Raw genomic sequence first — 279,129 nt, 5'->3', positions numbered from 1 at the left:
TTTGTTCAAACCAAACACGTTTGAGGATTACATTTTTATAAAAATTAACAAAAATCAATTTATTAATTTTTTTAAAATACAAACCAAAACGTAAACGTTGCCAAACATTATCAACGTTTTTTTATTTGTTAAATTTTATCAATTTAATAAAAAAATCATTTATCTTGTACCGTTTTTCTTAGCTTCATTATTGTCCCTCACCCCTGCCTCACCCGTGAAGCTCATATTATTGGGGGGTATGGATCAATGTATTTGACTATGAAATGACTAAATTGCCCCTCTTTCATAGAATGTGAAATTGGTATGCAAAAAATGAAAAGGGCAACATCGTAATTTCACTTATGCAGAAGACCCGTCACTTCTCTGATGGTTGTCAGTTGGTCACTATTCAATAAAAGAAAATAAAAAAAAAGGGGGGCAAAACTCAGCCACAGATTGTCAGTTGGTTAATATTCGATAAAAGAAAATAAAAAAAACAATTATAACTACAGATTTTTTTTTGACCATTTATTTACCTGAGGCTTTATATAAGTCACCAACTTTATTTTTTTAACTACACCATCTTCATTCCAATAACTTCAGCAACCTCTTCACCATATAACCACCTCCTCCACCACCTACTTCAATTAATTTGACAACCAATGAATTTCAAAAATTCAGTGTAGATATTTACAATTCATATCCGTGTAAAAGAAGAGACGAAGAGCTTTCATAAGGGGTTAGTTGAACCAGAGTTTCACAATTTCATAGCTGAGCTGTAGAAAACCGAATATTTCAGCAAACAGGTCGACGCAAAGGTCAACCGGTGGGTCATCCAGCTTCACTCTGAGCTTCCAGCACTCGAGGCTCAGTTTGGTTATCTGTTGCTTGCCTTTTGCACATCATTTTCATACATTTTGCTATACATCTTTCATACATTTTTTATATAGTTTTCTTAACTTTTGCTGTCATTTTGATTACCTTCATAAGTCATGCCAAGAACAAAAAGAGCCAGACTCGAACGTGGCGAAACCTCTAACCCTTCACAACGTCAACAACATCAAACCTATCCAACTATTGATTTTCTCACATATAATCATGAACAATCTTATTCAAAATTTGTCAACCGACCAATTGTTACCAGGAGAAGGGTAAATCTACCTTCTCAATATGATCCTCTATTGCTTGGCAGACTGGAGACGGTGGGATGGTTACCTTTAACTAATTTACAACAAAAAGGTATATCCCTGCCTTGTGTATTTATTTTACCTTCAGTTGAGACCTACTAAGGGAGAAGTTGAATACTATAGTCTGACCTCTTATGTCAAAGGTAAAATAATCACACTGAAACCCCACACTTTGGGACAAATTATTGGAGTTTAGTCAGGGGATTTGTGATATCATTTTCAGACTGAGTCTAACTTAGCTAATATTGTTGGTGATATAACTGAGGTTTATACTACAATTTGTGAGAACTGATTTATCGGCACTAATTTACAAGTAAGACATTTGAAACCCCACCTTCGTATTCTTTATCGATGAATAGTAAAAAATGTCACTCAAAAAAAAAAAACATTTTGATGTTGTTCCATTTTTTAATATTTATTTGTTATATTGTTTTGAAGCTGGACAAACATTAGATTTATGTTACATATTACTGAAGGAAATGGTGGTTGCAAATCTTGATACTTTTAGTGGCCGGTCACTACCTTTTGGAACTCTGCTAACCAAAATTTTCAAAGCGCATCATGTCAGCGTTGAAGGTGACGTAGATGTGAAAATCACTTCACCAATTTCAAAATATACACTGACCCGAGCTGGTGGGGCTGAAAACTTATTGGGATCTATTAATTTTGCAAATGAACCAATACCTGATCTTGAAGACCCCAATGACAATGCCATGCCATCAAATCAACAACCCTAATACTGGACTGATTATTTGACACTGGAACAAGAACGATACAATCAGCGCCTACAATGGGAATAACAAATGGCTAATCAGGTAAATACATTGGGTAATCGGTTCCATGAATTTGTCGCCGCTTAGAACTCACTAATTCAACAATTTGGTGAGTTTCGTGTAAACTCCAGGAGACGTGATGAAGTGATAAGTAACCGCATTGATCAGATTGACCATCGAGTCACTCAGGTGTACCATCACTACTTCCGTCCACCTCCTCCACCTGACAATGACGCTTAACTTGTTTCGATGAGCGATTAACTGGTTTACACATGTTGTGGTTATTTTGTTTTCTTATTTTGTATTAACGTTATGAATAGTGAATTTACGATGTGCACTCTAAAATTAACCAGTGGTAATGTATAACACTTTGTAATTTGTGCTATAATTTTTTTTCGCAAAAAAAGTTGTGACTTTTGTAGTAAACAAATTATGACATTTTGTATTTAAGTTATAAATTTTTGTCAAAAAATTATAAAAGACATACCATATGCATTTTTTTTTTAAGTGCATATTATACATCTCCTCTAAATCATGCACGATTGTCATGAAGCTTAAATTTAAGACCCCTTAATCCTTTTGATAAATTGCATATTTTTGTGTGAATCAATAGCAAATAATATGATTTTGCAGTTTTAATGATTGTAGAACTCAAAATGTGAAAGTCATAAAATATATCTTGACAGCTTATTTAAAAAAAATAGTTAACTCCAATAACTATTAGAACTTTCTTTTATAAGTGGCATTTTTGCATCTTTTACAATTTTTATTTACGTCCGGGGTAGATCAATTGTAAAATGTTTTTTTGTTTTTATATTTTTGTTTTATTGAAAGGTAAAATTAAAATTGCATAACACTTGTAAAGAGCACGCTTCAAACTACAGTTGCATTGTACACATTATAAATAAAAAAAAATTACGATTGTAATAATACATGCAATACTACCTACTGCGACTTTTATATTGCAATCCCAAGTGCAGGATGTCGCTCAGTAATATAACTTGGTGATCCGAGGTCAAATCCACAAGGACCAGTTTGTTCAAATTAATTACTGACCATTCAAATAAAGTAAAGAAAAATACAATTCTGGATTTTTGAAATGGCTAAATATAATTAATTAAAAGATAAAATTAGGTGTTTATAAAAAGGGTGCTAAGGCATCAAGGATCCTCCACCAATGCTTTCTTTAAAATATTTTAGATTCAATTTATATAGCTCAATTGAAACATACACAAAAAGTATTTTCAATCAGAAGATAAAAACTATTATTTCATATAAAAATAAAAAAATTAATTACTTTCACTGATTGATTACACCATAAAAATCTAGTTATTATACAGAACAAGATATTATACAGAATAAAAAACTTCTATCGTGCCCGGAGTCTACAATAGAACATGATATTATACAGAATAAAAAACTTCTCTAAAATAAATAAACCAATCAATTAAAATAATCTAACATTCAAAACCATGATTGAATCATAAATTATTTATAAAGAAAACATTGAGGTTTCACCCGTAACCTTAACAAAGAAAATTAGAACATTATAAACTAAACTAAAATACTCTGCATTAAACTAAATGAACATCATAAATTAGAATTTCTGCACGCATCATTCAACCATCAACCATTCAATTACCTTTGGAACTCATTCAGGAAATAGAATTCTGCCTCATACATCTTTGCAATATCCAACCAAAAAAAGTTTTTACCCCAGCATTACATTGCATCATTCATCCAATTAAGTTTCTTCATCCATGTAACTATATTTTGTTGATTGGCCATGTAATGTTGTTTGGGGAAGGAATTTGATTTGGGTTCCATTTCCTTTAATTGCCATTTAGTCCAATCTTTATCCCCATTGTGAGTTATCCTACAAAAAGTAAAATTATATCATTAAATTCACAATTAAAAATAAAGTGGGGGAATTAATTTAATAAAGGTGTCTTAATGATTGAAAATAATAAAATAATAATACATTTTTAACCATTCATCACTACCAAATTCACATTATTTGTTCACATCACAAATCTACCCATGGCCAACACGATTAGTAGCAATTGCATCATTGAAGTTCAATTGGTACGTCAGCCTATGTTGTGACATGTCGACATAGTCAGCTTGGTCTCTAACAAACCCGTCTGCTGCCGCTTCTGCCGCCATTTCATTATCAGCTTCCATGAAAAATGGGTCCATATTTGCATGCAAATGGATCCAATTGTGCAGTACACAATATGCAATCACGAGGGGGCCTTGTCTTGTAGAATTGTAATTTAGCATGGACCGCAATATTGAGAATTCCTTCTTCAAAACACCAAATGTTTTTTCAATGATATTGCGTAATGACGAATGTCGATGGTTAAACAATTCTTTGGGTCCAGAATAATGACGGTCATTAAACTTTTACAAGTGATAACGTTGGGAATGAAATGAGGTAAGAAATCTAGGCATGTTCATGAAACCAGCATCCACTAAATAATACTTGCCTACATATAAATAATGTACGCACTGCTCTGTCAAATACATGTACACAAAAAATGTTTTTTAAAAATGTACAGTGTGTTATTTGGTGACATTTATCATGGGGTGGGTGTGGAAACTATAGATCAGCTCTTGTAATAGAGTCAACTAAAATAGCGTTGTCGTGAGCGCTACTTTCCCATTTAGAATTAATAAATGTGAACAACATGTTGAAGTCGCGAGTTGCGAGTACATTTTGCGATACCGTAGATTTGCGACCGTGGAATGTATTTTGTCATGAGGCAGGGACTCATGCATCCACCGATGTGCCATCGATAGCACCGACATAATCCTACTTGAAATATATTTATTTGACATGAAAAGCGAAACAAACTTGGATATTACTTTTATAACATAAAAAAAAAAAAAAAATCGTTCCTTACTGTTATTGAAAACTTACAGGACAAACATATAGCCATACTTTGAACCAGGGAAAAAACCTCTTGTCATTTAAAATTTTTGCCGGTATCTCATCTTGGTTACGTTGTTTTATAACCGTTGATGCAAGCTTGCAGAGTACCCGCATAATAATTTTGATATACCGACAAATAATTTTAGTGAAGTGTTGAAATCAGTCGGCTAGTAGTCTATGTTAGTCATTTTGTGCGAAAGTGTACAAAAAAATTCCAAGTGATTCCTTGACACTTATATGTCTATGTTCAGTTTCGACAAAGCCATTTGAAGTAAGGTGTCTTTCAATAAAATGAATATTTGTGCATCCATTCGCATAATATCCATCATTGTTTCTGGATGGCCATTTAATAAACTGAAGATGTAATCATCACCTTTGAATGGACAAGTTTGCTGCGGTCGTCTGTTATTTGACGCATTCATATGGTCATGCATAAAAGCAATCATAAAAAAATCCATAAAATCTTCAATAACCTCATCCTCCTCTGATGAGCTCTCCATTACATTGTTTCTGTGTCGAATGACATATTGTTTCAGCTACATCACAGTAAAAACATAATTATAAAATAATGTTTGTCAAAATGCTAACTGTTACCATTATTGATGAAATTGAAATTAACCAGTGGCTACATTTAGTCAGCCTTAGTCATTTATCAAACTAAATGAAAATTTACACGCGTAGAAAAAACATGTTAATATGTAGTCATCTTGTCATAAGAAAATGGACATGAATGAATACAGAAGAATAAAAAGACATATATAAATGTAAAACAGAAATAGTGTCAGAATTAAATAAAAATAAACATACGAAGACGGGTAAAAAAGAGCACACCATAGGGTGAAAAAAAATGAATAAAAACAAATCAGGAATCATCAAATCATCTTGCACAATGACAAAGAGAACCTCTAACTCGATCAAAACACAACTTCTTACTTCACTACAAAGCTAGGATCATAGCTAAGCGCATATGGGCAGGAGTACGCATAAAAAACCTTCGTCATTCATTGTCTTTGAAGAGTGTCAGTGCCCTAACGTACTGGATCAATGGTATGTCCCCAAGCTCTAGCAGGGCATCTTGACATGTATCAAGGGAATACTCATCACCATTTGCACTTACAGCCTCTGTGTTAGTTGATCGTGCACGTGAATGTTCCGTTTTTGCCTGTACGTAGGTAGTGAAATCTGCGCAGACATCATCGAAGCCATTTGACCGTGACCTTCTAGAACGACCACTGTCAGTCTGGCTATTTGTAGGGCCCCTCTTGTGGCTTTTGCCCTTCGCTGGTTCCATGTATTCATCGCTAAATAAGTCAACAGGAATGGCTTCAGCAGCATTACTCCCACCAACTCCAGGGCTCCAAAATTTATTAAGCATTTCATCTTCTTCATCAGAGTCAGGGGCTTCTTGTGTGGATGCACGGGACAAGGCCCTTGTGGCACAACAATTTTCAACACTTTCGACCATTTCTTGAAATGCTCAAATCCTTTTGTCCTAAACTTCTTTACATTTTTTGTAGCCTATAACAATTGAAAATAAGCATATTGTACGTGTGATGAAATGTTACAAATAAAATAAAAATAAAAATGGTATAGGTTAATAAAAAACCTGTAGACACCCTATTTTTGACCAACCTTAAGACTCAGACGTCATCGATTGAGCGCACGGTGATCGCGCATGTTGTGCTCGTTTCGAGGTTTCGAAATTCTTGGCTGAGAGCCTCGCCTCCGGACCTCGGGACCCTTTGTACTTTGACTCGGTCCGCGGACCAAGTTTTGTTTTCTCTTGCCGGAGGGAGGGAGAGGTCTTGTAGACCATCTCTCAGTGGTTGTAGGCTACTTTTCGTGGTCGTAGGGCACTGTTCCCATTTGGAGACTAGCTTCAGCTTTTGGAGCCGTCGGCCGCGCGCCTCGGCTTGGGACCACTTAACATTCTCTGTTTGGCACGGTTTTTGGAACACACCTCATTTCCTCTGTCTAAAGGGACACTATGATCTGGGAGACCACTTTTGTGGTCGTATGCCACTTTTGATGCTCGGCAGCTGGTTTTCGGGGCTCCCGGCCGCGCATCTTGCCTCTCGAACCCTCGTCTTGCATCCGTTTTGGTTTGTCTTGGGTACAAACCTTACTTTCCTTGTTTGGGAAGTGGTACAAGGGTGGAAGACTAGATTTTATCCTTGGAAACCACTTTTCTCCCCGTCAGCCGGTTTTCTGGTCGGGAAATTGGTTTTCTTGGTCTTTGGACCACATTTTCTGGTTTTCCACCCCACCATTGGCTTGCTTTCAGTGTGGAGACCACCAATTCCCCTGGCCGACCACCTTTTTGCCTGGGAAACCACTTTGGGTGGTTGGCCGACCACTAAAAGTAATAGGTTGACCACCTTTTCTGGTCTGCAGCTTTCCCCTTGTTTTGTCAGACTGAATGGATGCCAGCTGTGCCAGCTGGAGGACACAGACTGTGGAGGGATTGCATCCAAGTTTAGCTTCTCCAAGAAGCTTGAATCCTTTTTTTTCTATAAGAGAGGGCCTCCCTCTCTTTGGTTGAGGTTCAGAAAATTTCCTAAGGCACAAGCATATATCTCCCTCTTTATCTCTATATTTGAGGTCTAAAGTGTGTGTTGTTCTTCACCTTTACACTACAACTCTTAACCACACACCCCACCATTGAACTAAGGCTCTTGGAGAACCTTTTTGGAGGTTGAAAAGTTGGTTTTTAGTTCAAAAAATCTGCTGGTTTTGCTGAGCTTCAAGGGTAATCCATTTTCTCCTTTTTTAAGCTTTGTCTTGATCATTCTCTTAGTCATACTTCCATGCTTATTTGAGCTTTGTTTTCAACTAGAAAAAGCTTCATTTTTTAGCACTTAACATGTTTGTTTAAGGCCTCTTGGGTGTTGACGGTCTCCTACCCTCTTTCATGCCTTGTTTGGCTTTGTTTTGTGCCATGCCTTAAGGCCTTTGAGCTAATCCTTGCTTGGCCTTTTAGCCACTGAAATCCAATGGATTTTCAGTGGTTGGTATGTGGTTTTGAGGTCCTAAATCAAATAGGGGTGACCCTCTCTCTTTTTGTCTTGTTTAGTTGCATTTTTAGCCTACCAAAGGAGCATATATTTTCGTACTTTCAAAGCTTGGTTCAGGCACTTTTTGGTGACTTTTAGGACTGCCTAGACTCTGTCCATGGTTGGTTTGGTCACCCTTGGCATGATTCTCATATGTGTAGTGTAATCCCATTTGTGGCTCATCAATGTAGCATGTCAACCTAGCATGTTTTAGCTCCATTTCGGTGGGTTTTTGGTCACCATTTGGCATGTCATGGCTCTGCTTATGGCTGGTTTAATAGCCTCTTGCATGCTTCATATGCTTGTAGTGTAAATCTTGTTCACTAGCTTTGAATGCATGATGTTTTGGCTTACCATTCTAGCATATTCTGGCCATGCTCTAGCATGATCTCGTTCATATTTTGGGCTTTCTTAGCTCTATTTTGAGGCCCCTTGGTCAAATGATGCTTGCCATGCACGCTTGTAGTGTAATTTGCTTCACTAGCTTTGATGCTTGAGCCTTTCAACATGCATTACATGAGTTGTTTTGCATGATTCTAAGTCATTTTGCATGCCATTTCAGTGCTAGAACATATGCCATTGCACTCCATGTTGCATCCTTTCAATGCTTTTAGAAAGCTGTGTTTTGTGCCTTAGGCTTGGGCCCTTGCATTGTGCATGATTGCATGTGTTTTGTTGCCTTGATTTCATCACCATTGGCCACTGATTTAGACATGGTTGAGGCCTATCTATCTTGGTTTAATCCTATTGTGCATTGAGTATGCCATGTAATTCATAGCATTGTGTATGCTAGTCGAATGTTTGCATATCCACCCCTTGCATGTTTGCATGTGTAAGTTGTATTGCATTAGGTTGCATACTTGAAATCACATTGTGCATGCCATGTTTGCTACATTGTGTTTGGGATAGGAGTTAGCCCAAACACGGGAAATGAGGGGCGTTTCATACTCGAAGTGATGAAACGTACCTCGATTCCCGGTCGCCGACATTCTTGACAATACATGACGGAGTTCTAGGCTTTAGGTGTTTGTATGTGCGTTCATTCCATATTGTGTTGCTCAATTCGGTCCCTCGGCCATCATGCATCGAGATTCGTGATTGGTGGCCCGAGGGTCGAGACCTATACTCCCTTGAGCTTATGTAATGATAGGGAGGGTGGTCGCGCATACATGTGTTGCAAATACTTTGCCATGCCCCTTTCTTGCCCTCTGTAGCAGAAAACCAGAAATCAGCAGCAAAAACTGGTCACCCGACCACTTTTTCTGGTTTTCACCACAAAAACTGGTCGATCGGTGGTCTCCAAGGCCAATATCTGGTCGGTAGCATCCCTACAGATTCCCAATGTGGAGTTTTATCTCTCTGGAGCTTTGGTACAAGTTTCTGAGATCAATTGCAAACAGAGGCAAATCGGGGTGTCGCGAGGGATTTTCGAACAAGGCGACTCGACCATGCATGCATCCTTTGTCATCCAAAGCAGAGCTGAGGCAGCCTACATCATATAGTTTATACGCTTATTTAATTGCTAACTTAGTTAATTTGTTAATTAGTTAGAGTTGTGTAATAATTAGCTATAGTTTGTTATTCATTATGTTGTGTAATAACTAGTTTAATTAGATTAGCTTAGATTAGCTAGTCGATTCTGTATTATTCATCCGGACCCTCCGTCAAGAGGGCACAACTGTTGTAAATAAGTGTGCGTATGTGTGATGCATGTCTTCCAACTCCCATTTCTTTCTCCCTTTTATTTACCAGTTTACGATGGTTAGTTTTAGGGCATGTTTCAATTAGCATCCTTATGCTCGCATGTTTGCATCCATTCATTTGTCTTGCATGCACCGGGCTCGGCGTATCATACTAACTGCATCGTATTTCAATTCTTGTTTGAATACATGTATCAAATTGCATTTCGCATGACATTTTAGAATAGCTGAGCCTATCTTAGTTGCATTTTACATGTGTTGCATTAGGCATTCTTGACATAGCTAGGATCATGCATGATTACTAACTATCTTTTGTTTTGACTCGGAGTACTCGGTAAATGTTTATGCTTTAGCATCCTTGCATGTGTGTGAGTGACTGCCATGATAGCATGCTTGCCATGAGGCTAACTGCTTATGTGATATAACTGCCTGAATGCTTGTGGGTGAAGGTTGGATTACTTGAATTGGAACAATTCATTGATTGTGAATTTTAAGCCCACTTGAGAGTGGCAAATCACCATGTTTTCTAAAGGCCATTTGAGGGTGGCAAAATTCGCATTTTAGCCTACTTGCGAGTAGCAGACCGCTTTAAAAAACAAACATGAAATGTTTTGTTCTAACTTAGGCGATCCAGTCTATACTTGTATGCTGTGCGCATCACATAGTAATTCTAGGCTAATAAACCAGAATAAGAACGCATGTGTTTTCAAAAATAAGATATCATGTTAGTAAAGGCCGATCTTTGATCGGGCGAGCGGAGGTGCTCATTGCATGACCTTCCCCCCTCGTACCCAAGTTCCCGAGCCGATGTAACTTTGGTGATGACGGACACGTGGCCTTAGGCGCGAGTCAGGGTTTCCTAAATTTCCCAAAATAAAACATTTAGGTGGCAACTCTGTATCTAGCAAAGCAGTCCATGTTTGGCACTTATTTACAAAAATCAGTTTTCAAAAACGATTTGCCGGATTTGGACTCTTTGGTGATTTATCAATCTTGCATTGTACTTTGCGAGATCAGATTAAGAACTGTGACATTGAGTCCGAACTGTAGTGAGCCCAATGAACAAAACGGGATTTTCCCAGGACGTTCGGGTGCGTCTTGATGGGTCGTTAAACACACCAAAATTAAATACTAAACTATACCAAATTCAATTAGAATAATGGCAAGTCCAGGTATCGATCCACAGGGACTATTGTGAAATTAAACTAATTTAATTGTCAAATTCTTGAATTAATTTTGATAAAAAGATTGGTTGTTTATAACCTAATTTAATAACGAATAAATTAAACTAATGAATTAAATTATCAAGAATAATTGAAATTGGGTTTACTGAATTGGGAAAAAATCCTAGGGTAGAGAATTCACCACTAACCACATAATTAGGGTTTCCAATCGAAATTAATTATGCTACGGTTTGAACGGATTAATGCTTCGCAACTACAAGCTCAAAACATTTAACAAGAAGATTATCACATTCAATGTACGAGCACGAACCATCTCAAGTAATACGAATCGTTCACTCTAAACTAGGGTAGTGATACGACTCGTTCCTTGTAGCATGGTTCGTCCCATACCTTGAATGTGAAGGAATAGAAAACTCATGTATGGATAATATTCAACAATCACAGAAGGTCAAAAATTTGAAAAGATAATGAAAATTATATATAAAGAATTTCTAAAACACCATACAATGGTTCAAACCTTTACATAATATAAAATCAAACAAGAAAAACCTATTACATGGCTAGGGTTTCTCCAAAACCCTAGAAAAGGAGACTAGCCACTCATGGAGGAGTGGGAGGAGATAGATGAAGAAGGAACCACCATGGGAGACATCTTTGAAGCTTCTTGTTTCTTCTTCCTTTTCAAACCCTAGCCTCTCCCTTTAGGTCAAAACAATTTCAGACCCCTAATCCAGCCTTTTACTTGCCTTTTTATACTTCCAATCTCGTCCAAACAGGTTTAAAACGTCGGTTTGACTTTCCTAGAAAAAGTCAACGCACGTGCGGGAAAGTCAATGCACGTGCGTGAAAAGTCAACGCACGTGCGGGAAAGTCAACTCTGCCCAAATTCTGTCTTTTTGCTCATTTTATGCTCCGACGATGTACAACCTGATTGACACTCAACACACATAAAATATACAGTTTGACCAGCAGGTGAAGTTAAGAGATTCTAATTAACGGCCTCAATGATGTACATTTCGGCCTTAATCACATCCCCCAACTTACTACTTGCTAGTCCTCAAGCAAGTAAAACAAAATAAAATTAAACAAAATCTATCTATTTCCTCTTTCGTGGGAAAACGATTGCATTTAGCATATGTAACAAGCCTTTAAACCACAAGGTTACCCCAAGTGGACAAGTAAAGTCTCGTGAGGGTTTCCAGAAATGATACCCACAAACATTAACATAATCATATATACTCAACAACAAATGACCACACTACTCCACCTAACAATCAACTTATGTGCCACTACAGTGTGATATTTAGACATCATGAGTCATTAAAGGCACAGTGGACAAGCATGAAGGAACCTATTGAGTCAAAACCACAATTCAGTTAATACAAAAGTAAAGTTCCCTATACTTGTGCATGCTAGTAGACAAGTCATGAGTACCCTCGGTGTAAAGTGCAATCTCCATATTAGTTAACTATCCACTATAATAGCCCAGTGTAACTCATAATAACACCCATCATATACAGAAAGACTAACCTGTTGCAGCCAAGATTTTCAAAAGTTGTTTTTTTTTTTTTTTTTTTTTAAATGACTGTGCAATGTCCTGATCCATTAAGTTTTCTAATCAACCCATGTAACAAGCATTGGGCCAATGACTCCCAAACCAGACGGTTTTAGGGCACTAGGTGTAAAAACACCCCTACGGGCTTAATAACTCAAGTTGAAAAGGCTACGAATCCGAACAAATCATTCTTCTTATTTTTCCTTAACTGTGCAATGTCCATGTCCCTTAAGCTTTCTAATTAACCCATGTAACAAGCATTGGGCCAATGACTCCCAAACCAGACGGTTTTAGGGCATTAGGTGTAGAGACACCCCTATGGGCTTAATAACTCGAGTTAAAAAGGCTACGGACCCAAACCAGTTAAGTGTTTTTTTTTTTTTTTTTTTTAGGAATCTTGGCTTCTCATTTATTCTTTTCTGCAACTATAGCTATTATCAATGATGTACACTAGGGATTATAATAAAAAGATCACCGCTATGATAGTATGTTCATGTGAATTAAGACATACTCATGACAAGTGTACTAAAATCACAAACACAGACAACTCTCCTCGTGCAAACATCACATGCAAGTATCTACCCAATAAACCCTTTTCATACAAGTCTACTATGATCTCCAAATAACATATGCAAATATCATCACCCTACTAGCAAAAAGTCACATCAGGTGAAGTAATGCAATCAAGTGAAACAGGTATAAGCATGAATTATGAGCCAAATAGGAATGCACAAAAGAAAATATAACCCTCATCCCCCAACGTGAATATGACATTGTCCTCAATGGAAAAGTAAAGAGAAATGAGAGAAAATTACCAGAATTGTAGGTGCACATCCAGGCAGGCAAAGAGTAACATATACACACTTCACTCTTTTTTTTTTTTTTTTTTTATAAAAAAAATGAAAAAGAAAAAGGAAAATAAAAAGAAAAATAAAAGAGACAAAGAGGTATACAGGCGGAGACTACGGAGAAGCCGGTGGTGGTGGTGGTGGGAAATGTTGGGCAAACAAGGCTTGCATCAAAGCGCGCGTCTCGAAGGCGTTATCCTGACCCTGTTGTTGGATGGCGAGGTTGTCGGCGTGTAGCTGATCGAAGCGCGCCTGAGGCCTCGTTTGGGAACAGGCTAATTTAGTAACTTTTTGGCTATTTGGCTAAAAAAGTAGGTAAAAAAAACGTGTATGTTTGGGATGACTTTTTGGCTAATTACGAAAAGATGTGCAAAAAGTAGAGAGAAGAGAGAATCTTTGACTTTTTGGTATGGGTTGTTGGCTTTTTGGCTAATTTAGTAACTTTTTGGCTAATTGGCTAAAATAGCCTCTTGCCAAACGAGGCCTGAGAATAGTCGCGATGAGCCTGAAAATCCGTACGCAACTCCATGAGACTCTGGTGGTGATCACGAAGAGTACGGTGGATTTGATCGATAGAGTGCTGAAGCTGTAAGTACTCCTCGCGAGTCATGTAGAGTGGGTCCCCTTGGGGAGGCACGGGGGGAATAGGATGAGCTGGGTGGTCATGGACGGGGTCCTGGGCCTCATCAACCGGGGCACCTACCGGCTGCGGGATGCGAGTTATGCTGTGCTGCCATTCCCGCTGGCCGAATGTCGGATACCCTCTATCAATCTCCTCATTCTCAGCAATGGGGAGGTGGTTCAGCTCAAACACAAGTGTCAACAAATTGGCGAATGGTAGGGGCCAAGTCAGGTTCTGCATAGGAGTAGGCCGAACTGCCTCACGTAGAAATTTCTACAAATGCAGCAAAATGAAATCCTCAAGCGGGACCTGATAGCCAAGTTGATACCCGTGTAAAACCCGCACAAACTCCAAATGGCGCTCAGCTCGATGCCCAAGTGGAAGGACATTCTTATAGACCACGGAATCAAGGAAAAGCAAGCGGCTAGGTAGCTTGCTCCGCCGCAAGCATGTGAAACTGGGGTCACCGTGGGCTCTTGGGAAGTATTGCTGGATGAGGCGATGTACGGGTTGGCAATCCTCAACTTCCGGGAAAGGCTGATATTTCGGTTTGGCGAAAAACTCTAACACTGTGGCAATCATGGTCGAGGTGATGTGAACAACATGACCATCAATGTTAGAGAGCAGGCCAACCGCAGTGGGTGTCTCATGCAGGTTCTGGTAGAATAGGCGCACCAGACGAGGGTAAGTGGGCGCTGTCACAGCGCAAATGCCCAACTGTTGCCGGAGTCGGAGCTGCTCAACCGCCCAAGTAGTGTCCTCGTCATGCTGGAAAAATGGCAGGTTGAACTGCGTGAGCTTGTGAAGAGGCCGTGAAGCCCACTCCGGCCGGGGCAAGTCTCCTGGTGGTGGTGGCGAGGATGGTGGTGATGATGGTGGTGGTGGCGCCGAAGAGGAGGCACCCCTGGCCTTTTTGGAGGCCCGAGCAGAGACACGGCGACTCATATCCTGCACACACCAACAACAAATACAGATACCCGTGAAACCAGCATGAGAATCAAATAAATTATGAAAGAACAAATTTGCCCATTAATGTACCACATGCAATTCCCACTTTTTTTTTTTTTTTTGAATTTGTTTTTGTTTTTTGTTTTTTTTTTGTGTAAAAACAAAATTAATTAAATAAATGAAGTAAAATGTCATTAAATTAAATTAACTAAACTAGAAAATAAACTAAACTAAACTAGACTATAAAATAACTAAACTACAAAATAGACTAAAGTATAGAATCAAACAACCAAAACTAAACATGTTTTTTTATTTTTTTATTTTTTTTTAATTGAAGAGAAGAAAATTAAATAAAACTTCAAAAAACAAAATAAAATAAAAATTAAACTACTTAGTAATTATATGAACAATGACATCATAGAAAAAATAAAATCATTAACTACACAAGTATAAGAAAAATAAAAATAAAACCAAATTTCACTAACTAATTACATTAACCCAGAATCACTACGAAGCAATTAAACTAAACAAATATAATAAATAAATAAAAAAACTAAATTAGGAGTAGTGTTAGTACCAATATTTATGAGGTTTTTTTTTTTTTTTTTTCGCACGTGCACCATAAAGGGCCGCACGTGCGGCGCTCATCTTGCTCATGTGCCGAGTTTGGTTCTGGTGTTCTTTTTTTTCTTTTTTTTTTTGAACAACTAACAAACATGCATTCTACAACTAAAAGAGCACAAATAAAATTAAAAAATAATAATAATAAATCATAATGACCACTAAAAATACTAAAAAGAAATAAATCAGTCATGGCTAATTTTTTTATTTTTTTATTTTTTTTTTGATGAACACTAGATCAAGATGAAAAATAAATAAATAAATAAATAAATAAAAACAAAAAACTCTACAAAGTGATTCCTACCTTCACAAATCTACGCAAAAGAAAGAAAAGAAGAAAAAGAAAAAATTACCTTGAAAAAGTGGAGAAAGAGAGAAAAAGAATGGAGGTTCGCCGGAAAAAATGGTGGTCGCCGGAGTTTTGCCGGACGGAGAGGGAAGTGATGCCGGCGGTGAGACGATGGTAGTGAGGAAGAAGAGAAAAAAAGAAAAAAAGAAGAAGAAGGGTTTGTGGGGTTAAGAGAGAGAGAGAGAGAGAGAGAGAGAGAGAAAGAGATAGAGATAGAGAGAAATCTGAGAGTGAGAGGGATTGGGAGAGAGTGCGTTGTGTTAGATAAGGTGATTTTTTTTTTTTTTTTACGAAAATTAAAATTAAAAAAAATAAATTAGTAAATAAAAATAAAAATAAATAATAAGAAAACAAAACAAAATTATTATTATTATTTATTTATTTTTTTTTGAAATTTCCCCACCCCGCACGTGAGGGAGTCAAGGCCACACATGCGGCGATTCCAACCCCCGCGCTTCTCTTTTTTCTTTTTTTCTTTTTTTTTTTAAAATTTCGTCGTCCCGCACGTGCGGGAGTCAAGCTGCACGTGCGGCTGGTCAACGTACCTCCTCCGCACCTGCATATTTAGCAGAGTGCAAGGCTGGTTTTTGCCCAATTTTCCCGCACGTGCGGGGCCCAGGCCGCACGTGCGGCGATTTCAATTTTTTTTTTAATATTATTTATTTAAAATTGATCAAGAATAAACACAGAAAATAAACATGAAAGCATACTTTTAAACACTGAGAATAAACATTTCTACCTTTAATTGACATTCGGAATAAATATAGCAAAAAAGAACATACGGAATGCCCATTAAAGGTATAATCTTCACGCGAAAATTACGGATACTACTTTTCTCCCTAACTGTATTTGTAACTTTCCCTATTCTCCAACAGGGTGACAGACTAGGTTGATTTGGTATCCAGAATCGAGGCGCATAAAGCTACCTCAATCTATAGGGCTGCCATACAGAGTTCAAGCCGAGGTAGTTTTGAAGCAATCTCTACACCCCTGGGTATTTAAACCAGACTTTAGTCTCGGAAATCCCAAACCTTTGTGTTCTAGGCTTTGCCATTCGAACTCTAGTTTCCACCGTCTCAGTTGGTCTGCTAGGAACTCACTACAAACACGGTTAGGTGGCTATACCAGACCGTCAGATGCCGTTCGGGCACGGCAAACACCAAAGGAATTACACCTTTAGAGGATTTAAAGTCTCCTAGACACAAGTAAAGCATAACGAGAACAAAGAAAAACAAAATAGCATAGAAGGGAAAGAAAAGAGAACAAGAAATCAATTTATCAATCATAGTAAAATGGGTCCATCAAAGCAATGAACTCAATCATATCCCGATTCCCAATCCCCTCTATATATGGTTTCAATCTTTGGCCATTCACTTTAAAAGTGTGGCCAGTTTTTGGATCTCGCACCTCAACGGCGCCATGACTAAATGCCTCAACAACCTCAAAAGGGCCATCCCATCTTGATCTTAGCTTACCCGGAAAGAGTCTCAATTTTGAATTAAAAAGCCACACTTTTTGGTCGGGTTCAAAAGATTTTCTATTAATGTGCTTGTCATGAAATTCCTTAGTCCGAGCTTTAAAAACTCTCGAACTCTCATATGCATCATTCCGGATTTCCTCCAGCTCATTGAGTTGCAATTTCCGGTTGAGCCCAGCCGCGGCCATATCGAAGTTAAACTTCTTTATGGCCCATAATGCTCGATGCTCAAGTTCAACCGGGAGATGACAAGCTTTGCCAAACACTGCCCTATATGGTGACATCCCAATGGATGTCTTATAAGCAGTGCGGTAAGCCCATAATGCATCAATTAACCGTTGTGACCAATCTTTCCTATCCGGTCTCACCGTTTTCTCAATTATGTACTTTACCTCCCTATTCGAGACTTCTACTTGGCCACTAGTTTGAGGATGGTATGGAGTGCCAACTTTATGGGTGATAGAGTATTTCTTAACTACCGACTCAAAGAACCGATTACAAAAATGTGTACCCTGATCACTTATTATGGCTCTAGGAAACCCAAAACGACTAAAGATATTTTCATGCAAAAATTTGATTACCACTCTATGATCGTTTGTTCAGGTAGCTATTGCCTCCACCCACTTAGACACATTGGCATCATGTCACGCCGAGACATCGAACCCATTTGCTGACAGCGCAAACAAGTTCTACAAAATTGATGGGTATCTTTAAAAATTGTGGGCCAATAAAACCCGCTTTGTAAAATCTTGGCGGCCGTTTTATGCCCACTAAAATGACCGCCACATGCAGAAGAATGACAAAATGTAAGAATGCTATGCACCTCACTCTCCGGCACACACCGTCGGATCACTTGGTCGGAGCAATATTTAAACAACTCCGGATCCTCCCAAAAGTAATACCTGACCTGTGAAAAGAATCGGTCTTTGTCTTGCTTAGACCAATTCTGCGGAGTTTGCCCAATGGCCAAGTAATTCACAATATGTGCAAACCACGGGGGGCTCGCTTGTGACAGCTCAAAAAGTTGTTCGTCCGGAAACGAATCATGCAAAATAAGAGGGTCGCTATTATACTCAACGAGGATTCGGGAGAGATGATCCGCCACCACATTCTCAGATTCTTTCTTATCACGGATCTCTAAATCAAATTCCTGAAGCAACAAAATCCATCTAATCAACCTAGGTTTGGTCTCTTTCTTAGATAGTAAATACCGCAAAGCGGCATGATCAGTGAAGACTATGACCTTGGAACCTAAGAGATAAGACCGGAATTTGTCTAAGGCAAAGACCACAGCTAGCAACTCTTTCTCGGTAGTAGTGTAGTTCAATTGAGCATCCGAGAGAGTGCGACTAGCATAATATATAACAAATGGTGCCTTATTGACCCTTTGGCCCAACACAGCCCCGACAGCATAATCGGAGGCATCACACATGATTTCAAAGAGAAGAGACCAATCTGGTGATTTCATGATTGGGGCGGTAGTCAAGGCCATTCTTAGTGTTTCGAATGCCTTTAAGCATGCTTCATCAAAGACAAAAGGCGTGTCCTTAACTAGTAAACTACACAAAGGACGTGATATCTGACTAAAGTCTTTGATGAACCTACGGTAAAAACCTGCGTGCCCTAGGAAAGACCTAATTTGACGCACAGAATTGGGTGGAGGAAGGCCTGTAATGAGGTCGACCTTAGCCTTGTCAACTTCTATACCTCGAGGGGACACAATGTGTACCAACACTATACCCTCACGAACCATAAAATGGCTCTTTTCCCAACTCAAGATTAGGTTTGCCTCAGTACATCGTTCTAACACTTTAGTCAAGTTCCTAAGGCATTCCTCAAAAGACGGTCCAAACACCGAAAAGTCATCCATAAAAACCTCTAAGAATTTCTCCACCATGTCGGAGAAAATAGCCATCATACACCGTTGAAAGGTCGCCGGTGCATTACACAGCCCAAAGGGCATGCGCCTGTAAGCAAAAGTGCCAAAAGTGCATGTGAATGTGGTCTTTTCTTGGTCAGCGGCGTACACCGGGACTTGATTATACCCCGAATAGCCATCAAGAAAACAATAGAAACCCTGCCCCGCTAACCGCTCTAGGATTTGGTCAATGAAAGGTAAGGGAAAATGGTCCTTCCTAGTCGAGGAATTTAGTCTCCTATAATCAATGCACACTCGCCACGCAGTAGTGGTTCGTGTAGGGACTAACTCTCCTCCTTCATTCTCAACAACAGTGATGCCCGATTTCTTGGGCACTACTTGTGTGGGACTCACCCACTTGCTATCTGAGATGGGGTATATAATACCTGCATCCAACAATTTCAAAACCTCTTTCTTCACCACCTCTTTCATGTTAGGATTCAGTCTCCGTTGCATTTCGCGAGAAGGTTTGGTGTCCTCCTCTAGGTGTATATAATGCATGCACACGGAGGGATCTATCCCTTTCAAATCAGCCACTGACCACCCTATAGCACTCCGATGTGCCACGAGAACACTCATTAATTGACTCTCCTGCGCTGCAGTCAAGTCAGATGCAATGATGACCGGTAAAGTATCTTGGGGCCCTAAAAATGCATACTTGAGTGTGGCCGGAAGTGGCTTTAACTCAAGTGTAGGTGGTGACCAAAGAAGGTGTGGCAGGCTCTCTCGACAGAGGAAGAAGTGACTCAAACCGGGCTTTCCATGGAGGAAAATCCGGTGTAGAAGAAGAATTAAGCAAGACATTCACCTCCTCAACTGACCCATCTATATCAAAATTTTCAAACCCAAAATGAGCTAGACAAGCCTCCAAAGGGTCCTATACAAGAATGGAGGGCAAAGCCTCCTCAACAATCTCATCCACAACATCCACTAATAAGCACTCCTCTCTCTCATGAGGTTGTTGTGATGCTTGGAAAACATTAAGTTTCACTTGCATGTTACCAAATGAAACTTCCATAACCCCGGTCCGACAATTAATGCATGCATTGGCCGTAACCAAGAAAGGTCGACCCAAAATCACCGGGATTTGTTTCCTCGAACTGGCTACCGGTTCCATATCTAATACCAAAAACTCAACAGGGAAGTAGAACCTATCAACCTTAACTAGAACATCCTCAATCATGCCACGTGGCACTTTGAGGGACCGGTCGGCCAACTGAAGAGTAACAGTAGTGGGCTTCAATTCGCCAAGCCCAAATTCCTCGTACACAGAGTACGGCAACAAATTAACACTAGCCCCTAAATCCAATAAGGCCCTATCAATGAAGTGGTCCCTTATAATGCATGCAATGGTTGGGGCACCTGGGTCCTTAAGCTTAGGAGGTGTGTCGTTCAACAAGATGAAGCTTACTTGCGCCGTGAGTAGGACCTTTTGGGACACATGTGTCCTAGATTTACGCTTTTACGTACAAAGGTCCTTCAGAAATTTGGCATATGATGGTACTTGCTTAATCGCCTCCAACAGGGGGAGGTTGATTTTCACCTGTTTAAAGACCTCCATCATTGCCTCCATAGATGCCGCCTTCTTATTAAAAGGGGACGGTGTATCAAGGCACTGAGGAAAGGGTGCCTTAGGCACATATGGAGTGCTAGGGACTAACTCATCCCTCTTTAGTGTTTCCCCCTCACCCTTGCTCTCACTTGGTGAACCACCGTGGTCACCCTTCCTAACTTTAGTTGTATCAGACGCAGCTGATTGAGGCTCTAACTCCCTACCACTTCTTAAAGCAACCACCGCCTGTACTTGCTCATGTTGCTTACCATTCCCACCCGAACTCTCTGCCCCATATTGTCCCTTAGGGTTGGCCATAGTTTGACTTGGTAATTTTCCCTCTTCTCTTCGATTCATGTTGTTAGCCATTTGACCCAATTGGGTCTCTATCTTGGCAATAGAGTGAGTGTGGGAGTGAACTATTGGTGCTAAGCCCTTAAGTTCTGAAAGAACTTCCAACACCTGAGTCTCAAAGGCAGAGTTGCCTTGAGGAACAGGCGGGGGTTATGGTTGACGGTATGGTTGTGGGGGTCTATACGATTGCGGTGGTCGGTAAGATGATTGGTTGGCAAAATTATTGAAATTCTGCCTTGGTGGTGGAGGATTGTAAGAAGTGCCTTGTGAAGGGGGCCTCCATGAGAAATTAGGGTGATTTCTCCATCCCGGATTATATGTGTTGGAGTATGGGTTATTACCCGGGTTGGAGAATCCTTGAGCCGCATTCACATGCTCTTGGACTAACTCCGGAAATTGTGATGCCGAAGGGCACTCACTTAAGTCATGAGCAGGGCTCGTACAAATAACACATGCCTTGTGAAATTGAGGCTGATCATGTTGGGTAGGAGCATGTCCCGTAGCTAATAATTGGTCCATCTTGCGGGACAATGCCTCTACTTGTTGGGCTAACTCTAGGTTTTGCCCGACCTCATAAATGCCCCCTCTTTTCGGGGCTCCAACTATGGGTTGCCGGACTTGCCGGGCTGCGGAGGCATGGTGAAAGGAATTATCACTTAGGTTCTCAAACAATTGCCATGCCTCGGCATCATTTTTAGACATAAATGTCTCACCACAGGACGAATCCACCATTTGGCGGTGTGGCTCAGTTAAGCCATAATAAAATGTTTGAACAAGTTGCCAATTAGGCACTTGGTGGTGGGGACACTGTTGGAGAAGGTCTCGAAGTCGTTCCCAAGTCTCATGGAATTGCTCGCCATCCATTTGAGCAAAGTTTGTGATGGCTCGCCTAAGTTGGTTGGTTTTACCTATGGGAAAATACTTCTCCAAGAACCGTTGCTGTAATTGGTCCCAAGTTGTGATTGAATTAGCAGGTAAAGAATTTAGCCAGTGTTTGGCTTTATCCTTTAACGAGAATGGAAACAATCGCAACATTAAGGCCTCATTTGTGAAATTCTGGATCCTTACTGTCGAGCAAATTTCCAGAAATTCATTCAAATGCTTATAAGGGTCATCATGAGTTAGTCCATGGAATGATGGGAGCATTTGTATGGTGCTGGACTTAATCTCATAATGAGCAGCAGTGGTGTTGGGCAATTGGATGCATGATGGTGATGTATATGCAGTAGGTGTAAAATAATCCTCGAGTGTCCGGTTGGGCACATCCGGGACATTAGGATCTGTTATCTCTAATGGCTCAATGTATGAATATTCAAGCCTAGGAATACGGGCAGAGGTCCTAAGTCTCCTAAGGGTCCTTTCTAGTTCAAGGTCCAAACTCTACAATTCAGGGCGACAAGAATGACGCCCGTGCATACACTACCCAAACACACACAACAAGTTCCGACTCTGTGCACTAAGTATGAAAGCAAAATACCAAAGGAAGAAATACTCACAGCGGTTTAACGAAAACGCTTTACTCGTCTTACGGATGCTTGACGTTTAGACGTTATCTCCAATCTCTATTTGAGCTTTGACTTCCGTTTTAGCACTTTGGTGCTTTGCTTGTGAGTGTTTGCTTCTGTTTACTCACTTTAACGCTGCGGGTTTTTTATTTTTTATTTTTAAAGCTTGGCTGCGCTCCGTTTGCACTTCAGTGATAGCTCCAATTTCAAACGCTCTGCACACTTAGCAACACCAAAAGCATAAAATCCTAAATTAAAAATTAAAATACGAATGTAACTTTAAATTAACTAATTTCGCCAAAAGTCTCCGGCAACGGCACAAAAATTTGATGGGTCGTTGAACACACCAAAATTAAATACTAAACTATACCAAATTCAATTAGAATAATGGCAAGTCCAGGTATCGATCCACAGGGACTATTGTGAAATTAAACTAATTTAATTGTCAAATTCCTAAATTAATTTTGATAAAAAGATTGGTTGTTTATAACCCAATTTAATCACGAATAAATTAAACTAATGAATTAAATTATCAAGAATAATTGAAATTGGGTTTACTGAATTGGGGAAAAATCCTAGGGTAGAGAATTCACCACTAACCACATAATTAGGGTTTCCAATTGAAATTGATTATGCTACGGTTTGAACGGATTAATGCTTCGCAACTACAAGCTCAAAACATTTAACAAGAAGATTATCACATTCAATGTACGAGCACGAACCATCTCAAGTAATACGAATCGTTCACTCTAAACTAGGGTAGTGATACGACTCGTTCCCTGTAGCATGGTTCGTCCCATACCTTTAATGTGAAGGAATAGAAAACTCATGTATGGATAATATTCAACAATCACAGAAGGTCAAATATTTGAAAAGATAATGAAAATTATATATAAAGAATCTCTAAAACACTATACAATGGTTCAAACCTTTACATAATATAAAATCAAATAAGAAAAACCTATTACATGGCTAGGGTTTCTCCAAAACCCTAGAAAATGAGACTAGCCACTCATGGAGGAGTGGGAGGAAGTAGATGGAGAAGGAACCACCATGGGAGACATCTTTGAAGCTTCTTGTTTCTTCTTCCTTTTCAAACCCTAGCCTCTCCCTTTAGGTCAAAACAATTTCAGACCCCTAATCCAGCCTTTTACTTGCCTTTTTATACTTCCAATCTCGTCCAAACAGGTTTAAAATGTCGGTTTGACTTTTCCAGAAAAAGTCAACGCACGTGCGAGAAAGTCAACGCATATGCGTGAAAAGTCAACGCACGCGCGGGAAAGTCAACTCTGCCCAAATTCTGTCTTTTTGCTCATTTTATGCTCCGACGATGTACAACATGATTGACACTCAACACACATAAAATATACAGTTTGACCAGCAAGTGAAGTTAAGAGATTCTAATTAACGGCCTCAATGATGTACATTTCGGCCTTAATCACGTCTACAAAACCTTATTTCAAAATTCATCAGGTGCAACAATAGTTCCTACAATGGGATCCCATCCCTGACCGGTCTGTGCCTGCAGTCGCTTGAAAGTTTGGTAATCAGCTTTCAATCGTTGATATTTTTGTCGCACTTGTTTTGGTGTGTATCAAAATCCATACAGATTTTGCAACTGAGTTGCAAAATGATTCCAATGTCTAACTGTCCACACAATACTACAGCCTGTTGTTTGATTTTTTTGTACCTCTTCTCTCAACATGTTTATTAACTTCATTTCAATTCTGAAACTCCACATTCTTGTATCCTTATTGTCATCTGAATTGTTCCCATCCATCTAACAACACACAATTTATATCTAAACTAATCTAAAGTGGATATAAAAAAATAACAATGCAAAAATCAACTACAATTATGTTTTAGTATGGATAAAAATTAATCAATTGAAGTTGTTAAATAGTGTTGTGAAAAGAAGATTAATTGAAGTTCTTAAACAGTGTTGGCCAAACACAGATACAACAATAAAAATCAGATAATATTGCCTGCAAAAAGTTTGTGAAACAAGTGTACGCAGTAAACAATAACCAGAAGAAGGAGAACAGAAGAAAAGAAGCACGGAAGGGGGTGAATGCAGGTCGAGCCAGACGTGGGGGAAAAAATAGTGGTTAACAGGGCGGATGACCTGGGGGACGACCGGCCAGTTGTCTTGGCGGTTGACCGGCTCAGCTTGGACAGATCAGAACAGATCAGAACCCATTTCGACTTCTCACCACCTATTACATAGCAGATGGATTGAAGGATATACGTACTAGATTAGTAGGAGTGGAATAGTTGTCACTAGTGATAGAGTGGGTACAGTGGGTGCATGTGCGCTTCTTTGGTAGTTGTCTGATTCGCGAATAGGTTTGACAAATTTGACCTGAGACAAATAAATTTGAAATAAATTTAGGGATGTTTCAGAAAATCAGTGAGCTGTAAAAACAATTTTGAGAGAAATTTGTGATTTATTTGACCTCAGTCTCGTCATTGTTCGGTTGCTCGGAGAGTGAATCTTCCACAACGCACAAACTGCAACTCGCTTGATTTGTGGGAGCTGGTATGGGTGGAAAGGGGGTTCACAGACATGGTTTAAAAAATGGTCTCAGTTCACAGAGACGAACACCACCCGTGACAAATCATCAACCATGATCTTTCAAACAGAGGAAGACGACTAGTGATGTTCAACTTTAAATTTCTTTTTGCACGTGAAGTTTTTCAGAAATGAAAAAGACGAAAAGCTTTTCAGAAATGAAAAAAACGGAAGACACGAGATGGAAATGTACCATTGGAAGCTTTTTATAGTGAAGAAATAAAGAAAAAAGTTGTTAAACAAAAAATGGAGATGTATTTTGAATGGTATGATGGAATTATGATTTGAAAATTGTATTCAACGTAAAGCACGAATGGACAGGTAAAATTGTATTTTGAGAATACAACCAAACAGAACTTGGTGTTGGATTGAAGATGGTTTAACCGGGTCAAATTCTGGAATATTTTTTTTAGGCGGGGCCCAATATGGATCCAGTCCGGGTTCAGCCCCACGTGCATATAAATTTTTTCCTTTTTTGGAGAAAGTCCGACCCGATTCGCGCATGGGCACGAAAAGAGCGTATAAAGCAACTCTCTCACGTTGAAGAAAAACTCATTCAATTTGGTTGACGCCATTCTCGTTACGCTCGTTCCCGCTTTAGCCCTGTTCTCCCCCCGCCCCCCTTCTCTTTGTCTCTCTCTCTCTGTATCTCGAAAACAGTCTTTCTCTCTCTACGTCGAAATGGATGAAGAGTACGATGCGATAGTCCTGGGCACCGGTCTCAAGGAATGTATTCTCAGCGGTCTTCTCTCTGTCGATGGACTCAAAGTAAACCCTCTCTCTCCCTCTCTCTCTCTCTCTCTCTCTCTATATATATATATATATGTTTTTAAATTGATTTTATTAAACTGAGAGAGATTTGAGTGTGCTCAATCTGCAGTGTTCTTGGATCATTTGCAGTTCAAGTTCTCCTAGATTATCGTTGAAATTGTTGATCCTGATCTTGAGCTTGAAATTGTCAAATTTGACTTATTATAGATCTCTTAAGGCAGTGTTAGGTTCAGTGGAACGAAGGCGGGATTTGAATTGTCATTCTGTTAGAATATTTATTCTTAGGATTGGTTTATTAAGAAAAAAAAAAAAAGAAGAAGAAATGTGCATTTTAAAATGAAGTCACCATTGTTGCTCAAAATCATTCTAGCGCACCAAACACCATATTAGTTTATTACGAATATGACATTCCACGTCGAATCTTAGTTTATTGGGAATATGACATTCCACATTGAATGCTGATGACATTCATAATGGACTTATAAGACGATGGATGACACTTCTACTTTAGAGGCGCTTTTTAGGCTTGTTGCCCAAAACAACCGGGAGGCCTACTGTTGGACTGGGTCATAACGGATATTACTTTTAGGTACTGACTCTGTCATTGCTTGACTTTGATGGAAAAGTAGCAACTCATCTCCAATTGATTGGGGTTGGCTGCCCCCCATAAAAAAAAAAAAAGGCTTTGTTCAAGCTTATGAGATTTATATGTAATTAAGTGAACAGCAAGGTATAAAAATTCATTTCTTAAGATGATTCTTTGTGTTTTCTCTATCCACAGATCATTGAAAACATAGAACATGGTGGATTCTTTCCATTTCCCTCTTTTAAGAAAGAATTTAGCAGAGAGAAGGCTGCTAATACACACAGGAGCTCAACTCCCTTCTTCATGCCTTATGTCTAAGTTTCTAATTTCTAAATTTTTTTTATGGCATGAAGTTTTGGTAGAGAAAATATGCGTATTCTCATTTTGGTCCTATTATTAGGCTACTGGACAGCTCTTGTATTCCATTAGTACTAGTTGGTTGATTAAATTTTTCTTTCCTAAAAATGGGAACACCGTGTGGGTTTCAAGTTTCTCAAAGATTCTTGAAGCATACTACCTATTTTTCCAAACTCAATGTAAAATTATTCTTAGTTTCTTGTGCTGTGAGATGTGTTTAATTTCAACCCTGAGCACATTGATGGAACATGTCCATTCGTGTCCTCAATGTTCTCTTAAGTACAGACCAACCCCATATGGATTTCTTGTCAGTTGAATGATTGAATGCGCTAGGCAGCTTAGATATAGTATAGTTGTCCTTAATTTAAGCACAGTAAGAGAGCAAAAATAGTTTATTTTTCATATTGGATCGGCCACTAAATCAGTGAATTAACTCATTTTAATATATCTTATAGGTTGTCAAGGTCACTTTTCACACTTTATCGTTTCTTAAGCTAATTGAAAATTGTGTTGTCTAGATTTTCACTGGTAATCATCTCGAACAGGTATTGCATATGGACAGAAATGACTATTATGGAGGAGAATCAACATCCCTTCATCTTACTCAGGTAACTTTTTCTATAGTTATACGGAAGTGCTCCAACTTAACCTATTGAATAATGTGTGTTATGTATATGTATATTTGTGCTCCAATTTGAGCTTCTATAATTCCCATTTTCATTTTTATTTAATTTTTCCGTTGCCATGTTACCCTCATCTTTCCATTAGCTTTGGAAGCATTTCAGGGGGGGTGAGATACCTCCAGAAAGTTTAGGTTCAAGCAGGGACTACAATGTTGATATGATACCCAAGGTATGTAGACTCAAATTTGTCACGTAGATCCAATGATAGCTCTTGTTTTTTTGGTTTTTTGGCTGCGGAGTGCTTTTAAACAGTGCATGCGTGCATTGTTGTTTAAGTTCCTTATATCTTGTGGAGGCACTGTTATGCCTCCTTGTATATCAATAAAAAATCGTAAAGGCCATGCCTAGTTCACAAGGCTTCCACTTACAACATGGATATATGCCTCTTTGTATATCAACGTTATGCCCTAAATCAGTTGCAAGTATTCACATTTTTATTTTTCTGTGATTTTCCTTTGCTGGTCTTCTTCTACATTATTTCAGGCCATATCACATGGTTTTAAAAAGCGGCCACAACTATTACGTATTCGGTGGTTACCGCCACCGCTATAGTGATGTGACAAAAATTTACAACCGTAATGGCTGCCACCGTTAAATAAAGGCCGTAACAGCCATTACATTGCTGTTACAACACCTTTACGTTTCTATTTTTTTATAAATTTTATATATAAAGCGATTTTTAACTTTTTTTTTCCTCTAGCTATTAAAATCATAAATCTACATTTTTTAATGTTCAATCTTCAAGTTCAACAGGACTTGAGTTGCTATCGAGGTTAAATGAGCTTACCTCTCTCTTTTTTTGACACTTTTATTACTTGTTTTTATGGGTCCAGCCAATGACAACCCAAAGGGCTGTCAATAAGGACCACAAAAATGCCAAAATATTTATAATCCCAATACGCTTTTCACATATTCCAAAATATTTTTTTACACACTTTTTCAACACTAACGACAATCCTAAGGGCTGTTTTTAGCATTTCCCATTTTAAATTGACAAACTTTCGTTACTTTCTCACTTAGGCAGTGTTTGGGAACCGTGGCTACAGGCTATTTTAGCCTCAAATATGAAAAAAAAAAAGAAAAAAAAAAAGCCTTTTAGCCACACTAACCCATTGATTTAAAAAAATAAAAAATAAAAAATAAAAAAATAAATAAAGAAAAGGCAGCGGCTGTCATGCATGGACAGCCTACACTGTGACTAACACAGTGTAGGCTCAGGCTACTACTGTCATCCCACAGGCAGTTAGATTACCATTTTGGCCCCGTAGATCAATTTTGGGAAAAATAAAATTAGGGGCAAATTTGTCATTTCAACCTCAAATATCTTTTCAAACACATTTTTCAAAACAAGAACCAACCCAAAAATTTAACCCAACTTCCCAAACATAAAAACTAAAATAGCCTACTAAAATAATCAAAAAGCCTCTAAAATAGCCACTTCCCAAACACCCACTTAATTATTTGAATATTACCCTTATATTTAGTATGTGACCTTCATGCGGTGTACCTTGGATTTGTTAATTAGTTTAACTTCAGATCAAGTTGCTTGTACACTTGTTTGTAAGGGAACTTGTGGTCAATTTGATGGTGCGTGATAATTTGCTTCAACTTGTGTCATGCTTTAGTTAGTTACACTACAGATTTTGAACCAAGCAATGCTTCACTGGATCATATAAATTGGTACATTGCTTCTTCTGGAATTAATGAATTGGGAACTTGTTCTTAAGTCTATGGTTTATTGGTTATGAGGTCACCCACTAAAGCAAACTAGCATCATTTAATATTTTACCTTGAAATGCTGGCATTGTTTTTACGTTCTTCACCTTTTAACCTGGAATTTTTTGTGTATGGTTTGTATTTTTCTTATTATATACACCCTCTTTTATGCTGGGTATGTGCTATGGTGAAAGACATTCTATGTTCTTTGTTAGTTCATGATGGCAAATGGAGGTTTGGTACGTGTCCTCATCCACACTAATGTGACTAAGTACCTAAACTTCAAAGCTGTAGATGGTAGTTTTGTGTACAAGAAAGGGAAGGTACGCTATATTTTCCGCATCTCCTCTGCAAAACTGATCACTCACTGTTTGTTCTTATTCTTTCTTTCAACATTTTAAAATGAAATTATTACTTTTCTGACTGAACTTATTCCCTCTAATATATATATATATATATATTGTTTCAGATTTACAAAGTTCCAGCAACTGACGTTGAGGCACTGAAATCCACACTGATGGGACTATTTGAAAAGCGCCGTGCTCGAAAGTTCTTTATTTATGTACAAGACTATGAGGAGAATGATCCCAAATCTCACGAAGGGCTGGATTTGAACAAAGTTACAGCTAGAGATCTTATCTCGTATATATCACAACCTTGTTTTTTATTTCATTACCTATTACTGTGTTACATTACAGTTGACTCAATCTTACAAGAGAAGACTTGCAGAAGCTATAAATATTGATTCAAGAGTTGCATGTTTACTTCTCTTCAATAGCACCTTCTCTATTAATTAAGACTAAAAGACATGTTTCACTCGTCAATCTCAAAAGGATTAGGGTGATCATCTAATTGGTCACATTTGGTGAACAATTGTGGGGCTGATGAGTTATAACCATTTAATGTGCAGTTTCTTTTTCTTGTCTTATTTTTCTCTTTTTCATAGATCTTCTTCAAAAATATTTCCTTTTGCTAAATAATTTGACCCAAATTGTTGAAATGAGCAAAACCTAGTTGATTTGTTTTTTTACACACTATACCAAATGAGGAATATTAGACGGTGGGCCTTATTTAGTTGCAACATTAAGTAGCTATTGGTTTTTCAGTTGTAATTGGGGAAGTACTGGTGTTTTCAGGACACAACTTTGATGGAAATGCATGCTTCAAAGAGTCAGGTTTTGTTTAGATGTTTTGACTGCTATTTGACAATTGAAAGCTGGTTGATGGAGAACTTTGTCATTGATTATTGTAATTTTCAACACAATTGACTATGGGTGTCTTAATAATGCCTATTTTCTTTCTTCTTATTCTTTTATTTTTTTGTAACATACACTATGATTGCTTATCTGCATATGATGAATGAAAAAGCAATAACAATAAGTTCATGACCATCATATGAATTTTGCATTTGATTGCCTCTTATTCAACAGTATGAATTAACTTATTCACGTTTTTGTTGCTGCAGAAAATATGGGCTTGAAGATGATACCATCGACTTCATTGGTCATGCCTTGGCACTACATATTGATGATAGCTATTTGGACCAGCCTGCTATGGATTTTGTGAAGAGAGTGAAGGTGAAATAATTTTTTCTCAACTCTCTTCCTTGATTATTTTTTAAAAAAAAAGAAAAGAAAGAAAAAAATGACATGGGGTGCAATATGTTCATCCAACCATAACCATAAGTACTGTAAAAGAACGAAAATTCATAACTAGGTAGTTCTCCATTATCTCTTGCACAAGACTATGTTCTTTCCTTGTGTGAAGTCGCTTGTCAATGAAACTTAAATTATTTGCTAACTGTTATGGCATTCAATCCAAAAGCTCTATTCAGAGTCTCTGGCACGCTTTCAAGGTGGATCTCCTTATATCTATCCGCTGTATGGCTTGGGAGAACTGCCTCAGGTCTGTCTTGCTATATACCTTTTTGTTCATGTAGGGACCTATGTTGAGTTGCTTTCACACAGCCCATGCTGTTATTGGCAGGCATTTGCTCGTTTAAGTGCAGTTTATGGTGGTACTTACATGCTCAACAAGCCAGAATGCAAGGTAATTTTGTATTTCAGTATCCAGAAAGACTAATTATTTTATAAGATGCACAAGCCTCCTCTTGCCTTGAAACCCCATAATGACTGAGTTCTGCTGTCAACAGTATCTAAAATTTTATTGATGCATATTTCAGGCTCAATATGGTATTTCTCTGTCATAACCTAGGCTCATTTATCATTATTGGTGATGACATTTGCTTTCAGAATCCTGTGAGGCCTATAGCACTAGCAGTTTCCAAGTGGTTGTTATGAAGCCATCTTTTTATCTACCCATATTTTCCCCAGGAAGCCTCTGCATGATGGATGAATGTGCTCACCTCTTGTCAGGAACCTTGGCTGTTTGTACATTTGTTTAATACATTCTGCATCCTACCTCTATGCTTGATTATTTGACTCATTTTTAGGGCATCCCTCCATGAATTTGAGATTCAAACTGTAAATTCTCTAATATTTACAGTGGTCACTCCAGAATCATGTTGATATCTTTATTTATGATTGGTTTCCCTTGTTCTCTAAAATTCTTAAAGTCCTAAAAAAATGTTGAACTAATGCAGTTCTTTATATCTTCTACTAGTGCCTTTTTTAAGGTTAACAGATCACTGGCTCAATATATATATATTTTTGATGGGATTGGCTCGTTGTTCAACTAGTACATCTCTGTATATTTTTTGAAGTGCCTCATGTAACTTCTACTGCTAAAATAACAGATGATTCAGTGACTGGCATGCTTCTACTGCTTGCCTTCGAACTTTCCATTGACCATGTCTGCCTTGGATTACAGGTTGAGTTTGATGCCGATGGAAAAGCTGTTGGAGTGACCTCTGAAGGAGAAACTGCTAAATGCAAGAAAGTTGTTTGTGATCCATCATATTTACCAGATAAGGTAACACTGAAAATTTTAAAATAGAAGAGTTTCCAACAGTCATTAGTACGGATTGATGAGTTTACTAAGTCTGCCAAAATGAAATAATTAGGAACAATAGAGCAATGCCATTGGTGTCTTCATTCTACTGCACATTGTGGTTAGAGTTGCCAGTCCTTTTGAGATGTAAACATTGAACAGGTTCAGAAGGTTGGTAAAGTTGCTCGTGCTGTATGCATAATGAGCCATCCAAACCCAGACACCAAGGACTCTCACTCAGTCCAGGTCATTCTGCCACAGAAGCAACTTGGCCGTAAATCAGGTATGTATGCTAAATTTACTTGGTTGTTGCTTCTGTAATTTCCTTTAAGCTACATGAAACAAATGTTTGGAGGCTCCATCCACATGCATACCTATGGATTCTGTCCACTATTTTCCTGTATGTCAATGTGTATGAGTAAGAAATGCTTTGAAGACTCTGTTTTCTACATCATTGTTTGTGTAGCAGATATAAGCATCGAGCAATATTAGTTATAAGTCATGAATCACAGGTACGAGTACTGGTACAGGTACGTCGATACGGTAAAATTTTAAAGAAGTAGAGTATGGGTACGGTTGGGTACATTTCTAAAAAAAAATATTTATTTTAATTTGGAGTAATGCAAAAATTAGTTAAATGGTTTAATTTGTTAAGATCCAACCTACGATTCACATTTAATGCCAAAAGTAAAGGTATATACTAGGTACTTTCGGGTATGTCAAAAATTAAGAAGAAAAAATTTGGGTACGTGTTTCGTGTATGTAGCATATATGTAGAAGTACCATACGAAATACCAGTACCCGGTACAGATATGACATGTTTGTTGAAGTATCCATGCTTCATAGGTCATAAGCATCAAATTAATTATTTTTTGTCTACATCATTATTTGTCAGGATAGAAGATGCAAGGGCATTTTCTTTAATATTTTTTTTTTCCCAAGCAATATTAGTCATAAGCATCATGCAACATATTTGTAATTTGCGGTTATTTCTTTTTACGACAAAGAGCCACAAGGAAAAGGTGGTTCCCTCACCAAGATGTCTCCATAGAGTCGTCAAATTGGAGCGAGTAACTACTCTGAAGGAGAGAGTTCACTAGAAATGTTGAGAAAATGGTGCCATCTGACAGCTTACACAGAGATGCTTATTACTCTCAGCCCCGTTTGTCTTATCGTATACAAGCAAAATCATGCATTTGGCAATAAAATTTGAGCTAAATTGAAAGTTATTGTACCCGTAAAATCAAACTTAAAACATGGGCGATTAGTTGATTCTGTAGTCATCAGTGCATCCACAAAAAAAAAAAAATAATAATAATAAATTTGAGTTAGAAACTTCTGATTCTGGCTACCTGCTATTTTTATTTACTTGTTCACTGCTACAGGTATCTGTTCTCTTGCTCCTATACCCACAACGTGGCTTCAAAAGGGAAATACATTGCTTTTGTTACCACAGAAGCAGAGACTGACAACCCTGAGGTGGAATTGAAGCCTGGCATAGACCTACTTGGACCTGTAGACGAGATATTCTTTGAAACTTATGACAGATTTGTACCTACAAACAACCATGATGTTGACAATTGCTTTACATCTATGGTAAGTAGACTTAAATGTACACTTGCAATAGTTACTGAAGACTGGTTGATGTGTTTTGCTATTTGTGCTATTCTTCACTAGCTTGAAAGTCTGAAATCTAAATGATGTTGAGGTACATGCTATAACATAACAATACGTGCATCTGGTATCAAAATATTTGCTAATGACTGCTATTTTTTGTATTGGGACCTGCTACATATGTAATGAATGTAGTGACATCTTGATTTTAGTGAGCTCATATTGACTTTGCGATAAATGTTTGCCTACAAGCTTGTTTACCCTCTCATATTCAGGGAATTTCAGCTTGATATTCACAATTTTGAAAGATGTAAATTTGATTGCCATCTTAAAATTCTACTTTTAGGGGTAAGGCTGCTTGCCTACAGTAAAATGGGAGCCTTGTGTGCTGGTATGACCTTTAGAAATCTATTTTTGGTTGTGATTTTAAAAACCCTAATTTTTGTTGTTGCTGTTATTTTCATAAAATCCTCATAATGGGTGCATCTACAATAACTCTAATGAAAATCGGCCAGGGCCGGCCCTGAAAATTCAGGGGCCTAGGTGAGCTTATAAATTTGGGCCCCTTGTACATACGCCCAAAAAAAAAAAAATATTTACTAGTGGCCACTCAAGTTTGCTTGAGTAAATTTGGGCCCTTTGTTTGTTTTTTCAACTGGACTAATTTTTTTATTTGTTTTTAATATAGGCCTGCAATATGTTTTTATTTGGGCATTTTATAGTGGGCTGTTTTATTTTGGAGGGCTTCTATTTTAGTAGATTGTTTTATTTTTGAAGGCTTCTAACAATAATTGGATTTTATTTAAAACTTGATAGTATAATGGATTTTCAAAATTTGGGACCCTATTTTGGGCCAAATTTTGGGAGCCCTAGGCACAGGCCTTACTCGCCTTAGCCCAGGGCCGGCCCTGAAATCGGCTGGCTGGCTGGCTTCGTTGGTTCTTTTGTCCATTTTATGAGACTTTATTGTTATGATGAAATACTGAGTTCAGAATTACTTGCAGAGTTATGACGCAACGACACACTTTGAGACCACAGTACAGGATGTTATTGCCATGTACAACAAGATAACTGGAAAGGTAAGTTCTTAGATTTCTTATCTATTGATCTATTCAATCAATTGTTAATCTTCAAAGAGGTATTCCATATACCGGAAAGAATAATGAATTAAGAATACATTAAAAATATGATATAATTAAAAAATAGATTATAATATGATTCTATTTAACCAATTCAGAACATGATTATCTGACTTTGCCAAGTTTCTATCTAACCGTGCCATTTTCACATCTCACTTTTCCATTTTATTTCTTTTTGTGCTCCAGTAGTGCAAATTTTTTTTTTTTTCTCGTTTACAAGGTTATTAAAGTAACTGGAGGTTTCTATAATTGACTTATATATATATATTGTGTGGGTAATTTTCTGACCACACTGCCCGCCTAGTAATCAGCTAGAGAGCACCGGCAGAATAGATGGCTTCAGCAAACCTGTATCAGAAAGAAAAGGCTCCGGCAGTGGCTCTTCCACCCGGGGTACTCCGACGATCAAGTCAGTATATCTCTCAAAGATAACAAGTGCTAAACTCACTACTTAAAGTATAAAATTGCGTATCTTAGATCTATGGGGGTGCCTTTATTTTATAGTTTACTCAATCCAAGTCCCACTAGAAGCCTGACTTCTATGGACTCCAATTCAGTGCTTACTTTGGATTCCTCAAGAGATAAGGATAAACTCCCTAAGAGCTTTATCCTTATCTTAGCAAAGTCTTCTCTTTACTCTAGGACTCTTGCCCTTTATCCATTATCCGCTTATCTCGGATTTCGATATCTTCGGAGATAACCTCGGCGTCACAACCAGGACACGTGGCATTTCAGTTGCCACGTCGGCGTCACCTTGCCTCGTGTTGGTATTCAGAAAATACATCCCTACAACTGCCCCTTAGGTTCTATTACCTCGGCATTCTGAGGTGATGGAACCTATATTATTCCTCTTTCCAGTACTTCGGCACAAGAACTTTTCAGCCGAGGTTGTTCATCTCAGGCCGACACGTCTTCTTTCAAGAACAAGAATTCAAATGAACTCTCCTACGCGTATGAGCTGTCATACATCACTTCTCAACCGTTCCACTTACGTGTTATATCTTCATTGGCCCGTGTCTGCGACGCGCCTGTAAGCCGTCTTCCGTCTGTCTGCGCCATCTGACGTATGCGATGTTCTAGGCGCATTAAATGCCCTGTTTTGCCGCCGTTTCAAGTTTTTAACAAAACTTTATTTTTTCCCTCTTTCTTTCCTTACCTTTGTATTCGATTTACTTGCTTTTCTCTCTCTAAAGCTCTTGCTTCTTGAATCTGTCATTGCTAAGGCTCCAAGTTCTGCAACCGTCTTCGTTCGTCTTTCTGGTGAAGCTTTTACCACTCTGGTACTTCAGTAACCGTCGTCTATCTTCGGCGAATTCTATTTCGGCCTTATTTCGTCTGGTAAGCAGCTGTTCCTTTTTACCTCAGTTCTTGATTTTTTCTGGAATTTTCTTGCTATTACTGTTGTGCTCAAACATTTAATTTACTGGATTATTCATCTGGATGCGTCTATTCCACGATTTTGCTCATGTCTTGAACACTTGCACTGTTTCATCACTTTTTTGCCACTGTTCTTGGCCTTCAACCCTTTGCATTCTCCATGTTTCTGATAGCCCCTTTTTGTTCTAAATTCTGAAACTTCGTCTTTGTTTTCTGTTTTTTTGTATCTTTTCCAGATTCGTGCATTTGATCTTCATCTTCATAGTTTTTAGGCTTGGGATTTGTTTGTAGAACCTTTAATTTTTAGGGAAAACTGAAACAAGTCGTACCAATACTTACCTAGGTTTTTGCCGAGGTTCCAATAATCCTTTAAGAACATCTTCTTTCGGTAATCAAATTCCTTTACACCGAAATCATGGGTATGTGGAGACATAGGGTAAATACCCCAACCAAACTCGAATACTTTAGGGAAGAGTTCTCCATTCCAGCCGACGTTCACCTTAGGCTAGCTGGGGATGGCGATTCCATTATGCCTAAAGACAATATGATGCCCTTTCCCATTGTAGCCTTTACTGAATGTGGACTCTGGCTTCCACTTAATCCCCTTTTTTCGCGAAGTTCTCCACTACTATAGGTTGAACCCCATGCAACTTACCATCAACTCCTATCGAGTGATCAATGGTATCATAGCCCTAGTTAGGCAGGAGAACGTTAGGATCACCCTTGCCGATATCCAATATTGTTATACCATGTGCGCCCTGAACTTAAAAGAAAAAGGTTTCGTCTATTACCTCAAGCCGAGGTCCACCGAATTCAAAATCGTAGCCGACCTCCCAGACTCCAACAAGGGAGCTGGAGATGACTACTTCATTGCCTCTGGAAATTGGGAGTTTGCCCCAGACGAGGATGTCCATCTATACCCTCTTCCTCGAACAGTTAAAGAGGGCAAGGGTAAGAGCCCAGTGTCAATTACTTAGTTGTTTCTTTTTCAAGTCTTCAAAACTTTGTCTGTTTTTAATGTCTTATTCTTTTTGCAGATGTTCGCAAGCCACCAAAGGATTTTCGCCAGTCCTACTTTCCAGGCAAAGACTTAAAGAAGCTCCTAGGTCTGCCAATCCAAAAGCGCAAGGCTTCACTGGTACTGAATTTTATCCCGACGTACAAGTCTACACTGCCTGACGTCCCGAAAAGAAAGAAGAAGAGCTTATCTCCTCCCTCTGCTACCACTCTACAAACTGCATCAACATCTCGGGCTTACCAAGGGTCAACCTCTGATCCAGCCGATCAACCATCAACTTCAGCCCCATACTTAATCCCAATACCAGAAAGAAAACGTCGGCGACGACTTGTCAAAACTGCTGAGATGGGTCGCCCGAAGCCTGTTGCCCAAGATCTCCTAGCCGACCTTCCTACGGATGTTGACGCTCAGCCGACGCAAACCATGCCCCCACCAAAGCCGAAGAGAACCAAGAAAGCCCAGCCAAAGGCTAAAGTGACTCAGGTTGAGTCTGAGGACACTTTACCTATATCCAAACTAGCTGAGAGTGGGAAGATCGCTTCCGTTCCCACAAAAAGATCTGTTGAAACACAGCCATCAGAGTCCACTCAGTCAAAGAAGCCTGCGATGACCTCGGGTTCCAAAATACCAAGAGTTCCCTGGGTGCCTGAAATCACCCTAGAAGATAAGCCTGTTTTAGCCTGTGACAGTGCCGATGACATCAATGTCGGCGTGGCACTCAGTACTGCTTTTCTCCTTCCTGGCGATCTTGAGCGGAATGCCAAGATGAGCGAGTACGAGAACTACGCCCTCATGCTCCAACGTTCTGTACAAGTAAGTTCTCCCATTTGGCAACTTGTTTTTCTGTCTCTTTTTCTATACTTGTAAATTTTGTGTAATAACTTTTCCCTTGGGTTCTTTCAGGCCATTCAACATGCCCATTCTCTCTCTATGCTAGCTTTTGAAAACAGGGCAAAGTTAGCCGACATGAAGAGGGAGGTTTCTGTCCTTAAAAAGGAGAACAAAACTCTTCAATAAAAAATGAACAAACTGGAAGACCAGGCTGAGGCTGTCACCAAAGCCCAAACCCTAGTCGAAGAAAAGGCCGAATCTGCTGAGGCCATCAAGAAGGTTGCCGAGGCCGAGAAGAGAGAAGCCGAGGAGAAAAAGGCCCAAGCCGAAAAGGAACTTCAGGAGGCCTTGGCTACTAAAGATGCTGAAATCAAAGCGGCCGACGAAAAAGCCTATGCCCAAGGAATGGCCGATGTTACAGAGGAATACAAACTACAAGTTAGGCAGGCGTGCAACAGGGGTTTCTCCCTTGGTTGGATGGCCCTTGCAAAGAAACTTAATCTTCCTGACAATTCACCACTGCGCCAAGCCGATGCTATTCCTCTTCCATTTTCTCCACCTCCTTCGCCAAGCCAAGCTGAAGATGAATCTGAGTCTGAATCTGAGGATGAGGATAAGGATGATGATGAAGCTTTGGTAAGGAAGCCCAAAGATGCTAGTGAGACCAAGTCCCCTCCCCAGGATGATCAAGTCCTAGATTTGACTCATGAGGAGGATGAGGAGGTTATCAAGGAGACCACTCCTGAGCAAGCAACATCTGATGTTCCTCCAATCGATAGAAGTCTTGATCAAACACTTGCCGAAATTGACGCCGAGTTGGCGGCGGAAAAGATTGCCGAGGTGGTTCCACCAGAATCCTCCGAGGTTCCAGCCCATCCAACTGTTGATGTTGAAGGAGCCTGACTCCAATGTCTTTCTTTGTTTGAACTTTTTTACTTTTCTGTTTTCTGGACAATGTAAGCTTCCTTTTGTGGCCGATGTGCCTATCTTTGTTACTGCCGAGCAATTTGCTTTTGGTTAGGCCGTAGTGCCTTCTTTGTACACAACTCCAACTATTTTTCTCTGAATGCTTTAGTCTTTGTTTTCTCTTGATTGCTTCTGCATGGTTCTATACTTAGAACATTTGGCATGCCTTTCATACTTTGCCTCCTTTGTGCAATCTTCTCGGGGTTAAAGACTTCGGGTATAGTAACTACAAGCTTTACTTCGGCAAGATTCTGACCTGCAAACTTTTCATGAATTTCAACAAGTATATACTATTCAATGCTATCTTTGCAAACATTTCTCAAGTTATAATAATTGCTAAATAATGATCTACTTGTAAATTGCTACAAATTTCAACAAGTGTTTAAACAATATACTTAGCTTTTATTTCAACCTGTAAATTGCTGCAAATTTCAATAGATGATCATATGTCGGCTTAACGTTATCTTGTAAATTGCTACAAATTTTAACAAGTGAAGATCTCAGCTTAACTTCAACTTGTAAATTGCTACAAATTTCAGCAAGTGAAGATAAGGAACCATCTCGGCTTAACTTCAACTTGTAAATTGTTACAAATTTCAACAAGTGAAGATAAAGAACTATCTCGGCTTAACTTCAACTTGTAAATTGCTACAAATTTCAACAAGTGAAGATAAGGAAACATCTCCGCTTAACTTCAACTTGTAAATTGCTATAAATTTCAACAAGTGAAGATAAGGAACCATCTCAGTTTAACTTCAACTTGTAAATTGCTACAAATTTCAACAAGTGAAGATAAGGAACCATCTCGGCTTAACTTCAACTTGTAAATTGCTACAAATTTCAACAAGTGAAGATAAGGAAACATCTCAGCTTAACTTCAACTTGTAAATTGCTACAAATTTCAACAATCGAAGATAAGGAACCATCTCAGCTTAACTTCAACTTGTAAATTGTTACAAATTTCAACAAGTGAAGATAAGGAACCATCTCGGCTTAACTTCAACTTGTAAAGTGTTACAGATTTCAACAAGTGAATTAAGTATCTCTGTCTTCTCTCTGCCCCCAATGTGAACCTGAGTTTTACTTGGGTTCTCATTATTTATGTCTCCAAGAACACCAATACGTAACTTTATCAATCATATGTGTTTAAAGAAAAGGAAAAAGATTTTATTGATGGCATCGGCCAAAAATAATGCACATCTAATGATAGAAGAATTTCAAATTACAAGTGTTCCAAGGTCTTGGCAGTGCTTTTCCCTCGTTATCTTCAAGCCGATAAGTCCCATTGCCTAATACCGAAGTAATTCTGTAGGGTCCTTCCCAGTTTGGGCCAAGCTTGCCTTCTCTGGGATCTTTCTTGTTGTCGACGACTTTTCTCAGGACTAGGTCGCCAACTTGAAAATCTCTTGGATTGACCTTCTTGTTGTAAGCTCTGGCAAGCTGTTGTTGGTATACTGCGAGCTAAATTGCAGCTTTCTCTCTTCGTTCTTCCAAAAGATTCAGATCTCGGGCTAAGAGTGTGTCATTCGTGCCATTCTCTACTCCCTGGGTTCTGATCCCTGGGATGTCGATCTCCAATGGGATGACTGCTTCTGTGCCATAAGCCATGGCAAAGGGGGATTCCCCTGTTAATCTTCTCGACGTAGTTCGATATGTCCAAAACACGTTGGGCAATTCGTCTACCCACTTTCCTTTTGCTGCCTGCAGCCTCTTCTTTATTCCATCCAAAATTACTTTGTTGGATGCTTCTGCTTGCCCATTACTTTGGGGAAAACTTGGTGTTGAAAAGTAATTCTTGATCTTGAATTTCGCACAAAAGTTCTTGATGAGTTTGCTGTCAAATTGCGTTCCGTTGTCGGCAACTATTGCTCTTGGAATCCCAAATCTGGTGATGATGTTTCTCCATATAAAGTTCTTGACGTCCACATTTCAAATTTTGGCAAGAGGTTTTGCCTCTATCTACTTCGTAAAGTAATCTGTTGCTACCAGCAAGTATTTTCTCTGCCCAGTTGCCTGAGAAAGTTGCCCAACAAGATCCATGCCCCATTGGGCAAACGGCCAGGGGCTGGATACTGAGTTTAGGTCAACAGCTGGCTGATGTATCAAAGGTGCAAACCTTTGGCATTGTTCACACTTCTTCACGTAGGCTTCAGCATCCTTTTGCATGTAGGGCCACCAATACCCCTGGGTAATGGCCTTGTGGGCTAATAATCTGCCCCCAGCATGGCTTCCGCAAATTCCTTCATGAATTTTATATAGGAAATTTTCAACCTGCAAAGGGTGTACGCACCTTAAAAGGGGTCCAGTGAAGGACCTTCTGTAGAGGTGTCCATCTGCTGTCAGACTGAATCTTGCCGATTTCAATCTGACTTTGTGCGCCTCCTTACGATCTTCTGGTAGCTTTCCTTCTTTCAGGAATGCAACAATTGCATCCATCCAGCTTGGCCCCATGTCCATACACATTGCTTCCTGCTCTGTACTCTGTGGCTCTATGCTCGGGCCCGACATATAGTCGATCATAATTGTCCTTGTTTTTCCAGTCTGCATTGAACTTGCCAGGTTAGCCAACGCGTCGGCGTGGGTGTTGTCATCTCGGCTAACTTGGAGTAGTCGGCAGTTCTGAAATAGGGTTGCTAATCTGATGACCTCTTTTGCATATGCCGACATCCTTTCGTCTCTGGCTGCAAATTCTCCTATTGACTGGTTAACAATAAGCTGTGAATCACAAAAAATGATTACCTCATCTGCTTCTGCTGTTGCTGCCAGTTTTAGCCCTACAATTAATGTTTCGTATTCCGCTTCATTGTTTGAGGCCTTGAACCCCAAACGGATGGACTGTTCTATTATTTCTCCATCTGGAGATATCAGTAGTACTTAGGGCTGAGCAAGTAATCCGTGAAATCCGTAATCCGATCCAGTCCAGCCCAATCCGATAGGTTTGGATTGATTTTTTGAATCCGCGGTTCAGTTCTGGATTGAAGAATTAAAAATCCGTAGTCTACGGATTGGTTCTGGATTGAACCTCACGGTTCCGGATTAGAACAAATCTGGACCGTATACAAATAGTCTATATTTTTATTATTCATCCTCTCCCATAATATATTCTCTTAATTCTATATAAAATCTAAACTCAAACCTAAAATCGTATAATATCTTCTTTTATTACTTTTGTTTGTTGGTTTTTAGTTTTAATTTGTAATGGTTTAAATACTTATAGTGAAACCAGTTTTCTTATGGTTGTTTAAATTTTAGAACAGTATGTTACTATTATAGAAAAATATATTGCTATTGTGGAACTAAAATAGCGTTATGTTTATATTTTTATAAAATTAAAGTGTTATATATATATTTGTTATTTAATTATGTGAATCCGTGGTCCTAAACCGATCTAATCCGTATTTAAATGGATTGGTTCGGATTGGTTCAATGATTTAAACGGATTGGATTGGTTCCAATTTTTTAGGAACTGTAAATAACGGATTGGTCTTAATTTTATCCCAATCCGGTCCAATCTGAACCATGCTCACCCCTAGTAGTACTCCTGCCCCCGCTCCTTGTCGGTTCGAACTTCCATCGACAAATAGTCTGAATGAGTCGCCGATGTAGATGCTGCAGGGTCTGAGTTTTTCCTTCATTTGCTCTTTTGCCTTAGGCTGGGATTCCCCTTGTTCGCTTGAACATCGTCCTTCTTGGCTCAACGAAGCCCGATGTTCGATGGATTCCGGCGTGAATTCGGCCATGAAGTCGGCCAAAACTTGGCCCTTTATTGTTGTTCTAGGCCTGAACTCCAGGTCATACTGGCCCAAGGCAACTGCCCATCTTGCGATTCTTCCTGTTAAGTCTCCTTGTTGTAACAAGGACTTCAGTGGGTGCTCTGTTAGCACAATAATCTTGTGTGCTTGAAAGTAATGGTTCAGTTTCTTTGAAACCATTACTAGGGCCAACATTAGTTTCTCTAGTGGTAGGTACCTTGTTTCTGCATCGGCCAAGGTTTTGCTTACATAATAGACAGCCTTTTACTCCCCTTTTTCCTCTCGGATTAGTACTGCACTGACTGCGTGTTCTGAAACTGCTAAGTACAAAAACAGTTCTTCCCCTGGTTCTGGATTGGAAAGAACTGGAGTTGTGGTCAAGTATTTCTTCAGGTCGGTTAAAGCGGCCTCGCATTCTTCTATCCATAGGAAGTCTGTGGCTTTTTTGACCAGGTTGAAGAAAGGTCTGCACTTATCTGAGCTCCTGCTGATGAATCTGTTTAGGGCTGCGGCCCTGCCAGTAAGCATCTGAACCTGTTTTGCTGACATCGGGCTCTTTAGCTCTAGGATGGCCTTGATTTGGTCTGGGCTGGCTTCAATCCCCTTTCTTGTTACCAGGTACCCCAAAAACTTACCTGATCCAACTCCAAACGCGCACTTCGATGTGTTGAGTCGGAGCCGGTATGTTTTGAGAATATCAAAGACCTCTTTTAGGTTGGCAAGATGACCTTTAGATTCCTTGGTCTTCACGACCATGTCATCGATGTAGACTTCTACCGTTTTACCAATCAGGTGTTTAAACATTTTGGTTACCAGTCTTTGGTAAGTTGTTGTTGCGTTTTTTAACCCAAAAGGCATTGCCTTGTAACAGTACAGTCCTTTAGGGGTGATAAACGCTGTCTTTTCTTCGTCTGGAGGGTACATGGCTATCTGGTGGTACCCCTTGTAGGCATCTAGAAAACTCATTCTTCCATGCCCTGAAGTAGTATCTACTAGCTGGTCAATCTTGGGCAGAGGAAAGCCGTCTTTGGGGCAGGCTTTGTTGAGGCTGGTGAAGTCCACACAGACCCTCCATTTACCGTTCTTCTTCTTTATCACTACTGTGTTGTATAGCCATGTCGGGTAGTGAACTTCTCGGATGGCCCTGGCCTCCAGAAGTCTGTCTATTTATTCTTCCACTGTTTCGACGTGTATCAACGTCGGTCTTCTGGCTCGTTGTATCACAGGTTTTGCCGACCTGTCGACATTCAGTCTGTGGCAAGTGACCTCGGGGTCAATACCAGACATTTCATAAGGTGTCCAGGCGAACACCTCTATGTTTGTTCTAAAAAAATCTTCCAGTTCTCTTTCCTCTTCTTCGGCTAAGCCTGAGCCGAGAAGAAATAAGCGCTCTTCGTCGTCCTTCTGGACGAGAATTTTCTTTAACGCCTCTTCGCTTTTCTCGGCTGGTTCTTTGCCGACGTCTTCTAGGACCTCCACGTCCTCATCTTCAATTTCTGCCTTCTTTGGCTCTTGTACGCTGCAGGTAGACTTCATTGCTGCCATGGAGCAATTCTTTGCCTGCAGTTGATCTCCTATGACTTCTTCAATCCCATGCTCTGTTGGGAACCGTAGTAGTTGGTGCAACGTTGAGGGAACTGCCCCTGTTGCATGCAACCACGGCCTTCCCAAGATGATGTTGTATGGCGAGGGCGTGTCAATTACCAGAAACTCTGTCTTGATCTTCTTAGTGCCGGCTTGTACTTCCAAGTTTATTGCGCCTAGTGGCCATGTCGGCGTTCCATTGAAGCCGACCATTGGGCCGTTAGATTGCTCCAAGTCATCAGGGTGAAGGCCCAGCTCCTTGTAACATCTGGCATACATGATGTCGCAAGAGCTGCCTTGATCTATTAGGATGCGTTTCACTTGGCACTCCCCAACCTGGAGGGATACTACCAAGGCATCATTATGCGGATGTTGGACCAACTCCAGGTCGGCTTCAGTAAAGGCTATCATCGGTCCTTGGTACTCTTCTGGCCGATGTCTCTTTTCCCTGACTTGGTAGACATGTTGTAAATGCCTTACCCTCTGGGTCTCTCCTCTGACTTCGTTCTCGTTGACCCTTGAGTGGATCACATTAACCACCCGTGGTCCTCTTGCCTGTGGTTGCTGTGCTGGGGGAGGCGGAGCTGCTGGTGCTTGAGGCAATCTTGCCTGTTCTTCTCTTGTCCTGGCCTCATCAACAAGGTCCCTCAGATGGCCTTGCCTTACCAAGTCTTCTAAGTGTGCTTTTAGGGCTCTGCAACCCTGAGTTTGGTGCGCTTCTTCGTTGTGGTAAGCACAACGCCTACCAACGTTTCTTCCCATAAATTCCCCTGGTGCTCTTGCTGGAGCTCTGAAATAGGGTTGGTTTTGTATTTGATCCAAGACTTTGTGGATCGGGACTCAGAATATAGTTGTTACTGCCTGTTTACCCCTCAATTCCGTTTCTTGTTTGGTTGGCCCATTGTTGCCTCGGCTTCGCTTCGGCGAGCCGTTTCCTTTCTCCTGCTTTGTTTCTTTATTTCTCGACGTATCCTCCTCGGCTCTGGCGTACTTCTCTATTCTCGCCATGAGTTTTTCCATGTTTTTTGGCAATGTTTTTGCCAAAGATTTTCGCAGTGGGCAGTCATCTTTTAGGCCGTTCTTGAAGGACACGACCGCCACCTCTTGGTTGCAATCAGGTATTCGATTGAACACCTCGTAGTATCTTTTTGCATAGGCCCTGAGGCCTTCATCCTTGGCGATCTTTAAAGCCATCAGTGCGTCGACCCTCAGGGGTTGTAGCTTATTTGTTACAAACCTGGCCACAAACATTTCAGCCAGGCCTTCCCAAGTCTTTACGCTTCCCTTTGGTAGTTTATGGAACCAATCTGATGCAATTTCCCCAAAGGATGAGGGGAACACTTTACAGAGCAACGGCTCGTTCCCACTATATAATGCCATCGAATTCAGGTATAGCCCGACGTAGAAGTTGGGATCTGTCTTACCATCATATATTTGGAACCTCGGCATACTGAATCGCTTTGGTGCTTGAAATTTGTCTAGTTCCACCGAGAATGGTGTCCTCGGCTTAACCGGGGAAGTAACCTCGGCTTCATCATTCTGTTGCCTCCTCTTGAGGTAATCTCTCAAGTCTTCTTTACTCCTTCTTGGAGCTCAGCTATCTCTGGATTTCAATCTCTTCGGCACACTACTTTGGCCTCGTGGTGGGCTCGTTTTGATCTCTCTTCATGTGTTGTGTCAAAACAAAGCGCTTGCCCTTGAACATGCCGATGTTCTTTGGGCTCTGGATCCTTTGTGTGATACGTTCTTCGGGACTCCTCTCGTCTCGGCTCCTCTTGTCCGCCTTCCCTGGAAGGTCGGTGAGAGTGCCTTCCGCTCCTGGTGTGCTGAGGGACTTCGGGGATTGTTCTTCTTCCTCCCTTCTGAGTGTTAGTTGCTGGCATTGGCGTATCCTGCAGCGGGTATGGTAGCTGCATGACATTATTTTGCATCATGAAGTTGACCACTGACTGTAGGTCTGCCAACTTGTTTGCCAAGTCTTTTACTTCCTCATCCCTCCATAGGCACCTATCCCTCCATAACTGTAGGTTATCTTCGTTATAATACTTGCTTTGGTCTGTTCTCTTTGAAGCGTCGCCCTCCTGGCCGACGTCTCTCTCTCCGTGGCCCTGGTCATGATTTTCTGTATTGTGGTTGTCTCCTTCAACGTCAAGGTCAATTGGCCTGCCACTCCCGGCAGGAGTGTCGCCTCCAATGTTTTCACTCTGTCCGTTACTGACCATCTATTCTTCTAAGTTTCCTACAGACGGTGCCAAATTGTGTGTGGTAATTTTCTGACCACACTGCCCGCCTAGTAATCAGCTGGAGAGCACCGACAGAATAGATGGCTTCAGCAAACCTTTAACAGAAAGAAAAGGCTCCGGCTATGGCTCTTCCACCCGGGGGCACTCCGACGATCAAGTCAGTATATCTCTCAAAGATAACAAGTGTTAAACTCACTACTCAAAGTATAAAATTGCGTACCTTAGACCCCATGGGGGTGCCTTTCTTTTTGTAGTTTACTCAATCCAAGTCCCGCTAGAAGCATGACTTCTATGAACTCCAATTCAGTGCTTACTTTGGATTCCTCAAGAGATAAGGATAAACTCCCTAAGAGTTTTATCCTTATCTTAGCAAAGTCTTCTCTTTACTCTAAAACTCTTGCCCTTTATCCATTATCCGCTGATCTCGGATTCCGATATCTTCGGAGATAACCTCGGCCTCGCTGAGATAACCCCGGCGCCACAACCAGGACACGTGGCACTTCGGCTGACACGTCGGCGTCACCTTGCCACGTGTTGGTATTCAGAAAATACATCCCCCCCCACACACACATATATATATATATATATATCCTTCTGTTTTGTGATTGGTTTAGGCTCTTGATCTTGCTGTGGATTTGAGTGCTGCAAGTGCTGTTGCCGACGAATAATCTCTTTGAATGTTAGAAATATTAGCGGAAGAGTTCTAGTAGTCTTTTATTTCCTCTAACATTTTTTGAGAAATAATTTGCATCTTCATTTCATTTCTTGAAATGGATTCGCAATTTCCCAAACAAATGATTGGGCACTCACTCTTCCTGCGCCGCCATGGCAAATCTCCAGAATCTCCACTGTTGAGTTCCAGCTGAAGCTGTTCAGTTGCACGAGGCACAACTTGAATTTTCATTGTTATCACATTTTTTAAATCTCTCTTTCCGCTATGTTTAGATTGAGTGATTTAGGGAGAAAAGAAAAGAAATTGAGAGATATGTATTTTTTTTACTTGTTTGAATAATTTAAATGGAGAGAAATGAGAAGAAATTGAGAGAAACTCATTTATCTTATAAGTCTCATTTTCAATCTTCCCAAAGGTGGAGAGATTGGGAGAGAAAAGAAACCATTATTTTCATAATATCAATTTTGTCCCTATAAAAATAAAAGAAATAAAATGATTGAAATTATAAAAAGGTTATTTTGGTAATATAACATAAAATGATTTCTTTTTTTTTTTTCTTAATGAAATCTAACCAAACAAGAATGAGAGAAATTACAATCATTTCTTTTCTTTTATTTCTTTCTTATCCAAACAAAAAGGAGAGAAATCACCATTATTTCTTTTCTTTTCTCTTATAACTTAAGTAATCCTTTTTTTTTTTTTTTCTCCTAAGTTCCCAAACATAGTGTTCATAACAGGCAATATAGAGTTTTTATTTGTTTATTTATTTATTATTTTTTTTTGGTGGGGGGGGGGGGGGTGGTCGGTCCTATTGTGTGAATTTTAGATCTTGTTATTCTTTCATTTGAAATGTTAAACATTCATTTAACCTTAAAATATTGTTCTCAATGCAATAAATCTTTAATTAATGGCACAATCTTTAATTGAATAGATGGAAAGTTTATTCATTTTCAAATTCTAAGGTGAAGCCCAAAAGTCCAGTAAGAATAAAACCATATGATATAACTAGGTAACAGTTGGCATACATGGTTCAAATAATTTTTTTTATTAATTAATTAATTATTTATAAAATATTATATTTCAGTAACTATTTATAAAGAACAAATGTGAATATCATTACTATTTATAAAAAAAATAAAATAAAGAAAAGTACCATAAAATATTGAAATCTTACACACTCTTAAAATAATTTAACATGTTTCTATATATTTCCACACATTTTAATCTGTCAAATTTTGTACACCGATTGATTAATAGCATTTTTGTCTTCCTTTTTAAAATTATATTAGAGTTGATCACATACCAATGCAGGATTGAAAATGTTGTAACTGTGTGTGCAAATACAATGTATGTGTAAATATTTGTAGTTTATGAATAAAAGGAATAAATATAAGTTATCTATGTTTGTTAGGATTTAAATATTTCAATTAAATTGATTTTCTACATGACACAATTTTTAAACTCATCAATTGTTGTGAATATTTTTTAAAAATAAACAAAATAAAATGTGGCTTTATTTTGGTATAGATAATATTTAAAACAAAATTCAAAGAGTATTAGTGTTTTAAAATATAAAAAGTTTAAATAATTTTGAAATATTATATATATATCTGGTTAGTGAATTGGGCAAAATGAGAAAATCGCGAGTTATGCTAGAGATTTCAAATAAATTATCAAATCTCTCACATAAGTATGAGATTCATACAAATCACATGTGTGTGGGTCTCACACCCACGTAAGAGGTTGGGTAATTTATGTGGTAATTTATTTGGGATCTATAGCATTTTCCTATATATTGAGCTTTAAAAATTCCATAAAATTCTTTTAAAAAATTCCAAATTTATTTCAAAATTTCATCAAATATGATGATTTTTTTTTTAATCTTGATTTTATGAAAAAAAAAATTAATTCAAGTTTGATGAAATAATTAAAAGTTAATTTCACTAAACAAAATTTAAATATTTAAATATTAATTTAGTAAAAAATATAAAGCACTATCAACTTATATACTTTTGTTTTGTAGTTGGGAAAATTAATTTTAAAAATTTAAAAGTATATTTTTAACATTTATTTTTGTCAAATTAATTTTTATTTTTTAAAAAAATTAAAAAATAATTTCAGAAAATCAAAATAATGTGATGCGACGGTTCTAATAACTTCATGAAGCACCATGTATTGCTTACGACACTGCTGAATAAAATTTCTTCTCTTTATGTATGGTACGTAGGCATTTTTGAGTTGTTTGAGATGATTTAAATAAATGTATTTTTGAATTTTTTATGAAATATGAGTTGTGTATAGATTGGATTTGAAGTGATATAATAGAGAGGTGATATGACTTAAATAGAATAACGATTTTTTGACTTTTTAATTTTTTTAAATTATGACAAATAAGGCATTTAATTATGATATGATTTTAATTATAATTTAAATTTTGTTATTTGTTATAAATTGTCACATTATTTTCCTATTTTTAAGTCTATTTTTTTAAAAAAAATAAAAAAATCACTAAATAAACAAATTTTAAATGACCCCTTAATATTTTACTTATAACTATTTTATTTTGACTTCATGGATTAATTAGTGTATCAATAATAGTTATGATATTATTATTAATTTCACTTATTATACAAATTATAAATATTAAAACATTTTAAATTATGCGGTGATGCTACGTATACCTATTAGTGTGCTAACTAGTGTATCAACATTAATTATGTCATTATTATTGACTTCACTCATTATACAAAATATAAATACTAATTTTTTTTTAAATTATATTACACTATTAATTAATATTAATTGATATATATAACATTACCTTTTTACTTTTATTTATGACACTTGAAATTATGGTATGACATTTATGAGTGGTTATTAATCGCTGACTAGCCTCATAATTAGTTGCGTACGTATATCATAGAATTGCCACTTTGGAAATACCACTCAAATTTGAGTATCTTAAACAATTTATCAAATTTTTTATATAAACGGGAGATTCATACCTACGTTGATTTCTGTAGATCTCACGTAATATGAAAATTTTGGTAAAAAATTTGATAGGTTATTTGAAATCTATAATATTTTTCCTCAATTTAAAAAAAAATTGAATTATATGTTTTTTAATATTTTATGTATATATATTTAACCTAAATGTATATAAAAAATATTTTAAAAAATCAATAAATATACAAAAATATGAAAATATATTATTTTTATAAATGTTATATTTTTAAGGGAAAATTGGTCTAAGGTCCCTCTCCCACTTTTCATAATGGAAGAGATCCACAAAATTATTTTTTGATGTCTAAGGTCCCTAAACATATATCAGAGAAATTTGACTCTTTTGACTCTGCTCTACTCTCTCTCTCTCTTTAACAGGTCGCTGGGCAGCCACGCTTTGATACCCAGATCTTGAAGAAATTGCGAATTTTACAAGCTGCCAAGCATGCAATGGCTCCATTCGCAAGATCACAAACGACACCTTCATCCACATCTAGATCTCATCATTCATCTTCATCATCACGAACTTCTATATTGGGAACAATGTCTAACAATCATTCTCCAGATAGAAATAATGGTATCTTGAGTCGCAATGCTTTAGCAATATCATTTATGTGGGGTTTAGGTTCATATACCTCTTTGTTTTCCAGGACAGTGTACTCCAGTCATACTTTTTATTTTTCTTGTTAATTTCTCAGATGTTAATTCTGGTTCTAATATTGAGAAGTCAATTGACACGTCCTCATCGAATCAGTCTTCAAGTTTGAGCAGTTTAGCTAGGCCAAGCTTGCCTATGAAAGGATCAGGACCACTTGTTGTGCTAGCACGCCCTGTGAGTAAATCTGAAGGTGGATGAAGAAGAAATTGCAGTCATCTCTTGAAGCACAGATCCGTTTTTCAATTAAGAAATTTCTTTGGCTGGGAATTTTCTCTGGGTTGTGGAGTCCAGAGAAATTCTCTGGATGGGAGAATCTCTGGAAATGTTTGTCTGAAAATTTCTTTGGGTTTGGGGAGTCCGGAGAAATTTTGAAACTTCTCACGTGTCTAGGGAAATTTTGAAATTTCTCTGGTTCAACCTTTGGACAGCAAAAGATGGCTCTGTTTCTCCAAAGCCAAGTTTTTTCCATGAGAATTACTGCAAAAAGCACAAAATCTGACTTGCTTGAAGGAGAAACTCGAAATATCAAGGATGGAGTGAGAATATGGTTGATCCAATCTAAGAATGATAGGTGAGAGAAATCATCTGTCCTAATACCCAACTTGGCAAACCAAATCATCTTGATGGGTTTGCAGGTAAATTTTAGACAGAATTGAATTTATTTGAATTGAATTTTCTCTGGTTTGGACCAGAGAATTTCTCTGGATGAAATTTCTCTGGTTGAATTTTCTCTGGACTGAAATTTCTCTGGATTGATGTTGAGGGACCTTAGACATCATGAAAATAATTGATGTCCTTTATACTATAAAATCATAATATCAGGGACTTTAAAAAAAATACCCCTATTTTTAAAGTATATTTATTTTAGGTGCATTTAAAAATAAAAAAAATATTTCAAATATTACAAAAATACAGTAAAAAAAAAAAAAAAACTCAATTTTTATATAATAGATACAAACCAAAGAAGAGTTCTTCCTTCCTCACCACACCACACACACCACACCACACCACACCACACCACAAAAGCAATTCAAATTGTTGATTTTCTCAGAGACTCATAGGCGTATGATCATCGTTATTGTTGTCGAGAATGAAGACGAGGAGTAGGGCGAGAAGTTCAAGCAATCCATTCGAAATCTTTGAATTCAGCAAAGCAGAAGAGCAGGTCGAGATCGCCTCCAAGACGATGTCTCAGAAATTCAAAATCCATAACTCCGATTCTTCCCCTGTCAACAAATACAAATTCCTCCAATGCTGTATGCCTCTTCAAAACCCTAATTATGTTCTATATATATATATATATATATGAGAAATTATATAATACACACCCACAAATGGGAGTACCATATGCCTAGTTATGATTTTTGTGGTCTTTGTAACCCACTGTAGTGTTGGTTTTGAAGTTGGTTATGAGTTAGTTTTTTTGACCCATTTGGTGGTTTTGATTTATGGCTCAAGTGGTATTTGGTTATGAATATGATCTATTGTGATCCCATTGATTATGACTGAAAGTGGTATTAACACTATAAAGTGTCATTGTTTGCATATGATATATCCTTTATGGGGTTATGTATTGTAGAATCTCTCTATATGTATGTATTTATATACCCATTTATATTGTGTGTTTGTGTATATATATATTAGGGGGAAGTAAGCAGTAGTAGGGGTACTTTGTACTGTCTGAATCTCTCTCAGTGCATTTCATCTTCCTGTACCTTTAATTTCATGTTGATTAATGAAATTTTTCTTTGCTGATCAAAAAAAAAAAAAGGGGGAAGTACATGAAGGTGGGAGTTAAGGAAAAAAATTACCAACATATGGAGGGCTGCAACACTTGCACCCACAGAGCCTTTCATTTGCACCCCACCATAGACACACGTGCAACCCCATGTGTTCGTAAATTTTTTTCTCAACTCCCACCTGCATGCAGTTCCCTCTATATATTATATATTGTGTGTGTAAATTATGTTTGGATGTTGGATTTGTGAAGGAAAAAATTTGGAAAAGAACATGGAGTGTAAGAAGCTAATTTTATTTTTGTGTTTGGTTGGATTAAGAAGAATGAGAAGAAATTGAATAGGTTTTGTCATATATTTATTTATTTTTGTTTTGTTTGATCACCCACAAAGAAAATATGTACAAGTAATTTCATGCCCCTTCCCCTTTACAATTCCAAGATCGAAGTATATCATTAGTTTTTGGTTGAGTTTTGGGTTGATTTTGTTGTCATTAAGTTTGTCTTTATGGATTCAATTTTTATTGCACTGTGGTTCTTATGGATTGTCTGATCATTCATCATTACCTCCCACTTCGGTGAATAGGAAAAATCAGATAATACATTAAAAATAAATAATAAAAGAAGAAGAAGAAGAAAAATTGGCAAAGGGATGAAGTTTGAACTAAAAGAGAAGAAATATGAACTGGGTCAAGGGACAAATTATGGGCAAAGTGAAGGGCACATATTAGAGGAAGACATTAAACATACAAGAAAATATGAGGTGAATCAGTGGAATGCATTTCTGTTATCATCAACAGGGTTTGTGAACATTAATAGTAGATTGAGTGCACTGGATGTAGTGTATTTTCCCATAAGGGATTGTGATATTTTTTCATTTTAAGATATATGATTAAAATGTTTTCCCCGTTCTACAGTTAGTGATTTTATTGTTTCTCTATCTAAGTCTGTCTTGTTTTTAATAAATTTGCTAGGTACTCTGAGGTTTATTTCTGTACTTCACTCAATCAATGAATTACTAGATGTAATATACAGTATGCTGGCCATTTGTGTGCTTGTCAGGAGTGATTACATGAGTGCAATTAATTACTGTACAGGAAAATGTTGGTTCAACTTGAAAGGATAGTATCAATGGTGCCAAAGGTGTAAAAGGAAATTAAAATTGAAAAAGTTGTATTGATGTCTGACATTATCAGCCTTAGGAGCCTTTTTTTGTTCTTTAAATAAAATTTTCAATTGACTATTCTAGAAGATATTATCCTTTGGGTGAATAATTACTTTGATATGTTATGAGATGTGTATTCTTTGGTCTTGTTATTATTATTATTATTATTTTTTGAATGTGGTTAATGACATTAATATCAAGTTGATATTTAGGGTTTCTAATCTATGAGTATTATTTAATAGAAGCAGGGCCGACTTTGCCTTTTCCGGGGCCCAAAGCAAGCTTCTAATATGAGGTTTATATATATATATATATACATAAATGGCTCAAAGTTCTAATATGAACCGATATTTGAATCATTTTTGGGCAAAATTGAACTAGTTGGTAATTTAACTTTTTTGAACCATCACATTTTTAACTGTAAAATTACTAATCATGTTTGTTTTAATCAACTTATCAACCAAAATCATTCAATTTTTCTTGTGACATACTTCACTAAATGTATGATATAATCGATTTCAAATTTGAAATGTTTCTTTCTCTCATAAATAATTGTAAGTAATAACTATAATCAATAATATTCTATATACAATTCATATATTTGAAAAACAACCATCAATTAGTTTTAAATAATTCACCATATCAATAATTTTTTTGTTTTTTCAGGGGCCGCTTTTAGCGAGTATAATAACAAAAAAATAAGGCTTATTTGATATTTTTTCAATTTTTTGGGTCTTTTTTTCCACCAATTTTTGGGGGCCCAAAGCGACCGCTTGTGTTGCTTGTGCCCAAAGCTGGCACTGAACAGAAGTAGGTCTGCAAGTGTCTGGAATGGAGATGCTTTTGATTTTTGTTCCAATTATTTGATCTGCATGGATAAGGATGTATGCAGCATACTTGCTTAATACTTATTTCAACAAAATGGATTATGCTTGATAGTAGTTATGTTCTTAAAAAATTAGTTCAAATTCGTGTACGCATTACAGTAAGTTGACTGCACCAATGCTGCTAATGGCTTTGTGCACTTTTGATGGTACAATGACCACAAAGAGATGCATTCTCTTCTGGCCTACTGTGGTAATCACAACAGTTATATAATTCATAAAGTGTGATTCAGGTTGCATCTATGTTGTTTGAAGTGCATTTGAAATGTGTCCATTGGTTGGGTTAGGTTTTTGACAGCATGAATGTATTGCTGATTTTCAAGAGTTTGAATGAGCTCTAGAGCCCTTTGGAGGCTTGTATCTGATGACCGTAACATGGAATCATATTAATGACAATAATGATGAAAGAAATATGAACATTATTTTATTCCGAGCTTTTGAATAGTAATTGCCTTTTTTCCCTCAAAAATCTATTTTTCTTTAACATCTTTCTCTCTTTTTAATTTTTGATTTGTTTGTTTGTTCCTAGATCTAATATCATTAGATTCAGTACTTACTTTTTTTGGAATGTAGCAATATTGAATTTGTAACCTCCTTCTCTACAATTTCTTTGTAGTTGCAAAAGGAGCCAAGACTAAACAAAAGGACTTCAACAATGAAATATTAGATGTTGATGCTTGTGATGATGCTGTCAATGAGGTGATATCTGTGTCGGATGCTCATCCTAATTATCTTGATCCCTGGTGCTCTTTTTCTGGATCGAACTCCTACACAGCAAGAACCCTAAACCATGGAGTCACTTCTACTGGCAGCAGACATTTAGACAGTACTCTATCTCGGCTTCTGTCTGATGTATCTGACTCCTTTATCTTACTCATTGTCCAAGCAATCTAGATATTTATTTTGAATATTCTCAGTACTTTTTAATCTGAAATGCTTGCAGAATGGGCCAGTTACTATAAATTCAGATGATGATGATGGCATTGAATTGAGTTCATCAACTTCTGCTTGTGATCTTGCAGAAAATGAAGGTTTTATTTATTTATTTTTATAGTTCCTTTATTAATTATCACTCCTTTCTCTTTTATGTTATTTTAAATTCATTTTGTTCTTAGTAACATGATAATTATATCTTAATATAATGAAACATGATACAATCACCAATTAGACAGGAAGGGCTGGGTATTAAAAGATTTCGACTGAGATCTTGTATGTAAATGGCTCTGAAGATATGGCTTTGAGTGGGATAGATTTTGGAGGGTGTGATTACAAATATGGCAGTTTGTGGGGCTGTGGTCACTGGTTACTGATGGAGGACTCTATGCCTTATGGTAAGAAATTTAAAATGGGTGGGATGAGTTTTGGAGACATAGTAGATTGTAGGGTGGGTAGAAAGGGTGAGGTTTTGGAGACCACATGTCCTGACTTTTTTGGGTTTGTCTTCAAATGGTTAATTATCTCATTGTTAACAGGAACCAGTCGGGATACATCTTTAGAAGGAAATTTTAGGATTGGGAGTTTGAATAGATAATGGCTCTTTTTTTTAGAAGTTGTATGGCATGATTGGTTTAAGAGTCAGAGAGGGTATCATGAGGGAGAAGAAGTTGAGGTCGGGATGCTTTGAATTGAAATATTTTATGGTAAATGATAGATACAATATATTTTATACAAAATTTACTTTCAGAATGATGTGGAAGTGGCAAACATGTAAATTATGTTTATATTGATGGCAAAATGTTTTTAAATGAAACCATTAAATAAGAGGCATCATTATGTGTAATAATTTTGTACAATGTTTTTGTTTGTATAGCACTACCAAAGAAATATAGACACTTCTAAGAAGGTAGCGTATTGTGCTTCGACACTTACAAGATGCTTCTCGACCCTCGTCAAACACACCTTAAAATTTGTCCCACTATTTTTTAAAAATTTTCTAGATTCAGACACACTTTAGACACTTCAATAACACGTGCACATCGCTTAGACACACATGAAATACAATACAAGTTTGAATAAAATAACTTGAATTCCAATGACAAAAGAAAAATTATGTATTTATCTCTATTCTTTAGAGTTTAGAAATTCGTGTTAGATAGCATTTTGTTATTGTCTTTGAATTAATGGGGGTGTTTGGGAAGTTTGGGTTTAGGGTTTTTTTTTATTTTTTCCACTAAAAGACAAACTTTTTGCAAAACCAAAAAAAACACATCCAAACAAAATATCATATCCAACCCCATAATCATTTCACTTTTCTCTCACAAATATTACATCCAACCACAAAAAAACCCAACTATCTTCCCAAACACATAATTTTTTTTCTCCAATAATATCCTACAACTAAAAAAATCTACGTAAAAACCCACTTCCCAAGCACCCACAATAAGTGCTTATTTTTTATATATGACATGTAAATAAATATATTTTTAATTAATAAAAATAGATTTTTGCACGTGTCCTACATACGTGTCATTGTGCCAGTGTCACGTCATATCATGTCACGTCACGTGTCCGTGTCCTTGTCTGTGTCTATGTCCATGTCCGTGTCTATGTCTATGCTTCTTAGAGCACTAGTCATATTTTATTAGTGCTTTGCTGGGTAGGCTAGCATCATCTTTTCCTTGGGAGAGAGATTTAGAGCTTAAATGTGCCTTCTAAGGTGACTCCGGTCTAATTCTTCTTGTGAGTAATTTGATTTGTAGAAGACTTGTTATGGTCAAAAGGTATTGTATGTGCAAGAAGGATGGAGAAATAGTCTACAATTGACTTTGTGGGTTATGACTTTGGTTGTTTTGGGGGTATCTTGGAATCCCTCTTGTGGTATGGTTGATCTTATACATAGTTGGAGGGTTGGTAGAGTTGGGAAAATAAGGATGAAATCTTCTTGTGGTCTCTCTATATGTCATGTGGATTATATGGGGGAGGGTAGATATTTTGATGAAGTGGAGGAGCTTTTGTACAAGTTTAAAAGTGGATTTTAAGTATCTTGTACAGTTGGTTATGGGGAGCATTACCCAACACTAAACTATTGGATTTGTTGTCTCTTGTGATATTGGAGAGCATTGGCCAGCTTCGTGATTTAGTATAGTTTTTTCTTTGTTTTGAGATTCTGTGTAGCTTGTTTCCGCATGTTCATTTTTGTAATTCAAACACATACAGACATTTATGAATTTTTTTTTATTGATCTTACGTTGACCTTACTGCTTAATTCTAGGTCCACTTGAGGAACAATTACTGGAGCATCGTTTTGGTGGATGTTTCATTGTAAGCATATTACCTCCCCTTCTTTGTTCAATTAATCAATTTTGTTTGACACCTTTTTATGGCAAATTAGGAAGAATTGGTGCCAGAAAATTTCCTCCTTTTGAAAATGGAAAAAGAAATATATATATGTACTTACTGAAAAGTACAGGCATAGTGTAACAAGAAGTCTGCCTATGAACAAAGCCTTTTTTCTAGAAGGATTTTGAAAGAAACAGCATTATTTTGACAGATATCCACAATCAGTGCTTACTTTCCTTAGAGCTCCTATAAAAATAGTTTTATGGACATCTCCACATGAAGTCTTCTTTGAAGTCTGAGAGTGTTGGTACTAATAATTTGTCAATGACATAAAAGTCTTGATATCACTACTCTTGCTATATTTAGGAATATCTCGAAGCAGAACTAGTGAAGTGGAAAATCCTAAAGATGGTGGTGACACCATAGCATGGGATGTGCATAACTCGTACTCGTTGTTATCTTCCTAAATTTTATTGACATGAAACGATCATCTCCACAATTTTCTTGGAAGACCATACTCTAAAGTCAGGGAAAAAAGGATTTGGAGGCGGGAATGGCATATTGACAGTAGGCTACCCAAAGGCCTCTAGATTCCCCTAGACCCATTTAGTCTAAATGCCTAGTGTAGAAAATCAATGTATAAAGAGAAAAATACAGAGAGAATAAATGTATCTGATGATCTTATTATTGATTGATGTACATTGATGTTATATTATTGATATTACAAGGATTCCTATTATATAGAAGAGGATTTGGGTAGTAGGTGAGGAGTAGGTGAGGGTAAATTGGTGGTAGGTGTAGTAGGTGTGGTAGTAGGTGGTGGTAGGTGTAGGTAGGTAAATTTTAACAGCCCCCCGCAAACTCAAGGAGGATAGAAACTAACCAACTTGAGTTTGGAGAGAGGAACAAAAAACAAGAAAATACATAAAAATAAAAGAGGATAAGAGACACTGTATGGTCGTGTCAGACCATTGGTGAAGACACTGGATGGTGGTGTCATAACGTTGTAGAGGACACTATATGGGGGTGTCATAACCATGTAGAGGACACTGTATGGTGGTGTCATAACGGTGGAGAGGACACTGGATGGCGGTGTCAGACCGATGTAGAAGACAGTTTATGGGGTCATGTCGGACCGTTGTAGCAGACACTGTTGTGACAGTTGTTGTGACAGTTTACGGAGTCTTGCTGGACCCTTGTAGAAACTAACCGGAATCAATGTCGGGACAGTTTACAGAGTCTTGTCGGACCCATAAAGGAGCTAACCGGAATCTATGTCGGGACAGTTTACAGAGTCTTGTCGGACCCATAAAGGAGCTAACCGGAATCAATGTCGGGACAGTTTACAGAGTCTTGTCGGACCCATAAAGGAGCTAACCGGAATCAATGTCGGGACAGTTTACAGAGTCTTGTCGGACCCATAAAGGAGCTAATCGAAATCAATGTCGGGACAGTTTACAGAGTCTTGTCGGACCCTTAAAAAGTCGCACCCTCAAAAGGTGTGCCCAATTTGTCAAAAAGCGTGCCATCAAAAGGCGTGCCCATTTTATCAAAAGGTGTACCGGACATGATGGCGAGGCGCGTGACTTGGCTTGCGCGCCCAGGTTGTCGTCTAGCGCCGAGCGGCGCATGATACGCGTGGCTGCTTTGGCTATATAACCAAGACGAAGGCAGAGGCTGAGGCAGCGAAAAAACTGAGAGAAACCTCTGAAAAAAAAAGCCTTCGTGTTGCTGAGAAAGAGAGTTCCTTGTGCTGAGAGAGATAGTCTGTAACACTTTGTTGCCCAGAAAATGGCCTCGTCTTCCCGTGGACTGCTCACCCTCTTTCCCGACCTCAACGAGTCAACAAGAGAGAGAACTGGAGCGGTGGCACTGGAACCTCAACCGAGTGTCCCGGAGTTTGCTCCGTTGAACTTTCCGATGCGGTCGGTGGAGCAAAAAATGGCAGTGCAAACGGATGTGGAGGCTAATCAGTATACTTTGAAGGCATGTGTGGAGTCCATGACGGCGGTCACAAACTTGTCGCACCGGCTGCAGAGTAGGACAAATGAGGTGCAGCAATTAAACGCCCAGCTGGCTCTGCTCCAACGCATGTATAAGGATGCGCGAGCAGAGATAAGCGTGCTAAGGGCAGAAAACAAGGAGCTGAAGCGGAAGGCCACCGTGATGTTTCGATTTGGAGGTCCACCATATGCTGCAGTGGAGGAGCAGGGAGTAGTGATCATGCCCAGTGGACAAGGAAGTATTGAGGCAACACCGGCAAGGGCCGCCCAGGACGGAGGCAAGAAGAAGAGACCCGCGGCAGAGTAGAGAAGAAAAATCCCACCTGTGGATGTGGTTTTTGTGGTTTTGTTTGGTTGTTGTTGTTGTTGTTTTTTTTTTTTTTTTTTTTTTTTTTTTTTTTTTTTTTTTTTTTGGTGTAAAATTGTGATCGGGGTTGATCCCGGCATGAAGAAATGACAAGTTTGTGGAATGTTGTTGGTGTTATTTTGTGTTGTTGTTTTGGTGAAGAATAAAAATAAAATAAAAGAAAACAATGGAGAAAGAAAATAGATAAAAATATTTGTGGAGAAGTGATATGAAAAACATCGGTGTGATTGGTTTTTTTTTTTTTTGTGTAGAATATTAAAAAAAAGAAATAAGAAGATAATGGGAAAATGGTGATGCTCACTAACAATGGTAGGGATAGGGGAAATATATGATAATAAAAATATATAGATATATATATATATTAAAATAAAATAAAAAAAAAAAGAGTGTAACGTGGGTGGAATAAATTAAGGAAAAGGATGGAAGACAATGTCTGGTGGAGAGAGGGACCAGAGAGAGAGGGAGTGGATTGATTAAAAAAGATGAAGAGTAGTTAAATGATAAAAAAAGAGAACAGAAAATAAAAAAGACCAGAGATGTTTGAAACTATATGGTGGTTTTGATCAAAAACCGTGGGCCAAATTACCACCCACGTGAGTCCCCTTCCCCATGTACCAACATCAATCAGCGCATCTTTACCTCTCAGCACAAGGCCATGTAAACTCCATGTCCTTTAGTGATTCTGTCTGCAGTGCTATAGCCTCTCTCTCTCTAGAACAGAGATAGAGGGATGATGTTTATAGGTGTGCAATCCGGATTGACGGGCTCCGATTATGGGATGTGCCATGTTCACCGTTGATGTTGCTGCTGGAGTCCATGCTCTGAGCTCCGTGATGGTGACTCGTGGTGCAAGGGGTTAGTGACGCCGTTGGGGTAGTCGGAGCGTTGAAGGATTTGAGGTGGAAAAGGGTTTGAGGTGAGAACGACAAGGTCCACGAAGACGATGAAGAAGACGACGTCGTCTCGGTCAGATGCCTTCCGATCTCCAGTTTTCCGGCCAAAAGTCGTGAGAATCATACTGGCCGACGCCGACGCCACTGACTCTTCCAGTGACGACGAACCACAGGTTGTGAGAGTGAAGAAACACATCAGAGAGATCAATTTCAAGCAATCGCCTAAATCAGTAGCCAATCCAAGCAGTAAGAAGCGAAGCCACAGGACTATACGGTCGCCGGAATCTGACGTCACTCGCCAGAAAAAAGTTTCGCGGCGTCCGCCAGAGGCCGTGGGGGCGTTGGGCGGCGGAGATCCGAGACCCAACCCGGAGAAAGCGGGTCTGGCTTGGGACTTTTGATACTCCTGAGGAAGCCGCCACGGTGTACGACCGAGCTGCCTCCGTCGGATGGGGACACCTAGGCAAAGTGGAACTTGCTCTCCCGCCATTGCAGCAGGCTCTGACCATACTGCTGATGTCCCTATGTCTGAAGTGATTTCAGATGAGTTTGCTTTTGGAAGCCACACAGTAGAGAGGATTGTGGTGATGATCTTGAGCTTACTCTTGGGAGCTCAAGGACCAGGTAAAGAAATGCTGAGCAGAAAAGATGGCGTGGGTTGACGTTGGCCAGAACACGGCGTCGGTGGTTGTCGTGTGGGCAGACGGAGGGAAGGTATGTGTAGAGGTCCGGCGGGCGGCCAAGGCGAGGCTGCCGCCCGCCGGTAAAACAGAATGACTAGGTTGTTAACCTGGCTCTGATACCATGTAGAAAATCAATGTATAAAGAGAAAAATACAGAGAGAATAAATGTATCTGATGATCTTATTATTGATTGATGTACATTGATGTTATATTATTGATATTACAAGGATTCCTATTATATAGAAGAGGATTTGGGTAGTAGGTGAGGAGTAGGTGAAGGTAAATTGGTGGTAGGTGTAGTAGGTGTGGTAGTAGGTGGTGGTAGGTGTAGGTAGGTAAATTTTAACACCTAGTTACTTTTTGGAATCAATTGAGATAGTTTTAATGGCAAAGCTTTCCTAACAGCCCACAACCAGCTGGTATGGAGGGCCCGATGGTCATACTTGATTTTAATTATAGTGGTTACTATGACTTTGATATTGTAAACCTATTTGAAAAAGCAGCTTACCTGCCATCCATTACAGTTTTAGTTTATGATGCAAATGATTTCCTTTGACATGGTTTATGATGCTTGAATCTGAACTTTGTGCATAGGAATAGAGTATAATCTGCTTCCACTCAAGTTTTAGGAATCCTTTTCTTAGGTGACACTCTAGCTTAAAAGATGCGATTTCCCCTTTCTATGTTGAAAATTTGTAGGCCTTGTAGTTTCTCATTTGAAAACCACATGTCTTCTAACATTCGAAGTATGAAAGTATCAAGAATTCAATATGGCATAGAGAAACTAAGAAGCTAAGCCATCCAAGGGAGGTGTGGGGATAGAGGGTTCGGTTGACACGTGGTGTGGCTAAGGGCAAGGATTTGAATTTCAAAAAGCTGTGGAAAGCAATTGTCTTTGGCTGGCGGAGTATGGTGGGAAAATGACCATGTAGCAAGTCTCTTCATAATTTGACCTGTGATCCATTTTTTGCTGGGTCTGGACATGCTCAAAAGGCTTGTGGACCGGTGCCTAGATTTATGTGAAAGATGCTTCAGCCTAGTAAGGAGAGGCCTCATAATAGCAAATCTATGTGGAAGCCCAAATCGTTCTCTGTTGTTAGGCAGTCTAATGGTCTTGTGGACTATTTTGAAGTGGGTTGTGAGGCAAAGGAAGCTTTGTTGCATTTGGATGGAGGCGTGGCTATAGTAAAGCAGCCTTTTGAGGTTGAGGGCTCGATTCTAAATAGGCCTAATTTTGAGGTAGGCTTTAAGGAAGGGATATAGAGAAGCTCATTTGGGAAGAGTGTGGAGTTTCAAGACTACAGACGAAGGTAAGTTATGTCCCCTTTGTCTTCAACTCATTTCTTCTCCAAAGTTGTTCGTTGCTATGGGAACCGTTTGTTGGACAGTTTGATATGCATTGTTGCTCCCATTTCCTAACACTTAATATTTCAGGATAATTGGTTACTTAATATGCTATTAGAGCTTAGGTTGAGGAGGTCTTAGGTTCCTCTCCATTTGCATTTCCTGCCTGTTTGCATTCTTACTTCTCTTGTGTTTATTCTTACTTCTCTATGTATGAATGTTTCGTCTCTATGCAAAATGGAGTTGCACATGAGGGAGGGTGTTGGATAGCTTGATATACATTGTTGGGCTCATTTCCTAACAATTTAAGCTTTTGGGATAATTGGTGTCTTAACACCGTCGTCGTTCCTTGGTGATAGTTTTGTAGGCTACCCAAAGGCCTCTAGATTCCCCCAGGCCGCCATTTAGTCTAAATGCCGTCGTATTTCCAAAGTGATAGTTTTGGGATAATTGGTGGTTTAATTCCTTTCTTCTCTCCCTTGTTCCCTCTGTAACCCTCTGATCTCCCTCATCCCTTGTAACGCTTTGCTTTGCTTCACTGACTGAAGTCTGATGTGTGTTTCTACCACCCAAAGCAATTGGTTTTGAACCATTGGTCAGTCAAGATTAGATGAGATGTTTTGTAAACCGAGGTTGTGGTTTGGGTATGGTGGCCGTAAAATCAACCCAATCCGACCCCTGAACCAGACCTATCGGCCAAGAAATCTGAAGGAGGATCTTAAGAGATGAAATAGAGAGGAGTTTGGGCCTGTGGGTGTTCATAAGGCAGATATTTTGGCCACAATTCAGATGTTGGATGAGAGATAGGGGGCCGATGGGCCGTCAGCGGAAGAAGTCTTGGCTAGATCTCTCTTGAGGGAGGAGTTTAGGAAGATTGCAAAGATGGAGGGGATCAGTTGGAAACAAAATTTGAGACATTTGTGGCTCAAGGATGGAGACAGGACTATTGGTGTTTTTTTCCAAAGGATAATACTCGTTTTAACACAGTTACTTTTGCAGAAAATTGCTTGCTGCATGCTTCTTTAGACTCTTTTTTTTTGCTTCAAATTGTTGTATCTGTTCTTCGTTCATTTCACTTTTCCCTTCTTGTTTTGATTTTGCAGGACACTACTGTTGTTGTTTCCCCTGATTATATCATATATGGGGATATGCACATTAATGAATCTCAGTTAACTTTTTCCTGCTGCTACATTAAAGTGGAGGGTTCATCTGCATGTGGAATCAAGGTACCATTTAGCTTTAAATGGACAGTAGGTGATATCATCAACATTGAATCGCAATGGTGTGGACAGGTGAGTTACAATTGTCTTCCCTTATGTAACTCTCTTTTTCTGTTTTCTTTTTTCTGGGTACATTGGAGTGGAGAGGGTGAATAATTCTAAGTTCCTTCTATTGCCAACTTTAGGTTGAAACAGCTGTTGTGAAACTCCATCTAAAATCAAAGGATATGAAAGCAGCTGAAAATACTAATACGAGTTCAGGTTTGTGTATTTCCATAAAACGTTTGCTGACTCTATTTGTTTGGTCTATAAAATGAATTAATCTCTCATTTGTCTTGAAATTAACATATATGGCATTAAAAATGCCTAGTTGGCTCCACAATCTTCTTTCTTGCTATGTCTGCATAATTTTTGTTTTTGATATTACAAGGTTTTCTGATGAAGATCATGGAAAGAAGAAAAAGAGCAAATCTAGAATTTCACATGAAGCACATTTAGGGTATCAAGAATTAAAGATTTGGAATAATTTTGAGTCTTCATGTCATTATAGTAGGTTTTAGTAATTAAGGGTATAATGGTAATTTCAATAATTGTTGGACATGGGTTGTAGGGGTCACCCATGGGTTTTATTTTGGGTTAAGCTATTAAATGGGTTATTATATATGGGTTTTACTATGTCTAAAATAATCTTAGTATTCAAAAGTCCAAATTTTCTTTTTTGATATTGAAGTAGAATTAAAAGTCATTAAAGTTTTCTATTATGATTGAAGTAGAATTGGAAGTCATAATTGGTCTAGAATATTAGTAGTTGCTAAATATTTTTAGTTTTTAAATTTGAGAAATAGTCCTTATAGAATTAGGAGAGTCTTTAGCCTATAAATATATGTGTAATCTCAATGATTCAATAGGAGAGTTAATATTATGAAAATTTGAGATTGTGTTTGTGTGATTGGCTTATCCCTTGCAAGGGTGAAGTACTTCTCTCTCTTGCTCTTCTTCTTCTATCCAGTAACACTACTGTTCACGTCACTGTTCACAGTGCTTAGAACAACCACCCAACTGTCCCTAAACACTTGTGTTTTCATTCCCAAAACCCTACCTTTTTACAAACCCTTAAACTCCTATTTTTTAAATACTTTTGCAGCCACAAAATCCCACCAAACCTAGCCCTACAAGTCTATTGTTGCTGCTGCCAGTATACTTAAACTGGGCTCACTACTTGTAGGAAAGTAATCCCTACTCGTCCTACATCATTTTCACATCAACATTAGTTGGATGTGGTGCCATTAATTACCTATCACTCTGAAAAGAAAAAGGTTTGCATGTGACATCTGGGATTTGTGCTTTCCTTATGAGATTTATGTTGGGATTAATAGTATCTGTTTATTGAGTTTCCTAAATGGCGTGTGTGGATTGTGGAAGGTGCTCTTATGTGTTATGGTTATGCCTTTTCTTTCTTTTTTCCTTTTCCAAGAGGGATGCAGAAGAACTAGGAAGTACTTTCATTACTTTGATGAATGTGAGAGGTTTTGAAAATTTCATTCCGTCCTATTTACTGAAACCCACATCTGCAAATGCCTGCCCCCTCCTCCTCAACAAGAACTTGTATGAACTATGGCATTCCTGTGTGAATGGACTACCTCTTTAGGGGACCTTCTTTTGGTAAATATGCTAGATACATGATGTTTGCGATGTGATGAATTGAAAAGATGATTGAATTGAAGAAATTGGAAAAGAGTTAGTGTCCAATCAAGTTTTTAGCATCTCACCTCTTGTACTATTAAGGATTATTGAGATTGTGACTACATAAATACAGAAGCTTTGAAGAAGTATCAGGTGTAGCTTGAAGTATGAGATCGGGTCAAGGATAATGCGATGTATAGAAATAAGGCCTTTTTAGCAAAATGATTGTGGAGCTTTCCTCTGTTTTAAAATTCCCTCTTGCGCTCAGATTTTCATCATAAGCATTCGATCATTTAAATCTATCGGACTGCAAAGGAGAAGGTTGGGAAACAAATATTTGTTAGTGGAAGCTCATGACGCAAGAATTCCCATTATTTCACATCTGAACATATTAATGGAACAAAGATTTCATTGTGGAGTGATGGGTTTCCATTTTGCCGGCCCTTGTTTGAACTGAATCTCATTCATATAGCGTTTTGGTTAGTTTGTTTGAACTGTTTGTCTGGTTGCTTCACCATGTACAAGACACGTTTGCACACAAGGCAGGTTATGATATTAGTTTGATAATCATTTTTGGGCCTATTTCTAATAGCTTAAGCTTTTGGGATAATAGGTGATCTAAAAAAATGGAAGGATTGTGCCTCCAAATAAATGATGAGACTTGACAGAGGCTCCTTCAGAGGCCTTCATGAACCTTGTTCCCTCATCCTTCTTCTTCTTTCAAATGAACGTACCTTCATTGTGGAAAGTTCCTGCTTTGTGCTTGTTCTCCGATTGTAGAATGCAAGAGAGGTGAAAAGTGTAGGGCTGATCAACAAAAAAAATAAAAAAATCAATTGAAAGAGTTGGAATTAGGCAAAATTGCACTTTCGGAACTAACAAAAATTAAATGACTTTTGTAATTGACATGCAGGCATTGCAGAGTTGAGGTTCGCAGTTTTTGATCCCAATTGGTCTGAAAGGGAGGAAGCAATCAAATCACTGGATGTGAGATACAAAGCCAAATGGAATCTCGTTTCTGAGTATGTTGCTTAATTTAAATTAGGTTATAATTTCCTATCGTAGAAGGCATAGTTGTGCCACCTTGTTTCCTCTTTATCTCTCTCAGCCAACTAAATAGCTTAGCAGTTTGTATTGGAATCAACTAGTGTTGCATTTAATAGTTGAATGATGCTTTGGGTTTTCAATGAGATTGGTAATGGATTTTGTGTTGACAAATTGCTAGAATTGACTAAGACAAGCGCTTAGGTGCAAAGGCAATTTTGGGTTTACAATAATCTCATGCACTGGGTTCCCTTGTATGCAATACCTCTTTGAGGATTGTTCTGATTAATAGTCAGTTTGACCACTTTCGCTAATTTTTTAAAGGGAAAAATACAATACATATGAATGGTGTTTGGGGCTTTAAATTACACTAGCAATTGTGCACACGAGATGCATTTGCGAAAATGGATGACAGATACAACCATCAGGAATGTGGGCTTGTTTTGAGGGGAAATCAAAAAAGTATGACAGAAATATAATGAACTAAAAATGGGTTATAATACTCCTAGAAATGTTTTTACATGGTCAATTTTAAAAATTAGTTTTACATGGTAAATTAAAATTATTGTACTACATTTTATATCTAATCATTAAAAGAAAATTCATCTAGGAGCATCTTTAATACTATTACTACAATCTATACAAGCCTCCCCCTATGGTACAACATTTTAGAGCATGTGGTGCACCGCATTCTTGTTCTTGTTCCACGTATCAAAATGATCAATGTTGCAGGTAACATAGGGCTGGTGCAAGTGATATCTGCGTGTGGTTGACACAAATGTGACTGGCACTAGACAGTTTTGACTTGCATGAAAATTGAGCTAATATGAGATCATGACAGTACATTGATAGCAAACACATGATTATTGGCCACAATTAATTGATTTTTGTTTTGTTATGTTAGTTTAATCACATAAAATTGTGTATGTTTTAAAATTATTTGCACTGCTTCAATTAGTGTTTTTAAAATTATAACATAAGGTATATTAATTTTTATAATATATATTACGAGTACAATTTGTAAGTTTTCTTATGTATATTTCAAATATATTGGTGAAACATTTGGATTTATTCATCATTTTTGTTTTTAAATTTTTATTTTTATTTTTAAGAATGTTGTCCATAAAATGATGTTATAAATAAATATGGAGTGAAGAGAGAAAAAAAAAAGGGGGGGGGGGGGGGGGGGGGTATAAGAAAGAACAAGAAAAAGTCAAAGAGAGAGAAGAGAGAAGGGGTTGTCTCAAAATTCTAAGATTCCATTACTTTGCAATAAAAATTCTTGGTTCCATGTCTGGTGTAATTTTAAATTTTTTTTTTTCCCACTGTTATGTACTTTTCTTCTTTTCCACTCATTAATTATCAGCAGTGAAGATAATTAAAATCTTTGTTATATGTTCTGTCACTCAGCTTTCTGTGTATTTTCATTCAGTATTGACACAAGGAGTGAAAGTGCTTGTCTAGGGAACAACAACATATTCTTTGAGAAGCATTACTTTTCCACGTAAGTAAGAGCAAGTCATATTCTTGTATAGACGATTATGCCTGTATAAAAGAAATTCTGTTGCTTATTGAATTTTCACAATGCATTTATACATCATAAAGTTCTGTGTCAACAAATTATGCCATGATTTCAAATGTGGTTTCTCATTTTTCGTATATATATATATATATTTTACTTCATTGCAATTCTTTATGTTGCTCGTGATTGCACTTGCCCCTGTTTAGTTCAGACTGCGTGGACTCAAGAATGAAATCTTATTTTGTAGAATCCCACTTCATAGTTTAGTGTTGTGAGTGACACAGATATGGATATGACGATACAACAAAACCTAAAAAGTGAGATATGGTTATATTTAGGATATGTTTGTAAAAATTATTATATTTTTATAAATTTTAGTATTGTGTAATACATAAGAATAAAGCCAAAAGCAAGAGAGCAAGCTAATAACAAAAAGAAATTTTTATTAAGTTAAGAATCTTCACTAATATAATATCAACTTCAGTGTAATCCCCTTCCCGCTGGACTTGAGGATTTGGCTATACATTGAATGTAGCAGAGAATAAGAATCCTTGTGTCCATTGCAAGTAGTTGGGATTTAGACTTTTTAGGCTGAGTATCCTAATTTTTTTTTTGTTTGACCATTAGTAATTTCCCAAGCTTGGACTTTTTCATTTTGAAGTTCCTTGGATAAATTTTAACATGATAGCTTATCCCAGGAAAGATAATATTAAAACTTGAAAATTTTCTATCATGGAACATCAATTCTAGCTTGCAAGTTAATTTCAATTTTATGAAAATTACAATTGTGTATTTGTTGTGCCTCATTATACAACTCTTTCATACTTAATACATATTTGCACAATCCTCATTAATATTCTTCAATCTGTAGACTGTCTTAGATGTGTTGAACCTTATTATCTTATTAATGATTAATGATGTGCCTTGATTCAGCCCTGACGATTCCTTTGAGGAAGTTGTCTATCCTAAAGGAGATCCTGATGCTGTTTCCATTAGTAAGAGAGACATTGAGCTGTTACGGCCAGAAACATTCATAAATGATACTATCATTGACTTCTATATAAAGTAAGTTTGAATGCAGAATTCCTCGTCTTTGTTTAGTCTGTTCAAATTTATTCAAGCTTGTGGATTTTGCCTTCTTGGGATCATGCATGATTGGTGTTTTCTTGAAGACGTTGTATATTTCCTGACTGCATACGTGTTGTTCTAACAATTTCATGCCTCAAAATATATTGAAAACCTGCAATAAGGTACAAAAAAAGAATGCAATACAATTAAGGGGTTTTGTGCTATTTTTAAATGTGAGGGGAGGGTAAAGTGGATATTGCCTTTTCATAAATCATAACATAGTCAATAAAGCAATAAAGGATCATAGATCGCGTTGAGGTTCAGAACACAGCTTTTGTCCGTGAAGACAAGCATCTTTCGTTTTACACCATGTGCTCATCTCATCATTCAGAACAAACTGTTCATTAATTTATATCTAAAAATAATAAACTGTTCATTAATTTATATCTAAAAAATTTCATATTTGTAATATTTTAATATCTAATTGTTTAGATATAATTTTCTTATGTATTTTAGAAAATATAACTGAATCTTTAGTGTTCACAATTTGATTAGATTCATGATTTGGAAAAAGGTAATTTTGATTCACGATTCTATTATTGATTTTACAACTATGAATGCGACTACTTAAACGGATGAATCCCCCCCCTCAAAAATAAATAAATAAATATATAGAAATGTATTTATGCTAGTGTTGATGAATGTGTAAAAAATGTATAGAAATGTGTGAAAAGTGTATTGAAATGTGTAGTGTTTGGAAATATGTGAAAATATATTGAGATTCTAATTATTTCGACATTATCACTACCTTAGAGACAGCCCATAGGGCTGTAATTACCATGACCTTTTAAAAATGCTAGTTGTTGTTTTTTACTTGAAGTCATACGAAGGTGACTGCCATTTTAATTAGGGATATGGTGCGGTCATCTGTAAATGATTGTAATGTAATTTTCTGAATTAAAATTGTATAGGGAGGAATATTTTCCATTTAAATTTTTGGGCAGTAATGAGTAAAACCATTACACAGTTATTGGATGTCAAAGTTATTGGACGTAGAGGGTATTCTTGGAGAAAAAAAGGGATGGCGTTCGCACCAAATGAGACATAGGCTTTATATAACAGAATAGATTAAGGGGAAGAATTATACAAGGATGATATGGTCAAGTTTGGAAATTGGCCATGTTAAGAATGATATGGAGATTCAATTGTTCATAAGGAATCTTCATATATTAATGGGTTTTTTTATTTCATCAAGTACGAGCTCATCTGATTTTTTACATGTTTGAAGCATAACAACATTGAATATGTGTGTTGCATACTGATACAGGTTGGATACTATATTTCATTCTGGTTGGATTGTGCTCATTTCAACATTTTAGCTGAAGCAATATTTGCAACATTTGACTGATTGGCAGATATTTAAAGAACAAAATCAAACCCGAGGAAAAGAATAGGTTCCACTTTTTTAATAGTTTTTTCTTTCGGAAGCTGGCTGATCTAGATAGAGGTCCATCTAGAGCTTGTAAAGGCAGGGCTGCTTTTCAACGTGTCCATAAATGGACAAGGAAGGTGAATCTTTTTGAAAAAGATTACATTTTTATTCCTGTAAACTTCAGGTAAGAAAGTAGTTATGCAATTTACATGCAGGACATTGCTCTTTTTTGTTATTACACTCTGATATGGACGGTTTATCTTGGTTACAGTCTTCACTGGAGTTTGATTGTCATTTGCTTTCCTGGGGATGTGGCTAATATTGAAGGCAAAATTTTTATTGTAGCTCTTTGTTTACTTTTTTTTATTTTTATTTTTATTATTATTGCGATTTTCTACACTTCATATCAGCAACCACTCTGCAGATGAAGATGTCAAAAAATTGTCGAAGGTACCATGTATTTTGCACATGGATTCTATTAAAGGAAGCCACAGAGGCCTCAAGAATCTTATTCAAAGGTAATTTGTTTATGGGCTATGTTCATGAGCACTCGCCCTCCTTATCTCTATGCCTAGTCTGTTGTAAAGAAGCTAGTGAAGCCTTTTTTCCTAATGCCTTAATTTTTATTTCCCCCTTGCCTGATCTATGAAGAAAATGGAGGCTTCCCTCAGTATTGTATCCAACACAATAACCTTCCCCCGCCCCATCAATGCCTCCATCTTTTATCATTTCCCACACAGAGCTTATGGGCTTCATCCTCCAATCTCTATACAGTTGCCTTATCTCACCCTCTTCCAATGATCCTTCACTGGGCCTAATCAGAGCAAGGGGCCTACAGTCAACAGGTCCATCTCCACTTCCTCCCCCACATATTATTTCCATGGTGTCTACTTTATAATCAGAGGAAAAAAAAAAATGTACCCCGTGCTTGTTACTGGACCAATTCAGGATTGTGCCAAGATTTCCTCCTGTCAGTTTTAAAAGTTGTGTAGAAACAGCCAGACCATCTCAAAACTTTTTACCAGTTGTCTAACATTCATTGAACTACTTGAGAGATACTACCACCTGGAATTTTTTATCAAGTTGTTATCTACAAACTGATGATGCATCACAAGTACTTTCTACTGGCCAAAACTCAGCTTTCTAAATCATCAAGAAATTGCAATATTGTTGAGGTCATGATTTTGATTTTGGCCTTTAGGATGAAGACACTTCTTTTTTCTTTTCCATTTTTTTTTTTGTAAATGTAGTCCATGAATCATGATGTATAAGGATTTGACTGATAATTAAAATATCACATCTTTCTTTTTTTTTGTCCTTTTATTGAACAAAAATTAAATACGTTCTTCGAGCATGAAAAATTACATCAGGATTAGGTATACTTGGCTTGTATTTCAAATCACATCAACAAGATTTGTGAGGAGTCAAAAGGTAAGTTTAATATGAAACTACTCTTTCTTGAATTGATTTTGAATGTATAATGATTTCTCATAATCTATGGAATTGATGGTGTGGGGTTATATCAGTTAAACAAGAAGAATTATTTTGTAATGGACCTGTTGTTATTGTTCTTCATTTATGGCCAATAAATTGAATCCTCTTTACCGTATTTCAATGTCTAATGCAGGAACTCGCCAAAGATTTCAGTAACTAGTTTGGGACACAGGACCTTTAGCCTCAAATAAAAATAATAATGTTTAGATTGTACAGATATGAACTTCAAATTTCATAGAAAGAAAGTGTTGCTTGGATGGTTAAACCATATGGCATAGTTGGTTGAGTTGACATCCTCAGTGTCATTCCATCCTTACTGTAGACTTTCCCTTCTTGCCTGGCTCTTCAACAAATCACCAACCACCTCGATCTAACAATTCATTTGCTTGCTTGAGAAGTTTGAATTTCATGTGTTATATCATTGTTATTCATATGAAATAAGATTTTTTTTAATAAAGCCTGTGTGTCTTCTTTGTGATTTCAAGAATTAATTGTAACAGTTGCTTCCTTCATCATGTCATGACAGTTACCTTTGGGAAGAGTGGAAAGAGAGGCAGAATCGACTATTAGAAGATGTTTCTTCAAAATTTTTGAATTTACGGTTTGTCTCTCTTGAGGTATTTCTTCTTCTCTTTTTGGATAAGTAGTATTTCTTTTCTTTTTATTTGAGATCACAATATTTCCCTTAAACTTGTAAGTGAGACATATCTATATGAGCTGTAAATATGTATTTTTTCCCCAATTAGCAATCCATGTTTGGTTGAGTAATCCAATATACAATAAAAGTTTATTTCATGATTGCTCACACACATACTGATTTAATTTTCCTGAGACATCTGAATGCCCTTAATTTTGCTTAGATCATAAGTTTTAGAGTTACTGGCACAACCCCAAACTGGAATAGGGTTACAACCGGCCAATAGTCATGGGTAGACTGTGTGAAGATGTAATTTGCTCTTTGTTTTATGAATATCAATGTTTGTTAACTTTCATTTCATTTTGGTTCAGCTACCACAGCAAGAAAACTCTTTTGACTGTGGCCTCTTTTTGCTCCATTATGTGGAACTTTTTCTGGACAGAGCTCCTGTTGACTTCAGCCCCTTCAAAATAACCAAGTTCTCCAACTTTGTAAGCGATCTTATCTGTTTCACTAGCCTTGAAATTTATATTCTTGGTTGGAAATCAGCCTAAATGGTATATGTTTATTTGACTTCCCTGTTGGTGGTTTTGTTCCAAATTGATGATTGCATTATTTAAATTATTTGACGTGTGAGTTGTTTTTTATTTATGGTGCATGACACCTGCAAAATTCTGGAACATAGAGAAAAATGCACCAATATTGTGTTGACATGAATTTAGATTTTTTTGTAAATTTTTTTTGCAATATATTTAGAAAAATATAAATGGTTTTATTTTACGACATTGATAAATATTGTTATTAGTCGTAGCTTCGCAGGAAAGATTTCAGTTTACCCTCCTATGGCATGCGCACATAACACCCTAACATTAAAAAATAAGCAACTAACTGTGATTTCAGGACTAAAGTGCACTACTAACTTCTGCTTAACAAAAAATTAAAATTAAAATTTTGCCTTTTTTACAGAAACCACAAAAGTCATGACAACAATCCTTTTGGATTTTAATTTTTTTTTTTACTTTTGTTGTTTCAAAAATTCTGATAATGCATAGCAAGCCAAGTATTTACTGGATTGTATGCTTAATTTACTTTGTAAGCATGTGGAGTTGCATATGGAGAGTTGAATAGTTTGCTAATTTTTTTCAGCTTAATAAGGATTGGTTCCCACCTGCTGAGGTTTCTCTTAAACGTGCTCATATCAAGAAATTGATCTATGAAATTGTTGAAGATAATTCTCAGAAAGCCCCTCCAGCTCCTCGCAGTGATGATAAAGATCCTTCTTCTGAATTACCTGGCATGGATGAGAAAGACACTGGTGTAGAGATTCTGCAGGAGAAATTCAATTCACCAGAAATATGTCATAGCAATTATTCCAGTTCTGTTGCTGATCAAGAAATTGAAATTACGCCATTAGTGGCAACCCCCCTGAGATGTGTTCAATCTTCAAAAGAACAGCATTCAATTTTCAGGGATAGAAGTAACCGGTCCTTTGGGCAAATGGTATCACTTGATCAATCAAAGAATGTCATGTCACCAATAGAGGTAATTTCTCTTCATTGAAATGATGATGAATATTTTTTCTCTAAAGATGTGTACACTACAATTTGGTGTTTAAATCATGGTTGCTACCGGCACTCGTGATTTTAGTTGCTTGAGAAATTCATTGCAATAGAACCTTGTGAAACATCTCCAACATGTTTGAAACACCTTAGAAACATATCTGTTTCTAAAAAAATATAGTAGGACATGTTTGGACTCATGTCCATCATGTGTTGAGGAGTGTTTGATGAGTCTCAGTGCCTGACATGTGTCCGACACAGGTGCATCACCTTCTTAGAAGTACTCTTCCCTATCCTATCATATACTTTGTCATTACACCTTTTTTGCTTGTTCTTCTGTTTTTTCGGAAACAGGAATGCGAAGAGACATTGGAGCAATTTCCTTATACACCAACAGACAAAGCAGGTTGCCAGCGATTGGCTGAAGTAACTGAACCTTTCATGCATGCATATTCTGCCAAGGAGATTAGCTCATTGGAGACATCTTCATCCTCAGTTGTCTCTTTGCATCCTGATGAATCTGAGCTTGGAGATTCATTCTCGGGAATATCTATTGGTGGATCCCTTATTTCGTCAGAGGTTGAGGTGAATGATAGCCTATCTCAGGAATTTTTGGGCTCAAATCCTGCAAGAGAGAATGACAAATCTGAATCTCCTTCAACATCAAGTGATCAGTTTGCCACTTACATTATCGAGGATTCTGAAGAAGAAGATGGGACAGCTTGTGTTGTCAAGGATTCTCAAGAGGAAGATGAGACCCTTGATGTGAATGAAACTGAAAAGTTTACTTTCCAACTAGGAAAAATTCTTGGCTCGTCCAATCAAGAAGCCAACGCAACAGAAAACATTGTTGTTCGAGGAAATAATATACGGCCCATGTCAGAATCAGAAGAACAGGTGGCTGCAAAAAGGCCAAGGCTAATGACTCCTGAAGGTGGAAGAAGACGACGATGACTTATGTGAAGCCTGTCGAATGACCGGCACTGAAGTGTTTTTGTTATGAATGGCATTTAGGTTGATAGAGTCTACAAAGCTTTTGGGTTAGGCTTTGGGAAGTAAATAGCAATCCATCAAACACCTTACCAAAACCAAATCAGAGGAGGGGGGAGTTTGGAAGGGGCATATGTTATTGTCAATTCATTTTGTTATCCCTTACCCTTGTTACAATATATTTTCCATGTAATATTTGTACATATGTAATGCAAACAAAATTTTCTTACAAATTGATGTGGCAATTGAGTTGTTCCTATCTTTCAGTAGGTCCATTTCAAGTACTAATGTTTTGTTAATGCATGCCACTATTGGTTTGTAAAAGTGTAAGTTTGTTTATATGACATTTTCCTTTTTATGTTTTGTAATGAAGTATGTGTCACTTTCCTTGCTTTCTGTTTGGTTTTTGAATTTATGAAAGGAAAATAAAAAATAAAAAAATGAGAAAAAAAATGAGAATATCTAAATTCTTTTTGTTGTCTGGCATGATTTGGGAAAATCAAAGGAAATGATTTAGGTAAAATCTCTTTTTCCATTATGGAAATAATAGCTCATTGTGCAAAGAGTATATCAATTATTTGTAATTGTTATTTTAATTTTATAGAATAAACATAAAGAAAAAATAAATAAATTATTTTCACACTTTAATTTTTCGTAGGAAAAAAATTACTTCTTAACTTTTAACTCATTTTAAGTCAAATCATCTCTCATATTTTTTTTACGTATTTTTTTAAAAAAAAGAAGTTAAAAAGTCGATTTTTAACCATATTTTCAAAACACCGTTAATTCATATTTTTTTTTTCAATTCACACATGCTTTAAAAATCTTAACAAAAATCCATGACAGAATAAATCTTATTTTCTGAAAAGTTGAATCATTTAGTCCTAAAAGTTTTCTTATGCACCATTTAGTCCTATTTTATTTTGGTAATGTTGTTTATTTAATTTTTATTATTTTGTAGGTTACAGTAATACCCTTTTTGTGAAATGTTTGTTTCATCAAAAATTAACAACATTATCAAAACATCAACAACATCAAACATTAACAAAACATCATCAAACATCAACAAACATCATCAAAATATTATGAACATCATCAACATCAACTACATCTTCACCAATAAATTCGAACATCATCATCAACATTGTAAACATCATCACCAAACTCTCTCTCTCTCTCCCTCATTTTCCTCTTCATCTTCTTAGGAGTCCATCTCCTCTGTCCACCGCCTCTCCTCCAGTGACGCCACTCCTCCATCCACTGCCTCCTCCTCACCTACTTCAAGATCCACCACCAGAACCATTGCCCCTCTCTCTCTCAGATCGTGAAACCCTAGGCGGCGATCCATTCATCGCACCATTAGCTCCTACTCTGTAACCGCCACAGACGACGGCGACTACGCCGCCTCTGCTGTTGGAAACCTCAAACCTGTCTTCGTCAGAAAATATTGCCGGCTTTACCTCATCAGCGTAGCTCGATCAACGTCCAACGCGATCGCGGTAGAAGAGGAAACGACCGATTTCACTTCCACTGCCTCTCTCCACCCGTGGCTATCATCTAAGGGTCCGCGACCTACCAGATCTGGATCTGAACCCTAGATTCAATGGCAAAGAAGATGATCAAAGTGGGGTTTTGTTGATAGTGGAGATGCGATCTGAAAAATAGGAGTTTGAAGAACATCACTGTGTTATACGATTAAGCCCTAAAATTCAAATTTTTTGTTGATGTTGTTGGACCGGAATGTTTGATGTTCACATGTTGATGATTAATGTTGGTGATGTACGATGTTTGATGATGTTTTTTTAAAATTTGATGTTGTTGATATTTGATGATATTTTTATGATGTTGCTGATATTTGATGATGTTTTTTTAGTAATGTTGGTGATGTAGTTGACGATGTTTGATGATGTTTTTGTGATATTGATGATTTTTTATGATTTTTTTTAGTGATGTTGGTGATGTAATTGATGTTGTTGATGGTGATGAACACCAACCCAAAAAAAAAGCCATTAACATCGGCGTAACTATGTGTTTGGAGGGAAAACAAACATCTACAGAGTTTTAGGCATTTCAGTCAACATCACGTTGGGGTTTTCTTCATTTATCCTTACTAAAAAACACAAAACATAGTGTAACACTGGTTATTTTGTCATTAACATTAGCTTTGTACTAATTGGATCATAAGATAAAATATAGGACTAAATCGGTCATAAGATAAAAATTTAAGATTTATTGGTGCATTCCCCTTATCTTTATAATAATATTTTTAAGTAAATAAAATTAATGGTGATTTAAATAAATAATTTAAACTAAAAAAGATTGCATAATGTTGAGAATTTTATTCAAAAAATGATATGTAGCATTTCCATCCGTTTGGCATCAAAAAAAAATCTGAAGAGCCGCGAGAGAGAGAGAGAGAGAGAGAGAGAGAGATGGGGGACGAGAAGGTGAAGAAGGAGGCGATGGAGATAATGGCAATGTTTGAAGTACTTCCGCGTTTGGTTGTCTTCGATCTCGACTACACTCTCTGGCCTTTCTACTGGTAATACTCATTCCTCAGTTATCTTCTTCTTCTTTTTTACGATAATTGTGTAATTATTGTTTCAATTTCACCTTTCCTCAACGAAGATTCTTCTCAGTTTTTAGCTTTTAATTTGATTTGGTTGAGAATAATACATCTTCGATTTGCTGTCTCTGTGTGTTTGAATTTTGTTGCATAATAGGGTTTATTTTCTTTGCTATGATGATTAATTATTATTAATAAATGTATTATCTCAAATTTAGTAATTATTGATTATTTTCCTCAGAACACAAGATCTTATACACACACACACACACACACACACATTAATCGATGGTGAAGAGATGCTTAAACGTCATGCTGATTTGACTTCCAATTACCCTACATTCCAAACAAGAAGATTGAGTGATTCATTTAAATGGTGAAACTAAAATATACATTTCTTGAACATCCTTGAAAATTGATACTTTTCTTCTTTTTAGCAGCTATGAGAATAGATACATATTTTATCTCTAGTTCAATCAGTTGCAACAACTTTTTATACCACTAGTATGACTATCTGTTTCAGTATTTGATTTGATCTTTTGACTAAGATCAAGGGATGGAGTATTCATTAGCTTCCAAATTAATGTTATCTAACTGATTGAGCTGCATAGTTGAAGGTAAGGGACAATCTTTGTAATCCATACGTAGACGTTTGTGCTTATCTGACTGCATACAACTTTTTCCACTAGTTGGTTTGTTGTCAAATAGAGGTTAGTGCATACATAAGTAGAAGTTTGGTTGTGTACATAAACCTTTGACCTTTTACGTGGGCAACTTTTTACAACATATGTACTCAAACCTTGTTGAGTAATTAAAAAGCAGAAGCTGGAAGCACCCCTCTCCTAGCTTCTTTTTTCATCTTGTTTAAGTTATTTTTATCTAATATGTTATAAGCAGAAGTTGCACCAAATAGTCTGGTATATACTCTCTAATTAAAATAAGTTATAATTAACTCATTTAAGCTGTAGCAAACGGGGCCTTGGTGATATTGAAGGAGACGCTATACAACCATTTGCATTTCTCAACCAACAGTTTTAACCACTTCAATAGAGGGGAAAAGAAGGGGAGGGGGGGAATCATTGGAGGTGTTTTAACATCTCTTACCTTCAAGGTGTTATTGATTCAGCAACAAATGTACAATGTGATTCTCCTTATCATGCAAGGCGTTTTAACATTTCTTACCTTGAAGGTGTTACTAAATCCGTTATGATTGTACTATGTGATCTTCTTTATGATGTGGAATTGTGGATCCTTTCGTTTTCATCTGATATGTCTGTCACGACTTCTATGGCTCTACAAACTACAATAATGATTATAATGACATTGTAGCTTGTACTTCCTAATTGCTAATCTCGTTTTTTTCCCTCTTTACACATCACTAAACAAGAACAGGGAAGGTGGAAAGCTAATTTTGCACTATGATCTGATTGTTTCTTGAATGAATGTTTAGAAAACTTAATTGTTGATGTAAGTAGCTGATTATTTGTCAGTGAATGTCGCTCCAAGCGTGAAATGCCATCATTGTATCCCCATGCCAAAGGCATCTTATATGCATGCAAGGACAAGGGAATTGATGTTGCCATTGCATCTAGATCGCCTACTGCAGATATAGCAAAGACGTTTCTTGACAAATTGGACATAAGATCAATGTTTGTAGCCCTGGTGAGTTTTTGGGAATGCTTTTGATTTTGTTTGCTATTCTTCTTCTTAGTGCTTGTTATTAAGTTTGAATTAGAAAATTACATAGCCCAGAGAGCAATGTTTTAAAAACCGGACTGGCGAGCGAATCGGAAAAGGGATTGGCTGGATGGGTCACCCAGGTCACTGGTTTAACTGTCGAGTTGAACCGGAATCGAACTATAACGTTATAAATATATTAAAATTATATTTAAATAAAAATATAAGTTATAAAATTATAAATTAAAAAAAAATAAAAATATTAAATTATCTTAAATATTTCTCCTAATATTTTTTTTTACTAAAAAATATAATAATATATTTTAAAATATTATTAATTTTAATTTTGGAATAGGAAACAAAATATTCAATATTCATTCCATATGATTTTAATTCAAATAATTAGATTGAAAGAAGAGCAAAAATTTTGGAGGGATGTGAAAGTTTCAAGTCTCAAGTCTCCTTCCAATTAATTTGATTGAATTCTACATGGATTTCTTAAGTTTATTTGGAAGAATGTTTTTTTCTTATAAATAGGTAAAGACTTTTACAATAATTTCAAGCTCTCAATGAGATTCCTCACAAGAGGAGACTTTTGAAAGAGAGTTTCTAATTAAAATTTTCTTATATATAATATATATATATAAAAATTAAAAAAAAATAAGAAAGAAAAGAAAGAAAGAATAAAAAGAATAGTTAGAAAATATCAAAAAAAAGTTCAAAATTTTTAATTTTATCAACCCATTCGGTTCACCTAACCCGTCCTCGAGTCGACCGGTTCAGCGGTCCAACCGTCGATTTTTCCGGTTCTCTCTAAATAGGCCAGTTTTTGGATTGGAACGGTTTAGAGGATATATTCGGACCAAAACCCCGACCGGTCGAATTGGCCGGTCCAATCCAGTTTTTAAAACCTTTCCAGAGAGTCAAGAGAGGTAAATACCTAAAATTGCCCTACTAAATTCTATCTCTAACTTCATTGTCGTTGGCATGGCTAGTAGTTTTCTGAAAGTGCTATGGGTATATCAATATAATTGATTAATCTCAATATAGCTAAATTATATATATCTATATACATACAAAACCACGCATATCAATATAATTAAGTGATCTTTTTTTTCTTCTATTTATTTATTTATTTTTGGTTGCAAAAACGACGTTATTTCATGCATTATGCAAATAGAATTGAATTGCAATGACTCGTAATGAATCATAGTGAATCACAATGGATCATAAGATTCACTTAATTTAAGATTCAACAGGATTGGACGAATTAGGACTGGACGAATCGAATCGTTTGGGTTGAAATTCATATTGAATCATGATTCCTAAGATTCTAAAAACCATGGCCACTGCTTTAAATATTTCTTTCGGTACGCAGGAGATTTTTTCTAGTTGGACACACAAGACAGAGCACTTCCAAAGAATTAATTGGAGGACCGGGGTGCCCTATAATTCAATGATCTTTTTTGATGATGAGGATCGGAACATAGAAGCGGTAAAAACAGACCACATGCTGTTGATTTTCTACCTTGACTTATTTAGACAGAGCACTCCAACAGATTATTGGTTAAAATTTTCTTAAGACATTGTCACCAATTAAACCCTATAATCTACTTGTGTGTTGTGCAGGTTTCGAAAATGGGTGTGACCAGCATCTTGGTTGGAAACGGGGTAACTCTTGGGGCTTTGAGGCAAGGGCTTATGAAATTTTCTCAAAGTTCCGGTTCATCAAGTAAGAGCAAGAAAAAGTGAAAGTTCCTCCTATGTTCAATTTGCATTACAATGCGAGACATTGAAATTGTTTTGTATCAGCGGGGATTCTTTTACTAATCCCTGTTGAAGTATTTGATACAATATGGTTATGTCAATACTACCTAGGTATTGTAAGGTTTCTGTTATTTTTTCAGAGTGGTACCAAAGAGTTTGGTTTGTAGTATATAAAGTTTCAAAGATTTGTTGTGTAGAGATAAATTAGGGGATCAAATACTGTCTTATCTCTTGCACTGTGGAACTGGCAAGTCGTGACTGACTCTAGTTTGTTTTTTATTACCTTCTTCCTTTTCTTTCCCTTTTGAGAAGGGGTGGTGTTGGGGTTTAATTGGTTTTAAACCCAAGTTCCACATACATTTGATGCTTCCCAGGTAAAATTATCACCATTCCAGTAGGGACGTATTGCTGCACACACCCCCTCAAAAGCGTATATGAAATTTGAGTCACAGCCGTTTATAATTTCTACAAATTTGGATCATAACAAAATTAAATTGTTTCATAACAAAAACACTACATTAGTCGCGTAACCAGTATCACTTCAGTTCACCCAAAAAAAAAAAAAAACAACTGTTCATAACCAAAATCACTGAAGTTCACGACTAAACACCACAAATTGTCATAACTACAACCAATTTGCGTTGTAACAAAACACCACCAGAAAAGTCTCAATAACCAAATTATAATTTATAACACAAATTTGACTTCCTAGCAGCACCAAATTTGGCACGTGGCAATATCTGGCACGAGTGAGATATGAGAACAAACGGATGGTTTAGATATTAAAATCACCATATGGCATGCACATTCGCGAAACGATTGTGTAACATTTTGGAAAACACATTTCCAAGAGAAAAGGAGAGAAAAATTGCAAGGATTCAAACATTTCAATCTCTACGTACTTACAAATGACAGCACGCAAGTTAAAGATAGTTCGAAACACCATTTCATTACATCTCCGACTCCAACATTATACGATAGTTGTGAATTAATAAATCACCTCCGGACATTTGTTAGAAGAATTAATTGTCTCTCCAAGTAGAGCCTTCTAATGGTTGAGTGCTTTCAATGGTGATCTATTGTCAATTCTCTCTTCAATGTTCTTTATCAAGGAAGAGATATGCGTGTTTTCACCATCAGTGCGTGAATCAGAAAGCCCATCACTCACCAAATCCATTGCATGTCCATTACTATTGTCACAATTTTGCAAGATTTTCCCAAAAATGTCCATCAGGTCAACATCTTCACCAGAAAAGTCTCCGATCCAATTACAGACTCCCTCCATTCGAATTAGCATATCTTCCCTTTCTGCAGACAGCTTCATCATGTCTTCAAGCAGACATCTTTTCTCACACTGAAGCTCTTTAACTAGGCCCTCCATGTGCCCCTTTTCGCTCCAAAACCGGTCCTTCAATCCTTCTGTTTCTGATTTGTGCGTTTCCAATACAGCTTCGAGCTTTGCCACTTGTTTCTGCGAGTGAAGCAAGGATTCCTCCTGAAATTTCAGTTTTTGACACAACGCATTGGTTTTTGTTTCCAGTTCATCAATTGACTTGTTCTTCTCTTGAATTTCTAACTCTTTCAGATTCTCAGCCTCTTCCAACTTTGTTATCTGTTTCTGCGATTGAAGCAAAGATTCCTCCTGAAATTCCAATGTTTGACGTAACTCATTGGTTTCTGTTTCCAGTTCATCGATTTTCTTGTTCTTCTCTTGAATTTCAAACCTTTTCAGATTCTCAGCCTTTTCCAACACTTCGTTTAGTACATTGATTTCAATCTGTTTTTCTGTAACTACAGAAAAGAAAGAAACCAATGAACTTTCAAAATCTTGCTTCATTGACATTGCTTGTGCACTGAGATCTTCTATTCTCTGGTCTTTCTCCTTTATAAATTCTAGAATTCTCTCTTCCTCTTCAGCCAATGTCTTTTGTGCATCTAACTGTGCTTGTTCTCTCTTTGCAGACTCTTGCTTCAACCAAGCATTCTCTTCTTGAAGCTTTTCTATGCTATGATCCTTAGTTTCTGCAATTAGGTAATAGTTCTCTTTCTCTTGCTTTAGAGCTTCTATCGCCTTCATATTTGCTGCAATTGTTGATTCTAGTAGAATAACCTGTTGCTGAAGATGACCTATTTTCCCATCTTGCTCTTTTACAACGCCAAGGAGGCTATCTTTTTCTTGCATGAGGACTTCGTGGTTTTCTTCAAAATACACTTTTGCCTTTTCTGCACTAGATTTCCATCTCCGCAGTTCAAGTTTGGTTTGATTGACTAAATGAATTTTCCTGGCCAATTCGCAATTTGCTCTTTCTAAAGCATATGAAACATCTTTGCTGCTCCTTTTTAGTTCACTTTCCATTTGCACAACTTGTTCTTCCAAACAAGCATGAAAGTTAGATAATTCATCGAGCATTTTCTTATGCCTCTCGAGCTCCTCCTCCGCCATGAAACTCTCCTCATGTTTAATACGATCTGAGCACTCAACCCTCTTCACTAGGAATCTTCCTTCCTCCCCCTTCTGCTCACCATCAACTTCAGATTGAGCACTGTTTTTTGTCTCCAATTGCTCTCTTAGAAGCAAAATTTTATCTTCCCTCGCTTTGTTTCTTTTCTCTATTTCAGCTTTTTCATCAAACAGCTTTGTGTAAACTGAAGAGAATTCTGATTTCAATACCATGGTTACTACAGAAATCTCCTCATTCTGAACCTCCAACAAACAATGGCAACCTTCTAGCTTCATCTGCAATTCCTGTATTTCTTTGTCTTTACCCTCTAAATCAGATAAGTAGCCATTTATATCTCTTGTCATCTTTTCGATCCGAGAACTCCATTCAGCTTCTTTTTCTTTGAGATTCACAGAACATTGGCTATGCAACTGCTCCAAACCTCGAAGTTTGTTTTGCAGCTTTTTTAACGAATTGCCTCCAGCATTCTTGATTTGAACCTCCCGACATTCTTTGAGAGATCCGTGCAGTTCCTGATTCTCCTGCTCGAGATGGGAAATTTTGTACTCCATTTCTTTGGAGAGGCTTTCTTTAGTTCCCAGTGTGTTTCTTAGCTCCGCAATATCTTCATCCCTCTGAAGGGCCAAGTTTTCGATCCTTGATTTCGCTTCTTCACACTCCAAAATTACATTCTCAAAGTGCGATTTCAATTCAAACACCTCGACCTCCAGAATCTTTCTTTTGCTTTCTTCATGAGATAGTGCTTGGTTGCACATCTTTAATTGGCTATGAAGATTTTGTGAGATTCTGGTTTGAGAATCCAACCTTGTTTGCAATGAACAGATCTCGTCAAACAGTTCCGATTTCTCATTCTCCCACTCCACCTTGCTCAACTGGAACTGGTCTTGAAGCCTCGTATGTGCTTCTTTGAGATGCATAAACTGTTCACTCTTCCATTTCAACTGATCTTGAACATTCCTATTTTCATCCTCAATTTTCAGAATCACATTCTCTCTCCGTCCGAGCTCTTCAGATGCCTTGGCCTTTTGCTCTGCTTCAAGGCATTTCTTCTCCACAACGAATAAGAGTCTTTTAAGTCCTTCAATTTCTTCATTACCAGCACAAATCTTCTTCTCCCAATCTTGAGTTCTTGTTGTTGCTTCATCTAAAGCCGACACCAACCCCTTGTTTTCTCCCTCCAGTTTTTGAATTCTCTCACCATATTCAACTCGAAGTTTTTCATTCGCAAAATTGAGGTCCTTTAGGAACAATTCCGTTTCATGCAAGCTGGATTTGAGCTCCTCACAGATTTGCCTTAACTCTGATATTTCCTCAGACTTGGCATTGAGTTGTTGGGCCTGTTGCTCAATCAGCGACTTAGCCTCCATGAATTTAACTTGCTGTTCATTGTGGGCTTTCCTCAAACTCTCTGAGAGCTCCTTCTTGGTCCGGCATTCTTCTTTGAGTTTTTCCATCTCTGATTTAAGTTCATGTAACTCCTCATGAACTCGATCCATTTCCTTTCTTCTGAATACAAATTATCAAGATTTCCTGATACAGTAAAAAGATGAATATAAGGTAACATGCTCTTTCAATACTGAAATAAACAACTCAGTTCAAGAAACAAATTGACATATAGATGAAAAGTTTGGCAGAGCCACGCCGCGTAACAGAAAAGCAAATTTGTAGGTACTGCTCAAAACCCGTAATGATTCCATGTCAAAATGATTTTAAGAATATGACTAATCCTTTTCTGGCAATGCATTTCATGTAACACAATTGGAAATGGAACAACAAAAAACTCTTAAGAACATTGAAATTTTTTTTTAAAAAAAATGTAAGAAAAATCAAATAATAATCTAAAAATCGAAATTTGGTTCAGTGGTACTTTATTTGTTGCAAGCAACACATAATATATTATCTAATGTTGTGTTTGGTTGGGAGATTTGGTTTGGGGAGGGATTTGGAAAGGGAAAGGGAAAAGGTGTGTGAAACTAAGTGAAATGTAAGTATATTTTGTTCACATTTCACCTAACTTTTCTTTTTCCCTTTCCAAATCCCTCATCAAATCGTCCAACCAAACACTGCGTAAGTGAAATGCAGATAATAAGATCTGTATGAAGCTCTTATGGAAAATTATAAAACAAGCGATCAAATCAAGAGAAATGAGTGTAATTATTGAGTTTGCAATGACCTATTCAGACTTCGCAGAACACCACCATAAGAAACCCTAGAAGAAGAAGAAGAAAAAGAAGAAAAACATGAAGAAGAGCAGAGAGCTTAAGCTTAGCATTAGGTCACCTGATTGGCCGGAGCAGAGTCAGAGATCGGCCATTAACATTGATAATCTGCTTTCATGAGATTTCTACTTTTGCCTTTGCCTTTGCCTTTGCTCTGTGTGTGTGTGTGAGAGAGAGAGAGAGAGAGAGAGAGCGTGGTTAAGCGGGAAGCAAGGTTTCATTCTAGGTTTGAATTTTTCCGACGGACGGTGCTTTACTTTTTTCCTTTTTCTTTTTTTTTCTTTATTTTAAATTCTTTTATTCTTTACTTTCCTTTTTATTTTTTCAAGAATGATTCATTCCTCTAATTTTAGAGTTCTAATTAAGTACTAATGTGATAGAAATTCAAAAAAATATTTAAAAATTCGAAAGCCAAAACATCACATCAATAAGTGGAGTCTACTTCTTATAACTCATAATTTAAAACTCCCAAACATTTTTCTTATTTTTTGAGTCATTTTTGGGAAAAATTATTTGATTGTCCTAGGACATGTCATCAAAGGTGCGATAGTCATTTTTGAGAAAAACTTTTTAATCGGGGTTTTTAATTTTTTTTTTTTTTTACTGTTTTAGTCTGGTTAAAAAAATTTCATTTGAAATAAACTTTTGACTCTTGTTAACCTATTTTATTTTTTAATGAGTTAAATTAGTCCCAACTATCTTACCAAATGAGACTTTAATATTTTTTGTTTGGCATGACAAATGTTATACCAAACAAGTCATACTCTCTCTTTCTCACACCTCGTCTTCGCTGCCTCGTGATGTCTACGACGACTTCGTCTCTAGATCTAGAAGATTTGAAGATCGTTTCCAGTGTCCTTCCACCGTTACCAACACTGACACCACCAATCTGAGCAAACAAAGGCAAAATGATAACAATCTCCAATCTATGGCGCAAATCTAAGATAATGGTGGCGACGATGTCTGATCTGTGTGTGTGATTGGATTGGATTGGATTAGATTTGATCTTGTTATATTTTTAGCTCTATTTTTTATTTATTTTTTTGTTAGGGTTTTCTTAGATCTGTGTGTGTAATGAACAATCATTGAGTTGTTGATGATTGTTGAGTTATCTAAATTTTTTTTTGTTAAATTGTTGATGATTGAGGCTTTTTTTGGGGATTTTTCAGATCTAAATTTTCAGAGTTGAGTTTATTGTGGTTGATGATTGTCGGGGACTTTTCGGGGTTGGGGAAGATCGATCCCCGTTAAGGGGGTAATGGGTTCCCTGTCGGGGATCGGGGGCGAGGACAGAGATATTTTGACCTCCGGGGACGGAGAGTGCAGTCCCCGGCCTCGCCCCGGCCCATTGCCATTCCTAACAGAGAATTGTTTCTCTTTTTTTGTGGTTAGAGTGTGGAGAATTATTTGAAGATTACCAAATAATCACTTTCACTTTGTTTGGTTCTGGTTTTTAAAAAAATTTAATTTTTTATTTTTCGTATTTTAATGTTTTTAATGAATTTTTTTAATATTTTAAGTAATTTTTTTTATTTTTTAGACATACCGAACATAAATACACTTAAAAAGTATAATATTTGTTAAAAAAAATACTAAATACCAAAAAAATACGCAAAAAAATGAAAATTTAGTACATTTGTCGTATTTTGTGAATTTATTAATTTTTTAAAATATTTTTTCATAAATATTTTACTATTTAGATACATTTAAGTAGGGTGTATCTAAAAAAGTAAAAAAAAATTGCTTAAAATTAAAAAAAAAAAATCACTAAAAACAAAAAAATACAAAAAAAAAAAAATTCAATTTAAAAAAAATTGAATTTAGAAAATTGAAACCAAACACGCTGTTGGCGTTTGGTAACACTTATGTTTTCAGTTTTCAGTTTTCAATTTATATTTACAAAAATTTAAAAAACTGTCATAAAAACTTGTTTGGTAAATATTTTGGTTTATAAACCTGTGGTTTCAGTTTATAAATTTGGCCAAAATTTGTAAACTCAAAAAATAAGTATACATTTTCAGTTTTCAGGGTTATTTTTTTTTTTACCACCCACCACTCGCCACCACCTGCCACCATTATCCACCACCGTCTTCCTCCACCACCACCCTCTACCACCGTCTTCTGCCGCCACCACTCACCACCGTCTTCCGCCTCCACCACTCACTGCCACCCGCTACCACCATCTTCTGCCACTACCACTCGCCACCATTTTCCACCTCCTTTTTCCACTGCCACCACCTGCCACCTGCCACCACTTTCCACTACCATCTTTCGCCGCTACCACCCGCCACCTGCCACCACTTTCTACCACCTTCTTCCACTGCCACCACCTGCCACCATCTGCTACCACTTTCCACCACCGTCTTTCGCCTCCACCATCCGCCACCTGCCGCTACTTTCCACCACCGTCTTCCGTCGCCACCACCGTCTTCCGCCACTACCACCCGCCATCACTTTCCACCACCATCTTCCGCTGGCACCACCTCCCACCTGCCACCACTTTCCATCACCGTCCTCCACCGCCACCACCCGTCACCTGCCACCAATTTTTACCATCGTCTTCCGCCAGCACCACCCGTCACCCGCCACTTGCCACCACCAGCCACCATCTACCACCACTTTCCACCACCATCTTCCGCTGCCACCACCTGCTACCACTTTCCACCATTGTCTTCCGCCATTACCACCTGCCACCACTTTCCACCACCGCCTTCCGCCACCACCCTCCATCACTGTCTTCTGCCGCCACCACCCACCACCTGCCGCTATTACCCATCACCCGTCACCCGCCATCATCGTCTTCCGTCACCACCACTCACCGCCACCCACCACTACCGTCTTCCGGCGCCACCCACCCGCCACCACTGTCTTCCGCTGCCACCATTCGCCACTACTTGTCACCACCCACCACGCGCTACGCCACCACTCGCTATTTCTCATTCTTTTAGTTTATATTTTTTAAAATTTTCAAATATTTTGTCCAAACCAAACGCGTTTGTAATTTATATTTTTTTTAAAATAAACAAAAACCAGTTTATAAAATTTTTGTAAATATAAACTGAAAACGTAATACCAAACAGGCAATTGTTTGAGAGGCATGTGTTTTTATTTTGTTTTGTTTTTTTGTTTCTTTTCATAAATAAAGAAAAAGTGTCCATTTTTAGTATTGATATAGAATTTTTATTTACTTATTTATTTTCTTTTTTGAGATTTCTTGTTTGAGTAAAAAATTTTGGTACCCCTTCGTTATTTGTCTAAATTTGTGTTGTATAATTACTAGAAAAATTCATGTAACTCTTGAATGATCACTTCTAGATTTATCTTAAATGATGTGCTGTTACCTTGATTGATTATTTTTTTTTTGTATAATCTAAGACATTTACATAGGTATATATATTAAACCAAACCAAACCAAAACGAAGCCTTAAGTCCCATCAAATGGGGTCGGCTACATGAATCCTTCTTCTCCACGCGGCCCTATCAAAGGCCATTTCATTAGTCAAATTAAGTAGATTCATATCTCTATTTATAACGCTAGTCAACGTTAATCTAGGCCTACCCCGTCCCCTAACACTTCCATCTACCGTTACAACATCGCATCTCTTCACTACTGCCTCTGTTGGTCTCCGTTGAATATGACCAAACCATCTCAAACGATTCTCTCTCAACTTATCTTCTATCGGTGCTACTCCTACCCATTCCCGAATACACTCATTCCTAATCCTGTCCTGTCTAGTCTTACCACACATCCACCTTAGCATCCTCATCTCAGCCACACTCATCTTATCTACATGTTGTTTCTTAGTTGCCCAACACTCCGTCCCATACAACATAGCTGGTCTAATAGCCGTTCTATAAAACTTACCTTTTAGTCTAGTGGGTATTCGTTTATCGCACAATACCCCAGACGCACTTCTCCAGTTACACCATCCCGTCTTAATCCTATGGGCCACATCTGCATCAATCTCTCCCGCTGTTGTGATAATCGACCCTAAATAACGAAAATGTTCACTCTTAGGCAGTTCTTGGTTCTCAATATTCACTTCTCCTCTGCTTTCATTGTTATTGTTACTGTTACTAAATTTACACTCCATGTACTCTGTCTTAGTTCTACTTATTCGAAACCCTTTAGATTCAAGAGCTTTTCTCCAGATCTCCAACTTTGTGTTAACTCCTTCTCTAGTCTCATCCACTAACACAATATCGTCTGCAAAAAGCATACACCATGGCACGTCATCCTGAATATTTATCGTCAACTCGTCCATAACTAAAGCAAAAAGATAAGGACTTAAGGTAGATCCTTGGTGTAACCCTACAGTGATAGGAAATTCATTTGTTTCTCCAGCTGGCGATCTAATAGTGGTCACCACCCCTTCATACATGTCCCTAATCACGTCAATGTAGCCTTTTGTTACCCCTTTCTTCTCTAACGCCCACCATATTATATCTTGGGGCACTCTGTCATATGCTTTCTCAAGGTCGATAAACACCATATGAATGTCTCTTTTCTTTTCTTTATACTTTTCTATTACTCTCCTCAAAAGATAGATCGCTTCCATTGTTGACCTACCAGGCATAAACCCAAATTGATTCTCTGACACCTCTGTTATGTCTCGCAATCGACGTTCCATCACCCTCTCCCACACTTTCATTATATGACACATTAGCTTAATTCCTCTATAGTTGTTACAATTCTGGACATCACCTTTATTCTTATAGATTGGTACTAAAATACTCTTCCTCCACTCATCTGGCATGTTCCTAGTCAACAAAATTTTGCTAAACAACCTAGTCAACCAAGCAACTCCCTTTTTACCCAAACACTTCCAAGCTTCAATAGGGATATCATCAGGTCCTAAAGCCTTATTTGATTTCATCTTCTTAAGTGCAATCTCCACTTCAAAATTTCATTCAACAACGAGAATAGGCCCTGTTTGTTTTTAGATGTATAATGGAGGGATTGATAGAATGAGAATAGGCCCCGTTTATTTTCAGAGGTAGAATGGATGAGATTAATAGTGAAGGGATTGATAGTGAGGGGATTAGTAAAATTGTGTTTGTTTTGATGATAGTTGTTAGTGTGAGAATTATTAAATTATTTTTATATAAAATAAATATAAAATAAAAAACAAATAAAATTATGATTTTTACTTAACAAAAAATACAAAAACATTAAACATTAATGTTGAAAAAAAAAGAGCAATGCTACGTACCTCAAATTTGATCTTGTTTCGAATGGCTCGAATTTTGTTTTGTCGGTCATCCGATCAGTCATTCGACGGTCGTCGGGTAAAAAGGCTGACAGTTGCGGTCAACAATGTGACAACCGCGGTAGACAAGTGCTTCACCTAGTTGTCTAGGTGGTCGTCTGGCCGGTCGACTGGTGAATACAAATTCGAGCCATTCGAGGCAGCTCAATTCGAGGCACCTAAAATTTCCCAAAAAAAAATGCCCAACAAGTATATATATATATATATATAAAGAAAGAAAAGGTTGACCAGCTAGTCGACCGGCCAGACGTCCGGTAACACCTAATCCGAACAGACTATTTTGCTAATACCATCTCCCAATCCAGACTGCTAATACCCCTCACTAAGGCCATATTTGATTGGGGGTTTGGGAGGGTGGGTTGGATTACCAATCCGTGGGACCTACTAAACCCTTATTTGGATGCAACAAAATGTCATAGGATTAGTAGTGAAGTGGGCTTAATAATCTCTCTATGTAAGGGGATTAGCTTAGGTAAATTTTAGGTGGGATTTGGAAAATAGTAAGGGGATTTAGTCTATTTTATATAAAAATTTATTTTTTTAATTTTTTTTTTTTACCAAGTGCGCCTATTTGTTTTAGTTTTTTTAATATATAAATAATTTATTTATTTATTTATTTTATATAGAAATAATTTAACAATCTCATCACTAATCATCTCTCACACTATTATCAAAATAAATACATTTTTACTTAATTTCCTCACTAACAATCCACATATTAACAATCTCTTCACTAATAATCCTCTCCCTAATAATCATCTCACTAATAATTCTATCTAACCTAATCCGCAAAATAGACGTGGCCTAAGGAATATCATAGTCCGTTCGGATTATGAATCCAACCTCCAAAACCAAAACAAACGGGAACTTTGTTCACTATTCATCAGAGAACAAACAGGGCGCGAATGTGTTATTTAGGCCAAGTTTAGGAAGACTAAATAAGTGCACTTTTTGTCTTTTTTGACTAAAAAAGTGAAAGGAAAAAGATAGTTGTTTGGGATAAATTTTTGACTTTTTATGAAAATGTGTGTAATATAATATTAGTAGACATGATAAAATGTCTGTCTTGCCCTTCTCACCTGACACACCAGGTCAGGCATACGTGTCCTGTCAGTGAGTGGTGACAATTGCACTCCACTGTGCAACGTAAACATAATTCAAACTTTTTTTCCCAATTTCCTAAACCTGTGCAACAGTCAAACATGTGTTCCTATTTTTTTATTCATTATTTTCATTCTTTTCTTCCTTTTATCATTGTTTTCCTAAACCAATTTGTTTTTTTATTTTTCTTATAACATTTTTGTTTTTATTATTTTCCATTTTGAAAGAATTTATTTTTTTAATTTTGTTCCTTTTACCATTATTATTTATTTTATTCCTTTCCTTTTTTATTATTATTTTTTCAACAATGATTCATCCCACTAAAAACATCACCACTAATAGCACTAATGCATTAAAAAAGTTTAAAAAAAAAAATACAACTCCAAGACCAAAACATCACATCATTAATGGCGGGACCCACTGCCACCTAATTAGTGGGAGCACTAATTAGTGCTCCCAAGCATTTTTCTTTTTTTTTTTTTGATTTGCATTCTTTTCCTTTTAACATAATTTCTTTTGCTTTCTGTAGTTAGTACTTGGCCTTTTAACATTATTTTTTTTCTTTTCGTTTGTTTATTCAATTTTTTTTTTCATTCTTTTCGTTATAATTTTTGTTTTCTTTCTGTTCCTTTGTTAGTCAATATTTCTTTTTTTATTGTTTTTCTTTTTATTTCTTTTCTGTCACGACCCAAACCCGGCCCTATGGGTTTAGCACCGTAACCGGCCAGTAATCCGAGATTACCGAAGGCCTGCTGAACAGTGATACAGTAAAACAGAGTACAGGGCCTGGCGGAAGCTAATACAGTAATTAAACAATGTCCAATGAGCTGTGACAGTCTGTATGCCAAAAAGATTTTTCATGCATTCATACATACACAAACAGTACAGTCTATACAGAATTTACAATCACACAGTACAGGGACCTAATCCCTTGATAACAGTACGGTAAACATTCAGTCTATACAGAACAGTTAGACAGTATGAAGACAGGAGGGGGAAAACAAACAAAACACCCCCAAGCCATAGCATGGCAACTCGGAACCTCGCAGTGAGGCACAAAGGCTGGCTTGACAAAACTGGAGTTACCCTGACGCTCCTAGCTCCGATCTGGTGCCTGTACACCTACATATATATATGAGCAGTGAGCTAAAGCCCAGTGAATAACATAAAGTGTAAAGGGGTTTAGAATGAATGTCCTTACAGTAATGAAAACAATTCAATTCAATCAGTATTTCAGTTGTTCAGTACAGTAAACAGTCATATGTGGTACATCCATTAGCATAACAGTAACAGTAGGTCTTAAAAGACCGAACGGTAATGATAGCTATCAGTCAGTAAACAGTAGTGGCTCCACGAGGGAACCGACAGAGATCTCTGTAACAGTAACAGTAACAGTAAACAGTAGGTACTAAGGATGCCACAGTACAGTTCAGAAATAAAGGACATACATTCATTCAGTTAACAGTAATCAATTCAGAAAACAGTACAGTTCAGTTGTTCAGAAAATAATCATTTGTGAACATATCTTTACACAATCGTTACTCACAGAGTTTGGGCTACAGTATGCTAGAGCGTGTCTCCCCAGTCGCCAACCCTACACAGTTCACAGGTTGAACACACACTAAGCTACACAGTTGGGAAAGATAACAACTTAATCCCTAAGATGCATCGGTGTGTTCTACATCTATATCCTCAATAAGATGTCTTAAACTAGGCCTACGAATGCCTAGAATGGGATGAGGATGCAAAGATGCACATTTAAAAGCATTTTCAGAAAAACAGAGTCCCGCTCGAGCGCAAGTTTCCCCGCTCGAGCGGTCATGCAACAAAGGTACACGCTCGAGCGTAAACTTACCCGCTCGAGCGTACTGTAAAAGTACTGGATGGGTGAAATCTCCGCTCGACGCCCGCTCGAGCTTGAGACAAGACTCCGCTCGAGCGCCCAATCCTCCGCTCGAGCGGACTGTAAAACAGTGCAGAGAGATGCTAGATGCTCGGATTCCACGCTCGAGCGGCATTTCCCTCGCTCGAGCGGAAGTGCAAAATCTGGAAATTCCAGATTGCACCTCCAAGCTCAAAACCAAGTTGTTAACAACTCAAAACCGATCCTCCTGGGCTCATTTTCTGGAAAACTCTTATAAACACATAGAATAACAAGTTTCAAAGCTCAATTTTAAGAAATCAAAGCCCAAGGGTGTTTAATTCAAACTCAATTCAAACCAATTTTTCATGAACAATATGAACATGCAAACATGCATGAATTCAAACCAATTCAAAGCTTTAATTTGATGCTCTAAGGAGCTAATTGTTTCCAAAACATGATGAAATCATGGACCATTACAAAATTATGGACATGCATGTGAGGAAACATGAACTTGCAACCTCAAAACTCAAGAATGGCAACATGCATGCAACAATCAAGCTACAATTCAACATCTAACCCATGATTGGCTCTAAACTCCATCAATATGACATGAACCATGCAAGAATCCACTCAAAACATGAACAAGAAGACAATGGAGCTACCTTAAGTCTTGTATTTAGGATAGGGAAGCTCAATTGTACAAAACTCCTTCAATTCTTCAAGATTCTCAAGCTAAATCAACAAGAACAATTCCCTCTCTCTCTAACTCTCTTCTTGGTCGGTTAGAGGCAACACAAAGGCTGATGAAATGTTGGTTTTTAATCAAATGCATTAAGTGTAATAAGCCTCAAAAGGTTTGAGGTAGTGGCCCACTACAAGGCTAGTTTGGTAAATAAGTTCAATTCATGTGATTAACTCATTTTAATCTAATTTAATCATACCTAATCAGTTTTCAGGTAAATACACCATAAAATCACATTAATTATGAAGATCATAAAACATTAATCAATTCCCAGTTCGGCCGCCGATAAGGCCTTCAATTAGCAGTTTAAACATATAAGCATGAACAGATAATCACACAGTCAAACAGATAGAATGCAATTCAGCTAACATATACTCAATCAATTCGGTTTCCAATTTTAGTCAGTCAGTTCAGTACTTTTACCAGTCCAATTATCAGTCACGGTCAGTTCAGTTTTAACGGTAATCAATGTTTATCGGTAATCAATCAGTCATTAATCGGCAAACAGTATGAGGGTTGTTACATTTTCCTACTAACAATTTTTTTTTATTGTTTTCCTTTTAACAATATTCATTTGGGTTTATTGTTTTCCTTTTTTTATCATTTTTAATTTGGATACAAAACTTTATCAACTTCCTGCTGAGAAGTATTACAAATTCAGAAAAGCAAAACAAATTAACAATAAGTGATAATATAGATTTGAATCTGAGTTACACACATTATAAATTTAACCAACATTAATGTCCGTTCAATTATTCGTGTTGCGCTGCTGGGCTAGTTGGTACGTAATGTTCGCTCGCACAACTGTCATTGCGGGGTCGGAGTCCCCTTCCTCAATCACATCGGCAACCCGTGTGTATTCGTCGTGGTTGGGCATTTCGGGGGCCACGTATTCGGTGCTATTTGCGATAGGAACTGTGACCTCATCAATGGCACTGTTTCGGCGTATGAAGTTATGTAACGCCATCAACGTACATACGAATATCACTTGATTAGAGAAACTCAACTTCTGAATATTCCGCAATGCCCCCCACCTCGACTTCCACGCACCGAATGTCCGCTCGATACAGCTACGCAATGACGAATGTGCCTTATTGAATAGTTCGAACTCATTTTGTGGTCTTCGATTTCGATGGGCACTTTGGTGATACCTATACCCCTTGTATGGGGCTAGGTACCCTGTCTTGTTGCTGTAGCCACTATCCACCAAATAGTATTTTCCTGCAACGAACATTTTTTTAAAAACATGTTATTTGAGAAAAATAATTTGCGTCAATTTTTTTAAAAACAGAGCTATGTTTAGGTTGTGAATAACCTAAATTTACTCAACAAAAAAAAAAAAAAAAAAACAGATAGTAGTTCGATTAAGCTCCCAACATATTTTCAAGAACCTAAATTTGTGATATACATCTAAAATTCACTACAGTTTTAGATTCATACAATCAATACCATTAATGCTAAATTGAAAAGAGATATCAGTCACAACAATAATTTAGGTATTGTTAATAGGTGCATAGATAATTAAAGAATAGGTGCATTGATACCAGCAAATTCATATAGGTCTTTTTTTTTTTTAATACATATAATCTTCTTCTCCCATGTGCTTCCTTCTTGACTAGTTTTCATCACTGCATTTTATCCAAATTTGGGCCTTGTGTGTGTGTTCCTAGTTTTCAAGGATTATTATGTTGAATTGGTCCTCATACTGCAAGTTGTTTCGTAGTCATACATATAGTGCCATGGCATCCATCTGTAGGCACAGAATCAATCCCTGGTAAATTACATGGCAATTCAGACAGAGATTACACCTGAAATGCGAGGCATATTGATCAACTGGCTAATTACGGTAGCAAGTACGAATGTGTACTATGTCTTATATTATTTTAAAATTAAACTACTTTGTTAAATAAAATATAATTTTACCAGGTGCGGGGTGCGGGAAGCGATGTTTAGGTTCGGTTGCCACGTAGTGCAACACCTTACTGTCATGCATGCTCCCGTCCCAACCGGCTGACACAAACGTGAAACACAAATCGAAGTCACATTCAGCCAGTATGTTCTGTGTTGGGACGCCTTTCCGACCGTAATACGAAGTGGCGTACTCTTCCGAGACACGAGCCATCACGTGTGTCCCGTCTAGTGCACCGATGCAGTCCTACACAATGCACCATTACGCAGAAAGTATAAATAAAAGTTCATGGTATATGTCGTCACTGTGATATTTAAAATTTTGTGAAACAGTGTCACCTTGAATGGCCAGTATCGCCGTTGCGATTGTAAATGCGGGTGGCCCCCCTGTTGCACTTGCTCTGGCGTAAGACTCCTACTATGAACCGCTGTGAACGGTATCATAACTTTCAAAACCTCATGGAAATGCCGTGACAATGTCTCCTTCGAGTGTTGGAACCGTTCTTGCAAATCTTTCAACTTCATTCCCTGCAATGCACAAATGAAAATGGCTACCTTCTCTTCTAGCGGAACGCCATGCTCCCGCTGTGGCAGTGTCAATCCAAAACTATGAAGAGTCTCGCATAACATCAAGAACACTGGTTTGGACATACTGACAGCATCTTCAAACCGGCCTTGGTGCCCGTTAAACAACTCATACATCCATAAACGTCCCGAAAGTATTGACGTATTTCGAGGTACTCTATGATAATGGTTGTAGTAATATGTAGCTACACTGTTATATGCCTCTAGCAAGTTGTGATCAGTTTCGACCACCATTTCCCGTGCAATTTCATTGACAGCTTCCCGGGATGCATTTCTGGGCGCAGTGTAACTAGGACCTGTGTCGTCTGCCATTTTGGAAACTTATAACGCAAAATATAAAGAGCCAAGCAGGTTTAAAAAAAAAAAAACGAGGCTGCCTATCAACAAAAGTATAATGACTTCGGACAATAAAAGAAGCAAATTGGGCCGAGGGTAAAAAATGAGACAACCACACTGATTTGTGGTGTTATATAAAAAAATGAAAGATGAGATGAACGAAGATTGTGCTCGGACCTTTGAAGCCAAAGTTTCAACTGATTTGTGGTGTATATACAGAAATGGAAGAAGAGCATGTGGTCTTATATACAGAAAGGGATTCTCTTCTTTGAAAGTGGGTCCTTTGAAATTACGAAGGACAACAACTTCACGTGGTGTCCATGCAGATTGGACAACACACAAATTATTGGGGGCGTGCGTAAGAAAGCCACCAAATTATTGGTGTATACGAAAGTGTATATTGTGCCGACAATACAGTTACATCAATGCACGAATTTAAAGCCAAATTATTGGTCTGTGGTATGTTCACAGTGTTGTGGGTCCTAGTATATGGACTCAAACCTTTGTTGACAATTTTTCCAAAAGTGCTACAGCAAATTGACAACACTTCCAAAAATATAAAATATACATTGTATGGGCAAATGCTAATTTATGTTTTTTACTAACTTTTTAACAATAGAAATTGGATAATGGGCCTTTACGTTGGGACAAAATAGTTTGATTTACCAAATGCAAGCTTTTTTTCCTTTATTTTTTTTTTTAACAATTTGGTAATTTAACACTTTTCTTTTTTCTTTTTCTTTTTTTGGGTGGTAATATAGATATTTAATTTTGTGTTTTTTTTACTACTTAATTCAATCTACTTTTTACTAAAAATTAATATATATATTTTTTTAACTTTCTCATTTATTTTCAAAATATTATTGATCTCAATTCCAATATTAAAAAGGGATACACATTAGTATTTGCCTTTAATAGTAATGGGTTGAGCTTCAACTCGACAGTCATGTTCGGACTCATTAAACTCACTACAAGTCTTGTTTTGATAATTTGAATTGTTAATTTTATATGGCTCTTTATGTATATTATTCATAAAAGAAAACAATGGTTATTTAATAATCGTAATCTTTCATTTTATCGCATTTGTTTTCGAAAAAATGAACGATAAGTATATTTTTAAAAATATATCATTTTTTTTACGACAAACATGATAAATAAAAATGTTACGATTATCGGATCAATTTTTTTTTCCCCCATAGATGATATGTATGAAGAGCCTTACAAAATAAATGGTTTGGATTATCGAAGTAAAACCTGTGGTGAGCCTCATAAGCCTCATCGTGACGGTTAAATTTATATTTTGAATTTGAGAGAATTTTAGCCCTTAATTTTATATATCTATGAGCATTTTTTAAAATCAATATACCTAACAAAGTTTTAAAAATCTATTTTGAATTGTGCTTTCTATATATATATGTACTTTTAAAATCATTTCAAGGGCACAGAATCTCAATCATAAAATTGGACAATATCTTTTCACATGAGAATTATATCCAATTCTATCATAAGATATTATGAAAGAACTGATATTTATCAAACATGGAGATGGAGATAGGTCACAAACTCACAATAAAGTGCAAAACTCTACAACATGTGTGGTCATTTCATTTTCCTTACATGAACAAGTTAGGCCTTCACTTTTGTCAACTAACCCCTCCAAGATCACCTTGAACTCACAAAAAATTGAGAGAAAGAGAGAGAGATGAACTCACAAAAACACTTCTCAACTGCTAATGGAATTAAAGCAAGATCTTAATTGGACTGTTGCTTCATTGGACAGTTGCTTACTAAAAAATGCACGAAATTTAAAAGGCAGCAACAAGCACATAGTATAACATCAACATCATCACACAAATATTATATCAACTGATAATGTCCTAAAAATTCCACAAATAATGCAATATTTTTTGGGAGGGAAGAAAGGATAAAGAAGCCACACATAAACATTAACAAAGAGACAACTTATTTGCTGGACTGTCTCAGAACCAGCCACCACCCATTCCAGAATTTGCTGCTGATGGGCCACCGATGCATTGCTCACGGGACTTCTTCGTTCGCAACCAAGCAATGACAGCCGCGTCTGTAGGAATCTCCATCATTAAGGCTTGATTTGCCGGGTTGTCAAGTACCGATTGAGCAAAAGGAACTAGCGGGTCTTGCGGATCGAGCCCTTCCAGCGAATACAACCTTCTGATACACTTCTGAATGAGGGACTGTGCCGAATCTGCGTACTCATGTGAGACGCGGATTTGTCGTTGTTGTAATTTCACGGAGGATGCAAGGTTTTCCATACTACTCGCCAACAGAGAAGCTCCCTCACTCTGCCATTTTTTCCGCTGTGGGTGTGTTGGGCCTGGCGACTTGCGTTTGCTCCTGCCACTTGTTGGTGTGTCGTCAGCGTTAATTCCCGATGACGCAGCATGCACAGTTGCCGGCGTGGCATCCTCTTGCGCAACAGTGTCGTGCACAGTGTGTTCATGCTGCGCAGAAGGCTGGAAAGGGGGTAACCCGCTGTTGTCCTCGCAGTCTTCTTCAAGCGCTGCCGAAGTACCGTCATCAGTTGCCACAGGTTCGAACGCTGCACCTGGTGTCCATGCATATTTTCCGGTTGCCGTGGCGCCTTCGTACACCCTTCGCATGAGGTCCATGTGCTCCAACGGTTTTGTTTTGAATTTGATCGCATTCTTGTCAACCTGGGGAAAACACAAAACAAAATATCCATCAATAATAATTTGTGGCAAGTGATGGTCATTGTAACAACCCTCATACTGTTTACTGATTAGGGACTGATTGATTACCGATAATCACCGATTACTGTTAAACGAAACGGATAATAACTGATAACTGACTGATAATTGAACTGAGTAAAGTACTGAACTGACTGATTGAAATTGGAATCTGAATTAACTGAGTATATGTTAGTTAATTGCATTCTATCTGTTTGATTGTCTGATTATCTGTTCATGTTTATATGTTTAAACTGCTAATTGAAGGCCTTATCGGCGGCCGAATTAGAAACCGATTGATGTTCCGTGACCCTCATAATTAATGTGATTTTATGGTATATTTATCTGAAAACTGATTAGGTATGATTAAATTAGATTAAAATAAGCCAATTAAAGAGTTTGCCATATTTACCATTTTGCCACTATCTCATATACACACACTTGAGCCTTATACTTGAATCAAAACACATTTTGATCAGCCATTTTCCTTGCTTTAGCCGACCTTGAGAGGGAGAGAGTGAGTTTCATCTTGCATTGCTTGGAACTTGGTAGAATTGCTTGGTAATTGAAGTGTATTTGCATATTTGAGCTCCCTCACTCCTAATTCTACAAGACTAAGGTAGGACATCCATCTTCTTGTTGCTGTTCTTGAGTTCATTCTTGTATGATTCATGTTAATTTGTAGAGCTAAGTCATGATTTGGTCCATAAATGATGGATTGAAGATCATTTCTTGCATGCATGTTGGTATTGTTGCATTTTGAGGTTGATTACATGGACATTGGTACATGCATGCTCATATTGTTGTTATGGACCATGTTTTCATCTGGTTTTGGAAAGAAATGAGCTCATTTGAGCAAGCTTTGGAGCTTCAATTTGGGTTAAAACTCATTCATGCATGTTTGAATGTTGTTCTTGAAAATGGGTTTGAATATGGTTTTAATTGACTCACCTTTGGGGCTTGAATTCATGAATTGAGCTTTGAATCTTGTTATACATTGAATTTAGTAGTGTTTTCCAGAATTTGAGCCCAAGAGGTCGAGTTTGGAGTGGTTGAATGCTTGGTTTGAGCTTGGGAGGCAAATCTGGAAATTCCAGATTTGGCTTCCTCGCTCGAGCGAAGGATTCCCCGCTCGAGCGAGCACCTTTGTCCAGGGCTCCGCTCGAGCGACCATCGAGCGACGATCGCGCGTAAAATTTCAGCATCCAGTACTTTTACTGTTTTGCAGACCGCTCGAGCGAAGGATTCCTCGCTCGAGCGAAGCCTTTGATTTTGGACTTACGCTCGAGCGTAGAAAGTCTCGCTCGAGCGAAGCCCCTATTTTCAGCAAAGTTTGCAAAATGTTTTCTAAGTGTATTTTTGCATCCTCATTCCATCCTAGGCATTCTTAGGCCTAGTTTAAGGCATCTTGATGAGGATATCATTGTAGAACACACCAAGGCAATTAGGGATTAAGTTATGAGATTTCCCAACTGTGTAGCTTAGTGTGTTCAACCTGTGAACTGTGTAGGGTTGGCAACTGGGGAGACACGCTCTAGCATACTGTAGCCCAGAACTCTGTGAGTAACGATTGTGTAAAGATATGTTCACAAATGATTATTTTCTGAACAACTGAACTGTACTGTTTTCTGAACTGATTACTATTAACTGAATGAATGTATGTCCTTTATTTCTGAACTGTACTGTGGCATCCTTAGCACCTACTGTTTACTGTTACTGTTACTGTTACAGAGATCTCTGTCGGTTCCCTCGTGGAACCACTACTGTTTACTGACTGATGGCCATCATTACTGTTCGGTCTTTCAAGACCTACTGTTACTGTTATACTAATGGATGTACCACATATGACTGTTTACTGTACTGAATGACCGAAATACTGATTGAATTGAATTGTTTTTATTACTGTAAGGACATTCATTCTAAACCCCTTTACGCTTTATGTTATTCACTGGGCTTTAGCTCACTGCTCATATATATATGTAGGTGTACAGGCACCAGACCGCAGCTAGAGGCGTCAGGGTTACTCCAGTTTTGTCAAGCCAGCCTTTGTGCCTCACTGCGAGGTTCCGAGTTGCCATGCTATGGCTTGGGGGTGTTTTGTTGGTTTTTCCCCGCCTGTCTTCTGTACTGTCTAACTGTTCTGTATAGCCTGACTGTTTACTGTACTGTTATACAGGGATTAGGTCCCTGTACTGTGTGACTGTAAATTTTGTATAGACCGTACTGTTTTGTACAGACGGAATGTTTTCTGTACTGTTCTGTAGGGTTGAGTCCCTAGTTGGAATGGATGTAAATATTGTACTTACTGTTCTGTACCGTTTATGTATGAATGCATGAAAAGCCTTTTTGCATACAGACTGTCACAGCTCAATGGACACTATTTACTTACTGTACTGGCTTCCGCCAGGCCCTATACTCTGTTTTACTGGATTACTGTTAAGCAGGCCTTCGGTAATCTCGGATTACTGGCCGGTTACGGTGCTAAACCCATAGGGCCGGGTTTGGGTCGTGACAGAGTGGTATCAGAGCGATACTTAACCACGAGTTATACCGCACACACGTGTCCAAATGAGCTATAGGGTGTCCTAGAAAGTGATTAGGGCATCTCATGAGCATGTTAAGTGTGTGATTACGTTATGACTGAATATCTGCCAATGTGTTAAACTGGTAAACAAATGACTGCTTATGTTTAAAACTGTTATAACTGCTTATAGTGAAATGGACAATGCAAATGAACCTGAATCCTCGTCCACCGAGGCAAGAATGGAAAGAATGGAAAGAATGATAAAACTGATAACTACTAGACTTGAGCAACAACAGAACCAACCGCCCCCACCTCCTCCTCCTCCAGTACAGCCGGAACCTAATGCGAATGTGGATGATGGGGATATTATTGCTCTCACCCATAAATTCAGCAAGATAAAACCGCCATCCTTTCAGGGAGGCCTTGAACCGTTAAAAGCTGAAGCTTGGGTTCTGGAAACAGAAAAATTGTTCGAAGTGTTTCCGTGCTCGGAAGCAAACAAAGTATTGTTAGCTACCTTCACCCTACAAGAAGAGGCTAGAAGGTGGTGGATGTTAATCCGTGAAACAAACACTGTTATGACTTGGGCTCAGTTCAAGGAGTCCTTCTTTGAAAAGTACTTCCCTCAGTGTGTTAGGGATAGAAAAGTGACTGAATTTGAACAGCTGAAGCAGGGCACAATGACTGTTGCGGAATATGAGACGAAATTTACTGAGCTTGCTAGATATGCACCGCATATGGTGGATACTGAATATAAGAAGGCCAGGAAATTTGAAGGTGGCCTTAATGTGGCAATACTTGACCGGATAAATGTTTTGAAGTTACCGACTTTTGTGGGTGTTCTCGACCGGGCATTGATGGCCGAGTCGAACATTGCAGCGGTGAAACAATCTGAAACACCAACAACTGAATGGCATGGAAAAAGGCAGGGTTTCAAATTCAAGAAAGGCAAGCACAACCCAGCCAACAAGAAACAGAATACGGGGACGACAACTAGCCCCAGTCAAGGGAGTGGATTCATACCACCCTGTCCGGAGTGTGGCAAGAAGCACAAGGGGGTCTGCTACAGAATATCTGGAGCCTGTTACAGGTGTGGCAAGGTGGGCCACATGGTTAAAGACTGCCCCTCTGCTCCACAAGCCAGTGGTAAAGCTGCACCGAGCGCAGCAGCATCAAATGCTCCACCAAAGCCTAACCCTAAAGCTACCGGGAAAGAGCCTGTGAAGCAAGGCCGAGTGTTCGCACTAGTACCGGGAGATGTGCAGAATACCGAGACCGTTGTGTCAGGTATTCTCTCTATTTGTGCACAAAATGCATATGTATTAATTGATTCGGGGTCTACGCATTCTTATGTATCGCATGCTTTCTCACGGAAATTGAATAGACCCTTAGAACCTATGAACTATCTGCTGGCCGTATCATCACCCGTAGGGGGATCCATGACATGTGCTTATATGTACCCCGCATGTGAAATCATTGTTGGGGATATGCATCTGTTTATTGATTTACTGCCATTGAACATTGATCATTTTGACGTAATATTGGGGATGGATTGGTTACAAAAATATCATGCCACTATTAACTGTGTGACCAAGCAAGTTGTTTTTCGTCCACCTGGTTTGCCTGAATTTGTGTTTAATGGGAGTGGAGTAGTACCTCCTCCGTATCTGATTTCGTCTATGAAAGCTGTTAAACTGATTAGAAAGGGATGTAAAGGATATCTGTGTTCTGTACTGACTGTGTCTACTGATGATAGCGTTAAAACTGATGTGAATTGCATTCCTATAGTCAGAGAATTTCCAGATGTTTTTCCAGATAATCTTCCAGGAGATTTGACTGACAGGGAGATTGAATTTACCGTTGATGTGATTCCCGGAACACAACCAGTTTCTAAAGCCCCCTACCGAATGGCTCCAACTGAACTGAAAGAACTGAAAGTGCAACTACAAGAACTGTTAGACAAAAAGTTTATCAGACCTAGCACTTCGCCATGGGGTGCTCCTGTTTTGTTTGTCAAGAAGAAAGATGGCTCACTGAGACTGTGCATCGACTACCGTGAACTGAATAAGGTAACTGTAAAGAACAAATACCCATTGCCACGCATTGATGATTTATTTGATCAGTTACAGGGTGCACAAGTGTTTTCTAAGATTGATCTCAGATCGGGGTATCATCAACTGAAGGTTAAACCGGAAGACATTGATAAAACTGCTTTTAGAACAAGGTATGGACATTATGAATTTCTAGTTATGCCTTTTGGAGTCACGAACGCACCAGCTGCTTTTATGGACCTCATGAACAGAATTTTTAAACCGTACCTTGATGACTTTATTGTTGTATTTATTGATGACATATTGATTTACTCCAAAAGTATAAAAGAACATGAACATCATCTGAGACTTGCCCTGCAAACCTTAAGAGAACAGAAACTGTATGCTAAACTGTCTAAATGTGAATTTTGGCTTGACCGTGTTATGTTTTTGGGGCATGTTGTTAGCAAAAATGGAATTTCTGTTGACCCGCAGAAAATTGAAGCTGTAGTGAACTGGCCTAGACCGACCAATGTGACTGAAGTCCGAAGCTTTTTGGGACTGGCTGGATATTACAGAAGATTTGTCAAATATTTCTCCAAAATTGCCCTACCATTGACTCAGTTAACTCAGAAGGGGACATCATTTGACTGGACTGACCAAAGAGAATCTGCCTTCCAGGAGTTGAAAACTCGATTAGTGACTGCACCGGTTCTTACCTTACCTTCAGGTACGGATGGTTATACTGTATTTAGTGATGCTTCTCATAAGGGTTTGGGATGTGTTTTAATGCAGAATGGGAAGGTTATTGCTTATGCTTCCCGTCAACTGAGACCACATGAAAAGAACTACCCGACCCATGATCTGGAACTTGCTGCAGTAGTATTTGCACTGAAAATCTGGCGTCACTATCTGTACGGGGTGACATGTGAAGTATACACCGACCACAAGAGCTTAAAGTATTTCTTCACACAGAAAGAACTAAATATGAGACAGCGGAGATGGCTGGAACTGATTAAAGACTATGACCTACAGATATTGTACCATCCAGGAAAAGCCAATACCGTTGCCGATGCATTGAGCCGGAAATCGATTGGAAACTTAGCCTGTTTGCTTACAGGACAGAAAGAGTTGCTTTGTGACCTTGAAAAATCTGAAGTTGAAATTGTTTTGAGAGAACAAGGTGGAACCTTAGCTGCTATTTCTGCTCAACCGGCGCTGATTGAAGAGATTAAAGAGAAACAGCAACTGGATGACTTCTTGAAGAAGATCATCGAAGAAAGAGAATCTAAACCGAGACCGGGATTCAAATTTGAGAATAATGTACTGAAATTTCAAGAAAGACTGTGTGTACCAAATGATACTGAACTGAAAAGAAGAGTTCTGCAAGAAGGCCACAATTCGAAATTGTCTATCCATCCGGGGAATACGAAAATGTACCAAGATCTGAAACAGAATTTCTGGTGGCCGGGAATGAAGAAAGAAATTGCTGATTTTGTATCCAAATGTCTTCATTGCCAACAGGTCAAAGCTGAACATCAGCGACCTGCCGGATTATTGCAACCTCTACCCATACCAGAGTGGAAATGGGAGCATATCACGATGGATTTTGTCGTTGGATTACCTCGCTCCAGAAAAGGTATGGATTCAATTTGGGTTATTGTTGATAGATTAACCAAATCTGCTCACTTCTTACCTGTCAAGACAATCTATAGCGCGGACAAATTGGCTGTTATTTATATTGATGAAATTGTAAGACTGCATGGAGTGCCTGTGTCTATTATTTCTGACAGGGATTCGAAGTTTACATCGAGGTTTTGGCAAAGCCTACAGACTGCACTGGGTACTGAACTGAGACTGAGTAGTGCCTATCATCCTCAAACAGACGGCCAATCAGAAAGGACCATCCAAACTCTGGAGGATTTACTGAGAATGTGTGTCCTTGATTTTCAGGGAAACTGGGAAAGTCATCTGCCATTAGCTGAATTCGCCTACAACAACAGCTACCATTCGAGTATAGGTATGGCGCCTTTCGAGGCATTGTATGGCAGGAAATGTAGGTCTCCAATTTGCTGGGCAGAAGTTGGAGATGGGCCTTTGCTTGGGCCCGAGATTGTGTATGAAACAACTGAGAAAGTGAAACTGATACAGCAAAAACTGAAAACTGCACAGAGTAGACAGAAAAGTTATGCAGATGTCAGAAGACGGGACAGAGAGTATGAAGTGGGTGATCACGTTTTTGTGAAAGTGACACCAATGAAAGGCCAGACTCGTTTCGGAGTCAAAGGCAAGCTAGCACCGAGATACGTCGGACCATACGAGATTATTGAGAAAATCAATCCGGTGGCGTATCAAGTTGCGCTCCCTCCTGAAATGGAACACATGCATAATGTCTTCCACATTTCTATGTTAAGAGATTATCTCCGGGATCCTTTCCATGTGATTGAGCCTGCTCGGATAGTGTTGAGTGATGACTACACTTACGAGGAACGGCCTATACAGATTGTAAACCGACGGATCAAGAAACTGAGGAACAAAGAGATCCCGTTAGTGAAAGTTGACTGGCAGAACCATGGTGGCGTGTATGCCACTTGGGAAAGGGAAGATGACATGGCCAAAAGATATCCCGAACTGTTTCCACTGAATCCTGTTTTCTTCCAGAATGAAGGTAACTCGAGTTTAGAGGACTAAACTCTTTATAAGGAGGGGAGACTGTAACAACCCTCATACTGTTTACTGATTAGGGACTGATTGATTACCGATAATCACCGATTACTGTTAAACGAAACGGATAATAACTGATAACTGACTGATAATTGAACTGAGTAAAGTACTGAACTGACTGATTGAAATTGGAATCTGAATTAACTGAGTATATGTTAGTTAATTGCATTCTATCTGTTTGATTGTCTGATTATCTGTTCATGTTTATATGTTTAAACTGCTAATTGAAGGCCTTATCGGCGGCCGAATTAGAAACCGATTGATGTTCCGTGACCCTCATAATTAATGTGATTTTATGGTATATTTATCTGAAAACTGATTAGGTATGATTAAATTAGATTAAAATAAGCCAATTAAAGAGTTTGCCATATTTACCATTTTGCCACTATCTCATATACACACACTTGAGCCTTATACTTGAATCAAAACACATTTTGATCAGCCATTTTCCTTGCTTTAGCCGACCTTGAGAGGGAGAGAGTGAGTTTCATCTTGCATTGCTTGGAACTTGGTAGAATTGCTTGGTAATTGAAGTGTATTTGCATATTTGAGCTCCCTCACTCCTAATTCTACAAGACTAAGGTAGGACATCCATCTTCTTGTTGCTGTTCTTGAGTTCATTCTTGTATGATTCATGTTAATTTGTAGAGCTAAGTCATGATTTGGTCCATAAATGATGGATTGAAGATCATTTCTTGCATGCATGTTGGTATTGTTGCATTTTGAGGTTGATTACATGGACATTGGTACATGCATGCTCATATTGTTGTTATGGACCATGTTTTCATCTGGTTTTGGAAAGAAATGAGCTCATTTGAGCAAGCTTTGGAGCTTCAATTTGGGTTAAAACTCATTCATGCATGTTTGAATGTTGTTCTTGAAAATGGGTTTGAATATGGTTTTAATTGACTCACCTTTGGGGCTTGAATTCATGAATTGAGCTTTGAATCTTGTTATACATTGAATTTAGTAGTGTTTTCCAGAATTTGAGCCCAAGAGGTCGAGTTTGGAGTGGTTGAATGCTTGGTTTGAGCTTGGGAGGCAAATCTGGAAATTCCAGATTTGGCTTCCTCGCTCGAGCGAAGGATTCCCCGCTCGAGCGAGCACCTTTGTCCAGGGCTCCGCTCGAGCGACCATCGAGCGACGATCGCGCGTAAAATTTCAGCATCCAGTACTTTTACTGTTTTGCAGACCGCTCGAGCGAAGGATTCCTCGCTCGAGCGAAGCCTTTGATTTTGGACTTACGCTCGAGCGTAGAAAGTCTCGCTCGAGCGAAGCCCCTATTTTCAGTAAAGTTTGCAAAATGTTTTCTAAGTGTATTTTTGCATCCTCATTCCATCCTAGGCATTCTTAGGCCTAGTTTAAGGCATCTTGATGAGGATATCATTGTAGAACACACCAAGGCAATTAGGGATTAAGTTATGAGATTTCCCAACTGTGTAGCTTAGTGTGTTTAACCTGTGAACTGTGTAGGGTTGGCAACTGGGGAGACACGCTCTAGCATACTGTAGCCCAGAACTCTGTGAGTAACGATTGTGTAAAGATATGTTCACAAATGATTATTTTCTGAACAACTGAATTGTACTGTTTTCTGAACTGATTACTGTTAACTGAATGAATGTATGTCCTTTATTTCTGAACTGTACTGTGGCATCCTTAGCACCTACTGTTTACTGTTACTGTTACTGTTACAGAGATCTCTGTCGGTTCCCTCGTGGAACCACTACTGTTTACTGACTGATGGCCATCATTACTGTTCGGTCTTTCAAGATCTACTGTTACTGTTATACTAATGGATGTACCACATATGACTGTTTAATGACCGAAATACTGATTGAATTGAACTGTTTTTATTACTGTAAGGACATTCATTCTAAACCCCTTTACGCTTTATGTTATTCACTGGGCTTTAGCTCACTGCTCATATATATATGTAGGTGTACAGGCACCAGACCGCAGCTAGAGGCGTCAGGGTTACTCCAGTTTTGTCAAGCCAGCCTTTGTGCCTCACTGCGAGGTTCCGAGTTGCCATGCTATGGCTTGGGGGTGTTTTGTTGGTTTTCCCCCCGCCTGTCTTCTGTACTGTCTAACTGTTCTGTATAGCCTGACTGTTTACTGTACTGTTATACAGGGATTAGGTCCCTGTACTGTGTGACTGTAAATTTTGTATAGACCGTACTGTTTTGTACAGACGGAATGTTTTCTGTAATGTTCTGTAGGGTTGAGTCCCTAGTTGGAATGGATGTAAATATTGTACTTACTGTTCTGTACCGTTTATGTATGAATGCATGAAAAGCCTTTTTGCATACAGACTGTCACAGCTCAATGGACACTATTTACTTACTGTACTGGCTTCCGCCAGGCCCTGTACTCTGTTTTACTGGATTACTGTTAAGCAGGCCTTCGGTAATCTCGGATTACTGGCCGGTTACGGTGCTAAACCCATAGGGCCGGGTTTGGGTCGTGACAGTCATTTTACCGACAGTAGAAACGTTAGAAATCATAGTGAAAAGGAAATTAATGACAATGAGATCTGAAAGACAATCAAGGTGACAATCCTAATTAATATAATTATATTCTTAAGTACACAAATAGCAGCAGAAATTGATCCTATTCGGCAGCATGCATGCTTCACCAATTATTACTAGTTGTCATAATGGCTGGATACATATCCACTTATGCTCCAAGACTGCTACGCAAAGTCAGGCCATTTGAGATGTAATACACGAAATTGTTGCAGCTGATTCTACAAACTGGCAGGTTTCCCAGTTGCAACAATTTTAGGAACATTTCTTGCATCTGTGTAAGCAATGTGGACCATACCAACACTGCAAACTAAAGCCAAGTTTGGCTTTCCTAAAGCTTTTCAAAGTCTCATAAAATATGTTTCAGCATAGTAACACGTCGACACTGTTTTGACAATATGATATAAAGCTCGACTATAGAAATTAAAGGTCTGGTTAAAGGGTTGGGTTATCACATCCATTTTCAAGTAAGGGAAGATTGTGTGAATGACTTAAAGGCAACCAATAAATGATCTAAAACATATTTGCTCATATCTGGTTTGTTCCAATGCGCGCTCCCATTGCTCACATTTCTCCAGCAAAACAGTTCAATACTCAACGTAATATCCCTAAATCACTGAGCTTACCATAAAAGCAAAAAAAAAAACAAAAAAAAATATCACTTCAGTTTTTAATTGCTATACAAAAATTATGGAGCCATGACAATATCCATTTCCAAAAGTAAGGGAAGATGTTGTGATATTCTTGTCAACCGTACTGTTAGCCTTCAACTCAATATGAGCGAACATTGAAGTGTTATATGCGGTAACGCAAATATCCATCAATAATAACTCAACTCAAATGAATGGAGAATTATAAAGTTCCTTACCATACAAATTTCATACATGAGATTTTTTAAATTCTTTTCTTCTTCTTCTCCTTTTTTATTTTATTTTTTTTAAAAAGAGATCCCAACATGAATCCACAAATTTGGGGGCATAATGAGAGTTTTAAACAAAGCATAATTTTGAATTATAATGAAATTGCCGTGGGTCATTTACCAAAGTCAGTAATTGACTCAAACACAATTCGAATAATTTTGAATTTGCCCCAAATAAGAAATGGATAAATCATTTGCTTCAAGAACAATTTTAAATGACTAAGGTTCGGTTTGATCTACAGAGAAAGATAAATCAAGTATTAAAAAAAAGAAAGTTCAAAGAATGCCAAAAATGCAACACTGAGTCATGTGATCAAGAAAACAACGTAAATTTACAAAACAAATAACGTATTTCAAGTAATGCTTCAAAATACAACAATCCTTATCAAATGTTGAAGCCAAAGAGGCAAAATTATCCCACAACATCAGCTTGAAGATGGCTTTTCAAAGTCAAAGAAATAACCCAAAAATAATAATAACAATTAAAAAAATGTTGAATGAATGCCCCAAATTCATAATTTGTGACTCTGCTGCCAAGGAAAAAAATTAAAGCTACAATACCCATTTCTCATTATCAAATCAGCAATAATTATTAACCCTCCAGTACCGAATTATGCAGTTTTGACTTTAAGAAAAAAAATCAACTTGACAATGATCAGCAAACGTCAACAACAAAAACCTAATGTATGCAAACACAATGACCTAATTCCAAAAGACAACCCAAACAAGCAAATACCAAAGCAAAAAAAGTCCTGAAAACCATTAACCCCACCAAAAAGTCGCAATGCATCAGCAACCCCATTTCGTCCCCCCTCCTTGCTTTAAATTAATAATTACATACGTGGTCAAATAACTAGCACCGACAACATAATTCCAATATGATCATAATATTCCCCCTTCCATTCATTATTCAACCACAGGAAGAACTTTATCTGACATAACTTTGATCGTTAAAGTTGTAATAATAACAGTTTAAGTATCCATGTAAATGACGTAAGTAAAACTCAATGGAAATGTTACCTTTTCGTAATGCGCCCACCAGTCGTCAGATGCTTGTATCAAACCCGTGGATTCATTGTAACTGATGCCGGTTGGCCCATGCCTGCTGTCCATCAGTTTTGACCACGACTGCCAATCCTTTTTCAGCGACGCGTACTTGTTCTGCAGTTGCTTGACGTCATGCAGCTTATTTGTACGGTCCACAAAGGCCTTGCTTACAGCTCTATATCCATGCATTGTCATTGTATGGAAGCTCCCCTTGAAACCGACGTCCAACTCTTTGATAACAAGTTCCAAAAAAATCCGCACTGTGTCGGAGTCCCAAGCTGCTTTATGCACGTTTGCAGACTGCTGCTGCGTCTGTTTAGTATCGCGCTTGCGTAAAGATTTGGAAGGCGTCGACTACGTTTGGGACTGCTCCATTTGCGTACTACAATGCAACAACAATTATGGTATACGTGAAAAATCGAAAAGCTTGAAACTCATACTAGGAATAAAAAAAAAAACATATAAAGATTTGTGAAACAGAGCTAAATTAGCCAAAAGGGACTGCAGATTATAGTGTAATAGGTTAAAGTACTCTTAATTTGAGTTTTATAGTTCAAACATCAATTTTTGTTAATCTTTTGTTAATGAAAATGAACTGATAGTTTAAATTAAAAACAAATGAACAAAATCCTGCATATTTTTACCCATTAAACTAATAAAAACAACGCATATTATAACTTCAATTTTAGAACAATATGGTTCATAGAATAGCTCATCAATTAGTGTATTTACAAGTAGTGTGCATTAACTAAAAGATTCATTCTGATAAGAACAAACAATCGGGGAATCATTATCAGAGAACAAACAATAAATGCAGGCTCACCTTTAAAAATTGTAGAAATTCATTATCTTAGATTTATAAAAATAAAAAAAACATAGAAAGAATTAGGATCCTCAGTATGGTATGTGAACTGGTGCAGATCCATCATTAAGAGTTGTTGGGAATCGACAAGGCATCAGATGAAGCATTTGAAAATATTTTGGTTCAAAAGCTAAACATATATATATATATATATATATTCGTGTGTAACAGAGCTAAATTAGCCAAAGACATACACACTAGCAATGTTAGAGCATTGCCAATGAGTTGCAAAAACAACTACGAAACCCATAATATGACAGTTTGGGCCAAAAAAAAGTAATCCACTTGCATGCTATAATGCCAAAACTTGCAGATCAGCATCCCACTGGTTTTCTTTCTTCCATTTGTCCCACCCTCATCCTTTCCACCAAAACTCTATCAAATAGAAAATAATTTTTCATAACAAAATTCAAAAATTACAACAACAATTCGTAGACACACAACAATCACAACAACGACAATTAAGAATTTTATGCAACTTCAGAAAAATTTCAAGTAATTTCTCAAAAAAAAGCACAAATATAATTGCAGAAAAAGAAATACATGGAAATTTTTTGCAAGGTCCAACATCTTCTTCCCTGATGTTCTTTTTACCCATCTTCACAGAGAGATGGGTCCATTGTGAACTTCGAACCGAAATCGTGAGAGATGCTTACATCGTGAAACAGATCGTTGAACCCAAATGAACATCTTACAACCAGATCTATAGATCTGGTTTGGGTTTCGGATTCATAGAGGGTTTCGGTAGAGAGAAGAGAGGGTTTCGGTGTTAGAGATAAAAGAAGAGAGGTAGAAAAGAGGAAAAGTTTTGGAACACAATCAGAGAAAGGAGAGCGAGAGTGAGAAAATTAATTTGCTTGGAAGAGATGTTACCTTGTAGTTAGGGAGAAACGGGCCGGCGTGGTGTAGATCTGGTCGGAAGTGGTACAGATCTAGGCGACGGATTGTTCGACAGCCGTCGGTTACTGCTAATTTCCGATCGAGTCGAGCTCGGACTTCCCCACGGCTGTTGCGATGCTGCACGGCGAAGGCTGCGACGGAACTCCGGCAATCGGTGGTGTGGATATCTCCGCAGACGGATTGTCCCCTTTTGTGGCTATCTCTGCAGAACGGACTGATAGAGAGAGACAAAGAGAGAGAGAGAGGGGGAAGGGGATATTCGGGTGAAGGATAGTATTGTGTTGAGGAAGGGATAAAAAAACAGGAGTAAAATTGTATTTTTACCCTCCCTAGGTCAGACACAATTTTGGCCGCCCAAAACATGAAAATATGATAACTTTTTGGCTTTTTTGATGACTTTTTGGCTTTTTGACTTTTTCTAAAGATCCCAAACTTAGCCTTAATTTTTCGAACATATAAAAATCTTTGGCATAAATTCACAAAACAATTTCCTATTCTTGGAATTGTAGAGAATTTTTACGTTATTTCAAAATGTCTTTTTTGCCATCTAGTGACTCATAATTTGAAAACATACCTTTGTCACATCGGTTTGAATGTAATTTCCTTTTGAAATTTGTATATATATATATATACCATTTTCTTATGTTGGCAAGTTTAGAAATAGACTATTTTAATAATTTTTTTGACTAAAATACAAAGTAAAAAAATTAATATGTTTAAGATAATTTTTTAATTTTTTAATGAAAAAATGTACAAAAAAATAGAAAAAAATAAAATATTTGACTTTTTTTTGTATAATTCTTTAACGTTTTAACTTTTTTTTTTTTGACTATTACTGGTTGTGCATGTTTTTGCCATGCACCACTTTCCACTTCACTTTGGGTGTAGGAAATTCTTGCCTAACAAATTCATCACTACAAAACTCACAATAAATCTTGAAAACTTATATCTAAATTATCAAATCTAGATTTAAACTATTCTCCTTGAATAAATAATGTCAACACCTTTCATTTTAAATTTATAAACCCAAGCACAACATTAGTTTATTTCACAAAAATCTAACTACAATTTTACAAAGAACAGGTCCCAGAAAGAAAACAACACTCTATTAGAACAAACGACGAAATATACAAACAAGAATTTCCAGGCCGCAGTGAAAAACTCACTTTTCTAGCTTCTAGTTCAAGCTTGACACTAGAAAGTCTTCTGGGTTAACCCTAGTCTCGAGTCTCAAACTCTTTCGTCAATTAACAACAAAGCTTCAAGTTCCTCTCTACGACGCTCCAATTCCTGCAAATTGGTAAGACAAGTAATATATATAATATTCCTAAGAAAATCAACATATATAAAACTGAACTCAAACTATTGACAAATTCAAACCACCGCTGCACTGGTTATAGCCTTACAGTTAAAAGTAACCTAGATATTAATTTAAATTAATATTTATAATTTTAATGTCATATATGTTTCTCACCACTCAAAAAACAATTCAAAGAAGAATACGAGTCATAGCCACAAGAAGCTTAATCTAAACCATGATATCAACTAGAGGAACCAAAGTAACAAGAATCTTGGACACCGACTGCAGACATTAAAATATAGGCACACGCTAGCTTACCTGCAGATCCCTAACAGCTTGGTCCCTTGAAACTTCTTTCTTCTGGCGAGCACGTTTGAAATGGCCAATGCATAAAATTCCCTGAATTTGATGTTGAAAATTCGAAATACATATTAGACATAATCAACAATTACTTGTATAGGAAACTAAAAACCAAAAGATGACATGGCCAACCCCAAAGACAACATTCTTCCTCAGTTCTTCAATATCATTGGATGTGAGCAAAACATGAGATCAAAATCAAGAGAATTCAGTTACCATGGAAAGAAAAAAATGACCAGTACATTTTTCTCAAGTACAATTTGGGAATAGGGCTTTTAAAACAATAGCAAAGTTAATAAATTCAATTGTAAATACCATCGCTTCCTTTAAATTCCGTTTTATTCCATGAGAAATCCAATTCCAGTTCAGATATGAATGACAATTAGCCATGTGACATGGCAAGGTTCTATACCATATTCAAATCAGCAAGAGAATATCTAACAATTCTTTAAAAAACAAAAACAAAGAAATATTAAAATAATTAACATACCGAAATAATGTAAACAACACCACAAGAAAGAAGCATGTAACATGATATGTTTTGGAGAAGAATAAGCTCCTCCCGCTCCCCAGAGTCCTCAGGGTAAGCTCTTGTCATCACTGCAACGCTGAAAACAACAATAGGACCTATGATTCACAAACAAAACTAAAATTTCTGGGGCAAATAAATGCACACACACACACACACATGTAAAGATGGAAATTCTTCACTGACAGTTTCTGTAAATAGTTAACTAGTTTCATGATAATTCAGTTTTTCTTATTCTTGATGGTAGTGATTCTGTGATAATTCAGTTCACAGTTTTTTTAAACAGGACATTAAGGAAAGGAGTTGATAGGAACAGGCAAAAGACTTTAATGAAAATTAGAACATACAAGATCTGCAGCATACCCCTACAAGCCCAATACTCCAACACCTGCACATGATTGATTGAAATCTAAAGTTAGATAATATGATTTGTTAACAATAACAATGACAAGGGCAGCATTTCTGGTAGACATGAGCTATAAAAGAAGGGGTTACCAAACATATGATTTGCCAAATTTTGGCAAATCGCCAATAACTACAACGTGAGCTATAAGGGTTAAGGATATAAAAAATATATTTTCAAAAATAAAAAAGAATATGACTATATTTCATGCAGTAGGCCTGAGTAGAAAATTGTCAATTGTATAACATAGATGGCGTGAAAGTCTTTGACTATGAAAGCTGTATCCATTTTAAATAAAAATTAGGAAGTATGACAGTGGAAAATAAATGATTGATTAAAATTATGGGTTAATATCTAGGGTTCACTCCCTATAAGATTAGGTATTTTCTAGTAGGAAGTCAAAAGAATGTATGCATTTCAAAGAACTTAGGTAGCGTTTGGTAGAGTTTTCTAAATATGATTTGAGAATAAAGTTGTATTTGAGTTTGTGAGTTTTGGAATTATAATTTAAGTGTAGAAAATTTGTTTGGTTATGAGTTTTGAAAAGAGTTTTGAATTGAGTTTTGGAGAGAGTTTTGAGTTTTTAAAATTAGAAAAGTTATTTGATTCAAAAACTTACAACTCATAACCAAACACACAATCCAAAATCCTATTCAAAACTCATAAAAAATTTAAAAAAGTTTTGAAAATATTTTTTATTTAAAATATAAAAATAACAAGTGCAAAAAAAAAAAAAAAAACACTCCGGTCAATCGGCCGGACATCCGGGTTAATCAAATTTTCCTGCCTGAAAAAGAGTTTTCAAAAGTGGGTGTGAAATAATAATTTGAAAACTCAAAACAAATACCACACTTAAATCAATGGGTGAAAATGTATTTGAAAAGTTTCTCCAAACACAGCCTTAATTTTGCATTTTTGCCATTGCTATGTTTTGTAATACTCATTCTTGCATTTTGTATAATCCAAATAGAAATCCAGATAACCACTTGCTTATTCACTGTCATGGACCAACAGATCAAAAAAAATAGTGAATGGAGTCAAAGCATCACATATTCACAAGACATGCCTAAATCACCTTGTTAGCTGGTGGATGGCTAGCTAGAGAATGCAAGTGATGGCCTTGCATTGCATCCCTCTATGCATTTTTGGATAAAGATGGAGATAAAAGGAATGAGAGATTTCTTACAGCTCATAGTTGAAGCCTGAAGTATACATTTGTAACTGAATGTTTTGTAAATAAAATAAGATTTGGTTTCTAATTTGCAGTGCCCTAATTAGAATGTGTATATCCTGGGGATTGCCCTCCCACACTCCACAAGAAAAAAAAAAAAAAAAAAAGAGAGAGAGAGAGAGCATTACAAACGCGACATTCACCTAGAATAAAGACGTCAAGCGAGTATATTTTCATTGTTCCTATATAGCCCAGGCCAATATCAGACCTGATGGTTCCTATTCATGAAGCTTGGTCCCCTCGAATAAATAGGGAAACAAACTAAAAATATTTTTGTTTATCCTTATAAGGGGTGACAGTAATTAAGATTTAAAAAGATGAAGTGCTGCAGTCCTTCAGCATCCTAAATACTCTACTTTTTTATTTTTTATTTTTATAAATATAAATTTCATTCAATCCCAAATCCTAAACTTCCTTCCTTTATTCCTCCAATTGATCTTGCAAAATAAGGAACAAGAATAAGATTGGTGGTTGGTCCATCAATTCTAACTGGCTAAGTAAAGGCAATAACTGAAAACACAGCATTTGCAATTTAATTAACATAAAGAAAGTAAAAACTAAAAGTTATTCAGATGCAAAACGCTTCAAAAGTTAAATTTAATAGAAATTCATATTTTTGGGGGACAAATTAAAATCCAAAATTAGAAACTAGAAAATGAACCTTCCAGAACTTCATGATGAATACCCATTCTGTCTCGGCAACCACAACGAAGAGTGCAATCACAACCGCATAGCACCGAAATATGCCATCAAATATCTACAAATAATCCACACAACAAAACAATTACCCTAAAAATGCATCTACAATTACAGATCACAAGCAATAATCTAAAACTCAATAAGTGAATGAATATACATGTAAACGCACATATACATGAATTACATATATATATATATATATAGAGAGAGAGAGAGAGAGAGAGATTACATCGGATCCGTTCTTGAAAGATCGAACGGCAGAAAGAATATTGACAGCAATGCAAAGAATGGCAGCCACTGCTGTGATGAAGCTGAAGCATCGGCAAACGACCAGGAAAGGGTCGGCTCTGGCTCTAACCCTGACGGCGGCGGTTGCAGAACCAGAGTTACCTCTCTGCGGGTTCTCTTCCTCTCCGTTTCTCGCCATTTTCTCGGACTTTCTAGGCCCCGAGAAACCTCCTATGCAGCTCCCAAACACTCCGTAATAGAAACCCTAACACACACGCACATACACACTCTCTCTCTCTCTCTTTCTCTCTCTGTGTTCAAACTGTTTGTATATATGTGTTAAAGTTGTGTGAGTGAGCATCTTTTTGATGAAGGTGGTTGTGGCTTTACCTGCTGGTCAAGAATTCAGTTGCGCAGAGACACGTGGCGGTTTTAAATTGATAGTATACCGACAAGTGGCAGTCACATAAAGCAGAGTTTGTTTGTCCCCATTTGCTTCTGGCAGACGGTTTTCTTACATAGGCAAATCGAAAATTGGGTTGATTTGTTTGGTTTCGGTGATTTATAGTTTGGTTTTAAAAAAAAAAATCAGAAATTAAATTTTTAAAAAACTTAAAAGTTAGAAATTATTTTTATATAATTTTATGTTTTTGAAAGGCTAAATAAATATATTTTTGATATTTATTTTTGTAAAATTAATTTTTAAAAAATATATATTTTTAAATAATCTCAGAATATAACCAAGCATGGCCAAAACTTGTGGCCGTGTATGTTTTGTATTTCACAAATTAGTTTTTGAAAAAAATAATTAAAAAATAAAAATTAATTTGATAAAAATAGACATCAAAAATATATTTTTTAATTTTTAAAAATTATTTCCACCTTCTAAAAAGATAAAATTATATAAAAATAATTAGTGTTTTTGTTTGGAAAAAAAGTTTCTGAAATAAATTTTAGAAAAGTAAACTAAACATAGCCATTATTTGTTGGGAGAATCAACAACTCTTTATGGCTATCCCAAACAACTTGTATTATATTGATACGGGTGGTGCGTGGATGTGAGATATTTGATGAAAATTTTAACAAAATTTTTGACGTCTCTAACATTTTTTTAATAATATTCATTTCATCTTATTAAAATTAGGATAATATGTCAATTCGGTAGGTCCACAAAAAGTTGGTAATTTTATTTGTATCTCTAACCGTTTCAATAATATATATATACAAATTATTCCTTTTGTCTCAAATTATTTATCCAATGCCAAAAAAAAATTAAAAATTAAAAATAATATATTCTCACACTAAAATTTGTAATAACAAAATCAAAATTTTTAAGACCAAATTATTTTTAAATTCTTATTTTTTATGTTTAACAAATAATTTGAGATTGAAAGAGTAATACTTAGACAAGGAAACCTTCGTTACACATCTAGTATTGAGCATGTACCATGTGTATCTTATTACATATTTTTTATACATATTATATATTTGTATGACAATTTTTTTATACATATTATATATTTGTATGGCAATTTTTTTGTAATCTTTTAATAAAGTTACGACGATTTATGGTTTAAAAAAAAAATTACATTTTCATGATAATATTATGTATTTTTTAAAAAACATTTGTTAACCATAAATTGTCATAACCATTACAAATTTTTTATGTAATATTATGCATTTTCCATTTTTACCAACCACTACAAAATAAAAAAAAAATAAATAAAAATGAAGAAGAAGAAGAAGAAGAAGAAGAAAGGAAAAAGGAGGCAATGGCTTGATGTATTTGTCACTTTTCACCATGTTATTTGTCCTTCAATTGATGGTTGACGGAACCAAGTTATTTAAAAGGATCAATCACTCCTGGTAAATTATCTACAACCACCATAAACAACAAACATTTATTTTACACTGGTATTGTTTTTTTAAATTTTATTTTTTTATCAATCGAGTAATTTCAATTTAACAATTAATAACTAAATCCAACAATCACCACTAATCATATGGGAAAGAAAATAAACACACCACCAAAAAAGTATCAAATTCCATTAGGAGGCAGAATCTATAATCTCACACCACACACCACAAAAAGTGTTATACAATCATTAGGCAAAATGCCAACCTTATTTTACCCTGATAATTGGAGATAAGCATTTTTCAAATTCAAAATAGTTTTTAACTTGAGAACTTAAGAATAGTTACTTGTGTAACAAAGGATCAGAAATGACTTGGGGCTCAAAGTCTGGCTTAACATACCGGCCAAGCAACTCAGCATACAACTCATACCGGGAAGTCATTCGAAACCCCCATTTATCTTTCAGCTGCCTACAAAGGTTGAGATCCATGTCTGATATAATCAACCCATCCCTGTATCGGGATAGAGACGGTGTACATGAACCATCTGGTGCTGAAAAATGACTTGATCCATAGAAATGCCCAAAATCTGTATGTTGAGGCTTTCCATCACCCGAAGTGAACGGATTGGGGAAGACCTCATTTCCAACGCGATTGATTGACCCAACAAAGTAACTGTTTGCTATTGCAGCATTACGCGCCTGCGACATTATTTTATCACACACAAATGTCAATTCAATTCCAAATAGCAATCTTAAATATTGACAACAACACTGTAAATTAAAGATCTCATAATGAATCCTTTTCGCAATTGGACACCAAAAGCTCTACTTTCTAAACTATTTTCGCAATTTATAAGAAAAGAAAATCTCAATGCAAGAACTTCCTATCAAGCAAGGAAATGAGTGAAGGAAAACCTCAACAGGCCACATTTGTTCACTGAATTGACGAATAGTAGCAGATGGATTGAAAACAAGCTCGGCACCATTTAAGCCAAAAGCCAACCAATTCAAAGGATGGTGCTTCCCATAACAAATGTTAACCGCAATCTTTCCATAAGCTGTCTCAAACACAGGATGCCCAGTGTTCCCTTCTGTATAATATGTGCTCTCCCCGATTAGGGGTATATGGTTCTGCCAGATGCAAATTGTAATTATGATTTCAACATGAAATGCTAAACAAAACATCACAAAAATGTAACCACAAATTATGGCATTTACCTTCTGATGCTTGCCAATTATGTTACCATGATTTCCAATTATTACAGCAGTGTTCCAAAGAGTCTCTCCATGTTTCAAATCCCTCTCAAGAATTGGACTTACTATGACCATGTTATATTTCCTTGCAAGATCCTGAAGAAATTGTGTCGATTCTCCATCAACAGGCTCTGCAAGTTCACACCACCTCTTCTCAAGAGTGCAAAAGCCATAAGGCATAATCCATGCCTCCTGTATTTGAATTAGAGAAAAAAAGTACTCATAATTTTTCAAACTTTGATGGGAAAATTAACTCCTGAGAATTGTCAATGCTCATGCTATGACTCACTTGCAAGCATAAAACATTCACTCCTGCAGCACCTGCAGCGTCAATAATAGGCCTCACTTTCCGAAAGATGGCTCTCTTTTGGTCCAAAAAGGGTGCAGTTGTGGGAAGAGCAATAGAATTTTGAATAAGACCAACCCTGACTATTCGAGGTTCTCTTAATAATTCCTTGTCAGCATGAAAGCAGAATGCCTGCAACAATATATATATATATAGATGACCAATTTTTAGAACAACCAATAAAATAGGAACAACGATAAGAAGATAGCATGATGCTTTTAAAAAAGTCAATTTTGGTTGCTAAAATGCACACAGCTGAGCTATCAAGAACTTGAAAAACAATCACATTCGATGAAGAGCATGTTAAAAATGATATTTGTATAACAACTAGCTAATTCACATTTCAACGATATGTATAAAAGCTAAGGTACTTGAGTTAGGATTGAGATTGTCTGAGTGTGAAGCTCTTTGAGATTGCTCATGAGTTATGAAGCACAGGTACGGGTACGAGTACTGGTACTGGTACGATACGGGTACGTCGATACGGTAAAATTCAAAAAAAATAGGGTACGGGTACGGCTTGGTATGCTTGTAAAAAAATATTTATTTTTAATTTAGAGTAATGCAAAAAATAATTAAATGGTTTAATTTGTTAAGGTCCAACCTATAATTAACATTTAATGCCAAAAGGAAAAGTATAAATCAAAATTAAATATCAATATATTAAACAACTTACAAACCATAGTTTAATTTTAAAATCATGCTAAGCATAAAACAAAAACTGAAAAAAAATCTAGTGAAATGAGTTTTATCTCTGTAGTAGAAGGAATATATTGTTTCAACTGAGGTACGGTACGGCTTGGATATATACTAGGTACGTCTGGGTACGTTAAAAATTAAGAAGAAAAAACTTGGGTACGTGTTTCGTGTACCCGGTACGTATGCAGAAGTACCATACGAGGTACGGTACGCCGGTAAGTACCCGGTACGGGTACGGCATATTTTTCGAAGTACCCGTGCTTCATAGAGGTAGCCAACCAGAGTAATTTTTTGAAGTACGCATGAAAAACTCACCGCTTAATAAACTTAAAGTCAGATGGCATAGAAACAATAATTTTTGGAACTTTTTCTTGCCGTCTAGTTGTAATCGTCATTTTGTTTGAACAGGAAATGGTTTGCCTTTACTGTGTAATTATGTATAGATGTTATCCCTATAATCGCACTTGGAAATCATGATTTCATCCCAAAATAAGAGAGCATATTTTAACTTAACGTGCCGCTTCAATGCTATATCAAATATTGTGGAATAACCAGTTCCCTGGAACAACATCCAAGCAGCCCTACTAGTTGTGGGTCAGTGCTACAACATGGAGCTGGTCAGGTATCATATGTGAATTTGATTCTTCAAAGAGAACCTAAACCCATAGCACCTAATAATTGGTGTAATTTTCCAAATCGCCATAAATCTCTAAATTTTATGACAATAAATGATATTGTTGCCTACTTGGAGATCAAAATCATGCTTTGAAGATAGAGCTTTGGCAGGATCAGGGAGAGAAATGGGTTCAACTGCTCTTCCACAATTCAATCCCCAAAGCAATCGCTTTACTTCCTGCAAAACACAATACAAACATCAGAAAAGCCATCAGTGAACAATAATTTAGGAAAGGAAAAACAGGCTATGGAGATTCTATAAAAAAATTCTACAAAATCTACAAACAGCAAATAACTGAAAGACTGGATAGGTGTGGATTTTTTTTATTTGAGGTTGGATTTAATTTTTTTAATTTTTGGGTTCAACGGTCAAGGGTATTCAAGCCAACTTATGCGTACCTTAACTAATCCTAGTCTGGTCAAATGTAGGCTAGCTTAACCCCAAAAATCAAACCGTGAGCAATTGCTTGGGGAGGATATTCACCAACCACTTAGGACAACCCTCAGGGTTTGAGGTTGGATTTTATAAAAATATCATAGAGAACTATTATAGGTGAATAGAATAACAAGAAAAAGACGTATTTTATTTAATATTTCGTAACTTATAAAAAATTGTTTAGCATAATTTCAAATAACTACTTTTGCATAATTATTTCAAATGCATCATGACAAAACTGTTTAATATAGTCTTCACATACTTGGTTAAATTACAAAATCTAATTTTTAATTATTCTTCTTGTTTTTTCACTACGCCAAAATTGGGCTTTAGCGACGGTTTTTTACCGCCGTTAAAGGCTGTAAAACCGCCGTTAAAGCCTTTAACGACGGTATTAACGGCGGTTTCGTTACCGCCGTTTATGCGCATGTCGGAAAAAGTACAACCGTCATAAAAAGGTAAATTACCGTCGTTAAAAGTCAACCAAAAACGGCGGTTCTTTATCGCCGTAAATAGGTTCAAATTTTTCAAAAAATAATTCTTTCTTCTTGCACTCCCCAAGTCTTGAACCCTCAACCTCTCATCCACCCACACCAACCACTCCACCACAGCCACTCTTCATGAAATATATTTCCTAAATAAATATTTAAACATTATTTTTACTTTATTGTAGATGGTCATGTTCAACCCTAGCCGCGCGTGGTCACCACTCACCGGAGCTCCAGCGGAGCTCCGCCGACAAAGACCGCCGTCATTAACGGCGGTAATGAGAGGGCTTTAGCGACAGTTTCATTACCGCCGTTAAAGGGTCATTACCGGTTGTTTTGTTAACGGCGGTAACGAAAACTGCCGTTAAAGATACATTAACGGCGGTTTCGTTACCGCCGTTAATAATATCTTTAAACCGTTACCGCCGTTAAAAAAACCACCGTTAATGTCCTATTTTGGCGCAGTGTTTCTTCGTATAAATAATGTCAAATTATATGCATTTCAAATCCATAAGGCCCCGTTTGTTTTCCATCATAGGAGTCCATTCCAGACTCCTAGTGATGAACAGTAGACATAAATCATATTTGTTTGCTTTATGGGACTTTAGATTGGTAGTCCCTTCGGACTATGAAAGGTCTTGAGCGAGGGTATTAGCAGTTTGAGCTTGGAGATGGTATTAAAAAACAATCCGTTCGGCTTAGGTGTTACCGGTCTTTCGTCCAGACTTTCGTCCGGTCAACTACAATTTTTTTTTTTTTTTTATATGTTGGGCATTTTTTTTTCAACATTAATGTTTAATGTTATTATTTTTTCTGTTAAGTAAAAATCATAATATAATTTGTTTTATTATTTTATATTTATTTAATTTAACAATTTCTACGCTAACAACTATCATAAAAACAAATGCAATTTTATTAATCTCCTTACTATCAATCTCATTGAGAGGGTAATTTATATGAAAATTGGGCCGAGCTAGGGCAATAGGCCGTTATGAGCCACAGTATAAAGGGTCACGTAAGTCACTCCGGTCGTATGGATATTCCGAAGTTAGTCCGGTCCTAAGACTTCGAAGCTAGTCCGGTCCGACGTAAAAACGAAGTAAGATCGGTCTAACAGTACCTTTGCGTTAGACCGGTCTTGGAGTTATACCGGTCACGACTTGTTAGTTCGGCCTAACCACGCCGTGTGTTGTGCATGAGAAGCCGACGTACGAGAAGTAAAAGGAAGAGCTAGTTCGGCTTACTCTGAGGCTCGGCATAGCCATAATTATTTCGGTCATGTTGGAGTTCAGCCATAATAAAACCATCTCACTTGGTTTAAGCAGTGAGGGGAGTATTAAAGGATTAGCATTATCCTACAGGAGTATGAATCCTAGGAGGACTCTGTGTGGAGGAGTAGAAGTCCTACTAGGATTATGCCACATGAAACCTATAAAAAAGCTCACAAACATCACCTTTGGGGAGGTAACACATAACTTTGCTTTCTGAATACACAGAGCTTTTGTCTATTTGTCAAGTTTACTGACTTAAGCATCGGAGAGGTTTCCGGCACACATCCGCCGGCTAGCTCACGTTTGTGTTTTCAGGTGATAAAGTGACGACGTACAGAGGGGAGTAGACTTGGTCAACACGATTATACGAGAAGATTTATTTCTTTCCCGTACAATTGGCGCCGTCTGTGAGAAGTTACAGACAGAACAAAACCTCTTGACTAAAGCTTCTTTTTACAAAACAATGGCGCACAATGAAGAATTGCCACATTCCGCCATCGACGGGCAAACTTCAGATGGGGGCACAAGGCGCGAAGGACTACCTTCTATCCCTCCCATGGCGGACTTGGAGCCCCAACGACATAACTCCAGGAGGGATGCTAGGGGGAGGCGGACTAATAGCCCCCATCACTCTCGTTCACAAAGTCCTGACAGGCAAAGGGGGAGGATCGATCCTCAAGCTCTGGAAGACTGCGTGAAAGAGCAAGATGAATTGATAAGGAAGATGGCGGCGGACATGAAGGCCTTGAAACGCCAGATGAAGAAAAAAGAAGTGGCGACAGGAGAGGGGCGCAAAAACAAGACGCCCCCTCGCCACTCAGAAAATCGTAGTAGGAATACCACACCCTCGCAAGGGGAGAGCAGAAGCCTCAGGACAGGCGATACTCAATCCTAGTCTTCCAAAACTCGTCACTCCAGGTCTGAGAGGACGAGATCTGAAAGATCATACACAGAAGGAAGCACGTATTGGCCCTCACATTCGCACCAAACCAGATCTAGATAGACGGAATTACCCAGATCATCCGACTTATGAACCGTGCTCGAAGCAAAGGCACGATGCAAGGAGGATGCCAGGGCAAGGGATCCACACAGAGTTTCGGCCTTACAACGGTTGGCTCCTCGGACGCATGGAAGCGTCGAGGTTGGAATGCCAATACCGCGCCCGGCCTACGAACCAACGGACAAGGCATTAGCAAGGCCACAGACTTCGCCGTTTGTTCCGGCGATTGAAAACGCGCCCCTACCATCAGGCTTCCTTCGGCCCAAATTCACTACATATGAAGGGAAGACGGACCCCTACTCACACTTGAGCCACTTTCGCCAGGTCATGGCCGTGTACAGGCGAAACGAGGCCTTAATGTGTATACTCTTCCCATCAAGCCTTGACGACCTAGGCTTGACTTGGTTCGAGAAACTTCCAGAAGGCAGTATAGTCTCCTGGGCACAATTGGCAGAGGCATTCGTAACAAGGTTCCGAACAAACACTAAAACCCCGGTGGAGATCGACCAACTACTCTCCATCGACATGGGCGATAAAGAGACCCTAAGATCCTACAATAGTCGCTACTGGGAGACATTCAATCAGATTGGGGACTGCCCCACCAATCTCGCCATTGCACAGTATAAAAGAGGCCTTCCAGTCGGGAACAGACTAAGAGACTCGATCACCATGACGCCACCCCTCACCATGGAAGCCCTGATGGAAAGAGTGCATCAGCACATCAGGGTAGAAGAGGATGGCGCACGTGCCAAAGCAAAATCTGGTACGACCGCAGTACCAGAAAAGAAAACCTCAGCAAAGGTCAATACAGTAGATCGACAGAACAGAAACGGACATGGCAGACGAGATAACGGAGAAGACCCGGATAAAAGATGGTTGAGAATCCGCACTGCCATAACCACAGTGTTCAAAAAACCGATATATCGGATTCTGAGCGAAATAAGAGATGAGCCTTTCGTCAAGTGGCCAGCCAAGCTAGGAGAAGCTCAGAAAGACTATGACAAAAGATCACGGTGCACCTTCCATAAAGAAAAGGGACACCGCACTGAGAATTGCACACCATTAAGGCAACACCTGGAGGAATTGGTGGCAGCAGGACACTTGGATAAGTACATTGAAGGAGGAACGCAACCAGCCCCCCAGGATCACAATAACCCCAACGGGATGCCAGTCGATGCCCCACCTCAAGGCGTTATCAATGTGATACATGAGGTCTTTGAACCTGAGCGTGCATGCGAGCTCAGAGGATCAATCAAAAAGGCTGAACACTTAAGAGAGGTGCTAAGTGCCCAACCTGCCACCAAGAAGGGGAAGACAGAGGCAACAAACGTCATGTCTTTTTCGGATAAAGACTTGGAACGGATATATTGCCCTCACAATGATGCCCTAGTCGTCACTCTCCGAGTCAAGGATTTTGACGTCAAGCGGAAACTGATTGACCAGGGTAGTTCATGTGAAATCATGTACTACGAAACATTCAAACAACTGAAGCTACAAGACAAAGACTTGGCGCCTGCTGTATCACCTCTAATTGGATTCAACTATATGCCAGAATGGCCCGTCGGCAAAATAATTCTTCCAGTCAGAGCAGGAAGCGTGACGAAACAAGTGGAGTTCTGGGTATTAAAGGTCCCCTCTACTTACAACATCATCTTGGGCAAAACATGGTTGCATGCCATAAGATTGGTGGCGTCATCCTACCACCAAGTAATGCGGTTTCCCAACGACACCGGAGTAATTAAAGAAGTCTATGGAGATCAGATCATGTCGAAGCAATGCTTCGTCACGGTGAATGGCAGCCGCGCTACCAAAGGATACGTTCATTCGGTAGAAGAACCTGAGAGTAATGAGCTATTCGCAGATGTTGGCAAAGCGGCGGATCAGAAAGCAGTGGAGGACTTGGTAGAGGTAAAAATAGATGAAAAGAACCCGGATAAGTTCTTTTTGCTCGGTTCGTCGCTGTCCAGCACTGAGAGATTAGAGGTCTTGGAATTCTTAACCTCTACCATCGAAGTGTTCGCCTGGACACCATACGACATGCCAGGCATTGATCCAAACTTCATCTGTCACCAACTCAATGTCCACCCATCCGCCAGACCAGTCATTCAGGGCACCCGTAGATCGGCACTTCACCATGCCGAAATAGTGGCAGAAGAAGTAGGTAACCTACTGGAGGTAGGAGCAATTAGAGAGGTGCACTACCCAAAATGGATCTCCAACACGGTAGTAGTGCCAAAAAAGAATGGCAAATGGCGTGTCTGCGTCGACTACAAAACAGTCAACAAGGCGTGCCCAAAAGACAGCTTTCCTCTACCACAGATAGATCAACTGGTAGACCTAACGGCAAGGCACAACCGACTTAGCTTTCTGGATGCATACAAAGGCTACCACCAAATCGCCATGCATGAACCAGACCAGGAGGTCACATCCTTTACAACTCCAAGAGGACTATACTGTTACAAGGTCATGCCCTTTGGCCTAAAAAACGCAGGGGCAACGTTCCAACGGATGGTCACCAAGATGTTTGAACCATTGTTAGGCAGAACAATGGAAGCTTACATCGACGACATGGTGGTCAAAAGCAAGGATGAGAATGACCATCTCAAGGACCTAGGCGAGATGTTTGAGATCCTAAAGAAGCACAAGTTACGCCTCAACGCGTCAAAATGTGCTTTCAGAGTAGGATCTGGCAAATTCCTAGGCTTCTTGGTGACCAACCGGGGCATAGAAGCAGATCCTTCTCAGATCAAGGCGATTCAGGAGCTGGAGAGGCCAAACTCAGTAAAAGAAGTACAACATCTCACCGGCATGGCGGCCGCACTCAATCGGTTCATAAGCCGATCGCCAGACAGACTACGACCATTCTTTCAAGCTTTAAAAGCCAAGTTCGAATGGGACGAAGAATGCGACCAAGCACTGGAAAGCCTGAAAGAATATATGTTTTCTTCACCATTGCTAGTCACTCCAATACTAGGAGAAGAACTCTTCCTATACCTTGCAGTCTCTCAGCACGCAATTAGCGCAGTATTGGTCCGTGCAGAAGGAATTCAACATCTGCCCATCTATTATGTCAGCAAGACATTATTGGGAGCCGAAACAAAGTACTTGCCATTGTAAAAACTTGCATTGGCCTTAATGATGGCCTCCAGGAAATTAGCACACTACTTTCACGCCCACACCATAGTTGTCCTCACAACTTTTCCACTAAAAGCTTCGTTTGAGAAGGCGAACTTTTCTGGGCGAATTTTGAAGTGGGCAGTAGAGCTGGGACAATTCGACGTCAAGTTCCAACCGCAGTAAAGGCCCAATCTTTGGCAGACTTCGTCGCAGAATTTACTCCAGAAAGTAATCATATCTACCCAGTCGACCTAACTGACACAACCGAACAAGGGATGGAAGTTAACGCCGGAATAGCGCAACCCCTAGCAGAAGGTACTCAGTCAGACTCCAAGGCAGACCAGACTATAAACAGCAAGGAAGAAGCAAACCGAGCTACAACAAACCAAAACTCACCACAAAATAAAGGCTTGGTTCAGTCAGATAGCGAGGGGCAGGCAACAAGCATGGACCTTGAAAAAAACACCAGCAACATTCTTGACCCCACGACATCATCCGACCCCTCCATTTGCTGGAAGTTGTTCGTTGGTGAGATGTGGAAGCTCTTTGTGGATAGGGCATCCAACCGGCATGGTGCAGGACTTGGCATAGTCCTCATCTCACCAGACGGCCTGGTTGTGAAGCAAGCAATCAACTTTGGCTTCCCAGCATCAAACAACGAAGCGGAATATGAAGCGCTTCTCACAGGACTCAAATCAGCATACTACATGAAGGCCACCGAACTAATGGTCTACAGCGACTCACAACTGGTGGTAAATCAAATTTCTGGTGACTATGAAGCAAAGGATGATAGAATGGCAAAGTACCAAGAATTGGTCAGAACAGAGATCAAGAAATTTGAAGTAGTAAGGATAGAACAAATCGGCAGGGAGGAAAACAGCAAAGCGGACGAACTAGCAGGCTTTGCCTCAATGGCAGATACATCCATCCCTTATCCATTGCTCATCGACTACTTACCAAGACCAAGCATCGAAGACCCAGAAGCAGAAGAAGTATGCTGCGCAGAACTAGGCCCCTCTTGGATGGATCCCATCATCCTGTTCTTAAAAGACGGCATCTTACCAGAAGAGAAAAAAAAAGCCAACAGAATAAGAGCGAAGTCGCAGCGATTTTGGCTTTCCCCATCTTTGGCATTATACAAAAAGTCATTCTCAGGACCTTACCTAAAGTGTGTTCATCCCAGCAAAGTGGAAGCATTCTTGTTCGAAATACACGAAGGGGTGTGCGGAAGCCATCAAGGAGGAAGATCGCTAGCTTACAGGGCCATTTTGCAAGGATACTGGTGGCCATACATGCAGGCAGATTCGGAGAAATATGTGAAGAGGTGCGAGAAATGCCAGAAATTCGCACATCAAATACATCAACCAGCTAAAGAACTCCTTCCATTGACTAGCCCATGGCCTTTCGCAATGTGGGGCTTGGACATAATAGGACCACTTCCCACAGCACCCGGAAACAGAAAATTCTTTCTCGCAGCAACAGACTACTTCACAAAGTGGGTGGAAGCAGAAGCATTGGCATCAATCAAAGAAAAAGATGTGAAGAAGTTCGTTTAGCAGAATATCATCACTCGATTTGGCATACCAAAAGCCCTAATCTCAGACAACGGCACTCAGTTCGACGGTAGAATCTTCAGAGGCTTTTGTGAAGAGTACAAGATAGAGTTCTACAATTCTATACTGGCATATCCCCAAGCAAATGGTCAGGCAGAAGCATCAAATAAAGTCGTCTTGGATGGACTGAAGAAAAGGTTAGAGAAGGCAAAAGGCAACTGGGCGGATGAACTTCCTCATGTTTTATGGGCTTACCGCACCACACCTCGACGATCAACAGGAGCGACACCATTCTCCTTAGCCTACGGAATGGAAGCAGTAATCCCACTGGAAGTTGGCCTCTCCACAATTTGAAGCGAAAATTTCGATCCAGACTTGAATGGAGAAGCCATAGCATTAGAACTCGACCTTACGGAAGAAAGAAGAGAGAGCACCGGTTCACATTGCCTCATACCAACAAGAGTTATCCAGAAAATATAACAAAACGGTGCATCTAAGACAATTCAAGATTGGAGATTGGATATTGCGCAAAGTAATAGGAAACACTTTGATACCAGGAGATGGTAAGTTAGGGCCAAACTGGGAAAGTCCTTATAAAGTGGTTGGGTTAGCAGGCAAAGGGCATACCACCTCGAAGACAAGGACGGCAAAGCAATCCCTAGGCCATGGAACACGGCCAATCTCAAGTTATTTTATTTTTAGCTTTCTTCTTTTCAAACATATGTAATTTATTTTTCCTCAATAAAACAATCAATTCTTTTCAGCATGAGTTGTTCTCTGTAAAAGCTAGCTTTAGTGAAGTTTAGGCACATTACAAACATTTTGTTCTAAGTTAGCTGAAAAAACTAACTTAGAGGTTGGCTGGAACAAACCAACACCCCTCCTAAGCCCAGGATAAGGATCCAGGCTGCAGGACGTTTGGTCAAAATAACCAAATATTTTATTCTAAGTTTGCTGGAAAAACTAACTTAGAGGTTGGCTGAAATAAACCAACACCCCTCCTAAGCCCAGGATAAGGATCCAGGCTGCAGGACGTTTGGTCGGAATAACCAAACATTTTATTCTAAGTTAGCTGGAAAAACTAACTTAGAGGTTGGCTAGAATAAACCAACACCCTTCCTAAGCCCAGGATAAGGATCCAGGCTGCAGGACGTTTGGTCGGAATAACCAAACATTTCATTCTAAGTTAGCTGGAAAAACTAACTTAGAGGTTGGCTGGATTAGACCAATTTTTTGTACTCCTCCGCCGAAGTAAGGGTACGGCTGAAGAGTGACTCTTTGTACTCTTCAGCCGAAGTAAGGGTATGGCTGAAGAGTGGTTGGCTGGATTAAACCAACTCTTTGTATTCTTCAGCCGAAGTAAGGGTATAGCTGAAGAGTGGTTGGCTGGATTAAACCAACTCTTTGTACTCTTCAGCCGAACTAAGGTTATGGCTGAAGAGTGGTTGGCTGGATTAAACCAACTCTTTATACTCTTCAGCCGAAATAAGGGTATGGCTGAAGAGTGGTTGGCTAGGATTAACCAACTCTTTGTACTCTTCAACCGGAGTAAGGGTATGGCTGAAGAGTAGATTGGCTGGCTTTTTAACTCTTTTTACTCCTCAGCCGAAGTAATTATGTCGGCCAAGGAGTGGTTGGCTAGTAAGCGTAGTTAGATTGACCAGCTAAAACCGAGATAACAGTTGAAAGTAAAAAGATCATGGAAAAATCATAACACGTACAACGTACAGATCAACCGAAGTAAGAGTTCAAGCAAATTTTCATTTAGGCCACAGCACGGTTACAAGTTTGAAAACAAAAGAAAAGCAAAAAGACAATCAGTTGAAAAGATCATCAATTTCGGCATCAAACGCAACATCGGCATCAACACGAAGACCGGTTTCAGGCGGGAGCTCGCTCTCGGTCACAAGGGTGGTTTCGATCGGAACCACGGTTTCACCTGGTAGTTCAATAGTCAGGTCTTCCACCGTGGGCTCCAGCCGAACTGACTGGTCTGCATTGACAACCGGAATATCCTCAGAGGCAGAGTCTTCGTCAGAGTCTGAGCCTTCAAGAAATTGCTGCTGAATGGCATCAGCATACTCCACTAGGGAGTTCGGTATGAAGTAGGCTGGAGGGTTGAAGACCTCGGTCTGTAGATCGTGACCGAGCTTCTCAACAGCTGCCCTCCAGCCGCACTTAAAAAAGAGTTCCTTGGCGGCTTCGCACTGCTGGGTATAAGCATCCTCTGCCTTCTTGAAGCCTTGCTTTTCGGCTCCTTTTGCGCTCTCCTTCAACTGGGTTATCTCGGTATCTTTCTTCTTTTCAAGCTTCGCCAGCTCGCGCAGATACTTATCCTTTAGCTCAACGGCGGCCTTCTGCTTTTCTGCTTCGGCCGAACTAACCAGTCCGGCCAGTCGGCCGTTCTCAGATCGTAGCTCGGCCATTTGCTTTCTGGCCTCCTCTAGCTCGGCCGTCTTCGCTTCGGCTTCTGCCACGGCTTGCCTTGTTTTTTTCCTGCGCTCTAACACTTTCCTGTGAGTGATGTTGTTCTTCTGAATGGCCTGACAAAACATAGACTTCCCTTGAGCTGAAGTGAAAGTTGGAAAAATTAGACAGAAAAATGGACAGAGCTACTTACCAGGGTCATGGATTTTGTTGAAGACCGGATGGCCTTCAGTTCGGTGTTTAGTTGGTTTTGGTGGTGCTCCATATCTTTGGGGAGGCACACACTCTTGGCCAGGTTGAAGGCCAACTGGTGATCCTTATCAGCAACAACCGAGTCAGAGTCCTGGATATCTCGGTTGTTGAAGGTAAGTTTTGGTACCCAGCTAGTGGTAGTTCGGTGGGAAGGCTCCGGTTGGGGGCTCGGTGGCGGGCTCGGTGGAAGAGCAGTTTCTTCTTCATCAACCAAACGTTGTTCAGTTTCGGTAGTCCGGGCGCGCTTGGTTCGGCGAGATGAGGACGGTTGTTGAGTAGGAAGGGCCACCACCGTTTCTTGGGTTTGGCTTGGTGGCGGTACTTCAGGTCTGTTAGTTTCGGTTAGAAGTGCCCCTACTCTGTTCTTTTTAGCCATTTCTTCTTCAGCAGTTAGTGGGATTAGTCTGATTTCGGGCAAGGTTGGGTCCGGTTCTGGGGCCTCCTCAAGAAGAAAGTCGGTCACTCTCACTTTTCGGCGACCACTGTATCTGTAAGTCGGCTCGAACTTTAACAGCTTAGCCCAACTACGTTCTGGATACCGTAGTGCGGCGCGCAAAGTCGCTAGATTGGGGTAGCTGTATAAAGAATGAAGATGGGCAGAATCTTCGAAAAAAAAGACAACTGTTAGTTCGGCTAAAAGATTGACAAACCGAAATATAAAATAGCAAGCAAGGAAACCGAAGTAAATTTACCAGGTTCTCCTTTTTTCCAGTTTATACGTCGGCCAGGAATCTGGGCTTGATGATCCTCAAAGTTCCCAGACACCCAAAAAAAATCGTCGTCATTTAAGTCCTTATCCGGTGTGTTTTTTATTATTTTCTCACGTCGGCGGCGTATTCTGAGGTAGTATACCCAACCGTCTTCCTTCGAACCAATGGAGTATTGGTGAAAGATTTCGGCCAGACCAAGGTTGAGACCGGCTTGCCGGTTTAGTTCGGCTATTCCCATTATTATGCGGTATGAATTGGTGGATAGTTGGGTCGGGCATAGTCTAGTTTGCCTAAGAAACTCGCAAATTAAAGGTTGGACTGGAAATCGTAGTCCGGTTTCGATTATGGATAAGAGGGTAAAGGGGACAAAGCCTGCATTACCCCAAGGAATGACATCCTTTCCGACTAAAATCAGGTGAACGTCATCAGGTATATTGTAGTCTTTTCTGAATTCGGCTAGGCCGCCCGGAGTGTCTACTAGATACCTATACTTCCCCATTTATTGTATAAGTTATTAATAAATTAGTTCGGTCGGAAGAATGTGCTCAGTAGCTCGGTTGAGCACGCAGAAGAGTGCCTGGGCAACCTAAGTCTGCAAAGTGGAAAACAAAGGTGTTAAGCACAGATCGCAGGCCGTGCTACAAAATCAAAGCAAAGATAAAAAGTCCTACTTCGGCCTATGGGGGATGCTGTATCTCGGTTCAGCAAAATGCTTGGTAGCTCGGATTGAGCATAGGGTTCGCGAGATCGGTTTTTGTATGAGGTTGGTTATCTCGGTTTGAACTATGGGTTTTGTTACTTCGGTTGAGCCTCTAGGGGCAGCTTTCTGAGTTTGGTTTAGAAACTAAGAAAGCTGGCTTAGCCCTAAAGGCTTAGCTCGGTTGAAGGCCGAGGTTCCTAGTTTACTGAGTTCAAACTTCGTTCGGTGAGCTTATCTCAGCTAAAGTGAATCAGGAGTTGGTAACTTACTGAAACTACTGTTATTTCTATGAGTTCTAGTTCGGTTATTGTCTGAATTGATCTACATATATAGCCTAAACAGTGTCCTAGTTCGGTTAGGACAAGTTTCTGGATCAAAACTATGTTCTACAGGTTGCTTCATGATATTCATAGTTTTCTTATGAAGATTTTTTCCAGAAGATACAAGACCCATGAAAAGTAGAAACAGAAATGTGTTTTGTATTTTGCAAAAAACACACAAAACAAATTACAGTGAATGAAGCAAATACAAACACAAAAGAGATCTAAGTAACTTACCAAGGTAAGAAGAGGAGACTGGAGATGGAAACAATAGCAGCAATGAAGAGCACGCGCTTGGTAGCTGAAGAAGTAGAGGCACAGAGAGAGAAAAAGATGAAGAGTATAGGTGAATGATTCAAGGACAAAGGATTTGTTGTGTGCAAAGAGAGAGGAAGGGCGGGAACTGTTCAAATTTCTCAGAGTACGGCAGCGTGACAACTGCCCCCAACCAATTGGAGCCTGCCACGTGTCACTGAAAAAGGAAGCGATTCAGTTTCTGTGATTGAAGCGACGTTCTGACCGGATAAGGATAGTTCGGCTTAGTGCTAGCTCGGCTCTACAGGCTTAGAGTATTAGCTCGGCTGGAAAGGCTAAAACTTTAGACCGGTTTATAAGACAGGTAATCCCTATCAAGCTACGTAGATGGAATTAAGGGGCAATTGAGAGGGTAATTTATATGAAAATTGGGCCGAGCTAGGGCAATGGGCCGTTATGAGCCACAGTATAAAGGGCCACGTAAGTCACTCCGGTCGTATGGATATTCCAAAGTTGGTCCGGTCCTAAGACTTCGAAGCTAGTCCGGTCCGACGTAAAAACGAAGTAAGATCGGTCTAACAGTACCTTTGCGTTAGACCGGTCTTGGAGTTATACCGGTCACGACTTGTTAGTTCGGCCTAACCACGCCGTGTGTTGTGCATGAGAAGCCGACGTACGAGAAGTAAAAGGAAGAGCTAGTTCGGCCTACTCTGAGGCTCGGCATAGCCATAATTATTTCGGTCATGTTGGAGTTCGGCCATAATAAAACCATCTCACTTGGTTTAAGCAGTGAGGGGAGTGTTAAAGGATAAGCATTATCCTACAGGAGTATGAATCCTAGGAGGACTCTGTGTGGAGGAGTAGAAGTCCTACTAGGATTATGCCACATGAAACCTATAAAAAAGCTCACAAACATCACCTTTGAGGAGGTAACACGCAACTTTGCTTTCTGAATACATAGAGCTTTTGTCTATTTGTCAAGTTTACTCACTTAGGCATCGGAGAGGTTTCCGGCACACAACCGCCGGCTAGCTCACGTTTGTGTTTTCAGGTGATAAAGCGACGACGTACGGAGGGGAGTAGACTTGGTCAACAGGATTATACGAGAAGATTTATTTCTTTCCCGTACACTCCTCATTAACAATCCATCCATTATTAACATCCTCACTGTCAATCTCTTCCATTCCACCCTTAGAAATAGACGGACCCTAATCTCTTCCATTCCACCCTTAGAAATAGACGGACCCTAAATACAATCACTAACATATACATCCCTTGATTAAAAAATTTTGAACCCGTATTCTAAACACCAAACCAATTATGGAAAGATTATGTTACACAAGAGCGTGTATGCACTTTATAATTATAATTAATTTTCTGAGTCATAAGGGAAAAATATATATATTACTAAACACACATGAGACATCTTGACAGATCTCTTAAGGCATAAGGTCATAACTAAATAAAAAAGGTGGATGATTTGGACTGCTGTTTGGGCTTGTAGGGTACTATGGGACTTTATTTTGATGGTTAGCACAATTTTCGTTGGATATTTGTATATTTTATTCATAAAAAACTAGGTCGATGTGATCTGTAATTTATTTAATTTATTACAATTATCACTAAACAAAAATATATGATTTATTTTTAAAAATACAACAATTATCTCTTTTTTTTAGTGAAAAATGGATCATAACCCAAAAAAAAAAAAATGAAGTTACAGCAAAGATTACATTTGTGAAAAAAAAAAAATATATATATATATATATATATTTTTAAAGAAGAGATAATTGAAAGTAGGGGGTTGAGAGAGAAGTACTTGAAAAACTTGGGGACTGAGAGAGGCGCAGAGGAGGTGGTGGAGAGATTCGAATCCACAAATCGAATGGTCGTTGGAGTTTGATGATGAATCATTCTCTGTTGCTAATGCTAATCCATTTTCTCTTCCAATCTCCTCTTCATCTCTCTCCATATCTCTCTCTCTCTCTCCCTTCTTGGACACAAGGGTCAGAGGACTGAAATGGTGTGTTTGGTAGTGCACATGGACTGAGAGCATCTTTAACGGGAGCCATTGTTGGTCTCGAAGCATTTCACTTTTGGAATTGAATATTTAAAAATGTTTTGGGGTTTTTGGAGCTGTAGGTGGGTTCTACGTAATGTTTTAATTTTGATGTTTTTTTAATTTTTATTATATAATAGAATTCTCTACCACTATTGTTGAATATTGAAGCTGCTTTTTACCAGAAAAATGTATAATAAACAGAGAGTGATGTGATTTTTTACCTATTTTTTGTTTTGAATATAATTTATAATTGATTTTTTTATTTATTAAAAAAAAGGAGTAAAAAAATAAAAATGTGATGTAACAATCTAAATTAACTAATAAGTTACTTTTATAATTCAGCCAAAAACAACCTTATTAGAGCATCTCCAACCGTGAATCAAAAATTTCACCAATTCTGAGTTCAAAAATGGCCATTTCCTGAATTTGATACTTCAGGCTCCAACGGTTCACCTTCACCAAATCTATCCCGGGACAACCGGGTGGTCGACCGGCCGGTTGACCGGCCGGTTGACCGGCCGGTTGACCGGTTAGGCCAAAAAAATTTTTTTTTTTTTTTTTTTTTGCGAATTGTCTGAACTTTTTTTGAACTTTCTGAACTTTTTTCGGGACAACCGGGGTGGTCGACCGGCCGGTTGACCGGTTAGGCAAAAAAAATTTTTTTTTTTTTTTTTTAACGGTTTGAACTATTTTTTCTGAACTGTTTGAATCTTTTACTGGTTGACCGGTTGGTCAACCGGCCGGGCAACCGGTTGGTCGACCGGTGTAGCATTTTCAACGGTCAGTAACAGTGATTTGGTAAAATCTGTGTCTTGATCTCAGTTTGATGACTTGTTTGTTGAATTCTCATTTTGGTATGACTTTGGTGCAACCGTTGGAGCGTGAAAAGTGGGTTTTTCATCAAAATTTAAATCTGATGCTGGGTTTGGTTCAGCGTTGGAGATGGTCTTACTTGGCACACTTGTCCAGTTATTTTTAAAATTCTAAAAAATGTTTCGTTTGGAAAGTGAGTTCACTTTTTAACTTTTTATCTTTTTATTTATTTTAATTTGGAGATGAAAGTCTGATTTAGAAAAAAAATTTGATTTTTTTGACTTTTTTGACTTTTTTTGTAAGAAGAAGAAAGTAATGATTATGAGTTAGATGTAGTGTTTTGTCTTATTGGATTAAAAATTCTATTTTGTTTTTTGTAACTATTTTAGCCAAAAAATCTCCAAACTTCTCTTCCCAAGCGGAGCTAAATAAATTTTATAATTTTAACTTGAGAAATGTTTGGATATGCAAGGTATATGTTATATGTTTTCACAATATCGTATTTTATAATTTTATAATTTTATATATGTTATATGTTATAATTTTATATGTTATAATTTTATAATTTACTTTACAATATCGTATATGTTATATGTTATATGTTATAATTTTATAATTTACTTTACAATATCGTATAAGTTTTCACAAATATACGTAAGTTAACTCATAAAACTTACATATATTTATGAAATAACTTACGTATATTTATAAGAATTTACACAAATATATATAATATCTAATTACATGTTTAAAAATAATTTATATTGTAAAATTAAATTAAGACACCATATACAGTCTCCAAAAGCACGAGCAAGGATCCTCTAGAGTTTTTTTTTCTTAAATTTTTCTAGAGTGGTGCATTGTGTGGTTGAGATTTAATGATAAGTCACATCAATTTTTTAACATTAAATCTCAACTACACAATATACCACTTTAAAAAATTTTAGAAAAAAAATACAAAAGCACCAAATACTTTCTCCTCCCGTAATTAATTATAATTATAAGTGTGTTAAAATGTGTGTTGCCCGTACGGCTTCACAATTGCATTCATTATTATAAGGCCTTTAACATAGAGGTTTATATTGCAATACTTTATTTATTTATATATTTATTTTTTATAGTCGGATGCTTGAGCTAATTTATGCATATTTTAATTAATTTTGACGGACTAATTCCATTTGTTGGAGCCCATTTAAAGTCAAAATAAATACACGGCATAAACTGGTCTCGACAGAATTATTGCAGCCAGTAATACTTTAAGATACAAGTTTTGGGAACTGAGGTTAGAGCCTATTAAAAAGAATAAAAAAGCTCAAAAGCCTTACTGTTGCTGAACCTTGAGCATGTGATTCACAGGGGAGCATCTATTTGCACACAATCAATCCTCTATTTGCACATCCTTCTTAATATATACATCTAAAAAAATAAAAAATAAAATATTTACTCATTACACACACTCTCGTTCCAATTTTATCCCCAATCCACATACCTTCCGGACCTTCCAGACCGGTGACCACCACACGCCTTTCAGACCGGCGACCACCTCACCGGCGGAGACGCAACACCATCGTTTCCACCTCCCTTCCAGTCGCCATTCCTACCCCTTCCTCCACCCACCGGCGACACTACCGCGACGCCCACCCCATCCTCTCGATCTCCCTCTCTCTCCCCTCGCAGTCGCGAAAAGAGGCTGCGGCGGGGTGGAAGCTGAGGGTCGCGAAAAGGGGGCTGCCATTTCCACCCCTTCCCAAATCTAGGTTCTCCTCTCTCTCTCTCTCTCTCTCTCTCTGTGCAGAATTGAGGGTCGCGAAAAGGTGGAAGCTACGGCGGCGGTGGTGTTGTGTCCCGAAGTGAGGGGTTGCGGGGGTGGTGAGGTGGGTAAGTGAGCGACGAACGATGGGGTGGGGTGGAGCTTCAATTCGAGAAGAAGGAGGCTGGAAGGAGAAGACGGAGGGAGGAAGGAGATGACCGGAGGGGAGGCACTGTGTTGGGTATTAGGGTTAGGGTTAGAGTTAGGGTTAGGGTTTTGGTTGGAGAAGAAAGGGATATTTTGGTAATTTTATTTTAGAATAAAAATGTAATAAAAAAAATATCATTAACTGTGTGAGGAGAGGGGAAGTGGTGTGTGCAAATAGAGGCTCCCGATTCACAGCTGTATTTGAAACAGGGCCAAATGACCATTTTGTCCTTTGAATATTTGACAAACCCGCAGTAATAGCCGCACTTCAGGGTGTGCGCGGTGCGATTCGGACGGTTTAAAAGTAAAATTACAAATCGAATAGCGGATTAATGGATTAACGGATTAATAAATTACGGTTTGAACGGTTTTTGACAGATTGATAGATTGAAAAATATTCTAACTAATTATTATACATTTGTATAATATATAACTAGCGGTAACCCGTGCGATGCACGGAAAAATAAACTATATACATTTTGTGTGATATATAAATTATTCTAATCTTGAATTATATTTTAATAGCAGCAAGCCATGATTAGGCCATCTTGGTTGATGTTAACAATAATTAATCCACAAAATTTCACAATAAAAATTTGATATACATAAAAAATTGTTAATTATAAAGATTGTTAGGATAATAGTAATCACTTGCTAACATAAAATAATTTGTATCAGACTATAGTGTCATGCAAAAAAAAAAAACAAAAACAAAACAAAACAAAAACAAAGCATTAAAAGAAATAAATTGTATAAGTTATCATAAATTTACTTATTTTAAATCAATGATTTATATTATTATTGTGGGACCATATTATGAATAAATCTCAACTTTTAATTATAATTTGTAAGTAATCATTCTCCATAACTTGAATAATACTTGCATAGTTTCTACAACATTTTAAAAAAAGAAAATCAAGATAAGAATTTCGTAGGATTATAAAAATTATATAAGAAAATAGGTTAATCCATTTTATTTATAAAAAAAAAATGATGACAAATTATTTGAATTGTATTTGAAGAAATATAACAAATGATAGCTTTAATCATTATATACCCAAAAAAAAAAAAATTATATAGGTTACTCAACAACAAAATGGTCAAATATAACTAAAGTCACAGACATTGAATTAAATCATATGGGCTCTAATAATATAATCTAATAAATCAACTAATAATAAAAGAGAGATATCAACTAATATGTAGTATTTCTCTACCATATTTGTATTATATTCATTAATTTCATATATCATATGAAAGTTTTACTTATCTCAATCTTTCAATAAAATAAGCACCAATAAAACAAATTTGATAAGAAATTAGTTCTAAACTTTATTATTAAAAAAATATAAATTTCAAAGAGAAAATTTAGAGATGGGATTGAAAAAATACTATAACAAATGACAATCTTATAAAAAAAATAAAAAGAAAGAAAAAGAAAAAACACATAGCAATAATCTAATGTAAACTATTTTTAAAAATTAAAAGAAAGAATATCAAATTATTACCTTGGATAAATATAGTAACGGAAAATAATTTTGTGAGATTTTTGTATTGCCTTCTCCCATACAGCTTTCATTATTTAATTATTAATACTCTTCTTATTCATAGCCAACCATTCTTTATATATATATATATATCTTTATCACTTGGTAGATAATAACAAATAATAAAAATTATGAGGAGTAGGTTAAGAGGAGATAAGAAGTTATAGATAAGAGTATTTCACAAGATAAAAAATTCAAAATAAAAAAAGATAATATGTGATAAAAGGAGAAAAAAAATATAAGTAAACCAAAATAAAGATTTAGATAGATATATTTTTGATAGATATGGATTAACAAATCATATATTTATCTAAATTTTATTATTTAATTTTTTTTTTTTTGTAAATCAATTAGTTAATCTTTATCTTTATCTGTAGACCATGGAATTAATTTTTATAAATTATTTATCAATTCTTATATGTTTATTTATCTATAAATCATGAAATTATTATTTTTCAAATAATTTTTAAAATTTTTATCTTTATCTAAATGTCATGAAATAAATTTCCATAAATTATTTATGATTTTTTTATATGTTTAATTATAATGAAATTAATTAAAGTACAAAATGAAGGGCAAAAAACATGAGTAATTTTTTTTAAATCAATTTTTTAACCTTTATTTTTATCAGTAGGCCATGAAATTAATTTTTATAAATTATTTATCAATTTTTATATGCTTATTTATGGGAAGAAATTTTAAATTATCTATAAGTTATGAAATTAAGTATTTAATTTTTATCTTTATCTGTAGACCATGAAATTAATTTTCATAAATTATTTATCAGTTTTTATATGTTTATCTATATGGAGGAATTTTGAAATTCAGATCTTTATCCATAAGCCATGAAATTAATTTTCATTTTAATTAATCAAACAAATAGAAAATGGAGAAAAATAGAAAACACGAAAGACAATCAAAAAGGGTTGCCACTTAGGAAAGAGATCATTTTAAAATTATGAGAATTTATGAATGAATATTTACAGATTTTTGACAAAATCACTACATTTGATTATATATATAGTATAGATACTAATTTGTATAATATTTTTTATATATAAAACACAAAATAATTTTATATAATATGTTTCATATATATAACTACTAATTTGTAATAAATTTCATGTCTAAAATCTCTTTCACACTCATATTTACTTTGATATTTCATTGGATGTTAAAATATATATATATATATATATATTAAGTATAGTAGAGCGGAGTGGTTTGGAAAGTAAATTATAAATTTTAAAGTCTAAACAGCGGTTAAAGCGGTGCGGATTGATGCATATCGGTGCGATTTTAGCAGTATTTTGCACAACCCTAACAGCAGCAGTACAAAAAACAACACAAACATTTCTCTCATCTTATCTCTTAGAGCATCCACAATGGATGTGTTAGTAGGTGTGCTAGTGTCAGATGCTAAGGGTGTGTTTGGTTTGTATTTTGAGATAATTTTTTTATAAAAAAAAAAAATAGGGACAGAGTTTAGAATTTTTTTTAGTTTGTTTGGTTGTATTTTGAAAATAGTTTTGGAGTTTTTGAGTTTGGAATTATTTGATATTTTGTTGTAGTTGAGTAGATGTGTGTAAGAGAAAAAAAAGTGATTGAAAATGAGAGAGGAGAGAGAGAAAGTGATTTTGAAAATAAAACTTTTTAAAAAAAAATTGAACTAAACAAAATTTTAAAAAAAATTATCAAAAATTGTATCTAGAGATACAAACCAAATAAGCTCTAAATATTTGGCCAGCTGAATTCATGTTTGTTCATGCAATGAATGTGTTAATGGATGTGCTAGTGCAGCCATTTTGTGTCATATGCTAAATTGTTTGTTAACTGCAGCGAGCAAGTTAACAAGCAGAGAGAGAGAGAAAAAAAAAAAGAGAGGTACTGACAATGCAGTGGGGTGGAGGCCCACTACACTTTTCAATTATTTTATATTTTATTTATTATTTATTCATTTATTTATATATATATATATATATATTTAACACACATTAACACATCTATTACACCATCACTCATTCTCTAAAATTAATAAACTCTTAACACACCTTAACACATATTTTTGGGTCCCATTTTTATCATTTTTTGTCATATAACATACACTTTAGCACACTTTTTAGCTATCCCATTGTGGATGCTCTTACAAATTTATAATTTTATTTTAATTCGTAATTTTTAGAATAATTAAAAGTCTATTTTTTTACAAATTTATAATTTTTTTAATTCGTAATTTTTGAATTAAAAGTTAATTTTCTTACAAAGTTGTAATTTTTTTAATTCGTAATTTCTATAATTAAAATTCAAATATCTTAAAAATTTGTAGCTTTTTTTAATTAGTCATTTTTAGAATTAAAATTCAATTTTTAGAACAAAAAGTCAAAATTCTTACAAATTTGTATTTTTTAATTCGTAAATTCTATAATTAAAAGTCAAATTTCTCAAAAAAAAAAAATTTTAATTTGTAATTTCTATAATTAAAAGTCAAATTTCTTACCAATTTATAATTTTTTTAATTCGTAATTTATATAATGGAAAGTCAGATTTATTACAAATTTGTAATTTTTTTTTAATTCGTAATTTCTATAATGAAAAGTCAAATTTTGTCCTAATTTGTATTTTTTTAATTCGTAATTTGTATAATTAAAAGTCAAATTTATTACAAATTTAAAATTTATTTTAATTCATAATTTTTAGAATTCAAATTCAAAATCTTACAACAAAACAAAAAAATTATTAATAATTCTGTGTGGCAAGTTAAAAATAAATAAATTGGAAACAATATTTTTATAGTTTTTAGTTTTAATTTGGACAAAAATTTAAAACTTAGCCGTTAGTAACAGTGGGCCTATTTGGTAAGGCTTATAAGCTGCTTATTTCAACTTTTAGCTTAATTTAAGCTATTTTGTTGTGTTTGGTGTAGTTTAAGAACACAAATTATAACTTTTTGTAAGTTAAAAATCAATTTTTTCTTGAAGTGGCTATTGGGGTGCTTTTCTAAATCAGCTTAAACAGCAAGCTGAGAATGAATGGATAAATTTACTTAAATGCCCCTCATCCACTTCAAGTATTACCAAAATACCAATATATAAACCTCCTATCTCAATCATTGTTCACTTCTTTGAGAGAAAAAAACTTGAGAGGCGATTTCCGGTGAGCTCTCTCTCTCTCTCTCTGGCGTTGTTCATGTCTACAATCAATCTAAAACCCTTCTATGCCGGCGAACAAACCAGAGCTCTCTCTCACGAACCTCCCGTCACCACTGGCATCATGATTGCGACTTGAAACCTAACCACCGCCATCGCGATCATGATCTACTCCGTGCTCTCTCTCTCTCTCTCTCTCTTTGCGATCAAGATTGCGATCTGAAACCCTAACAACCGCCATCCCCCCCTCCCTCTCTCTTTCTCTCGATCTATGTTGTTTGTCGCCATCACCATCGCCATTACGATCTGTGTTGATCTGCGTTGAAACCCTAGCCACCGGTAGCTATTCGTCGGTGGTGTTGAAACCTTAGAACATAAATTGAAAAAAAAAAAGAAAAAAATCAATACTAATCTTAATTTAAAAAGAAAAAAAATACTTTTCCAGAATTAATAAAAACAGAATTAATATTTTATATGAAATTTTTTTTAAAAAAATTACGTTTCAAAATTAATATTTAACACAATTTATTTCAATTAATATTTACTTTTCATAATTAAAAAAATTACTTTTCAAAATTAATATTTACTTTTCAAAATAAAATGAAAAACAATTTATTTCAAAAAAAAAATAATTGTAATGAAAAAAAATTAATAAAGATAGAATTAATTTAAATTAATATTACAACATTACACAGAATTAAACATAATTAATTGAAATAAAATAATATTTAATGGCATCACAACATTAATTGAAATAAATTGATATTACAACATTACAGAATTAATTGAAATAAATTGATATTACAACATTAATTAAAATAATATGTAATGACATCACAGAATTAATTGAAATAAAATAATATGTAATGACATCACAACATTAATTGAAGTAATTGATACTATTAATAATTTCAGTATTAATTGATGCTAATTAAGCCATTAATTTTATATTAATTGATACTATTAATGAAATGATAATTTTTGTAATACTAATTATATTAACTTTATTAATGAAATAATTTTTTTAAAAATTAAAACTGAAACTATTAATAATTTTAGTATTAATTGATGCTTATTAAGCCATTAATTGCCACTAATTAATTTATAATGAAAAAAATGAAATAATTTTATAATAATTGAAACTATTAATAATTTTAGTATTAATTGATGCTTATTAAACCATTAATTGTCACTAATTAATTTATAATGAAAAAAATGAAATAATTTTATACTAATTGATACTATTAATGAAATGATAATTTTTGTAGTACTAATTATATTAACTTTTATTAGTGAAATAATTTTTTTAAAAATTAAAATTGAAAAAAATGACAAAATAATTATTTTTATCTCATATAAGGGCAAAAAGGACAATGACACAGTAAAAAATTATTTTACGACTTATTAACCAAACACTACTCTGCTGCTTAAATCTATAATATTACAGCTGCACTAAACAGATTTACAACTTATATTCACAGTTCTAAGTCATAATCTGTTAAGTTATAATCTGTAATAATTTTTCCTAAGCTCTACCCATGTACGTCAAAACTGTACAGTGACACGTCATTGAGATATTTTTTTTTTTTTGTTGAAAAAGGAGCATCACTCTATTCTAAATCATTTCAAATACATTTTCTAATACAATAATTTAACAAAAAAATTCAACTCATTTTCTCAAATATAAAAATTAGAAGGGTAAATTATAAATATATCTTCTGAGATTTACTTAAAATACGAATTGTCCCTTATGGTTTGAAAAATTACAAAAACTTCCCTGTCAAAATTTTTTATTTAACAAAATTAATTGAAAAAATTAAATTTCTAACCATTCACCTATACAACAATCAAATTGTCTAAATTATTAATTAAAATAAAATTTTAATATTATTAAAAAATGTTAATTAACTTGATAATTTATTAATAAAATGATTTATTTATTATGAAATTAGAAACCTTAAGAATGCATAATGTAATTTGTAAAATTACATGAAATAATTTGTACTTTAAGTAAATTTAAAAGATGTGTTTATAAGTTACTCAAACTAAAATAATTAAATAATTAAAAAAATTGAAAAAAAAAACCACTTTTCAAACCATACTTAAATACCATAGAGATGAGTTGTTGGTTTCCAAATATGATTTGTTTGTGTGTGAGTGATTTTTCGATCACACTGTCAAACTCAGTATTCAGTTGGAGAACACTGGCAGAATAGATGACACCTGGCTAATCTGTAACAGAAAGAGAAGATTTCAGCGGTGGTTCGTTCACCCGGGGCACTCCGACGATCAAGTCAGTATATTTCTCAAAGATAATCAATAGTACTTAACTCACTAGACAGAATATAAATTGCATACCTTAAACCCATGGGGGTGCCTCTCTTTTATAGTTACCTCAATCCTAATCCCAATAGAAGCCTGACTTTATGGATTACTGTTTAGTAGTTACTTTGGACTCCTTAAGAGATAAAGATAAACTCCCTAAGAGGTTTATCCTTATCTTAGCTAAGTCTCCTTTTTATTCTTAGACTCTTGTCCTTTATCCGCTTATCTTGGAATCCGATATCTTCGGAGATTACCTCGACTTAACCGAGATAATCTCGGCGTCATATCCTGGACACGTGGCACCTCGGCTGATACATCAGCGTCACCTTGGCCACGTGCTGGGATTCAGAAAATATATCCCCACAGTTTAGAAGTAAGGTAGAAAGATTTAAAAGCAGCTTTAAATCGGTTCGTTTATAAATTTGAGTCCAATCCAAACTAAAATCAATTCATGTACTTTTATAGTTATCCTCTATTTTTTTTCAGAGAAGTAGATTCAGAACTCTAAAAAAGAAAAATATTAAATCAGCTTATTAGAGTTGGAAACACAAAAAAATAAAATAAAACAAAGCAAAACAAATAAACAAATAAAACCATTACATTATGGAGGGCCAGCTCATCAGAGTTTCCCCTAAAGTTTCATATTTAGTGCTTCTAAGCATTTTTGTTTTTCTAGTTGCCAATTTATTTATTTATTTATTTATTTTTGCGATTGTAACCTTTTTTTTTTCACAATTGCAATATGTTATTTTTTAATAAGAATTTATATTTATTTTAGATATTTTTTAATATACAAATTAATTTTTAAATTTTTTTATAAGAATAATTTAATAATCCCATCACTAGTTATAGTGTAGGTGAGAAGCTGAAAACTGCGATAGTAGGTATGGAAGAAGAAAAAAGACTTGTGATTTGAGAGAAGTCAATAAATGCTAAAAAAAAATTTTAAATCAAAAAATTAGAAAATTAAGATTGAGATATTGGAACTTTTACAGGACTTGTTGGTTAAAAACTTCATTTCCTTATATAATATATAGATACAACGATGTCAAATTTAACTATTCAGAAATTATATAAAATTATCATTTTGTGATTCAGATTTATTCTATACATAGATCTCATACTATACAAATTTAATTTTCATCACATAAACTCCTATCTAGAAAATCCTTATATGATTAAGTCTGACACCACAGGTGTTTTCTTATTTTACTTGAACCCATTGTAAACAAAGTTGTTAATCTCATACTGGATAAAATACTGGCTGTGTTTGGTTTATGTTTATAGAGTAGTTTTTGAGATAAAAAGTACTAAAACTTGTTTTGTTTCTTTTTTCAGAAATTGTTTTGAAAAATTATTTTGAGATAAAAAGTACGAAAACTTGTTTGGTTTGCCTTTTTTCAAAAATGGTTTTAAAAAATTATTTTGGGGAGAGAGTTTTAAAAAAAGTGATTGATTTGATATGTATGAGAGAGAGAGAGTAATTTTGAAAAGTAGGTAACCAAACGAAATTTTGATATTTTTTTTTAAAAAATTTGTTTGGTTTGATTATTCTTGAAAATTTGTTTGTAGAGAATTTTTTTCAAAATTTTTTCTGAAAAACAAACCAAACAATTTTTTCAATTGGTACGATACTTATTGATACTAATATATTTTCAGGTGCCATTTCAAGTTTATTGCAAAAATATTATATATTTATTAAAAATATTGGTTAGTAACAAATAATTTAAACATATAATATATAAGCATATAAAATTATATTGTTTTCTTTTCTTAAAATAATAATGTATATCATATTATATATTTGATATAATATATAAATATATCAAGTAAAATAGAAATATCATAAATTTACTTTGCTTGGATATCATTCAACTATGTCAGAATTACATTTTTCAAACGATATTATCCGATATTTACAAAATTGCCCAAAACTCATTGAGAAATTAACTGAAATAATATTTTTCTTTGTATTTCGTTTTCTCTTTGGTACGGTACATACTAGCTTGTATCTGTTTGGTAACGTTTACGTTTTCAGTTTATATTTATAAAAATTTTATAAACTGGTTTTTGTTTATTTTTTGTTTATTTTTAGAAAAACATAAACTACAAACGCGTTTGGTAATTGACAAAATGTTTAAAAAAATTTAAAAATATAAAAAAGAATGAGAAATGACAAGTGCTGGCAAGTAGCGGCGGAAGACGGTGGTGGAAAGTGGTGACGGTGGGTGGTGGGTAGCGGATGGTGGTGGTGAGTGGATGGGTGGCTGACGGTAGCAGGTGGTGGGTGGTAGCGAGTGGGTGATGGTGGTGGCGGCGGCGAGTGGTGGGTAGTGGTGACAGGTGGGTGGCGGATGACGGGTGGTGGTGGGTAGGTGGCGGGTGGTGGATGGTAGCGAGTGGGTGGTGGCGGCAGGTGGGTGGCGAATGACGGGTGGTGGTGGGTAGGTGGCGGGTGGTGGGTGGTAGCGAGTGGGTGGTGGTGGTGGTGGTGGTGGTGGCAGGTGGGTGGCGGATGACGGGTGGCGGTGGGTAGGTGGCGGGTGGTGGTGGTGGTGGTGAGTGGGTGGGTGACGGTGGCGGGTGGTGGGTGGTAGCGAGTGAGTGGCGGATGACGGGTGGCGGTGGGTGGGTGGTGGTGGCGGGTGGTGATGGTGATGGTGGGTGGGTGGGTGACGGTGGCGGGTGGTGGATGGTAGCGAGTGAGTGGCGGATGACGGGTGGCGGTGGGTAGGTGGCGGGTGGTGGTGGTGGTGGTGGTGAGTGGGTGGGTGACGGTGGCGGGTGGTGGGTGGTAGCGAGTGAGTGGCGGATGACGGGTGGCGGTGGGTGGGTGGTGGTGGCGGGTGGTGATGGTGATGGTGGGTGGGTGGGTGACGGTGGCGGGTGGTGGGTGGTAGCGAGTGAGTGGCGGATGACGGGTGGCGGTGGGTGGGTGGTGGTGGCGGGTGGTGATGGTGATGGTGATGGTGGGTGACGGTGGCGGGTGGTGGGTGGTAGCGAGTGGGTGGTGGTGGGTGGTGGTGGTGGTGGCGGGTGGCGAGTAGTGGGTGGTGGTGGCAGGTGGGTGGCGGATGGCGAATAGGTGGCGGGTGGTGGTAGTGGTGGATGGGTGGGTGGGTGGGTGACCATGGCGGGTGGTGGGTGGTGGCAGGTGGATGACGGGTGGGTAGTGGGTGGTGGTGGTGGGTGGTGGGTGGTGGTGGCGAGTGGGCGGTGGTGGGTGGTAGTGGTGCCGGGTGGCGGGTAGTGGGTGGTGGTGGCAGGTGGGTGGCGGATGGCGGGTAGGTGGCGGGTGCTGGTAGTGGTGGGTGGGTGGGTGACCATGGGGGGTGGTGGTGGTGGTGGGTGGTGGCAGGTGGATGACGGGTGGGTAGTGGGTGGGTGGCGGTGGCGGGTGGTGGGTGGTGGTGGCGGGTGGGTGGCAAGTGGCTGGTGGTGACGGGTGGCTGGTGGTGGCGAGTGGTAGATGGTGGTGGCAGGTGGGTGGTGAGTGGTGGTGGCAAGTAGGTGGCGGGTGGTGGTGGTGGCGGGCGATGGATGGTAGTGGCGGGTGGTGGGTGGATGGCAGGTGGGTGGTGGTGGTGGCGGCGGCGAGGAGTGGGTGGTGGTGGGTGGTGGTAGGGGGTGGGTGATGGGTGGTGGTGGCGGAAGACGGTGGTGGAAAATGGTGGCGGATGGTGGCTAATGTTGGGTGGTAAAAAAAAAAAACTCAAAACTCAAAACGGAAACACATTTTTTTTGTTTTCATTTTTTGGCCAAATTTATAAACTGAGACAACTGATTTATAAATAAAAAATTTTACCAAACAAGTTTTTATTTGAGTTTTTAAAATTTTTGTAAATATAAACAGAAAACTGAAAACGTAAGTGTTACCAAACGGCACCTAAGAAATTAACTATAATTTTAAGGGTGCTATTATGGTGTGCAACCTCTTAAGATTGCACACCATATGCAACCAACACAAAAGGTATAAATGGAAGGTGTAAACATAAAACAAGACAGCAAACAGAAAGGTATAAGTGTAAGGTGTAAATTGCACACTTAAGAAAAATCCTAATTTTAAATGGCTAAAGTGAAAAGTATGAGAATCTTGAAATTCTATTGTGAAAATATAATATAATTCTGTTCGCATAAGCAAATATTATATATATTCTTAATTATTATTATTATTATTGTTTTCTTACCAAGGTTAACTAGTGAGAGTTCATTGCTTTCAAATAATTAATGATAGAAGCGGATAATAAAAGGGTTTGGGAATTAATTTTTAACAATTTTTTTAATTTTTACAAAAAGTTATATAAAAAAATAAATAATTTGATAATTTATAATAATTTTTTAATTAAAAATATAATTCCCAAAGGAGACTTGAGCCTAAGTATCACTTTCATTACATATTGTTGGTGTTGCTTTTTGACTGAATATTAGGGGTTGTTTGGGATGATCTAAATAAGTGCACTTTTTGACTTTTATGAAATATGGGTTGGGTTTGAAGTGATGTGGTAGAGAGGTGATGTGACTTAAATAAGATGATGTGATTTAACTAGGATATTGACTTTTTGACTTTTTGACTTTTTTAGGGGATGTCAAACCTAGCCTTAGTATTTTTATAATGGTGAGTCACGGAATTATGAATTATTTAGATTACGTATCCTGTTTCAAGTTAGATTTGATTCAGAATTATGAGGTGATTTAGTGAAAATTTACATTCATTTCATATAAGTTGTCTAGGCTCAATATTTAGGAGTGCCATTTGCAAATAGTGTTGTACTCCTATTGTAAAATTTTACGACTCTTGTTGTGGAGTATGTGTAGATCTCACCGTTATTCTAATGATATTTTTTTTCTTTTGGATTGAGTTAAATTTGGCTATCAATCAGTTATTTTTGGAGTTATGGCTTGCAAACATTGTGATGCTCCAATGAACTTCTTTTTTTATGTTAAAAATAAATAAATCTTATTAATTATATAATTTCGTTAATTAATTCAAATTTTTTTTCCCTATACGATGGAGGTCAAAATCAAGAAAAATGAATTATATAATTGCCAAATTAGCAACTCCCACAGACTCCCTATCATCCCCCTTTGGCCTAGACTCGACAGCGCATTCCGCAAAAATCACATGGTTAGACCAAGCACCTGAGACTGTTAGGGTATATTTTTTTATTGGAGTTTGAGATTCAATTAGTTTGTTAAAAATTTTAATTTGGTTTGATTTAATTTAGGTATAATATATTTTTATTATATCTAATTTGGGAGACTCAATTTAGTTTGATAACAATTAGAATTTTGATATAATAAATTCAAGATTTAATATATATATATATATATATATATTGTTTCAAAGAGTGGCGATAGAAAAAAAAATCAATTTGGTGATATAGTGTTTTGTGGATCAAAAAGGTGTGCTTGTTGCTGATGTCACTTGTGTTGGTTTGTGTGTTTGTATTGCTTGTGCAAACAAGCAACAGTGTGGTTCTGCTTCGTTTTCGGTGCTGATTTGGGTCTATTATTTTAGATTTTCTATAATTTTAGTTTTGAAGATTTAGGCTCATCTATTTAGTGAGTTTTTTCCTCTTGTTTATTTGTGATTATTTGGAATTCACCTAAGGGTGGTTTTGTGAGACTATTCATGTCTCGTTTGTAATTGTTTGGAAACTATTTGGTTGATAGTGGAATCGGATTTTGATCCCGTACACGTAAAAATTCTTGTGTTACTTTTGATTTAATTTTTCCGCATTAGTTTTTTATTCTCATTGATTGATTTACTTGTGGGGAATCACATATTTTCCCTAACAATAGGTATCGGAACTTACGGTTTATTGGGATTTATTAATTTGTGTAAATCAATGAAGGGGAATGTAGGTCGTATATTTAACTTCAATGGAAGCAATTGGGTAACTTGAAAAACTAAAATGGAGAACATATTATTTTGTAAAGATTTGTATGGGCCAATTGAGGGTGATAGTGGCAAACCTGATAATATAAAAGACGGTGAATGAAAGAGGCTTAATCAAAAAGCCGTTGGTGTTATTCGTCAATGGATTGATGACAGTGTGTTTCATCATGTTGCTACTGAAACTTCAGCACATGATTCATGGAAAAAATTAGAAGGCCTTTATGATAGGAAATCAACCACAAATAAAGTTTTCTGCTTCGTAAGTTGGTTAATTTAAAATATAAAGATGGCAGCCCCATTCCAGAACATTTGAATGAAATAAAGAGTATTGTTAACCAACTTGCTTCTATGAAAATTATTTTGATGATGAATTGTAGGCTTTGATGCTACTTAGTTCTTTGCCCGAAAGTTGGGAGACTTTGGTTGTGACCGCTAGTAATTCGGCACCTGATGGAGTTGTCATAATGAGCCAAGTCACTAGTAGCTTGTTGAATAAAGAAACTAAAAGAAAATCAGCGGTTCCTCTCATTCGGAAACATTTGTTGTGAGAGGTCGAAGCAAAACAAGGGGGAGGAGTAAGACTCCTCATGTCGTGATCAAAGCCGTGACAAATCAAAAGATGGTTCTTTTTCAAAGAAAGACATTGAGTGCTATTGTTGCCATGAGAAAGGGCACATGAAGCAAGAATACCGAAAGCTCAAGAACAAGGAGAAAAAGCGTGACAAAAGTGTAAATAAGAAGTAAGAAGACACAACGGCAGTTACTACTGATGATCTCATGGTCGTTTGTGAAGATGATTGTATCAATTTTGTGGGCCAAGAGAGCAATTGGGTGATTGATTCCGGTGCTTCTTTTCATGTAACTTCTCGAGTTGATTTCTTCACTACCTACACCGAAGGAGATTATGGATCTGTTCGAATGGGTAATAAAGGTTTGTCCAAGATTATTGGCATGGGTGATGTTTGCTTAGAAATAAATTTGGGCTGCAAGTTGTTACTTAAAGATATGAGGCATGTTCCCGACATTCGCCTCAATTCGATCTCTACTGGGAAGCAGATGATGAAGGCTACAACAACAAATTTGGTGATGGAATATGGAAGCTCACAAAGGGTTCTTTGGTGGTGGCTAAGTACAAGAAGACTCATATACTTTACTCGATGCAAGGAAAAATTTGTAAAGGTGTTGTCAATGCACTTGAAGATGATACTTTTACTGAATTGTGGCACAAGCGACTTAGGCACATGAGTGAAAAGGGGTTGCAAGTTTTGTTCAAGAGAGAGCTTTTACCCGGTTTGAAAGGTACACATATCAAAACTTCTGTTCATTGTTTGGCGGGTAAACAACATAGAGTTTATTTTCAGAAAAATGTTGCTTCTAGAAAAAAAAATGTGTTGGAGTTGATTCATTCGGATGTTTGTGGTCCTTTAAAAGTCAGAACACATAGTGGTATACTTTATTTTGTTACTTTCATTGATAATTATTAAAGGAAAGTTTGGGTTTTTCTACTAAAAACAAAAGATCAAGTTCTAGAAGTATTTAAGTATTTTCAGGCCATGGTTGAAAGAGAAACAGGACAGAATATGAAGTGCATCCGATCAGACAATGGTGGTCAATACATTGGACCATTTGATAAGTATTGTTGCAGCTAAGGTATTCGGCGCGAAAAGATAGTTAAGAAGATTCCTCAACAAAATGGCGTTGCCGAGAGAATGAATCGCACCATTGTGGAGAGAACAAAGTGTTTGCTTTCACAAGCTAAATTGTCAAGATCCTTTTGGGGTGAGGCATTGAGGACAACAGTTGACGCGATCAATTTGTCTCATTCCTATCCTTTGAATGGTGATGTTCCAGAAAGAGTTTGGACCGGCAAAGACGTGTCTTATGAGCACTTAAGAGTGTTTGGTTGCTGAGCTTTTGTTCACATTCCAAAGGATGAGAGGTCCAAGTTTGATAGTAAGTCAAGACAATGTATTTTTCTTGGCTATGGGCGTGATGAATTTGGGTATAGATTGTGGGATCCGGTCGACAAGAAAGTCATTTGAAGCCGTGATGTTGTGTTTCTTGAAGACCAAACAATTGAAGACTTTGGCAAAGGTGATCAACCGGAGCCAAAAATTAGTGATCTCATTGGCATGGATCCATCTCCTTCATCTTCAGTTGATGATGAAAATGGGGGAGATGTGCAGCCATCCATTGAAGATGTAGAGGATGATGCTAATCTTAATGAAGTTGAGCTAGAAATTGAAGAAGAGCATCCAACTCAAGAACCGCCACCACAACTTGAGTTGAGAAAATCTACAAGGGACCGGCAACCTTTGTGAAAGTATCCTCCCAATGAATTTGTGTTGATTTTCGATCAAGGGGAGCCTGAGAGCTACCAAGAAGCAATTGAACACACAAAGAAAGATGATTAGAAAAAGGCAATGGAAGAGGAGATGAATTTCTTACTTGAAAATCACACTTATGATTTAGTGAAGTTGCCTAAGGGGGGGAAAATTTTGAAAAATAAGTGGGTTTTCAAATTGAAGAATGATGGCAAGAATCTGAGGTACAAAGCACGTCTTGTTATGAAAGGCTTTGGGCAAAAGAAATGTATTGACTTTGGTGAGATTTTCTCATCGGTTGTTAAGATGTCTTCTATTCAGATTGTACTTGGCATGACTGTAAGTATGAACCTTGAAGTTGAACAATTTGATGTGAAGACCGCATTTATTCATTGTGATCTTGAAGAAGAAATTTACATGGAGCAACCGGAAGGTTTTGTAAAAAAAAGGAAAGAGAAATTTGTTTGCAAATTGAAAAAAAGTTTGTATGGCCTCAAGCAAGCCCTGCAGCAATGGTACAAAAAATTTGACTCTTTCATGATGAATAATGGTTTTTCTAAAACTACTTCGGACCATTGTGTGTTTGTGAAAAAATTTTCGGATGGTAAATTTATTACTCTTTCGCTTTATGTTGATGACATGTTAATTGTGGGTCAAGATTCTACCATTATTGACAAGTTGAAGTTAGAGTTGAGTAAATCTTTTGCTATGAAAGATTTGGGACCGGCAAAGCAAATACTTGGTATGAAAATTGTTCGTGATCGCAAAGAGGGACTAATTTGGTTGTCTCAAGAAAGCTACATTGAGAAAGTTCTTGAGAGATTCAACATGAATAAAGCAAATCCGGTTGGTTGTCCACTTGCGAGTCACTTCAAGCTTAGTTTGAACCAATGTCCTACAAGTGAGAAAGACAAGGAAGAGATGTTGAAAGTTCCTTATTTTTCAGCAGTTGGTTCTTTGATGTACGCCATGGTTTGTATAAGGCCGGATATTGCTCACGCCGTTGGTGTGGTGAGTCGTTTTCTCTCTAATCCGGGTAAAGAACATTGGGCAGCGGTAAAATGGATTCTAAGACATCTTCGAGGGACTTCGAAGGTGTGTTTGTGTTTTGGGGATGGTAAGCCGATACTTGTTGGGTTCACAGATTCTGGCATGGCCAGTGATGTTGATTCTAGGAAATCTACTTCGTGGTATTTGATGACTTTTGTAGGGAGAGCTGTGGCATGGCAATCTAAATTACAAAAATGTGTTGCTCTCTCAACTATCGAAGCTGAAATTATTTCCATTACGGAAGCTTGCAAAGAAGAGTTATGGTTGAAGAAATTTTTGCAAGAGTTGGGTTTGAAGCAAGAAAGATATGTGCTTTATTGTGATAGTCAAAGTGCTATTCACTTGAGTAAAAATTCTACTTTTCATTCGAGATCGAAACACATTGATGTGAGATACCATTGGATTCATGATGTGTTAGATTCGAAATTGTTACAACTCGAAAAGGTTCATACAGATGATAATACTTCAGATATGTTGACAATGACTTTGTCGAGAGACAAACAGTTGAAGTGTCGAACTTTGACGGGTATGGTTGATGTCTCCACCTAGTCGATAGGGGAAGAATTGTTGGAGTATATCTCCTTATTGGAGTTTGAGACCCAATTGGTTTGTTAAAGAATTTTAATTTGGTTTGATTTAGATATAATATATTTTTATTATATCTAATTTGGGAGACCCAATTTAGTTCGGTAACAATTAGAATTTTGATATAATAAGTCCAAGATTTAATATATATATATATATATTGTTCCGTAGAGTGGCGATGGGAAAAAAAGATCAATCTAGTGATATAGTGTTTTATGGATCAAAAAGGTATGCTTGTTGCTGATGTCACTTGCGTTGGTTTGTGTGTTTGTATTGCTTGGGCAAACAAGCAACAGTGTAGTTCTGCTTCGTTTTCGGTGCTGATTTGGGTCTATTATTTTGGGTCTTCTATAAATTTGGTTCTGAAGATTTAAGTTCATTTATTTGGTGAGGTCTCTCATTTTATTTATTTGTGATTATTTAGAATTCACCTAAAGGTGATTTTGTGAGACCATTCGTGTCTCGTTTGTAATCGTTTAAAAACTATTTTGTTGATAATAAAATTGGATTTCGATTCCGTAGATGTATCTCACATTGAGAGAATCACATAAAAATTCTCATATTACTATTAATTTAATTTTTTTAATTTAATTTTTTATTTTCATTAATTGATTTACTTGCAAGAAATCACATATTTTCACTAAGAGAGCGAGATTGTCAGCACACTCATTCACCTTTCGCAGCACAAAACCAAATCTTGCAACGCCAATTTCTAGTAGGCAACTCTTTAATTTGCCGTCTAATTCCGGCTTGTGGCTGATTGCCATTAAAGTTACTTATCAATTGCACACTCTCAATCTAGGAATTTTATGGATTGGTAAGGAATTGTTTTCTCTCTCTTACTGAGAGCTTCTCTCTCTTCTATGAGGGTCTCCCTGCCTTAGGGTAGTTTCTGGGTTTCTCCGTCAGTAGCCCTCTCTCACTCACTCTTTCTCTCTTTGTTCTCCCCCTCTTCCCTCTAGCCCACCTTTTTTCATCGATTCGGCTCCTTCTCTGCCCCCCTCCTTTTCGTTTCTAACCTTGTTCTCCTCTCTCCATCCCTTACCCCTTCTTCCCTTCCGTATGGCTTCGATCAGCAGTAACCCAGAGGTTAGCGACGAGTTGACTCTCGAGGCTGGTGGATGCGAGACTGAGATTGTCTCCAAGTTTTGTCTCATTGGGAAAGTCCTCGCACCCAAAATCCTAAACCGAAATGCAGTCTCCTCCATTATCAACGGTGCATGGAAACTGCGAGGTACCCTGAATATCTCCCCTTGGTTTGATAACATTTTCCTTTTCCATTTTACGGAGGTGGAGGACCGCAACCGGATCCTTTTTGAGAGTCCTTGGTCCATTATGGGTTCCCTCTTGGTTCTCCGTACTCTATCGGCCGGACAAACTGCAGCTGAAGTTGATTTCAATTGGTGCTCTTTCTGGGTACAGGCTCATGGCTTGCCGTTCCATAATATGACAAGGCACACCGGTGAGATTTTGGGTCGGCGAGTTGGCCATCTGGTCCATGTGGACGCACAATCTGACGGTTTACTCCTCAACCGGAGCTTTCTCCGCTTCCGGGTGGTTATTAACCTTCAAGAACCCCTCCCTAAGGGTGTTTGGCTCAATCGCCCACAGGGTAGCTCGGCGATATGGGTTTTTTTCAAATATGAGAGGCTTTCTGACTTCTGCTATGACTGTGGGAGGGTTGGCCACGACAATAAGCTTTGCAAATTTGTATCTAAGGAGCAAGGCCTAGCATCTGGCTATGGTCCAGAGCTTAGAACTGGGGCTGTTAAGAGCTGGGGACTGCAGGTTGATCAACTTATCAGAACGGAGGAGGAGATGCTTGTTAGGGCCAGTTCTCCCTCCAGTCACCGGAATCAGCACTCTGCCTCACCCTCCTTCGCCTCCACGGCGGCGCGTACTCTACCGGACCATCAAGACCCAGTACCGCCTTCGTACACCTCTTTATCTGGTACAGCCTTGTGCGCACGATCCTCTGCCTTTCCAGAGACAGATGGCAGTGTCAGCTCGGGTACAGGTGGCATTCTCTCTACTGAGCCCCCTGGCTTGACCGTTATTGATATACCTCCAAGTCGTCCTAGTATTGAAGGCGACAAAATTGTCTTGTCCTCTCAGTCTCCCCACCAAACTGCTGATTCCCCTTCTCTGGACCTGACAACCAAAGTTGGGCCAGCCCTCGAGCGCTCCACTTCTGCCTTGAGGTCCACTTCTTCACCCACTGGGCCTGCATATTATGTGACAGAACCACCAGACAGCCCACGTACCTCGACCCCTACTCCCCCCTCTGGCGAATTGGGCCTCTCACTCCAAACCCCTGGCCCTCCTCCACACCCACTGGCCCCTTCTTTTGCTCTGGATTCATGCCTTTCCAAAGCTCTTAAATCCCTCTCCCTCAAACGGAAAGACCCTGCAGAAATTCAACCCTCCCCTCGCCCCTCCAAGATGTTGTGTTGTAATGCACCCTCCTCAGTGGTCCCTCACATCTCTGAACCACCCTCACCTTCTCTGCTTGAAGGCTTTGGTCTCTACTCTCCTGGGCCACCAACCGCCAGCCAGCCCACTAATGCTCCAGTTCGTCGTCGAGGCTTTCGGGTTTCTCGCAGGCATACTCTGGTGGAAATTGCGATTGAAGAAGCTGGTATTCACTCAGATAGGGCAGCCCTCATGACCATACCGGTAAGTCCATGTACCCCCGGAACTGATCTCTTAGAATCATCTCCTTCTATTCCTACTCAGCTGGTAATTCCGTGTGTTGAGGCGGTGGTGGCTGGCCCTAAACAGCCACAAGGTCCATGTTAATCCTGAGCTGGAATTGTCAGGGGGTGGGGCGACCCCTGACATTCCAGATCCTCCAAGGGTTGTGTCGAACCCATCGTCCTCAAATAATTTTCCTCATGGAGACGAAAAATAATCAATCGAAACTGGAAGCTATCCGACGGCGGCTCCGGTATCCAAATCACAGTTATGTGGACCCTGTGGGCCTTTCCGGAGGTTTAGCTTTTTGGTGGTTGGATGAGGTCCATCTACAGGTCAGTTTTAAGTCGGCAAATCTCCTTAATTGCCATGTCTCTGATAATCTCCATCATTCCCCGTGGCTCGCTACTTTTGTTTATGCACCTCCTAGATGGACGGACATGAGGGTATTCTGGCAAGTTTTACAGGCACTTACACAGGACACCCATGATCCTTGGCTCTGTATTGGTGATTTTAATGAAGTGGGGCAGTCTGGGGAGAAACAAGGCAGAGTTGTTTGTAACCGTGCGAGGATAGAACATTATCAGAGGTTCTTATCGGAGTGTCAACTTATGGATCTTGAATACAAAGGCACCCCTTATACCTGGACTAATAACCAAAAAGGCATCTGCAATGTAAGGGAGCGACTGGATAAAGCTTTGGTAACTGTTAATTGGAGACTTTTATTCCCCTATGCTCAAGTTCATCATGAACCTTTTCTCGGCTCGGACCATTGTCCCCTGCTTCTTCATTGCCAAATTCCTCCAAGGAAAGTGCCCCACCAGTTTAAGTTTGAGTCTATGTGGACAACCCATCCTGCGTGTGAAGAAATTATTAAGGAAAACTGGCTGAAATTTCAACCGGGCTCTCCAATTTCTAAAGTTTGTTTCAAGCTCCAAGCCTGCCAAAGAGGTCTGTCCGAATGGAGTAAGCTGGCCTTTGGAAACAACCGAGCAAGATTGACGGCTCTGAAAACCAGACTTCATCAACTACAGCTTCTCCCCTATTCAGATTCCAACGACTCCCATATTCGTCTCGTGCAAGCTGAAATTGAGATGGTTTTACTAAGGGAAGAAATGTTCCAACATCAGAGGTCTCGAATCAATTGGCTCAGTTATGGGGATCGTAATTCGGCTTTCTTTCATGCTTCGGTTGTCCAGCGTAGGCAGAGGAATCAATTGGTCAAGCTCAAACTAGATAATGGCGTCTGGTTAGAGACTGATAGTGCCATTAATGCTCACCTCTCCTCTTACTTTTCTCAACTTTTTCAAGCAAAGGGACCTAGAAATTTTGAGGACGCTTTGGCAACGGTGAATCTGTCTGTGACTCATTCGATGAATGACGCTCTTCTAAGGCCAGTCGATGATGATGAAGTCAAGCTTGCAACCTTTCAATTGGGTCCTTTAAAAGCCCCTGGGCCTGATGGGTTTCCCGGTCTGTTTTATCAAAAGCATTGGCATGTGGTCGGCTCCGAAGTGTGGTCAGCAGATTCGTCTATGGGAGGATCCGTGGATTCCGTCCCTTAAAGGTTTCAAACTCCTTTCAGCAAAGCCCCCCACCTGCGATGTTCTGACGGTGGCCGACGTAATTGATCAAGTTCATAAGTCTTGGCATTTGGACCCACTGTTGCACTGTCTTTCCCCAGCCGAAGTTGCAGCCATATCAGTTATACCTATTGCCATGGAAGGACGTGATGATTCGGTCATTTGGCACCACAACACGTCCGGCCTCTACTCAGTTAAATCAGGATATGCTCTCGCCAGATCTCTTAGGGACTGGTCCTCGGATACCTCTCCCTCATCCTCTATATCCCTCGTCCATAATATGTGGAAGATTATTTGGAGATTAGAGACTCCACCCAAAATTCGGCACTTTTGGTGGAAGGCCTGTCATAACCTCCTTGCAACCAAAGCTGGCCTTTTCAGACGCAAATGTGGCACTTCAGCGGTCTGCCCCATCTGTCTTTCTGCATCTGAAACAGTGGAACATTTGTTGTTTGATTGCTCTTGGTCCAAAGCTGTGTGGTTTGGCAGTTCCCTTAACCTTCGGATAGACCTTGGCTCAATCCCTAATGTGTCTCAATGGACCAGTGATATCATTAGCCAAGCCTCCTCCCTCTCTGATGCCAAGGCCTCCCTCAGCAAAATTGCCACTGTGGGTTGGTTCATCTGGAAATCGAGGAACGAGTTCGTCTTCAATAATATCCCAGTGGATCCTATGGCAACACTCCATCGAATTGCTCACTCATGGACTGAATCGGCAGACCTCTTCAGCACTATCACCCCTCAAGAACATCGGCCTACTTCTATGTCCTCTTCCCCTGTCTCAGGCTGGATACCAGCCAACTTTGGTTCCTTCAAGATAAATTGCGATGCCTCTTTTTGCCAACGGACCTCAAGGGCTGCCATTGCTGCAGTTGTTCGGGATTCCAATGGCCAACTAATTGATGGTAATGCCAGGACTGTTTCGGCCTCTTCAGCCTCCCAAGCTGAGGCTTGCGCTGTCCGCATGGCTTGCCTTATGGTTAAGGCACATAACTTGTCCTTTGTGGAGATTGAGAGTGACAACCAAATGGTCATCAAGCTGTGTGTTTCAGAACAGGTACCTCCCTGGGAGTTGAGTGCCATTATTCTGGATATTCGCCACTTCGCTTCTGTCTATCATCTCTCATTTTCGTGGACTCACAGATCCAACAACCGGGTAGCACATTGGGTGGCCACATCCCAAGCCACTCAGGTTCTTCCTGTCTCCTGGGCATGGTTTCCACCAGATAGTCTCTTATCCTTATTATCTACTGATGTATCTCCTGCTACTGCAGCCTCTGTTGTTGGTTAATAAAATGTTTCGTGCCTTTCAGCTCAAAAAAAAAATTGCACACTCTCAAGAGAATCTGATTCAAGCAGCACAAATTTGTAGCCTTCAATCCCTAATCATAACACCCCCCCTCCCCCAATATGGTCTGAATGAGCAGTCAACGTATGACAATGTTATCAATTTAAACTTAATTATTTAAAAATTATTTAGAATTATCATCTTATAATTCCAATTTATTTTACTTATAAATCTCACATTACACAAACTTAAATTCCATCACACAATCACCAATTCAATTTTTTTTGGATAATTTTGTCCAGATTAGCAAACTTTTTCATCCCGGTAAGGTTCCTATTCCTATTCCTATTCCTTAGGCGTTCACGGTTCGGTTGCAGCCAAGGAATCTCTAATCCGTCATTTGTTTGTCAGATTAGCGGATTAGAAAAAATCAATCTGTATTCGTCTGTCGGATTGACGGATGTGGATTGAGCGGATTGGCGGATGGATGCGAATTGGTTTAGCGGTTTAAACTTTTATAAATTTTAAACATAATACAACAATTTGTTAATATTTTTTTCAGTAATGCTACAGACCCCCAGTTGGGGTGACCCCAGTGCCACGTGTCGGCCTGAGGGTGGCTGGAAACTCAAAAAAAAAAAAAAAAATTGTTTTTTTGGACCAATGGGACGGGACCCCAGTACCCCCACTGGGGTCCAAAGCTTTATTCTATTTTTTTTAGATAACAATCAAACCCAACAAAATCAAAAGATTATCAAGTAAATTGTCAAATATAAATAATAAATACATATAAGAAAATCATGCATTATCAAAACTATTTGATAATTTATTTTTATTAAAAAATATTTAATTAATTTTTTTTTTTAAAAATGACAAATTAAGTCTTATATTTTTCACACAAAAATACTAAATGTCAATACTTATTATTTGATAAGAGAATTTTCAAATTGAAAACATAACAGAATATCTAAACTATTTTTCAATTGAAAATACAAACAGACTATCTAAACAAATTGAAAACACAAAGTCTTACAAATTACAAGAGGTGCTCGCAATTTGGAGATTCGGTTGTGGCTAAAGAAGCCTCAAATTTACCATCAGTCCAAAACTAAACAGATTAAAAAAAATCAATCTGCAACTGTCTACTTATCATCACACATCTATCTAAAATATAACAAATCAAATTAATTTAATCGATTTAAACAAATCAAAATATCCACTACTCACCCAGACTATTCCTTGTCATCCAAACAACATATTGCGGTAAGGTTCTTCAGTAGGTGTTGGGTTTCGGGTTTACTTTTTTGTAATTTTATTTATTTATTTATTATTTTTCTAAAGTCTACCTGATAAGACAAATCAAAACATAATTTTTTTTAAAAAGTCTAAAAAGACAAAAATTAGGGTATGTTTGGTTTATGTTTGAGAGATGTGTTTTAGAGATAAAAAGTACGAAAACATATTTGGTTTAGTTTTTTTTAAAAGATGTTTTGGAAAATTATTTTGAGATAGAGTTTTGGAAAAAGTGATTGATTTGACATGTAAGAGAGAGAGATTTGTTTGGAAAACTTGTTTGGTTTACAAGTTTTGAGAAATTTTTTTGGAAAAATTTGTTTGGTTTGATTATTTTTGAAAACTTATTTGTAGAGAAAATTTCCCAAAATTTTTTCAGAAAATCAAACCAAACGAAAGCTTTATTTAGTTTAATTTTTCAAAAATTATGTTTACATGGATTTTTGTTTACATGGATTTTTGTTTGTCTTTACTGATTAATTTTTTTTCTTCATATTTTGACATATATATATATATATATATTTTTGTACATTTTAGATACATCAAGATTAGATGCATTAAAAAGTTACTAAAATACAAAAAGTATATTCACTAACAAAAATGCAAACAGATTTTTATTTGTTTTTTTTTTTTTTAAATATTTTAGTCAAATTATTTTACCATTCAAATGCATCTTGATTATATTCATCTAAAAAGTATAAAAAATTAACTCAAATATGAAAAAATAAAATTCATTAAAAAAATCTAAAAACAAATTTTGAAAAGTTAAACTAAACAGACAAGAATTTTTCAAAATTTTTTATTTTTAAATTCGTTTACAAACCTTTTTTAAACATAATTAAAAAAAATACTAAAATCAAATTAAAATGATAAAAAGAAAAAAATGATTTATTTGGATTATCCCAAATGGTTGGCACCAACCGAATCTTCTTTTTGGATATTCAAGCCTTGTTTTGGGTAAATTAAAAAAAGTGAAGAAGTTACTAAAAAAAATTATATTATTCAAGGGTAACTTGTGAGAAAAATCATTACAGCAAAATTATTATTTTGCTCTTTGAATTCAATTATACAAAAAATCAAAAAGTCAAAAGGATAGAATTGTTATTTTGATTTTACTATAATATTTTATTACACATCTTTTTGTAAAAAATCAAAGAGTTATTTTAAACATACATTTTTTTTTTTCTCTACTTTTTAATCAAAAAGTCCAAAGTACACTTATATAGCACATTCCAAACAACTACTCCGTTGTCGTTTCCCAATTTTCTTTTTGCCTAAATAAATATAAAAGAATAAAATATAGGACTTTTCTTAAGTGTGCAACTTATACCTTACACTTACGCCTTTCTGTTTACTGTCCTGTTTTATATTTACATCTTCCACTTACACCTTTTGTGTTGGTTGCATATGGTGTGCAAGGTTGCACACCATAACAGCACCCTAAAATATATCATACATATTTAGAATGATCTAAATAAATATATTTTTTAATTTTTTACAAAACATATACTAGAAAAAATAGAGAAGTGATCTGACTTAAATAAACATGCCAAATAACCCCTAAATAAAATATTTCACTTAAATCATAATTATTTTATTTTTTCTCTTATAACTATTACATCTAAATTAATAAAAAAAATTAAAAAGTTAATTTAATCAAAAAATTAAAAAATAAATCTTCAATAATGCGATTTGCGAAGTTAATTATTAGCAGCAGCATAAGGAGTGAAGTCCCACACGTTTACCAAACACTCTCTTTCAGTTCCTCTCTTGACTGACTCTTCTTTCTATCTGCTCTGCCCACAGAGAGAGAGAGAGAGAGAGAGAGAGATGGAGAGAAACGAAGAAGAAAAGGAGATTGGAAGAGAAAACGGGTTATCATTACCAACAGAGAACAACAACAACAACAATCCATCATCATCATCAAACTCCAATGACGGTTCGATTTGTGGATTCGAATCTCTCCACCGCCTCCTCTGCGCCTCCCTCAGCCCCCAAGTTTTCCAGGTACTTCTCATCTCAATCTATCCCTAACTTGCTTTTCTTTATTTTTTAAATTTTTTTTGGTGAATTCAATGATATTCTTTTATTTGTTTAATCAATTATGTTTGTTGAAATTGGTTTGGTGAGTGTATGGTTTCAAATTTTCATATGATTTTTTTGAAAAAATTTAAGAGCGTGAATCGTTATTCATTGAGAACTGAATTAATTTCTCTAGATCATAGCTTTATAGTTATATGTGGTTAGTTTAATATAGTAATTTCATTGATCAGGCTTTTCCCATATACTGTAAATATAATCAATCTGTTGACTCCGATTTTGTTTTTAGTGAGTCCAGTGACCCAGTGGAAGACCGTTCAGGGAGGTGGGTGGTGAACAAAATTGTTTTAGAAATTGTTTATTTGCTCTAGAAGGCTATAAAATTGATGAGATGATGGGAGGGTTTGGTAAAGACAGTGCGGACTTTTATATAAAATTACCCAATCTGTAAGTCCAAAATTTGTTGTGAAAAATGGTCTTTTGGGAAATATTCGAAGACGTAATGGTCATCCTGGTTTGTAACAAAAGAAAAAAGTGATGGTCCGCCTCGTTTTTTGTATTTGTGGAGGGCTCTCCTTGATGAGTAACATCTCTAATTTCATATAAATTTAACGCATGTGGATTCATTCTTCACGTGCCCAACACAAGCTTGAATTTTTTTTCCAGTTCCAGTCTTTCAATTCTTTGTTCTCTCACGCTCTTTGTATACTTTTTTGTATAATTTTCTTGCAGTATCTGCAGAGGCTGTTTTCCATTTTCTAAATTATTGTTCATGGACCGTTTTTCTGATGTTTGTATTGACACTAATCGGAATATCTTCCTGACAGTAGAAATTGTGTATTGCTTTGCAGGAAGTAAAGCGATTGCTTTTGGGACTCAATTGTGGAAGAGCAGTTGAACCCATTTCTCTCCCTGAGCCTGCCAAAGCTCTATCTTCAAAGCATGATTTTGATCTGCAGGTAGGCAATATTATCATGTATTGTCATTCAATTTAGAGATTTATGGAGATAGGGAAAATTACTTTCCAACAATTAGGTGCTATGGTTTTAGGTTCTCTTTGAAGAATCAAACTGACAAATAGATTGAGTTACTCTCGGTTGTTTTCCCAAGTCGAAAGAAAAATTTGAAAAACAAATGAACTACTGTATGATACAAAGAGAGTATAGTTGTCTCATCTTGAATGCTATTTAAATATAAACAGATGATATGGTAATGTGCAAGTACAACATCCATTGGCCCCAAAAATAACTGATAAAAAAATGATTATTTAGTTGTCTGTCTTGGAATGAGATATTTTTCTTATGGGGAATTGGATGTCTACCTTACAGTTATGTTTTGGTTAGTTTTTCTTCTTGGACACAGATTCCTCTGTGGGATTTTATCCTCATTTTATTCATAGTGCAATACTTTCAATCTACAAATTAACTAGTGTTATATATATATATATATATATCATTTTAGAAGAAGAAAGCACCCCCTCAACTAGAAGCTTTTACAACCAGTTGAGGACTGTTAACTGTTGATTGTGTGATGGAACTCACTTGAACAAATCCATTTTGGGTGCAACTTTGAGCTTCCTAGTGGTGGTGACTAAAGGCAGAAGAATATACTCAAATGAATTTGGCTTTAGATTTGGATGTTTATTGATTTAGATGGTCTCTCTATGAAAGTGACTTTATCAGTGGCCTATTCACGAACATGTGGGGAAATATTTCAAATATGACCTTTAATGGAGTTGGTCTTTCATGTCTGAGGGAATGGGATGAAAGCTAATCCACATGGCCATAAGACAAACCGAGCTACTTGTTCTTGATTGTTATTGGCTCAGTGAGTGGCTCATTTGAGATTGCTCAGATATAAAGGTCTGAGGGTTGATTGTTTTGAATTCTGTTATGCATGCTCTCAGCTAGAGCTTAGCTCAATAAGCTAATTCAAATTTCAAGGATATGTATAAAAGCTAAGGTACTTGAGTTAGGATTGAGATTGTCGGAAGGTGAAGCTTTTTAAGATTGCTCATGAGGTGAGCAACCAGAGTAATTGCTCGAACTACACGTGAAAAACTCACTTCTTAGCACAAATTAGCTCAATAAGCTAATTCAAATTTCAGGGATATGTATGAAAGCTAAGGTACTTGAGTTAGGATTGAGATTGTCTGAAGGTGAAGCTTTTTAAGATTAACCAGAGTAATTGCTCGAACTACACGTGAAAAACTCACTTCTTAGCATAACTTGGCTCATAAACAGTACTAAAATTGGATGGCATAGAAACAATAATTTTTTGAACTTTTTTGTTATCTTCGAGTTGTAATCGTCCTTTTGTTTGTACAGGAAGTAGTTTGCCTTCACTGTGTAGTTTGTATTGGTGTTATTCGTATAATCGCACTTGGAAATCATGATTTCATCCCAAAATATGAGAAAATTTTAACTTAACACGCCCTTGTATCGTCCTTTTTTAAGCTTCCACAGAAGCTGAGCAAAGTAAGCAGTAGCACACTTGTTGGCTACCTTCTTCGGTTGTGATTGAATTTCAAGTTCTTGATTGCTCAGGCGTGTATATTCAAGCAACAAAATTTGAAATATATATATTTTAAAATCATGATGCTATTCTTATACTTGTTCCTGTTTTATTTGGCGGTTTTAAAAAGTTGGTCATCGATATATATTGTTGCAGGCATTCTCCTTTCATGCTGACAAGGAATTATTAAGAGAACCTCAAATCATCAGGGTTGGTCTTATTCAAAATTCTATTGCACTTCCAACAACTGCACCCTTTTTGGACCAAAAGAGAGCCATCTTTCAGAAATTGAGGCCCATTATTGATGCAGCAGGTGCTGCGGGAGTGAATGTTTTATGCTTGCAAGTGAGTCATAGCATGAGCATTGACAATTCCCAGTAATTTTCCCATCAATGTTTGAGAATTCTGAGTAGTTTTATTTGTAATTCAACTACAGGAGGCATGGATGATGCCATTTGCCTTTTGTACTCGTGAGAAGAGATGGTGTGAATTTGCAGAGCCTGTTGATGGAGAATCAACACAATTTCTTCAGGATCTTGCAAGGAAATATAACATGGTCATTGTAAATCCAATTCTTGAGAGGGATGTGAAACATGGAGAGACTATTTGGAACACTGCTGTAATAATTGGAAATCATGGTAACATAATTGGTAAGCATCGAAAGGTAAATGCCAAAGTTTGTGGTTTCATCTTTGTGATGTTTTGTTTAGCATTTCATTTTGAAATTATAATTGCAATTTGCATCTGGCAGAACCACATACCCAGAGTTGGGGACTTCAATGAGAGCACATATTATATGGAAGGGAACACCGGGCATCCAGTGTTTGAGACAGCTTATGGAAAGATTGCAGTTAACATTTGTTATGGGAGGCACCATCCTCTGAATTGGCTGGCTTTTGGCTTAAATGGTGCTGAGCTTGTTTTCAATCCATCTGCTACTGTTGGTGAACTCAGCGAACCAATGTGGCCCATTGAGGTTTTCCTTTGTTCATTCTCTGTGTCTTTGAATCTCTTGTTCTTGCTTGACAGAAAGTGTTTGCTTTGAGATATTTTGGGCTAAGTTGTGAAAACAGTTCAAAAATTAGAATGGTTGGTGCCCGATTGGAAATAGAAAATTTACGAGATCCTTGCCTTTATCAAATGATGGATTAATAAATGATTTATTTAATTTTACTAATGTTTGAAAAGAAATAATTGGAAAATGGTCCATTGGTTTCTGGTTGGTTAGTAACGATTTGTGTTGTTATGTTGATCATAACATGTAATTGTGGTTTTACAGCCATTTAATTTACAGTATGCTTCTTGATATGTTAGCTTGCTATTCAGTATTGAATTTGACATTTGTGGTGGATTATGTTGCAGGCCCGTAATGCCGCAATAGCAAATAGTTACTTTGTTGGGTCAATCAATCGCGTTGGGACTGAGATCTTCCCCAACCCATTCACTTCTGGTGATGGAAAGCCTCAACATGCAGATTTTGGGCATTTCTATGGATCAAGTCATTTTTCAGCACCAGATGCTTCATGTACACCATCTCTATCCCGATACAAGGATGGGGTGATTATATCAGACATGGATCTCAACTTGTGTAGGCAGCTGAAAGATAAGTGGGGGTTTCGAATGACTTCCCGGTATGAGTTGTATGCTGAGTTGCTTGGCCGGTATGTTAAGCCAGACTTTGAGCCCCAAGTCATTTCTGACCCCTTGTTACACAAGTAGCTCTTCTTAAGTTCCAATTTAAAATGTTTTGAATCTGAAGCAATTAGTAGAAACTGATGATGGTCAGTGGGGGTTCTGAATGACTACTTGGTATGAGTTATATGTTGAGTTGCTTGGCTGTTATGTTAAGCCAGACCTTGCGCCGTAGATCATTTCTGATCCTTTGTTAGACTAGCAACTCTTTAAGTTCCTAGTTGAAGTATTGTGAATCTGAAAAATGATATGTCAATTTATCAGTGGAAAAGGTTGTTTGGAGTGTCCTAAATAAGTGTACTTTTTGTCTTTTTGGACTAAAAAATTGAGGTTGAAAATATGGATGTTTGGGCTAACTTTTTTACTTTTTATAGAAAAATGTGTAATAAAAAATTATAAAAATTGATTTGTAGGGAAAAATTCGAATTGGGAGTTGTGTAGCTGTAATTGTTGACTTTTGGTGAATAGTGTTAACTTTTTAACTTTTTGAGTAACTTTTTGACTTTTTTACAAGTTCCCAAACTTGGCCAAAATGTTTGTTGTTTATGGTTGTGTGATCTACCATTTGTGATTATTTTTTATTTGGTTGTGTCGACTGTAAATTAATGTATAAATAACAAGAATGAAGTGTGAAGAAGATATCAAAGCATTGCTTTTTCTTCTTTTTCCTTTTTCCATTTTTTTTTGTTTTTTCAGTTTAACTTAAGGAAAAGTATATCTCCTTGGCAGAATTTTAGAGGATGCATATGGGTCTCCTGTAAGTACGTGATCTGATACTTTAATCTGCTTCATTTTGGTAAATGCCTGTGCTGTGTGTTTTATCTACTCTCTCTCTCTCGCTCTGTGCATTAACTTGGCATCAAAATTAAAGATGTTTTGGGAGATGGCCTTTTCTTGTGAACTCCCTTTAATGTATTGAGGCTTCCCTTCATAAATTTTGTGGATTATTTTAGATTTCTTGTAGGTGTTATGCGGTTGACCTTGTGTTTGCATGCATTTGTCCCCACTCCTTCATAGACTAGAACTAGAAATAGCTAAGTTTTAGTATCTGAAAAAACAGATTATTATACTTAGTTATGTTGAACCAAATTACATAAAGACTCTTAGTTTGGGGACTAATAATCTTGAAATTACCAATCCTTCGATAATTTCCTATACAAAAATTGGAATGCCCCTAGATTAGGAGAGTGATTAATAGGCTCTTAATGTTACACAGGCTTGGGTAGAATTTAACTCCTGAAGTCAACTTTTGAGGTGAGGGTGTCCTCACGTTTATATGCTTGACATTGTTTTAGTACTTGGACAGCGTGAGACTTCACTTCACACTTGACATATCTCATGTTTGTTTAGAATTAATATACAGACTAAATGGTGTAATAACCATAATTTGCAAACACATTAGTCTTTTAATTCCCTAATCTGGACCTTCCCCAAACCCTTTATTTTGTATTCCACTCCTCCCACGGGATTCAATAGTTACCCATGTGGCGATATACAGTCTGATAAAGACTGTTCATCCGAAAACATCCTTTTGCATTCAAACATGAGATTCGAAATTGGTCTAGAAACAGTCCATTTCAAACAACACATCCTTAAAATCCCAGAGACTTTCTAGTTTGTGCATACTTTCATGACACACACAAATTACATAATATTCTCATGATGATATTTTTTTGAACTCCATTTTCTCATGATGATATGATACATACTAGTACAACCTTCTAGTTAACTACTGAAGCTTCCATGATTCTATGAACACACATCCATTCTGCTCTGGGTAACAACCCTGAAGTGAAAACATTAGGGCTTGAATAACTACTACAATCATGGTTTCTCCAGCCCACAAAACGACACGTCTCTTGCGATCTTAGCTCCTCTTCCTTTAGCCATATATAGACCTACATGATGCATCAGTTCCTACCAAAACAAAAACAAAAACAAAAAACAAAAAGTGAGGCAAGCATTGATGGTTATTAGAGAATAATTAAAACAAAATTTGCTATATTATAGGAAGAAAAATAAGCTAATTATATCTTGGGATCAATAAGTACGAGTATAATTAACTTATAATATAATAGTAGAGTATATTGTATACCTGTGGGTGAGCTATGGCATCTTTAATGTCTCTTGCAATGGAAACTGGAAAATCAAATGTTGCACAGCCACCAGAATAGACAATGACTTCCTCAAGAGGGGTGAGAAAGCCTCGGTTTCGGGAGGAAAGTGTGGAGCAAACAAAATCCAGAACGCATATATCTGTGCATATTCCCACCACCAATATCTACACCCACAAACAATACTTATAATTATCAGTACCATTAAACTTGAGAGAATTTGAGGTGTCATGGGGTTCACTATAAGTCTCATTTCAATGATTCAAATTGTTCATTTTATAAGTTATTCCATGTATATCATTTATAATATAAAAAAATTAGATCGATCTAATAATCGTAACTTTTTTATTTTATCATGTTTGTCTAAAAAAAAAAAAGATGAAAATAGACCATCTCGGGATTGACTTTTTTAGTGACTTTTTTGTTGATTTTTATTTTTATTTTTTATATTTAGTATTTTTTTTTAATTTTCAAAAAGTTATAGAATTTTAGATTCGATTCATGGGAAAAAAAAGTAAAAAATAAATTGAAAACAAATTACGAAAGGAGGAAAAAATTTTAAATGACAGGGTTTTTATTTATTTTTTTTAATGTCATTATTGAACCCTTTTTTGAATTTTTTTTACTTTTTAAATTTTTCTACACTAGACAGATTGGAAAAGTGAAAATTTTGATACAAATTTGAAGGAAAAAAAATCACTAAAGATAAAAGAAAAAGTTAAAAAAAGAAACTTTTTTAGTTAGATGCCAAACTGTTAGTAAATGCTATGAAGACCTAAGAAGATTATAAAAAGCAGAGAATAAAGCAGACTTTTCATTAATTTAAAATATTTTTTATTAATTTAAAAAAAAAATCACCCTTTCTAAAATAGAGTGCAAATATTTTTAATTTGATTCCCTCTGTTTTTCATACAATCTTAATCTATTCAATCCTAATAATAGACATTTGGAAGATAATGCAAAGTGAAAGTGATTGAGGATGGATGGGAATATCTATATCCATCTACTAATAGCAAATATATACTTACAGTTTTAATCTGGTTATTTTTCACCCAATCCACAAACACATTAGAACCATCCTCTTCCATTGAACCCAGATATCCATCGAAGCAATCTTTTCGCCTTATCGTTACATTTGGTTCCTTCTGCAACCATTTCAGAGCTGCACATGAGAGAGAGCCTAAGAATTGAATTATAGAATGAATAGATCAAAAAAACACAGAAAACAGACAATACTTATACCAGGAACCAAATTGGATTCATCAGTGCCAATGATGCAATGAGGAGGATAGGGATGTTCGAGTTTTCCAGGATGGTGGGAATCAAGAAATGCAAGAATTGGCCATTTCTTGTTGCAAAACACTTTTGCCAGTCTTGCCGATTCATTGATCATTTCATTGATCTGACTGTTGGGCTCTGTGGGTGCCTGAAGAAAGCACACAACCAACCAAATACAAACTCAACCACCATAACATAACAACTCAGTTTCAGACCACAAAGAGAACCAAACAATCACATAAACTTTAAACTTAAGTTGATTATCAAAGAAGGCCATGTTAGACTGATGGTCTAATCCATATTAATTTGAAGTAAAAATAAATCTATCCATTACAAAATAATGGAAAAGAAAAATGACTCATAACTCGAATTTCATGTGGGTTGAATGGGCCGAACTTTCCAAAACGACGTCGTTTTGGGCCGTGTTTTTTTTTTATTCTTTTCTTTTTTCGTTCTTCATTTTCATTCTTTGGAACAGACAGAGAGGGAAGAGAAGAGGAAGGAGAGAGAGAGAGAAGAGAGGAGAGAAGAGAACAGGCGATCGACGGTGATGGTCGGTGATGGTGGCGGCGATCGCAGATCTGAATCTAAAAAAAAAAAAAAATTCTGCATTTTTTCTAAGTAGATCTGGATCTGCAAAAAAAAAATAAAATTATTGATGATGAGATCCGGATCTGCAGAGGAAATTTTTTTTTTTTGTTGATGAAGATGATGATGAAGTTGAAGATGTTGAAGATGAAGATGATGATGATGTTGAAGATGATGGCCCGAACTGCATTTTTTTTTCTCTGTTTTCTCTGCATTTTTCTTCTTCTTCTTCTTCTTCTTCTTCTTCTTCCTTTTCTCTGCATTTTTCTGCCCGACATCAAGAAAAATTGGGTTAACATCATCACCAATTTTTTTTTTTGATGTCGAAACCCAGATTAAACATCATGTCCTTGTGTGTGTTGATGCCGAAACTCAGCTCCTTCTTCTCTTCGTCTTCTTCAGCTTTCTTCTTCTTCTTCAGTTCAGAAAAAAGCGAAAAAAAAAAAACGAAGACACCAAAACGAAAGATAAAGAGAGAGGGGAGGAGAGAGACCAGATTTCCAGCCCCAATAGTGCAGAAGCCATTGATGATGTCGACGAGAACTAAACCAGTCTTGACATCTTCAGATAAAACTACTGATTCTTCCTCAAATGGAATTTCATTCTTCAAAAGATCTACTGTCTTCAATACCATCTTTCAAAACCCAAAAAAGAGAACCACATAACAATTCACAGAGCAATTTAATTAATAATTCAAGATGGAGCTGGATTGCAGAATGGTGACTGAGGTATAGGTTTGTTGACATTTATAGATGGTTCTGTAACTATCTCTTAGCAATTCAATTCAATCATGATTGGGGCAAAATTCAGTGCCACATAGCAATGCCGTGACGATGCCGCACCTGATTGAACTTTGAATATGTATGTAATTTAGGAGAAATTATTCACGTACATCACGCCATCATCATATTGATATGATGTGCCTAATGAATAAATTTTGAAAAATGAGTTAGATCCCTTCGCGTGGAGGACCTTCAGAACCCCTTTATTAATCTACATTATTTATGATGTGTGGGGTTCACTCATGTATGTGTGGGGTCCATATCATGAATGGTGTGGATCATAAAGGGGGTTGTGGGGGTCCTCCACAAAGGGGTCCCTATCATTGCTGATAAATTTTAGAAAAATGCCTCATACACCCACTGGGGGTCAACCCCCAGTGAGGTGGCACTCTATTATTGGTCAAAAAAAAGACTATTTTCTTTTCTTTTTTTTTTAAGTTTCAATCAGTGGGGACGCGACAACTCACTGATAGTGCGACCCTACTGGGGGTATGCAGCGTAAATTTTAATAGACGTCGTTGTTATTTTTTTGAATTAATAATATATTGGCAATGTTTTTAAAATTTCTCCATATTATGATTTTTTTCGCAAGTATTATTTTCATTGGTCATGCACATTGCTGACGTGATACGCCTTCTTGTAATTTAGATTATTTCTTGTGGTGACTTGGTGGTTGTTGGACTTCCGTTTGGCAAGTTGGGTTAGAGGTTTTTTTTTACTATTTTAATCACAAAAGATAAAATAAGTTATTTTAATCACAAAAAATAAAACATCACATTCAATCTATAATCAGTACACTATTTTTTCACAAAAAAGCGCTAAAAAAGCCAAAAAGTCCTTCCCAAACCAAACTTTTTGGCCCAAATTAAAATAGTCAAAAAAAAGTCAAAAAGCCAACCCACTTCCTAAACCAACGCTTAGTGATAGTTGACTTTCTAACTATTGTTAAATTTTAAATATCTAGTTTGATGTATCTTAAAATAAATAAATAAAATAATCTTAGATATAGTTAGTAGATACCAAGTTCCATTCATAACAAAAAATGACCACACACACATAAAAAAATAAAAAAAATAAATAAATACGCTAATCATAGTTACAAAATCAAATCCTACTAATTTTGATTTTATGGTTACAAGATCAAATCTTTCTAATTCTCCATTATTCACGAGGCATAAAATCTTTAATTTTATAGTTACAAAATCAAATTTTACGAATTCTTCATTATTTGTGAAGCATCAAATCTTTAAGAGAATTAAATCTACCAATGTTGAGATAATAAAATCCGCCATTGTTTCTCTATAAAAATATAAAATTTACTCAATAAGCAATAAAATCAATGTAATATATATTACTGTGAATGTTTGACAAGAATGAAAACGGTAAAGAATGTGAATTTATAGAAATTATAAAAGTGGAAAGTGTGAATATATACTACTTTGTAACATTGCTCACAAGATGAGCCTAGAGAAAATTTCATATGGGGTATAAAATATATACTACTTTGTAACATTGTTCCATACGAGGAGCCTTGAAAAAATTTCATACATGGGTATAAAATGCAACTTTGTAACATTGCTCAGCAAGAGGAGAGTAGCTAGGGGCATATGCCCCCATATTAGTTCAAGATGTCATTGCTTGTACTCTTGATATATTGGGGCCATGGTTTGTTATGTGAAGTTTCATCTTTGACATTTTCTCCATAGCTTATAAAACTACCTATTGGGCTTTTTTTAATATATTTTTTTAATTTCACTTATTTTATTTATCTATTTTTTAGATTTGTCTTGATTAGACGATCATAAAAATTTAGCAAAAATTATTAGTATTATTATTAAAATTCCAAAAAATAAAAGAAAAGAAAAAGACCAATTTTTATATTAAAAATTTAATCAAATTTTACTTACTTTTATCTTTGGTGATTTTTATTTTTTTAATTTATTTTTATTATTATGCGACCTAAAATCATACATCTCACTATTTTACAGTAATTAAAAATTATATGTTAATCATATGGCTTGATTTTGATATTGTCTAAAATATTATAGGATAAATTAATAGATAAATTATTGTGTAGTCAAATATTTTAATATAAAAATTACTATGCAGTCACTGTGCATCATTTGATTTTATGATGGATGTTTTGAAAATTGTGGATTTACTATTTATCGAAAGTGACCTTTGGTTATATTTTTCCATCCTCCGCCTGCAAAATTTGAAAAGAAAAATTGGCATGTGATTCGAGCAGCACAACGTGACGAGTCAAGAAGAGAAGCGTCTCTCTCCAACGGATATATTTTTGGGTATATATAGAAGTGTTTTGGTTTGAGAAAAATAAAAAGTGAAGAAGAGAAAATTTTGTGATATTGTCAAATATTGTATTGTTCTTCATTGAGTTATATTTTTTGTGAGAAAAATTGTTGAAAGTTTGAGGAAAATTGTAAAAGGGTTTTCTATTTCTTATTCATATTATTTTTGTAAAATAAGAGAGTTTTTGTAAGTGATTTTTCAAGATAAAATCACTTGGATTAGGTGTAACTAAGCACCAGATTCTAAAATAGTCAGAGTGGTTAGAATTGGTCACTTATTGTAAAGGTTTATTAGCACCAGTGAAACTAGTGGTATAATACTATTTAGAGAATAGCGAAGAAATTCCTAAGGAGGATACTTAGGGAGTGGACGTAGGCCCGGGATGCCGAACCACTATAAATTGTTGTTTCATATATTTATTTATCCATTTATCTATTTATTTAAGCTAAAATTTTAATTTGACAATTTATTTAATAATCCAATTCAACCCCTCTTGGGTTGCCTATCTGAGATAACAATTGGTATCAGAGTAAGGGCTCTTATTTATTTTTTGACTTAACAGTATTAGAGTTGATTAATGGCAACTATTATAGGAACACAAATTATGGATGGTCACTCACCTTCCAACCCTTCATATTTTACTGGTGATAATTATAATTATTGGAAAAATAGAATGATGATGTATATTCAAGGGACAGACTACATAGTATGGATGATTATTAAAAATGGTCCAATTATTCCTTCCAAAATTGTAGATACAAAGAAAATTCCTAAAACAAAAGAGGAATGGAATGGGGATGATATTAGAAGTATTCAAATAAATGTTAAAGCAAAACATATTTTGTATTGTGTACTTGATCCTAATGAATATGATAGAATTTGTGTTTGTAACACAGCAAAAGAGATTTGGGAAAAATTAGAAATCACACACAAAGGCACGACTCAAGAAAATGAAATCACAGAAGAAGTAAAATTCGCATGTGGAATGATGATGATGATGATGATGTAAATTACATTAATGGAGAAAGAAACGACAACGAAGTGACAAATATTTGTTTCATGGAAGTTGAGGATGATGAGATAAATGCAAATTCTCCTACATATGATGAATTATTAGATTTTATTGAGGAGTTACATGGTAATTTTCAAAAGATTATTTCAAAACAATCTTTTCTCGAAAAATTAAATAAATGTCTTTTAAATGAAAATGATGATTTGAAAAATGAAAATGAAAATGAAATTTTGAAAAATAAAAATGAAAGTTTAAAAAAGGAATATGATTCTTTAAAAAAAAAATTAAAATGATTTGAAAATTGAAAATAATTCTTTAAAAGAAAATATAGAAGATTTAAATAAAATAATTTTTAAATTCACATAAGGGGAATAAAATTTAAATAAATTACTTAAAAATTAAAGATGTGTTTTTAAGAAAGCGGATATTGGGTTTAAACCCCACAAAAAATAAAATTTATATAAAAATTTCTTTGTTAAAGCATCATCATTTAGTAATCCTAATATTGTGTGTCATTATTGTAATAGGAATGGTCACTCAATTTCATCATGTCAATTTAAAAAGGATTACATGGAATAAAAATGAAATAGATTCCAAAATCAAGTAATCTTGAAACTATAGAGATTGAAATTAGAGGAAGAGAGATAGAATGAAGGCGTAATAGTGAGGACATACCTAGGGTAATGCTCCAACGGTGGATCAACAATGGTGCTCATGTGTGATAGCAATGATACTCCTATACCCGATGACGATGGAGACAAAAATGAGAGAGATGGGGCGGAAGGAGGAGGGCAGTGGTGTGTGTGAGAGAGACAGAGAGAGAGAGAGAGAGGGTCACAGTGAAAGACAGGCAAGCGTGATATAAAATGGGAATATTAGATATAAAAATAAATTTTAAAAACAATATATAATCACAATTAGAAGATGTGATTAAAAAAAGAGGATATAATCACATTTAATTGAAAAGTGACATAAAAAATAAATACTATCACACTATATTAAATTAGGTGTGATTAAAATATTAATTTAATCATACTTTCATTAAAAGTGTCATATTTTAATTTCCTTAAGTGTAATTTTTAAACATTTTTGTAGTAGTGCTAATAGTCATGGATCCAACAAAATTTGGCTACCAAAATCAAAAACTTGATTTTTTTTTTTTTTTTTTGTATGTGCGCTTCAAAGTGAAATCCAGTAAGAGAAAATGGTAATTGGACAGTGGTTGTTCATAATGCATAACCGAAGACAATATTCACCATATATTCTCAGATAAACAGTAATCACACAATTTTCAAAAACAACAATAAATAATTGGTATAGGTAGCTTTGGTAAAAGTTAATTTTCTAAATCTGAAAATATTTCATTTAATGATATTGTTCTCATACTTACCTGTAATCATCATTAATTTGCATATATAAACATATTATTACATACATGACTATCATGACATGCTATACCATGCATACATGAATACATCATGCATAAATATAATACCATGCATGCTAGTACAAAATGGAGTAGAATATTATTATTACATAGTTCATGCCTCAAAATAAATATTGCTTAAAAATAATCAACTGCTATGTCATATTTTGTGCTTAATTTTTAATATTTATGTTTAAAATAATGTGATTTTTGTCATTACTTTGATTATGTTTATTGAATCACATTTGATTTTGCCGATGTAGTATATGAATTAAATGTAATATTTTTCATGTCACTTTATATGTGGTACATTTTGAAATAAAGATATTACATAAACTTATTTTTTAAATCTTATGATACAATTTATATATTTGAAAATGCTCCAAGAGAGAAATATTTTTTTAAAGATGAAGCATTATCTTAGAGAGAGTTTTATGAAAAATTATATTTTGATTATACGCATAATCTCAGGGGGAGTTTTTCTAAAAATATATTCTGAAATTACTCTAAATTTCTTTACCCTAATCTGCACAAATGTTTTTATTATGTCAAAGGGAGAGAAGTCATAACAATTTCATATGATTTTGGTAAAGATGTTTTAAAGAGGGTGAAAATAAATGCATGCCTAATTATCGATAAATATTTTTTGTTGCATTTACTTCAAAAATTGATTCTCCTTACCTATATTAACCTTTTATTTTGATGATGTCAAAAGGGGAGAAGAAATTTGATTTTTTATAAATTTATTTGACAAAGAATTTGTTAATAAATTGAGAGAAAATATAATGCAAACAAATGTTTGTGTTATGATTGTTAAAAAAATTTATGTTGCATTTATTTTTGTGAAATTTTGTGTCAAATTCATGCTTGTATTGCCATCACCAAAAAGGGAGATTAATCATATAGTTTGATTTTGATGATGTCTAAAATATTGTAGGATAAATTGTAATTTTTTAATATACATATTTTAAGTTATTTGACACAAAATATTCTCTATTCAAATATATGTTGTATGATGTATTTGTTATAAATGTTATTTAAAGATTATACTATGCATACAAATATTTTAATAGAAAAATTACTGTACAATCAAATATTTTAATATAAAAGTTACTATATAATCACTGTGCATCGTTTGATTTTATAGTAGATGCTTTGAAAATTATGTTTTACTATTTATCGGAAGCAACCTTTGACTATATTTTTCCATCCTCCACCTGCAAAATTTGAAAAGGAAAATTGGCATGTGATCCAAGCTGTGCAACGTGATGAGTCAAGAAGAGAACGAATATATTTTAGAAAATTTACCTATAAATTCTATCTTGAAGAATATTGATTCGTTTAGTCCTATGAATTTTTTTATAGACCAATTAGTCTCATTAATTTTTGAAAAGTAGATTTAATAAATTATTTAAAAATTAGATTTACAGTTATACCTTTATTTCTATTATGTTCCTTTTTTTTTCCTAGAAAGGTAAGGTACACAATATATGAGAATCAAGATAAATTTTTATATAATTTTTTTTATTTGCAAAATATTTCAGAAGAAATACAAAAATGACTTAAAATACATGATTCTTCAAAAATTTCAAAAGGATGTGGGATTTTTCAAATATTCCAAAAGGTTTATGATTTTTCAAACATTTCAAAAGGAGTACAAAAATTACTTGGTAAGTTTTGGCCAAATGTATAATTTCAAACTGTAATACTCCAATGTAACACTAAAAAAAAAAAAAAAAAAATCTTAGCGCAATACCCTAATGTAACATATAAAAAAACTCCTTATTATACTTTTTCCAAACGTAATACTCTAAAAAATTTCTTAGTGTAACACTCTAATGTAACACATAAAAAAATTTCTTATTGTAACACTCTAATGTAACATACAAAAAAACTCCTTAGTATATTTTTTTCCAAACATAATACTTTAATATAACATTCCAAAAAAACTCCTTAGTGTAATACTCTAATGTAACACACATAAAAACTCCTTAGTGTAACATTTTAATATAACACAAAAAAAGAAAAAAAATCCTTAGTATATTTTTCCCAAATGTAACGCTCTAATATAGTACTTTTAAAAAATTCCTTAATGTAACATTCCAATGTAACACACAAAAACTCCTTAATGTAACATTATAATGTAACACACAAAGAAGCTCCTTCATGTATTTTTTTCAAACGTAATACTTCAATATAACATTAAAAAAAAATTTCTTAGTGTAACACTTTAATGTAACACAAAAAAAGAAAACTCTTTAGTGTACTTTTCCCAAACATAACGCTCTAATGTAATACAAAAAAAACTTTGTAGTGTACTTTTTCTAAACGTAATACTCCAATGTAATATTAAAAAAGAAAGAATGTAACATTCTTCAAATCATTCCAAGAGGAGTACAAATATTCCTTACTAAATTTTGGATAATTGTATAATTTCAAACGGTGAGTGTTACATTTGGAAAAAGTGTACTAAATTTTTTTTTTAGTGTTTTTGTGTGTTACATTGGAGTGTTACGTTTGGGATTACATTGATTAGAGTGTTACCTTCAGGAATAGTACACTAAGGAATTTTTTTTTTTTTTGTTACGTTGAAGCGTTACGTTTGGGAAATGTACACCAAATAGTTTTTTTTGAGTATTACGTTGTGTTTGGAAAAAGTACACCAATAAGTTTTTTAGTGTGTTATATTGAAGTGCTACATCAGAGTGTTAGGTTTTTATTCGTAATGTGAGATTTGTTTTAGAATGAGGGAAAATACAAAATTTCTATACTGCAAGTTGCCCAAATATGTAATTTTACATTTTGAGAAACCCACTTTTATCCCTAAAAAACTAAACTCAAACATGTAAATGACTACATTTTTATGTAATTTCCACTTTAATGGGACCTTTGGATTCATAAGAAAAAAAGGAATGACTAAACAGTTCATAAGATCATATTTTGAAATTTATTAGTACTTCACCTATATATTTTTTGATATATATAGAAGTGTTTTGGTTAGAGAAAAATAAGAAGTGAAAAAGAGAAATTTTTGTGATATTGTCAAATATGGTATTGTGCTTCATTAAATTATATTTTCTATCAGAAAATTTGTTGAGAGTTTGAGCAAAATTGTAGAAGGATTTTCTATCCCTTATTTGTATTGTTTTTGTAAAAAGAGAGAGTTTTTGTAAGTGATTTTTTGGGATAAAATTACTTGGGCTAGGTGTGACTAGACACTGGATTTTAAAGTAATCGGAGTGATCAGAATTGGTCACTTGTTGTAAAGGTCCACTAGCACCTGTGAAACTAGTAGTGTTATTACTATTTGAAGAATAGTAGAGAAATTCTTGAGGAGGATACTTGGGTAGTGTACGTAAACCCGGCGTGCCAAACCACCATAAATTATTGAGTTTACTTTTTCTTCCATTTACTCATTTTATTTCATTTCTCTATTTTATATTATTGCATAAATTTATTTATTTATTATTTGGGTTAATATTAATTTATTTAATAACTCAATTCACCCCACTTGAATTGTCTATCTAGGATAACAATATATATATATTTTGGTGCAAATTAAAAATTAAATTTTTATTTACACATTTAATAGTGTGTAAATAAAATTGAATGACAAAGAACCTTTTGTCACTACCATCGCCATTAGAGCATCTCCAACAATACTAGTCAAAATATCACTTCATTTAGCTAATTATTTTTCTAATGTACACTCTAACAATACTATTTATATTAGCTATTTTCTTTTAAAATATTTGTTTAATATTTTTATAACTGAGAAAATGAGAGGAAAGGGTAAATGATTCAAGAATTAAAAAGTGAATAGATAGTGAATACAGGCAACTAATCACTATTTACAAAATTATTTTAGTTAGTCATTTGACTAATTTGTTTTAGAGATTTTTTTTTAAAGTCTGGCTAAATTTTTAGATTGAAATGAGTGCTTGGCATACATCTAAAAATGTCTTCTTTTTTTTTTTTTTTTTTTTTTTTTTTTTTTTTTTTTTAGTGATTTTTTTTTTTTTTAAATCGTGTCAAAAGTTTTACTTTTTTTGGTGTGTTTTGCCTTAGGCGAATTTAAAAGGTATAAAATATTTTTAAAAAATCCAAAAAAGGAAATTATTTATGTCTTTTTTTTCATTTTTGAATATTTTTTTTTCAAAGTTTTATTGCTTACTTTATCAATCCATCTAATTAAGTAGAATTCATAAACCTAATTTTTTTTTTTTAAAAAAAAAAAAACTAAAAATGAAAAAAAAAATCACAAAAAAATAGAATCAAAACAACTTAGGCCTCGTTTGGGAACAGGCTAATTTAGTAACTTTTTTGCTATTTGGCTAAAAAGGTAGGTAAAAAAAACTTGTATGTTTGTGATGACTTTTTGACTAATTACGAAAAGATGTGCAAAAAGTAGAGAGAAAAGAGAATCTTTGACTTTTTGGTATGAGTTGTTGGCTTTTTGGCTAATTTAGTAACTTTTTGGCTAATTGACTAAAATAGCATCTTGCCAAACGAGGCCTTAGTTTTAACTTCTTGTAAATTCCTTAAAAGATAATGGTGATTGCATAGATATTTATTTGGCCCCAAAAGAGTGAGCCTTTTTTTGTCCTTGTTTTAAATAGGTTTATTTGGGTGGCTTGATGATAGAATATTTCTATCCTAAAATTAAATGATAAATTTGTAGAAAAGTGTGATAGTTTTAAAACAATTGTGTTGTAAGTGAAAAACAAATAATTGTGCCAAATTGATACATAAAAAAAACTTAAATCATTCACAAAAATACTTACACTATTATAAAAATAAAATTATTTTTATACTGTCCAACTAAAATATAATTTTTTCAAATCAAATCAAATCATCTGGTGGCTTGATCTTGTTGTCTACAAGTGGCAAAGACGAGGCATATGAGTCAAGCAGTACTCAAATCACAACCACAATTGTTGGAGTTGTGACATAATTGAATTCTTTTTTGCTAACCAATTTTAACTTCTTGTGCTTTTGTTTGTTTGTTGGGCAAATTACATATACACCCCTCCAGGTTTGGTTAAATTACAGATACCCCTGAGGTTTCGGAAATTACATCCCGCCCCCTGAGGTTTGTATTTTCATAACAATTTACCCCCTGAGGTTTATATTTCATAACAAATTACCCCCTAATTTCTTATGCAAATATAGCATTCAGGGGGAATTCATAATTTTTCAAACCTCAAGGAGTATCTGTAATTTTGTCAAACCTGGAGGGGTGTATATGTAATTTGCCCTTGTTTGTTTGTCTTTAATGGGATCTCTTCACGGATCATACTTTTTGAAGTAGTTTTGGTCCAAATCTCTCTTTCACAAGGCATATCTTGCCGGCTAGCTTCTATTTTTTACACTATTTCTTCTTAGTGTATGTATATATATTTTTGTTTGAAAATTAATTTAATTATACCATATCATCTGTTAGTATATTAATTGGTACATTAATTAGTACATATAATATTATTCATTGAAATTCTCACATCTTACTTCATCTTCCTTCTTTATATCCCTACTTACTTATAGAGAAGACATTTAAGTGTCAAGGTGAATGTGATTTCATGTTCGAATTTATAGAGAGACATTGACATGGGTTGTAATTTAGGTCAAGTTTGGCAAGTTGAAAAAAAGTTAAAAAGTTAAAAAATTATTCAAAAAGTTAAAAAGTTGTCACTATTCACCAAAAGTCAAAAAGTATGGCTGCACAACTTTCAATCCAAATTTTTCCCTATACACTAATTTATATAATTTTTTAATACACATTTTTTCATAAAAAGTCAAAAAATTAACCCAAATATTTTTTTCCTCAACTTTTTAGTCAAAAAAGATAAAAAGTACACTTATTTTGGACACCCCAAACAACCCCTTAATTATTAACATCGTAATTGTTATCTTGTAATTTTTTTAAAAAATAAATTCATGATTGTCAAAACTACCCCTATCATAATGCACTTCTTGTCTTGCAGGACAAGGTTGAAAGGGCACAAATGCAAATGGACAACGACGACTGAACACTAGAGTTTTATAGCTTTTAAGTTGTGTTTAAATTTTACATTTAAATAAATTGTGTGAAGAAAAAAAAGAAGTGACTAAAGTAGAAATTAAGGCCTCGTTTGGCAAGAGGCTATTTTAGCCAATTAGCTAAAAAGTTACTAAATTAGCCAAAAAGCCAACAACCCATACCAAAAAGTCAAAGATTCTCTTTTCTCTCTACTTTTTGCACATCTTTTCGTAATTAGCCAAAAAGTCATCCCAAACATACAAGTTTTTTTTACCTACCTTTTTAGCCAAATAGCCAAAAAGTTACTAAATTAGCTTGTTCCCAAACGAGGCCTAAATTTCTGTCACTTTTTCTTTACCTCTTTTTTCTAAAAATATCTATTCAAATGTAAGATTCAAACATAGTCTCAACTCTCTTTTATTGGTAATGTGATATAAACAAATTTTAATATAGAATAAAATGATATTTTAAAATCATTTCATTTCAAACTAAAATAATTAAATCATAATTTAAAAATATCATTGTCAATGTAATTTATTTATTTTTTTAGTATAAAACCTATTTGTAATTAATTTCTCTAGTTTATAGATGGATATGTGTGAGCACTAACGAATCCGGGATTATCATTATGGAGTGCGAAAGTATGTTTAGGACTACAAATTCTTATAATTTTTAATTACTTAAAATTTTTAAATATAATATATGATATTTTTCAAATTTTTAGAGTGGCGGTTGCCCCTCTGCACCCCTAAATCCATCCTTGTGTGTGTGAGGACAACAAATTATAATCCTTCAAATCCAATTTTGTGTTTTTAGGCATGAAAAATAACATTATAGATAGATACAAAAAAAAATGGAGAGGTACAAAGTTTAACCATACATACATAGGAAAAGGAAAACATAAATAAAAGTTACATATTATAGGAATAGACCCATAAATCAATCAACCAGCATGGCACCAAAAAAAACCCTTCATAAATTTGAGAATTCCTTCTCCATTGAGAACTACAAGAATTGAAAGTCTAAAGAACACCAAGAACTAAGCATGTTTCAAGAAATTCAAATATAAAACCTACAATAAAAAAAATAAATAGATAATAAAACAAGAAAATGGTAACTTTTTTATTTTTTTGTTGTCTTTATCAAAATTATTTTTTCATTTTTTAGTTGATTTTTTACATGCACCTAAGATGAGCTAAAAAATAAAATATTTATGGAGTAATTTAAAAAAAAATCAAGAAATACAAAATTGTACTAAATTTTTCTAATTTTTTGATTTTTTTATGTAGTGAATTTTTTAAATATTATTTCATAAATATTTTACCTCTTAAATGCATCTAGGTTAGTGCATCTAAAATGTAAAAAACATATAATTACAATATTAAAAATTTACCAAAGATACAAAAATATGAAAATAAAATACTCAAAAATTAGGGCAAGAGAAGGGGAGCCTCCGAGCTTAAGGTTATGATGAGAATAGAGAGAGTCGTTAAATGGTAGGACAAGTGAACAAGCAACAGGTAGTACAAACATTGTTATCCAGATTTGAACTTACAATGAGAAATTTTATACAATACTTACACGTAGTTAAAAAATTATTATAAATTATCATATTATTTTTTATATTTTTTTATAAAAAATTAATAAATCAATTAAAACATTCAATTTTCAAATAGGACTGAATGTCCTAAGTCTTATGATCTCGAGTTTGTGAGTGGAGCCTATGATCCTTTCGCCTAGAGTGGCCTAGCCCACTACACTTTGGACTTTAGTGGCCCATTCCTCTTCAAGCGGGTCGGTCCACAAAACCATAACTCTAATGATCCATCCCCTTTTTTCCCCACCCCCTTTGACCCCCTCTCTCTCTCATTGGTCACCTTTTCTTTTTCTTTTTCTTTTTTTTCTTTCTCCACCAATCACCCCCTGCCACGTGGCAAAGGGGGGGTGAGGGGGTGACCCCCAAAAGGGGGTCCCAAGCATTATTCTAGATGAATATGGTTTCTTTTTTGGCAATATATTAAAACAATAGTGATAGAGGCCTCAAATTTGGCTCGAATAGCGTTTTTTTTTTTGGTAAGTCTAATATAAAATATTATACATTTCCTACCAACACATCATATAAAATTATATGAAATTAATAAAATCTAACCAACAGTTTAACTAATCAGTCAATTTTATCACTTAACCAGTCCAACTTAACTGACTGATCAATTAGACTGTTGGTTAAAATTCGTTAATTCCATATAATTTTGTACGATGACTTAGTATAGGATGTCTAGTTTTTTGGTACATCCCTACACATAACCACCTTTAAAAAAAAATTTTAAAAAAAAAAAACCAACACAGCCTAACAAATAAAATAAAATTAAATTAAAAAAAAATTAATCAGTTAATTTTATTACCCAATCAGTCCAACCCAACTCACTTATAAAATGTCTAATTTTTTAGAACACCCTTATACATAATCACCCCTATAAAGAAAAGAGAGAAAAAAAAATTAAAAAAAAAAAAAACCAAACTAAAACAGCTTTGGAAGAAAAGAAAAGAAAAGAAAAGAAAAGAAGAAAAAAAATTACTTTCGAGGCAAATTCGAGCCTCAAATTCGAGGCCTCAATCATTTTTGATATTCAATAGTGATAGAGGCCTTGAATTCGAGTCCTCGAATTTGGCTCGAATAGCGTTTTTTTTTTTTGGGGCTGCTGTGTTAGTTTTTTTTTTGTAAGTCTAATATAAAATATTATACATTTCTTACCAACTCATCATATAAAATTATATGAAATTAATAAAATTTAACCAACAGTTTAACTAATCAGTCAATTTTATCACTTAACCAGTCCACCTTAACTGACTGATCAATTAGACTGTTGGTTAAAATTCGTTAATTCCATATAATTTTGTACGATGAGTTAGTATAGGATGTTTAGTTTTTTGGCACATCCCTACACATAACTACCTTTAAAAAAAAAATTAAAAAAAAAAAACCAACACAGCCTAACAAATAAAATTAAATTAAATTAAAAAAAAATTAATCAGTTAATTTTATTACCCAATCAGTCCAACCCAACTCACTTATAAAATGTCTAATTTTTTAGAACACCCTTATACATAATCACCCCTGTAAAGAAAAGAGAGAAAAAAAATTAAAAGAAAAAAACCAAACTAAAACAGCTTTGGAAGAAAAGAAAAGAAAAGAAAAAAAAAATGCTTTCGAGGCAAATTCAAGCCTCAAATTCGAGGCCTCAATCATTTTTGATATTAAAATAAATAAAAAGTTTTTAAAAAATTATAATTCTTTTATTTACTTTTTTTTTTTACATGTAAAAGTTAAAATGTCAACTAAAATAATTAATTTTCAAAATAATTAATTTAAAAGGAAGTTAAGGGACGAACTGCTATTTAAGATTCTATAAAATTTGAAATCTAACCAAACAGCAATAAAAATCTTTCCTTTTTTTTTTGAATTAAAAAAATCATATAAGCAAATCAGACGGAACTAATTTAATGGGTTTCAAATCAATTTTAAACCATGAATTATTGCAATCTATTGTCACAACAAGTTCCTCATAAAAATATTATAAGCAATTAAATTGTTAATAAAATATTATTCCAGCAATCATTGTGTAATTTGGAGTTAATACTTTGTACATATGTTTATTTTCTTACAAATGAATTATTTCTCTTTGTCAAACAAATATAAATAAATCAGTCATTGTCAATATACCAAATTAGAGGGACTATCCAATATTTAAGAGTTTCGAGATTATCTAAATTATATATGTGTTATAGTGAGGAGAGAAGTTACAATGTGCACCTTCAAAGAGGTGCATATGGTATGTCTTTCATAATTTTTTTACAAAATTTCATAATTTAAACTTAAAATGTCATAACTTTTTCACTATAAATGTCATAACTTTTTCACTATAAAAGTCATAATTTATTTTTACTGAAAAATGTCATAACAAAATCTCAAAGTGTCACAATAAAAATCACAAAATGTTATAATATTATCATTCTTAATTTTAGAGTGCACATCATAAATTTTCTATTCATAACTTTATTACAAAACATTATAGCACACATCACAAATAACTATAACATTTATTATAAAAAAATCTTAACTTTTTTAGAATGTGATTAAATTTCTCCAATGGGGAGTGATGATGTTATTACAAATTGTAAATGGTAATTTATTAAAAAATAGGCCAAACATTATGATTTGTAGTCTAGTTTGAGTCAAACTCATTTATGAGTTATTTATTTATTTATATTTAATAGTGATTTTTTTTTTTTCAATTTCAATAGTTATTACAGATTTAAATCCAAGAAATAACAGATTTTAAATCCAAATAAATCCAAGAAATTACAGATTTTAAATCCAAAATAAAATTGCTTATTAAGAAAATCATATCAAAACCGTGTGATTTAGGCCTGTTTTGAGATCTCACTATTTTAGTTAAAAAAATAAAAAAATAAAAAGTCATTATAAAATGTTTTTATATTTATTTATTTTTGGGTTCAGCGTATGAAATCCGAAAAGATCAGTGCTATCCGTTGAAAGCTTCTGTCATCCTCACTTCAACGAGACAACCAATCCAATACCATTTTCTTTTCAAATCCACAATTTTCCTTTCCTTTCTTTGATTTTTTCCCGGGAAAATAAACCCTCATCCGTCTCAGATGACACCATTGGCGGCCACCACCAGACATCCAATCAACCCCACTCATCTCATCATCTAAACTCTGCGAAACCTATGATGCCATCAACCATTACACTCTCAAGTTCAATTAACTTCAATTTTCCCCCAAATTCCCGGATAAACTCGAATATTTTCCCGCCAAAGAAACAGTTTTTTGTGGGACGAAGTAAAGATCTCTGTAGACCAAGAATGGCTTCTTCTATTGGAGGGTTTAGGGTTAGTTCCCAAATGGGTAGTGGTGGTGAAAGTGGGTTTTGTACTCTGATGGAGTATGTGGGTAAGGCAGGGGTAGATGTGAGTGATGACTTGGTGGTGTTGTTTGCTCATTTACAGTATGCTGCAAAGAGAATTGCAGCTCTTGTGGCTTCTCCTTTCAATTCGAGTCTCGGAAAACAATCCGGTGGCGCCAGCAGTGTCAGTGGGTCAGACAGAGATGCTCCTAAGCCACTCGACATCGTCTCGGTCTGTTTCCTATTACACACTTTGTGATTGACTTGTTGTATGTATAGCACTCTACTTGTAGGATTATTCACATTATAGCCCTAGTGAAAGTTCTTGTATGTGGTGAAAGCTATGAACTATGGTACTTCGAAAAACATGCTGTATCCATACCGGATACTTACCGGCGTATGGTACCTCGTATGGTACTTTCGCATACGGACCGGGTACACGAAACACGCATCTAAATTTTTTCTTCTTAATTTTTTGCGGACCAGACGTACTTACTATATACCCAAGCCGTACCGTATCTCAGTTGAAACAATATTTTCTCGTACTATAAAGATAAAACTCCTTCAACTAGACTTCTTTTTTATTTTTAATTTTATACTTACCATGTTTTTAAAATTAAACTATGGTTTGTAAGATATATTGACATTTAATTTTGATTTATACCTTTACATTTGGCATTAAATATTAATTATAGGTTAAATCTTAATAAATTAAACCATTTAATTAATTTTTACATTACTATAAATTAAAAATAAATATTTTTTTACAAGCGTACCAAGCCGTACCCGTACCCTAACCCTATTTTTTTTGAATTTTACCGTATCGACGTACCCGTACCCGTACTCGTAGGGTGAAAGTAAGGAAAATGTTTGGGGCCTTTTATTTTCTATCTCTAACAGTGACATGAATGGTTCAGATCATTTTGGTATTGTGGAGTTGTGTTTTGTGGGGGTCTCTATCATTACTGGTGAAAGTAAATATATAAGTTGTTGTGTTGGGTTCCCTTATAGGAAACATGAATGATAAGCTTAGATGTTTGATTTGAAGCTGCGAAACAAGCGCCTTTAAAAGCTTTCACTTTAGTTGATTTATTTGTTATTTGTAGTGTGGTAATGCACAACTTTGACGTTTGGATTAGTCTTGAAAAGTTATCATTCAAAGTGGGTGCAATTCAACAACTTCAACCTTTCAACCATTACAGAATTCAGTAGAAGTGAATGTTGACTGCACACTATTTTGGAATTTTAAGTAGATATTCTTTGTTCAATCTGTTTATTATATACTTGCTGCTATGCTGTCGAGATTTTGATTGAACTTTTGTAATGTGTTAGGGTAGGAATATGGATTTAACTTGGATAAGCTTCGAAGTAAAACTTGCAGTAATATCTCTTGAACTGGATACAAACTGCGAGAACCTAAGTGTGCTTTCCACTTTTAGGTAGACCTTCCAATTATTAATGAAGTCATTTACAGGTTTGGAGTCCATCCTGACATTGATGATGTGTTATCCCACCCATTGTCAACTCTGTGAGCATCTAGCATTGCCATTACGCATACCCTGGACCCTTTTCTCAGGGTATTCAATCATATCTAATGATTGTGAGTGATGAATCCTCAGTATGTGGTCAGATAGTTGGTGATGAATGGGCCCTTTATGATTTTTGTTTTTTTGATTTATGATGATAGTTAACTCTGAAAAGGATTTCTCTCGTATTTTATTTGAATGAATTTCTTATTTTACAACAAATATCGCACCTCCACTCGACAACCTCTCTATGGTTGTCTCCAATGCATCTGGGTACTCTCCCCTCTCAACTAATGACTCGATTGCAATAAAACTTATTCTGATTGGCCCTAGTTTCGTGTGCAGAATGAGATCATTCTGTCGTCTTTGCGAAATTCTGGTAAAGTCGCAGTTATGGCTTCTGAAGAAGATGATGCACCAATCTGGTTATCTGATGGTGGCCCATTTGTGGTGGTGACAGATCCTCTAGATGGTTCCCGGAATATAGATGCTTCTATTCCCACTGGAACAATTTTTGGAATTTATAACCGCCTTGTAGAACTAGATCATCTGCCTGTGGAGGAGAAGGCATCACTGAATTCACTCCAGAGTGGCAATAGGCTTGTAGCTGCTGGCTATGTTCTCTATTCATCAGCCACAATACTCTGCACCAGCTTTGGTTCGGGAACACATGCATTCACACTGGACCACTCAACAGGAGACTTTATTCTCACACATCCAAGCATTAAAATTCCTCCTCGAGGTAATATATTTAAATTTTAATACTTAAATATAGTGGCATGTTTGAAAATCGTTGTATATTTAATAATATGACTGATGTTATGAAAAGAAAAAAGAAAATATATTGCTTTCCCCTTTTCCTATGTGCTAACTTTTTGATGAACTATTGACAATCCAGCTTAAATTTAAAATATTACAATGTTTTGACTGGATTGATTATTATGTGATGGATGCTACTGCTGGACTCAATTTTTGGGTTTCACTTCCCTAGAGACCTATATAGTATATACCAATGTCATCGATTTCCTTTTTTATATACAGTAAGTTAAGGAGACTCAAACTTGAGTTGCTTTATTGAGGAAATGATACCTAAGCCCACTAAGGTTGTGTTTGGATCATGGGCTTGTGTAGGGATTTGGAAAGGAAAAGGAAAAGGAAAAGGGAAAGGGGAGGGAAATGTGAATGAAATATAATAAGCTATTTGTTTTCTTCATTTCACTCACCTATTCACAATTCCCTCCCTGTTTCCTTTTCCTTTCTCTTTCTCTTTCCAAATCTCTACCTAAATTCATGATCCAAAAACAACCACTGAGGGTCTCCTAGGGGTCGTCTCTATTCCCTTTTTGACTAGGATGATACTATTTTCATGCACCTCCATGTATGAGAAAACATATTGTATATTTCATGTTAAGGAAGGAACTACAATAGAATTTCCGGCATTATACCACAATTAGTATTTTCAGATGATGGTTGTTAAATAAAAAAATGAAATCTGAAAAAATCAATGTAAAATCATTTAGATCTGACTCATGATGGCTTCATTGTTATGTCAGGACAAATCTACTCTGTAAATGATGCACGTTATTTTGACTGGCCCGAAGGTTTAAGGAGATATATTGACACCGTGAGACAAGGCAAAGGTAGATACCCTAAGAAGTATTCAGCCCGTTACATATGCTCTCTTGTTGCTGATTTCCATCGGACTCTCATGTATGGTGGAGTGGCAATGAATCCAAGGAACCATCTTCGTTTGGTCTACGAGGCAAACCCTCTTAGTTTTCTTGTAGAGCATGCTGGGGGTAGAGGTTCTGATGGTAAAGGTAGAATCTTATCACTTCAGCCAGTCAAGCTCCATCAAAGACTTCCTTTGTTTTTGGGGAGTTCAGAGGATATGGAAGAGTTAGAGAGTTATGGAGACGTTCAACAGAAAGTAAATCCTGGGTATGAAGTTTAATTTCAGTCTGTGTTTGGATCGTGGATTTGAATAGGGATTTAAGAATGGAAAGGAAAAGGCTAGGGGAACGGAATTTTCTCTTTAATCTTATATTTCATTCACGTTTTCCTCACCTTTTACTTTCCTTTTCCAAACCCCTATCTAAATCCATGATCCAAACATAGTCTCAAAGGTTAAGTATTGCAAATTCACATGTGGTGAATCATGCCCCAAATGGTTATGTGATTGTTCTCTTCTTTTTCTCAACTTCTGTGGGAACCAAATGGAGTATGAGAATTTTGGGCATGAAATGCGAGAAGGCAATGTATATTATTTTATTCCTTTTTTGTTTTGTGAGTGTGTGTGTGTGTTAGTCTTCCTTCTTTATGTTTAAATTGTGAACAATATGTTCTCAGTGTATTCTGTTTGCCTGTATAAATTGTTAGATCACAGCTAAAAATTGTTTTATGGTGTACCACAAATGACCTTTCTTCATTCTCTTCTTTTTAAATGCATATTTAATGGATACCTACTATGAGTTACGACTTACTAACTTTATCCAGTGCTGGCAAATTGAACTCTGGGAGCTCGCTAGGAAAGTACTACGGATGAATAATTAGGTGGGTTTTTACAATGGAAAAGTAGTACTTCTCCGAAATATTTTCTTGTTAGTCTAATAATTACATCCATTTTTTCAGTGTGCATATTGTTTCATATTATTGGTTTTCTTTGCTATGCATTCTTGCTCCATAAATACTGAATAAAAGGTTTTACATCCATCTCTATCAATCAAAACTAAACATCTGCATGTTTCTTATTCATGTTTTTATTGTGTAAGACTGTCGATTCACAATATTTCATCACCATACCGTCAGTTTAGGCAATGTCTCTTGTTTCTGTTCCACTGATAATATTCGATGTTCTTTCTTTACAAAATTGCCTAAATAGTTGATGAACTTGTTTACATACTTGTCATGCAGATCCTGGTATGAAAAAAAACAGTTTGCATTTGAGCAGCCTTCGCTTGTAGAGGTTCTCCCTCTTGCTCTACCATCACTAGTCTAATTGACTCGGCAACTGCATCTCGATTCTCGATTGAAAGAACCATCTTCATTCCTCGGGACCTCATATCCAACTCCCTTTTCCATCAACAGCTTAGCATTCAGACATTGGTCTCCTATCATAGGCATGATGATTGGTGGATGTCCAAAACCGAGAGACTCGATGATTGAACCCCACCCGGAATGGAAGAGGCATCCCCCAATGGCACGGTGAGCTAGTATCTCCCGATGTGGCGCCCATCCAAGCCTAACCACGCTCCTATCAGAGGTTTGAGTTGAAAAACCAGGAGGCAGAAAGCTCAAGCTATCCACTCCTTCTGGTTTCCTAAGAATCCATATGAAAGGAAGGTTTGACAGCTCGAGCCCGTATGCCAACTCATGGATTTGCTCAATGGGCATCTTATACTCGCTTCCAATCCCACGAAAACAACAGACTTCGGTTTTTGTTTATCCAACCATTCAAAAGTAGCAGACATTGTGATTCATTGCTAGTTCTGTTCTGCTCAAAAGTTGGTGAGAGTAAACCAATGGGTAAAACCGGTTTTTCGTAGAGTTCTTTGAGGAGGTCTAGATTTTCCCCCTCGAACTCTTTGCAGGTTCGGACAGCAATGAAGTCACATCCTTCGACAGTCTTGGCCAGTCTTTGGCCACTCGACATCCTGGACTTGTCGGGAAAGTTCCAATTTTGGAATATTCTTGGTGAGTAACAAGAGAAGGGAAAGTAAACCAATCTGGCCGATTCGTGAACTGTTCTGCTCTTGTTCGTCTGGTGTGGGACTGGAGCTCGTCAGTATGCTAATGTGGCAGCTGTGTATGCGCTAAAGAAGGCCGAGCCTATGCCGAACTTAGCAAGTCGAGTAGTATGAAATCGGGTAAAAGCTTATTCTGGATTTCTTCAAATGGTGCTTGTAACTCATCGTTGGCCTTCTTTAGATACTGTATTTGCTCAACTTGAATGTCGGTAGTGGCTTCGCAATCCTCTGGCAAACTCTCAACTGATGGCAATGTGATCTCTACCATCTCTATCTTGTCTGCTAAATTTGTAGGAATCAGCGGTAGCCTCTGAATGTTTCTTGGCGTGGAAACGAATCTGTGTATTTGGTTTTAGTTTTTTAAATTCAGTTTTTTGGAAATTAAATTTTTATTTTTCGTGTTTTTTTGTTTTTAGTGAATATTATTAAAATTTTAAGTAATTTTTTTACTTTTTTAGAAGTACCTTACTTAAATATATCTAAATAGTAAAATATTTGTGAAAAAATATTTTTAAAAAGTAATAAATACACAAAAATATGAAAAATATATTAAATTTTTGTTTTTTTTATTATTTATATTTTTGCTATTTAATGAATTTTTTTTAAAAAAAATTCACAAATATTATATTTTTTAAGTGTATTTATGTTAGGTGTGTTTAAAAAATAAAAAAATTGCTTAAAATATTATAAAAAAATAGTGAAAATAAAAAAAATACAAAAAACAAAAAAATAAAATTTTTTAGAAAGTGAATTTTGAAAATTAAAATCAAGCAAAGTGAATGATATTTGGATACCTTTTTCTGCTAAACTTTTGGACAGCTCAAGGAGTGGTATCATGTGAGATCATCTCCAATGGTTATTAAGGCCTAATTTGGGAAGACTAAATAAGTGTATTTTTTGATTTTTTTTGTATTATGTGTAGAAAAAGTAGAGAGGAGATGTTGATTGATGTGACCCAAAAAAGATAAAAAGATGAAATAAGTACACTTTTTTCTTTGTAGCCAAACTTTGTCATCAAATTTGAATTTGGTGAGAAATGACTCATTTTCTTGCTTCAACAGTTTCATCAAATAGGTATCAAATTCAAGATTTCACTCTTTTTTCATCAAACTGGGGATCAATGTGTTTTTCATTAAATCACTGTTCATAGCCATTTGATTTTCACTTCTGGATGTCTCTTCAGATGTCTTTCGGATGACTATCTCAAGGCAAAAATTTATGAAAAAATTACACTAACTGGTCGACCCACCGATCGTCTTTCCAGTCGTTCGCCCAGTCGATCCCCCGGATGACCACATTAAGGCAAAAATTTGTGAAAAGTTTACATTGACTGGTTGACTAGCTGGACATCAATCCGGTTGTCTGCTCGGTCGACCGGTATTCTGAAAAAATTTCAAAAACTTCTATTGAAACACTTAATATCAAATGAAATTTTTACTCAAATTTAGGCCAAGTTTGAAAAGACTAAATAAGTGTATTTTTTGACTTTTTTTGTATTATGTGTAGAAAAAGTAAAGAGGAGATGCTAATTGATGTGACCCAAAAAAAGATAAAAAGATGAAATAAGTGCACTTTTTTAGGTTAACCAAACTTGATCTTAATAAAAAATTTGATACACTGTTAAAGAGGCACTAACCAAATGCTACCCATGAAAACATCATCACATGACATTGTTTGGAAGCCGTGGATATACTGTTGAGTTCGTTCTTTTCTTTCGAGTCCTTTTAATGAAGCATTGAGTTCTGTTTAGTAGTTTATTAGCACATTCTTTGCATGAAAATTGTGTCTATCTTAGCTATAGAAATGCACAATACCCAACACATTTTATTTGTGGTTTCACAATCCTTATACTGTTTTATATTAAAATATTATAGCTCTGTCCTGTAGGCATAACAACTTTAGATGTTATTTTGCATGTGTTTCATGCTAATTGCAGTGTATATATAGGGCCGTCATTAAGGAGCAAAAAAATGTCAAAATGGTTAAAATTATAACACATTTTTCACAAATTTTTACATTTTTTTTTGCACATTTTTATACTTTTTTTACATGTAGATTGAGAAAAAATTGCTAATTGAGTAATCATTAGCATTTCTCATTAGTATACTAAACATGTTTCATGATGAAACTGTCCACTTCAAGTCTTCAACTAATCGGACTGGACTGTTCATAAACCTAGCTTGTTTTGCAGCCTTTCCCTTTTCTTTTCAACCCTACAGGAAAACACATTCGATTCACAGATAAATAGATGAATTAGGAATAGGACTATTTTATATCGAGGTAAAATTATTCCATTGTTTCATATTTTGTTATTTTGTAATCCGGATGAAGAATCTTCACCGTTAGATTACACATATAATAAAATATTTCACATTAATCAAAGGATGAAAAAAAATTTATAAAGTATTTTATGATATTCTTTTTATAATTCTTAATATTACTCTATCCCCAAAGCCTTTTACTTTGTATATGTGGGACAATTTATATCCTCGAATAGGATTTTTGATGTAAAATGATTAAAATATCTTCTACAGGATAAGTTATCCTACCTAATCCTATTGGAGAATCAAACAGGGAGACCTACAAAATCCACAGTTTTGATTAGTATCAGCAGTAAGTAATGTGTAAAATATTGGATCATGAAGAAATTGTGAGTATTCAAATGACCACTCATACCAGCAACCTAACATAGTGGATGCAGTTCTGCAATGGGTTGATCTATTCACATAACTAACCACTCATGAATTTGCTTTTTTGCAATACTGGGTGAGTATGGTTTGGTTGGGCTCAGTTTAGGAGGAAATTAAGGATCAAATTACTACCTACGGTTCTATTAAATTTGAAACAACCAAATCAAACCTACCTAGTGAAGCGCGATTCAGTTTTATTTAGAATCACGATTTCTAAAAATGTCATCATTTATGTAAAATAAGTTGAGAGAGGGATATTGAGACAGTAATCTCTGTATTTCAATATATCTGAAACCATATAGAGAGTCTCCATTATGTAAGAGCTTCTGTGTTACAAACAGCATCATGCCACAAAACATAATTATGAAAAGGGACCGAAAGCAGACTGACAGACCGAAAGCAAACTAAATCCTATCTGAGAGGGTAATTTTTGGTAAAAATTAGGCCGAGCTATGAGATGGACTTTATGGCCCAAGAATTGTAAAGTTACTCCGGCCCAAGAGAGATAAAGTTACTCCGGCCCAAGAATTGTAAAGTTACTTCGGTCTGGAAGCAATTTGGAGTTAGGCTGGTCTCGGTCATAGTCCGGTCATGATGTTTTGTGGTTAGAACGGTCAAAACCTTGCTACTCGGTAGCTCGGTCTAAACACACCATGGGTTGAACAGAAGAGAACCGAGATAGGAAAGAGTAAAAGGAAGAACCAAACTAAGGATAGTTCGGCCTACTCTGTGGCTCGGCATAGCCAGTTTTATCTCGGTCGTATGGTAGTTCGGCCATGATAAAAACCATCCCACTTGGTTTAAGCAGTGGGGGTGTTAAAGGATAAGCATTATCCTACAGGAGTATGAATCCTAGAAGGACTCTACATGGAGGAGTAGAAGTCCTACTAGGATCGTGCCACTCAAAACCTATAAAAGCTCACAAACATCACCTTGGAGGAGGTAACACACAACTTTGCTTTCTGAATTCACAGAGCTTTGTCTATTTGTCAAGTTTGCTGACTTAGGCATCGGAGAGATTTTCGGCACACACCCGCCGGCTAGCTCACGTTTGTGTTTTTAGGTGATAAGGCAACGTCGTACGGATGAGCACAAACTTAGTCAACAGGATTATACGAGAAGGTATATTTCTTTCCCGTACACTATCTTAGCTGTATTCTGTATACATTAATATATTATACATGAGCTACATTGTATTCTATATACATTAATATATTAACAATTTACAATATGCTCACAACCTATTCAAACATTAAGCAATTTATCATAATTTTTCAAACAATAATTGCTTAGAATTAGTTCTACCTGGATATGATTGTAGGTGCAGCTCTATAAAAGTTACACAGTTTTTAATAACAAAAAATGCTTTTTGTTAGTATGTGGTGCAGTGTTTTTGAAATCGTGAAGCAACGGTAAATATTTTGTGCCACCACATGCTAGTTGACTGCTAAATGAGATGAGAGAATCGAAGGGGTTGATCGAGAAAGATTTGTTGTTCTTATTATAAGATTGCAATTAGATTTTTATATGTTTAGTATAGAAAATAATATTCTTCTTAAAAAGAATCAATAATAAAAATGGAAAGTGTTCAATTGCAACATGAAAATGTGACTAAATTGGTCCTAGCTACTCTTCGGAATGAAGTGGAAAATGAAGAGATTCTCAAACGAGAAAAAGAATTCAATGACTTCGAAAGAATTAAGCGAAGAGTTGTATAAAGTAAAAATCTCATGTATGGTTCTATAGTAAATTTTTTCACTACCATCTCTAAAAAGTCAAATTATATTATACATAAAGTTGTCAATTAGCTTCTAAATTTAAGAACTTTATAAATATATTTCAATTCTATTATAATATGTGAACACTTGAGTTAGTCTTAACGAAAAGGATTTCATGTACACCCTCACAAAAGTACATAATTCTACATGTCTTTATTTTTTTAATCAGTTACAAAAAGGTTACTATCCTAAATTTAAGATGTTAATACTCTAATGCGAATTTTAGAGTAATTTTTTTTTCTAAAATTCCCATAAAAGCCATCGTCTAGGTGCTTGCTGAGTCGTTTGATTTCTACCTTGAGTTGCTCTACTTCTTCTACGTTCATGGGTGTTTGGAATGTTAGCTTATTGGCTAGTCTAGTCACTTCTTTCTTCGATTTTTTTTTTTTGTTTTTAGTAATTTTTTTAAAAAATCATGTCAAAGTTCTTTATTTTTTTGCTCTCTTATATAAATGAATCTAAAAGTAGAACAAAATTGAAAATTTCCAAAAAAAAAATAATTTTAAAAGTCAAAATAAGCCAAAAATTCAATATTTTTGGCTTTTTTTATTGATTTTTTTTATATAAAAAAAAAAAAATCCTGGTCCTCCTCGCCGAGCTGAACATAGAAGGATAAAACTTTTTAACTTTTTTTAACTAGAGCAAATTACACTTACCTTCATGAAGTTTGAAAAAAAAAATACAACTAAGTTCTATAATTTTGATATAATTACATAAACTTTCTTTTTAGTTAATGTTAAAGAGATTAAAACTAATACAGATTACATAAAGACACAAAGAACCATAAAGGTAAAATATACATTTTAATTTAAAATAAATGACAACACAATTTTTTTTATTTATACGACTAACGAATTTCTAATAAAAATGAGATAAAGTGTACATAAATTAAGTTAAATGGTAACAAGTGCCATATGGACATTGTTTACTATTGGAAAGCTTGTAAAAAATCTCTTGAAAACATATAAAACTGTGGTGTATTGATTTCAATAAAAGCATATTTAGTGCAAAATGTACTATGTTCTACAAATATTTTATTTTTTTCTTGTGTTCTAGGGACACTTGTTATCAAGACTCATAAATTAAAATTTTAAGAGAATCAAATATAATTATATCAAATTTGTAAAACTTATTGTATGTTTTTAAAATTTCAAAAGAAGTTACTTCAAACTATAGCTTGCGGCGAGGTGGGGTCTTCAAATTCCAATTTAAAAGCTGCTAAGTAATGGAGTTTTGGATGAATTTGATGGCGACTTGAATTTGTTTTTTTTTTTTTATTTAATTTTCTTAATTTTTAATTTATTGTGAAGTTTTGTTTTCCTTCCCTGTGAGGGCTTTTGTTTCCCTCAATTGTGTGGGTTTTTTTTCTTCACTTCTATAGATGTTTCGGTGGTTTCTTCTCTTTTTGAGATACTGTGATATTATTCTATTAAATTGATATGATTTTTAATTGATTTTGTAATAAAATTTTTCCTCCATTTTAAAAAATAAAATAAAATATAACCCGTGGAAAAGAAAAGAGTTCTCAATAACCTACAGACAGGGGTGATGAAGCTTGATTTGATAATTTGAATGAATTTTAGAATATCTACTTATATTTAATTTAGTTTACATTATTTTTTTATATTTCATTAAGTTTTATGAGTGACATACTTATTAAAATACTCTTAATAATATTTACATTTACGTTGTGAATGTTTACACTGTCAATGTAAATATTCACATCACTAAATTACTAATCGTTCAAAAAATATTTGTAAAGATAAAAATGTCTATAAAACACTTTAAATATGAGAATTATGATTTAATAGATTAAATGTTTAAATAGTAAATTTATTAAAATACAAAAATATCTTATAAATCAATTGAAATACAAATACTTAAAAAATAATTTTCTAATAAATCTCCTATTATAAAATGTATTTAAATTTAATTTATTTATTTAACGAATCAAATTTATATAAATTTTTAACAAACCGAGCAGAGTCCAACTCAAACTGTGTGGTTCGTTTATCATCCAAATAACCAGTGATAACCAGTGGCATCCCTCATAATTTTTTCCTTCATCCGTGTCCATTTCCCCATCATTCTTGGCCCCCTCCTCTTTCTTGAACCACCTCAAATCACCAATCGCACACTTCCACTCCCCCACCCATTTTTAGTACTTTCAATTCTCCAACAGACAAAACAATAATTTCTAGGGCTTTTTTCCAGACTCAATTTTGAGGTCACACCTTTTGTTTTTCTTCTTTTGTTTTTAGGGTTCATTACTTGATGTTTCAAATCTTTTTGCGTTGATTTTGAATTCTAAATTATTTAATTTTATTTCTCTCTATATATAAATTTATTGTATGATATAGATTCGTCTCTATCTGAGTTGTAAATACTTCAGATGCCAGAGACGAATCACCAATCCTCCATGTACGGAACTGAGCCCACGATTCTGCAACAACAACAACAGCAGATGAACCAGATCGAAGAAGACGAAGAAGATGATGAAGTTGTGGGTGGTGAGTCCATAGACAACCCTCAGATCCGAATCGAAGCTCACTCTCTCCACGACGCTGCCGTCGGTGCTGGCAGCGTCGCCGTCGCCGGCGCCGGCGATGCGATGAACGGCGGCGTCGATGGTGTTCATCCCCATGCTTTGTACGTTCCTGGTTCTGAAATTGCTCCGGCCGCCGCAGGAGGTGGCGCCGATCAGCTAACCCTCTCGTTTCAGGGCGAGGTTTATGTGTTCGACGCTGTTTCGCCTGATAAGGTGCGGTTTTTAGAGCCCTGGATTTTTGTTTTTGTTTTTTTTTTTTTTTAAAACTAATTTACCTATGCACTGACCTGTATTTATTGCTTTATCACCTGAAAGATTAGGTCAGTTTTCTGAAGTATGTATGCGCTTGGAAAGTTTTCTGGTTTTACTATTTTTTATATATATAATAGAAGTGGTGACACACCCAATGCGTGGGATATGATCATTTTATGTAAAAAAAATAAGATTGTAAACTATATGATTGAATTCAAAGTCTGAAATCAGAAGTTGAGAGATTTGATAATATATATATATATATATATATAAAGAAAGAAAGAAAGAAAAACCCGAATTTAGGGCATAACTAGCGGCCTAATTGCTGTAGGGTACTCTGGGAAACCAAAAAAATGAGACATAAACACGAAGTTGGGCCTTTGCTTTATAATAGTATAGATAGATAGATGTATACTAGCGGTAGGTGAGTTTGCAATTATATATTTAAATTCTTGGACAGTCTAATAAATGAGAAAAATTGTTTAACAGCTTTAGAATGAGGAAAACAATTAGCAGTTTTAAAAAATTTTTGATGAATGAGAAAAACTGTTTAACAGTTGTGAATTCGGCAGTTATTGGAAGTGGATGATATTTTTGAAAAAAAGAAAAGAAGTGATACAATGTTCACCCCAAATGGGGTGAATGCTTTATATAAGAGAATAGATATATATATATTTTGCAAACTTGGAAATGGTGTAGTGTTTGGAAGTATTTGCATTTAATGCTGCTCTGCCTAAAACTTATAATGTGTTTTGGGAAATTTTGTCAGCTTTCGAAAATTTTGTTGTTATGAAGTAGAAGAGTCATCCATTTTTGGTTTACTTCAAAATTTGTCGTCTATTTTGGATTGATTTCGGGGATGTTTATTATTTGTTCTGTTTTGTGGATTGAAATACTTATTGTAGAATCTTGTGTTTATTCATTGGAAAGGAGAATGTGAGTGACCCAAGGTTTCGTTTTGATTGATTTGTACAGGTGCAGGCAGTTTTGTTATTGTTGGGTGGATATGAAGTACCCACTGGTATTCCAACCGTCGGGGTGGCCCCACTGAATCAGAGGGTACTACATAATCATGTTTCTGTTGTATTGGTGTTTTTTTGAGCTTGTTTTCATTTTTTAATATGCAATTTTTTTTTTTAGGGTTTAGGTGATTTTCCTGTAAGATCAAGTCAACCACAAAGGGCTGCTTCTTTGAATCGGTTCAGGGAGAAGAGGAAAGAACGATGTTTTGACAAGAAAATCCGTTACAATGTTCGAAAAGAAGTTGCACTCCGGTATTTCGTAGAATCTTAATAGCCGTTCTTATCTTCTTGTTCTTCGTTGTCTTTTTTGTTGATTGGGACTCTCCTTTGAGTGGACAAAAGGGAGGAGGTCAATGTTGTTGGTAGATTCATTATGCTTCTATCCATGTTTGTCTTTCTCTCTAAATGTGTGAATTTACAAATTTATTTTTTAATTTTGCTTTGATAGTGAAGGAATTGAGCTAATGAAATGATTCTGGACAATATGGACATGTTTTTTTTTTATTATTTATTTTTAAAAGAGAAAATCCTACATGCCCTGTAGATTCTTTTTTCAATCAGATTGTACTTAATAGAAAGGGAAAAAAATGACATGCAAGTGTGGCATGAAAATTGTGTGTCATTTGACATGTAAAGAACATGAATTGTCATAGCATTATCAAATTTAAGTATAACAAAGGTAAATATAAGCTGTAATATGAATAGTTGTACATATAAAATGAAATTAAAATGTGTTTTCATTGAACATTTATTGTTGACTGGGGCAATAGAAACTTTGACCTGCCTGGAAAGAAAGTTAAATGAAATCTTTGCTCCTATAATGGTTTGTCTTGAGACTTTTGCGGCAAAGGAACATAAAATTATATAAAGTTATAAACTACTAAAAGCAAATGCTAATATCAGTATGTTTAAATGTTATTTATCAAAAAAAAAAAAAAAAATCTGTATGTTTAAATGTTTTGGTTTGTCCCTTCGAAGCATGCAAAGTAGGTTTGCTCAAACCATACAGACTTAGGTAGAAGTTCTTTCATTTCATATTTTTCTCATTTATATCTCAGCCTTTTTATTTGAGAAAATGATTGTCATTCTGCCCATTTGTTGTTCTCTGTCACTCTGTCAGGATGCAGCGCCGAAAGGGTCAGTTTACGTCGTCCAAGGCAGTTTCAGATGAAGTGCATTCTTCTTCAGTTTGGACTACATCACAGGGTTCAGCTCAAGAGGAACCAGAAACTTTGTGAGACTCAAATTGATTTACTTTTTATATTGTTTTTCCCTCCTGAAAGGATCTGGGGTTCCTTCTCTTTCCATCTTCTGCCTTTGAGAATGTAGCTCACGAAGGCATGATCACTAGTATGGAGAACTTGCCATGAGGGTGTTGTGTGGCAAGTCTCTGTGACGTCTGTATATAGTCCAGTCTCTGTGACGTCTTTACTCGTCAAAAAGAAAAGAAAGAAAGAAAGAAAGGGTGCCATTATGATCTCATCATGTTGTGCATAAAAAGGTCCACATTGGTGCTACCGCTCAAATGGATTATTGGGTGTCAACCACTAGCTTGGTTTTATATGATGTGTGCATGTGTGTATGTGTATGTGTATGTGTATGTGTATGTGTGTGTGTGTGTGTATGTGAGAGAGAGAGAGAGAGAGAGAGAGAGAGGCTTGAGGTCTAGGAAGCATGGATATGGATACGGATACTAACAACGGATACGATACGATACGGATACGGTAATATGACAAAACTTAAAAAAATAGGATACGGATATGGTTAGAATACGTTTGTAATTTTTTTTCCTTTTAAATTATTAGTAATGAGTTACACATAAGATAAAGAATGTTGAGAAACCACACTATAATTTATAATGCAAAGTACTAACCTTTAAGAATTATGTATTATAAATTCACTATGTTCTTCTTATCAAATAACTAAACAAAGTATTAGAAAAATATTCTTGTATCTATCCTTACAATTATATTATATTATAATGTTATGTACAATTCTAATTTCGTAAAAGAAGTAATACATGACTTAGAGTATTTGATACTTCAAAATTAAGTATCCGATACTCCAAAATTAATGAAAAATGGATTAAGAAGTATCCGATACGTATTCGCGAGTATTGAAGGACTATTGGTATTCGATACGGATGTCACCATTTTTGAAGTATCCGTGTTTCATAGCTTGAGGTGTCTCCCAAACAGGGACACTATAGTGGACACATGTCCCTACTTTATTAATTACCAGTGTATGTATGTAGAATATGCTTATGGCATTGTCTATCAGTATCCTCATCACTCATGAGAAAAAAAGGTTCTTTTTCTTTTCTCTTTTTAACTCGAATTAGTGACTTTGTACTTTCTCCTCCATTGTCTCTCCATTTTCCCTCACCTACCACTTCTTTGACCCTTTTGGCATGATGTTTATGAACCTGTTATCAACAGATACTTGCTCTACATTATTTTTAATTTGTTTTGCATATACTTTAAAACTTCTTTTAACAATATGGTCTGAGTTGAAAATAAGATTGTGCTCAATTTTTTTAAGACTTATCGTTGTTTAATTTTCTGCACAGTTGTACACATTGTGGTATTAGCTCAAAGTCTACTCCAATGATGCGGCGTGGCCCAACTGGCCCGAGGACATTGTGCAATGCATGTGGGCTCAAGTGGGCCAACAAGGTTGGTACTTGGTACGCTGAAGAATGATTTTCCTGTACATTTTTAATCCTCTGCACATTTAAAGCTCCATATACTTGTGGGTGTGACATTGTTTTTGTGATTATCATTTTTACCCTTTGTTATCTTATATTGGGTAAATTAAATTTGCCTCTTTTAAGTTTTAGCGTTTCCCACTTTGGTGCTTATAGTTTTTTCTACTCTCTTTGGTTCCTAACGTTTTAAAATTTCTCAGTTTACTCCAATATCTAATGTTCATCTAATTTTGGATTAAAATGGCCATGTAAGCAGCCATGTGGCATAATAACACATTATACCAATTTGGGTAAATTACGCTTTGCCCACTGAAGTTTTAGTATTTTCACTTTGTCCCTTCAAAGTCTTTTTTCTCACTTCGGTTCCTTGTGTTTCTAATTTTTCCTAATTTGCTCCATCACCCCATCTACTGCGTCCACCTTTGGTCCCCTCCACTGGCACAATACTACCACTACAACCCTTACTCCTTCCTCAATGCCAATCTACCATTACCTACAACTGAACAATAACACTATCCACCACTCAACTCCACCTCCTTACTTCCATGACCATCATCTCAAAACCACCATAGCCAATTCAAATTGATATCATCTAACATAATTGAACAACAACTCTCCTTCTCAAATCCGGTTGCCATTTCAGTAGATATGGGTGAGAGGAGGGGGATATCAAGTGTGGGCTTTAAATTGGGGGCAACGTGTCTGCCATTCATCCAATTTTGGATAGATGTTGGCTGTTGAAGCAAATTAGGAAACATTAGGGACCAAAGTGAAAAAAACTCAAAGGGCCAAAGTAGTAAAACACTGAAACTTAAGGGAGTAAACTGGTAATTTACCTGGATTTGTAGAATAATGTGTTATTATGCCATGATGTGCCAATGTGGCATTTTTGTCCAAAATTGGACAGCTGTTAGCTGTTGGCGTAAAGTGGGAAAATTTAAAAACAAAAGGGGGAAAAAAAAAAAAAAAAAAAAGTGGGGAAAAAAAACTTTTAAGGGCCAAATTGAGAAAATGCTAAAACTTGAGGGTTTACCCTGTTATATATGTACTTTTTGAAGTATTGGTTTGAGTTGATCAGAGGTTATTGTTGAATGCATTTAGCTTGTACTCATCTTTTAGGTGTAATTTGTTTCGATGATTGTATCTAGGAATTTGGACATAATTTCTCCTTTTATATTTAATATTGGGTCCATGCTTTAGGTTGCAGGGAGTTATTGCTGCATAGTTTATTTAGCTTTATGGATGAAGGTTTTGTTAGAGTGATGCATTTTGTATTCTTCGTTTATAGTCTTGCCCTATTGTTTTCTGGACTCTTGGGAACACTTGGATCATCAAATGGAAAGAGCTATTGAGTCACAAAACTTTTGTAATTTTTTAGGCCAAACTTTGAATTATTTTAACTTATTTTCGAGAAACAAAATTTTTATCTATGAATAAAATCATATTATAGTACATATATTTTGTGCAAATGCGTAGTGGCTATGTCATTCATTGCTGATGAGAGAATAGTGATTAGAGGAAAGGGAAAAGTAGAAAACAAAGCTGTAAAGAAACTTAAGATCATTATACTGCGCAGTTTCATATACAATAATTAAAACAAGGTGTACTAGCATAACGGGGAGCTACTTAATGCGCTAACATGTCATTGGTTAGGATGTTCAGTGAGTTTTCATCCGATTTTAATTTGTTGTATATTGTTGAGAAAGGTATATTTCCACATTCCTGGCTCAATAGAAGCTTCTGATTTCTCTACCAGAGTATGAATTGGAAAAATTGGAAGAAAAAAAAAAATCAGTTTGTTTTCTGGTGAGACCCAAATCCATTCCACCCTGCATGATCTCCTAGCTTATGGAAATTTTCATTTCATGCAAGAACAAGAAGTATAAAACATCTACTTTTGGCATTTGTTTTTCTGTTGATATGTGCAGTCTTAATCCATTAGAGACACTCAAATCCTTTAGTGCTCAGAAATTTCAAGAAAGGTCTGGCATGCCTTTTGACCAATTGTACTTGTTTCGGTTTGCCTATGTAGTGTGCCTGTTTGGTGTTAAAAGCTATGCTTATTTCAGTTTTCAACTCAATTTAAGCTATTTTGATGTGTTTGGTTTAGCTTAACAATGCAGCTTATAGCTTTTTGTAAGTCAGAAATCAGCTTATTCTTTGAGTGGTGCAGGAGATGCTTAATTTGTAAGTCAGAAATCAGCTTATGTTCATAGTTATAAGGTATAAGCTGTTAAGGCATAAGCTATAAGTACTTTCCCACAGTTCTACCAAACAGAGCTAGTGCCTCTTTTTAAACTGAGAATACAGCACATCTAAATGCACAGGTGTGGCTATTTTCAATTACAAAAAGGAAACAATTACCCAAATATGGATGACACAGGGTTACTGAACTATGTTTGGTAAATCCGAACTTGATGCAACTTCCCCTGGCCATGTTACCCACTCCCACCAGCCCGTTAAGATCACACTTATGAATTCCTTACTTCCCCATTGAATTTATTTTATTCTTGTGGATGCCAGCTTAGACATACATATTGAGATGAATGAAGCAATTAGGTAGTTTTTGGTTCACTGGAATGGAGTGGAATGGAATGATTATTCCATTAAAGTATTCATTCCTTCCTATGTTTGGTTTGCCAAAAGAAATAATGAAAAATGCATTGAAATAGAATTATCATTCACCATTATAAGGGAATGGTCATTCTATAAGAGAGTCTAAGGAATGGCCAAATAGAGCATTAATGCTTTAGATTAAATATTGGGTCCGTGATGCTTTCCATTCCTATCTTGGACATATCCTTGCATGCTAATGACCTCAATATATCTGTGTAAAATGATTAGGAATATGTGAGAAGAGCATTGGGATTCTAATTATTTTGATATTATCTCCGTCTTAACAACAGCCCATAGGAACCCCTCTCTAAAACCTACTACCACATGGCAATTTTGAAATTCATTTGAAGCTGGTACATCATTACTTATTTTCAATCATCTCATTCATAAAACTCGACTTTTGCAGGGAGTTTTAAGAGACCTTTCGAAGGTTCCAGCAGGAGGAATCCAGGATCCTACTGTAAAGGCTACTGAACAGGTATGCACTTTTTCCAATGGTTGTTAGTCCTTGGTGAAATTTGTGCAGGGTGATTTGATTTCTTTGCATTTTTCCTTTTCTCATGGATATGTTACAGAGTGAGGGTGAAGCTAATGACTCGGATGCCATAACCTCTGCAGCTGACATCTTGAATTCTACTAATGGTGATAACCCTGCTGTTAATGGTGAACGGTAAGTAACAAGTTACTTTCCTTGCAGTAATGCAACGCCAGCTGTCAAATAAGTGGGAAATTTCTATGTAATAACTCAGATTTTTTAGATAGCCTTGTACATATAATCGAGTCCTTCGATTGATACATAAGCTTTTTTTGGTAACTTTGTATTGGTCTTTTATCCATGATAGGTATGGAGCTTGATTGGGACATGTAATATTATTTTGGGAACTTGTACACATGGGTGGAGCTATGCATGAAGTAAAGGGTTCAATTGAACCCACTGAACTATGCATTTCTTTTTTAAGAATTATGTACTACTATATAAAACATGAGAGGTTTTCATAAATTGACACCATTAAAATTGTTCCCAAAAAAAAAAAAAGATTTATCAACAACCAAAAAAAAAAACTTGTTTAAAAAAAAAAAATTTAATTTTATGTGTATCATATTTTTGTACAATTTTTTGTTTAGCATGCTTAACTATGAATGGTTAAATATGAATATGAATTTAAATATGAATGAGATTTGTATGGATACCATTAATTTATAACAACTATTGTGTATGTCACACATTATATATCATGTAAAAATATGGTGAGTGTAGCCTTATTAACATGATATTTAATATCATGATATCATTTTTTTATTTTATTTTTTTTGTGAATAATGAGATAAAAAAAATTGACAAATTATATTGTTAGTTCTGGAAGTTTACGGCTTGTGTCAATTTGGTCTTTGATTTTTAATTGTAATACATTTGACGTTAAATTTAAAAATTTGTGTCAATTAAGGACAACCAATGGCACTCAGTTTTTTGATAGAAATTGATCGTGTGAACGACAGATGACTATGTTTCGAGGGCAAAATGGATTTTTCACTTTTCTTTTTGTTTTCCCCATCTTCTTCCTCTTCAACATATAAACCACCATAGATCTCATTTACTGGCCATTCCACCATCACAAAAACAACACCGTACGCCACCACAATACCATTCCACAACACCCTTTTGCCATGCACCACCACAAAACAAGACCCTCCTGCCACCCACTGCCATTTCACAGCACCTTTTCACCACTCTACCACCATTTAACAACACTCTTCTGCCACCCACAACCACCAAACAACACTTCTCACCACCCCTCTACCCCACCCACCATCAAACAACACAACTGCTATGTTGCAGACCTTTGCAGAACATGAAACAAACAAAAGAAATTTGTAATCCTTTCATCAAACCGCTAGTGGGCAAAGCTTGTGAATATTGAACGAACATCTTGTTCTCAATTTCTTCAATCTATGTGTAAACAAAAGTTAAAAATGTAACAGGAATGGAGGACAAGAAGCAAAACAACAATGAAGAATTTTATAAAAAAAATTCTATGTTGTGTATGTATTAATGAAGAATTCCAAACAAAACAAAAATGAAATAACAAATGGAGGCAACGATGGAGTCTAGGGAAAGGAGCAGAGGCAAAAGCTAGGAAAGGGGAGGGGAGAGAGGATGGTGAAGGTGAGGGGGGCGACGACGAGATGTTGGGGAAATGGAGAGTAGCGTCTAGGCAATCTGAACAAGAGGAAGGGAGCGGCAAGGGCGCTGTGGAAAGGGAAAGGGAACAGTGATGAGGTAGTGGTGGTAGAGAAGGAAGAGATTGGGTTGGAGATGGAGGAGAGAGATTGTGTATGGCTTTGATCGGGACAAAATTTTGGGAAGCTCTACACTCCGGTTTAGATGGAGATGTATTGATTTGGTGTAGTTGAGTGTATTGGAGCATCAAAATAAGTAAATCTAATTGATTGAAAGAAAAATGTGTATGAATTGATAATTTTGCCCTTGAGGCATGGTCATATGTAATTAGTTGAAAGAAAGAAATGTGAATAAATTGACAATTTTGCCATTAAGACATAGTTATGTGTCATGTACGTGATCAATTTCCGTGAAAAAAAAAAATCGTGATAGGTTGTTTTTAATTGACACAAATTTGAAAATTTAAGATTAAATGTGTTACAATTAATATGAACTTTTCATTTCAAAATAAAATACTTATGAAAATACTTTTTACTTATAACATCATTTTTGTGATTTTTTTGGGTATAAATTTTATATAAAAAAAAGAAGGAAAGAAAAACAGACACACTATCGAAAAATTATTTGGTATTTGTAGGGTGTCACATGTCGATGCTCTTTACCAATTACAGTACATCATGTCCCTTTCTGTTCTCTAATAACTCAACACAAAATCATGGGTCTTATATTTTCTATCAATCACAATACTCCTAGGGCATCATGTGTAGGGGTGTAAAAAAAATCGGTGGAACTGGTAAACCAATCCAATCCGATCTAAAGCGTCAATTTAGTCTAGTTTTTATTAGTTTCGATTCTGAAAATGATGAAAACATTTAAATTGGTTGGGTATTCGGTTCTAAGATTTTGGTTACGATTCCAAATGGAATCACTCCGTGACATATTTATTTATTTATTTATTTATTATTATTATTATATGTAAAAATTAAAATATAAAAAAACATTTATAAGATTTGAACACTAGCATTCATTGTAAAATTGATAATCAAATTAATTATCATTAATTTGTTTACAAATATAAAATATATATCATGTTTGTTGTTATATAAAATTTATAGAAGCGTAAAATCGAAATCAAAATGAACAAAGTCAATTTTTATGATTCAATTCCGGTCCAATTTCACAAGTTAACAATTAAGTTACAATTTTAATTTTTTTAAAACCAATTGTTACGATTCGATTATTAATTTCCTCTAAAATTGAATCAATTCAATTCGTGTATATCCTTAACCACGTGACCGTGGAACCATCAAATAATTTATCCACACTACTTCACGTGACTCCTCCCACCCAACCATAATCCAATCTCCACCATCCCCCATCCAAGGGCCTCGATTTCCTCTCTCCATTTATCTTAAAATCCAACACATACAAAAAATAAATAAAAAAATAAAAAACCTTTCGTCTCTGTGCTCTCTCTCGGAAGCTCAATCCGAGCCTCTCTCCTCAACGAAACACAGTCTTCCTTTAATGCCCCAATTCCATTTTCAGACGTTTCATTTCATTACACACACACATATATATATACACACACTCACTTGCATGCACAACACATTTATGTATATTTATATGTGAATTCAATGCTCGTTTAGGGTTTTATTTCACTTTCACCATCCTCGTAGTTTACTTCATTCTTTTTATGAATTGGTCAAGTAATTGGAGTTAGGGTTAGGGTTAGGGTTAGGGTTTTACTTTGTATTCCTGTTCTCTCTTTGTTCACTGAGAGAGGGCGAGATCGATATATACATACACTATATATATAGATAAATAGAACCAGAATTATATACAGAGAGAGAGAGAGAGAGTGATGTTGTAAGAATGGAAGCAGTGAATCCGATTCCACTTCAAGCAAGGCCCCATGAAGAACTTGAAGATCACATGCAGGTATCATCGATACGGGTCGATGAAGACGGAGGAGGAGGAGGGTTCGAAGCCGATGATGTCAGTGGTGGTTGTGCCGTGGAAGTGCAAGTGAACTCTGTAATCCTCCCTGTGAATAACAACCCTGTTGCTCTTCCCTCTCCGACGAGTGAGCTTTCCATTTCATTCGAAGGCGAGGTTTATGTATTCCCTGCGGTCACTCCCGAAAAGGTTAGTTTTTTTTGTTTTCTTGGGCATTTTCTGATTGTGAGGAGATTTTGGATTTTGATTTCACCTACTCAGTTCTATATAATTGCTCGACGATTGCTATATTCGTGCGTATTCGAATTTGTTATGTTTAATGTGAATTGAATTCTCATGTGCTTCATTAGTAATTTTGTTGTTTTTGATGAGCCTAGGCTGTGTGTATAACAATATTGGGAAATATTCCTAGCAGTTGTTTGTGTGTTAAATTCCCCTAGTTTGTTTGATAATAGGATGGTTTTTATAGCGAGTAATCCTCATTATGCAACATCTTCTTATAACATGAACTGACTAGAGAAGATTTTCAGTATAGTGGTTTTAATCGGTTTCTTTCCCCAACTGCATTGATCATTTGGTATATGCGTAATAGGGTCTTACTATCTTCTAGGTTAATGCGGATCATGTTGATGAAGGGGAAAGCAAAGCAGTGTGTTTCTCCATGACTTTGTGCATTCAATAAGGCTACAGACACGGAACCAATCATGTAAAATAATCCTAATCCTAGCCATGCATATTCAGATGGTGGAGCCGGTCATGAAAGAAACAATTGCTTCACCTATTTTTATGTGGTTGATTATGTGACCGTAGACTTATTATTGCTGTGCATTAAGGCATATCAATTTGGAATTTGTCCTGAGTTTCGAATTCCATGGGTTTTGGTCAGGGGAATCTTGGGATTAATGCTACACTAATATTGGAGGACTCTTTTAAAACTTGATGTGGAAGCAATATAAATTTTTCCCATGCTGTTTGGTTGGGATGCCAATATAATAGGCCCATTATAATATGTAAAACTTTTAGTATTTGATTTCTATTGCTGAAATATTTAAGTAATGAAACTTTTAAATTTGAAAACTATAAGATAAATAAAAGTGTTAATTGAGAATGAATATGAAAATTATATTTTGTTGTGTGTATTCAGTATTTAATGACTAGTCTCTCTAACTTAAAATTAAGATTTGTAATTTCATTTTGAGTCAATTTCCATATTTAAGTGGTAGGTAATTTTACATTACCAACACTCTTATTTGTGAACCAAAAATGCATTTAGTTTTAAGCCTTGTTATCGAACAAGGCTTTTAGTTGAAGTTGTGTGTGCTTGGTTTTTCAAGTATGTGGAGGACTATGAATGGGTTCTCTACCATCATTGCATTATCTGATCTCCAGTCTACTGTGTAAAGATGCCGGAAATATTTTTATGTGAGGGAGGATTTCAACCTTTTATTGCTGTTATGGATAGGGATGATATCTTATGAAAGGAGGACTGCTTTGTAGAGATTGCCATCGTTGATGTGTCGGTTACATTTTGCTTGCAAACCATACCAAACTAAGTCTTATGTACCAGTCAAGTTGGGTTGACTGCATGAATCCTTTGTTGTCATTTGCTCTGTCAAGGTTATATGCTCAATTAAACTAAATAAATCCATGTCATCTTTTTACTATTGCATCCCATGTCAATTGAGGTCTTTTTCTTCCCCTAATGTTTCTATTTATGATGTAAAACTATCCTAGCATGTTGTTTCTCAACTTATCTTCAAATTGGTACTTCTACCATTTCATGAATATATTCATTTCAAATTTGTATGTCCTATCTTACCACAATCCGTCTAAGCATATTAATCATAATGAAAATGCTTTTGAAAATGCATGATTTATTTTCTGAATTAATGGAGAGGATGTGCTGTTGCTGCAGTGATTTCATTTCAGTTGTCTGGGTTTGACTAGATGTTTGAGTGTGAGGATAACTGTTTTCCCCTGCAAGTGGTTGTAATGTGTTCATTTATGATTTAACTGCTTCCATGGCTGAATTTTTCAGCATGTCACAACCTAGTTCCCCCCATGATACATAGGGCGTTGCGAACTTAGTATGGTTTAATAGTGACATTTATTAAATTGTTGAACAAAATATGCTGCTTGGGTATCTGTTCACATCTTACATAAGACAGGTGCAAGCGGTGCTGTTGCTCTTGGGAGGGCGAGAAATACCTAATAGTGTGCCTAGCTCAGAATTTTTGTTGCAACAGAATAACAAGGTAGTCCTGTTGCAATTTCATTTTCTCCTAATAACCTTTTAGTCAATATTTGATGTTTCTATCCGCTTGGCTGCAGAGTTTAGGTGGTGCCTCAAGTCGCTCAAATATTTCTCGAAGAACTGCATCCTTGGTTAGGTTTCGTGCAAAACGGAAAGAGAGAAGTTTTGAGAAGAAAATTCGGTACTCATGTCGAAAAGAGCTTGCTTTGAGGTGAGTTGAATCTGCAACATTGTTAATAATTTCTGCCTACTTTCCACATTAGAGGAAATTGATTAGTAAATGATGTGCTTTCTTACTCGGACTCAGGTTCAGTTGTGGGTGTGTCCTAGAGTCCAAATTCCCTCACCCTTAATCTTTAAGAAAATAGCGATATGTATCCAAAGTTGGGTATGGGTACGTGGATACATCAACATTTAAATATATTATATATAATTTAATTATATAGCGTAAGATATTTTTTAGGAATTTACTTGAACTTAACGGATTTAGGGGGACAAGGGATTTCTATCTGTCATCCATGTGAGAGACTTAAAAAGTTTTTTTACTATCAAATGTGAGCTTCTTCTTATTCAAACATCGTGAAAATTTTGAGGACTGAAGTATCTCATTTGGTATGTTCTCATACCTTTACCCTTGTTACATTTGGTGAACATGGGTACAGTTGGAGAAATTAAAGATTCCATATAATACTAATGATGTGATTTGCAATGGATATCTGTCTGACTAAATCAGAAATCATAAGGTGTCTGAAGAACGTTACAAAACTTTCTGATCATAATATGATGGTGTTTGCAGGATGGACTGTTACTGCAAGTTTTTAATTAAAAAATTATCAAGACTTTGTTTAGCGATTGATCAATGGCTTGTGTAAATAAGTGGTGTGTATCCTGGTGAGGATATTTCTGTAATTTATTGGTTATGTTGGCTAAATATAAATATGATCAATCCACTCTCTAGGGTTGAATCAACTTCTCTTCAGTTTCTCAATTATGCTAACAGTAGATAACACGTTCAATCTAATATTGATGTTTAAAGTAAAGATGTTTTTGGATGCTATTCCCCATAATATCACTATCAAAGGGCAAACAGAGCTCTTCTCAGATGCTACTAAGTTCAACGAAATTCTAGATATCTTTTGTATAGCAGCCCACATATGTTGTTTTATTTGAAACAAATGATTTGTAGTTGTCACGAGTGTCTCTTAATTTCTCAATTGTTGTAGCCTGGAAATTTTTGCTGTTATTGTTGTTATCATCTCTAGTAATCTTATGTTGGTTTTGTCAATTTCACTAATCTTCTAGGATGCATCGTAAGAATGGCCAATTCGCATCAATAAAGAAATTGGCTGATGGTGACTGGCATCCAAGTGATGGCACCCCTCCCCCAGTATCTGCGTGAGTGAAGCTTACTCTTCTTTGGTAATTGAAGTTAATATTAACATCATATTGTCGAATTTTATACTTTATTTAGCATTATTGTTTTTAACATTTTGTAATTTACTGTAATTATCACATATCATTAGATAGATACAAATTTTAAATAAGCTGTGCTAGCTTACAAATATGAAAATTGTATTAGTTTTGAAGTAGGATATATAAAGGCTAATGTTCTTTTATTTTCTTGACAAATCTCACTTCATTACATCTAATCTGTACTAATGACGTTATATTGGATTGAATTTTATTGATTCGTTAAATGCACGCAATCTCTTTGAAATTATATTGTATAATTTGTATAATGTTGTGTCATATTTGTGTTTGAAATTTTTTGTCCATTATGACCAACCGATTATTAATTGATTTATGTTCCAGTAATTACAACATGGTGGTCTTTTTTCCACTATAATGGCTTGGTGCTAGAGTAGCTCTGTTTCTAATCTCTCTCTCTCTCTCTCTCTCTCTCTCTCTCTCTCTCTGGGTATTTTGTATTAGTGTACGTAAATGTCAACATTGTGGGATTAGTGAAAAGTCTACTCCAGCAATGCGTCGGGGCCCCGCGGGTCCGAGAACTCTTTGCAATGCTTGTGGGCTTAGGTGGGCGAACAAGGTAGCTAAATATGTTCATGTTTGCTTGCAGTTATTTATGCTAGGTATAATTGTTATTACATTCCAGGACATTTCTTTACATCATCAGTGCATAAGTTCTTTTTTTCCTTTCAAATCATAAAATATTGGGAAGACCTTTTTCTTTGTGGATTGGAGAAGGCCAACTGTGTTAAGTTAAAATTAAAAAAACTATGAGGAGGCCCAACGGTTTTGAGAAAAAGATATTGAGAACTGCCAACAGACACAAAATAACAAATTCAGGAGAGTATAAATTGTGAATATTGGCTTATTTGGTTTTACTGTGGCTATTACTTTATCCAGTTCATTATATGGCTTGAACTTGTATCATGTTCATATCTTGCTACATGCTTTGTTGACTAAATCTGATGTCTCCAAAACACTATTCAATCTTCCTCTGACGTTTTGTTTAAAAAATGAACTTTATTTATTGATTTAGAATGGCGGTTTTTGAAGTTAGAACAAAGAAGGAATCACTCGATTTCCTGGATAGAATAATATATTTCTGTAGATTAGATATCATGCAAATACTTTCTATAGCAGTAGAACTTTGCTCTTATTCATTTACTCTGTATTTGTGTCTCATCAAATTTGTAATTTTTTTAAAAGTTGCCATGATGTTATGTTGGATTTGTGTTAATCCCGTTTCATCCTTAATTGTATTTCAAGGGGACCTTGAGAGATCTTACGAAGGCAGGAAGGATTTCTTCTTTCAACGAAAATGAGTCGGTATGACTTTTTGTTGATACTGGATGGAGCAAAATGCTACAGGATTTTATACATTGTTAAAAATTGATTCATAGCCATTCAGGATGATTGCCTATATTTGTTCTTTGCCATTTCTTTTTGTGCGGGAATTTTTTGTTTTCATTCTTGCATATTGCTTTAATTATGATGTTTTCTCAACTGAAAAGCTTGTGCTTGTTGGGATCTGGCAGATTCAATCATTTTGCAAAACAGATCAAACGTAGTTGGAGTAACTATATAACTTTTGTTTATCTTCATGCCTTAATCAGGGAACTCCTCTTGGTGTAGAGCTTGTGGAAGCGGAAAATCTGTATCATAATCAGGATGAGCAGGTAGGATGGCTGGAGATTAATCATGATGCAAAGATGTATCAGTTTACATGATAATTGTGAATCTTTTAATGAATAATTGTTACATCTCTGTTAGCGTGTTTTGTATTGCGTCTTCACTGACTATAAGAACCTGCTGAAGAAAACTTCAAAGCTGCTTTTCATGTTATTTAGTTTTTCTTTCAATCGGAAAATATTATATTGTTTCTGAAGCGAATTGGTCTGAGTATTAGCTGATGGTTCATGTTATGCTAGAGTATGGCATGACTGTTATTTTCTCTTGTTGATTTAAACAGGGGAGCCCAGAAGAGATGAAACCTTTGGCAATGGAGTTAGGGAATCCTTCCATGATGCAGAATGAGCAGGTATGCTCTCTCTTGGAAACTGGAATAAAAGATTTACCGCTGTCTACATCATTGGAGACATTATCTCCAAATCTCTCCTTCCATTTGTATATATTTATGTTAACAAAGTTAATATCTATTACTATTATAGAATGCCAAAGAAGAAAATTGTGATTAGAGAAGAATACTGTGATTAGGTCGTGGAGTATCTTCTGACATTTGACCAAGTATTAGCAAAATTGTTATTATGTTGTGATGCGTCAAACCAATGAGGCAGCGGCAACATGAATGGGGAAGGAGTCTATATCACTCACAAATGTAATTAATTTTTAGTGAGAGGATATTTAAGTGATGGCTTATTGTTGTACTTGTGTTTGATTTTGTTAAGAAGAGAAGTATTTTTTTGGAATCGCAATCCACAGTGCTGGTGAAATTGGAGTTTGTTTATGGTGCTGAATGGGCAATTTAATAATGTTTTGCAAATAAATTTTAAAGAGTTAGTGAGCCATAAAATGTGGGATAGAATTCTTTAACGCTGTTTGTATTTTTCTAGACATTATATTATTTTTTAGTATATGAAAATCAGAAAATATTTTGAGATAATATTAGGTTAGTGCTCAACATTTTGATATCGAAATATACAATGACTGAGCCTGGGGGATATATGTTGCTGAGTTTCAGATTGTTCATTTCGTTGCTTATTACAGTTAAGAGATTATGCTCACATCTTGTTACAGTTTAAATGATAAGTCTATTCATTCGATGTTCAGGATTCGCTGGAAGCCACAGAAGCTGTTACTGACAATTCAGCAGTCCAAGTGGAAAATTCATCAGCCAACCTTGATGATCAGGTATTCTTTCATCAAGTTTCTTGATCCTTATTGTCTAGGGAATTGTTTCTTTTCTACTGCCATTTTTTTCCTTCAAACGTTTTGCGTGCATCATTTTTTTTTTCCCTTCCAAGGTCCCATTGACCTATTAAGTTTCCAGTGTCATCTTCCTTTGTTTTGTAGTAAAATATGCATTTAATATGCTGCCTATCCTATGATATTGTTGAGACTCAGTGTGAAAGTTAATGGGAGAAATTTTCCTCTGGACCTTCATTGAGAAACATCTCTCATCAATTATTTAGTTTCTAGTGCAGAACAGGAAAAAAAATATAAATAAATAAATTTTTATATTTTTAAAGGTACGTTTGTAGAATTTTCTCATAAAGCAGAGTTTGTGTCAAGTCTGGAGGCCTTGAAGAGCTCCCTGTCTTTTCTGAACTAGTTGGAGGTTACGTTGTTGCTAGTTATAGCCATTATGGTTAGAAGTAAATGGTCAGTTTATCCAAAGAGCAAACCTCGAGGAGGGTTATTTGAAGTAAGACACGGGAAATAGTAACGACTACAGGGAATGGAATAAAAAAAAAGGACAATGAGAGAAGAATCCCAGCGAATGCATAAATTTGATTCAAGAGCTTTGTATAAAGAATCAGGGGTCAACCAAAAAGCCCAATATAGAATATAATCTATGAAAACAGAGATCTGCACATTGAAATTTTTGGGCTTGAAGATGGATTGTGGTGTGAACTCTGTGAAGACCGAATAGCTGTAGAGCAAATTGTGTAGTGAGACTTGCCAGATCCCAGAGTGTAATCAACACCCCCAGGAAAACCAGAATGGGAGAAATGAGATGTCAAACCAGAACCTAAAACTGGGAGTTTGTCTTATTTTCTACTCCCAAATTTATTTCTTCTCCCATTTATTCCCAGAATATAACATTTTTGCATTGCCAATTTCTCAAGCTTTCACCTTCTTTTTTGTTTTTGGTTTGATTTTGTTTGACATCAATTTAACATTATTCTATATATTTTCCTGAGTTAGCTTTACAGTTCATTCAGGGTTGAGATGCTTTTTTTTTCCCCCCTGAAAGCTGATAGGAACTTAATATATTTTATCCTTGAGACCTCAGTGACATGAATGTGTGAATTTTAAAATTACAATATGTTTTTTATCCGCTTGTTAACACTTGCAGGAAACTCTAGATGAGCTTGCGAGCGCATCAGGGACAGAATTTGAGATTCCAACAAACTTCGATGAGCAGGTATTTGTTTTTTGAGCAACGTTAACCCAAACCAATTGGTCACATTTAGCATTTGGATATCAATAATGTACAGGTTGACGTCGATTCCCACATGGTGACTGGTTGGCCTGGGACCTGATTTTGACCTCTAATTTAAGTTCAGAGTTCTTTCGTGGTTGGGGGAGGAGAGGGAATGCTATAGCTGTTTCTCTGCTGACATTCTGGGAGATAGTTTTGTTAATAATGCCTGTGTATCTAGCTTGATGTTGTCCTAGTAAATACCCTTGCAAATATATGACATGTGATCAATTTTCTGCATTATCTTTTATTTGGGGGGTGGGGAAAAAAACACTTTGACTTTCCTTTATCACCTTTTTTTCCAAGGGGATTTTGTGAATATCATTGGCTGAAATGGAAAGCTTGTTTCAAAGCTACCCTTTGTTATATGATCCTTTTCTGCTTCAGCATTCATAGGTTTTCTTGGAATGGACTGCGTGTTCATTGTTCCATTGACCTGATATATTCTGAAGATCCCAGAATGAATGTTGATGTGTTTAACTGAGCATACTAGCAGAATTTGTTTATTTGGGCTACACTTCTGTTGTAGCCGCTTTTGATTTTCGCATTAATTATGTTCCAAGACTGATAGCAGATCGGTGTCTAGAAGCAAAAATGAAAAAACGAATAAAAAATTAAATTTCCAACTCACAATACGGTAAAAAATGTTGTGATAAAATTTTAAAAGAAAATTGAAAAATTAGTTGTAATACATTTTTTAAACGAAAAGGATTTTTCAAAAACGCAGAAAATATAAATAGAAACTTTGGGAAAAGAATAAAAAAAAATTCAAAAAAGAAAATGTATGTTCGAAAAAAGAAATCAAAAGGTGTTTTAAAAAAGAAAATTTGTAAATGTTGTAGTTGTAACGAAGGTTACTATACACCTGAATGTTCAAAAAGGGAAAAAAGTGTAAAGAAAATGATCAAAATTTTTAAAGAACAAGATTTTGAAATAATATATGGCGAAGAAATTTCTGATAAAGAAGAAATCTTATATGAAATTTCTAGTGATGAAAAAAGTTCAAATGAAAAAATAATCTTTATGATGATTAATATAGATAGTTAAGAAATATCTCAAGAAGTAGATAGTATATTTCAAGAAGAATTATAAGCAATTCGACTTGGAGATGTAATTGGAGAAGCAAAAACTTTTACCAACGAAGAATTAGCAAAATTTAAAAAAATGTAAAAAGTTACTGTTCCAGAAATTTATGAACTTTCAAAATTTAACTTCTTTTCAGCAAGAGTGTTTGAACAATACAGTGGTAACACTCAAGCAAAATGGCCAGAAGAATGAAATATTGATATTCTTTTTTTGATAAGAAAAAGGTTGCAAGATGGAAAAAGAAATATCCTGAAATTCAATATATTCATATTTAACTCAGATAACCTTAATAGCCTTATTTTGTCAGGGATAGATATTTCTATTTTGACAGTAATTTTTGATAATAGATTTTTCGACCAAATGAAAGCAAATCATTGGAGGAATCCTAAATGATCCTAATCTTGAAGACACAGTTAGAATAAAAATTAAAACACAAGAATTAGGAATGAAATCAAATTCCCATGATTTGGCTATTCGTTGAAAAACAATTCACGAATTGATCAAATTTCTTGAAACAAAAACGAAATCAAACGATAATAAAATTGTTGAAATCTTTGAACCAATACCATTTGACACGGTAATATAACACCGTCTAATGAATTGGAGCGATTTAGAAGTCCTTCAATAATGGTTAATCTATGACCTAGTGGGACAAGGAGAATCTCCTAAAATAAAAAATTCTGCACAATTACAAGTGCAAGCATTAGGAAAAAATTTATATATTGAAAATACTGTTTCAAAAATTAAAACATCAACTTCTGTATTTGAAAAAGATTTTCCTAACAAATCATTTTCAAAATTAAGCATTGGAGACTCGAGTAATAATTCTAATAAAAAATCTATTACTTCAAACAATGTTCAGATTCCTACTTTCCTAGGAACAAGAAGTCAATTTAAACATATTAAGTCTGCATATATGTATCATTTTTAAACAAAAAATGATTATATTATTTTTTCTCCTAGCCAAGGAAAAATAAGATTATATGTGTTATGAATATTTAATTTTACAAGTTATAAACCCTATAACCTCAGTGTTCTCATAGGCATAGGAGCCACAATCAACTCATATAAATGGAATGTCATATCAAAAGAAAAATGGACATTAATAAAACATCTAATTTTGGTTACTGAAATTGATGACAACCATACTTCCATACAATTCAAGGCTAAAAATATAGCTATTTGATTAAATGATAGCAAGTTCATTATACTAAAAATTCTATGTTTTCCTAATATGTATAGAGATTTCCTTCTTGGAAATAATTTTATATATAAATATCTTCCAATGTAAATGCACGAAAAAACCATTTCATTAAGCATAAACAATGTCTTAATTCATATTCCGTTGTTAGAACAATATAAATACATTTGTGATAAAGAGTTTGCGCCCGTTCCGCGTGGTGATTTGACCCCCATTATCAAAACCATTGATAAATCATATTGAATTTATAAAATTTTAGTGAACATCCATTAAAACTATGGCAACGTAGTCTACGTTATTGTAGTTTGAAATTAAAAGGCCCTAATGTTATCATTAGAGTAAGACTAATGATCTATACTAGACAAGATATATATGAATTTGACATTCAACTCCAGAAACTTTTAGACAAAAAGTTAATCAAAGAAACTAGAAGCCCTCATTCTAGTTCAGCTTTTATGGTAAGAAACCATACTGAAATAAAAAGAGGAAAAACCCGAATTATAGTCAACTATAAATGGCTAAATGAAAATTTAGAATTTGATGGATATTTTATTCCAAGAAAAGATGTTTTGATTAACTTAACCAAATGATCAAAAATCTTTAGCAAAATTGATTGTAAAAGTGGATTTTGGCAAATTCAATTGACTAAAGAGTCAAAAAAATTAACAGCTTTCAGTACCCCTCGAGGACATTACCATTGGAATGTCATGCCCTTTGGATTAAATATAGCATCACAGGTATTTCAACGGTAGATGGATACAATTTTTAAAGATCTTAAAGATTGTTGTATAGTTTATATTGATGATACATTTATCTTCTCTAAAACCAATGAGGAGCATAAGAAACATTTAAAATTACTTTGTGAAAAAATCCAAAACAAGGAATTATTTTGTCTCCAAAAAAGATTAAACTAGAAATAGAATCAATTGAATTTTTTAGAATAATTTTAGACTAGAAAGGTTTAAAATTATAGGAACATATTTTGTCCAAAGTACGAGATTTTCCTTATACTCATGAAAATATGACACAATTACAGAGTTTATTAGGCATTTTAAATTATGGATGAAATTTTATCAAAAATCTTTCAAAAATAGAAATTCTTTGGTTAACTAAATTAAGGGAAAATGTTATTTTTGAATGGACAACAGAAGATGTTGCTTTAATTAAACAAATTAAAGAAAATGTTAAAACTTTACCAGATATTTATCTTCCTAAAGCGGGTGATAAATTAATTTTAAAAACAGATGCCTCAAAAGCATGCTGGGAATGTGTTTTTAAAGCAATACCAAGTAATTTATTGCATGATAAAGAGAGACCTTTTATCAGAAAATGAGACTAGACCCAAAAAAATTCAATACCCATAAAATTACAAAAAAAAAAAAAAAAATTAATTTGTGGATATAATTCTGGAACATTTAAACCAAATGAACAGAAATATATTATTTTTGAAAAAAAATTACTTACAATAAAATTGGTAATAAAAAGTTTTCATATTACTTAACCCCAGAAAATTTTATTGTACACACCGATAATAAGACAGTAAGAGATTTCTTGATCAATAAAAAACCTATTGAGCAAGGAAGAAGATTAGTCCGGTATAATAAAATTTCTGAATATACTTTTGAGGTAGAACATCTTAAAGGTACTAATAATTTCTTGCAGATTTTCTTAGTAGAAATTGTTTCAAAAAATTAAATTACTAAACAAGTAATTTTAATTTTTGTAAAAGACCTCTAAACGAAGAGGAAACAATGGATAAAGGTAAACAACCCGCTCAAGGAGATTGGGTGACAATTACTTAAAAAAAATAAGCCCCAGACAAGAAAGGGTTTATGTTGTATTCGTAGGAAAACAACATGGAATTTACATAGACTGGAATGAATGCAATAAGCAAGTTTGCAGATTTCCAGTAGCCCATCATAAATCATATGATAGCATGACCAAAGCTAAAAAAGTTTTTTACAGTGCACCAGTTATGCCTGTTTATCAAAAGAATTTTTATCAAATGAGAACTAACCCAATTCCAATTAATATTCAGACATCTAAACCAGATGAATCTGAAATAAAAGATTTTTTCAATCCTGGTATATCTAGAGAAATTTATACAGAACTCAATGGAGTTTGGAAAACTCACATTGTAGATAACAAAGTGAAATTTTGAAAATACATGAGAGTTCTGGCCAACAAATTAGCTGAGCAAACAGCTAAATTAAAAGATTTGTAAAATCTTTGTTTCAATATCCTTAAACAAATGAATTGGAATTAAGATTTTAATTTTGAAAAAATAAACAATTTTCTTCAGCTATCAAACCTCATATCAGATGAGTTTTCTGATCCAGTTTTTGAACAAATAAAAATAATTTGTCTTTTTGAAAAAGCAAGAACTTTGTTCCCAAAAGAAATTTTTTTATTAATAAAAAATCGAGTTGAGGATCATCGTGATAAGATTAAACAAATCTTAGAATGATCTTATGATAAATTAAATTTTAAAGATGAAATTTCCAAAATAACCACCATGGCAAATCATGACATGGGGGTATTTTGAATATGTAGATTGAGGAATAACTAATCAAGTTATTTTTAAAATTTTAGATCCAATCAAATGGATAGAATATCCAATGATCATCAAAGCAATGCTCTCATGGATAGTAAAAGGCTTCTAATGGAGTAAATATTTTACTTTCTGGATCTCCAACATCGTTGGTTGGCGGGAAAAAGAACATTTTTTTCAACCATACCAGATTTGGTATCTTAAAGAAACTGAAGATTTTGAATTTGAAGATGATTATTTAGATGAAGATCGCCGGAGAGAGCGATTGGAAAATATCCAAAAATTTTCTTTGACAGAATATTGGATAGACAGTCTAATATCTATTTCACAAGCAACGTCTAATATCCATGGCTCAGCAAAATTGCCATTCATGGTCACAGATGGTAGAATATTATTTGTAACCCATTTTCCCATAACATATCAAAGGTCTCCTACACAAATTAATGAGGCTCTTGATATGCTATTAAATCTCAAAAAAAAAAAAAAAAAAAAAAGATCTTCCGTTGGAACTAGCCATAACCGCGGATGATGTAGAACATTTTCGGAATGAGCAATACAACCAGGATCCTGATTCCTCTCCATCAGAGACTAATGAAGAATATCACAATCTCATCAACAGGATGGAAGCATAGTGGACCCCACTATTACATGCAATTGTCTCCTGATCGACTCCAACCTTATCCAAGACTCGTGGAGCAACTTGCATTATTAGGCGGAAAGTGGTCAGACAAATCTTTTCAGCCGATACTACAAGACAGAAAAGATTATCCAAATCTTATCTGTTTCAGTCTATCCCTTTGAAAACTGGGGAGGGTAGACAGTGTATATAATTGTAGAAACTGTAGAATATAGCAAATAATTGTAAGTTTTCATTTATTGTCTTTGTAATTTTGTTGAAACTTTGTAAAAGCCTATTTATAGGCTTGTAGACTTTGTAGAAACTTGTAAAGTTTTGGCCGTATTAGTGTGGTGCTTGTCAACAAAGTAGATATGTAATAATGCTAGGATAACTTTTTGGTTTTGTTTGTATATACAACATGTAGTCTATAAATTGACTTTCTAGCCAACATAATAAAGTATGTAAATTTTCTCCATCCTACTTCGTCTCTAACTTCTAACTTCTCTTAACACCATAAGTCTATCATAATTCCATAATAATAAAAAGGTCATTTTAGTCTAGAACATAATTAATGCGAAAATCAAGATTATCATATTCTTCTTTCTCCATTTTTTTGAGAAAATCAGGATGTGTTTTAATGCATAACTCATCCTATGGATTCAGGAGTTTATGAAAAAATTGATCTAACTAGGGTTGATTTGCTAGTAGATCAATAAGATAATAATATTTTTTAAAAGTTAGAACATAGTCTTCAAAAAGACAAATATTACATAATTCTAATTTAGTCAAAATATAATTTGTATCTACTGGTAAATTAGTATCTGCTACAAAATCACATAAGTTTTCTTTTATGATTTTTGAAACTTAGCTAAAATTGTGTCAAGTGTGAGAAAATTTGCCAACAAAGCCGTTTTTTGACTTTTTCTAATTTCAAATTTTTCCCACTTAACCATTGCAACACATCTCCTTGGAAAGTTGCTACAATATAATCAAGGAATTTTTCCTTTGACCAACTATTTTTATAATTGGTAATAATGATGGACAAAGATTATGCCCAATCATCAATGATCCTTAAATAGAACATGAGACAAGTCTAAATAAGTACCATTTTGAGCTATTGGATACTTATGATTATTATTTTTTCTAGATATTACTGGCTCAGGTATAGGATTGGAGGTACTTTCAGTGTTAGTATCATTTTTAACTTCATTTACATCATTTGTTTGAATAAAGTCAAAATTTTCTCCATCTCCCTATGTGCCAAATAATTTGGAATCAATTAGCTCTTCTGCCTTTCTTTTCCCTTTATTTATTTCTAGTGAAATATCTTGATCTAATGTTTCTTCAGATGAGGATGATTGACTGTCAGTATCATTAGTTGACATATTAATATCATAATAAAAGTGTTGTAAAAGGGTTTCATGTTCTAGATAAGTTTCTCTTATCTAGTCTTGTAACGCCCCGAAATAATCCAACACAAATAAGGTACCTTAACCAACATTCATTAAGGAATAAAGACAGATCTCCAACCTTTTCATCATTAATCAATAAAGTGTGTACAAAAGTTCTACATACGAATTATACATTCAACGGTATGAAAACACATGAATCTATAGCATGTAGAGTATCAAATCCCAAAATAAATAAAATGCCCTTAAGGGCTTATATATTCCTAGGCTTAAACCTAATTACACAAAAACGGTTTCACGAATCCATACATTTAAAGCCCTTGGCTGGCAAATAATTTACAACAAAATAAAGTCATCTACTCTTCACAAAAATATGTCCACGCCCTCAACTTGGCGGGATCACCACATCTTTTTCTGCACCAAATTCCCATAGGGGTGAGCATAAAGCCCAGTAGAGAATCCTTACAAAGTATATATAGTTATGCAAGATTTCCAAAATTAAATACAAATATCATGCAATGCCAATTTAAAGAGAATTTCATTTGTCTGCTCTTTTTGAAAATCACCATGTTCAACAATAGTTTGAAATCTCAACAATTCCGAAACTTACAATTTTATTTAATAGGGGCGGTAAATACGACTCAGGTAATCCTTAGGTTGGTGTTTGTAAGTAGGCTCAACTAGCACTACCAAAGCCCCACTTTACCGGTTGCTAACTAGAAGGAAAGTGGTACCTCATCCGTGCATGTTTTCGGTCTTTCATCCCGGACACTCAGGCCAACTTAACCAATTACATCTACACCTTCTGTCCGGACTTACCAACGTATTTACCCCTTAAACATTTCCATGATTTCATTTCACTATATTTCATTTTCAATGAAAGTTCCAATTCCCAATCAAAAGTCATGACATGCAAGGTTTTAGAGAAGTCAATGCAATAATTATCTATACTATATCATATTTCTCTACTTTCAACATAGTTTCAACAAATATTCTATGATGATCAAAATTTCCTTTTTTCTCCTTTCAATGCCATTTCACAAATAGCCAAAAGTTTGCTACCATCTATCAATAAATATAACAACATGTCCACAATTCATGCACTTCCACCATTTTCATCATTTCAAAGCTATAGCAAAATTTGGATAACAATCTCCAATCTCAATAATTCTCATGTGTAGAGAAACCCATCATCAATATATATGCATTTGTAATAAAACAAGGAAACTCTCCACTTTCTTTACTTATCATGGCACACAACTATGAATTTATATATATGTATATATATACATAATATCACCCATAAACCCTCATCTTCTTTTATCCAAGGAAACCCCCAAAATTTCTAGGTTTTCTTCTTTACAAACAATACACACACACACACACTCTAAACACTTGAAAGGGACTCTCAAGAAGACACCATTCTCTTGCCTAAGGTAATTTCAACCCTCAAGATGCTATCTTAGAAAGATTTGAGATTTAAAAAAAAAAAAAAAACCTACTTTTGAAATTCTCTACATTTTGGGCCACAAAAGCAAAACCAACATAATAACTTCAAGAAAACCTTTAAATCAACATCAATATTGCAAAACATATATATATATATATATAACTCAAAGCAGCCCCTACCTCAAGTTTTGGAGAAGATGAGAGAAGAAACCCTAGAATCAAAAGGTGCCAAAACTCAATCTCCACCGCACACAATGTAATTCTTGTTTTCCTCTTTGATAAAGGAACTTGGGTTAAAATGTGTATGGATTTGGAGGAATCAAAGATCTTGTGGTGTTTTTGGTATGAAATGTAGAGAGAAGGGAGAGAATGTGTTTTTAAAGAGAGAGAGATATAGGATAAATGCGATACACTCAGCCCCAAAAGAAGGAAAAACAGAGGATTTCAGGCTGTCCAGAAGCCCCCACGTGCTGTGCCCTCTCCCGCACGGGCGGAGCGTCTCCCCTACACGTGCGGCCTTCACCCCTGCATATGCGGTAGTCCCTTCCCGCACCTCACTCTGCACCTGCTTATTAGGTAGTGTGCAACCTTCCAAAGCTCATCTTTCCTGCATGTGCGACCTCATCCCCCACATGTGCAGCCCCCATCCCGCACGTGCGGCCCTGGCCTAGCAACCCAGAATTTTTTTGGTTCTCTCCCAGGCACTCCGGACTCCGCTGTGCACCCTCCGAAACAAGTGACGCTCAACCTGGAGTTAGACAAGAACCGGAATTTGAAAAGAAAACTCTCGAACACCACAGACTTAAAGAGGACAAAAATAAACAACACACAAAGAAACGAGTCATCACATCCTCCCTACCATAGGAAATTTTGTCCCCGAAATTTAAACAATCCAACCAAACTAAAGGGTTCGAACAATTATAACTGCACTATCAAAATTTCAAATTGCAACATCGATATTCAACCAACATTTACTATGCTCATCATCATCATTTCATCAAGATGACAATTGTTTATAATAGACATTTGAATTGAAACATTTTTAACAAAATATCATTCATTCACAATCTCATGCTTAGATTAACAATACATATAACAACATGTGATTAACAATTTAACACTTTTTCCCTTTAACACTAGGGAACATTACAAATCAAAACAACTAAGCATTTTCAAATAAATCTGGATACTTGGAGCGGACCTCCACTTCCCATTCTCAAGTTGCTTCCTCAACCCCATGGTGCCTCCACAACACCTTCACTAACAATATAGTTTTACCCCGTAACACTTGCTCTCGGGTATCTAGTATTTGAACCGGTCGCTCTTTGTAAGAGGCATTCTCATCCACCTCCAAATCAACCCAATCTAGCACATGAAAAGGGTCGAGTTTGTACTTCCTAAGTATTAACATATGAAACACATTGTGAACCCCCAAAAGTTGTGGCGATAAAGCTAATCGGTATGCCACTTCCCCAATTCTCTCCAATATCTCGAAAGCCTCAATAAACCTCGGAAACAACTTTCCACTCTTACCGAACCTCATTAAACCCCGCCTCGGTGAGATTTTAAGGAATACATGATCACCTTCTTCAAAAGATAAAGGCCGTCTCGTCTTTTCGGCATAACTTTTCTGTCGACTTTGGGTCGTAGCTAATCTCTTCCGAATGACAGCAACTTTCTCAGTCGTCTTTCTAATGATTTTCGAACCCAACAACGGTGCATCCCCCACCTCAACCCAACAAACTGGTGATTTACAAGGTCGGCCATACAAGGCCTCAAACGGTGCCAGCTCGATGCTAGCTTGATAATTATTGTTGTAGGAAAACTCAATCAACGGTAAATGCCTCTCCCATGACCTCTTGAAATCGAGGACACAAGCTCTAAGCATGTCCTCCAAATTCTGAATGGTACGTTCTGACTGCCCATCGGTTTGAGGGTGATAAGCGGTACTAAAGGTCAACTTAGTCCCCAATGCCTCTTGAAGGCTTTGCCACAACTGGGCAGTAAAACGAGGATCTCTATCTGATACGATGGTTACAGGAACTCCGTGAAGTCGAACTATTTCCCTAATGTATAACTCTACCAAGTGCTCAACTGAGTCGCTGGTACGCATCAGAATGAAATGCGTAGACTTAGTCAACCTATCAACGATCACCCAAATGGCGTCATTGCCCCGCCGTGTTCTAAGAAGCCCAACTACGAAACCTATGGTAACGTGCTCTCATTTCCACTCGGCTATTGGTAAGGGTTGTAACAAACCCGCTGGTCTTTGATGTTCGGCCTTCACTTGTTGACAAGTAAGGCACTTCGACACAAAGGATGCGACATCCCGCTTTATACCCCTCCACCAAAATTGACGGCTAAGATCACGATACATTTTAGTGCCTCTCGGATATACCGCAAGGCATGAGTGATGGAACTCCCAAAGCACTTCCTCTCTACAAGATTCAGGTACAAACAAACGGTCTAGGTAACGTACACTCTGATCCGAGCGAATATTCAACCCGTTGGAGATTCTATCACGAATTGACTCTACTTCACGGTCTCCTTGTTGTGCCTCTACAACTTTACTAATCAAGGTAGGTTGAGCACTCAAAGTAAACAATGTTGCACTCTCTTCGGACTCACCCAAATGCAATTCAAACTTGCCGATGTCACCCAACATAACCCACTCCTGAATGGCCACACTCGCCAAACTACTCACGGATTTCCGACTTAGGGCATCGGCCACTACATTGGCCTTCCTCGGATGATATTGTAACTCAAAGTCATAATCCTCCAAAAATTTCATCCACCTCCATTGGCGTAAATTCAAGTCTTTTGGGGAAAACAAATACTTTAAGATCTTATGATCGAAAAAAACCTCAAACTTCTCGCCATACAAATAATGCCTCCAAATTTTCAAGGCAAACACTATTGCTGCTAATTCCAAGTCGTGGGTAGGGTAATTCTTCCCATGAGTTTTCAATTACCGTGAACCGTAAGCTACAACATTTCCCCCTTACATCAAAACACAACCAAGCCCATCCCGAGATGCATCACAATAAACGGTGTAACCCAAACCTCTTTATGGAATTATCAACACCGGTGCGGTAGTCAACCTAGTTTTAAGCTCTTGGAATGACCTTTCACAAGTCTCACTCCACACAAACTTAACCCCCTTTCTAGTCAATCTACTCAAAGGCGCGACTAGTCTAGAAAAGTCCCTCACAAAACGCCGATAGTACCCCAACAATCTCAAGAAACTCCAGATCTCAAAAACATTCTTAGGTTGCTCCCAATCTTGTACAGATTCTATCTTTGAAGAATCTACAATTACTCCCTCTCTTGACACCACATGGCCCAAAAACTTCACCTCGGTGAGCCAAAACTCGCATTTCTCAAATTTGGCATACAATTGATGTTTCCTAAGCAAATCAAGCACTACCCTCAAGTGAGCCTCGTGTTCTTCCTCGAAAGTCGAATAAATTACGATGTCGTCCACAAGGATGACCACAAAATGATCCAAGTATTCTCTAAAAATTCGGTTCATCAAATCCATAAAGGAGGCCGGTGCATTAGTCAACCCAAATGGCATTACAAGGAACTCATAGTGGCCATAATGCGTATGAAAGGCCGTTTTCTAGACGTCCTCCTCTCGGACTCTCAACTGATGGTACCCTGACCTCAAATCTATCTTCGAAAAGCAACAAGGCCCTCTAAGTTGGTCAAACAAGTCATCAATTCGGGGTAAGGGGTATTTGTTCTTGACGGTAACCCGATTCAACTTGCGGTAATCGATACACAATTGCAACGACCCATCCTTCTTCTTCGCAAAGAGAGCCGGCGCTCTCCAAGGCGATGTACTAGGACGAATGAAACCCTTGTCTAAAAGCTCTTGGAGTTGAAACTTCAACCTATGCAACTCCGCGAGAGCAAATCTATACGGCGCCATGGAAATTGGTGTCGCTCCAGGCACTAAGTCAATGGTAAACTCAATCTCCCGGTGGGGTGGCAAACTGGTAAGATCCTGGAGAAATATGTCCGGGTATTCGCAAACTACCCTTGGCAACTCAACACGAGTCCCGTCACTCTCACTATCCAAGAGAGTAGCAAGAATGCCACTAAGTTCGTTCCTACTATGAGGGTCAAATACTGGCGATAAGACCCTATTAACCCGGTCCCTCAAAAAGTAAAAACAATCACCACCCGAGGTGCACACTGTAACCCTCTGACGAAAACAATCAATCACTGCTCCATACAAAGACAACTAATCCATGTCTAGAATGACATCAAAACTCGACATGTCTAGCAACACAAAAGCAAATGGGAGTCGACCCCTGGCAACCTCTATCTCACAACCACGACACCCCCGATCTAAGTTAACTGTATCCCCAACTGGTGACTCTACTCTGAGCGGAGACGTTAACCGTGCCACCTCTAATCCCAATGTAGACGCAAATACAGTAGATATGAATGAATGAGATACACCAGTATCTATCAACACACTAGCCAAAGAATTACACACAACAAAAATACCTCTCACAACTGAGGATCCCGGCAACTGTTTTGACACGGTAATAGCATACACGCACCCTTGTGGCCTCTGATCAACCTGCTTATCTCTTGGAGCATAGGCTTACTGCACTGACTGAGCCGAAGCAGCTCCCTGATTAGCTCACGAAGTCTGTACTGAGTAAGCCTACTGGTGGCTCTGAGTCTGCCTCGACCCTGATGCGCCAGATGCGCCTCCCAACTGCGGGCAAGCTCTTTTCATGTGTCCTAACTGACCACACTGATAGCAAGTAGGCCCCTGTCCCCTACTCTGAGACTGACTCTGAGATCGGTTAGGAGGTGGTGGTGGCAACATCTACTGTCTTCCTCCCTTCTGTGGACATGCAAAGGCCTTGTGACCCGGTTGGCTACATTTGAAACAAGAAAACCCACTCGGTGCACTCTTCCCTGGGCCCGCACTAGGCAAGGGAAAGGTAGATCTAGACTGTTGCGGTTGGAACTGGAATGAAAAGGTGTTTCTGCTCTTCTTGTTGGGCCTATAATTCCCTTGTGATGCTTGACCCCTCGACCTTGAATCTTGGATTCTCTCTTCTTCGGCCTCCACAGTAATCTCTACGTGTGCCGCTGCTTCTACAAGACGGTCATAATTTCAGATCATGTTCCTGGTAACCTTGAACAAGATTTTGGTTCTTAGTTTCTTCTCGAACTCAATACAACGGAGCTCTTCCGTTGCCACTAACTCCGATGCAAACCGGAACAAACTAGAGAAGGCTGCTTCGAACTCAGCCACGAACATGTTGAGTTGCTTAAGGTCTTGGAATTCCTACCTCAACCTCTCCCTAGCAATGGAAAGTAGGCACTTGTCTTGGAAAGCCACCACAAATGCTTCCCATGTCGGTTCTATTCGGCCCTTGGCGTATTTCTACCATTGGTCCGCATCCCCATTGAGGTAGTAACTCGCAAGAGTCACCCTAAGCTCACTGTCTTCGATGTGAAGCATCTCAAATGTCTTCACTATTTGTTTGAGCCATTCATCCGCTTTCTTAGGCTCGGGGCCACCATGGAACTCATCCGGCTTGGCCTGTAAAAACTCCCTCGTGAGGAAACTCACTCTCGTCTTTACGGCGTTCTCCCTAGCTTGGTTCTCCACCTTTAGTATATTCATAGACTCCCTCAAGGCCTCCGTCATTTCTCGGGCTAAGGCCCCCATTGCGGTTTGGCCCGCTTGCCCCGGTATTTCGGCTTGCCCCACTTGTTCGATCATATTAGCTTGGCCCAACCCCTTCTCTTGCACCGGAACCTCATGGACCGGTACCTCATGCACACCCTGGCGATCCCTACCACGCCTTTCACCTCCACCTCCTCGGGTTTGACTCCTTCTTGACATCCTAATTTAGGAATCAAAATAAATGATTTAACACACAATTCAAAATGTGCCTGTAATTTGCCTCACACGTTAGACTACCACAATTATGTACATGATCTACCACACAAACAATTTAATTCACTCCACATAAACACTTAGTCACGTAAACACATACGGATTATTCTTTTGTGATGAGGTTCGTCGCACGAAAAACCAAGAATTCTTAATAGAACGAGTATTGATCAGGTACCCTTCTAATAAGACCTCAAGGAATTTAATAGGCGCAAATAATATCCCAAAAGTCCAATCTCATACCCATATAGCCACATAAACATGCTGTCATATAATCATGAAAAACAAAACATTTCCTAATCATGCGAAATGAACCTAATGTGGCAAAACAACCACTTCCCGCGAGCCCCAAGTATTCAAACCTGGTAGCTCTGATACCAAGTTGTAACGCCCCGAAATAATCCAACACAAATGAGGTGCCTTAACCAACATTCATTAAGGAATAAAGATAGATCTCCAACATTTTCATCATTAATCAATAAAGTGCGTACAAAAGTTCTACATGCGAATTATACATTCAACGGTATGAAAACACATGAATCTATAGCATGTAGAGCATCAAATCCCAAAATAAATAAAATGCCCTTAAGGGCTTACATATTCCAAGGCTTGAGCCTGATTACACAAAAATAGTTTTACGAACTCATACATTTAAAGCCCTTGGCTAGCAAATAATTTACAACAAAATAGAGTCATCTATTCTTCACAAAAATATGTCCACGCCCTCAACTCAACGGGATCACCATATCTTTTCCTGCACCAAATTCCCATAGGGGTGAGCATAAAGCCCAGTAGAGAATCCTTACAAAGTATATACAGTTATGCAAGATTTTCCAATATTAAATGCAAATGCCATGCAATACCAATTTAAAGAGAATTTCATATACCTGCTCTTTTTAAAAATCACCATGTTCAACAATAGTTTCAAATCTCAACAATTCTAAAACTTACAATTTTATTTAACAGGGGCAGTAAATACGACTCAGGTAATCCCTAAGTTGGTGTTTGCAAGTAGACTCAGCTAGCACTACCAAAACCCCACTTTACCGGTTGCTAACCGGAAGGGAAGTGGTACCTCCTCCGTGCATGTTTTCGGTCTTTTACCCCGGACACTCAGGCCAACTTAACTAATTACATCTACACCTCTTATCCAGATTTACTAACGTATTTACCCCTTAAACATTTCCATGATTTCATTTCACCATATTTTATTTTCAATGAAAGTTCCAATTCTCAATCAAAAGTCATGACATGCAAGGTTTTAGAGAAGCCAACGCAATAATTATCTATACTACATCATATTTCTCTACTTTCAACATAGTTTCAACATATTCTATGATGATCAAAATTTTCTTTTTTCTTGTTTCAATGTCATTCCGCAAATAGCCAAAAGTTTGCTACCATCTATCAATAAATATAACATGTCCACAATTCATGCACTTCCACCATTTTCATCATTTCAAAGTTATAGCAAAATTTGGACAACAATCTCCATTCTCAATAATTCTCATGTGTAGAGAAACCCATTATCAATATATATGCATTTGTAATAAAACAAGGAAGCTCTCCACTTTCTTTACTTATCATGGCACACAACTATGAATTTATATATATGTATATATATATATATATATATACATAATATCACCCATAAACCCTCATCTTCTTTTATTCAAGGAAACCCCCAAAATTTCTAGGTTTTCTTCTTTACAAACAACACACACACACACACCCTAAACACTTGAAAGGGACTCTTAAAAACACACCATTTTCTTGCCTAAGGTAATTTCAACCCTCAAGATGCTATCTTAGAAAGATTTGAGATTTTTTTAAAAAAAAAAAAATCCACTTTTGAAAATCTCTACATTTTGGGCCACAAAATCAAAACCAACATAATAACTTCAAGAAAATCTTTAAATCAACATCAATATTGCAAAGCATGTATATATAACTCAAAGAAACCCCTACCTCAAGTTTTGGAGAAGATGAGAGAAGAAACCCTAGAATCAAAAGGTGCCAAAACTCAATCTCCACCGCACACAATGTAATTCTTACTTTGCTCTTTGATGAAGGAACTTGGGTTAAAATGTGTATAGATTTGGAGGAATCAAAGATCTTGTGGTGTTTTTGGTGTGAAATATAGAAAGAAGGGAGATAAATGTGTTTTTAGAGAGAGAGAGATATAGGATAAATGAGATATACTCAGCCCCAAAAAAAGGAAAAAGAGAGGATTTCGGGCTGCCCAGAAGCCCGTACGTGCGGCGCCCTCTCTCGCACGTGCGGCCTTCACCCCCGCACGTGCGGTGGTCCCTTCCTGCAACTCACTCCGCACCTGCTTAATAGGCAGTGTGCAACCTTCCAAAGCTCATCCTTCCCGCATATGCGGCCTCATCCCTCGCACATGCGGCCCTGGCCCAACAGAATTTTTCTAGTTCACTCCCAAGCACTCTGGACTCGGCTGTGCACCCTCCGAAACAAGTGATGATCAACCCAGAGTTAGACAAGAACCGTAATTTGAAAGAAAACTCTCGAACACCACAGACTCAAAGAGGACAAAAAGAAACAACACGCAAAGAAACGGGTCATCACGGTTTAGTAGCCTATTTTTTTCATCAATACCTAAATCTAGGTCTTTAATAATCCAATATTTCAACAATATTTTCATATTCAGTCCTATTATAGGTATTGATTTGAAGTATTATAATATCTTCTGTATCATAAAATAGCCAAGAATGGAATTATCTCCTGGACTATTCATTCCATCATTGTTTATAATGGATATAGTTTCTAATTTTGTCGCCAAATTATTTATTTAGTTTTTTGCTTCTTTGTTTAAGTCAATATTTATTATAGAACCCAAATTGTCTATTTTAGATTATATAGACTCAATTTTGGTTTCTAGATAATTTTGATTTATTTTTTGATTTTTATCTAATTTGGAAAACCAATAACACATAATATTAGTAATATTATTTAAACTAAAACACACACTATTTATATTTGCAGATTCTTTAGTAATATGCAAACTATGGTCATATTTATTATTAACATTATTTTTTGTATTTCCAAAACATATTATATCTTCAGGGTTAATTGCCATTATAGATTGTTACTGGTACCTAAGACCCTCCTAGTGTATTTATCCGGTGCTTAAAACCTCTCTTTATGATCTTAAAGACTTAATTACGGCCAATAGTCAAAAGATCTTAATGAGTATATGGGTTTTGACATACACTAAGCGCATAGGTTTTACAACAACTATAAATGAAATAAATAATTATGAAGATATAAATTACAAAGGATACACAATTAAAGACTAAACTTGACGAATAATATTTTCTGATATTTTTTTTTATATATCATTAAGAACACCATACACACTTATATATATATATATATATATATGTATATATATCAAAATGTATACATAGATAGAAATACTTACATAGCTTGATCTTACTTTCAAATCTCTTCACCAAGTTCTAATACCAATTACAAAACAACAAGGAAATGAGCTTTTTATTATTATGGAATTATGATGGAGTTATAGTGTTAAGAGAAGTTAAAAGTTAGAGACGAAGTAGGCAACCAAGGATGGAGAGAATTTACATACATTATTATGTTGGCTAGAAAGCTAATTTATAAACTACATGTTGTATATAAAAACAAAATCCAAAAGTCATCCTAACATTATTACATAGCTACTTTGTTGACAAGCACCACACTAATAGGCCAAAACTTTGCAAGTTTATTCCTTCCTGGTTTGACACAATTGCTTTAAATTTGGAAGAATAGTCATTAACCATGCTCTGTGAATTAATTGCATTCAAGTCGAGGGAATGGTTCCCCTCCATATAACTATCCTCCATAACCCTCCATACTTGTTTTTGTGAGCTCTTTCTCGGTCTCACGATGATGATATGAACCATTCATCTTGCATGTAAAGATGAGTTATGCAAAAAATTAGGTTAATTCTTTTACGTAGATGGTCTTTACTGCAATGTTTACAAAATGAATGATTCGGATCATTGTTGTGAGCCTAAAATTTATCCCACTTAATAAACATGGAAGATGTGGTATGAAGAGGAAGTCATTCCCAGTGAATAATGCCTATTTACATGCACAAAATTTTCACAATTTTTTTTACTATTAGACAAAAGTAGCGAGATCCATTTTAATAAATGCATGTGGATTTTATACTGTGTATAGTAGTGTCAAGAAAAAGGATAAATTATATTGACTTCTCTTGAAATTTGAAGAAAATATAATAAATTTTACAATTTTGATATGATTACAACTTTTTTTTTTTAATAATGTTAAATGAATCGAAACTAATGTAAATGGTGTGAAAATACAAATTATAAATAAAAACAAAAAATATATATTTTATATATAAATAACAAATTATTGACAAAAAGAGAATTTTGTTATGTAATTTAAAATTTTAAGGGAATTTAATGTGATTATGTCAAAATTATGAAGCTAATTTTTTTAAAAAAAAAAAAATTTAAGTGAGGTCAGCATAATTTATCCTAATAAAAATATGAAATGTGTTCATGTACAGTATTGTTCCTCATAAATATATTAACATACATATCGATATTTATTTATGCATGTAGGAAAGGAATGAGAAAAGCGCATCACTATGGCAGATATTCAGCGGACTACTGCAGAATGATAGAAGGCCTAGAAAACAAAAATTGCGAAGTGAATGCATTTGACATTTTACTGAGAAAACCCAAACTGAAACATGGTTGGACAGTAATAGTATACCCACTTTGATAAAAATGAGTAAAGGCCTTCTTTGAAGAAATCTTTTTTTCTTAAAACAAGGTTGCAAACCTAAAAAGTAACATTCACATTTTACATCTATTCTGATATACACAGACAGACACCTGATCAGAAGAATAGCTAAAATTTGACCAAAAACAAAATTGGAGGCTGCCAAATGAAGCAATGTTTTCCTTTTTGGGAGTTTACCAAGCTCTCTTAAAGCTTTCTCCACTCAGCATGGAAGGTGCAATTCTTTTTTGCTTGAAGCATAGAATAGAAGTACTTACATGTAAAACTCCTGTCAGAACCTGCTGTGTTAACGGCTATGGAGGATCTCTGGTGCAGAAATGCTGTTCATGGACAGTACAGTAAGAGATTGCAATATTTGTCATGATAATTCAGTACTTGATGACATGGTGGCGCAACCAGAGATCGTACATGACCATATGAAATGCATCGTATTTGATTGGAGGTGTGTTCCATTCAAAATGCTTCTGCACCTAATAAATTGACGGAGTCACAGAGAGGGGGGAAAGTAAAAGAAAATCAGACTTGCGATTTGGAAACAAATTTAACACTAAAGCTTGTGGTGTTTTTGAGAAGTGATAGTGTAGGTGTTGATTGTGCTTATTTAGACAAAGTGAGATGTGATGTGAGGTCAGTTCATGGTTGTTATTAATCTATTAACAGTGAGTACACACAAAACTGTTATGCCTGTATGCATTTCTACTTTTGTCACTCCAATAAATTAGAAATCAAATTTCATTTATAATGCATGACCTACAATTTATGCTATTTTGTATGCAAATAAACATATTGCCATAAAAATATTGTTCTTAGGAGACTGAATAGTGAGATATACTCGATGGGGCAATGATAGCAAGAATTACCAAGGACAAACCGAAATTTTGAGTAGAAGAGAAGGAAAAATAACAGTTGGAACGATCAGATTCCAAAAGCTTAGAAGATCTGATTTGTTGTATCTTTTGATCTCTACTGTTGTTGAAATTAAAAAACAAAAAAAAAAAGAGTAAAAAATGAAAATGAAAAACATAGAAAAGAAGAAATTATTTTTACCTTGACCAGGTTGTAATGTAATCTGATGAATTCTGATTCTGGTATTTTCTTTAGAATATACTTCAGACCATATACATCATGCTCATTGAGTATCACAGAAAATTTCCGCCAATTAAGGATATCATTGAATGGAAGATCATAGTAATTTGACAATATTACTGCAGAACAGGCAGGAAAAAACTGCTTAGAAAACAGAATCCAAGACAGGCTGTTCGTATACAAGCACTCTGTATAAAAAGTTTAGGTGAGTATATATTTCTTTTACCAGGTACACATCCGTAATGAATAGAGTCAGCTATGCGATCACTATTGACTTGTGAACCACCCGGGCATATGCAGAACTTCGTGGTATAGAATTTCTGTAGGTATACCAAATGTCCAGTGCCTCTAGTTATTCTGTTATTCTGGATATCAAGTTCTGTGTCATTCTCCCATTCATTTGCTAGTACAGCTCTTATTTCAGAATTGCGATGACCTGCCCAGAAACCGAGCATTTTCCTGTACATTGTGCTAGCTGATATTAGTAGGAAATTTATGAAAAGTATTGTTCCTTCCACTAACAAGAAGTTTAATTTGCAATTCAGTGGAAGCATAAACACAATGGCTAACAGATAGTGAACCAGCAAGCTAGACATTTGAACAGAAAGGCCATGAAGGACCAAAGCCAGGTCAAATCAAGCAGAACAAAATCTTATGGGGCCTTGTTAAAAAAATAGATATTCTTATCTATAATAATAAAAAAAGGCTGCTGAAAAGGACTTCTGCAGCAAGATTTCTAATGTATGAGCAATAAAATTTATTATGACCCTTCGACAGTAATGTTCAATAAAATACTAAAAGGTAAAAAGAAAGACAAGAAAGAAACAGTGGCTACTATGGAGATTTAATTATTATAGATAAGAATATCCGTTGTGGGCTACCCTGCTGAGCTCAAAGGATACATTATAGCAGATGGCATTTTCTCTGTTATAACTAAGACCTTCAGATGGTAATTAAGTGCCCAAAGAAGCTATCACACAGAGGAAAAATAAAATAAAATCATTATGTTCTGCCATCAGATGCAATAGACTATAGTAAGAATGATTGTAAGTATATAGACAGTTAAATAGGAACTGGGAGAAATTTTTTTTATTTTTGCGTAAGTCAGAATTAGATGATGGATGAAGTTCTAAACAACAAAACTTGGTCAATGGAAATGCTAAATTTGGAGGTGAGAGATTAACAGATATACATGAAAACTACATGCACATAAATGATTTGAAGCAGAAAACATGAAGCTTACAGAGGGCGGGAAATGAATAAACATTTATGTATTGGAAAGTAATGGGGATAAGTGCCACACATTGATTTCACTGTTAATGTACATCTATACGAAAAAGTACCACAAAACATAATTGTTAGTACTGGAAAGGAATACACAGAATATCTAGACTATACCAACCGGTTCTCTGTGTCGTTTCCTCCAGCAGGAAGAGCAAAGGGCTGCAGCACTTGAGGGAGGGGAACATCCTTGTGTGGGATAAATCCAATTTCATAGCTCGGTGAACACACAACTCGAATTGAATTCTTCACCAGAAGTGGAACCCCTTCAGTCGCCCTCACACCAACATCATGGCAAGTCACAAAAAAGTGATCAGTGCCCAACGTTCTATTCCAGTAAGGGTACTTCAATATTAAGCTCTGCACATAATTCTGAACTATAGTAGTCATATTTTCATATGAAGCTCCCTGCATACAAAAAAATATAATACAAATGGATGAGAGTACAGAGAGAAAAATCAGCACCCTGGTTCTCTTCAGGTTAGTGCATCTAACGATTAGGCTGTGGAAAATAATAGCAAAATGTTTACATTAAGATAAGAATCACAAATGTTCTAAAGAGAGTAAGATACTAATTCACAAATGTCAGAGGAACAGTCACTTGGAACCAAGAAACTTCAACTTTTGTAAGAAACATACAAAGAGAATTGATTAGGAGAATTGATTATGAATTAGTGTACGACTGGTGTAACCTGTGAAAAATAAGCCTTGAATGGGAGAGAATAATATTTTTATTATTATTATTATTTTTTAAATTCCAATATCATAGTTAAGAAGGGTTGGGTTGGGTTGGGTTGGGTTGGGACTATTTTAACTACAAAAAGACAAAATAGACTTTTTAACCCAATAAGACAAAACATCACATTCAACTCATAATCATTACATTCTTTTTCTCACAAAAAGTCAAAAAAACCAAAAAATCATTCTCAAACGAGACTTTTTAGCCTCAGGTTAAAATAACCAAAAAGTCAAAAAGCCAACTCATTTCCCAAACGAACCCTTAAAATTGTTGAACGAAAATAATGGGGATGCAATTTAATGGGAAATGAGGATTATTAACAAGAATAGAGATTAAACAATGATGTGTTATTGAAGATACACCAGCTTTTGTAGGAGTTGAACAAACAAACTAAAATGTATCTAATTAAGCCATCTTGCCAGAATATCATGTCTCCCGACATTGAAGAAAATGCAGTTAATATTACATTACTATAAACATGGGAAAAGGAGCGGACCAAATGAGTAAGATATTAGCCTTTCAAACTAAGACATGCGAATTTAAAAAAGATTTACCAGCAAATTCCTCAATTTAAGACGAAAGTTCCAAAGTTGAAACAATTGCTCGATGTGAAACTTTAATTAAGAAAAAAAAAATAACAAAAAGGTACAGTCACAATGCTACACATAAATATTTTTAAGGTAATCACTTCAGTACCTCAACACATTCGTTCATATTTAATACAGGAAAAAAAAATATTAGAAAGGAGATTATATGAGAAATTATAACATGGTTGTTTAACAAAGGAGATTATTTCCAAAGAAAATCAATCAAGAGCTATTGAAATGAACTAGAACAAACAGGTGTAAAAAGGGAAGAAGAAGGGCAAAATGGATATATCTACTAGAAGTAAAAGTAACACCATACGTGATGCATGTGCATATCATCGTTTTATTTCAGAAAAATAAGATTGTAAAATGTATGATTGAATTCAAAATCTGAAAATAGAAATGAATTTGGAAAAATCAAAAGTTGAAGTTAAAAAAAAAAAAAAAAAAATCTGAATCATGGGCACAACTGCTCATGCAACTACTATAGGCGTGTTTTGGAAAAATCTAAAATAATGAGACGTTAACACCAACTCTAACTTTCACATATATAATAGTGTGTGTGTGTAAATATATATACATATATATATATATAGAGGGAGAGAGAGAGAGAGAGAGCAAACAGAGTATAAAAAATTCTATGACAAATTAAAGATGTTACATTCAACCAGACCAAGAAACACAGCAAGATTCATCCAGACTACAACCCAACCCAATAAATTTGTAAATTCAATAATAATCATGCTGAACATAACAAAAACTGCTCCAAGAGGCAAGAAGTATGTTAGGACATAATTCTGAATACCCTTCAATCATCTTGAAACCTAATTATTACATTTACAATGTAAACTATAAACCAAAAACCCTAACCCCAAAACACATCACACAAAGCATAATTATTCATGAATAAACTCCAAGAAAAGCATAAATCAAACATGAAACAAAATAGTGTATACCGATCCACGCATTTTCTGACAAGAAATCGGTATAAAGAACAAATGAGCTTGCTCGGGATCGTCAGTCCGAAACCGACTCTCTCGAATATTCTGGAAGAAATACCCTTCGCTGGCGTACTTTCCCTTGAGCTTCTTCGGCGTTTGGTAATACGTTTTCGGATCTCCGTCAGGGTACACATAAATCTTGAAATTCCTCTCCATTTCCTCGTAATTGTGGCCGAAGACTTGCGAAGAGTGGTAGACATCAGTGAAGACTTCGAAATTGGGGGTGACCTTCAAGATTTGGGGGAAAAAAAGTGTGAAATCAGGGAAATCGAGAGCAGGAAAGTGAGAGAAAGTGAAAGAAAATGAGGCGAGGAGATACCTTGAGAGTAGTAGGAAAGAGTGATTGATAGTAGAGGGTAGCGAAGAAGATGGTGAAGAAGGAGGTTATGAAGATGACGATGAAGCGGTTCCAGCTAGGGCGAGGAACAGAGGCCAGGTGAGCGACGATTCGGTTTCCATGCATTGTGAGAGACAGAGATAGAATTTTCCCGAGAAAGTGAGAATCAGGGAAAATAGAGGTGAGTTTTGGAAGCAGAGAGAGAGAGAGAAGATCAGAAGTGAGGCGAAGATCAAAGCACGCGTGCTCTGTAAAATCTGTTAGTTAGGTAGTGTTCCCGCCAAAGCATATAGTTTTCAAAATAGAATAAATTATACTGTTGACTCTTAAATAAGGATAAATTACAGTTTTTTGCCCTTATAATTTAACCCAAATTTTAGTTTAATTGCTATTATTTCAATTTCAGCAAGGATAAATTACACTTTGCCCTGCTTATATTTTGTCAAATTTTCATTTGACCCTTGATTTTATTTTTTTTTTCACTTGGCCCTTCATATTTCAATCCTTTTTTTTTTAATTTACTTGAAAAATTAATTTGTCCAAAATTAGCCAAAAAATGGCAACCACATAATATAAAAATATTTTATTATATATAACTTATGCACTTCTGTCACAAATTCAAATTTCTAATATAATAATATATTTTTTATATCATGTGATAGCTAACGCGGTATTGTATGTCTTATTTTGAAGAGAAATTAGTTTTAAGAATAAATTTTTTTAAAAAAAATTGAAATATATATGGTCAAAGTAAAAAAATGACTACATATAAAAAGGACAAAGTATAATTTATCCTAAAATAAATGCAATTGCATAACATAAGAAGACTTATCTATTTTGTACAGTTTATATATGTGTGTGTAGATATATTTAAAAGAGTAAATTACAAATATACCTTTAAAGTTTGTTTAAAATATAAATTATCCTCTGTAGTTTTGAAAATTATATCATAACCTTTCAAATTTTTAATTGCATAACAAATAACCCATGTTATTAATAAATCATCAAGTTAATAAATTATAGCAAATTAGTCAAAGGTCTCTATCCCATTTTTACTACTGGAAGAGATCCACAATATTATTTTATGATGTATAAGATCCCTCAACTCCCAATACCCATATATCACAGGGATATTTGATCCCTCAAATCAAACCGCCTCTCATTCTCTTTCTCTCTCTATACTCTTTTCTCTCCGATGAACTCCACCTCCACTGCCAGAGAGAGAGAGAGCAGTGGAAACCCTAACAAGTCTTGAGCGGAGATTGGAGCCCTAGACGAAGACAATCGAAGTAGAGAGTGATGAGATGTGGATAATAAAGAGCAGTTTCTCATTCATGGTGGGAACAGTGTGCGGAATATACATAGCTTAGAACTACAATGTACCCAACATTCGCAAGCTTGCCAACACTGCCATTTTCATGGCCAAACACATCGAAGATAAGTATTGCAAGCCCAAGAAAGGCGATGATTTACACTTTGTTGGTTTACAGGTTTCTTATCTCATCTTTTTTTTTCTTCCACTTTTTCATATACAAAACAAAATTATGCAATTGAGAGTTTTGTATTGGAACCTTAAGAAATCAATGAAATTGATCGTTAGTTGATTTCAATTGCTCAGTACATATACATATATGGATATTTATGGTTTCTGTGTATAGATGTATGCATAAGATTATTATCGTATGGGATTGAAATATGAAGGGATTTGCTGCTGAAATTATCGTTAAAATAGTGTTCCAGAGTGGTCTCCATTTTATGCTTTCACTACCAGAGACCACTAGTGAAAGCATTACTGAAACATGATTTTTTTTATTGAAATTTTACTGAAAGCATTATTGAAATTTTAATTTGGAGACCACTATTGAGATTATTATGGTGGTGAAAGCATATCATTTGCCAGAGAAATTTACAAACTGGAGAAATTTGTACAAACTAGAGAAATTTGCAAACTAGAGAAATTTCAATTTGGAGACCACTACTGAGATTATTATTGTGGTGGAAGCATATCATTTGCCAAAAAAATTTGCAAACCAGAGAAATTTGTGCAAACCAGAGAAATTTACAAACCAGAGAAATTTATGCAAACCAGAGAGTGGGAAGTTCCAGAGAAATTTGGAGAGAATTTCTCTGGGAAGTTATTTAAAATTAAAGAATGATTCTAATTATTTATTTTCATAATCTTAACCTTATTGTTCTATAAAAGTGCTATTTAAACAAATTTATGATTTTCAACCAGAAAAGATTGTGATGGGGAATTTCTCTGGGTTGGAAAGGGGGATTTTCTCTGGTTTGAGTGATTTTCTCTAGGGTGGAGGTGAGATTTTCTCTGGTTTTGAAAAATTTCTTTGGATTGATGTGAATTTCTCTGGTGATATTTTCTCTGTGAATTTTGTTCAAGTTGGAGTTTCAAAAATCAACAATTTTGTTCAAGTTTGGAGATAATGAGAGTGGTGATTGTTTACTCAAAGATTCTAGGGGTTTATATAGATTATATGTGAATTTTCTATAGATTTAGTCACTGTGTGAATTTTCTCTGGATTTGGCTATCGTGCGAATTTTCTCTGGATTTAGTCACTGTGCGAATTTTCTCTGGAAAACTAGGGATGTGTTGGTTTCTTTTTGATATTTGGTTGCTTCAGTTTCTGTATTAATTTGTTTACTTGCTCAGATATTGGAAGGGGAGGAAAAAAATGAAAAATGTGATTTTGAATGGATTTTCTCTGGTTTGATAATGATTAGGTATATATTGGTCTTGAGGTTCCTTTTTAATCAATTTTCTCTGGTTGAGTCAAAACACAAATTTATCTGGAGAGAAAATCTCTAGGAGGTCCAGAGAAATTCTCTGGAAAGTGTAGAGAAAATCTCTGGGATATGTAGAGAAATTCTCTAGGTCAAATTTTCTCTAGATTGATGTTGAGAAACCTTAGACATTATGAAAATATTAGGAGTCCTTTATGCTATAAAATCTTAATACTAGGGACCTTAAAAAAAATCCCCAATAAATTATGTTAAATAAAAAATTATGAGAAAAAAATATTTGTAATTTGTAAAATTACAAAAAAATGTATTTATAATTTAAACTACCTAAAAATGCTCATTGTATGTTTTCTTCACTTTACCACCATTTTACCTCACTACCAACCTCTTCTCTCGCCATCAAAACCCCAAATTCATCACAAAATCACCAAATCAATAAAAGATGGAGAGGGCTCTTTCCATCGCTTGAGGTTGCCGAATTCAATTGCGATGATGACACAGTGGTCTGACAATTGGGGATGCAATTGGGCTACTATGAGGTGAAGGAGAGCTAGGGTTGGGAATGACAGAAAGGAGAACTACTGTGCCTCCGAGTACAAGCGTGGAGAATGATCATGCAAGTATAGCTGTTCATCATTCCTGCTCCACACTTGTAGCCGAGGAACCAGCAAGTGAAGATAGCCCTCCATAACTTTGTCACCTGCTGGTTATGGCCCATACCCATATTCAAATTTTATTTTATTTTATTTTTTTGGGAAAAACAAAGAGAGCTAGATATATTTAAAACATAAAACAAACACAACAAACAAAAAAGTCAGCTGTCATGATTCCCGGAGGAGATAGCCAAAAGAATCCCATGTTCACCTTTGTCCCCTTCGATTTTTCCTTCCACTCACCAAATCAAACAAAGCGTGTAGAAATTGTGGAATTTGTTCTTCACTAGATCCATTGCACGAGTGCCATTTAGAAGCATGCATTTAGAGAGAGAGAGAGAGAGAGAGAGATGTAAATTTGTCTACATCAGAACAATGGTAGAAAGAATCATGAAACACTATTATCACCTCGTTCAATTACAGAGCTTCCAAAGACAAGTGCATACTACCATACACTATCATTGACCAGCTAATCATAGAGTCGGAATACAAAAAAATCAAAAATCACTCCCTAATCTATGAATCTCAAGAGTTTAACGCTCCAAGCAACTACTACTATTAAGCAATAAAATTGTGTGATTTTATCATATATAGGAGAGTATCACCTGCTCCTGTTATTCCCTTCAGAGCTTTCTAAAATAATGCATATTTATAACCAACTACATTTAAAACGAACATAAGTAAAATATATGCCAGTCAAGGTAATCGTTAACATCTGACTGGCACCCCCACTCTTAGGGGAAAAAAAATTCCTACTCGAGGCAGATCCAGACTGAGTTTCCTGGTATCTTGCAAGATTACGAACAGGAACGCTGAAACAAACACGATGCCTTGACAAACTTGGTTCCTATTCATAATGGCCGAAAATGGAATTGTGTCCACCTCCATTGAAATCTGCATTAGCATATAAAGAAGAGTGTAGCTCCCCAGAGTGAGATGACTTGTGGGACTTCGGGTTTTTAGGTGAAGTTGTGTATGATTCGGTTGAACCGCTGCTTGTTGAATACATGGATGGAAGCCCGTGGATTTTTGGCAAGCCAGTTGGATCGGTACTCACGCTGTAACCCCTCTCAACTGTCTCGGCTTCTAGTGGTAATTCATCCAATGTCTATAAAAGAAGACAAGTTGGCCAAAACAACCACAAGATTTCTTAAGCAGTGTATCACATTAAGAGTCATGAAGTGAATCCAATAAATATGCAGACAAATATACATACACATATTCACCACTGTGCTTTGTACTTTTTTAAATAGTTAAATGGAGTCAATTTAGATAGCTAACAATAAGAAATTGCCACTATGTTTTGTACATCCTATACCAATAGTTCGTAAAACTTCATAATCAGGCGAGCTGAAATCCACATGTCATGAGTAAGGGACCACTTCGTCGTCATGATTAGATACCATATTCTTAAGAGAGAGAATGGATGAATCTTTATGTACTGTCTTCATTAAAAAAAAAAGCAAGGAATAAAAGAAAACCCACCCGGAAAGCCTGCTGAAGAACACGGAGCATCTCTCGTGTACGCTTTCTCTTCATTGACACCTCATCAGGTTCCTGCAACATCTCCTCAAACAGGTTGTCTCTGATGAACACACAAACAACACTATGTAACAAATACAGTACAGTTAAGCTGAGTAGCTCAAATTATCATTAGTAAAAGAATAACAATAATCTAAAGTCTTTTAAAGGAACATAGTCATTTGTGTGAATGATATATTTTGAGAACTCACTGCCTTCACACTGTTACCTGTAAAGCTTTTTAATGAAGACATTGTGCAGCTCTCTTTTTGTGTGGTTTACCTGGAAATGAATCAAAAAAAATTCAGAGTTTGAGAATGCATGGAATTCTTAGAATACAATGTTCATATACCAACCATTGAAAAGAAAAAAAGCAAGACAAAAATTTATTGTTATTTATTTATTTATTTTTGATATCCAAGTGTCCGGGCTAGCTTTCACGCCCCTCAACTAATCTCAGAGCCCTGAAGTTAACGACCAGACAAACCTCCACTGCCCCTAAGGTGTGACTTGAACTCGAGACCTCTGGATTTTATCCTCCAAGCTTTACCGCTCAGTCACTTGCCTTGGAGTTCAAAAATTTATTGTTATTGACATATGGGGTGTTTGGGAAGTTTGGTTTTTTGTTTTTTTTTTTTTTTCCACTAAAAGACAAATGGGTTACAAAACCAAAAAAAACTAATCCAAACAAAATATCACATCAAACCCCATAATCATTTCACTTTTTCTCTCACAAACATCACATCCAACCACAAAAAAACCTATCTTCCCAAACACAAAAAAATTTCTCCAATAATATCCTACAACTAAAAAAACCCACTTCCCAAACACCCACACAATTACAAATAAAAAATCTTCATAATAAAAGAATACAAATATATATATACTACCGCAGACCAACTATAAATGCTAAAGTTGATGAGGTTTTGTACCTGAACAACCAACAGTATGTTACATGAAAGACAAGGCAAAATCCCCCAACTATGTTAGAATCCCCATTTAATCGAACAGGGTCAGAGGGATCAAAAAGTGTCAATGCCTACAGAAACATTGAACAGTCCCGACCAGCAAAGCACCAAAATTATAAGATCAATTCACAAGATGACCAAAATGATGATAGCAATACATAATTATCACAAAAAAGGGGTGTTCACATTTTTCCTATCAAAGCTTAACTAGATTTTCAATTTTTTAACTGTTAACGATTTAATCAATTCTGAATAAATCCACATCATGCACAGCCTCAGCCAGCCATCCAATTTAATTCTAAGGTCAACTACAACTCCACACTCACTGCAAAACCATAGATTAGAGTCATTCGCAGTCAGGGGTACAAAGTCCAATTTCACCATTATTTATACCCCCAAAATTTGTATAATAGTTGTTCAAACCAAATTGGGATAATTACAGAACGAAAATAAGGAAAAGCAGGAAAAGAAAAATATAGTGGCACGACCGTCGTAAAAATTACCAGGAAGTGCATAATTGCTTTTGGAATAGAATCCTCTACATTCTTTCGAACAATGTCATAGTATGATCTCAACAGCAATTTTGTGACTTCTATTTCAATAGCCTCTTGCTCAGAACGGATCTCTGAGGGCCTCAAGATGGATGGGGGCTTCAAAAAATACAGACAGACATTTGTCAGAACTATATAACCATAAAAGATCAAGGCTCAATAATCAAATCAGTTGAAGCGCCTGGAGATAAGAGCTTGTGCACATACCTCTCTCAAATGGATCATAGAGACGGCATGCTCCATACTCTGAACAGGTTCCCTGAATGACTTGTTTGTTGAGTTCTCCTTGACAGACGTGCGATTTTCAGAACCACCAAAAATTGATGAAATCCCCCAATTTGAAACAGGTATAGCCCCTGGTTAATCATAAACATACGAATTAGGCTATTTCATAGAAATCGCACTTTCAGTCACTTCTTATAAAATAATGGTTCGGAATACCTCGATGCTATGTTTGGTTGGGGAATTTGGAAAGGGATTTGGAAAAAGAAAGGGAAAAGGTGTGTGAATCTAGGTGAAATGTAGTTATATTTTATTCACATTTCACCTTCCTTTTCCATTTCCCTTTCCAATCCCCCAACCAAACACAGCGTAAGAGAAAAAGAAAGCTACATAATTCAAAACAATCCACTGCTTTCTTCCAAACTAATAAATTATAAGCTGCGAAACTTAAATCAAATTCATCAGTAATCAATTTAGCACAGTAATATTTAAATTTATTTTCCATATAACACTTTACCAGATGATGTGGTTCTCTCAACATCTGCAACAGGCCGAACTCCCTAAGACCCCCAAAAAAACAATCATAATAACAAGAATAATTAGACAATCTGAACAAATGTAATCACACAAAAGATTTTAATTCTCTTAGACTAACAGTGACAGCAAAGTAACAAGAGGTAACAAGTTGTTCAATAAAACAATGTGCCAGCTAATGCAAGGGACTAACAACTCAGTTACCTGCTCAGGGACAATTCCATTTACTGGTCTGGCCAGAATAGCACGAGATTTAAGATTTCTTTCCGATGTTGATGTCTTTTCCGAATCTACTGCATCCTAATGGACAAATGTACCATATTTAAATTTATAGTACGGCGAAGGAAGCAGAGGGCGAAAAAGAAGAAAAAGAAATTCAAACAGTGGGTGAAGGTGCAGCATATGGAACACTTACAGTAAGCAACAGCAGCTTATATACGTACCCTTGACCTAGGAATGGATGAAGTAATCCTACTGGACTTGGTATGTTCCAATGCCTTCTCCACAGCTGTACTCCCACCAATAAAACGTGGGTGGGAAGTGTTTATGTAGTCCATCTGGAATACAGAACTGAATTAACATTTAAGAGAGAGAGGGGGGGGGGGGGGGGTGCGGTCTAGAGATTGTTGCAAAGCACTAATCAGTTTACAAAAACATGAATGCGCACATAAATGCAAAAACATTGAGAAGTTAATTTTTAAAAGCATATGCACAGAACAAGATTTTAATTTTTTAGTTCCATGGCCACAACTTTGACCCAGCAAACACAGTTAAAACAATGCCTCTAAAACAATACCTTTGACCCAGCAAACAAAGTTTGCATGCACAAAATATGCAAATTCAATTTCCAACTACATTCATGGAAACATGAATCTAAAGGAGTAAACTCACATAGCCTATCATAAACCATCATCACTCAATGCATAAACAACCCATAGCATACATGGAATAAACAATTGCCAGGAAAGGCCAAACATTACATACAAGATATTTTTGGGGATATTAAAGCCGCACAACCTGACAATATTCAGGCTCTGAAGCCAATCCATTTGTGATCGGTTCTAAAATCCATCTCCCTTGCCGTAAATTTGTATTTTTATTTTTTTTTTGAAATTTGTCTGTTAGAGCATGACCAGTCACAAAGGGACATGGCCATAAAAAAACACTCCAAATGTGTCCATATGCACGCATGCACACATTTGTACAACAATTGAGGCAATAAACATAAAGGAAAGAATCATGAAACAGGTAGTCAGCAACTAAAAAGAATAAATACAGAAAGAAGTCTAGATACAATAACATAAAAGATGTCATAATTAGGGAATTGTATGAACAGCCCCATCAACATCTATAGAAAGTGAGTAATTGTGTCTTATAATGTGAAGATGCAAGTATTAGTCAAGTTTGCAAGAACAACAATGGGAAGCCAGCATACCTCCATTTCAATAATGTGTCCAATCATTGTCTCTGAAGGTTCAAGTCCTCCTCGCAAAAAGTGTCCTAAAACCTCATCCATGCGCTTTCTTAGAACAGGAAACCGCTGTAGTTCATTGACCATACAGCAATGACTCATCTAAAATAGAATCAATAGAATCAGTGCCTAGGTGCGAATCGCAACACTAGATAATCCAGAAAGGTATACATCAAGAATTTCTTTACCTTCATTAATTCATCATAGATAAACCTAGCACATTGAAGGCTTGGGTCTAACAGACGAGCTATTTGCCTTCGGATAAGAACTTCAAATGGAACCTACAAATTAGAAGATTAAACTAAGAAGATCAAATTAAAGATCAACCAACCGTGAAGTAAGCATTCAAGTTTTCAAAATAATAACAAAAATAAACAACCAACCTCCGGTACAAACAACGCAGATTTAGGACCAGTTGCATTCTGAATGGCAGTTCGGATGTCATCATCAGTTAAGTCCTCACATGGATCCACCTCCTGCAACAGAGATCAAGTCTTCTAAAATTTGATGGGTTAATACAAACTTCAATCCAGCACTGTGTCCCAGTTACCATTATAGCATTGATCACAATCGCACATAGGAAGCCAGCTGGCTCATCTACAACTTCTGTAGGATAAAAATGGAAGACAACTTCTAACAGAACATTTCAAATTACTACTTTGAAAAGATAAGATTTATGCAGGTAAAACCCTAAAGATGAGGGAGTTATTACCTTTATATTTTATGTTCCATTTAATTGCTGCAAAGACAGCTAAAAAGAGATAACAAAAAGTGAATCTCGTAGCCATTCAAGTTTAGAATGGTTATGAAATATTTCCTTACCTTTGCCCCCGTCTCCCAGCTAACAAATGAAACATTACCAATTTCCCATATGACATTCATTACGAGGACTCTAATTACAGCAATGCTAGGAAAGCAGTGGACAAAGTAGCAAGCCTAAGTATGAAGTTTTTTGAATTTTTATTTGATGAAGAGAAAGTAGTCATTGAAAATACTTTCCAAGAACAAAGCCTGCAATATAAAATGTCAGAAAACATGCCAAATGAAAATTAATATCAACAATACACACCTCCAAACTTTTCACAAATATTGACTGGAAAATGTAATGGATCCTTGCACCACCAGACAGCTCAGATGTTGACATTTCTTCACTTTTTCCCTCTATCATTGAAGAAAATGCTGTTCCCAACAAGGAATTGACAAAGCCATAAATAAGGTTCCAGCACTGACAACATATAAATATATAGGTATATAAAAAATTAAAAAAAACTTGTGGCCCCAAAAAAGTGCAGGGTAGGTGGAGCCACATTTACTTTACCTTCAGAGTATTTAGATAGAATGTTCAGAAGAAGAGCTCCCTGACCAGCCTATTAGGAAAGAGAAGTGATGACAGTAAGTACAAAAGCAGTAGAAAACTGTCCTTCTGAACAGCCAATGACCAAAAGCTTAGGCACCGATAAACATATTCGGACACATTGAAGTATAACTGGAAAGAAGTTACCACCACCGTAAAAAAATTTGTTATAAACTTCAAAGCAAAAAGACACGTAGATCATAATGAAACTGGTTTACATTCAAAAGTGCCTCGCATCCAGATCAGTATATTGCCGCTGGATCACTACAGAAGTAAAAAATGCAAACTTTTATCACTCCACTGTTTTGCCTATGTATATGCAACACTCTATCCAGGAAGTTCTTCATTCCCCTATATGCTTAGGGCAAAAGTGACAGCCAAATTAACTTAGCAGTGATTACAAGCATAATCTAGCAAATTTTTTACAATTAATATAGGATTGCCTAGATGCATAAAGAAAATAGCAAACACATGACTGCAAATAATCTGCCAACGAGTGCAGCAATGAACTCAAGCACAATCTACTGAAAACTTAGGTAAACAAGAATTAACATGCCTTTGATTCAGTAATTTCTCCATAGCTAGCATGCTCCTTTGCAACAGAAACCAGTGCAGTACTTATTCGTGACTTCAACCCTGGAAGTACTGTCTTGATGTGTTGTACCAGAATCTGCGTAAGACAGGCACAAGTTTTCCATGAAACCTATGGCCTTCTCAAATTGCTAAACAGTTGAAGATTGTTGCAACACGGTACTTCAAATTAATCATCCATTTTTAAACAGTAAAGAATGTTGCATGAGAAACATTGCAACTCAGGTAGCTGTACCTGGTTCAACTTCTTTGCCAACTGGGGGACACCACAGCGATCCGCAAGATCACTATACACCTAAGCAACAGCAAAAGCTACAGATAATAAAAAGTTTGATGATGAACTAGGACAACTATAAACAATAATTAAAAAACAGCATGTCATACAGGACGACTGCGAAAAAACTTCTCCTCAGCCACAAGTGCATCCTTAATACTCCGGTTGAGCATAATGTCCTGTTTAATGATGATACCAAATGATCAGATCAGAAACAAACTACCTTACAAAATCAACACACCTTCAAATCAATAAGATATCTTATTCAACCGATGGTTCTATAGAATTCCAATATTTACAAACAAGTACTGGAATTATGTAGACCACAATCACACTACATTTAGCATCTAGATAAAAACATGTTTTTATGCACTGCCCGTATAGGTTGCATAAAAATGTTGTTTCATTTTTCCATATGGGGCAATAACTTTTATGAATCAGACTTGTGTTTATTCATTTGCTTCTTCTACTTCAGACGTCAGCATCAGAAATGAAAGGAATAACAAAGAAAAGAAGATAAATAACCCCAAAAACATAGAAGAAAGTAGTTCAGCCGAGGACATGTGATAAGAAGCCAAGGGCAAAACAAACAACTTCTTCCCACCATACCCTAAATCCACCACAGTTTCTCAGACAATAATTGCTATTTCAACCTCAGAGCAAAGAGTAAGAGAACCCATCACATGGTAGGCACTAGAATCTCACACCTTCAAAATTTGCTTTCATTATTCATGCTAGGTATCATTTTAAATCAATTTCTGAATCACCCATATTAATTTAGTCCTGAAGTTCAATAGTTCAGAAAGTTTAGGCCTAAAAGGAAGGTAATGACTCAATTTTGTCCCACTCACACGCCTAACAGATTCAAAGGAAAAGTGAATGCTCTTGTAACATAATATCAGCATATACTTTTATTTTATTCAAACTTCCAACTTATAATGTGTTTCATGAGTGTCTAAGTGATGGACATGTGTGTGTTCCCAAGTGTCCGAAGCATGTCTTAGTCTTAAAAAAAATATCTAAATGATAATATGATAAATTTAGATGTGTGTCCGAAACAAACCGGGAAGTGTCGGCGATGAGTATCGGTGTCAAACATGGACAAGACACAAGCACCTTCTAAGAAGTGTCTATGCTTCTTAGATTGTAATGTTTTTAAGGTCTCAACTGATACTTCCATTCATGCATTTTGTTAACCTAGGGCAGCACTGCTCCATTAAAATTTTTTTGTGGAGTCATGCATCATCAGTTTCAGAACCTTAAGCTTCTTGGATTAGTATTGGGACATTATGTGAGCTTCAGTTCCTAACTGAAAGGAGCACTCAGCTTCAACAAAGAACATTAGTTTACTCAAATAGGTTGTAAAGAAACTTTTAAACATGACCTTTTGTTTACCATCTATAATTTCAAGTCATCACACTGCCAGCGTTAGGAAGAAAAAAAACCATATTGCAGCAAATAGACCTTTGCACATCATCCTACTCAGCATCTATCATCAAAGAACATTAGTCCATAGCACTTTGAGAATGCATAGTTCACAGCATTTTGGAATATTTAACACTGCTCAACCCCAAAAGAACTGTAAGTGACCATTTAGCTAGCATAAAAATAACTTGTTGCCTAAAGTAAAGTAAAAACATAAAAGATTATATTACCATAATTAACTCCAAGATAAATGGGTAAAATAAAATGTAGACTTCCCTTATACGATTCACAATATATAGTTGTTATCGTACAAAAACAATATAAGAATACAATATATGCTTTGATGAGATAAAACATCCAAGAAAATGCCACAAGAATATCCTCCTAAACTGCCAAAAGGAACTGAAAAACATGATGACAGGACAGATCAGGAGGAACTGAAAATCTTGCATCTTATATTGTTATGGACCCATCAGCTGCTTTTGAGATTATTTGTGTTCAATTAAAAAAAGATAAATACCATAAATATCATTCAATAGAGTTTCGAAAAGAGTGCAAAATCAAAGGAAGTAGGATTTATATACATATAAACCATGGCACACCTAAATATGGTATCACAAGAGAAACATACTTTTCATATAAGTAAAATTTGTAAGAGCAAGTAAAAGCAAAAGAGAGATCCAAACAAGTTGCAGGAGATCGCTAGAGGAAGAACTGTAAAACTAATATGATCACACACACACACACACACATATCAGTAGAAAATATTGAAAATTTTCAATGGTTTCGAAGTTAAAGGGATTACCTCCTGACTACGATTCACTACGCCTACATAACCAAGCCGAAGAGGAATTACTTTTCCTAGCAAAAAATTGCGGGCATCTGTACCTCTGTCCATTATATCCAACTAAAGAAACCAAAAAAAATAATAATAAAAGAATAACATGAATTCACATCAGAATTAAAACATCCATCAAACATTATAAACGTAATTTATATGAATGAAATAAACTAATTTATGGATGAAATATTCATATTAATTTATTTGCACCTTTGTGATTACACCAATCGTTCGATAACCTGCCAACATAGAGTCATGCATAAGCAACAGGGTTAAATGGACATCCCATCATAATACAGTTTAGTATTCTGCTTGTTCACAAAAATTGATCTGGAACAACAGATATAGAAGCAGCAGAACTTACCATCAGGATCGGCATTTCCAGCTATCTGGAGAGCATCTGAATTTGCCAAATCAGAATTTGCTGGCGTTACAGCTAATATTAAACAGCTTGGGAGTTTAATATATGACATTATCATTGTTCTAATTCGTGCTTCAATGTCAGAAGGTTGGTCACCAACAGGAACCTTTGTAATACCAGGCAAATCCACCAGTGTGATATCAAGAACATTTGGTGAAAAAATCTTCAAACGAATCTGTTTGTCAGAAACACCTTTGTTTTCTCCTGCTTCCCTCTCGGTCTCAGCCTAAAGTATATGCAGATAATTAAGAGGTGAAAAGAGTAACTACACATAGGAACTGTCAACAACATTAAATAATAAGTTTAGAATTGAGGGTAGAAAACATTCTCCTGATGCTACCAACATTTTCATAAAAAGCTTCCTACCGGTTTAACTCATACAAACCAGTAAGAACCTCCAAATAATCATAAAACGCAGCATGGGAAAAACGATGTTGAAGTTGTTAATACTGCCGTAAAGATAGTCATCACTTCTGTGACAATTGAAAGTTTGAAACAATTACAGTCACTTGGTCAGAAATAATAAACAGAAACAATTTATTTTTATTTGCTTCCCTTGCTCTGACTTTAACATTCTGCGTTTACAGCTCTAGTTACAAAGGACTTCCATTATTTCTTAAAATTGACTGTAAAAGATCCAGTCTTCTCTGAAGGAAAAAGCTCCAGAATTTACTCAACTTTCACTTCTCTCCATTGATTATAGACAACCAAAGTGTAGAGGATAACTGACTAAAATACCATCAAAGCCCAGGGAGTAAATAGCACCTTTCTATGCTGAGCAACTCATGTACTTCCAGCTGTCAATCTAAGGGGTTGTTTGGAATGTCCTAAATAAGTGCACTTTTTGACTTTTTGGACTGAAAAGTTGAGGAAAAAAATATGATTGTTTGGGTTAAATTTTTGACTTTTTATGGAAAAATGTGTATTAAAAAATTGTATAAATTAGTGTGTAGGGAAAAAATAGGATTGGGAGTTGTGCAGCCGTACTTTTTGACTTTTGGTGAATAGTGATAACTTTTTAACTTTTTGAGTAACTTTTTGACTTTTTGAACACATGCCAAACTTGGCCAAAGTTTATCAGTGCCAATATATTTATACTGATTCTCTTTGCAAAAAGAGAAAATAAGCAACGAGACAGAAAAAATTGGTTTGTAACAATAGCAATGGTACCAATGTTAACGGTGAGAATGCCATGGTTTAGGGATGGACCTATGGGGTGGTAAGTAAAGGCGATCACCACCCCTATGATTTTAAAAACAACCCTTACTACACTAGTATTGGCTATAAAGTATCTCTATACCACGTAGGCTCACCCCCTCTAGTTTTTTTTTTTTTTTTTGTAAAATTTAAGTCGTCGCCTCCTCTATATTAATGTAAACCCAAGCTCGCCAATTAATACATAATCACAGATGCTTTTAATTATATTTGCATAAATTGTCACATTAGGTCCCATATATATAATAGAGAATATGTACAAACTGGACCACAAGTTTGAATTGGTACAAACTAGACCACGAGACATTTAGTCAGTTCAATCCAATCAAACCCAGAGTTGGAAATTAAAAAATAATATTCTCAATTCCATCTCACATAAGCGACAAACCAAATAAGTAATTGGCAGGGCTCGACCCCTTGTTTACAGTTACTGTATCTGTGCAAAATATAATGCTCTATATTGCTATTTCGTAACTTGGTTCACTAGAGCATATCACAAGTCGCACTGGGAGTATACTTGAAGAAATAAAATAGAATAGTCAAGCATAGTTTTGTCTTTTAATTAGAGGTATTCAAATATTATACACTTCTACGTTTATCTCTTTATATATATATATATATACATACTCATGATACATTATATGATACTCCATATAACATTTCTTGACAAAAGATAAAATTTAAAGTTTCACAATATTTGATTGTTCTTTAGGTGATTAGGTCCAACAAGTCAACAATCACTTAAATTCCTCAATAAAAATGAGTGCATAGAGTTTAAAAAAAAAAAATCCACCATAGATACCTTTAATATAAGAAAACAATATGCATTTGTAACTTAATGTGGATCCAAGAAAGTATGTTCATTGATATATGTTTGATGCTATTTTTTTACTTTTTATGTTGGTATAAATTGATGTTATAGTCAATATTTTCTTTTCAAAAAATTTGCTAGTGTATACGGCTCACCACAGATTATAGAATCATGAGTCCGTCCCTTTCCATCGTCAGGAAAATTGCGGGGTTTGAGATAGCTTCAATCACATGGGGCGGGCAACAGAGGCCTTATTTTAGCAATAATGCATTCTTGACTAAAAATGCAAAACAAAACCCTTAATTCCTTGGTGATAAACTATAATAAGACCAACTTTAAAGCATAAAAATACAAGCACCACTCTGATGAATACAGATAAACATATTTCAGCTCACTTCATAACTTAAGGTTTTAACCATTCAAAGATCAAAGACCACTAAATTCTTGTGCTGGCACAATAGTCTCATTACATTGGATACAAGAATTCTTAACTTTTCAAAAAAATACTTACGCGTTTGGTTGAGAGATTTGAGAAGGGATTTGGAAAGAAAAATAAAAAATATAGATGAAATATAAATAAAATATACTTACATTTTACCTAATTTCACACTCCTTTCCCCTTTCCCTTCACAAATCCTCCAACCAAACAAAGCGTTGAATGATTTTCTAGAGTCCTAGACACCACACATTGTGGAATACAATGAACCTACTACCCTCATTCATCAAGCAATGCACAAATTCTTCATCAGTAAAATTCTGGGTTTTGACACTGCAATTGCATATAATAAAAGGGTTCCAATTTCCTTTTCGATCAATATCCACCAATGTACATAAGAAAACAGGGGAAAACAATAATAATAATAAGACCTCACAATTTGGTCCCTAATCTTCAAACCTATGTTCCATATTATTTCAGTCTTCAAACAACCAGGACCAGACCAAACCCTACTAAGCTAAACAGTAGTACTAGCCTTGCTCGTGTAAAAACTCAATCTTCATAATAAACAATACAATAAAACAAATACACAAACCCTAATACCTGAATCTCCCACCGAATTTCATTGAAATCGAAGAACCTCTTCCCGGGCAAGTGCAAGAACTCCCCGTACTCCTCGTCAGTGCCATCAGGCTTCCGCTTGGTCTGCAACAACTGAAGCACGAGCGGCCGCCGAGTACAGATTTCGGGACCCCTGGGAAGAAAATCGCGGCCGACGAGAGCTTCGAGGACGCTCGATTTGCCGCTGCTTTGGCTGCCAACGACGGCCACCTGAGGGAGCTCGATCGTGGATTGGCTTCCAAGCTGAGCAAAGATGTCCTGAAGCTTGTTGACTATTGGGATCAAAGAGCCACCAAGCGAAGCAGCATTTGAAGACTGAGCAGGACAAGAGGGATGAGCCGAGTCTACTGGTTCGTCGGCCATGGAAGATCTCAGGACCGATGTGTAGAGAGAGAGAGAGAGAGAGAGAGAGAGAGAGTTAGTAGTGGAATTTAGAGTTGCAGAGATCGGTACAAACCCTAGAGTTATGTTGTGTTGTGTTGTGTTGTGTGTGGCGGTGGAGGAGAGAGAGGGTTTTAAATTGGTTTGCTCTCTCGTACCGCCCAAGTAAGAGGAGAGAGGGAGAGAGATCGAGAGGGGTGAGGAAGAAGGTTGATATGTTTTTCGATCAACTATTTCTGATTGGAATTGGTGTAAGGGTGGGGTGGCGGTTGTGTGTGGTGTTGTTTTTTTTTTTTCTTTTTTTCTTTTTTTGGGAACAATGTGTTATTCAATCTTTTTGATTGATTTGTTTTCCTTTTTATTTGGATTAAACTAACCCTTTTTTTTTTGTAAATTACATTGACACCCCTTTATACTTTTGTAATTACACTACAACCTTCTTTTTCTTTGAAATGTTGCTAACTTTATGAGAATTATTATCCAAGTTCAAAAAATAGACTCGCTTTCAAATCTAATTATGTGACAATCAATTATAATATCTAATTAGACTTATTTAAGTACAGGTCATGACTAATAAATTTATCATTGTAAATTTATTTATAAAAATAAAAGAGATTAATAAATTTATCAACAATACTTAATGGATAATAATAAAATTTACCCTAATATCTAAGGTAACACTCTCTATCGTATATTTTTTAATCATCAAATATATCATTGAGTTTAGAAAATAGCTTTATATATCATTTTTAACTTTGGTCAAATCTTGCAGAAATCAATTCAAAATAAAAGCAAATTGAAACTATCTTTACAATCACCACATTTTGTTATGAACTAACATATTTTTTATTATGGACCAATTTGATTTTGAGATTTTAATCAACTCAAGCTAATATATAATAAAAATTAAATTGGTTTATAACAAAAATATCACAAAAAATGTCATGAATATTTACAAACATTTCCAAACTAAACCGAAAAAAACTACGAGGTGGTTGTGAATATGATATTTTTGTTTAGATATGAGCTGAGTTATTAAAGTTAGAGTATCTCTAATCTTTCATCAAAAAGTTTTCTCTAGTTTTAATTGAGTAAAAAAATTGATTTCTATGAAGTGCTCCGACCTTTTCAACAAATTTCTTTTAAAAAAAAATCTCTCATATTTCAAATTTCACTTTTCATTAAATTTGATGAAAATTTTTCTGATGCTTCATATTTTTTTTAATTTGATTTTTATCAAATTCTGATTATATAAATTTTTAATTTGATGAAAAAAATGATTCTTCCTTTAAACCTTATTGAATGAAATTTGAATACTTTATTTTATCAAATTTAAATTTAATATAAAAATAAATAAAGATTTAAAAATGTTCTTGGTTATTGTATTTGGGCTATTAATTATTTTGATAATTTTTAAGGCTCATGCATCAAAATATGTTCATTGAGTTAAGGCCATCTCTAATCTCTCATCAAATGTTTCATCAAATTTAAATTTGATAAAAAAAAATTGGTTAAACGGTGTTCCAACCGTATCATCAAATCGATATTAAATGAAGCTTGGTTTGGCGATAGGCTATTTTAGTAATTTTTGACTTTTTACGAAAAGATATGCAGAAAAGTAGAGAGAGTGATGCGACAACTTGAGTCCGGATCCTGTGCCATTGTTTCTTGCAGTGTCTCCTGCAATACTCCAAAACGACGTCGTTTTTGAGGTTTTTTTTTTTTTTTGCCCTTCTTCTTCCTCTCAAACATTTGTTTACTCACTAACCTAAACCAATATCCAAACCCAAATTCAAAATAGACTCAGATGAAGAACAATAAGAAATGCATTCAACTTCAAGCTCACATCTTTCATCGACAAAGCATTAGCTCTCAATTCACGGATTCGACTCTCTTCGATTCGTTTTCCCTTATACGATAATGTAATATAGGTGTCATAGAACTTGAAGGGGCCGTGATTCGAGTTCTTCAGGGCGTAAATGGCGACAAATCAGATTTCGAATAAGGGTAAAGTGGTGGTGAGATTGTTGATTGTGGCAGAGCTTAGCCAGAATTTGGGGGTTTTGGGGCATAAAATAGTGAGATCGATGGCGATGAAGAGGGCGGTTTGGAAGACGAAGTAGAGGGCGATGATGATTATGTGTTTTGCGGGTTTTTTTCGGATTTATTGTTACCTTGATTTTGGTAACAAATAATAACAAATATTTGTTTTGAAATATGGGTTGTAAGATTTATTACAAGTGCTTGTAAAAATGACTCATTGAATAGAGTTGGTGTGAATTTCGGGTTGTATGATGTAATTAGTATTTAGGTTGAAATCTGGGTTTGTAAGATGCACTCCAAGTGCTTGTAAAAAAGTTTGATTGAATATAATTGTTTCATTTTGGTTGACAAGTTACTCACCATTGAAAACTAAAGGCATCCCTCAAAACACCAATTTTCTTTTGTGAATTCTGTTTCTTTGGCAATCTTTTAATCTTTCCTTACCTTTCTATCATTCTCTATGTATGCTGACTTATTTGTGTTACCGGGTGGGAAGGCTATATATGAGAAAACACAAGAAATAAGCATGTGTTCATTGCCACGTACCTGAGTTTGCATGTCTTTGGTTTTAAGTTATATCACATAAATAAGTGAACTTCCTGGAACCATCATTCAGAAACAAGATGTCATGACCCAAACCAGCCCCTATGGGTTTAGCACCGTAACCGGCCAGTAATCCGAGATTACCGAAGGCCTTCTTAACAGTAATACAGTAATATAGAGTACAGGGGCTGGCGGAAGCCAATACAGTAAATAAACAACGTCCAATGAGCTGTGACAGTCTGTATGCAAAAAGGACTTCTCATTCAAATATGCACAGTCAGACAAAACAGTATATACATATATACAATCATTCAGTACAGTACAATCTATACAGTCGTACAAATCAGATACAGAGACAGACGGGGAAATTAAAAACACCCCTAAGCCGTAACTTGACAGGCTCGGAACCTCGCATTGAGGCACGTAGGTTGGCTCGACAAAACTGGAGTTTACCCCGACGCTTCTAGCTGCGGTTTGGTGCCTGTACACCTACATATATATATGAGCAGTGAGCTAAAGCCCAGTGAATAACACAATGCGTAAAGGGGTTAAGAATGAATGTCCTTACAGTAATAAAAACAGTCCATTAAATCAGTATTTCAGTCGTTCAGTCAGTACAGTCATATGTGGTACATCCATTAGCATAACAGTACAGTAAACAGTAGGTCTTAAAAGACCAAGCAGTAAATGATGGCCATCAACCAGTAACAGTAGTGGTTCCAACGAGGGAACCGACAGTGATCTCCGTAACAGTAACAATAAACAGTAGGTGCTAAGGATGCCACAATACAGTTCAGAATTTAGGACATACATTCATTCAATTAACAGTATCAGTTCAGAAACAGTACAGTTCAATTGTTCAGAAGATAATCATTTTGAACATATCTTTACACAGATGTTACTCACAAAGTTCTGGGCTACAGTAAGGCTAGAGCGTCTCCTCAGAAAGCCAATCCTACACAGTTAACAGATTAAACACACACTAAGCTACACAATCGGAAGAGATAATAATTTAACCCCTAATTTGCCTCGGTGTGTTGTGCATCTATATCCTCGTTAAGATGCCTTAAACTAGGCCTAATAATGCCTAGGATGAGATGAGGATGTAAAGATGCACTTGAAAAAGCATTTTCAGAATTTTCAGAAAAACAAGGGTCACGCTCGAGCGTAGGTTACTCCGCCCGAGCGGACATGCACACAAAGGTTTCCGCTCGAGCGTAGACTTACCCGCTCGAGCGTTCTGTAAAAAAGTCAAAAGTGCTGGATAGGCGAAAATCACGCTCAATTGGGCGCTCGACACCCGCTCGAGCATGAGACACAATGTCCCGCTCGAGCGTCAATTCTTCCGCTCGAGCAGGCTTCAAAACAGAACAAAATGTTGGGAGCACGATTTCCACGCTCGAGCGCCAGTCACTCCGCTCGAGCGTAAGTCCAAATTCTGGAAATTCCAGATTTGAACCTCAAGCTCAAAACCAAGTTTTAAACCAAAAATTTCGATCCCCTTGGGCCAATTTTCCAGAAAACACATCAAAACTCATACTTTAACATGATTCAAAACTCAATTTGTAAAATCAAAGCCCAATGGTGTTTCAAATAAATCCAATTCAAACCAATTTCCATAAATATGAAAAACATGCAAACATGCATGAATTCAAACCAATTCAAAGCTTCAATTTCATGCTCTAGGGAGCCAAATCTTTCAAAAACATGATGAGTTCATGGTCTTTTATAAAAATATGAGCATGCATGTACAATTTTATGAAAGACAACTTCAAGAGTTCAAAATAAAGGCATGCATGCATGAACTAGGCTCCAATTCAACATACATGGACCAATTCAAGGCTCAAATCACTAGAGGCTCAAGAACTAAGCATGAACAAGTTCAAATACATTAATAGAAGGTTAAATTCTCATACCTAAGTCTTGTAGTCCAAGAAGGGAGCTCAAATTTGCAATCTCTTCTACAATTCTTCAAGCTTCCAAGCAAAACCCTCAAGAACAATTCAATCTCCTAACTCTTTCTTTCTCAGTCGGTTTGTCTCTCTAATGGCTGAGCAAATGTTGTGTTTAGGTGTAATGAAGCTTCAATATGTCCTAGGTAGTGGCCCACCAAGGGCAAGGTGGTAAATAAGGCCAACTATGCAATTTAATTCATTTTAATCTAATTTAATCATACCTAATCAGTTTTTAGATAAATATGCCATAAAATCACATAAATTACGATGATCATAAAACACCAAACGATTTCCGGTTCGACTGCCGATAAGGCCGTCAATTAGCAGTTTAAACATAAAAACATGAACAGATAATCAAATAACCAAACAGATAGAATTATAATTAAACAGGTATACTCAGTCAATTCAGTTTCAATTTCAGTCAGTCAGTTCAGTAGTTTATCCAGTTCACTTATCAGTCATAATCAGTTCAGTTTAACGGTAATCAGTGGTTATTCGGTAAACAGTGACGAGGGTTGTTACAGTCTCCCCTCCTTAAAAAGAGTTTAGTCCTCTAAACTCGAGTTACCTTCATTTTGGAAGAAAGCAGGATTCAGTGGAAACAGTTCAGGATATCTTTTAGTCATGTCATCTTCCCTTTCCCAAGTGACATACACGCCACCGTGGTTTTGCCAGTCAACTTTCACTAACGGAATCTCTTTGTTTCTCAGCTTCTTGATCCGTCTGTTTACAATCTGTATAGGCCGTTCCTCGTAAGTGTAGTTGTCACTCAGCACTACACGAGTCGGTTCTATTACATGGAAAGGATCCCGGAGGTAATCCCTCAACATAGAAATGTGGAAGACGTTGTGCATATGCTCCATTTCAGGAGGAAGCGCAACTTGATACGCCACCGGATTAATTTTCTCAATAATCTCATACGGTCCGACATATCTCGGCGCTAACTTGCCTTTGACTCCAAAACGAGTTTGGCCTTTCATCGGTGTCACTTTTACAAACACGTGATCACCCACTTCATATTCTCTATCCCGTCTTCTGACATCAGCATAACTTTTATGTCTGCTCTGTGCAGTTTTCAGTCTCTGTTGTATTAGTTTTACTTTCTCGGTTGTTTCATATATAATCTCGGGCCCAAGCAAAGGCCCATCTCTAACTTGTGCCCAGCAAATCGGAGATCTACATTTTCTGCCATACAATGCCTCGAAAGGCGCCATGCCAATACTGGAATGATAGCTGTTGTTGTAGGCGAATTCAGCTAAAGGCAAATGGCTTTCCCAGTTTCCCTAAAAATCAAGGACACACATTCTCAGTAGGTCCTCCAGAGTCTGGATGGTCCTTTCTGACTGGCCATCCGTTTGAGGATGATAGGCACTACTCAGTCTTAGTTCAGTATCCAATGCAGTTTGTAAGCTTTGCCAAAATCTCAATGTAAACTTCGAATCCCTGTCAGAAACAATCGACACAGGCACTCCATGCAGTCTAACAATTTCATCAATATAGAGTACGGCTGTAGACGTCCCCGAACACCCCGGGGAGGAACGAGTCCCCCGTTCCGTTCGATATTGGGCTCACTACAGTTCAGGACCCTCAAATTGTCACGGTTCTAAATCTGAACCAAAGAGTCCAAATCCGGCAAATCGTTTTGAGAAAAACAGAATTTGAAAGAAGTGCCAAACATGGACTTTTTTGCCAGATACAGAGTCGCCACCTAAATATTTTATTTTGGGGAAATTTAGGAAACCCTGACTCGTTTGCCTAAGGCCACGTGTCCGTCATCACCAAAGTTGCCTCGGCTCGGGAACTTGGGTACGATTGGGAAAGGTCACTTTGTAAGCACCCCCGCTCGCCCGATCAAAGATCGGTCTCTACTAACCATGATATCTATTTTTGAAAATATTATGCGTTCTTATTCCGGTTATTAGCCTAGATTTACTATGTGATACGCACAGCATACAAGTATAGACTGGATCGCCTGAATTGGAACAAAACATTTCATGTTTGTTTGTTTGAAAATGGTTTGATGGTGCTACCCGCAAGTAGGCTAAGACGTGGATTTGCCACCTTCAGGTGGGCTTTAGAAAACATGATTTTGTCACTATCTAGTGGGCTTAAAACTCACAACTAATGAATTGTTCCAATTCAAATAACCCAACCTTCACCCACAGGCATTCAGGCAGTTATATCACATAAGCATATAGCCTCATGGTAAGCATGCTATTCATGGCAGTCACTCACATGCATGCAAGGATGCTAAAGCATAAAACTTACCGAGTACTCTAAGCCAAAACAAAAGCTAATTAGAAATCCATGCATGATCCTAATTATACAGAAATGCTTAATGCAACACATGCAAAAATGCAACTATAGCAGGCTTGGCTATTCTAAACATGGCATATGAGATGCAACAGCTAACAAGTATTCAACTTTGAAATTGAAATACAAGTGCAGTTAGTATGATGCGCCGAGCCCGGTGCATGCAAAACAGATGAATGATGCAAACATACTGTCATACTGTATGCTAATTGAAACATGCCCTAATCTAACCATTATAAGCTGGTAAATAAAAGGGAGAAAGACGTGGGGTTGGAAGACATACATCACACACACGCACACTTATTACAACATTGCTCTCGCGCAGAGGGTCCGAATAAATATACAGTCCCAAATAAATAATTACAGTCCCGAATAAATATAAAAATCCTAATTAATTTACAAATTAATCTAGGAAAGCTATAAATTGGCATGCAAGCCAGGGACTGCCTTGACTCTGATGAATGATGTATGTTTGGGCTGCCTTGCGCGGAAATCCACCGGGATGCCTCAATTAACCTCTGTTTTGCGATTATTCTTGGAAAGCGTGCCAAGCCCCGGAAGATTGCTGATTCTTGATTTGCTGTAACAAAGAGCAGGAAAGGGGCATAGCAATGTATTTTCACAAATGTATGCATGCCTCGATCCTCGTGCCACCAGTTACGCATCTCGATGCATAATGACCGATGAGTCAAATTGCACGACTCAATATAGAATGAATGCACATATAAACACAACAAAACCTAAACTCCATCATGGATAATCCGGAGTGTTGGTGACTGGGAATTGAGACACGTTCCGTCACTCGGAGTACGAAACGTCCCTCGTTTCCCGTACTTGGGCTAACTCCTATCCCAAGCACAATGCAATATGCATGACATGCATGAATGCAACTAATATACAACCTAGCATGCACAATGTTATGAAATGGCATACACGATGCACGAGGTAACATGGCATACACAATGCGCTAACATACAACCTAGCATACGCAATGCTATGAAATGAAATGGCATACACAATGCATAATAGACTTACACCAACATAAATGGACCTCAGCCACACTCACATAAGAGGCCATTAGATAAAAATGAGACACTCGAGATGCGTGCACGCATGCACGCAAACCGAGGACTGACCCTAGGGCACCGAATGCCACTCTAACAAGGCATGGCAAGGCATGAAATATGATATGCAAACATGCAAATTTTAGCGCTAAAATATGACCCGAAACAGCCCCGAATCATGAAAGTATGGCACCCGATGCATGAAATGGTACCCGAAATGCAAAATTAGGCATACACAATAGCCTACAGCTACATCAAGCATGCATTATTTGATCATGACATGTGAAGACAGATTCAAGGCAGACCTAAAAAAATCATGTTTACAGTTTTAAGCAAGGCCAAACAGCAAACAAAAATGGGGCTAAGCTAGCATGCAAAAATGGCCCTAAATGTGAGATAAAGAAGCAAGTCATAGCCTCTGGCCCCAAACAGGAGAGGGTCCTTCAACAATGTTGAAGAGGGACCCAAAACATGGCATTTTACAGTTTATGACCGAGCCAAAAACAGTACACAAGCATGCTCAAAATACTATGCAAAACTAGGCCAAAAAGAGAGCTATAACACAAAGTGCAAAAAGGATGCCTCAAACAGTAAAAGACCCTTAATGAAACATGAATAGGGGGTCAAAATAAGTCTGTTTTAAGTTCGGACTAGAGTTCAAAAACAGAAGCATAAGAGGATAAAAAATCATGCAAAAATGGAGCCAAAAAAGGGATATAAAGGCAAGTGGAAGATAGAAGCCTCAAAAAGTGATGAGCCCTTCAACAACATTAAATAAGGGCTCAAAATAAGCCACTTTACAGTTTATGACATGCCTCAAAACAATTTATACATAGGCCAAAAATACTACACAAGAAAATGGCATACAAGAGAGGCAATGAAGCAAGTGCAACAAGGAGGCCTCAAACAGTGAGAGACCCTCAAACAAACATGAAAAATAGCTCAAAATAAGCCTATTTCCAGTTAGGGTCGGATCCCAAAACAGCAATCAAGTATAGCTAATGTATTGAACAAAATAAAGCACAAGAAATGAGAAAAGGGACTCACCCTTGAAGACCAATCTTTGGCACCCTTTTGGGTTGAGATGGAGCACTCCTAGGCTCTGAAGAACAACCTCAAGCTGCTGGAATGGAGGATGGAAGGGTGGGGCTATGGGTTGGTGAATTAATGAGTGTAGGACTTAAAGGTTTTGAGCTTGGAAATATAGAGAGAGAGAGATGTAAGGCAAGAGACTTAGGGGGAATTTTTGTAACCCTAATAACAGAGCTGGAGCTGCTGTTATATAGACAAAAGAGGGGGGAAAAAGAGGGAAAAATTGAGGGAAAACAATCCAAGTTTCCCCCCAAAATGCAGCCACCCGGATACAGAATCTGGGGGGAAAAGAGATGCATATTTGGAATGTGCCTGCAGTAAGGAGCATGGCCGGCCGGTTATTGAGACTGTAGGTGGCCAGCTGAATTTCCCCATGGTCGGCCGACCAAGGGTCAAAAGGGTCAATGAGAATTAATGGCCGGCCACCACAGAAAGAGGGTCTCCCATGTGTGCACAACACAGCCCTGTGGTAAAAAACTGGAGAAAGTGAACCAGGAGAGAGAACAACCCACTTTTAGGAGGGGTTCAAAAGGGGCAGAAAGGATTACTGGCCGGCCACCAAATATTGGCGGCCTCCCAGATGTGTACATCACAAATATGGGGTTTAGGGTGCAAGAAAATGGCCCAAGGGTGTTTAACATTGGCTTTGAAGTGGGAGAAATCGGGCGACGGAGGGCGATGAGGGGATAAAGTTGGCTGACAGAACAATTACTAGCCTCCCATCCTTCTGTGACCTTCCTAGCAATGAAACAGAGGTCCCTGCCAAAAATGAACCAAAACCGATGCAAAATGAAGGTTTGGGAGCCGAAACGCGCAGTCCGGGGCCCCAAAAACTGACTGTTAGGCACCGGGAGTGGTGTTCGACCACGAAGTCGGTTTCTCGGACCACAGTGTCCCTCAAAAGGGAGCAAATAAGATGTATGCCAAAAACCGGGGCAAACGGAGATGGTTAAGCGGTCCCGAACCGAGACACACGGCCAACGGCTCCGAAAAACCGGAAACCGGGCTCCAAACGGGCAAAATGGCCTACGACCACGAAACGTAGCCTACGGCCACTGAGAGATGATCTACGAGACCTCTCCTTCCCTTCGGGAAGAGAAAACGGAGAAAGCGGAGCCTGGTTTGCAAACCGAGACAAACCACAAAAGAGTCCGGAAGTCCGGAGGCAAGGCTCGCAGCCGAGACTCTGAAACTTCTGAACAAGCACAATATGCAATATCACTGAGTGCTCAACTGGTGACGTCTGAGTCTCAAGGTTGGTCAAAAATAGGGTGTCTACAACGGCCAATTTGTCCGCATTATAAATTGTCTTAACAGGTAAGAAGTGATCAGATTTAGTCAGTCTATCAACAATAACCCAAATTGAATCCATACCTTTACTAGAGCGAGGCAATCCCACAATAAAATCTATGGTGGTATGTTCCCATTTCCACTCCGGTATCGGTAAGGGCTGCAATAAGCCTGCGGGTCATTGATGTTCGGCTTTAACTTATTGGCAATGAAGACATTTCGATACAAAATCAGCAATTTCTTTATTCATTCCTGGCCACCAGAAATTCAGTTTCAGGTCTTGGTACATTTTCGTATTCCCTGGATGGATAAAAAATTTTGAATTGTGGCCTTCTTACAGAACTCTTCTTTTCAATTTAGAATCATTTGGTACACACAGTCTTTCTTGAAATTTCAGTACATTACTTTCAAATTTAAAACCCGGTCTGGGTTTAGTTTCCCTTTCTTCGATGATCTTCTTCAAGAAGTCATCCAGTTGCTGTTTCTCTTTAATCTCTTCAATCAATGCTGGTTAAGTAGAAATAGCAGTTAAGGTTCCACCTTGTTCTCATAAAACAATTTCAATTTCAGATTTTTCAAGATCACAAAGTAATTCCTTCTGCCCGGTGAGCAAACAGGCTAAGTTTCCAATCGATTTCCGGCTCAGTGCATCGGCAACGGTGTTGGCTTTTCCTGGATGGTACAAAATCTGTAGGTCATAGTCTTTAATCAGTTCTAGCCATCTCCGCTGTCTCATGTTCAGTTCTTTCTGTGTGAAGAAATATTTCAGACTCTTGTGGTTGGTATATACTTCACATGTCGCCCCATATAGATAGTGACGCCAGATTTTCAATGCAAATACTACTGCAGCAAGTTCCAGATCATGGGTTGGGTAGTTCTTTTCATGCGGTCTCAGTTGTCGGGAAGCATACGCAATAACTCTCCCATTCTGCATTAAAACACACCCCAAACCCTTATGAGAAGTATCACTAAATACAGTATAACCATCCGTACCTGAAGGTAGGGTAAGAACCGGTGCAGTTACAAGTCGAGTTTTCAACTCCTGGAAAGCAGATTCCCTTTGGTCAGTCCAGTCAAATGATATCCCATTCTGTGTCAGTTGAGTTAACGGTAAGGCGATTTTGGAGAAATCTTTGACAAATCTTCTGTAATACCCTGCTAGTCCCAAAAAGCTTCGGACTTCTGTCACATTTGTTGGTCTAGGCCAGTTTACTACAACTTCAATTTTCTGCGGATCAACAGAAATTCCATCTTTGCTAACAACATGCCTAAAAACATAACATAATCAAGCCAAAATTCACATTTAGACAGTTTAGCATAAAGTTTCTGTTCTCTTAGAGTCTGTAGGGCAAGTCTCAGATGATGTTCATGTTTTTCTACACTTTTGGAGTAAATCAGTATGTCATCAATGAATACAACAATAAAGTCATCAAGGTACGGTTTAAAGATTCTGTTCATTAGGTCCATAAATGCAGTAGGTGCATTAACTAAAAATTCGTAATGTCCATACCTCGTTCGAAAAGCAGTTTTGTCAATGTCCTCTGGTTTAACTTTCAACTGATGGTATCCTGATCTGAGGTCGATCTTAGAGAACACTTGAGCACCCTGTAACTGATCAAATAAGTCATCAATGCGCGATAATGGGTATTTATTTTTCACAGTTACCTTGTTCAGTTCACGGTAGTCAATACACAGTTTCAATGAGCCGTCTTTCTTCTTCACAAATAAAACAGGAGCGCCCCATGGTGAAGTACTGGGCCTGATGAACTTTTTGTCTAACAGTTCTTGCAGTTGCACTTTCAGTTCTTTCAGTTCAGTCGGAGCCATTCGATAAGGAGCTTTAGATACTGGCTGTGTTCCCGGAATCACATCAACGGTAAACTCAATCTCCCTGTCAATCAAATCCCCTGGCAGATTATCTGGAAAAACATCTGGGAATTCGCTAACTATGGGGATACTGTTCACATTAACAATACCATCAGTAGATACAGTCAATACAGAACACAAATATCCTTTACATCCCTTTCTAATCAATTTAACAGCTTTCACAGATGAAATTAGATATGGAGGAGGTACTACTCCAACCCCATTAAACACCAATTCAGGCAAACCAGGTGGACGGAAAATTACTTGTTTCGTTACACAGTCTATGGTGGCATGGTATTTCGTTAACCAGTCCATTCCCAATATTACATCAAAGTGGTCAATGTTCAGTGGCAGTAAATCAATAAACAGATGTGCATCACCAACAATAATTTCACAAGCAGGATACATATATGCACAGGTCATAGATTCCCCAATGGGCGATGATACAGCTAACAGATAATTCATGGGTTCTAATGGTCTATTCAATTTTTGCGAAAAAGCATACGACACATATGAATGCGTAGACCCTTAATCAATCAGTACATAAGCATTTTGGGTGCAAATAGAGAGAATACTTGACACAACAGTCTCAGTATTCTGTACGTCTCCTGGTACTAGGGCGAACACTCGGCCCTGCCTCATAGGCTCTTTTCCGGTAGCCTTGGGGTTCGGTTTTGGTGCAACAGTTAATGCTGCCACGCTTGGTACAGCTTTACTACTGGTTTGTGGACCGGAGGGGCAGTCTTTAACCATGTGGCCCACCTTGCCACACCTGTAACAAGCTCCAGATATTTTATAACAGACCCCTTTGTGCTTCTTGCCACACTCAGAACAGGGTGGTATGAAACCACTTCCTTGGCTGGGGCTAGTTGTTGACCCCGTATTCTGTTTCTTGTTCAATGGGTTATGCTTGCCTTTCTTAAATTTAAAACCCTGCCTTTTACCATGCCATTCAGACGCTGGTGTTTCAGTTTTCAGTGCCTCGATGTTCGATTCAGCCATCAAGGCTCGGTCAAGAACATTCACATAATTCGGTAGCTTCAGAATATTAATTTTGTCCAGTATTGCAACATTAAGGCCGCCTTCAAACTTTCTAGCCTTCTTGTAGTCAGTGTCCACCATATGTGGTGCACAACGGGCAAGTTCAGTAAATTTTGTTTCATATTCGGCAACAGACATGGTGCCCTGTCTCAGTTGTTCAAACTCAGTTACTTTCCTATCTCTAATACACTGAGGGAAATACTTCTCGAAGAAGGCTCCTTTGAATTGAGCCCAAGTCATTACAGTATTTTCATTACGGATAAGCATCCACCACCTTCTAGCTTCTTCTTGTAGAGTAAAGGTAGCCAACAGTACTTTGCGTGCTTCAGAGCACGGAAACACCTCAAATAATTTTTCTGTCTCAAGAACCCATGCTTCAACTTTTAACGGTTCAAGGCCTCCCTGAAATGACGGCGGTTTCATTTTGCTGAACTTATGGGTGAGAGCAATTATGTCCCTATCATTAACATTCACATTCTGTTTCGGTACAGCCGGAGGAGGAGGTGGGGGCTGTTGATTCTGTTGCTGGTCTAATCTTTCAGTTATCAATTCCATCATTCGTTCCAGCCTGGCCATTCTGGCCTCAGAGGATGAAGATTCAGTTTCATTTGCAGTTCTTGCATTATCCATTTCACTATAGGCAGTTATAATAGTTATTAACATAGGCAGTCATTCATTTAAACAGATTAACACATTAGCATATATTTAGTCATATCATAACCACACACACTTATCATGCTCATGTAATGCCCTAATCACTTTTCTAGGACACTCTATAGCTCATTTGGACACGTGTGTGCGGTATAACTCGTGGCAAGTATTGCTCTGATACCACACTGTCACGACCCAAACCCGCCCCTATGGGTTTAGCACCGTAACCGGCCAGTAATCCGAGATTACCGAAGCCCTGCTTAACAGTAATATAGTAATACAGAGTACAGGGGCTGGCAGAAGCCAATACAGTAAATAAACAACGTCCAATGAGCTGTGACAGTCTGTATGCAAAAAGGACTTCTCATTCAAATATGCACAGTCAGACAAAACAGTATATACATATATACAATCATTCAGCACAGTACAGTCTATACAGTCATGCAAATCAGATATAGAGACAGACGGGGAAATTAAAAACACCCCTAAGCCGTAACTTGACAAGCTCGAAACCTCGCATTGAGGCACGTAGGTTGGCTCGACAAAACTGGAGTTTACCCCGACGCTTCTAGCTGCGGTCTGGTGCCTGTACACCTACATATATATATGAGCAGTGAGCTAAAGCCCAGTGAATAACACAATGCGTAAAGGGGTTAAGAATGAATGTCCTTATAGTAATAAAAACAGTCCATTAAATCAGTATTTCAGTCGTTCAGTCAGTACAGTCATATGTGGTACATCCATTAGCATAACAGTACAGTAAACAGTAGGTCTTAAAAGACCAAGCAGTAAATGATGGCCATCAATCAGTAACAGTAGTGGTTCCAACGAGGGAATCGACAGAGATCTCTGTAACAGTAACAGTAAACAGTAGGTGCTAAGGATGCCACAATACAGTTCAGAATTTAGGACATACATTCATTCAATTAACAGTATCAGTTCAGAAACAGTACAGTTTAATTGTTCAGAAGATAATCATTTTGAACATATCTTTATACAGATATTACTCACAGAGTTCTGGGCTACAGTAAGGCTAGAGCGTCTCCTCAGAAAGC

General features: G+C 36.3%; 15 protein-coding genes and 1 pseudogene across 31 annotated transcripts; 7 read left to right on the top strand and 9 right to left on the bottom strand.

The window, feature by feature from the left end:
- The first annotated feature begins 25,692 nt into the window (after nt 1–25,692).
- LOC114278230 (guanosine nucleotide diphosphate dissociation inhibitor At5g09550) lies at nt 25,693–34,931 on the top strand. 3 transcript variants are annotated; one of them, XR_014350871.1, is made up of 12 exons: nt 25,693–25,900; nt 27,392–27,454; nt 27,615–27,698; nt 29,461–29,568; nt 29,715–29,887; nt 30,711–30,822; nt 31,070–31,150; nt 31,232–31,294; nt 32,075–32,176; nt 32,357–32,477; nt 33,580–33,790; nt 34,813–34,931. XR_014350871.1 is itself a non-coding variant. In XM_028220242.2 (12 exons), the coding sequence occupies exons 1-12, from the start codon at nt 25,814–25,816 to the stop codon at nt 34,897–34,899; spliced, it is 1,296 nt and encodes a 431-aa protein (XP_028076043.2). In that variant the 5' UTR covers nt 25,693–25,813; the 3' UTR covers nt 34,900–34,931. The 3 variants fall into 3 exon arrangements, 2 of the variants coding, with proteins under 2 accessions (XP_028076043.2, XP_082762255.1); XM_028220242.2 differs by having other exon boundaries at nt 32,357–32,481; XM_082906129.1 differs by lacking the exon at nt 34,813–34,931 and having other exon boundaries at nt 33,580–34,046.
- A 17,053-nt stretch (nt 34,932–51,984) lies between these two features.
- Nucleotides 51,985–76,287, top strand: LOC114278229 (putative ubiquitin-like-specific protease 2B). 4 transcript variants are annotated; one of them, XM_082906115.1, is made up of 16 exons: nt 51,985–52,308; nt 55,453–55,688; nt 55,780–55,867; nt 58,048–58,097; nt 64,509–64,697; nt 64,811–64,886; nt 67,222–67,330; nt 68,785–68,856; nt 69,808–69,939; nt 71,358–71,558; nt 71,646–71,701; nt 71,799–71,892; nt 73,395–73,485; nt 73,877–73,996; nt 74,652–75,047; nt 75,419–76,287. In XM_082906115.1, the coding sequence occupies exons 1-16, from the start codon at nt 52,143–52,145 to the stop codon at nt 76,016–76,018; spliced, it is 2,676 nt and encodes an 891-aa protein (XP_082762241.1). In that variant the 5' UTR covers nt 51,985–52,142; the 3' UTR covers nt 76,019–76,287. The 4 variants fall into 4 exon arrangements, with proteins under 4 accessions (XP_082762241.1, XP_082762239.1, XP_082762243.1 ...); XM_082906113.1 differs by having other exon boundaries at nt 51,995–52,308; nt 71,358–71,511; nt 71,590–71,701; XM_082906117.1 differs by lacking the exon at nt 58,048–58,097 and having other exon boundaries at nt 52,035–52,308; nt 71,358–71,511; nt 71,590–71,701.
- Nucleotides 76,288–78,375: 2,088 nt separating this feature from the next.
- On the top strand, nt 78,376–82,281 carry LOC114287207 (uncharacterized). Its single transcript, XM_028230487.2, has 4 exons — nt 78,376–78,596; nt 80,111–80,282; nt 81,676–81,792; nt 81,927–82,281. Exons 1-4 carry the CDS (start codon nt 78,487–78,489, stop codon nt 82,047–82,049), a joined length of 522 nt encoding a protein of 173 aa, XP_028086288.1. The 5' UTR covers nt 78,376–78,486; the 3' UTR covers nt 82,050–82,281.
- A 540-nt stretch (nt 82,282–82,821) lies between these two features.
- Nucleotides 82,822–86,988, bottom strand: LOC114287208 (uncharacterized protein At4g38062-like). Its single transcript, XM_082906101.1, has 2 exons — nt 86,807–86,988; nt 82,822–86,056 (listed from the first exon to the last, which is right to left on the bottom strand). The coding sequence occupies exon 2, from the start codon at nt 86,020–86,022 to the stop codon at nt 83,113–83,115; it is 2,910 nt and encodes a 969-aa protein (XP_082762227.1). The 5' UTR covers nt 86,023–86,056; nt 86,807–86,988; the 3' UTR covers nt 82,822–83,112.
- Nucleotides 86,989–100,286: 13,298 nt separating this feature from the next.
- LOC145807605 (uncharacterized) lies at nt 100,287–113,241 on the bottom strand. The gene is made up of 2 exons (XM_082906085.1): nt 113,020–113,241; nt 100,287–101,244 (listed from the first exon to the last, which is right to left on the bottom strand). Exons 1-2 carry the CDS (start codon nt 113,239–113,241, stop codon nt 100,531–100,533), a joined length of 936 nt encoding a protein of 311 aa, XP_082762211.1. The 3' UTR covers nt 100,287–100,530.
- Nucleotides 113,242–115,791: 2,550 nt separating this feature from the next.
- LOC114278262 (uncharacterized) lies at nt 115,792–120,104 on the bottom strand. The gene is made up of 6 exons (XM_028220273.2): nt 119,560–120,104; nt 119,293–119,388; nt 117,345–117,385; nt 116,959–117,076; nt 116,427–116,507; nt 115,792–116,098 (listed from the first exon to the last, which is right to left on the bottom strand). The coding sequence occupies exons 1-6, from the start codon at nt 119,755–119,757 to the stop codon at nt 116,039–116,041; spliced, it is 594 nt and encodes a 197-aa protein (XP_028076074.2). The 5' UTR covers nt 119,758–120,104; the 3' UTR covers nt 115,792–116,038.
- A 1,470-nt stretch (nt 120,105–121,574) lies between these two features.
- Nucleotides 121,575–139,075, bottom strand: LOC114287209 (beta-ureidopropionase). The gene is made up of 6 exons (XM_082906071.1): nt 138,737–139,075; nt 124,459–124,566; nt 122,958–123,146; nt 122,633–122,860; nt 122,330–122,545; nt 121,575–122,113 (listed from the first exon to the last, which is right to left on the bottom strand). Exons 1-6 carry the CDS (start codon nt 139,004–139,006, stop codon nt 121,757–121,759), a joined length of 1,368 nt encoding a protein of 455 aa, XP_082762197.1. The 5' UTR covers nt 139,007–139,075; the 3' UTR covers nt 121,575–121,756.
- Nucleotides 134,000–135,591, bottom strand: LOC145807599 (uncharacterized). The gene is made up of 2 exons (XM_082906080.1): nt 134,874–135,591; nt 134,000–134,796 (listed from the first exon to the last, which is right to left on the bottom strand). The coding sequence occupies exons 1-2, from the start codon at nt 135,306–135,308 to the stop codon at nt 134,071–134,073; spliced, it is 1,161 nt and encodes a 386-aa protein (XP_082762206.1). The 5' UTR covers nt 135,309–135,591; the 3' UTR covers nt 134,000–134,070.
- A 28,110-nt stretch (nt 139,076–167,185) lies between the features above and the next one.
- On the top strand, nt 167,186–172,020 carry BETA-UP (beta-ureidopropionase). The gene is made up of 6 exons (XM_028220272.2): nt 167,186–167,490; nt 168,375–168,482; nt 170,194–170,382; nt 170,474–170,701; nt 170,789–171,013; nt 171,400–172,020. The coding sequence occupies exons 1-6, from the start codon at nt 167,314–167,316 to the stop codon at nt 171,754–171,756; spliced, it is 1,284 nt and encodes a 427-aa protein (XP_028076073.2). The 5' UTR covers nt 167,186–167,313; the 3' UTR covers nt 171,757–172,020.
- A 1,221-nt stretch (nt 172,021–173,241) lies between these two features.
- LOC114278259 (nicotinamidase 1) lies at nt 173,242–176,657 on the bottom strand. The gene is made up of 5 exons (XM_028220271.2): nt 176,203–176,657; nt 175,086–175,269; nt 174,872–175,005; nt 173,825–174,010; nt 173,242–173,646 (listed from the first exon to the last, which is right to left on the bottom strand). The coding sequence occupies exons 1-5, from the start codon at nt 176,341–176,343 to the stop codon at nt 173,554–173,556; spliced, it is 738 nt and encodes a 245-aa protein (XP_028076072.2). The 5' UTR covers nt 176,344–176,657; the 3' UTR covers nt 173,242–173,553.
- Nucleotides 176,658–191,759: 15,102 nt separating this feature from the next.
- Nucleotides 191,760–196,123, top strand: LOC114278258 (Inositol monophosphatase family protein). Its single transcript, XM_028220270.2, has 3 exons — nt 191,760–192,414; nt 194,054–194,450; nt 195,262–196,123. The coding sequence occupies exons 1-3, from the start codon at nt 192,007–192,009 to the stop codon at nt 195,660–195,662; spliced, it is 1,206 nt and encodes a 401-aa protein (XP_028076071.2). The 5' UTR covers nt 191,760–192,006; the 3' UTR covers nt 195,663–196,123.
- A 378-nt stretch (nt 196,124–196,501) lies between these two features.
- On the bottom strand, nt 196,502–203,967 carry LOC145813537 (putative UDP-rhamnose:rhamnosyltransferase 1 pseudogene; annotated as a pseudogene).
- Nucleotides 203,876–212,009, top strand: LOC114278257 (GATA transcription factor 28). Of its 7 annotated transcripts, none has more exons than XR_014350814.1 (9): nt 203,876–204,149; nt 204,315–204,683; nt 205,698–205,781; nt 205,863–205,996; nt 206,865–206,978; nt 208,314–208,430; nt 211,474–211,545; nt 211,643–211,737; nt 211,910–212,009. XR_014350814.1 is itself a non-coding variant. In XM_028220269.2 (9 exons), exons 2-9 carry the CDS (start codon nt 204,315–204,317, stop codon nt 211,920–211,922), a joined length of 987 nt encoding a protein of 328 aa, XP_028076070.2. In that variant the 5' UTR covers nt 203,876–204,149; the 3' UTR covers nt 211,923–212,009. The 7 variants fall into 7 exon arrangements, 3 of the variants coding, with proteins under 3 accessions (XP_028076070.2, XP_028076068.2, XP_028076069.2); XM_028220269.2 differs by having other exon boundaries at nt 208,314–208,419; XR_014350807.1 differs by having other exon boundaries at nt 203,906–204,149; nt 204,283–204,683.
- A 982-nt stretch (nt 212,010–212,991) lies between these two features.
- On the top strand, nt 212,992–223,454 carry LOC114278256 (GATA transcription factor 24). 2 transcript variants are annotated; one of them, XM_028220265.2, is made up of 11 exons: nt 212,992–215,394; nt 217,374–217,460; nt 217,537–217,670; nt 218,762–218,854; nt 219,392–219,506; nt 220,193–220,252; nt 220,540–220,602; nt 220,896–220,964; nt 221,714–221,794; nt 222,963–223,031; nt 223,105–223,454. In XM_028220265.2, the coding sequence occupies exons 1-11, from the start codon at nt 215,122–215,124 to the stop codon at nt 223,147–223,149; spliced, it is 1,089 nt and encodes a 362-aa protein (XP_028076066.2). In that variant the 5' UTR covers nt 212,992–215,121; the 3' UTR covers nt 223,150–223,454. The 2 variants fall into 2 exon arrangements, with proteins under 2 accessions (XP_028076066.2, XP_028076067.2); XM_028220266.2 differs by lacking the exon at nt 220,193–220,252 and having other exon boundaries at nt 213,812–215,394.
- A 14,341-nt stretch (nt 223,455–237,795) lies between these two features.
- On the bottom strand, nt 237,796–247,432 carry LOC114282599 (putative glycosyltransferase At5g03795). Of its 4 annotated transcripts, XM_082906040.1 has the most exons (8): nt 247,152–247,432; nt 246,788–247,060; nt 244,627–244,913; nt 243,451–243,683; nt 243,186–243,343; nt 242,547–242,608; nt 242,396–242,458; nt 237,796–238,089 (listed from the first exon to the last, which is right to left on the bottom strand). In XM_082906040.1, exons 1-7 carry the CDS (start codon nt 247,293–247,295, stop codon nt 242,425–242,427), a joined length of 1,191 nt encoding a protein of 396 aa, XP_082762166.1. In that variant the 5' UTR covers nt 247,296–247,432; the 3' UTR covers nt 237,796–238,089; nt 242,396–242,424. The 4 variants fall into 4 exon arrangements, 3 of the variants coding, with proteins under 3 accessions (XP_082762166.1, XP_082762160.1, XP_028081106.2); XR_014350782.1 differs by having other exon boundaries at nt 242,396–242,608; XM_082906034.1 differs by lacking the exon at nt 237,796–238,089 and having other exon boundaries at nt 242,301–242,458.
- Nucleotides 247,433–250,955: 3,523 nt separating this feature from the next.
- Nucleotides 250,956–264,564, bottom strand: LOC114282623 (dynamin-related protein 3A). 2 transcript variants are annotated; one of them, XM_028225352.2, is made up of 20 exons: nt 263,818–264,564; nt 260,696–260,978; nt 260,542–260,570; nt 260,296–260,397; nt 258,176–258,244; nt 258,027–258,086; nt 257,757–257,870; nt 257,165–257,213; nt 256,916–257,025; nt 256,230–256,322; nt 256,035–256,127; nt 255,811–255,948; nt 254,819–254,932; nt 254,580–254,675; nt 254,359–254,401; nt 253,827–253,975; nt 253,572–253,718; nt 252,330–252,382; nt 252,065–252,164; nt 250,956–251,687 (listed from the first exon to the last, which is right to left on the bottom strand). In XM_028225352.2, the coding sequence occupies exons 1-20, from the start codon at nt 264,196–264,198 to the stop codon at nt 251,427–251,429; spliced, it is 2,484 nt and encodes an 827-aa protein (XP_028081153.2). In that variant the 5' UTR covers nt 264,199–264,564; the 3' UTR covers nt 250,956–251,426. The 2 variants fall into 2 exon arrangements, with proteins under 2 accessions (XP_028081153.2, XP_082762138.1); XM_082906012.1 differs by having other exon boundaries at nt 255,811–255,915.
- Nucleotides 264,565–279,129: the final 14,565 nt, after the last annotated feature.

This window comes from Camellia sinensis, chromosome 2 (genome assembly GCF_055761805.1).
Source record: "Camellia sinensis isolate YWXY chromosome 2, ASM5576180v1, whole genome shotgun sequence".
In the NCBI taxonomy this organism is placed as follows: domain Eukaryota; kingdom Viridiplantae; phylum Streptophyta; class Magnoliopsida; order Ericales; family Theaceae; genus Camellia; species Camellia sinensis.
This window is presented reverse-complemented; position numbering and strand designations above follow the sequence as displayed.

Excerpts from the sequence above, each read along its gene's own strand:
- LOC114278230 (XM_028220242.2), top strand. The coding sequence starts at position 25,814 with ATGGATGAAGAGTACGATGCGATAGTCCTGGGCACCGGTCTCAAGGAA. Across the intron at positions 30,823-31,069 it reads ATTTTGTGAAGAGAGTGAAG|CTCTATTCAGAGTCTCTGGC; the intron begins GTGAAATAATTT and ends TCAATCCAAAAG. Across the intron at positions 32,482-33,579 it reads CTTGGCCGTAAATCAGGTAT|GTATCTGTTCTCTTGCTCCT; the intron begins GTATGCTAAATT and ends TCACTGCTACAG.
- LOC114278229 (XM_082906113.1), top strand. The coding sequence starts at position 52,143 with ATGAAGACGAGGAGTAGGGCGAGAAGTTCAAGCAATCCATTCGAAATC. Across the intron at positions 69,940-71,357 it reads ATCATTGACTTCTATATAAA|ATATTTAAAGAACAAAATCA; the intron begins GTAAGTTTGAAT and ends ACTGATTGGCAG. Across the intron at positions 73,486-73,876 it reads TACGGTTTGTCTCTCTTGAG|CTACCACAGCAAGAAAACTC; the intron begins GTATTTCTTCTT and ends ATTTTGGTTCAG.
- LOC114287207 (XM_028230487.2), top strand. The coding sequence starts at position 78,487 with ATGGGGGACGAGAAGGTGAAGAAGGAGGCGATGGAGATAATGGCAATG. Across the intron at positions 78,597-80,110 it reads ACTCTCTGGCCTTTCTACTG|TGAATGTCGCTCCAAGCGTG; the intron begins GTAATACTCATT and ends ATTATTTGTCAG. Across the intron at positions 81,793-81,926 it reads AGGATCGGAACATAGAAGCG|GTTTCGAAAATGGGTGTGAC; the intron begins GTAAAAACAGAC and ends TGTGTTGTGCAG.
- LOC114287208 (XM_082906101.1), bottom strand. The coding sequence starts at position 86,022 with ATGGATCGAGTTCATGAGGAGTTACATGAACTTAAATCAGAGATGGAA.
- LOC145807605 (XM_082906085.1), bottom strand. The coding sequence starts at position 113,241 with ATGACAATGCATGGATATAGAGCTGTAAGCAAGGCCTTTGTGGACCGT. Across the intron at positions 101,245-113,019 it reads GGTGGGCGCATTACGAAAAG|GTTGACAAGAATGCGATCAA; the intron begins GTAACATTTCCA and ends TGTTTTCCCCAG.
- LOC114278262 (XM_028220273.2), bottom strand. The coding sequence starts at position 119,757 with ATGGCGAGAAACGGAGAGGAAGAGAACCCGCAGAGAGGTAACTCTGGT. Across the intron at positions 117,077-117,344 it reads AGGGGTATGCTGCAGATCTT|CGTTGCAGTGATGACAAGAG; the intron begins GTATGTTCTAAT and ends TGTTGTTTTCAG. Across the intron at positions 116,508-116,958 it reads GTGTTGTTTACATTATTTCG|GGAATTTTATGCATTGGCCA; the intron begins GTATGTTAATTA and ends CATCAAATTCAG.
- LOC145807599 (XM_082906080.1), bottom strand. The coding sequence starts at position 135,308 with ATGGCTAAAAAGAACAGAGTAGGGGCACTTCTAACCGAAACTAACAGA. Across the intron at positions 134,797-134,873 it reads CAACAAAATCCATGACCCTG|GCCATTCAGAAGAACAACAT; the intron begins GTAAGTAGCTCT and ends ATGTTTTGTCAG.
- LOC114287209 (XM_082906071.1), bottom strand. The coding sequence starts at position 139,006 with ATGCTTCGAGACCAACAATGGCTCCCGTTAAAGATGCTCTCAGTCCAT. Across the intron at positions 124,567-138,736 it reads TCAGTCCCCAAGTTTTTCAA|GAAGTAAAGCGATTGCTTTG; the intron begins GTACTTCTCTCT and ends TGTGTTTTGCAG. Across the intron at positions 122,861-122,957 it reads TGAATGTTTTATGCTTGCAA|GAGGCATGGATTATGCCTTA; the intron begins GTGAGTCATAGC and ends ATTCAAATACAG.
- BETA-UP (XM_028220272.2), top strand. The coding sequence starts at position 167,314 with ATGGAGAGAAACGAAGAAGAAAAGGAGATTGGAAGAGAAAACGGGTTA. Across the intron at positions 168,483-170,193 it reads AGCATGATTTTGATCTGCAG|GCATTCTCCTTTCATGCTGA; the intron begins GTAGGCAATATT and ends ATATTGTTGCAG. Across the intron at positions 171,014-171,399 it reads AACCAATGTGGCCCATTGAG|GCCCGTAATGCCGCAATAGC; the intron begins GTTTTCCTTTGT and ends ATTATGTTGCAG.
- LOC114278259 (XM_028220271.2), bottom strand. The coding sequence starts at position 176,343 with ATGGTATTGAAGACAGTAGATCTTTTGAAGAATGAAATTCCATTTGAG. Across the intron at positions 174,011-174,871 it reads AAAATAACCAGATTAAAACT|ATATTGGTGGTGGGAATATG; the intron begins GTAAGTATATAT and ends TTGTGGGTGTAG. Across the intron at positions 173,647-173,824 it reads ATGCCATAGCTCACCCACAG|GAACTGATGCATCATGTAGG; the intron begins GTATACAATATA and ends TTGTTTTGGTAG.
- LOC114278258 (XM_028220270.2), top strand. The coding sequence starts at position 192,007 with ATGATGCCATCAACCATTACACTCTCAAGTTCAATTAACTTCAATTTT. Across the intron at positions 192,415-194,053 it reads AGCCACTCGACATCGTCTCG|AATGAGATCATTCTGTCGTC; the intron begins GTCTGTTTCCTA and ends TTTCGTGTGCAG. Across the intron at positions 194,451-195,261 it reads CATTAAAATTCCTCCTCGAG|GACAAATCTACTCTGTAAAT; the intron begins GTAATATATTTA and ends TTGTTATGTCAG.
- LOC114278257 (XM_028220269.2), top strand. The coding sequence starts at position 204,315 with ATGCCAGAGACGAATCACCAATCCTCCATGTACGGAACTGAGCCCACG. Across the intron at positions 208,420-211,473 it reads GGCTCAAGTGGGCCAACAAG|GGAGTTTTAAGAGACCTTTC; the intron begins GTTGGTACTTGG and ends CGACTTTTGCAG. Across the intron at positions 211,546-211,642 it reads CTGTAAAGGCTACTGAACAG|AGTGAGGGTGAAGCTAATGA; the intron begins GTATGCACTTTT and ends GATATGTTACAG.
- LOC114278256 (XM_028220265.2), top strand. The coding sequence starts at position 215,122 with ATGGAAGCAGTGAATCCGATTCCACTTCAAGCAAGGCCCCATGAAGAA. Across the intron at positions 215,395-217,373 it reads CTGCGGTCACTCCCGAAAAG|GTGCAAGCGGTGCTGTTGCT; the intron begins GTTAGTTTTTTT and ends TACATAAGACAG. Across the intron at positions 218,855-219,391 it reads ACCCCTCCCCCAGTATCTGC|TGTACGTAAATGTCAACATT; the intron begins GTGAGTGAAGCT and ends ATTTTGTATTAG.
- LOC114282599 (XM_028225305.2), bottom strand. The coding sequence starts at position 247,295 with ATGCATGGAAACCGAATCGTCGCTCACCTGGCCTCTGTTCCTCGCCCT. Across the intron at positions 243,344-243,450 it reads TCATTACGGATGTGTACCTG|TAATATTGTCAAATTACTAT; the intron begins GTAAAAGAAATA and ends CCTGTTCTGCAG. Across the intron at positions 242,609-243,185 it reads TACATTACAACCTGGTCAAG|GTGCAGAAGCATTTTGAATG; the intron begins GTAAAAATAATT and ends TCAATTTATTAG.
- LOC114282623 (XM_028225352.2), bottom strand. The coding sequence starts at position 264,198 with ATGGCCGACGAACCAGTAGACTCGGCTCATCCCTCTTGTCCTGCTCAG. Across the intron at positions 256,323-256,915 it reads TATTTGTGAAAAGTTTGGAG|GAGGTGGATCCATGTGAGGA; the intron begins GTGTGTATTGTT and ends TCTCTGTTGCAG. Across the intron at positions 252,165-252,329 it reads TTCATTAAAAAGCTTTACAG|AGACAACCTGTTTGAGGAGA; the intron begins GTAACAGTGTGA and ends TGTGTTCATCAG.